General features: G+C 38.1%; 3 protein-coding genes and 2 long non-coding RNA genes across 6 annotated transcripts; 3 read left to right on the top strand and 2 right to left on the bottom strand.

The window, feature by feature from the left end:
* The first annotated feature begins 101 nt into the window (after positions 1 to 101).
* Positions 102 to 66,009, top strand: SGCE (sarcoglycan epsilon). Of its 2 annotated transcripts, XM_008686255.2 has the most exons (11): positions 102 to 264; positions 26,202 to 26,324; positions 27,924 to 28,081; positions 34,122 to 34,194; positions 38,843 to 39,041; positions 48,349 to 48,511; positions 50,886 to 51,097; positions 52,034 to 52,060; positions 52,794 to 52,982; positions 62,889 to 62,932; positions 65,722 to 66,009. In XM_008686255.2, the coding sequence occupies exons 1-11, from the start codon at positions 156 to 158 to the stop codon at positions 65,736 to 65,738; spliced, it is 1,314 nt and encodes a 437-aa protein (XP_008684477.1). In that variant the 5' UTR covers positions 102 to 155; the 3' UTR covers positions 65,739 to 66,009. The 2 variants fall into 2 exon arrangements, with proteins under 2 accessions (XP_008684477.1, XP_008684478.1); XM_008686256.2 differs by lacking the exon at positions 52,034 to 52,060.
* Positions 66,010 to 94,595: 28,586 nt separating this feature from the next.
* On the bottom strand, positions 94,596 to 143,159 carry CASD1 (CAS1 domain containing 1). Its single transcript, XM_040644264.1, has 18 exons — positions 142,940 to 143,159; positions 135,576 to 135,672; positions 134,887 to 135,007; positions 126,544 to 126,588; positions 125,474 to 125,536; positions 120,674 to 120,718; positions 120,120 to 120,243; positions 118,783 to 118,997; positions 116,593 to 117,015; positions 115,245 to 115,334; positions 109,535 to 109,654; positions 108,393 to 108,549; positions 106,952 to 107,031; positions 104,521 to 104,622; positions 102,018 to 102,158; positions 101,399 to 101,476; positions 97,545 to 97,637; positions 94,596 to 96,061 (listed from the first exon to the last, which is right to left on the bottom strand). Exons 1-18 carry the CDS (start codon positions 143,070 to 143,072, stop codon positions 95,795 to 95,797), a joined length of 2,394 nt encoding a protein of 797 aa, XP_040500198.1. The 5' UTR covers positions 143,073 to 143,159; the 3' UTR covers positions 94,596 to 95,794.
* A 280-nt stretch (positions 143,160 to 143,439) lies between these two features.
* On the top strand, positions 143,440 to 197,172 carry LOC103658737. The gene is made up of 9 exons (XR_567266.2): positions 143,440 to 143,513; positions 145,592 to 145,669; positions 152,352 to 152,410; positions 193,946 to 194,147; positions 194,940 to 195,115; positions 195,362 to 195,395; positions 196,128 to 196,200; positions 196,290 to 196,395; positions 196,730 to 197,172. It is a non-coding gene; the product is annotated as an uncharacterized LOC103658737 (long non-coding RNA).
* Positions 197,173 to 197,859: 687 nt separating this feature from the next.
* On the bottom strand, positions 197,860 to 232,827 carry COL1A2 (collagen type I alpha 2 chain). The gene is made up of 52 exons (XM_008686254.2): positions 232,645 to 232,827; positions 230,151 to 230,161; positions 229,539 to 229,553; positions 228,859 to 228,894; positions 227,630 to 227,722; positions 226,307 to 226,363; positions 223,179 to 223,223; positions 223,039 to 223,092; positions 222,893 to 222,946; positions 222,526 to 222,579; positions 222,067 to 222,120; positions 221,530 to 221,583; positions 219,926 to 219,970; positions 219,580 to 219,633; positions 219,437 to 219,481; positions 219,027 to 219,080; positions 218,443 to 218,541; positions 218,276 to 218,320; positions 218,083 to 218,181; positions 217,554 to 217,607; positions 217,290 to 217,397; positions 216,871 to 216,924; positions 216,672 to 216,770; positions 215,697 to 215,750; positions 215,132 to 215,230; positions 214,682 to 214,735; positions 214,158 to 214,211; positions 213,954 to 214,007; positions 213,624 to 213,677; positions 212,604 to 212,648; positions 211,364 to 211,462; positions 210,079 to 210,186; positions 209,355 to 209,408; positions 208,352 to 208,405; positions 207,594 to 207,647; positions 207,444 to 207,497; positions 207,241 to 207,348; positions 206,807 to 206,860; positions 205,869 to 205,922; positions 204,757 to 204,918; positions 203,936 to 204,043; positions 203,157 to 203,264; positions 202,731 to 202,784; positions 202,536 to 202,643; positions 202,350 to 202,403; positions 201,851 to 201,958; positions 201,337 to 201,390; positions 201,109 to 201,216; positions 200,541 to 200,799; positions 199,979 to 200,163; positions 199,026 to 199,268; positions 197,860 to 198,329 (listed from the first exon to the last, which is right to left on the bottom strand). The coding sequence occupies exons 1-52, from the start codon at positions 232,712 to 232,714 to the stop codon at positions 198,183 to 198,185; spliced, it is 4,104 nt and encodes a 1,367-aa protein (XP_008684476.1). The 5' UTR covers positions 232,715 to 232,827; the 3' UTR covers positions 197,860 to 198,182.
* LOC121105844 lies at positions 203,271 to 203,843 on the top strand. Its single transcript, XR_005838597.1, has 2 exons — positions 203,271 to 203,493; positions 203,635 to 203,843. It is a non-coding gene; the product is annotated as an uncharacterized LOC121105844 (long non-coding RNA).
* Positions 232,828 to 271,470: the final 38,643 nt, after the last annotated feature.

The raw sequence follows: 271,470 nt of genomic DNA on the forward strand, positions 1-271,470 counted from the left end.
GGGGGTAATGGCCACGCTACACTGGCCCGCCGCTAGAGGGAGTACGGGATTAAGGAGGGGGTGCAGGATGCTGATGCTGAACTGGCCAAGCTGGGAGGAAAGAAGAAAGGGAGGGGAGGGGAGAATCGAGGACGGCCGGCCTAGCCAGGCCAAGAATGCAATTGCCCCGGTGGTGGGAGCTGGGAGACCCTTGTGCTTGGACAGGACAGGGTCGGGGGACACGCAGGATGAACCCCGCGACCACTGGCACCTTCTTGCTGACAGGTTAGTGGCCCGCGCGCGACGGGAGGTACTGGGGCCAACAGGCCGCCGCCTCCCCATCCCCTGCCCGGGTTTTGGGTGTCTGGGTGCATTTTCTGGGTGTCAGCCCCTCTTGCTGCCCCCGTCCCCACTATACCCCTCTTACAGAACACCACACACCCCAATTCCCGGGCCCTGTGAGTCCCTTCCCAGGCTTGACCCCTGGCCTTTTCTTTTTCTCCGCGCCCCCGCGGGCCCCTCCCTGCCTAGAGCGCGCAGAAATTCCATCTCTAATTTCCATTCCTACCGCCCCCCCCCCCAATTCCCAGCCCTGGTGGACCTCTCCCCGTCCCTGCAGCAAGGCTTGGGGGTTGTTGCCCATTTTTCTGGGGTCGTTACCACAGGAATGGGGCGCTGCGGCCCGGAGACAAGCCATTGGAAATGGGTGTCAGGCGGCGTCCCTTTCCACATAAACACAGCCTTTCTTTCCTTTCCTTGAATCCGATCGGGAGAGAACACAAAAATGTGCATTTGAAACACTTAATTCCCCGTCTTGCTAAGAGCATTTCTCGGCGGCGGAGATCTCGTTTTTCTTAGGTTTTATGGAGCGGGGAAGCGGAATCCTGAAATGCTGGGAGCTAAACAGGGCGTTCAGGTCAGGGTTAACCCCGGCTGGGGGCCAGAGACGCTGCAAGCAACGCCGTTTGCCCCACCAAGTGCACTATTTTGAAAAGCAAAAACAATTAAAAACAGCTGTGAATGCCTCCAGTGTGCTTGGAGGCTTCGGCGGCTCCCAGCTATGGCCTTTTGGTGGTGATTACAAGGTTTACACAGAGACCTAGTTCTCCCTGCAACGTTACATTTTTCTAAATCTTGTGGAGAGAATGAATACATTTAGTCACGGTAACCGCACGTTTAATCCTTTCAAGCGTGGTGCCGAGATTTGGCCACAAATGTTTGTGTGTATTTATGCATATAAACATACGTATTTTACCTTAGATAAAATTGCAATGAGTTACAAGACTTTAAAATACTGATGAAGAAGGATGCTTAAAAAAAAAATAAAAAGCCATCACGAGGATTTCCATTTAAGCGCCTCAAAGGGTTAGTTAGGCTCTGAGAAAAAGGACAATTTGTTGATAATCTAGAAAAAGAAGTTTAAGTTAAAATGGAAAACCAATTGTCTACAGCTGAGTGAGGTTCTTGAAATACGGATGAGACACATTTGTATTTGAAGGCTAACACTGAGCATATTTTAGTAACATTGCTACAGATTATTTATACGTATAGGATAAATAAGAATTTGGCCCATTGTAGATGACAGGGTGTCAGGATTGCACGTAAAGCTAGCTTTTCTAGGAATAAACAAAACTGGAGCACATTTACTGAGATTTTACTTTTTATCAGAAATGAAATGTTGACCATCCGATATATGAATGAATGAATGAAGATTCCCAACAATGAAAGGTATTTTTTCTAGGAAGTTGGGTGAGCACAATTATACTTTTTTTAGAAGTGCCTTTTAATATTAAGATGTTCATCCTTTCCTGCAAGATAAACTTTTAGGATTCTTAGGTTTACCAGAATACCATTCTCTTGACCGCCAAACTGTCAACCCCTTAGACTTTTTTTTCAATCTAGAAAAGTTACCTCACCTAATTGTTAACCGATAGATATTCTTTTTCTAAAAGGCAAGATTAAAAACCAGTATAGATGGTAGAATGAAAGTTTAAAAGTCTATTCCAATACACTTAAAGTTTGAACCACTTTGAACCAATTTAATTTTTTATTTCAAAGTGTTAACCAGAATTTTTTTTATATAAAAACAGCATTAGTATTATTTTTATTATACTGAATTCCTACTCGCTGTACAAAATTCAGGAGAAAAAATCTCCAGAAAACTGGGAAAAAACCAAGAGAATCAAGATCACCTGTAACCTCTTTATCCTGAGCTAACCCCCGTAAACATTATGGAGTTTACTTTTTCAGACTTTCTTTATGCGTGTTTATGTACCAAAATAATATATATTTTTCATACAGCTGCATATGTATGATTTTTTAAAAATTAAAAATGAGAACAAATTAATTTTCCAAATTAATTTTCTTTCCAAAGACACCTGTCAAATAACATTAAATTTGCAGAGGGTTTTTTTTTTTAAAGGAAATAATATTAATTACTTTTTCTAATTAAAATTTTAAATGAACAACATTATCACATAGATATTTAAAACCAGAGAGCTGAGAATTTCCCCTGACTTCACTCTTCTAACATACACATAGTTATCATTTTAGTATATTTCCTTGTGTTTTTATTTCTCAACATATAAAATAATTTTTACTTTGCTTACGAAAGAGGATTTTCTAAGAAAAAACAATATTGATAGGTAAGTAATTATAATAAAACTTTAAAAATCTGAAACAACAAAACAATATTAAAAATAAACACAAAAATACAACATTGATAGACAAATACTTTAGATAACATTTGTGTTATCTATCAAAACAACATTAACTACCCCCCATTAATAGACAAGAATTTTAAACACTTTTTTGACATTTAGTATCCTAAGTGAATTTTGGATTTTCTCAGATATTTCCCAGTGTTGACTGTTCCTTACCCATTTTGCACAAGATTACATGTAAAGCAAAAAAAGGTGTTAATGAGCATATTTATTCTATCAAATAATAACTGGGCATTGTACTTGGACAGTTTAATCCATTTTTATGAGCATTTGCTGTGGATCTATGAAGCTGTTGATTTACTGCCTGTATTTAACTTCTTATGTAGTGGGAAAATAGTATTTCAAAACAGAGTAGAATTTTCCCTTGTCAAGTAGTAACTAGACTTTCTACTTGGACATTTACCTGTTTTATGACAATTTGCCATATATGTGTGAAACTCTTGATTTACCTCAGGTATTTAGCTTAATTCTAGGGTGGTGGGAAAATTGTATTTCAAAACAAAGTGGAATTTTCACTTGTCCAATAATAACTAGACTTTCTAGTTGGACATTTTATCTCTTTTAAATGAAAATTCGCTGTGGACTATGAACCTGCTGATTTACCACATGCTTTTGGCTTAACTTTTACTATGGTAGGGAAAATTTAGTTCTAAGCAAAGTAAAATGTTCAGTTTTCAGTATTAGCAGGACTTAGTATTTGGTCATATTGGACTTAGTATTTGGTCATCTTATCTCTTTTTATAAGATTTGCCATCAGTCTAAAAGCTGTTGTTTTACCTGATACATTTAGCTTAGCTTCCAGGACAATGGACAAATTGTATTTCTAAGCAAATTGGAATTTTCACTTGTCTTTCTCTCAAACATTAAAAAGAGCAAGGGACAGCACCAGAGAAAACTGGTGAGAGACCACCTCAAAGAGGTAAAGACAACATGTTTTTCAGATTCTAACACTGGTTTCCCACTGATGAAAACCATGCTCTAAACAGAATGCTGAAGCAGTGAAGAAACTCTGACATGTTAAAAATTCTCCATCAAATTTTCAGATTGTTTGAGGATTCCAATAAGGGCAGGATTTATAGGTCTAGTTTCTCCCAAATAACCAGCCATTTTTTTTTTCTTTTTTACTAACTGTAGCACACACTTACTCTCTCTGACTCCTTTTCTTAAACCTTACCCTTGACTCAGCTTTAAACACCAAAGTGCAAAGCCTATTGCTGATCTTATTTCCTGCTCTTAGTGTAAAAAAAGGATTCCAGGTGAATAGATGATATGAGTTTATGTGTCCGCTAGAAATTCTCGGGATGGAGCTGTGTTTTAGTCCAAAGCTTCACAGAACTATTAACGTGGTGGCTTTTTTCCCCCCCTTTTCATCCTTTTGAACTTCTCCAGCGGAGACAGAGAGACAGACATAACAGGCAGACAGACAGTCATGAACAGACTCTCTCCCTCTTTCACACACACACACACACACACACACACACACACACACAGAACATTCAAGCTTTTTCTAAACTTCAGAATAGTGTTGTCTGGTCCGCTGTCTTCCTGATTTCCAGAAATGTTAGTCAAAAACAGGAATGCAAAATTAAAAAAAAAAAAAAAAAAGAAGCTGATGTTCGGAAGGATCAACAAGTCTTTTTAAATGCACATTTTTCGGTTGGGGTTTTCGAGTTGGTAGGATCAGAGAGAGGCTCAGTGCTCTTCAGGCTGTTTTACATGAACTGCCTCCAAAGGACATTCTCCCTAAGCAGAATTCCTAGTGGCTTCAATTTTTAAACAATGTAACTATAGTAAAGACAGTATTGAATAAAAGACAATCTCCACAGTCTGACGCGAGAACAGACGTTTCCATTGATGCTTCTTTCCTTCTAGTCTTTGTTCTGTGTGCATATGTATTTTTCAAAGACTATAATTTTAATATGTGTAGTTTTGTACACTTTGTTTTGAAACATAAGGGAATCTTGCTTTCAGCAAAGCATTTGTTAAGGTTTTAGATGCTCTTATGTGAGATGGTGTGTAGACTAGCCGGATTGCTTTGTGAGCGTGAAGCAGGCTGAATTAGCACCTGCCAGGTGTGTGGGTTACTGGGTTGGGGTCCAAGAGTCGTCCCTGGGGAAAGATGCAAGCCTTTGCCCTGGGTCTTCTCTTTTTCAATGAATTTTATGAATGACTTTGATGAAGATCTGAAATGCTTGCTTTAAAATCCAGGGATGATTTGCAAAGGGGTAACTGTTATAAGTAGGTAACAGAATTTAGAGTTAATATGGCTTAAATAGGCTGCAGTGCTATGCAAAAAGATCTTTTATAACAGTAAATGCATCATAACTCATTGGTGTGTAAGGAAGGAGGTGACTTAACGTGGTGGCAATTTTTGAGGAAAAAGAAGGTTAATATGAACCAGCGGCTTGATGTGTCTGCAAAAAAGAAAAAAATCAAATTCAGATTCTGATAATAGTATAGTGTCCATGTGTCACAAAAATTAATAGTGCCCCCCTCTAATTAACCACATCTGTAGTATTGTGTCCATTTCTGGCTGTCACATTTAAAGAGAGACGTTGACAAATTAGACAACTTCCAGAACAGTCCATGGGGATGGTGAGGGGTCTGGCAATCCTGTCATAGGACGTATCCTCAAAGGGTCTGGAAATGTTTAGCTTGAAGACTAAAAGTAGACATAAACTCTCTTCTGTTTGCTTCAGAAAGCAGAGCTAGCACCAGTGGGTGAAAGGTAGAGACGGATTTCAACTCCAGACCTTTTTAACAGCACAGCTCAGCAAGGGAATCAACACCTTTACTTGGTCTGTTCTTTTAAGTATCAGAAATATTCACCTTTATTGCAATTAATGTTTAATCTGAAGGCTGTGATCACATTTTCACCTAGGACAGCAAAGAAGCTTGTGATGGAAACATTTTATTTTTTTCTGATAAACTGTCTAAAAAGAAGAGTCCTGTGTGTTGCAAGTTGATCTCCTACAACTTGTAGCTGCAACAGGGCTATTTAACACATTCCTTCCTACCCTCCCATTCTGTTTCAAACATGAGTATCGGAGAAGAGAATTAAAGGGCTTTTGGCTTTGTTTTGGCTTTTTTCCCCTTGCAAACTGTCCTGGCCTTAATTTGTTTCCTATAGTTCTTCCTTTCCTGGTGTTTCTTGCTGGCTGGGAGCAGGCTTCCCCGGGCAGAGTGGCCGCGGATGCTGGGGCACCCAGGGTTAAGGGGGAGCAGCCGCTGCTGGCTGCTGGTGCAGGACAGCTAAGCCCTTGGCTGCTGGATCCTCTTACCCTGGGGGAAGTGGGGGACAGTTCTCTTTTCTGCACTTTTCACCACTCTTATATGTCCTTGCAATATTTAGTTTTAGCTTGTCAATTGAAGATAAAACCTTTCAATCAAAAGTAGCTTCCGACCCTGTGCTCTTTTAACTTCTCTCCATTTCAGGTTAGCCTGGATTCTGACTGTCTCAGGGGCACATTCTTAGTGTCTCAAACATGTCTTGTGGCAGATTTTCTTTCTCCTCCATCCACCTATTGACTGTTTATTTTGATTACCATATCTAACTTTGGAAATTTGATTGCTCAAAATTAATGTGTAGAGTATGCGACAGAGGACCCCACTTCTGAGGAGTAACACATCTGACTCCATGGAAACTAATTTTATGCCCTGGAGCCTTGAAAACTAAGGGTGACTCGGATGAGAGATGTAAAGAAAGAAGACAATATTCTTCAGACATCTTTTTTAACCAACTTTTTCCTACTTCTTTTACTCCTGCATCGTCTTCCCCTCCCCAACCCCCCCTCCCCCATATACCCACAATGTTCTCACTGAAATTATTAGGTCAGAAATATGGTCACTCTAACTCTGACTGTGTGAAGTATGTTTTTCATGCTGAACAAGTTTCTCCTTATTTTCTCTCTTTTGTAAAAGTGCCATGCACTTTTGTGGGATTGTAATAATGCACAGGGCAACTTGTAATGGCTCGCTTCCCAGTTGTTGAAGATGCCACAGGCGTTCCTGCGCTGAGCTCATATTTCCGAGAGAGAAATGCTCAAAGATGAGCTTCTGGCTTGTCAACGCTCGTTCACCTGATCCACAGGCAGCTAGTTGTGATTCCTTGAATGCAGTGCTTGCTCCTGCTCCTGGGAAGTAAATAATCACCAGTGTTAAATTTTAAAACTTAGGAAAGTTTTAAATACGTGGTCTCAAAACATAAGTTGCTGGCATGATGACTAATGTTATATTCTTGAAAAAAAAATCAACGTGGGTAAAGCTAAAGCGCTGTTGTCTTCTAGAGTCACTTTGGTAGAATTTTTATTCTTTGGCTCTTCCTTCATCTAAGAATTTTTATGCAATATTTATGCAGTGGTGGTTTAAATGTGTTTTATTACTTACAAAGCACTCGTCTTTAGCACATCTCACTTTCTATTTAATTGCCTGGGACTAATCAGATTTTTAGAATAGATCTTCGGCATTCTGTACCACGGGAATTGCCACAGCATCTGTTGTGACATGGAAGGCAGACTTTTTCTTTTCTGACAAATGAAGCTGCTCATTTCAAAAATGCTTAGGAGTTAGGCAGCTCTGGTGTAAATTCTTTCCCAGTCTTTAATGTTTCACTCATTCGTCTGGTCACCACTTTGATTATTATGGAGATTTGGGGTTTATTGCGAATTTGAAAGAAGAGATCACAGTTAATTTTCCTGTAGTAAACAGTGAAATATTGTAGTTTCCGGTTTCTTCAGCGATAGGCATAGATGTAAAGTTATTCTTTTACCTTGGAATGCAGAAGAAAAGAAGAAATTAGCCCCAAAGGTCTTTTGTTTTGTTTTGTTGTTTTCCTCCTTAGCAAATTGATGTTTCTTGTTACGCGGTAAAATGACGCTGGTTATTCTCCTCTATGTAACAGTTAATCCGTGTAGCACCTTTAACATTTTTCCATCTTCTGTAGCTATAGAGTTGATTCTCATCAAAGACCAGTACTGCAGGAGTGGAAACAGAACAGGTTGCTACATGTGCTTATCAAAATTTGAAATGTATGCTCTTTTTTTGTCTAGCCGTTTTACTTCTAGGAGTTTAGCTTACAGACAGACTTGTGAAAGTGCTCAGAAGTAAAAGTATAAGGATGTTTCGCGGAGTATTGATAGCAATAATGAAAACGTAGGAAACGTAGTGGTCTTCTTTACTAGGCATTCTTTTATTTATTTATTTCCTGGGCGTCAACCTGTTTTGAGAGTTCCGTGTTAGATGCTGGGGATCATACGGTCCCAGCCATTACAGAACTTTTACACTACTGGAGTTGACAAAGATTAATCAAGTAATCACACACATAAATGTGCCCTTAGAGCTATGGTAAGTGCTCCCAACACTACTAGGATTTCTAGGGAGAGGATTTGGCCAGGCAGGGGGATTAAGGAAGGCTTCTCTGAGGACATACTCAGATCTGAAGGATGAGTAAATGTTAGGTGAGGTGAAGAGGAAAGGTGTATTTGAGGTAAAAGGAAGAGCTTTGTAGAGGCCCTGGGGGAGGTTGACTTGGCAAATAGAAGGTGCTGGAAGAAGTCCAGTGAAGTTGGAGCTGAGAGAGAAGAGGGAACCCAATGTGAGAGGAGGCGAGGTAGGAGGTCAGGGAGCGAATTTTGCTGGACCTGTTGGACCACCTTAAAGAGTGTAATCTGTATCCTAAAACCTATGGGAAGTCTTCAGAGGGGTTTTAAGCGGGACAGGATCAGATTTGCATTTCAAAAAGAGCATTTTGGCCGTTTTGTGAAGAAGAGGTTGGAGGGGTCAGAACTGCTTGCAGCACACTGGTTCCAAGGCTACTTTAGTAATCCCCGGATGGAGATGAAGCCCTCCTGCGCCCGGATGGTGCCGGTGCCAGGGAGATGAAGCTAGGACGGACTTTTTGAGGAGTAAATAGCAACAGGAGTGGGTCGTGGACCGAATTCACTGGAGATCGGCAGGAGGAGATGTCAAGGATGATTTCTAGATTTCTGTCATATTCAGGAGGGTGAATGGGGGTGCCATTCAGGGCAGGAGCAATGCCGGAAGAGACCCAGACTCTAAGGGAAAGATCAGGAGTCTTCCTTGGGACAGGCTGAGTTCGAGGTGTCGAAAAGGAAATTATGTTTGAGCAATGCAACCTTCAAATGTGATATCATGTAAACACGTCCAACATACATGCTAAGGGAAAAAGTGTGATCACTTTATGTGAAAAAGAGCACGGTGTGTGTCTGTGGATGTGCACAAACATATGTCTGCATATGCATACACGTGGAAACATGCAAAGTGACTCCCCTAGGCATTGGAGGGGGGCCAGGGATAGATGAGAGGGGATCTTTATGTTTTATACCCTCCTGGTTATACCATTTGAATACGTTGCAATGAGGGTATAGGGCTTCTATAATAAAGAAAAGGAATGACAGTTCCAAGTAAACAACCAATATGAGAGTATTTCTCTTTCAGAGGTTTCTTAATTGGAAAAACCTTGCAAGGATTATTGTATTTTTTTAAAATTTTGAACAGAATTTTCCGACAGTTTGACTTCCTTAACCCAGTAGTAGCTCTTACACTCTGCCTTTTAATCCTTTTCCACTAGATTGCACTATTACACTAGATTTCACATAGTCTGTGTACTATTTTGTATTCTGCCTTTTGCTAATTTTGTTAATTTCAAAATAGTCCAACATTTTGCAGATCAGGACATTAAACTATAATCGTGCATATACCTACAGCATATATCAGGCATCTCTTTTGTTAAGGGTCCCACTGGTGCTCCTTAATCGTCTAACATTTCTGAGATGGAACGTAGATAGTACCATTTCCGGGCTATGGAAACACAGTATATGTTTTAGTCAGGCTATTTGAGCAAAGGAGCAAAACTACCAAGAGAAGAGGATAACTGTCTTCTCCGTTAGCTATTCTATCAAATCAACACTTTTTCTTTTATTGGACTTTGAATCTCTCCCCTCCCCCCCATTTTGAAATGTATGATGCAAAGCTGAATCTTGTGTCCATGCAGTTTTTGCTTCTGTTGCATTATTTCCTCGGGAAAAATTCCTAAGAGTTTATGAGAGTCAGAGATAGCACATATCAATATGACTTGTTTCTTATTGCATCTGGCTTTCCTCAAAAGGATTAAGCTGCGGCTCTCACCCAGCATGCCTGGCCAGTGCCATCTTCTTAGTCCTCCGGGAAGCCGCATGGACTGGGGGCGGTATTTGGAGCCCCTGGGCTGTTAGCTCTGCTCGTTAGCAGCCTCCAGCGTTTACTCCACTCAGCTATAGAAATATTATCATTTCTCATGTGTCTTAATGACCGTGAAAACAAAAAAGAGAGTGCTAAAGTCTCTGTTGCCAACTGTACTCACAATTTTTTTTCATCTACTTTTTAAGAAATCACATTTAAAGGAATCTAAAGTTTCCTTCGTATTAGTTGTAGATTAAATGTAATAAGAGCTCACATTTTTTGAGAACATCATTATGTGCAAAGCACTCTTCTGAAGGTTTTAAATGTATTGTCTCATTTAGTAACTCGTAAAATGTCTCTATGAAGCGGGCACAAGACTGTCCCTGACAGAGAAGGAAACTGAGGTTCAGAGCTATTGCATAACTTGCCCAGTGGACAAAAACTGGGATTTCAACCCAGACACTCTGTCTTCAGACACTCTGATAGAGAACACGATCTTTCTGTATTCCAACTTCATTTCACTCTGAAGTCTAATATCTTACCTAGCTTGTGCTAAAATTATAAAACTCAAATAATTTTCAAATGTATTTAATAATTCCTGATGTTTCGCCTTGCTGGAACTCCAATGTTTTAACAAAGTTTTAAGGCTTCTTATTTTGGCATTCTTGGGTTTAAAATCCTGCTGTTACATTTCTCTTAGCTATATCTTTTCCTGAGGTTGGAGTGGACAGTACTTTTTAGCCCTTTCTCCCCTCATAGTTTCCAACCTTTTAGATTTCCTATTTTAATGAAGGTTGTGTGTGTGCACTCATGCCCATAATGCATGGAATTTTTATGGGCATTTCCTCATTCTATTTCTAATCTACAATCAGGGGAAACTTTTTCGAGAAAGAAAAATAAGTAAAATATGACCTACTAGTAATAACAGTATTTCAAATTACATTTACAAATACGTAGTTTACAAATTGTTTTCCCATTTAACCATTTGGGGTTAGTATTGACAAGTAGATGACACGGACTTTGCAGTAAGCCAAGAAATGGGTTCAAAATCCAATTTGGCCACTTAGTAAACACATGACCTAGGGTAAGTTCCATAATTTCCCAAGACTTCTTGCCCTCATGGAAAAATGGAACTAATAATACCTACTTCACATAAGTGATGATATAAGGATTAAGTTCATTAACACGTATAAAACCTTAGTGTAGTGCCTCACACTTAGCATTCAAAACATGGTAGCTAACGATAATGTCAGATTTAGAGAGAAAAATATGAAGATATATTAATATAAGAGACAATTGAAGAAGTATTAAGCAGGGTTGCAGAAAGGAAGGGAAGAGAAGATGTAAGAGGCAAGGAGGTGACATAGCGACATGGGGAATGGTGAGAGAAGCAGAGAGATGTCAGGGACGTGAGCTGTATATCCGCTTTATGAAAACAAAGTCTGTGTCCCCTTCAAGTGAAATATGAAAAGAGACAGATGAGACAGTGGACAGAGAAAGACGTGACAGTTCGGTTCTAAGGTGAGTGCGTTAATCAGATTAAATTTCATTTGGCATTTCCTGCTGTTTACTTGGACAGCGATGTCGAAGTAAGTTATTATTTATTATTTCTTTCCCTTGACATTCTGATTAGCTCATCAGCAATCAGTCACCATTCACAGCTCTTCAATTGCTTTTATTAAATAACAAACCCCTCCCCCCCAAGTCTGCAAATTATTCAGGTTTGGGAAAGAGTAATGTCTCTTCAGAGAGTGCTCGCCCCAGGCCAGATGAAATGTTGTCAGTCATGCTGCTACAAGACTCAGAATAAATCATGGAATCTTAAGACAAACTTTAAGTATTGTATGGTTTCTAGGAAATTTTAAGGGCATGCCAGCCACCTTTGGATTAATTCAGGCTTTGATGATTTTTGAAAGGGAGCGTTGAGGAATTGGTTAAATTATATATGCCAGTTAATTGTGTGAATGTCTTCTTAGCTTGGGCTGTGTAAACCCAGTATGTATGTTATTCTTTGCTTTTATGTTTATGAATTAGAGCAAAACTCACATCCAGGTACAATCGTAGCAGAGATTATCATGAACTCAGCACAGTGGAGTTTCTTTCAAGATTTCTGGGGATGGTCTATTATCTTTGGAAAGAGTCCAAGAACCAGTCCATACACGTTGAAATTTTTTTGCACATTAGATTTAATCTTGAAAAGTTATGTATAGAGCAAATATGTTTTAAATTGAGTTATATTTTCCCATGATAACTAAGGAAATTTGTTCTCACAGAAAAGAAATGCTCTGGTCCTTTTCTAACAAAAATCAAACTTTGAAATCATGACATTTTTCAGTGAGAATATCTGCGTTTGTCATTGCGTGGATTATAGTAATTTTCTATACAAGAAGCTAGTCAAGTGGATCCATGATCTTGGACACACAATTAAAAACAAACAGTTGTTTACATGTTATTGCAACTTCTCCCCCCAATACAAAGTGTGGGAATTGAATGTTTGAGCAGACATACCATCTGTGATGTTGTGTCTTGCTGTTAGTGACATTGTCTGGTGAGTAGCATCATAAAAAAGTTGTCTTTTTTTTTTAGATTTATTGGACTGCAGTCTTCTGTGGTCAGAGGGGAACTTTAGATGTATCACTATGAACTTTAAAAAAAAATGAACATGCTCAAAGCAATGCTGGCCTTAAAATAGAGCAATATTGGTGGGATGTCTTACACTGCTTCCATTTGTTAATGATTGAGAAACCAATCAAATTTGTCCTTTGAATCCTGTAAAAGCCAACTGGACTACCCTTATATAGGACCTGGAAATTATGAGCAACGATATGCTGTCTCACCTGGCAAGGACATGACAGAGTGGAAGACAAAAATATCTCACAGACTTGTTATCCTCGTAAATTCCTTAAATCATCCATAAAGTACAATATGTACAGTTTTGTGTGTAACTTTGAACACCGATTCTTAAGCATATGTAGTCTGAGAACCACTGGGCTAGAATAAAGGAAGGAACAAAAGGGGTGCTGTCCGGATACTCAGACCGTTCTGTCTTTATGATAACTCCCCAATCCATGGGAGAGTGGGGGTACAAGTGGGGAAGGTTTTCAGCTCTAAGGTCAGCCTACATTTGGCATGTATGATGTGACTCAGTTGACTGTCTTACCTACCCTTGGGTTCTGTAGTTCTCCTCTCAGTCTTCTAAAGTTCATATTTGTGTATGAGAATTGCCTGATGAAATTGTGTAACCCACCTACCTAAATTCTCCATGGTGGAGTCATGAATATGTGTTTTTAAAATTTTTTTTGTGATGAATTTTTAGGGGTGTAAATATGTATTTTTAGAGAGCTGCCCAAGTGATTCTTAGGTGACCAGCACGCCGCCTTTGGAACCCAGTGATCAGGAGAACGCAGGGAGCAGGTATTTTGCCACAAGAGACCACTATGAACATTTCTTATCGTATTTTAACGTAAATTATTTAGGAAGTGATGACTGTAGTTTTCATCTAGATTTAAAAGGACATAATTTCAGCTGTTAAGCAAATCAACCATTTATTAGGAAAATCATCCAGAAGATTGATCTTTTAGTAGATATAAAATTAGTACACTTAAGTTTACAGATTTTAAAAATTACACACCAACCAAGTCATTTATTTGCTTGGGGTGCTAGAGCCTTTGGTTTCCACTCGCAGGTATCACTGAAATGATCAACTGAGGTTTTGTTTGCTTGTTTGTTGGTCTTTAATTACTTGGGTTTTGAATTGTATTCTTTTTTTTTTTTTTTTTTTTGGAAGGGAACTTGGTATTTCTCCTAATTTCGTTTAAGCTCAGAATTTTCTTCAAAATTCAGTTTAAAAAAGAATATACATTTCATCTCTGATTTACTAAGGTGAGAGGCCCTTTCAACAAGAAGTTTCCTGTGCCTGCCCCGACCAGTGTTGGTCTTCACTTGTCCTTACTTTCTGAATCATGAGGTATTTTCTTTGCTTGTATATGCTGGTCTCACCCATTCTGGCTTCTCTTACATTGCATCTCATCGGTTTTACTCCTTTTCTTTATCCTCCGTCTCTTTCTCTCTCCTTTTGTCTTTTCCTCAGTTTCTGAACAAAATCTGTTACCCCATGCTCGCATCACCAGCGCTCTCTGCACCTTGCTGCGTCTCAGTCTCTCTAGTGTGTCATGTCATCTCTTTGCTCCCCTATCCTGGCCAGTGTTCTTGAAAGATTAACTGTATTTGCTGCATCTACATGTTGACCTTTTGCAGTTTGGCTTCTATTCTTATCCCTTTGTTGGAACTCCACTTTCAAGGAGTCACCAGTAACTTCTCACTTTACACATCCAGCAGTCTTTTCTAAACTCTCATTCTCTTTGACCTTTATGCAGTATGCGAGGGTGTGGATTCCATCCTCCTTGATACCTCTTCCGTTGACATATGTGACACTTCAGGCTTGGTTGTCCAACCTCTCTGACTGCCTTGTCTCTGATTTCTTTGCTGAATCATCCTCTGTGCTTGCTATATAAATGTATTTATTAACCTGTTCTTCTGCCTTTGCTGTCCCTCCCACTTTTTTGTGCGTTCCTTCTTGCTATATTTCAGCTCCAGAAGCTAGGACCAAGCTGTGGGGTATATCCTCAGGGACTCTGGGACTGAGTTGAACCCAGAAGGAACATACCTGAGATAGCTAGAGGAAGGGAGAATGAGATAGAGACCCAATGTTATAGCTAGGAAAATGGTACCCAAATCCCATGTCTGAAAGGTAAGGATGAAAAATGGGGGAGTAAGCAGTAAGAGTGGTAGTTCGGTTGATGAGAAAGAGCGTAGAGGAATGGCTCAAGAATGTGAAGGTGTCTCTTCTCCAGATCACTTTGGATATGAGGATGCCTAGTGCATTACCTGGGAGCGTAGTCTGTTTGAAAATTGTACTGTGGTTTGACTTCCACCACCATTCCTCTGGGGATGAATGTTCAAATCTGGATCTGAAGCCCCAGCAAGTTCTCTTATGCATCAGAGTTCCATTTCCATCTTCCTCTTAGATGGTTTCACCTGGATATCCAAGTGGTACCCTGAATTTAATATGGCTCAAATTTATTGTCTTTTTCCTGAAACTGACTCCTTTTTTGGGGGGGGATTCCTAATGTATCACTGTTCTGTGTCACTCTGGATCAGATATTCAAAGTCATCTTTGATTCCCCTTTTTTAACTAACCCACATGCAGCAATTTGAAAACTTTGTCAGGATTATCTCCATGATATTATATAACTGGCCCCACCTTTATTTTCCTTTTGCTTCAGCCATGATTTATGGGCTAACTGCCACCCTACACTCCACAGATAGCCCCCTACTTATTACCCCCTGACCCCAATTATGTTCATTTTTGCCAGTGTAATGTTTCTAAAACTCAACTGTGAAATTTAAAAGATATTTTAAACTTATCACAATATCCCTAGCCAGGGATAATGGCTTCCCCCCTCAGGGTTTTGTAGTACTTATGTTTTCTACCACTGTGTGTATGCGTAGTTATTGTGTATGTATGTGTATATATATATATATTTCATACATATTTGTGTACATGAATTATCCTTATAGATTATAAACTCATTGGGGTGCAGGACCTGTGTCTTGTTTACCCTGTATCCCCACATACGCAACAAATATTTATTAAATGGAATTAAACAGCTAGTTGGGCCAGAAGGAATCTAATCTCAGTTAATAGTAGGTGACCTGGGATAGTCATTTTAATTTGACATTAATTTCATTGTTTGTGCGTTTGTTTTATTCTGAAAAGCTTTTTTGTTAAGCTGTGCTGATGGTATAAATGGAACAGTTAACTGGAAGACCAAACAGGCCAACAGTTTTATTGTCAGCAGAAAAATGACTGGTGGGAAGAAAGATGGTGAGTCTAGGTGGTAAATCTAAATCCCCTTTGGGGAGTCAATTAAATGTCCGCTTTCGGTATTCCTTTTGCTTTTTTAGTCATGTGTGGATTTTTTTTTTTTTTTGATAAGTCAGTCTGAAAAACTCCAGTTTTGTTTTCCTAATCTTCTAAAACTTCTGATCTTTATGTTCTTAATCCATTATTTTCTAAGTTTTTTTTCCTTTGCCATAGTTTTGCTTTTTTTTTTTAACTAAAAATAATTCTTGTTTTTAACCTATTGTGACCCTTATCCAGTCGCTAGCTTACCACTTATAAAAATTGTTCCACTGTGGTCATTATAACAATTTATTTATAACATTGAAAAACATTAAGAAGCACATTTAACATAAATCATTTTAAAAACAGTGTTTATACAACCTTAGAAAAATGGTCATAAAATATTTTGGCTAATTGTGGATGATTTTTTGACTGATTGTTTTGTTGCAAAACCAAATTGATATGTTTTGCTATTAAATAATTAGATGGCACTTATTTACTATTGGAAAGATGACCTGACCCTTGGATGATTGATTATTTTTTCTAAATTTTTTCTTCCCTATCATAAATGTGTCCATTAACAATATGCCAGGACCTTTGAAATAATGCGTTTCATCAGGGAGAAAAAGACTTGCTTAATAACAAAAAGATTAGTTGTTTTCAAAATGTCAATTATCCTCATAAGCTTTCACTTAATATTTCTCGGTTATTTGCCTTTAAGATCTTTCTGCCCATCACCCCCTGCCCAAACCACACACACACACACACACACACACACACACACACAATTTTGGCTATATGTGGTCACGCATGTGGACATGTAGCTTGGTTTCCATAACTTTGGGGCAACCAAAGTGTCTATAAAAATAACAACAATTTAAAAATGTTTTTAAAAGAACCATCATTTTTTGTGATAAAATGGCTTTACTCTCATATAACAAATCCTGGGTACCTTGTAGGAGTGATTCCTGGCTCTCCTTGTTGTCTTCATTCAGCCCTGAAGTTGGGGATCACTAGCTTTTTTCCAGCTCGCACCAAATTATTCCTTAGGGGGAATCATTGACTCCCAGGTCTGTTTCACAATAGGACAGAGGCTGCCAGTTCTCCTCTACTCTGCTGTTTTTGAAACAAACCCGCAAACGCCTTTGCATTTCTAAGGAATTTTTTTTGCTAATATCTATAAGAAAACATAGAGTTTTATAACAATAACTTCTCATGAGAAGATCACAAAAATTTATTTTAAATGCACTAACTGCACTTATTCTAGATTCTAAGCCCATCATCTCATAGTCCTTTCCCTAAACCCTCCTTAGATATTCTCAAGGGATTCTCCCTGGTTTCTTCAAGGGAATTATCCCTGATGACCGCCTGTGTCTGGCAGGTTCCTTAATCAAGCCGAGGGCCCTCAGCTTCTTAGACACATCCACACTGCCTGTGTTCTCATCTTCCTAGTTATGGCCCCAGATGGCCCTCAAGGTTGCCATCTGCAATGTATTAAAGCTCTGTCATATCCTGAGGACTTGGGACCTGCCCTGATTTCCTGGTGCCCCACACAAGATCACCAAAAGCTCTCTCTCTGGACTTCAAACCATTCTGCACTAAATTTACAGTCATACTTTCTTTTTGTCTTCAGTTCCTTCTCTTTCCCTTTGTTCTCTAGAACTCCTGTCATCTTTGAACATGTCCCTCCATTTCCTATTTGATTTGCTAAAAAGGTATTCCATAAGAGGCTGTTAAGCCCTGTTGAGTCATCTACTCTGGTGCTTTCTTAGTGAAATGTACTGTTCCAAGACCTTTGCCTATAGCATTTTTCAGAATCTTCAAGGAATACTTCTCTCTTCCTCTTTTAAACTTCATGCTCCCATTGGACCGCAAATTGATTTTTCTCCTTGGAACCTGAGTGATAACCGTAATTCTCAAAATAGAGGTGATTAATAGATCTTGAATCTACTGAGGTACCACAGCCTCAGTTTCTTTGCAGTGTTCTTTAGCTTCTTCTCCCTTTCTGGTCTCCTCATCCAATTTAAATCCTATCATTGTAGTTCTATGTACAGAGAATAATACGTTTCATTAGCTGTATGAAAAGAGTTGTTTCTAGTTGCTTTTGTAGCAAGGCCATTTTAAGTGCTCCCGCAGATATTAAATGTTTTTTGAGATGTTCTTGACCATGTGTCCCAGTCATCTCTTTCTGACCATTTCAAGAGAGCACAAAAGGTTATAAGAGCATTTATATAGGAAAATAAGTTTAGTGACTGTATTTTTTGTATAACTTTCTTTTAAGATAATGTTCAGTTCTAAACTTTAGCAGTGGGAGGGGCGTCTGGGTGGCTCAGTCCTTAAGCGTCTGCCTTCGGCTCAGGGCATGATACTGACATTCTGGGACTGAGCCCCGCATCAGGCTCTTCCGCTAGGAGCCTGCTTCTTCCTCTCCCACTCCCCCTGCTTGTGTTCCCTCTCTCGCTGGCTGTCTCTCTCTCTCTCTGTCAAATAAATAAATAAATAAATAAATCTTAAAAAAATTAAAAAAATAAACTTTAGCAGTGGGATGGTGTCTCTTCTGTAAATAGGATTTTGAGGAATTTGGAGTCTCAGAGCAACACATTTGGCATCATTCTATCTTGATACACATGAATAGTTAAATTAATATTAATAGTTTTAAAAAATCATAAAATCATAAAGAGCACTCTAAATATGGATTCTTTTTCCTAGGGTAGAGACAGACAAACTTAAAATTTACCCCAAAATAATTTTAAAAAGGTGTAAGTCTTCATATTACTAGCTTATATACTTCATTTAGATAAATGTTTTTAAATTCTCCTTTTTTACTTAGGACAACTCATTTTCCAAAATGGGTTAGATTTAGGCTTACTGGAAGACTTTCATTGCTTTTTTTTAATTGAGAAACAAGAAACAAACTTTCTCCTAAGAGAAAGTCAAAATAATCATGTACTGATTTCCTATTTATTTTCCACTTAAATGTTAAACTTGAATTTGACCTTCTTGGGAATGAAGTACTATGTACTCTGAATAATTTGTTAGAATTCTCTTCTGCCATCTTAAAGGAGCTCCTCCTTAGCTCACTGACAGTCAAGGAACGGGCATGACTTGAAGATAGAAACATCTCTCTAGATGCTTTCTTTTCCTGTGTGGTTGGAGAGGAGCAGGAGGTGCTCTTAGGACTGAAAATACATGTTCTTCTTCGCCTCTGAATGGTGGCAAAGTTAGGATGAATAATCACCAAGTTCCAGGACTTCAAAGGACCATCTATTAGGGAGATGAGTTTTTCCTTCTAGGCTCTGGTTATGATGGTGGAAATGTCTCCTTTTAAACTTCAGGTTTGTTTCTTTCTTTAAACAAAAGAATCTTTAGGTTTGTTTCTTTCTTGAAATTGTGATTGTCAACATACTTCTTCTAACTGTGCAGTGTTATTACTATAACTTCACAAAATAAAGAATGAACTTGGATTATCTAGTCAAATTCTGGTTTGTCATCGAACAAGAGAGATAAGAAAGTGAAGGTGTTATGCAGCATAATTAGCTTGCCGTAGTGGGTCATAATAATATAACGTACAGCCACCAAATGTATTACTTTGTGTTTTCAAATCAACAAAATACGTGACTTCCTGGGTTCAAGTCCCCGGCTTTTCCTCTTACTATTCCTGTAGGCTTGAACCTGTCGTTTTGTGTCTCTGGATTCAGTTTTGCTCTCTATGAAGTGAAGGACTGAACTCTCCAGGAGAGCAAGTGCACGCCAACTCCAATCGGTAGTATCTGTCAGGAATCCTGGGTTAAGTAGAATGCTGAGGCCATATCCAAGTAAGAAGTAACGCTATGATCTGTCTTTGGTAGAGAAATATATTTGGCATGCTTAGACAGGATGACATCTAAAGCCCTTTTCAACTGCAGTGTTCATGAGACTAAGTTTATTGATCACCAATTAACAATGGTTTGCAGCCACTTTCCAACTGACATTTAAGAAAAAAACAACAGGACAAAACAAAAACATGCGATCATTATATGGAAAATCAAGACGTTTAACAAAATGCTTTCGGTAAGTGGCTTTGGTTGGAAGAGAGAGGAAAAAAACCTTTTTGCTTTTTGTAGAAAAGAGGCAAATCGTGGTTTGTCTTCTACTCATGTAAAGAACAGTGCCCTTATCTCTTAGAGGAATGAAGTTTAAAAAGGCAATGTAGTGCCTTCCTTGTGATGAATTCTGCAGCCCAGGCATGGTCTGCAAAATAGAAATGGTCTCTGGCCACTGCCAAATGAATGGCCTACAGCACTTTGATGTTGAGTAAACTCAAAGGTGAAGGGCAGACGGCTGAGAAAAGCTTCTGATTCAAAACCAAGATTTATAAAGCGGGATTGATAAAACACCGGGTCAATCTTAGCGAGGAAAAACAACCAAACAGGTTGTGTGCCTGGCTGGATACTGGTGTCCCTCAGAATATTTTTCTACAGCAATTATCTGGTTTGGTAATTAAATTTTAATTTGTAGAAATAACACGTTAAAAAATAGGTTGGGGAGGAAACCATAAATATATCAGACTCTGAAAACCCTGAAATGAGTTCTTTCAATGCAGAGATAGCAAATGAGATTCATCTCTTATAATCAATTCTGATTAATTGGTAGCAGCTTCTGGGAGTGCTGTGGATACCGGGCCTCCGAGCCACAGAAAGAGCTTTTAACAGTTAAAGCTGTAAAATATAAGACAAGTCTTATTTTTTCCCTGACAGAACTTACAATTTTTAATGAGCAGGGGTGGTCATATAGTAAAATAAGTTTAGCAATTATATTTTTAATGTAACTTTCTTTTAATATTCCAATTCTTAACATTAAGATTCACATAAGGATTCTTCATGTGAAGAGGATTTTGAGGAATGGAAATGTCTTGGTGCTTAGGCAAAAGTTTATTTTCGAAAGCTATACCAGATAAATGACTGTTTAGTATTATCTTTCATCTTAAACGTCTTTAAAAATCTTCTTCTTCATTTTTACCCCCAGTTTTTTTTTCTGGATAATACTTACCATCAAGGCAATACTACGAAGAGTTGAGAAATATGCATCATCTTATTTAAGTAATTTGCACGCAGTTAAAGCACCCCTGTCATGCTTCCCGTTGAATAGCTTCTCTCTTAAAACTCTCCAAACATGAGAGGCAAATTAAGAACACTGAAATGCTTTTAGAAATAGACTTTAATTTCTTATTAATAAATTACTTATTAATTATAATGCATTATAATATTCTTAGGCTTGTTTAGCTATTGCTAAGGGTAATAGATCACTTAATCAATAGATCTCTTTGTTTAAATTATGCAGTATATTTCCCACACAGCAAATATGTAAGAAATTATTTTATACAACACATTAAATCCATTCATTTTGATTTGACAGTCCATGTTTACATAATGTATGGGTTGAATTAAGACACTCTATGCTACACTTATTTATTTCTGAATGCATTTAATACATGGAGTTTACGCCGCCGTCTCAAGTAATGGCTATGTCCCAATTATAGTAAGATCATCTATTCAGAAGTACACCGCATCAACTAAGGACCAGGAAATACGCCACAAAAGGGTCTTCGGGTGGCCAAAATCGATGCAGCAAACGCAGGCCCCTGTTTTTCACATCTAGCAGAGCCCCGTGTGCGTGAAAACAGAACGAATTTGTTCTTCCTTTAACACGCCACGCCACCTCATTTGGTAGTCTGGTTTCTAAACCTGCAGCAGATTAATAGCAGCAAATTAGAAGGGATAGAGAAGCTGCTATAGGAAACATACTGATAGCAATGAGAAATGACAGCTGACACGTTGTCTACAGACGAGAAAACAGAAAATCTATAAAACACACAGCCTTAAAAAGCATTTGCAGACTGGGACCCACAAGCAGAGGTGTGAGATCAGTAAATGACAAGGCAACCAAACGGTCCGCAAGGGCGTCGTTATATAATAGAGCAGAGTGTAATAATTGATGTGCCAAATGTTGATCCTCCACCATCATGAAAAAGGATCGATTCGGTACTTGAGAAAACTCAGCTCTCCGAAATGTTTCCTCCTTTTGGGCTTCGTGGTGAAGTGAGGATTTACTATCTTAAACCTGAAAAATTAGCAAGTGATCCTGTAAGGGGACCTTTTAGAATGTTTACTTTGTTGATAAAGCATCTATGAGAGAGACGTACACATAATAGGTACCTAACAAAGGCCACCCAGACGTGAATACTGACAATACTTGATGACTTTCTTCTCGAAGAGTTCCGCGGAGAGACAGCTTTGAGATTGAAATCTAGCTGGGACTGGCAGGGTCTCACACTGAGCAGCTACTTTATTTTATAACCATGTACTCGTGCTTGGTATTGCAGGAGAAGGGCTGGTGAGTGTTCTCTGGACTTTTTTGTAGAGAAGGGACTTGGTATGTGCCTGTGCACGTGCATATGCCATTAAAAATAATCATGGTGCTAATTGTGAAGTTATATGCTATAAATTCATTAGCAATGCACCACCATAAGCCTTTCAAAATTTAATGTTTACTAAATACATCCAAATTTGCTTTTGTTTTTAAGTAATTGTAAATAAGCACTCAAATGCACACGCTCATCACGATGTCGCTCCCTTAGGGGGAAAATTTCAAATGGCCTATTAATAAAGGAAGACAGGACGCGATTTAGCTAGCATGAGGTCCCACTTTATTGCTACTGCCATCGCCGTCTGTTACTTGATTCTTGGCTGTCTGCTGTCACATCATTGTTGAAATGGCCTGTAGTTTTCTGTACCTTATGACTAAAACGTACAGAGACCAGTTTTTGTGAAGTTTTTGGTGGCATGGTAATGAAGGACATTGAGCTACGTTTAGGGAGGGTGACATAATTACCCTGGCCCCTTGCCCATATACCCCTTTGCTCTTCTCAGATATGAAATGTTCCCTTTAAAAAATGTGTTATTTATGACTACCTGTCTTCAGTTTTTAATCTTTGCAAATCTAGCTACCCTCGCTGTTTGAAGATGATGCGTTTGACCCCCTGTGGGTTGGACTTTTGGTTTAATTGTTTTTCCCATTAATGGTGATGGATTTGCACGGGACTTAGCCACACACTGGTTTCCGGTTTCATTTGTATCCAGTGGCATGTGTTTGCAGAGGTAATGGGTTTGCAGCCGGAGACGATTGCAAAGCCATGCGATACACAGAGAGACCAGACCCTGTGGCCTCAGCTTGATTAGCATGACACTGTGCACATGTATATTTCAGAGATTATTACATTTTAGTACTGTGTGTTTTTAGAGTTTAAATTTGATTTTTCAGGATTTGCTTTTAAAGAAGATAATATGCTTCAAGCTGTCCGTTTGTGAGTACTACTTAGATACATGTGAGCGCAACATGTGTTAGCCGAGTAACAGCCGTTGTTGCTGTGGGTGCAGAGCAAATCAGCATCATTTATATAGCTCATGTTTAGAACAAGAGCCTATAACTTCAAATTCTGTGTCATTTGTTGTTTCCAAAAGGAAGCTGGGTATAAATACTGCCCAAAGAGCCTCTGTTGAGGAGCGATTTGTTTTGAGAGTGACAAATGGGGAAGGTAAAGGTAAAGGGCGCTTCTCTAAAATGTGTGGGTGCCCATAATTTAAACTGATGCTGCAGAAAGGAAGTATTATTTTCACAGACAAAACATAGTGGCTTAGTCATTTTCCATTTCTCGATGATGAATGTGCCATACGTCCATATCATGTTTTTCTACAAGTGAATGGCTTACTATACTTACAGAGAAGCAGGCTTTACTGTGGAGTTGCCAAGGTAACTGACCAGCAAGTAGGCAGCCCAGCCGATTGCAGAAAGGCAATTGAGTACATGTGAATAAAGAAATGTGCGTGTCATCTTAAAACCCACGAGGGCCGTGGTAAATCGTGGCTTGTATCTGTAGATCGCAGAAAAGTCTTTTTATGAAAGCAGAAACTGACATGCTTGAAGTGAGGTGAGAGGCAGCGGTAGGTACCCTTTTAGGGTTCCACTTCAGACCTTGCCGAGGGCTATCTAGAAAACAGAATCAGTGTAATATTGCTTCATATGACCAACCTTTCTTTTGGCTTTCTAAGCTAGCTTTTACTACTTTATGGCAGCAAAAACTAAGGGAGACTGTTAGGAGTTTATAATGTAAATGGAGGATGATAACTATACATGTGTGAGAATTAATTCAAGTTATAAAACTGAAATTTAAGTGAAGTATTACATATATTTAGTCCACAAACATAACACCTGTGTTTACCTCCACAGTGCTTTTTAACTGGAAGCTGTTCATCCATTCAATAGGCATTTATAAAATTAGTCTATGTCAGACACCTTCTAGGTGCCAAGAAAATAACAAAGGTGAATAAAATTCAGTGGTGGACTTCAAGGTCTCTTAATCTCTAGTAAGTCAGATTAAAAATTCTGGAGAGATTCCTTTAGATGGTACAAAATTCTCCTGTGCTTTGAATGTAGGATTGTGATCTGGAATTTAAATACCTTTGGGTATAGAATGAAGTAACTTCTCAGTAGGGGTTCACGAATCTCTGTAATTTTACTCTTCTTATCAGTTTTTCTCCTTTTACCTTAATTATACCCCAGGATCACAGTCTTAATTTTTTTCCTTGAAAGGATCCCCCCAGTATTCCACAGCTGTATCTTGTACAAGTTTTCACCACAGAAATGCCCGAATCCCCATCTATAAGTTTCAGAATCTTGCTAGTATTTTAAGAGCCATGTCGAATTCTATTTCTTACATCAATCTTTTCCAGATCTTTTCCAGCTTCCATTGCTCCTCGCCATCTTTCCAGGTATTGCCGGAGGAGTGTATACCTCAGGGTGACGTCATACCTAGTTAGGTGAACATTGGTCTCCCAAGCCAGATGGTGAACTTGTGGAAGGCAGGGACTGGGTCTCCTTCGTCTTCATATTCTCCACAGCACCTAGCACTCAGGGGACGTTGTGGAGTCCGGGGGGGGAAAATTGCAAATTCTCATCCTCACTATTTTTCTGTGATTTGTTCATTCTTGTTTTTTGAAAAAGGACCATTCCACAGGTGAGTAAGTTGTTCTTGGAGAGAAGAAGCTGTGTACCCTGATTGCCTTGTAAAGGCTACTTAGGAATACTAGCAAAGCAAGTCAGGAAAGGAGGAATCTACTACATACCTCCTTTAAACGTAACTTGCAGCTTCCTTCCGTCTGTTGCATAGCCTTTGAAGCCGTGTTTTTAGTAGCAAAGCTATGGATATATGAAGCTACAAGCCAAATATTTTAGTTCAGTTCCCCATTTTTGGCAGCCATCCACAGAACTGCAGGGACAAGTTTTCACAGATAAACATTTTGTGGGAGTTCCTATTTTTATGCTGAAAAATTTACTGTCAATGATCGCGCTATCTAAGGCTTTTAGTTAGTTGTGAGCCTAGGGTGAGTAACCTTGAGGTTCTCAAGGTTAATTACTACATTTACAAATCTGTCAGTGACTAAGAAAAAAGAACTGACGGGATAGGATTTATCTGTTTAAAAGTTGCAGCCACTAGCCAATCAGGAAGATAGAAAAACTAAAAGAGATTGTAGAGGTGACAGGTGTAATGGCAGTAATGTGTTGGTGGAGGTGATGATAGCACAGGAAAAACAATAGGTGGGAACTAATCAAACCTATTTAGCCATTTTAGTGTACTCACATATCTTAAGCAATCAGCAAATCATGAAGTCTGTGCCCCATTTCATTTAAAGAAATTATTTGCACTGAACTTTATTATCTGTTATTGTTTATTTAGGGTATGGCATAGTGGAATAGATTATATTACGTGAAATAGTAAATGTCAAGATCAGGTAAAATGGGATAAAGGAGAGATACGAGGAGAGATACAAGGAATAATATGAAAAAAGTATCCAATACATTTTTATAAGTGTATATGAGAGTCACCTTACATATACTGATGGTATTTTATAGTCTGATATGCTATGTATAGCAAATAGTTAATACAGTTTAGATTCTTAGCATTTAAAAATTACTCTTTATACTTTGTTTTGATAAAAGGAAAAAAATAAACTGTAGTAATTATGTAGTCTGTCAGTTCTCATGATATATTTTGTTGGTAATAATGCCCATAAAAAGAAATTACTGAAAAAATATTATGGATGTCTTCATTATTTAATAACAATTTAAATTATTAAATGTGCCTAATTTTGTTTGCATAATATTTGAAAGTCTCTAAACACACCACGTTGAAAGAGTTGTTCTATGTTTTGTCCTGAAATCACTTCCCTTTAAAACAAACTTCTTAACAATATCTTGCATGTTGCTTCAGTTTTCCCAGAAATTTCTGAAGAAGTGAAACCCTTCTTTACAATGTAAGTGAATTATTGAAAGAATATCTCATTATTTGTCTATCTCTTATCTTTCCTCTTTGTTTTCAGTGTACACTATTTTCTCGAAGGTGCACTCTGATCGGAATGTATACCCGTCCGCAGGTGTCCTCTTTGTTCATGTTTTGGAAAGAGAGTATTTTAAGGGGGAATTTCCACCTTACCCCAAGCCTGGTATGTTCTCAGTGGGAAAAAAGTGGTTAATTTACTATTTTTTTCTTTTTGTTCAGTGTGCATAATTTAGATGATATATGATCAAATATTATTAACATTATTTGAAATGGTGTGTATATGTGATAAATTGGTTGTTGTAGGATATTTCCCATTTTAAGATTAGAAATTTAATTACAGAAGGAAATAATTCATTTTTGAATTTTTAAAAAAAGCTTATTTCTAGTTTTCCAACATTGAGTTTTGTGCATCTGACAAATGACCTACCTCCCTATGTTCGCTTAGAAATAATTATAGCTGTGCAATCATGATTTTCGGTATTAAGACTTAGATTCTTACATAGTACATTGATTTTTGGAAGAGCAAACATATGTTTTGGAAGAGAATATGGTATTAAGAAAGAATCCTCAAGAAAGCTTTTACAATATGAGATAATTTTATATAACTTCATAATAATATAATGGAGATTAGTTTTTCCTTCAAAATAATACCAATTATGATGCTTTATTTAGTTCGCCATTGGTTTAAATTATGTCATTTTGGATTGTCACAAATGCCACCAAATTAATGAAGATATAGAAAGAATAGCAAGAAAAAATATGTTATTACAACTCTTAAGTAACAAATTAAAAAAGGAGTTTTCTGAAAATTATAGCATTAGAATTAATATAAATATTATTTTTGTAGATTATAAGATGAATAACATACCTGAAAACTGCCATAGAAAATAGTTGACCATGTTTTCACCAGCAGTAAGAAAAAGTAATCTTTTCATCAGTTATTTAAAAAATGCTTTTTTATGTGGCATTCTATGTTTGCAAAACTATATAGCTGAAACTTTTGAACAGTAGCTCCAGCTTTTGAGAAGAAAATATGTAGTTAAGAGCATAGTTTCTGGAATCAGCCGAGATTAAATTCTAATTTCACCATTTGAGAAGTTACTTAACATGAAAAATTACGTATCCTGTCAGTAAAATTTGGACTAATAATAGTACCACTTCATAGGTGTGTTTGAAAATCAGGTGAAATTGTGCGTGTAGAGGCCGAGCACATTCTAACAAATGATGCTATTGTTACTGTTTCTTAGTTACAGTTCTTTTGGATTTAGCAACTCATTCTCCAAAGTTTTAAAAATACATTATTTTTGTTTTGATGACACTTTTATAATTTTGAGATATCCCTTGAGATTAGTTTGAAAGTGTCCAGCGTTTTATGAAAGAAAGGCTTCTCAAGAGAATGAATACATTAGCATGATTAGGGGATTTTCCTGAAAGATAGTTGTCTCGTTGGCAGAACTTTCACACACTCCTGTGTGACCAAAAAAAAAAGGAAAGAAAACAAAATTTCCAAAAACATTGTATGACTGCTTTCTCTGTTACATGAGATTTCTAGGCAAACTAAATAACCAAAAAGATTTTTTCTTTACTTGAGGCTCTAGTCTAAATTCCCAGATGGATTTTTTTTTTTTTTTTTTTTTTTTGGTGTGTATTGAGTTTGCTATAAATGTAAGAAAAAGATTTTAGGAATATTTTGATTGAAATTACAAAAGCAGCATGTGTGAAAATAACTGTTTTATATCTTAACTCTGTGCTTCTTGTCTAGGGGAGATTAGTAATGATCCTATAACATTTAACACAAATTTAATGGGTTACCCAGACCGACCTGGATGGCTTCGATATATCCAAAGGACACCGTACAGTGATGGAGTCCTATATGGGTCTCCAACAGCTGAAAATGTGGGGAAACCAACAATAATTGAGGTAATTTAATTAGAAAGAACAAAATTATATTTTTGGGTTTTTTGTAATTTGAGTTTCAAATGTTGAAATTAAAATTATATGACAGTGGTTTTCAGTATTTTATGCATAGAAACACATTAGATAACATTTGGAAATGTACCATTCCTTTCTGTTCATCTACAAAGGTTTTTGTTTTAGTTTTTATATACAAAAAAGAGCAAGCTAAATTAGTGGAAAAAAATTTAAAGACATTTAAAAAGAGATAGATTGGGGCGCCTGGGTGGCAGAGCGGTTGGGCGTCTGCCTTCGGCTCAGGGCGTGATCCCAGCGTTATGGGATCGAGCCCCACATCAGGCTCCTCCGCTGTGAGCCTGCTTCTTCCTCTCCCACTCCCCCTGCCTGTGTTCCCTCTCTTGCTGGCTGTCTCTATCTCTGTCGAATAAATAAATAAAATCTTCAAAAAAAAAAAATTAAAAAATAAATAAATAAAAAATAAAAATAAAAAGAGATAGATTACTGTAATATGAATTCTATTTAAGAAAATAAATACAAACTTAAAACACTTATTTGCTTTATATATTAATTTCAAATTTTCATGTTCATTGAAATACAGTCTTTAAACAGATATCTGATGAGCCCCTACCATGTGCTAAGTATTATAATAACTGCTGGTGGTAGAAAGATGAGTAAGAGGTGAGTCCTGCCATGATTCTGGTCCAGTCATTGAAGGACTGGAATGGAAATCCATTGTTAGCCAACATCATTCATAACCATTCTCATCAGAAGGTACTGTTTGATGCAGAGTTGTAAAAAGGTAATTAGGAATTCACTTCACAAGTAAAAGGAAGGCTATCTTAGTCAACAAAACAACACATCAAAGTCTTGGAGGTATGAACAAAACCACATGATCAGAGAACTAATTGTGGCTAGAAGGCAGGATACACCCCAGAGGGCAAATAATGGGAACAGAGGTGTAGATGTTGGTAGGGGTAGATCTTTGAGGGCTCTCTAAGCCTGCTGATAGGTTTGACCTTTATTCTGGAGGGATGGGTGGTATTAGAATTCATCAGATTCTAACCTAGTACCTGGCATCATACCTGGAATGTATTAGAAATTAAAACAATAATAAAAACAATACTGACATTGAGCCTTTAATAGGATTTAATACGTTTTAAAAAATAAATGGATATAAAATCTAGAAGTGTTTTCTGGTCTATTATACCCATCAAAATCAGAATTTTAATGGCAGTTAATGCCAGAAGAGTCTTTTTTTTTTTTTTTAAAAGATTTTATTTATTTATGTGACAGAGAGACAGCCAGCGAGAGAGGGAACACAGCAAGCGAGTGAGAGAGGAAGAGGCAGGCTCCCAGCAGAGGAGCCCGATGTGGGACTCGATCCCGGAACGCCGGGATCACGCCCTGAGCCGAAGGCAGACGCTTTAACGACTGCGCTACCCAGGCGCCCCCAGAAGAGTCTTTTATGCCCTGATGCCTGTAGGGGCTTAGATTCTAATTTAACTGATCAATTCCATAAAGGTTTAGTGGTAGTGACCAGGGCAGCAGCAGAGGAACTACTAATAGAATTTCCAGGAGCTTGTACAGGTCCTGAGTGGCATGTTTTCTATGTGGTATAAACTCTCAGGGGATTACATGCTTTGAGTTTTTCTCCAGCGTTTTAATCAGCCATAGAATGTGGATATGAGCTTCCATATTGGCCAAGAGGGGGTGTTTCTTCTTTTGAATTGAAATTTGTATTAACACAACTTTTCAATGATTTCTGTCAATAAATCTGCTTCCTTAAGAAAACATGTAGATACAGAAATAGAATATGTAGACACCTATCTCTATATAGATATAGAAATATATAGAGATATAAGGAAGAAAGTTATTTTGTGTTATTGTCAAGATAATTTTTAAAAATTTTCAGTAAAGTTATATAGGTTATTTACCCAAAATAATAGCAAATGTCATTTTTTAAATGGGAAAACACGAGAGGAATTCCATTTAAATTGAAGAGCAAAACAAGAACGAACCCCTCTACCACATCTATTACAGAATGTATTAGAAGTCCTAGCCAGTGTAGTAAAGAAAGAAAAAAATATTAAATCTTTAAGTATTTAAGGAAAGAAATAGAATTGTCAATGACATGAAGAGTCTATAAACTACTAAAATTTTAAGAAAGTCTAGTAGTAAGCTATAGGCTCCAATATAAAAAATTTGGTTATATCTCTATACACGAAAAACAAGTATTAAGAAAACAAATGTTTTAAAAAGATACCATCTTTAATAACAACAAAAATTATAGGATATTTAGAATAAATCTAATAGAAGATATGCAGAGTTTGTATGGAGAAAGTTATAAAACTTAATTGATACTAAGATTATGTAAATGAAAAGTTAGTCTATTCAGGGATAGGAATACTCGAAATCATGAAGGCATCACTTTCCCCCTAATTGATCTACAGATTCAATTCAATTCCAATAAAAATTGCAATAGGTTTTTTCATGAAACTAATGTCAACTAATTCTAAAATTTTTAAAGATGATAAATGACCAAGAACAATCAAGATACTCCTAAAGAAGAAAAAAAGGGGGAAAGCTTCCTTTCCTTTCCAGATATCAAGATGTATTATAAATCTATAGTAATTATCATATGGTTGTGTTGATACAGAGATAGAAAAATTAATCAAGTAATAGAATAGAGAGCCCAGAAACAGATATATCCACGTAAGGAACAATGATGTATGTCAGAAGAGATGGTGCTGCAGATAATCAGGGAAAACGATGTCTATTGAATGAATGGTGCTCAGAGAATTGGTTTGCCATATGGCAAACACAAAATTAGATTCTTACTTCACAGGAAATATAAAACTCAAGTCTAGATAGTTTAAGGATTTAAACGTGAAAAGCAAAATTTTAAACTAGTATATGAAAATGTTGAAGAATATTTTTCCGAGTTTGGGGTAGGGAAGCATTTCTCAAATCATACCTACATATTTTTACTTGAGAAAAAAGATTGAGAAATTTTACTTTGTTAAACTTGTCAACTGGTATTCATCAAAATAAACCATTAAAAAAAATAGACAACCCACAATCTGGGAGAAGTTATTTTAAAAATATATAGCTGACTAATGATGTGTATCTAAAATATAAAAAAGGACTCCTATAATAAGACATGAAAATCAGAAACAAGACCTGAATAGACATCTCACTAAAGAGGAGACCATAAATGGCAATTAGGTAAAGACACTTACTCTCATCAGTAATGAAAAATGTTCAAATTAAGACCACAATGAGAATTTTACCCTTGGTAAAAGTCATTGAGGGTGGATATGGGGAGTGGATAAGTACTTTGGAAAATAGTATTGAATATTTTACATAGCTTAGTATCACTGTACCCTATGATCCAGCAGTCCCACTTCTAGGCATATACCCAAAAGAAACATTTGCAAACGTCCACTGAAGACATGGACAGTCATGCTTATTGAACAATGTTTGTATAGCAAAACACTGGAAATGCACAGAGCAGTGGAGACCCAAAAGTCTGTCAGCATGAGAACAGATACAAAAGTTCATCAGCAGAATAGATAAATAAATTGTGGAGTTTTCACACAGTGAATTAAAAAAATTTTTTTTTATAGAGTTGACACACAATGTTACATAGTTTCAGGTGTACAACATAGCGATTTGACAACTCTCTGGTTATGCTCACCACAATTGAAGTACCATCTGTCACCGTACAACTCTATTACAATATCGTTGAGTGTTTACAGCAACAATGAAGGTCAGCTTGCCCAGCAGCACGGATAAATGTTGTAAACATAATGTTGAATAAAAAAACAAGTCCCAAAAGACCACATAGAGCTAAACATTTTTCAGGAACTCGAAAAACAAGCAAACTAAATAATGGATTTTAAGCATGCGTGCATTTATAATAAGACTATATGTAAAATGAATGGGGTGATAAGCATAAAACTCAAAATGGCTACTTCTGGTTGGAGAGAGGGATAGGAGAGAAACACGTGTTTCTCTCAGGGTTCTCGGGTTCATGATGCTCTCATACCGTACTACTAACATAATGTTATGAATATGTCAAATAATATGCTAAAAAGATAATGATGAAAATTTAGCATCTCTTTCATTTAACACAAGTAGTGATTTATCTGCAAATAACATTTCTTTATTCATATATAGTAACATATTTACAGTATTTAAAAATATTCTATTAATATAGTCAAAAAGAGTTTTGCATATCTTAAACTCATTTAGTTAGTTGATTAATTTATTCAGTAGATATTTACTAAGCATCTAAAATAGATCAGCCACTGTTCTAGAAATAGGGGATCAAGAAAGTGTACATACATGATACCTTTCTGCCATGAAGGGCTTCACATCATCATGATAAGTAAAACTTGATTGAGAATGTTACGGTATTTAAATATCTCATTAGAAGTGATAGAAGGGCTGCATTCTGTTATAGCTGTTAAAATTAAACATTAAATATAAATTCAGATAATAAAATTCCCTTCCTGATTTATGAAACATACTTCACCCTTTTCAGTAGCCTGTGACTTGAAAAAAATATTAGAATTTATGAAATTTATAATAATGAGATTTGTGATAATTATGTAAAGGCTAGCCATAAAAATCTTGCCACTAACTAGAAAATGTCTAATGTTTCTGAGTTTTAGCTGTGAGATAGTCTAACAAATAGTAGAAAATTGATACTTTTTTCCATTGAGAGTATGATTAAATTTTTTGCAGGGTAAACCTTTAAAATCATGAAGATTCTCAAGTCTTTTTTGCATCGTTTCAGTTTCTTCTTTGTGAACAATAGTTCCTAATTTATTTTAATGACTAGTCTTTATTTTAGTGTCCCGAGTGAACCTCGTTGATTATGTGTCCCAACAGATAGCAACAAGGAAGTTGTTAAATCCAACAGAAATTTGACAAATTGGGGACAGAGAAATCCTTTTAACTTTGTGCAATAATAGGCTTTTCAGAATATGTATTTTGAAATATTTAAAGGTTTGGACTTGTTTATTCCAAAATTCCGGTGTTCTGTTTTTCTCTCAAATAATATTTCTGATAAGTGTGATTTCTTTCATTTAAAGCTCATATACGATGCTATAAAAATCTTTGCTATTTATTTTTAAACTGGCAAGATTGTTCTTTTTAGTTCGAATCGGTTTTGTCCTGCTCTTTCGTCTCAGTGCTCACTCCAGCTACAGTCAATGCCAGGAGGCTAGTGCTGGGACGCTAAGACTATTACACAATCATTTGTTGTTTTTGAGGTACTGCAGACCTGTCTGAGTGATTTAATATCTGTTATAAAGTTAATTATTCCTTAATTTTTGAAGCCATATCCTGTTGTTGGCCTTTGCTTTGTTTGTTGTTTGCAGTGGCTGTTTCTGAGTTGACTTTGATGTAAGTTCATTGGCTCTGCAAATGTTTACTAATATTTGACTCTACAAAGGGATTGATTCGTGTTTTTTGGGGCATGTGCCATGAGCCTTATAGACTATGATCCTTACTGCTCTACTCCCATCATAAGGCAGATATGATTTCTAAGGGGTTATTCATGCATATTTTGACTGGTTGGTGTGCAGTTTAGTACTGAATACAAGCAACACAGAAGATGTGCTTTTTTTTTAAAGCGTACTTTCTAGTATAATCCTCAAGCTCCATTTAAAAGTACAAAAATACATTGTATTTTTTTTTTTTTTGAAATCTTAGAACAGCAGTGGTAAGTCATTTCTAATGGTTAATCCATTTACTAATGCTGCATCTGCCTTGCCGCTAGCACTTAACGGTCTTCTGTAAAAGGGTCTTTCTGATTTTAACTTTTTGTTTTAGCATGTTAAATAGACTTGGCTAATTATTTATTTTCCCATAACATTGCTAAAAGCTCTGGGTTGTGCTTGCCTGGAGAAGGCACATTTTGTAAGTACATAAATAATGAAAATGGAAAGAACGACAATTTGTTTTCATTTTGTCCTTAATGAATTTTGTTTCCCAAATAACATTTCACTTCTTTAATATGATTTTCTTTTTCTGATAGATAACTGCCTACAATAGGCGTACCTTTGAGACTGCAAGGCATAATTTGATAATTAATATAATGTCAGCAGAAGGTAGGTATGGAAGATATGTTGCTGATTGTTTTCCTATTTGCAAGAAGTATATCATTATGGTTTACATCTATGCAAAATATAGTTAAGGATTTTCAGGTACCACATACCTAATGTAACTAACGAAATGGTGAAGTGTAGAAAAGAGAGCCAAGCAATCTTTAATGAGTTATAAAATATCATGATGGGTGATGGTGCTGAAAAGCTCCAAATAGGGAGCCAGGCACAAAGGCCACTTATCTGTACAGGCTTTGGTTTCATCATCTGCAAAATGAGACTAAGATTAGCATTTCTCCCCCAAGTCTGGGGTAAGGAAGGAGTCGATGAGTTAAGGATTGAAATGTGCTTGTCAATGCACGATCAGTAATTAGTAGCTAGTTTTATTATTTTATTTTAAAACCGATCATAGGTAGTGGTTTAGCTGTGTGTGAAGACAGAGAGTTGTTAGATAAACTGGAATTTGGGTCACAGTCTCCTCCCTGAATAGCTAACCCTGCATTGTTGGGAGTCCGTCAGCAGTTTGGAAGTACATATACTCAAATTGTACGTGATTCCCAAGGATTTGAAAGGTTAGGGACATGGAGAATATTCCAAGAATTGCTCTCTCAAATATTCTGATACGATTTTGGCATTTGATTGGGAAAAAATACAGACTGCTAAAAACTTTGTAGTTAAAGTTTATATATCATGGGATACGCCTCTCTATCCTAGATATCATTTATGAGGGTAACAGAAGAAAAATGGACACAGCATTTTTACCCCTAAAATTAGTAAAAGAACTGCGCATCCTGAATAGGGAAGTCAGAGTTCTCTTTGCTAGGACAATTAAATGAGTAAACACAAAACATTTTATTAGGACCTATTAATTTGGAACTTGCGGTAGTTCAGAAAAAGTTGAGTTAGAAATCGCCTTTATACTATATGAAGGAAAGTAATTTCTATAGAATTGATACTGTAAAACATAACTGGGTAGATCGCTTAAAGATTTTGCACCCCTTTACATGAGTTTTTTTCCCAGGTATTTTAGTAGTATCAATTGCAGACAAAAAATGTGCTAGTTTAAATTTAAAGCGACTTTCATATATGAAAAGCAAGCCCAAATGCCAGTTCTCTGGGCCTGGACAGAAGATTCCCTGTCCTGTTTTCTACTTCCCAAGGCCTTTTGGTAGGTATTTCTGCTTGGAACAGGAAGACTTTCGCTCCCAACTTCAATTGTAATTAGATGCTTGCATCCGGTCTAAAGCTATCCCGGTAGAACTGGAATACCACTAATGATCGGAATCATCACAGAATTCCCTTTCTCCTTAGGAGTTCATCAGTGTAGTGATATGGATACTTACAGTGGGCTTGGACCACCAACCTCACCATTAAGTTCTCAGGGGGCTCCCCATTCTCAGGTACAGGAGTCCCTACAGACTGAAAGATAGCCTGGTCTACAGTTTGAACTTCCTCCTCAAGTCTGGTCTCAGTCCTGGTAGATACAGAATATACCAGTATCCTAATAAGTGTTTGATGTGCCGGGACCCGTGTTCAAGCAGATACTAAGGGAAGACTGCTGGACATCTGTAGGACTGGAAGTTGGCTTTACAGGCTGTTCATCTAAATCGGGGATTCTGAAGGTGTGTTGCTGAGGGAGGAAGACTAGATGGGTTTCGGAAGCCTCCACTTCTATTTCAGGCAGAGCTGCCCCACTGCCTTTTACATATGAAAACCGGCGAAACAAACAGCGTGCGTTTATCCTTGCTGGTCCGGACGGGACGTCTGTGGGCACTAGGATGGACACATCTTTGAGCAGGGCAGACACACGCGCCATTTCTCCCAGAATAGGTTAGGAAAAGAAATAGCAAGAGTGGCATATCAGGATAATCCTGCTCCGTCTGACTCCCTGCCCAGCTGTCTCCTGCTCTGAGAGACCTAATGGGAAATTGGTCCTGTAAATCACGGAGCACGAAGCTCAGGGAGAGTACAGAGAGTGATTCTCTAAATTGGGTTTAGTGCCTCAGAGACCTGCCACCGATCTGTTGGCCTACTGTTCCCTTGGCCTCTGGGATGTCCAAATATAGCAGGCATGGGATTTCCCCAAAGTTAGAAAGCTCCTATGACTCATCTTTGGGAGGTCTGGCAGCAACGCTTGGCTCAGGAGTAGACAGCCTGCAGCTGCTCGGCCCAGAGCCTCTGAGGGTGTGGCGGCCGCGGGTCTCAGAGAGGAGCCACGGCGCAGTGTCACATGGATTAGGAAAAACCAAGCAACAGTTCTCCAAAAAGGAACATTAAAAACAAGATGTTTTGCGTGCTTTTTTAGAAAAGTGGATGTAGAAACACTGAGTGAAATGAATGGATGATAGGCTTCTAGCACACTCAAAACTATATTTGGTATTATTTATAAATATTATTTATTGCCAAGAAACTGTTCTTCATGACATATTTATGTATGGCTGTTTTTCAGTATGGAGAAAAATGTGGCATGATTAAGCTACTGTTTATCTATATAAAACAGGAAATGTATCTGTATAAAACAGGAAACTTATCTACATAAAATAGAATAAATATATCATATTTTAGAAGACTGCAGATGGGCCATACATCAAACAAACCTAACAAAATCACGAGCAGAATAAATGGCAGTGTGGAAGATGAATGAAGAACCTTCCGTGATTACAGCCACGAAAAACTCAATCTTTAGGAAGAGACACAACACTCTAGAAAACTCTCTTGAAAATTCTAAAGCCTGAACATCTTTCCCGACTTCACCTCTGGCATCAGGTGTCCTTTAGTATTAAAGAGGCTTCATAAGAAATGAGGTCATCAAGATTTCAGTTATTTATTGTGTAATTTTTAGTTTTTACGTAATTATTGAAAAGAGTATACTACTTTACAGATATATGAGTTTTAATGAAACACATCAGAGGATAAATGTAGTATAATTACTACTGAGGGCTTTAAATGTGTGTATAGTCCAGAAACAATTTCTTTTCCTTTTGAGGGAGGAATTCAGGTAAACAACACGTTCATATTATTTATAATAACTGCTAAAGTTTACTATTTTATAAGTTCTTATTCTAGGCTGGGAGCTCCACAGAGCACTTTATATACAATCTCTTTTAGCTTAGATAAAAATCATCTGAGGCAAGTTCAAATGACGGTAAAATCCTGGGCCCCTCTACAGATCACTTTCCCTCTCTGAAAATACAGGGCAAGTACTGACTTACCCTCCGGTCGTGAGTATTAAATGGGATAATTCACCTCAAATCCCTTTAGCTTGGCCCACCTCATGGTAAGTATTCCAAAAAAGGTAGCCTTTATTATTATGCAAATACTATTAAAAAAATAAAAGCTATTCTTTATCTTAAGAGAACAATCAGAATATAGAAAATGATATTTTTTAATTGAAGAGTAACATTTGAGAAACTGAAATATAATTGACCTTTGAATAATGCAGGGGTTGGGGTGCTGACCCTTGAGCAGTTGAAAAATCTGTGTACAACTTTTGGCTCCCAAAAAACTTAACTACTAATAGCTTACTGTTGACCAGAAGTCTTACCGATGATAACATAAATAAGTCGATTAACACATATTTTGTATGTTACATGTGTTATATACTATATTCTTACAATAAAGTGAGCTAGAGAAAAGAAAATATTGAGAAAATCCTCAGAGAAGATACATTTACAGTACTGCACTATATAAAAAAAATCCACATCTTAGCAAACCCACATAGTTCAAACTCTATTGCTCAAGGGTGAGCTGTAAATTCTGTTTATTTTTATCCTACTTAGTTATACTGAGAGTCCGAGCTGGGTATTGGTTACTTTAAGATAAATATTCATTTAAAAATCTTTAGAGGGAACGTTTGATGAGATGCTGAAGAGGAAAAAAGTTAAACCTCTAACAACGTGAGACATGGAATTTTGTGGAAAATTTAAAATATAATTTTCTAGAATATTTAATTATGAAGTGATCCAATGAGTGAAATTACTATGATTTCAGATTTCTTTTGGAAAATATAACCGATATTTATTTTAGTAAATAATGTTTTCACATGCTCTAAAAAGATCAGTAACACTGCAAATTAAAAATATTTCAAATTATCCATAAACAACTCACAAGCAATGACAGATATTTTGTAATGTCTTCTCAATTTGGAAAGGATGTTGTTCTGTGCCTCAACTTCCTTCTCTGTTCAAAAGGGCATACCACTACCTAGGGTTGTAATGATTAAATAAGACAATGTACCTGAAAAAAGACCCGTCAGTTTTAAAACACTACAAATGCAAAATATTATTCCTACCCATGGAGGGTTCTGGAAATGCTCCTTCTACCTGGGAACCTTGGTGGAGGAGGAGACTGGCAGGTCACCCGAAAAATGGAGGCGGACTTGGTAGTTTTTTCTTTTTTGGCCAAATCCTATCATTATAAATTGCCCTGCTATCCCTTGGATTTGATTACACTGTAGGTAAAATTCTGTGTCAAATGTATGTTATGTCTTTAGATATGTCCTCCGTTATACAGAAAGCCTTTAAAGTCAATATTAGTAGTGTTCCCCAAAGCCAGGATTATGACAGAAATCAACAAATCTCGAACGGATCTTTTGTTTCTCTTTCAAAAGACGACTTCATTAAAGATATGCATTACCTTTTTTCACCAAAATTAGACTTCCCGTTACCATACCAAGCAGAATTCTTCATTAAAAATATGAATGTAGAAGAAATGTTGGCCAGCGAGGTTCTTGGAGACTTTCTTGGGGCGGTGAAAAATGTGTGGCAGCCAGAGCGTCTGAACGCCATAAACATCACGTCGGCCCTAGACAGGGGCGGCAGGGTTCCGCTTCCCATTAATGACATGAAGGAGGGGTAAGCAGACATTTATCTCATTGCCTTAAATATGCATTTTTAACTATGGTGATCTTATCAAATTTATTATAGATGGAAGATGGCCTGTTGCATTCTTTTTTAATAAGAAGTAGGTGTTGTAAAGATACGGCAACACTAGCGATTTTCTATATTGACAAAGAGGTTACATTAATGGTTCTTAGTATCTGATGTTCCAGGTCCTGTGAATTCTAATTGTAGATCAGGATCAGCATCATAAATAATAGCACTGAGTCTTTTGTACCTTCCCTAGAGAAGCTGATTATTTAGGGCCCTGCATTTCAAAGGAAATTGATGCCCCACTTATCAGCTGCAGGATACTCAGACTGCTGTAACTTTATTCTAGGAAACTATTTCTTCGCCTTTAACATTCTTTCCACCATGTGTCGGTGACGGATGGCTGGAGCGGATTTGAAACCTATTTCTAAAGCCTGGCCTTGTCACTCATAAGCTGGGCGACATTAGGCAAATGCTGCACTGCTCTGTGCCTCAATTTCCCCATTTGCTTCAAGGGGTACTTTTTCTTCCCTCGGAGTTGGTATAGTGTCTAAATGAGACAGTACATTTGAGAGGGATTTGTCTGTTCTCATGCCTTGCAAAGCATGACTTAGACCTTTGTAGAGTTTAAGAGTTGAAGAGTTTAAGTTTTTATGCCTGGGTACCTTGAGAGGATTGAATGTCAATGTCGAATCGAACTTTGATCTTTAATTTTTAACCTGTATATTGAAGCAGATCTGCTTTTTTTTTTTTAACCCATCCTATAAATGTATGAGATATGGAATAAATCACGGTTTATATAGCATATCCCTTTCTAGTTCCTCCTTTATCCATGTACATGGTAGTATTTTTATAAAGATGATATCTAGAATTAACTAGAGTACCTGGATTAATAAGAATTAAATTTAAAGGCAGCGTTACAGGAGAACTCTGTTGGAAATGAGGGAAAGGATCACAAATAGATGAAGTATGAGAGAGTAGGCAGAAGAGGGATAAGGGATAAGCAGTGAGCTGTGAAGTCCAACTTACAAATTTCAGAATTAAATTGTAGCTTGTATGTTACAGTAATGGATTTTGAAGCCAGTCAAGCAAACATAGAAGTGCTTTGGGAAAAAGAGTTGCTTTATCTCTTGTCTATCTGTTGGTTGGTTTTCTATATGAAACCATAATTTTAGAGCTTACATTTTTTTTACTTCAGTGTTCCAACATGATTCTCTTTCCCACTGAGTAATTAAAGTAGAACCATGGAAAATGAACAGGGAATCTCCCCTGAAAACATTCTCCAAATATGAGGTCTTTTCAACAGTTTCTTAAAGTAATAGCTTCCACAGTGATTGTTAAAACAGTGACCAAAAGATGGTGGAGGAAGCAGCCTGAAAACCAGGCATTGCTAGAGTTTCGCCTCATTGTGCTTTCTTCTGGGCTCACTGTTCCCTATGCAGTCGTGCAGGCCGCACCCACAGAGGCCCTTTTAGAAACAACTAAGCTGAACTACACAACTCTCGAAACCAGACTCTGACCTAAACCAGTGCTTCCCAACCATGTCTTGCCTAAGAATTGCCAGTAGCGCTTTAATAAAAGTAGAGATGGGGCGCCTGGGTGGCTCAGTCAGTTAAGTGTCTGACTCTTCATCTCAGCTCAGGTCTTGATCTCAGGGTCATGAGTTCAAGCCCGAGTTGGGCTCCACACCCAGCAGTTAAAAAATATAGATAAATAGATAGATGATCGATAGATAGATAGATTGGTTCCTGGTTTCTGTTTCCCCCTAGAGATTCTGAATCTTTGAGTCTAGGGCTGGGCCTGAGCATGTGACTCTAAATTAAGAACAGAATTTTTGTCCTACAAGTACTGTTAGAGAATTCAGTCATTAGCTGATCCCCCAGCACCTGCTAGAGGGCGGCATGTGCTGTGAGATATTTGAGAGAGTCAGTCCCATGGCATTTATTTGGACCCTGTCGTCTCAGATCCCTTCCCAACTTGAAATGCTTTCCATGAGTTTTAATTTAATGTTAAGCCGTAACCTTTACAAAGTATTCATATGATAAGTCTTTTAAAATAGCATTTCTATAAATTGTAACGGTGCCAACCCTACTCTCCAGTGTCCCTATATGAGCACCAATGAAACAAGATCGTATTTGAGTATAATTCCACAAGAAAAAAAGTTGTCCCTGGGAATGATTTTGCATATTTCCTTCAGTTGTTATCTAATGCCATGGTAACACAAATAATTTCTTACCCTATTACCTTAAACTTAGAAACAAAATCCTGTGCTTGGCTAACTCATCTCTTGTGCCATCCTTTTTTTGTTGTTGTTGATATATATCGTAATACTTACTTTACTTAATAAACTTTTTGCCTCCAAACTTTCTTTGGAAAATAACGTGGGCTATAAATCCCTTTTTAAAACGAAATATTGAAGAAAATCAAAAGCTAGGGTTAGACATGCAAGGAATCCCACCCCTTTCTTTCCTAAGATGTTATTGAAAAATGTTGTCATATACTTCCACAGTATTAAATGAGCACCTGACAAAAGTGTTCTGCTTAATACTCAGTAGCAAAAGTCTCAGTCCCTGATAAAAAACAAACCAATAAAACCTCCATGAAATTATTTCCTATTACTCATGGTGGCCACAATCTACTAAATGAAAATTTTTCCATACTTGATCTGTGTAGCCCAATACACACCGGATGAATAAGAGAAGCTGTCTGTAGTAGACCATCAGAGTAGGTCCCCTGCCCTTCGACAGCCCACAGCACCACTGAGTGTCCATCATCGAGAGCCTGCTCTGTAGGCTCCCAGCCCCTCATCCCTCCTCATGTGCCTGTGTTCACCTCTTTAGACTCACTGACAGCTTTCAGACTTGTCCTCAATCTAACAGAAAACAATTATAAAGATTGATTTCAAAGTCCATAAGCTCCTGCAAAGGAAGGCTGAGCCTCCTGGAAAGATTCTCTTTCCCTTGCCAGACCCATAAGCCCGGGCAACTGCGCTCCCTCCAGGCGTGGTCTCTGTGCCGCTTTTGCTCCTGATGCTGTGCCAGAGGCTAAGGACTCAGGGATGCATTTAGCCTGGGATGAAGCTGGTGGAAAGAGGAGCGGGTTCATATTTCATGCTAGGCACAGCATAGCTGCCAGCCGGGGTGAGTGATGTGGTGTAAATGGCGGCTATGAAGGGAATGATGGGGTGTGAGGATTAAAGAATATACTCACTTTTCATAAGAGATTGTCAAACCTACCGCTATTTCCTCTGGTTACCAAAGCATGTGGATCTAGCCTCAATCAGCAAAGAGAATCCTAGTTTATTTGTTAGACAATCTCACAGAGTGCTCCCTCTAATTAATTGTTTGCTTTCTGCCCTATAAAGGCCTCAGTGAGAAATTACACTTGAGGAAGAGAATGTAAGTCAGTAGCTGCCAAAAACTGCTCTGATGCAAGGTCATGATCCTGCGCCGGTCCGTAGTGCTCTGCTGAATTTGTCCCCATGTTTGGTGATTTATAAGGTGGTCCTTTATTCTTAAGTAATGTGCCTCCTGTACTTTTGGTGCAAATATTCTTTTATGGAATGGTGGTGATATACGATAAGAACTTCTAAAAAGAGCCTTTAATAATGTAAAAATTGGAAGCCCATATAAATCCATTTTTTAAAGTATAAAAATAAACCAATACATGAAATCAGTGTGACTAGATGTCTAAAATCTATTCTGTGTTCTACACATAGATTCGCTTATTAAGTGTTTTTATTGGGGAGTAGTATCTTAATCTTTGTGGTATAGTAATTAAAAAAAAAAATCTATGCTTACAATCTCCTAGGGACCAGCAAGTAATCCGATCATATAAAACGTATTGAATGTACAACTGTTGAGGTATTCACAGAGTGTTCCTCCGTCACTTCAGGTCCGTGCCTGGAAAGGGCTCATAGAGGAGGGGGAGATCTGACTTTCAACTATGTTTACAAATTAACCTGCTCAAAAAATAACAAAGAGGGATTCGAGATAGAGGGGTCAGCTTGGGCAAAAGCCCTGAGGTAGGAGAAAGCCTGATGGATTTGGAAACCTATTTCATGTGGATTCAGGGGCCGGGGACCCAGAAGTGATAGTTGTCAAGGAGGCAAAAACCAGACCAGCTAAGGTCCTCCTATACCAGGAAAAATTGTTTGGATTTTATCCTGAAGCATTAGGGACATTTGCAGAAAATAGCACATGGTCGCAAGAGTAGACTGAACTCAAATGCCTCCTTTCTGCAAGCAGGACGCTCTTTTCCCATCACATACACACAAAACTAGAAGGGTCTGACCCTTGTATGCCAGTTCCCTCTTCGGATAATGTATTCCTTCTCCAATGAAGAGGAGCAAACAAGTAGTAGAACTAGAGTCTGGAAGGGTCCTTTCTTTTCTTTTTTATTCTGCACTGGGTCTTTTATTTTGTTTAACTGATCTTTATTTTTCATCTTACTTTTTGGCCAATTGATTGCAGATACACACCGAAAAAAGAAGTGGTGTGGGGGACATTTTCTTTGAAGAGCTCAAGAGTTCCCAGGCAACATGTAACATGTGGACACATTCTTCTCTAAAGTGTCTTTTATCTCCTATCTACGCAAAATAAAGAATCAAACACATTCATTACTTGGACAATTAGGTCAAATATGCAATCACTGGAACCATTTATGTGGCAGAAATCTGGCTAAAAAAGGCAGAGTTTTGACTTAATTTTTTTTACCTGTTACTTGGTTTTCAACATTGTGTGTGTAAAGGCCACAGTGAATATGTTCTATCTGAAGGGAAGTTGAGTTGTTCGAATCGGAAGAAAGAGTCCTTCAGAAGGAACAAACTCTTCCTGTGTAGATCGATCCTTAAGGGTTGGAGGCACCATGTTTTGTTCACATTGCTCGAGAGCCTGGTACTTAGCAGCAAGTTCCCATCTCATCTGTTTACACCTTTGAAAGTTTGAAAACATGTGGCTAAGGTCAGAAAGATAACGATCATTTTTGTTTCACTTTTTAAAAATTTTAAGTTTCTTCATGTCAAAAAGCTGGCTAAAAGGAAAACAGATTATGAAAAATGTAATTTAGCCTGTATTGCATAGAGTTATTATTCATGGCCTCATGCAAAATTATTTTTTTAAAAAGCCAACATGTTGAAACTTACTGGCTCTACAAAAGAAACAATAAATACACATTTTTTTGACCTGCAAAGCAAATCTAATATCTCCTTCTCTCAAGCATGACATTTGTAGTTTGTTTGTGTTTTATATATTAACTTATTGATTTTTGTAGTATTCTTGAGATATAATTGACATATGGCATTGTGCAAGTTTAAGGTGTAGAACATGATGATTTGACGTATGTATATATTATAAAACGATTACCGTAATAAGTTTGGTTAACATCTATCACCTCACGTAGTTACAATTTTTTTCTTATGGTGAGAACTCGTAAGATCTACTCTCTTAACAACTTTCAAATATACGATGGCTTGTGTTTTAAAACTGGTATAATGCTTTCTATTCATTTATTTATTCTGCAAATAGGCTGCCTGAGGACAGTGAGAAAGACTGGGCTCAAGGAGAACCGTCAAGGGGCTGTTGCTTCATGCCCCGTGGAAAGCGATGGTGATCAGAACTAGGGTGTAAGGGAGATGGAACAAAGCGGACAGGTGCATGTGAGAGCTCTTTTGGGGTAAATGTCAGAGACTGATGATGGATTGAATATGCGGAAAGAAGGACAGGAGTCAAAGATGATGGTGCTTGAGCATCTGGCCATGCCAATCATCTGGAGAGAAGATGGAAAAGGAGGAACAGGTGAAGGTGGGGTGGGGTGATGATGAGCTCAGTTCGGAACATATTAAGTTTGTGAAGCCTATGGACCATCCAAGTAGAGATGAAAGTAATTTGGCAGTATGTGTCAACTGTCATAAAAATGTTTCTACTTCTAGGCATCTCTTTTAAGATTGTAACATTAAAGAATACGCACAGAGATAGTCTTTGCAATATTATTTATAACATCAAAAAAATTGGAAGCAACTTACATGTCCAACTCTGAAGTAATTGTTGAATAAATCATGTGCACTTAAAAAATTATATTGCCATAAATCTATAATTACAAAGACTGTACAATATGGAAAATGCTTATGACGCATTAAGGGAAAAAGCAGGGTACAAAATTGTATTTTAGAGATGATTGCAATTAGGTTAAAATATATGCATTTGAAAAACATTTTGCAAGGTGCATTGGAAAATGAAAATAGTTATCTTGGTAATATAAATTAATTCTGTTTTTATACCCCAGGTTTTATGGAATGTTTTTATATTGCTTTTATCATTTGAGGAAAAAAAGAAAACATTTCATAGCACCAAAAACTCTTATGCCCATTTATGTTATCTTGAAGTGAATTTATTTAAAATCTTACTAATTATAAATGCAAATCAATGTCATGTTAAAGCAAGTTAACAGGTGTAAAAAATACTCATTTCTGTATTTATATATGCCACAATTATTAAGGAGATATATGGTCTTGGTTAGGCAGTTAATAAGGGAATAGAAATTGACTTTATGTGAAGCTTACAAGTGAGAACTTGTTTTAAATGGAATATATTTATATTCACTGATCATCTAAATACTTTACCAATGGTTTCTCATATACACTTTTGTTCTGAATTTTTGATTTTTATTTTCATCTTTAGCTTTAGCCCATTATATACTGTTTATCTCCCAAGGACACCATAGTTTTTGAAAAAAAAATGTTCCTTCAAATGAATCTTTAAGTCCAAATATAAATTTGACATAAAGAACAACCAAATGAGTTTGTGTAATCAAACTCTGGGACACAGTTGTCAACTCAGGGTGTGAGTTCATACTTGCATTGACATAGCTTTGAATTTTGTGATGCACTTTCACTTAATTTCATTTTAAAAAATAACAGCTTTATTGAGATATAATACATATACTACACAATTCACCTATTTAAAGCATACAACTCAATGGATTTTAGCTTAATCCCAAAGTTGTGCGGTCATTATCACCATCAATTTTAGAACATTTTCATCATCCCTGCACCTTCGTCCCATACCCATTGGCACTCACTTACCACCAGCAGCACCCTCCCAGCCCTAGGCAACCACTGTTTACTTGCTCTCCTTATCAATTTGCCTACTGTGGACATTTCATATGGATGGAATCATGCAATATGTGGTCTTTTGTGACTGGCTTCTTTCACTTACCCACACTATTGTTTTCAGGGTTCATCCATATTGTAGCACATATCAGTACTTCGTTTCTTTTTATGGTTGAGTTATATTTGATTGTATAGATATTCCACCTTTTATTCATTCATCAGTGAGCATTTGGATTGTGTCCATTTCTGACTACTATGGATAATGTTGCTGTGAACATTCATGTACAAGTGTCTGTATAGACATCTATTTTCATTTCTCTTACGATATATACTTAGGAGTGAAATTGCTGGTTCATATGGTAGCTCTGTATACAACTTTTTGAGGAACTTCCAGATTGCTTCCCCAAGCAGTTGCACCATTTTACCTTGCCATCAGCAGAGTAGGAGAGTTCCAGTTTCTCCACATCCTCCCCAGCACTTCTTATTGTCTGTGTTTTCACTACAGCCATCCTAATGGATGTGAAACAGTGGTTTTGACTGTGGTTTTGATTCCTCTTTTGCTGAGGGCTAAGGGTGTTGCACATCTTGTCATGCACTTAGTGGACATTTGTATACTTCTTTGGAGAAATGTCTGTTCAGAGCCCTTGCCATTTTTAAATTGGATTATTTGTCTTTTTGTTATTGAGTTGTAAGAGTCCCTTATATATTATAGATACAATTCCCTTATTAGACATAACGATTTGCAAATATTTTCTTTCATTTCATGGGTTCCCTTTTCACTTTCTTGATTGTGACCTTTGGAACTTTTGGTGTCATAGCTGAGAAACCACTGCCTAATACAAGGTCATGAAAATGTATACCTTTTTTTCCTCAGAATTTAATAGTTTTCCTCTTACATTTAAGTCACTGATCTATTTTGAATTAATTTTCTTATATGGTATGGGGTGGGGGCCCACCTTTATTCTTTTGCATGTGGATACCCTGTTGTGCCAGTACCATTTGTTGTAAAGACTGTCCTTTCCTCCATTGAATTATCTTGGCACTTGTGACAAAAATCAATTTCCTAAACGTACGAGTTTATTCCTGGACTTTGAATTTTATTCCATTGATCTCCATGTCGATCCTTACGCTGGATTACTATTGCTGATGGTTTTGATGACTGTTACTTTGTAGTACGTTTCAAAATCGGTAATTGTGAGTCTTCCAACTTTGTTTTTCTTTTTCAAGAATTTTTTGTGCTTATTTTAGGTTCTTTGAGTTTCCTTTTAAATTTTAGGATCAGTTTGTCCGTTTCTGCAAAGAAGACAGCTGGAATTTTGATGGGTTTATTTCATTCTATAAGTAGCTGTAGCATTGTCATTAGGAAAAGAAATATTCGTTTAGAGTAATTTCCTGGTTTTCTCTCTTCTTTCGAAAGACCTATGAGATTCCCTTTTCTCGAGCTGCTTCAAGATTGTTTCAATGCTCTCATCACTAACTTCTCTTTTTTTGTGTGAAACTCTTACTAATTAAGTAGAGCTCTTTCCCCCTCATTACTAAGATACACACCAAGAAAATAAATTTTGCTTGCCTAATTTGTGCATACCAAATAATAGTTTTTCTCTTAGATTAATTTCTTGGATAAAAGAGTGAGAGATCTTATAGTAGGAGACCTAACAGTAGGGGTCTGTGCAGTAGAAAAGCTGACAGACAGAACTCTTGTGTCAAATAGCTAAGTGCCTAAAGCTCCAGAGATGTAATTTCATCATCTTATTAAAATGAAATCAAGTGAGATTTATTACCTACAATTATTTATTGGTTTAGTGATCGTGTTCTTTCTAAATAATTTACTTTAAGAGTAGTTTTTCAAGGTAAGTAATTTACCAAACATAGTAATCATAATATAACAGACACATGCTTACTTTGAATTAAAATAAATAGGATGAAAAATTTTTTTTAGAAATTAACCTAGAATCAAAAGAGTGTGTGGAACACTGAAGCACTCAGTAAATATTGGTTGAATAAAGGAAAGAATGGAAGGCAGCTCCTACATGAATCACTGCCTTTAAAGCCCAGGCCGCTACCTTAGGGATGATTCTAGATAATCCCTCAATTCAAAAGGATAAATCCTGCTTTCAGGGTAGATTGTTTTTCAGTGTTTCCAATTTTCTCAAAGGATAACCTGAGAGTTTCACATTTTTGCAGCGTTTATGTCATGGTTGGTGCCGATGTACCGTTTTCTTCTTGTTTACGAGAAGTTGAAAATCCACAGAATCAATTGAGATGCAGTCAAGAAATGGAGCCTGTGATAACATGTGATAAAAAATTCCGTACTCAGTTTTACATTGACTGGTGCAAAATCTCCTTGGTGAGTTTTTATTTTATTTTGTTTTTGCAAATAAAATAGGAAGTGATGTGGCTGGAGATAACATTTGACTAAAACCTGAATTGCTTTTAGAAACAAATCCTGGGTTTAGTTTGTTAACGCAATTGACTTCCCTTGACTTAAAGAATTTGGCAAGCTCGTTGACACTGCATCCGTTTAGGAGAGAGTATCTCCGCTTTTGTCCTCAGTCTACCCTTGATTAGTTGTTGGGGCTGCATTAGCTTGGCAGGTGGTCCAAATGACCACTCCCCCCACCCCCCACCCCCATATCCAGGTGGCTGCTAAGCTGGGGTAGATTACAGAGCCAGTGTGACATGTGAAGTAAGTCTCAAATATGCTGCCATTACCCACTATGGAAGGAGAGACTGGGGTACAATAGTACATCTGAAAATAAAGCAATATTGTGCTATAAGTCGGTGTCCTAAAAATTCAAATTGTAGGGCAAGTTCAAGGAATAAGAAAAAATTCCAAGTGAGCAAAATTAGAATGTTACCCACAGCCCCATAAATATTAAATATCTCTTTCTAAATTACTTTTTAATTAGGATGCTAAAAAAACTTAAGACAGTGTAGATAAGGTTTCATATACACTTGATATATTGATATATATATGTAATATTTCATAGAAAATTTATATTATTTTTTGATCTTGCTTTCTGGAAGATTGGTAAGTTGTTTTACTTCTTTAGTGACCTTTAGATTTAACTTCTGTCAACTCTTGATGATTGGTGGTGAGTGAATTAGATCTAAGTTTAAAGTTGACATTTGAACAAAGTTATTGACACATAAACACAACTGTCACTTCGTGTCTTAGAGAAGCAACTGCAGGCAACTTTCCCAGATCCAGGACAGGAGAACATAGTATTCACGTCGTAGCACTTAGCACCTGTGACCCTTGGCCCCAGACTCCTCTTTTTATGTGACTGTGTCTTAGGAAAATAATTTTCTTTCTTTGTCTTCTTAAATCAAGTAAAATTATTGAGCTGTTACATGCATTATAGAGAAATGTTGAATTTGCAAAGCTTGCTATTTCCGTCATGGTGCTAATCATACAAGGATGCCAAAGACTGAGTGACCACAGTCATAAGTCGAGTAGGTACCTGTAACCGGAGTCAGCAGACAGTGGGCCCTGACAACGCCATTTTACTTGTGTTTGTGCTGTCAATTGTTTATGTTTAGGAATACTACCTAATTTCTGACGTTTTAAAAGATGACTTATGCTTTGAAACTCTTAGTTTCTATGGTAAGACTTTATAAATGGAAAGATTGGGATTTTCATTTTTTTATTTTATGTGTATTTATTTATGTGTCACATCTTACCACAGAAGATATCAGGAGGCTTAAATGAAATAGTCAAGCAATAAACATAATAAATAAAATAGAAAAGAAATGGAAGACCAGGACGTGAACTTTATTTAAAAAAATAAGCCCAAGGTCAAGTTTAACAACAAGCTTCTTACGTCCAGGATTAAAAGAAGAAATTCATCAGTTACTTAGCTCTCCTTCTTAAAGGAGGCAGAGCATCAGTTCCTTGGAAGAAAGTAAAGGTTTCACTAGCACTGTATTATTCTTGACAAAATTCTTCAAGTGGTTTTTTTTTTTTTTTTTAGAGGATACGAGAAATGCCACGAATCATTTTCCCCACATATTCTGAGGGGAGGGTGTTCGGAGGACAAATTTCACATGGCTATTTTTACAGTGTCCTTCAATAAAAACCACAACAAAATTAAATGCAATTCAGTGAAAACAGTTCAATGAATGTGGAGTAAATTAATACAGCGCCAATGTGCATTTCTTGACCCTGGGATCGAATTTGGTAGAACTATAGTGTTGGATGAGTTACATGTTCTTTAGGCTGCCTTTCCTCCAAATCACTTCTGTCAGCTGGACAGCAGAAAGAAAGATCAAGGTTGTAACCATTTAGAAATTAACCTTAGAAACCAAACCCGCATACCTGGTTGTCTACCAGTTCGTGGTTGGTTAGCATCTGCACTAGAAGTTCGTCCCTAGGAAACAAGAAATGTACATGTAGAATGAAGGACTTCTGCTTCAAAGGAAGAAAACTGGAAAGAACAACCACATACATACATACATTTATTGTGTATGGTTCATGTACATATGTCTGTATGTTGTGGAAAGGGCATAGGAAGTCGGCCAACATAAGCCCCTGAATCTGTTACTTTTGTTCAGTACTTCTTCCTAGCTCCCGTAAACAATGGCAAGTTCAAGACGATAACGTAATTGGAAAAGACGGCTTTTTAGAAATGTGTCAAAGAAAGTTTTGATATGTCTGGTCTTCGACTCTCCTAATGTTTGCAGCTATTAATTTGATGTGTAATTGTCTTCTTTTATATCAGGTCGATAAAACAAAGCAAGTGTCCACCTATCAGGAAGTGATTCGAGGAGAGGGGATCTTACCTGATGGTGGAGAGTACAAACCCCCTTCTGATTCTTTGAAAAGCAGAGACTATTACACGGATTTCCTAATTACACTGGCTGTGCCCTCGGCGGTAGCACTGGTCCTTTTTCTAATACTTGCTTATATCATGTGCTGCCGACGGGAAGGAGTGTGAGTACTTTAAAACACTAATAAAAAATTATTGAGCCTACTAGGTTAACAACATATAAGATTCCATTAAAAGCCAAGTTTCATTTGGTTCATAAAACACTTTATAAATTAATTGAAATTGTGTTCAAGTCAAACTACAGTACTTTATTCCTTTAAAATGAATTAAAATAGTTTTGAGTCTAGTAAATCAAATTAGGGGCTATAATTACTTTATTCAACAACTATTAAGGCTAGATGTAAACTCATGCTGGCAAAACAGTCCCAAGAATAACTGAGGCTAGCTCTTTTGGTTATATAAGCCATTTTGTGCAGAGACTGTGGAATCTATTGACATGGTAATTACACTTTAAGTAAATAAATTGTCTTAGTTTGATCAGAAGTGATGGTCAGAATTCTCCTTGAAATTGTTCTGTCAAACGGGTGACATAATTTAAATGTTTAAAAGATACGTATGTATACATATAAACCTAGGAGTAAATTAATGAAAATAAGAGTATAATTTGAGTAATGGGTGTTCACTTCATGAATAGCTAGCACTTTCAGGACATCTGTGTCAATTAAAATAATCTCCCAAGATTATCTGGAAGTCAGGGCAACAAAGCAAAGGATAAAAAATTAGTAAAGCAGCAAGTAACAAATTCTTCCATTTTTTACATGTAGCCTGATTTCATTATGTCATAGAATTTATTTCCAAGAGCCTGATTCTTAATCTCCATTTTTTTTTTTCATTTTTCTGTGCGTTTCTCATCAGTATTCCATCTCTGTATGTGTGCTCATCCACATACTGTCATAAACCTGGTGGCAAATGCTGCCTGGTTGCATTTAATAGTAACAATGTCAGCATTTCCACATCATGCAAGATCCCATGAGCATATAGTCTTAATGTTCCAAATATCAATGCTATTATTTAATTCATAAATTTTGTTTTGTTTCTAGGGAAAAGAGAAACATGCAAACACCAGAGTAAGTGTCTTCTTTCCTGTTATTTTCTTTATCATGTTTTTTCACTTCTCAGTTGCTCATCACGCTCCATACATTTGTGTCACGCTTTGATTTCATCATTCGTCATCTTTCATAGTTTACTTCATGAATGTGAAAGCTGCTTTCTAAATAGAGATATTGAGGAGGGGTAGAGACTAAAAATAAAAAGGGTTTGAAAACTAAGATTACGTAGATAAAAATTAAACCTAAAATTTCAGATTCAGAATATTAACTTGCCATTTATATGATGTGATTTCCCAATCTGCATTTCTATAAACCAGAGAACAGATGAAAAGACCTTTCATACACGTTTTCCTGAATCTACAGTAATAACCTACCATAAAATGAAACTTCTGTGAGTATTTATAAATGCCCCATCAGAAGCAACAATATAAAAGCTATGGTAGTTTCATCTTAATTGTAGAAATTAAATAGCATACCAGTTTGTTACTTAGGGCTATAACATTAACACAATGCTTTATAGCTTAGTCTCATGCAAGACACGTTTATTTAAAAATTAGTTTACAGTGTTCAGTTTTGCCATGTTGAAAGCATGTGAACTGCATCTCTTTCAGAGATAACTTGTAGAACGCCCAAAATGCAATGATGTCTTCTTTTAAGAATTAAAAAAATTCGTAACTGTTTCAAATCTGATGACCCATCGGGCTAATATTTGATTTTAAATATGTGTGTGTTTTCTTTCTTTTCGATCTAGCATCCAGCTGGTCCATCATAGTGCTATTCAGAAATCTACCAAAGAACTTCGTGACATGTCCAAGAATAGAGAGATAGCATGGCCCCTGTCAACACTTCCTGTGTTTCACCCCGTAACTGGGGAGATCATACCTCCTCTGCACACGGACAGTTATGAGAGCACGAATATGCCCCTGATGCAAACGCAGCAGTAAGTATCCATGTGCTCCTGTCATGATTAATATGCATGAATGTATCCACTTAATTTCCATAAAGACCAGACCTTTTCATTGTTGCTTTTGTTTGTTTGTTTGTTTGTTTATAACTCTAAGAGAAAATACCAAAAGGACATGGCTAGTGTAGATCCCAACCCCATGGTACTGACCCAAATATAAAGGATTACTTTCAGGAAATGCATTTTTTTTCCTACACTAATTGAAACAAGATGACATTCACCTTAATATTTAAGAAATTGACACTGCTAACAAACTAATGTGTGCTCAGAGATGAGTTAATTGTGAAAAGAGATGCATATCCTAAAGCATAACAAATTGATTATTTTTTAGAACCATTATTAGAATTATTGGGTTCTGTTAACCTATCTTTTTGATGTTACTGCCACACCTCTATTTAATCTAATTTTCTTGTGCCTCAGAATAAAAGGTTTTTATATTATTTCTTGTGATCTGCTTGTATATCAAAGTGAGTAGTTCCAATTTTGCCTATAAGTACAATTTATTAGTGCCAACCTTTGTAGTGCTGGAAGGACTATGATCAGAAAACCTGGAGGAAGCCTTTGTAAGGGGTACCTATGGGGGGCAAGGGGTTAAGGAAATTGCCCGGTTGCTCTTTGAGAACCCACATTATATGCCTAGAAGATCAATTTTAATATAAGGGAATTGTAGGTAAAATTGCCATTTATTTTTAAGAACATGGCTCTTCCCCCCCCCCATTTTAACCATATATTAAAATGGGTTAAATTCAGTTTCCTAAGGAAGTCACAGGTTGGCCTTTGAGATCCTCCTCTTTTTCACTTTACTTTTGTGAATATGATGATTATCGAAAAAATCTACCTCCCCCCACCACATAAACCTTAGGGTATGATATACAGGTAACCTCTTACTGATTAAAGATTTATCTGGGAACCATACTGGATGCAAACATTTTCTCATTGCAAATGCTGATTTTGTAACCATGCAAAAGGTATGTGGTGATTTGGAGATTAAACAGTAATTACTATGAGTAGTATAGATAGTCAGACTTGATAAATTTGTCCAAGTACTTCAGAAATCTGAGAGTATTGTATTTTCCTAAACTTCTCTAACATTATTTACTTACTGTTGAATAGGCTAAGGTTTGTGTTTATGTGTGCACATATGTGTAAGTAATTGATTGAAGGCTGATTGACAGTGGAGAAAATGACATACATTTAACATTTTGAGTTTTAGAAACATTAATATTCGATCAGGGATGTGAATATTAAAGTCTCACAAAATTTAGTTGTACTGAATGGAAGGGATAGATTTCTGTGTTCTCTGATGGTTAGTGGGTCATCCTAAAGCCCACTTTATCAGGATTAGATACTGATGAAAAAAATTAGTATAATTTCAAGAATATTACAATAGCCCACAATTTAGCAATCTCTCCTGCTTTTTTAATATGAAAATATGAACAGCCTTATCATTAAATTCCAAATGGAAAGAATTTTAAAATTCTTTTAGACTACCATTTCATATTTTCTTTACCCAAGAGTACTAGTGAAGTGTAGGTATATATTCTTCAAATGTTGATATATATTCTCAAAAATGAAATGGTCAAATATACTTGAGAAACAGTTTTTTGGTTTGTTTGTTTGTTTGTTTGTTTTAAAACTACAAGGGTTCTCAGAGGCCTTGAGTGTTGATATGCTTCATGAATCCAAGGAAAAAGGCCAGAAGAGGTAACTCTTCAAAGAACATAGTCTGGGAAATGCTGCTATTGACAAAATAACAAGGCTATCAAGTTTTGGAATATAGAAATATTCATTATAATGAGTAAGGGACTTAAATATGTTTGTAAATCAGTAAAACTCTGCTGCTAGTGAAATTTAAGGGAAAGAAAAAGGCGGCGTCATTTAGATATGCTTTCTAACCGTAGATGTTGAGAATGAGAGTAGCTCCTTAAAAATTATTTTGATTTTCTGTGGTTAGGATTTTGCAATGTTTCTGCTCATATACAAACACAAGAAATTTTCTATCTAGTTTACAACCAAATACATCTTCCTGGTCCTTCCACAGCCCCATCAACTGTCATTATGTTGATGAGATCTCTCTATTTGCAAATGCAATAGGTTATTCTATTGAACTCGTGACAATTTGACCATATATGTGTTTCTAAGTCCAGAAAACCTTCACATTATTCAGATTTCTGCTAATGGAAAAACTCCATTAACTAGCACTTCTATATAAATAGGGTAGATAGATAATTGACGATGTGCACAATGATTATTCTGAGGCACTGCGAGATCATCAAGTACGTCTGACTCATCAGAGGGAAATTAAATTACATTCGGTGTAGTTTCAGTGTTGAGTGTATATTATCTTTCTTTTATTCTTGGAAATGGATAATATGTGCACTGTCTCTATGGTAACTCCCTATAAGCCAGAATATGTGATTAACCTCATTTTCCAACCATGCCAGATAATAGGGAAATTCATTGTATCAGGTTCGTCACAGCTGTCCTTTACGCAAATTCGGCTTTCACTCCTTACCTTAAAAGCATGGCCCTGTTTTTAAAGTTTTATTTCAGCACCAAGTACATACATACATACATACATACATACATACATACATACATATTTTGGTCATTCGGATTGAATTGAATTCTCCACATTAAAATGAGATATTATATTTGATGAGGCGTTACAGTACTTGATAACCTAGTGCATGCTTGGAGAATGCTGCCTGGTATTTGTTAATTAACCCTTCTTAAAAGGGCATGCATTTCATCTTCCTATATTCATAATAACCTTACTGATTCATAAATGGTGTGGCATGTTTATTCTTCAGACTCAACCCCGGAAATATTCAGGCATAAGGACATGGCTGAAAGTTTATGTTGGCTTCTAAGCAAGACTCAAGGACATTCAAAGCTTTCCTTCAGAGCTGCATGGAAATTTGCTTGGGTCCTTTAAACAAGTCAGTCTAGGAGGTCTAGAGAACCCTAGAACAGTGCGAGGTAAAGAGAACTCATAACAGTTGTTTGATGAGGGGCTGCTACCATTATTTGTCAGTTACACAGGAATATTTTCTTTTTGGCACAGTGCTTCACAGGACTCTAGACTGGTACCATACCTTAGACAGTAAAAAAATGTTTAATCATTTGTAGGTGATAAAATCGAGGTATGGATAAGAGGCAAAGCTAAATTAGGTAAAAACTGAGATTCGATTATTTGCTTATCTTGCTATTATGTCAAAGATAATGTAGTCATTGAACTCAAGGATCTCTGGGCCAGGTTATAGGCAAGGGATTGGACAGGTAGCGGGAAGGGAACCTGGAGAGGGACCAGGAGATGGAGCACATGCTTGGAAGGGACAATTCATTTTGGACGGTGTTTCTTCTACATTACAGATTACAGAGGCAATAGAAACAGGCTGTTAAAATGATCACATAGTATAGAAATGTAAGGTCAATTTAGTTTGATCTTTGCTAATGCATTTATTAATAACTGTTTAATTTTGGAATGATTTTTGAGGCTCGGAGAAGTTACAAAGATAACAGAGTTTTCAGAGATCCCTCACCCACTTTCTCCCATTGTACATTTGTCACAACTAAGAAACCAACATTGGTGCTTTACTGTTAAGCAGACTTCAGATTATTTTTTTAAATAATTTGAAATTTCACTGTTTTTTTTTTAAGATTTTATTTATTTGAGAGAGAGTGAGAGAAAGAAACAGCATGAGTGGGAGGGACAGAGGGAGAGGGAGAGAGAGCATCTGAAGCAGACTCCAGCTGAGTGAGTGTGGAGCCCGTCGCAGGGTTCAATCCCAGGACCCTGAGATCATGACCTGAGCTGAAACCAAGAGTTGGAGGCTTAACTGACTGTACCACCCAGGTGCCCCATGAGATTTCACTAGTTTTTCCCCTATTGTCCTTCTTCTGTTTTGGGATTTTTGTCGAGGACACAATAATTGGCATGTCTCTTTACTCTCCTCTGGCCTGGGCAGTTTTTTAGACCTTCCTCGTTTCCCCACCACCTTGACAGTCTTGAAGAGCACTAGCCACATATTCTGTCGAATGTTCCCCATCCCCTAATAAGTCAGGCTTTTTGCATCTGTACTTAATCAGTTATCTTTGCAGTTCAGTGAATACATGTTACCATTAACAGTAAGAAGAACTTCTCTCCTTACAGGCTGTCCCCCATTACCATTCATTGCTGGAGATTAATTATAGAATAATTCTTTTTAAAAATTTATTTTTAATTTATTTTTTACTTTTTGAGAGAGAGAGAGAGAGAGCACGAGCAGGGTGGGGAGAAGCAAAGGGAAAGAGAGAATCTAAAGCAGGCTCCACACCCAGCAGGGCTCCATCTCATGACCCTGAGATCGTGACCTGAGTGGAAATCAAGCGTTGGACGCTTAACCAACTGAACCACCCAGGCGCTCCATAAAGTAATTCTTAAAAGTAAATCTGCTTTGCCCAGAGAATCATTGTTGTGATTAGGGGTTATGTTTTTGAGCAAAGATTTAACTTAAAATATTTACAGATTGACTGATGTACCTTGAAAATAAACCTTTGTCATGATTTAAATGAAGAAAACCAAATTCCAAGTCATAAAATTTTAGGTCCTAAAAGGTATGTTGCGAGAGAGTCTAGCCTGGTCGTTTCTAGACCATGTTGCAGATCGCATTCACCTGTGGAGCTCTTACAGTGCAGATCCCAGGGCCCTAGTTCCATGGACTTGGAATCCGGTGGACGTGTGAGTCAGGTGGAGCGGGAAAAAGGGTTGAGCATCCCTGAATAAAATACTTGAAGGAGCTAGGTTTGAGGGTTTGGGAAAGCCAGCTTGGTGTTTCTTTGGGGGGTGGAGGTGGGGAAGGGGTTGTTACTCACACTCCTCCACCTGGAGATTTAAAAGAGGAAGGGTGTCTCCTGATTCCTCCCTAAGAGGTCTATACAAAGGAAGAGTGTGAAAGAGGTGGTCCGGGTGCTTGATCTAGAGTGTGGGGATGTTTGTGGGTTTACACGTATCAGCTTCAAGACTTTTCGCACCTCCTTCAGCTGCCTGAAGAAAATGGTGTAGAGAAGTGAGAGATGAGTACTGATTAGTACTGAATGGGATAGAGAAATTCGGAGTCTCAAAAAACGCAAAACCACTGGGAAACTGTAATTTTGCACTTTTATGGGAGGCATTGGCCGGAGGATTTCAGATATTCCATTTTCTAAAAAAGAATTTATTCTAAAATTTGTAATGTATTGTGTGTTTTTTTAGGGGGTAGATCTACTTCCTTGTTACTCTTTTCTCATACCAACATCAACATCAATTGATTTTTCCTGAATGCGAGGCATCGTCATAGAAGATTTTACATAATGAATAATAGGGAAAAGTGCCCAAAGATTTTCTAGAGAGATTTTAATTGTCTACATGAAAATTTTCCTTATTCATTATACTAAACATGATACCTAATCCAGAGTAATTGGGTCTCCCTCAAAACAGGAGGTAGGTTGTGCTTAATCTTTTATACATTAACGAATATAAAACTAGAATTAAGTCTTCTAATTAAAGATGTAGTAACAAATCATTTTAGCTCTTGTTTAAGGTATTTTTCCATTTGTCTTCCCCTTGGTAATAATGAGAACTAACTTTGGTAAAATTTCATAAATAAAAAATTAGGTTTCGATGAAAGTTAGTATCAGTTGAAGAGAATGTTTTAGGAGACCAAGATAATGGTTTCCTGTTGACAAGAACGGTCAAGCAGCCAAGGATATTTCAGAGCCATTGACTTTTCTTTTTTTTTTTTAATCAGCAATGGATGCAATATCTCTTTGATGGCTTTCGGTTCTATAGGTTTGTACTGCTTCAGTTTAAAGTCTTGGTAGGCTTGCTTTTGGCTTTATATAAGCAGGAGAAAATAACTAAAAGAAATAAATGAATATCTCCTTTCTCATTTATGTTCCATGTATGTTCTACACTGATTTTAGTTAAAATTAGGTTTTGAAATTAAAAATTATAGTGATGTTTCCAGTTTCTCTGTGTCCTTCCTTCCTTAATCCAAATAATGGCCTGGTTCTTTAGTAAAAGTAGGCAAGGGGTCCAAATTGGCATTTTTGTTGGAAAAAAATTATAGAAAATTCAATGGTTAGGCAACAGCAATTTTGCTGAAATAATTGGGAAATTCCAAAAATATACTGCTATTGTTAAATATATTACTTGTTGTTAAATGGCTCCATACTAATTCAAAAGAGAAGTGTTTTGTATTCTACGTAGCCAAACTAACGTCATTTATTTCCAAACCTGGCACAGATTCTGTGGCTTAATGCAAATCACTTAACCTTTCTTTGCTTTTGAGTCTTCCAGCAAGCTGGAATATAATGTATTGATAGTGATCAACCTAACTCACAGAATTACTCTACAGGATACCCAAGAATGTCAAATTACCTTAAAATGGTTGTACAAATAAATAATTGTGTCCTCCCCCCAAATCACTTATTTATTAATTTGTACGTTACTACCTTTGCTTCCTTGAAGAATAAAGTTTGTGCAATGGCTAATTTACATAATCTTCTATTTAAATGCATGTAATTAATGGCAGTAAAATTACAAAATAATTAATGCTAATAATTTAGAGAACTCCAGTTTTCTTAAATCTTTTTTCTATGTAATGTAGTTTACACATAATAATCTTTCCATTAGTCCATTAATAACGTAATTATTCTAAGTAGTTTTATGACTTTATAGAGGTCCTTTCTTTGAAGGATTATTGGACTTCTATTTGAAGTCAGCCCCACTCTCCTGTGTAATTGTCTTCAGCGTGTGCTTTCACCGAAGATGGAAATGCTTCCATTTGCTCACCTCTGGTCTGCTTGACTGGAACAGAGTTACTCCTAGGAGTTTCTCCAGTATGCCTGAAGCAGTGCTGTCATGAGGTACCTCCCTTCAGCTCTTCAGTGGAATTCACACTTCAAGTATGCCCTTCATGGACATTTGACCTCTGACACTCACAGGCTCATCTGCAGTCACAGTTTTGGGCCGCCAGCCATGAGCACAGAGCCAGGTCGGCCCACCCTGGAGATGCTGGGGATGTTGCTTCTCCACATATTTCTTGTCGAGCTCCTTTTTTGCACACAGAAGCACTTCTATAGAACTCATCCATATTTCAGTTGAAGTTGCAAGTAGTGTATATACATGGTTCAAACCTAACCAATTGGGACATGCATTTCAGGTAATTTTAAATCCCTAAACCAAAGTCACACCATTGCTTTCTCATAGATTTCCAGATTTCTTGCTACCTTGGGTGTGGCACTTTCTCAACCAACCCTTCTCCTCAAACCTAGCCAAGCCCATTGCTACTTAGACAGTTTAGTAGTGTAGTGGAAGAGGAAAAAAAAGAAAATAGGGGCTAGAGAAGAAATGACAGGGTAGAGATCTACTTTGATCAGTGGTTTTTAGACTGCCGTCCGCAGAAGGGTAAGTTGGGCTGGGCAACAGGAGTGAGGGGGCTTCCAACTACTAGCCAAATATTGATTCTGAATTTGGGATATCCTTGATTTAGAGCTTTTGAAAGGCTCTCCTTGTCATCTTCACTATTTTTGTTTTCTCAAAATATATTGACTTAATCCATTAATAGGTTGGATAGAGCTAGAGGTGATGGGAAATGAAGTGTGTGTGTGTGTGTGTGTGCGTGTGTGTGTGTGTGAGGTGTGCTGTAATAGCTTCTGATGCAGAACAGATAGGCCCACATTAGTTGTACCTGAGAAGTTAAAACAAAACTCATCTCCCCCTCCCAAGTGCCCATGAAGTTGTTTTTTGACTTCTGTGTTAAAGATGTTTGTTCTCCCATCTATAAATCTAGAACTTATTTTCTCTGTGGTTTATAAGTTAATCTTTTTACTTCCATGATTAAAACCAGTATAAATACATTGTGTGAAATACTGAAAGAATAAACAAGCAAATAAAGTACTCCGTAAGACCACACAAGGACAAGTAGAGTTGATAGGTAATAGCAAACAAGAATATAATTATTGGAATGAACTATTAAGTAACTTCCTCGAATTGAATTAGAATTGACTTTGTTATTTCCCTAACAATATATATAAAATGGAGCTGAAAATCTAAAAAAAATTACTCGAAGTCATTAACATTCCTATAGATTAATTTAAGAGTTTAAATAGTATTTAGCATATACAGCTTTCCACTTTAGATCGTTGTATTTGGAACATAATATTTGCCTGGCTGAAATGATTCAGATCAATGGTTTTCAAACTCTGTTTCTTGGAGGTTTCTTAGAAATGCCTTAGGGGCCAGCATGTGGGGCAAAAGAAACAAAGCAGGCGGGATTCCTGGCTCCCTTGTTTCAACCCAGGCAACCTCACATTTATCTCTTTTGTACATCAAGAGTTCTGCTTAGGATTCAATTAAAAGGAATTCCATTGCTGAAGAGAAACAAAAAAACTGAAAACTCCTGGCTTGGATCTAGCCCTACTAGTAGCAAGGGGCTGACTCCTAGAATTTCTTCCACACAGAATCTGATCTGTACATTTTTGCAAATGAATTTTTATATCAAAATTTGAAACTATGAGTGTGAATGTTAATAAATACGTGTATTTTATGTGAATCTTTCTAAGTGTCTGCACTTTTGCACATGTTCATCCAAAAATTGTTTATTGCATGCTTCCAGTTGGGGAGACTAAACAAAATAGGGGGTTCTTACTGATAAGGCACTTTGGGGCCAATAAACATTATGCGATGAGAAATACAACAACAATCAGCATGTGTATGAAACCATACTAAATGATAACCTAACGGGGAGGCAGTGCTTAGAGAGTGAGGATGCATAGAACAAGTGGTACTTGAGGTATTTTTTAATTAAATAATCAGTTAAAGAATTTTAATTAACATTCCTTGTGGGATAGTTTTAAATTATAAAAGTAATTCATGTCCACTGTAACAAATTTTAAGTTGAGTTTGCAAAGACAAATGGGAGCTGGTTGGGTACAAGAGGTGGTCATGGTCATGGTGGCGGTGGTTCTATTTCAGGCAGTCAGGGTGGGGGCACCAAGTAGGGACCAGATATATTGGTGGTTTTCTGGGCCGAACTCAATTTGCAGGTAGGCATAAGGAAGTCATGAAATGTGTGTTGCTTGAATGACATAATCGGAGGTGCGTCTTAGAAGGTCATCTGACAGGAATGTGCACAGTGGATTATAAGGGAACAAGAATGGGACTAAGGAAATAATTCAGCTCAGTTGCAAAGTTCCAAGTGAGAAAGCGTGATGGCTTCAACCAACAGAGGTGGGAAAGAAGAGGACAGATACAAGGAGAGATTGAGGAGAATCATTAGGAGTTCCCAAGATTGGGATGTGGGAATGGAAGAAGGGAAGGGTCTATGATGACTTCTGCATCTTGACTAGTACAGTCGGGTGGATCGCCAGTATCATTCCCTGGGCAGGGATAGAAGAGCATAGCTTTGGCATAAAGAATGAAAATGGGTATGTATGTTGTTCTGGGAGAGTGTGTGAGCATGTATGTATGTTCTAGACCTGAATCTGAAAGTGTACGGGTTCTAAGCGCAAGCCCTGGAGTCCCTGGGTTCACATCTTTATCCACCACTTCTTAGCTATGTAGCCTCGGACCTCTAAGCCTGTTTCCTCATCTGTAAGTTGGTAAAAATAATACCTACCTCGTAGGGTTGTTGTGGAGTAGAACGTAGCGTTTAGTAGGAGCTTTCTGAATGTTATCAAATATTATTATTTATCTTTCTCAGACCTTAGGTTTATCATGCATAAACTCATGCGGGTAGGCTATGTTAGATGATCTCTGGGGATCTTTTTAGCTATAAAATTTTTCATTCTAGTATGTCTGCTGTCTGTTTGCATGTATATAAACAGTTTTAACTCAAAAATGTCAATCATTTCTAGGAACTTGCCACATCAGACTCAAATACCCCAACAGCAGACTGCAGGTAAGTACTAAAAGTAGTAAGTTGATATTAATGTATGAAGCTAACAGATTAAAAGATTATTATAGTACCATGTAATTTATGAAGCGGTAGCATCATCAAGTAAGGCAAAACAGTTGTGTCATTCCTTAATCAGAGTTAGAACCTCAGAATAATAGCTTAGATTATTGCATAGATTGGCATCAGAGTGATAAACACAGGGTAAATGATCTTAGAGCAAAAGCATCCATGGAGGTCCTGTCTAATTAAGGAAGACTGAATAAAATCCCCTTCCTTCAGTGAAGCTCCCTATTCTTCCCCTTGGTATGAAAGATTCTTAGCTTGGATGCATCCAGGATTTGTCTCAGTAAGTGAGCAGCTTGAAACTGACTCTTACAAAAGGAAACCATTGTGACTAATCACTGAGGCTTCAGGGGGATAAATGAGAAATGGTTGGCCTGGTTTTAATGCCACTTTAAAAAGCTGTTATAACATGACCAGTGACAACAAGATGGCGGACGATTCTCCCTTGACTATTCTATTTCCCTAAGACTTGCTTTCTTTAAGTTTATTTCTTTCAAGTGTCCCTAAAAAATTTCCACAGCCAATTATTTCATTCATCTCGGTACCAAGTAGATAACTTATTCATGATTGTCTTCTAATTAGTGGTTGATTCCTAGTTCTAATTGCCAGGCAACCAGTAATGCCTTTTGTGGCTCTCTTGGAAAAGCAAGAGAAGTTTTAAAAATGTAAGTTGGATGTGGAATTCTGAGTATGAATAGTGGTATTGTAGCAGGGAAGCTATTAAGTAAGTCTCTTAAAAACTTTGGGCACATATAGAAATTTATTGGATGTTTTTGTTCAAAAATTATTTTCTCTATTACTGCTTTCGGGAATTTAAGGAGATTTTCGTTTGACAACTTTTCAAAGATTTGAGGCAAGTATAATAAAGTTGTTCATCAGATTTTAATTATGAGATAATGTTTATCAGAATTTTCCCCCACAGTTTTGATCACTTGTTTTAATTAAATGCTAACATGTTTCAACAAGGGTATTCAATATATTGGTGTGGTGGTGCTACTGTGTAAGCGTTCAGGAGATTGATGAAGGAACAGCTTTGTTATAAATATTGTTACCTAAAGAGCAAAGACAAAAACAAATCCCTATTAACACTAATTGCCTGGCTTTTTTTTTAAACAAGAAAACATTTAAAGGAATATTTCTACGTTTCCCTCATTAAATTCATAAACTTCTTTTCTAAGATGCCTTTCCTCTGATTCTTAATTATTTCATGCAAACAGTGAGTAGAAGGGAGACAGTTTCTAGTAAAACAGTAAATAATTTGTGTGTTTTAAAAATCCAGATTTTACTTATTCCCCCATTAGAAGAAATAAGGGAGCCTGAGTAGATGATATTAGAGAGACATATTTGATAGCGGTATAGATTTTCAGCAAGTAGACTTGTTAATGTGCTAGTTTTTAGTAATAGGCAGCATTTCCAACTACAAGGACAATTTATGCCTAAGCAAATGGGATAAGAGCCAAAGAATTTCCCTAGGGGAATTTTAGGTTGTTCAACCCAATTTTCTAGATTATTTTTCTAAAACAGATTTTGGGGAGCAGGCATTTTGCTTGAGTCAAGTAAGCTTTGATCTCCTTTTTAGTTAATACAATAGCCTATTACCTCCTTGTTTTCTTATATTTTTCTGTAATTTGTAGCACATTATTGACTAAAGTGCACCATCTCCTCTTGGTTGTTTTCTTCTTGTCGTTGTTTTCAGTGAGTCTCTCAAGTATGTAAGTAGCTAAAGGGAGAGCGACCTCCCTAGCATTTTTTATAATTATGATAGATTGTTGTGTTTCTGCCTCTGATAAACACACAACCAAATAGAGTTATGCCTCCCAGAGGGAAGAGCTGAATGGGCAGGTTACATTCCTTATTCCCATTCTGTTGTTTGAATGAAAAAATAGTTTGTTTCCCAGTTTCCAAGTTATTCTGCTCTGTATGCATATGCATGGATTTAGTGCTCTTTCTGTGTTTTCGTGGGCACAGCAGCTTTTCTGTCTCTCCTTTCTGGTCGTCCCAGTACCACAAAGAGGCAACCACATTTGAAATAATAATTTGCTTTTTCCAAGTACCTCAAAGCACTATGCGAGGTCACAGTTTTCTTTATGATGATAATTTAAGCACAGGTTTTGTCTCTTGGATACCAAGTAATTTTATTTGTAGCTACTTATATGGAATTTGTCGGGAAGAATATATTTTGAAGTTTGTTTTATTTATTTAGTTTTTTTTTTTTTTTTTTTTAACGATCGCCAAAAGTTTAAGAAATGAACTAGCTGCTGGTGTTGTAATCCTGGACTTAAGCGCTTGCTGGGATAATAGAGCAGTTACGGGCTGACAATAGCACTGCCTTTTGGACGAGGCCCAAGCCATTAGGTTTGATGCCCCTTCAGGTTTTCTCATTTTCTTTGCCCTTCCAGCCCACACGATATTTTCTAAAAAGCCACGATTAAAAGGTACAGTCATGCATCCCGCAGTCAACCTCATTCTTTTTGTTTATTGTGGGAGGAATTTTCAGACCATACCTTCTGAGAAGTACAAACCATTACGGCTTCGGCCCAAGAAGGAGAGGACTGATTTAGAATTTTTCCTTTTTTTTTTTTTTTTAAATGCAGACAAGTAATGTCAACGTAATTATTTTAAATTGCTTTAAGGAGATAGAAAATGACTCTTTGTCATACTTTATTTTGCTCAAAATCTAAGTGTCTGCGCCCTAACTCATGCCTCATGTTCGTTCTTCCACACTCCAGGTAAATGGTATCCCTGAAGAACGGAAACTGACTGAAGCCATGAATTTGTAATCAGACAGCATAGCAGTTATATGTCATTTCTTCTCTTTCCCACTCATGCATGAGCTTTTCTGGCACATGGTATGCATGTCGACCGTATTAAGTCCATAGCAAATAACACAATATAACTTTCATTTTACTAATGTATTTTTTTGGTACTTAAAGCATTTTTGACAATTTGTAAAACACTGATGACTTTATATTTGTTACAAATAAAAAGGGACCTTTAAAATAAATATTATTAATGAAGCTTAATGTTGGGTGAAATTTATTTCAGAAAATATTTGATTGCCTTCCACATAGTAGGAATCTTCTGTTGCGAGGGACAGGTTCATGTGGTCATTCTTTATTCAGTAAGATTTTATTACGCATGTTCTATAAGTATAGAAAATGTCAATGCTCTGTGTTCCAGGTGAGCAACCCATTTAAATAATGCTATTATCCTTACAGCATGTTTTAATCTGTTCTTTTATATATTACTTCTTGGAATGTTTTAAGGTAGACCTGGTTTTATGAGTTATGGATCTGATAATGAAGGATGGGCCGGGCTGCATAATTACCTGTTTCCATTATCAGATACTTGTTTTTAGAAGCAAGCTGGGAGCTGTTATTCAAAAAGAGAATAGGTACCCGCTGTTGGTGACATGAATTAGCTCCAAACCCCTGAGCTCCCCTGTCATAGCACTACTCTCAAGGCTTTACTCATACCAACCATGGTGGTCTGCTTCATGCATCTTGAATACTATTGGTTAAAATGTGGTTATTAGAGCAGCTCACAGGGCTACTTTTGTTGTAGACTAGACCAGCTAGAAAACGTTCTCCTACTCTGCTCTGGGCCAATTTCTGTGTTACATGTTAATTAGTCAAAGGACACACAAATGCTATGTAAATCTGACTCCAAAATCTAAAAAGATTCCCTGTTAGCACTGTGTGCAACAAGGTGTCTTTCACTCAGGGGGACCATTCTATCATGTCCTTGGCATTGGAACCCCACCCCCGGCCTCCCAATGCCAAGGACATGATAACTTAACAGAGGGTGTGGTTCTTTGATTTCTTAAAGATTTATCTTACATTTTTATTCCTTCCCAAGACAAAAAGAGGGTTGCCACTTGCTGTTCTTCAGGACTTATCAGCTTGAGGTTGTAAATATATTGGGTCAGATTCGAGTCCTAGGAGGAAAGGTTGCCATGACTCCAGGTGACTAGATTGTGACACAGTGGCAGAGAATTAACAAACTGTTGGTCCTTCCAGTGAAATCAAGCAGGAACTTGGAAGTCCAAGTAAAAAAGAGCAATACATGATCCACAAATAAGGAACTACTGATCAAGGGTTAGGAACTTTATTCATCTCTTCTAGAGAAGAGGCCACTGTGAGGGTTGGAAAATGCAGTTGGAGTTAGCATTGGTTTTTGCACTGACCATGTTAAGGAATTGAATGGGATAAAAATTATTGGTCAACATTTCACAAATTGGCGATAATTGCCTTAATCTCTGCAATTGACCTAATATTTTGATGGGGACTAGTGATGAACATTTTTTCATGTGTCTGTTGGCCATTTGTATTTCATCTTTGGAGAAGTGTCTGTTCATGTCTTCTGCTCATTTCTTGATTGGATTATTTGTTTTTTGGGTGTTGAGTTTGAGAAGTTCTTTATAGATCTCGGATACTAGTCCTGTACCTGATATGTCATTTGCAAATATCTTCTTCCATTCCATGGGTTGCCTCATAGTTTTGTTGACTGTTTCCTTTGCTGCACAGAAGCTTTTTATCTTGATGAAGTCCCAGTAGTTCATTTTCGCCTTTGTTTCCCTTGCCTTTGGAGATGTGTCTAGCAAGAAGTTGCTGCAGCTGAGGTCAAAGAGGTTGCTGCCTCTGTTTTCATTTAGGATTTTGATGGATTCCTGTCTCACATTTAGGTCTTTCATCCATTTTGAGTCTATGTTTGTATGTGGTGTAGGGAAATGGTCCAGTTTCATTCTTTGACATGTGGCTGTCCAATTTTCCCAACACTATTTGTTGAAGAGACTTTTTTCCGTTGGATATTCTTTCCTGCCTCATTGAAGATTAGTTGAGGGTCCATTTCTGGGTTCTTTATTCTGTTCCATTGATCTGTGTGTCTGTTTTTGTGCCAGTACTATACTGTCATGATGATTAGAGCTTTGTAATAGAGCTTGAAGTATGGAATTGTGATGCCACCAGCTTTGGTTTTCTTTTTCAACATTCCTCTGGCTATTCGGGGTCTTTTCTGGTTCCATACAAACCTTAGGATTATTTGTTTCAGCTCTGCGAAAAAAGTTGATGATATTTTGATAGGGATTGCATTGAATGTGTAGATTGCTTTAGGTAGCATAGACATTTTCACAATATTTGTTCTTCCAATCCATGAGCATGGAGTGTTTTTCCATTTCTTTGTGACTTCTTCAATTTCTTTCATGACTGTTCTATAGTTTTCTGAGTACAGATCCTTTGCCTCTTTGGTTAGGTTTATTCCTAGGTATCTTATGGTTTTGGGTGCACTTGTAAATGGGATCAACTCCTTAATTTATCTTTCTTCTGTCTCATTGTTAGTGTATAGAAATGCAACTGATTTCTGTGCATTGATTTTATATCCTGCCACTTTGCTGAATTCCTGTGTGAGTTCTAGCACTTTTGAGGTGGAGTCTTTTGGGTTTTCCACAGAGTATCATGTAATCAGTGAAGAATGAGAGTTTGACTTCTTCTTTGACTATTTGGATGCCTTTTATTTCTTTTTGTTGTCTGATTGCTGAGGCCAGGACTTCTAGTACTATGTTGAGTAGCAGTGGTGATAGTGGACATCCTTGCCATGTTCCTGACTTTACGGGTAAAACTCTCAGTTTTTCCCCATTGAGAATGATATTTGCTGTGGGCTTTTCATATATGGCTTTTATGATATTGAGGTATGTTTCCTCCATCCCTACACTGTGAATAATTTTAATCAAGAAAGGATACTGTGCTTTGTCAAATGCTTTTTCTGCTTCTATTGAGAGGAACATCTGGTTCTTGTCCTTTCTTTTATTAATGTGGTGTATCACATTGATTGATATGTGGATGTTGAACCACACTTGTATCCCAGGAATAAACCCCACTTGGTCTTGGTGGATAATCCTTTTAATGTATTGTTGGATCCTATTGGCTAGTATCTTGGTGAGAATTTTGACATCCACGTTCATCAGGGATATTGGTCTGTAATTCTCCTTTCTGGTGGGGTCTTTGTCTGGTTTGGGATCAAAGTAATGCTGGCCTTGTAGAAAGAGTTTGGAAGTTTTCCTTTCATTTCTATTTTTTGAAAGAGCTTCAGAAGAATAGGTATTAATTCTAATTCTTTTTTAAATGTTGGGTATAATTTCCCCTGGGAAGCCATCCGACCCTGGGCTCTTGTTTGTTGGGAGATTTTTGATGACTGCTTCAATTTCCTTGCTGGTTATGGGTCTGTTCAGGTTTTCTATTTCTTCCTGATTCAGTTGTGGTAGTTTATATGTTTCTGGGAATGTATCCATTTCTTCCAGATTGCCTAATTTGTTGGCATATAGTTGCTCATAGTATGTTCTTATAATTGTTTGTATTTCTTTGGTGTTGGTTGTGATCTCTCCTCTTTCATTCATGATTTTATTTATTTGGGTTCTTTGTCTTTTCTTTTTGATAAGTCTGGCCAGGGGTTTCTCGATCTTATTAATTCTTTCAAAGAATCAGCTCCTAGTTTCATTGCTCGGTTCTACTGTTCTTTTGTTTTCTATTTCATTGATTTCTACTCAAATCTTTATTAATTCTCTTCTCTTGCTGGGTTTAGGCTTTATTTACTGTTCTTTCTCCAGCTTCTTTAGGTGTAATGTTAGGTTGTGTATTTGAGACCTTTCTTGTTTCTTGAGAAGGGCGTATTGCTATATACTTCCCTCTTAGGACCTCCTTTGCTGCATCCCAAAGGTTTTGAATGGTTGTGTTTTCATTTTCATTTGTTTCCATGAATTTTTAAAATTCTTCTTTAATTTCCTTGTTGACCCATTCATTCCTCAGTAGGATGCTCTTTAGCCTCCATTTATTTGAGTTTTTTCTATATTTCTTCTTGTGATTGAGTTCCAGTTTCAAAGCACTGTAGTCTGAAAATATGCGGGGAACGATCCCAGTCTTTTGGTACTGGTTGAGACCTGATTTGTGACCCAGTATGTGATCTATTCTGGAGAATGTTCCATGTGCCCTAGAGAAGAATGTGTATTCCGCTGCTTTGGGATGGAATGTTCTGATTATATCTCTAAAGCCCTTCTGGTCCAGTGTGTCATTCAAAGACCTTTCTTCCTTGTTGATCTTCTGCTTAGATGATCTGCCTATTGCAGTAAATGGGGTGTTAAAGTCCCCTACTATTATTGTATTATTATCAATGTGTTTCTTTAATTTTGTTATTAATTGATTTATATAATTGGCTGCTCCCATGTTAGAGGCATAAATATTTACAATTGTTAAATCTTCTTGTTGGATAGACCCTTTTATTATATAGTGTCCTTCCTCATTTCTTATTAGTCTTTGGTTTAAAATCTAATTTGTCCGATATAAGGATTGCCACCCCAGCTTTCTTTTGACATTCATTAGTATGATAAATGGTTTTCGACCCCCTCACTTTCAATCTCGAGGTGTCTTTGGGTCTAAAATGAATCTCTTGCAGACAGCATATTGATGGGTCTTGGTTTTTTTTATCCAGTCTGATACCCTGTGTCTTTTGATTGTGACATTTAACCCATTTACATTCAGAGTAACTATTGAAAGATATGAATTTAGTACCTTTGTATTACCTGTACAGTCACTGTTACTGTAGGTTGGCTCTGTTCCTTTCTGGTCTATGTTACTTTTGGGATCTCTCTTTGTGTAAAGGATCTCTTTAAATATCTAATATTTCTTGCAGGGCTGGTTTCATGATCACAAATTCTTCTAGTTTCTGTTTTTCCTGGAAGCTTTTTGGCTCTCCTTCTATTTTGAATGACATCCTAGCTGGATAAAATATTCTTGGCTGCATATTTTTCTCATTTAGCACCCTGAATATAGCATGCCAGTCCTATCTGGCCTGCCATGTCTCTGTGGATAGGTCTGATGCCAGTCTAATGTTTTTACCCTTGTAGGCTATGGACCTCATGTTCTGAGCTGCTTTCAGGATTTTCTCTTTGTCTCTGAGATTTGCGAGTTTCACTATTATATGTCAGGGTGTTGACCTATTTTTATTGATGTTGAAGGGGGTTCTCTGTACCTCTTGGACTTGAATGCCTGTTTCCTTCCTCAGATTAGGGAAGTTCTCCACTATAATTTGCTCCAATATACCTTCTGCCCGCCCTCCTCCCTCTTTCCTCTTCTTCTGGGATCCCAGTTTTTCTAATATTGTTTCATTTTATGGGATCCCTTATCTCTCGAATTCTCCCCTCTTAATCCAGTAGTTGTTTATCTCTCTTTTTCTCAGCTTCTTTATTCTCTATTGTTTCATCTTCTATATCACTAATTCTCTCTTCTGCCTCATTTATCCTAGCAGTTAGAGCCTATTTTTTAATTGCATCTTATTAATAGCCTTTTTGATTTTGACTTGATCAGGGTTTTGTTCTTTTATTTCTCCAGAAAGTGATTCTATGTGTCTTCTATGCTTTTTTCAAGCCCGCTAGTATCGTTTTAATTGTTATTCTGAACTCTAATTCTAATATCTTACTTATATCCATAATGATTAGGCCACTGGCAGTCATTACTGCTTCTTGTTCTCTTTTTTGAGGTAGGTTTTTCCATCTTGTCGCTCTGTCCAGCGAAGAATAGAATGAACGAGAGAACAAAACACTAAAATGGCAACAACAACCCCAGAGAAGTAGACACTAAACAAATCAGAAGGGACCCAAAACCAAAAAATAAAAAAAATTAAAAAAATAAAAAATTTTAAAGAGAGAATATAATCAGACAGGTGAACAGAATAGAGTAATACACTGGATCCTGTGTGTAATTTCGTCTGTTTGTTAGAAAACTAGATCCCAAAATTATAAAGAAAGAAAAACTGATATGTATACAAAAATAAAATTAAATACAATGAAAGTATAGAGTTAACTGTAAAAATGAAAATTAAAAATAGATTTTTAAAAAGAGGTGATAAAGTAAGAAATTGGTTGAAAAAGGAAAGAGAAAAAAATTAAATTTGAAAGACAAAGAATCGTGGGGGAGAAAATCATGAACTCTATGTACTATTTTCCCTTAGTGCTGGAGTTTTGAAGGTCCCTGTGATCTGTAAACTTGGTCTTAGCCGGATGTTCTTGTTGCTCTTCTGGGAGAGGGGACTGTTGCAGTGATTCTCAAGTATCTTTGCCCCGGGCAGAACTGCACCACCCTTGCCAGGGGGCCAGGCTAAGTCATCTGCTCTGAATTGCTCTGTGTGGTTTTTGTTCCCTGAAGGCTTTCTGCACAGCTTTAGAGGATGAGAATGAAGATGGCAGCCTCCCAATCTCTGACCCCAGAGCCAAAAATTCGGGGCCCCACTCCTCAGGGCACTCTCAGGGAAAAGTAGTCAATCACTCCTGTCTCCCTGGTCTCCATTGGTACTCCATGTTCACCCAGCCTGTGACTGAGCATTACTATCTCAGGCACACGGCCCTGCTTTGAGTCTCCAAACCCTGCAGGCTCCTGTGGTGTGCTCCCATGTCGCTCCTCCTGGGGAAAGTGGGGGGGGGGGGGGGGTGTCTCGCCGGTTCTGCTGTTCGTTGGGCCCCTGCTTGGAGAGCAGTTGCCCAGCTGTGCCATGGTTAGTGGTACATGGGGACCCCGAGCTGAGAGCCCTCTCCTGGGCTCACTATTTGCACCCAGCTTCCCCACTCTGATGCTTGGGAATTCTGCTGCACTCAGGCACCCCTGGTCTTATTGTGACCCTGAGGATCCTGAGACCACACTGTCCCACCTGGGATTCTGCCCTGCTTTGCCTTTCAGCAAGGAAGTCCCTCACAGGAGCTGCTGCTCTGTCACTTGCTGGCAGCCGGCTTATGGAGGCTCCCCGCCCCATGATCTATCTTCCCATATATTGCCTCGGATTCACTTCTCCACACCTCCTACCTTGCAGAAAGTGGTCACTTTTCTATTTGTAGAGTTGCAGCTATTCTTTTCTCAGATCTCTGGTTGAGTTCACAGGTGTTCAGAATGCTTTGATAGCGGTCTAGCTGAATTCCAGGGACCAGACGAAACTAAGGTCTCCTACTCCTCTGCCGTCTTGGACTCCAACTAGATCATCTCAGTTTACATTCAGTTAATAGACTGTAGTTCATCTTAGGTGACTTACCATGTAGTTTTCATACTGGTGTTTATATTTGTAAAACTGTGGCAGCCATGGGGATGTGGGGTTTGGATCTTCCTTCAGGAAAGAATTTTCCATTCAGCTGCAAAAAGGGTGGTTAACTGCCAGCTGCCAGCTGTTAGCACCTTCAGGATCTGCCTTGTCCTTTGAACAGGAACAGTTTCCCTGGGCAGCCACCCTCCAGCCATGGCTGAGCACGGTGCCGGTACTAGGGCCTAGAAGTCCTCTAATGGGAAATCTTTACTCTGGAGCTCCCTGGTAGGTTGGGTGAGAGCCTCAGGTTTGCATTGCAGTTGGATGACCTCTTTGCCTAATCTTGCTTCCTCTCCCCTTTTAGAGAGGCCAGATCTCCATCACGGATTAAAGATTTCCCTTAAATTCAAAATAATAAGGACTGATTGGAATTCCATTACAAATATAGAATATAAGTCTCTGTGTCCTAGAATAAATGATTTTTTGGTGAAGATTTTATATACAAGAAGCCAAAAAAGTATCAGTCTTAAAAATGGATTGTATTGACTCAGAAATCTACCACCTCAGTAACTAGTGTGTTGTTTTTGCACCATTTTCAAACAATACGTAATTCCTTTCTAATCAACTGGGAATCAAATTGATTGCTTTTATAGAACAAATTCACAAAAGACAGCAATCCAATGGAAATTTTGAATTAGTTTGGTTTCCCCAAAACAGGTGGTAAATTTGGGGATGATCCCAGGAAGCCAGAATATGAAAGCAGATAGATTGAGGAGGTGAGGAGTTCCTGAAGGAAAGCCAACATAGAGTATGTTATTGATCTGACTATTGTTCTGGAAAGCAGAACTCTGTTCTACTGGGGATCTGCTAAGGAGCAGTGTAGAATACACCTCAGAATTTCCCTTCAAAGTAGCAAGAGGTTTAGACTTCCATCCACAGACTCACCATCCTGCAGCTAAGTTGCTCCAGGGGGCATTAACTCTCCTGTACTTCTGGGCTTTTGCTGTGAGTGAGATGAGCAAGATCCTGGTGCTCTGGAGTAAACCCTGGGACAGGAAAGCTGAGAGATGTTACGGAAACTCAAGGTGAGAAAAGAAAGCTAAACAAGCTGTTAGTAGGATGTCTTCACTAAGCAAGGGACACTCCTGGATTTTGCACAATATCATTGATATGCAATGTTAAAAGCATTTACTATCTTCTGAACTTATTGGTTAAAGTTTCAATTTGCAGTGGGACCAAATCATTGACATACAACCTCTGAGTCAACTTGTGACATACATGACGTTCATATTTAAAAGAGAATTGTTTGAGGAGTTTTTTGCTCTACTCTAAAAACTCATGCCAGGTGAGGATGAATTTTTATTTGGGAAAGAATTATTTTGTGAGCTGTGCTGATGTGACAAATATATCCGTGAAATCACAGTGGCTTAACACAATAAAACACTATTCACTCATATCACAGGTCAGTCTTCCTCCATCCTGTAGCTATATGATCTGGAACACACGGTATCCAGGATTTCTATGGAAAAGGAAATAAGAGTTGAAGGGTCACATGGAATGTTTTTCAGAGCTGAGCTTCAGAATGGCTTCCTTCACTTTCATCTATACTCTGTTATCTGGTAATGTCATGTTCTCCAAGGGTAATTGCTGTGGATGCTGGGCAATGTAGTCTTCCTGTGTACCTAGAAAGAAGAAATGGTATGGTAAACATGAGTATTGTTTTGCCACACGTGTGGACTGGGCAAAACATGTGATTAGTGATTATGAACTAATTGTTGTGTATAACAATAAAGGACATAATTATACGAATAAATAGTACTATCATCCCCAATAACCTAAATTGTGAGTTAGAACTCCCAATTGGAAATAAAAAGAACTACTACAAAGAAATGGACTAGATATAGTAATTAAACTAGATAAATTAATTTTGGAGAAATATTATATTAAATTCTTGTAGAAAAATATATGATTATGGGTTCACAATCCTTTATCTGCAATTCCGAAATCCAAAGATTTCAATTTCTTCAAGAGTTCATAGCAAATCTATCTAATGGTAGAATCTGACCCAAAGAAAAATGAGGAGATTTTATCTTTCTTAATCCCACTTGGTGTGATGCTTTGCTATAGAAACATTAAATTTTTGTTACATGGTATTACCCTTATCCTACTGAGTATGTTACATGTAAGGATTACATTTATGAAATCTGAAAACAATTGGATACCAAAATACATGTGGTCCCAAGAATTTCCAGTAATGTACTGCGGACTTACACTACTGATTTTATAAATGTTATGTTTAATTTTTATATGATGTTTATACAACAGGCTTCTTTATATTACCTAAATTTGGGGTTCCATGTGTGTTCCTAAAGTAAATTAAGTGGTAAAACAGTGAGAAAAGATTGAAATAAACTGATCTAACAGAATAATACATCTCCTACTTCTATCCACTGAGAGGACCCAGAAGCAATAATACCCAACAAAACTTAGCACTCAAATTTTGGTTTTTAGGAGCCAGGGCTTCTTGACAAAATGTCTGATTTCAGGGCTTCAGAAGAGAAGGTATAGATGAGCCCAGAATCCAGCAAATAGGAAAAAGGATAATGGAGACTTATCAAAAGAATTCAGAAGCCAGCTAGTTGGGGCTCAGCTCACACTGGCCAAATATGGGACAATTACTAAATACAGTAATGTATTATAACCTATAGATAAAATAAGATCCCTGAAACTATACTGATATAAATGAATGAATGAGTGAATGGGAATGGAAAGTACTTCCTTACAGTAGAATGCCAACTGATGCAGAAAATATGATGGGATCACTTTGCAACCACCACAGAAGCAACTGTTTCACACAAGAATCATAAATAGATAATTGTATGAAAACCAAGATCTGGGCACCAGATATTCTAGGGTGCCATTGCTGCTTCTTCTTTTTTTAAGATATATTTATTTATTTATTTTTTAAAGTGAGGAAGAGAGAGAGAAAGAGAGCACACGCAGGGGAAGGGGCAGATGGAGAGGGAGAAGAAGAGAAGCAGACTTCCCACTGAGCGGGGAGCTCAAGTCGGGCCTGATCTCAGGACCCTGAGATCATCACCTGAGCCACAATCAAGAGTCAGACCCTTAACCAACTGAGCTAGCTAGGTGCCACTGGGTGTCATTGGTCTTAAGTCCAATGGACAGAGAAAATACAGAGATGTATATGTGTAAGTACACATCTTCTATCTCTATAATAAAACAGGATATTTACATAGCCTCAAAACATTTCCCTACAATGTAATAATGAATTACTATATTCGGTTCGTAGGGTGGCTGCTGTACAGTACCACAGTCTGGGTGGCTCAGAATAGCAGAATTCATTGTCTCACAGTCCCAGAGGCTAGCAACCTGAAATCAGTGTGTCAGCAGGGCAACCTCAGGGGAACATCTTTTCTTGTTTTCTTCATAGTTTCTGGTGGTTTGCTGGCAATCCTTGGCATTCCTTGGCTTGCAAGTGGCAGCCCTTCGATCTCTCCCTCTGTGACCACATGGCATTTCCCCTTGTGTGTCTGTGTCTCTCTTCTTCTTAGAAAGACACCAGTCAAATTGGAGTAAGGGCTGACCCTAGCCCAGGGTGATGACTTTTTAACTGATGACATCTACAGTAACCCTATTTCCAAATAAGTTCACATTCTGAGGTACTAGAAGTTAGGACTTCAATATATCCTTCCCCACCTCCCCATGTACAATATGTTAATTGCCAAACTGCTTTCAAGAAGGTAAAACCAATTTATATCCTAACCTATGCAAAGACAGTTTGGCAAAAATGACAAAAATAGTAATACTCATTTCTGGTACTAGTTCTAATCAGTATTTCTTTGATTACCATTGAGGATAAACAATTTTTTTCTGTAATGTTCTGTTCATCTTTTTTTATTGTGGTAAAAAAATAACATTAAATTTATCATTTTAACTTTTTAAGTATACATATGAAATGCTAAGTACAGTCACATTGTTATGCAACAGATCCCTAGAAATTTTCATCTTTCAAAATTGAACCCATGATACACGAATATACGCTGATTTATCCCCTCCTTTTCCCCAGCTCTTGGCAACCATCTTTCTACTTTCTGTTTCTATGATTTTGACTACTTTAGTTACTTCCTATGATGGGAGTCATACAATATCTGTCCTTCTATGACGGGCTTATTTCACTTAGCATGATGTCTCTGAGGTTCAACCATATTATAGCTTGTGATAGGATTTCCTTCCTTTTTAAGGTGGTATAATATTTAATTGTATGTCTGTATTACATTTTCTTTATCCATTCATCTATTAATGGACATTTGGGTTGCTTCTACCTCTTGGCATTATAAGTAATGGGGCAATGAACATGTGCAAATATCTCTTTGAGATCCTGCTTTGATCACTATACCTTAGCATTGGCATGGGGAGAACAGTCATCATACTGTGAAGATACCTGGAAAACACGATTTTAACCAAATGATCAAAGTTACCATCACCAGTAATGGAACAAATTGATCTCATGTGCCTCCTGATATGAAGCACCTACAAGAACCACCATTTCTGTGGTATTCCTGCCAACAATGCATGCCCTGAATCGAAATCCGACAGTATAAAACTTAAAAGACATTCTATAAACTAACTGGCCTTACTCTTTAAAACTATCGAGCTCATGGAGATACAGTCTGAGAAACTCCAGATTTAAAGAGACTAAAGTGACATTACAACCAAATGCAATGTGTGACGTTGGACTGGAATTCTCAGTTCTTTTAGAAAATAAATTGTAGAGCTAGAAAGAGGAATGGATATATAGATAGACACGATAAAGCAAGTGTGGTAAAATATTAACATTTGGTAAATTCGAGTATATGGGAATAGTGGCATTATATTTTAAAGTTTTTGCAAATCTGAAATTAATCTCAAAATAAAAATTCTTAAAAACAGCATGCTAAGTAAAATATGAAGAATGGATAAAAGGACAAGAAATTAATGCAGAGGAAAGAAGAGCAACTGTTGAAGAATACAGTGAGGAAGACGAAACGGCTAGAAGTGTTTGTTTTGAGAAATATTTTGGGCACAGAATTGTTAGGATTTGCTGATAGATTGGAAATGTGGGGGAAAGGAGGAATCAAGATGACGTCCAGGGCCTTAATTCCTGGGTATATTTTTGATCCATTTACTGAGTTTGAGAAGGTTGGGCAAAGAATATCTCAAAGATAAAGTCAAGAGTTTAGTTTTGAACTTTTTTTTCTAGTTACGAAGGCCATCTCTTACTAGGGCAAAGAGCAGGGCAGATGTGCCATCTCAGGAATTTCCACTTCCATGTGCCAAATTTGTGTGTATATAAGTTTGTGGCAAGCCTCTAAAACGAATTTTATTGGCTACAACAGATAGTATTAGTAAAATGTTAACTAGTATGTATACTAATGCTTGGTAATGTCTATATCAGTGCAAAGTGTTCAAAGGTCCGCCATGGATAAAGATAATGAAGTTCAGGGGTTTTGTTTCGGGTGAATGTGTAACACAGGGCTATCTTAGACAAACCTAAAGAGGAGCAAACACATTTCAAAAGTAAATAGAATTATGCCCTGATTTATCAGTGGTGATAGCTCATCTCTGAAAACGATTGGAAAACTGAAATGAATAATTAAAATTGCTTCCTCTTTGCATTCAGATGTTTGAATGTTGACATCATGAGCTCCCAGGCCAAGCCAAGAAATCCGAGTCATTGAAATAGAAGAGTTCTTTATTGATTGTCCATGGAATTCTCAGTGAGACATAGCAATGTACATTGATGCCACATCTTGAGAGATGATAATCATGGATCAGATACCTAAGGTCTTTGTTAAAAGAGCTCAGACCTATCATGTCCACACACTGCATCAGAGTGACTCATAAGCCTATAAAGTCTATTTTGTAGGAAATGCCAAGTGGCTAAAAACGCAAAATGGGATGGAAGATATATCTTTCAACTAGATTATGCTAGGTAACTTATTTCTTGATATGTCATTTATCTGCTACAACTGGGCTATGTAACACCTCCCCTGCCCCAAATAATAAGTATTTTTTTAGTTTGCTATAGGTCAACTATTTCGACTGGGTTTGAGCAGAAGTATCTTCTAATCTCAGCTGGATTTCCTCGTATGTCCAGCTAACTACTGGCTCATCTTGGATGACTTCTTTTGGGATGATGGGAAAACTTGGTTTCCTCCAAGTTTATCTCATTTAATTAGGCTGGCACGGACACGTTCTCATAGATGTCAGAAACACAGAAGAGAGTATAACTCAATCATGCTAGAGATTAGCAGACTATATGCATCTTCTTTAAGCCCTTCTTTGTGACACATTTGCTGATATCCCATTAGTCAAAGCAAGTAAACTGGCTGAGTCCTAAACCGAAGTGGGAGAAGAATATAAGCTAATGGGGCAGACTGTGACTCTGGGGTACTTATTAAGGGGGGTCATTAATGCAATCGATCTATAGTCTGCACACTAGTCCTGATTATTTATATTCTTTCCACACACAAAATACACTAAACCCCTTTCAAGGCTCCAAATTCTTTTTTTTTAAAGACATCTTTTTTTTAAAGATTATTTATTTATTTATTTATTTGACAGAGAGAGACAGCCAGTGAGAGAGGGAACACAAGCAGGGGGAGTGGGAGAGGAAGAAGCAGGCTCCCAGCGGAGGAGCCCGATGTGGGACTGGATCCCGGAACGCTGGGATCACGCCCTGAGCCGAAGGCAGATGCCTAATGACTGCGCTACCCAGGCGCCCCCCAAGACTCCAAATTCTCATTCAAACACGGCAACAGACTTTAAGTACTTTTTTATGATTTACATCAGGTTCAGATGCTTCTCTTTGGATGTGGCTTCTTTTGATATGGAGACACATATTGAAACTGTAACTGGTCCCACTCCCACAGCTCAACATGGAATGGTGACACACAGATTTGATAAATATAATAGATACTTATTTTTAAAAGAGGGAAGCACTGGAGACATAGTAGTCATTTGTTTTCAATCGCTGTAAATTAGAAATATTGCAAAAATAAAAATGATCACAAAACGGATCAAAGACCTGAACTGATATCTACAATTATAAAACTCCTAGAAATATAGATAAAATGGACTTCATCAAAATGAAACACTTCCGTGCATCAAAGGACACCATCTAAAGGATGAAAAGACGGCCCACAGAATGGGAGAAAACATTTGCAAATTATTAATCCCATAAGGGATTAATATCCAAAATTGTAAAGAACTCCTACAACTTAACAACAACAACAAAAACCAAACAGCACAATTCAAAGTGGTTAAAGGACTTGAATGGCCAGTAAGCATATGAAAAGATGAAAATGCATCTTCAATATTTAAAAATATTTAATATTATATTTTTATATTATAAAATAAGATCTTAATTATATTAATTGACATGAGAAGAAAAATGAGATGACCATCTCCACAGAAGTTGAAAAGTGATTTGACAAAATTTCCAACTCTAATTTTGACCCCCAAATACTCTAAATGCATATTTGATTGCTACTTTCTTAATATGACATCTCGAGTCAGCCTTGTGGAACACTACAGGCACTCTGACTAAATCAGGAATATCTTACTTGAAGGTTCATGACAAGACAACATAAAGACAACAAGAAACAAACATCAAAATAAGATAATATAAAAGCATTAGAGGCAGAAAATAATAAAAGGGGGAGGACAAACTATCAATATTTAAAGGTGATATGATTGTATATCTGAAACCTTAAAGAATCAACTGAACAAACTATTACAGATGAGTAATAAAAAATTCCCTGGAGCACCTGGGTGGCTCAGTCAGCTAAGCATCTGACTTTGGTCATGGTCTCAGGGTCCTGGGATTGAGCCCCGCATTGGGCTCCTTGCTCAGCGGGAAGCCTGCTTCTCCGTCTCCCTCTGCCTACCGCTCCCCTCGCTTGTGCTCTCTCTCTCTCTCTAATAAATAAAGTCTTTTTAAAAAATTCCTAAGATAGAGGGGATGTAGATTTAATATAGAGACATCTTCATATACAATTTCTAGTGAAAAGCTACAATGATAGAAAAGACCCCACTTAAAGCATCCATCAAAAAGAGAAAACATCCAAGAATGAAATTAATTGGAAGAGAGCAAGTCTTATCTGAATGGAAACTTTAATGTGCCCCTGACTGATGTAAAAGACAACTTACGCAAATGGAAAAGCACATAATAGTTTTGGACCAAAACTATAACCAAAGGATATCGTTTATCCTAAATTACTTTATGAAGTGAATGTGATTCCAATATAGATACTAATAGGTTTTTTGGAAACAGACAAGCTGATTCTAAATTTCATTTGAAAAAACAAGAATAGCTTTAATAATCTCTGATTAAAAAAAGAGCAATAGGGTACTTTCACTAGACATAAAGCCATATTATGACATAATATAACATATGATAAAACCTCTATAATTAAAACTGTGTGAGGCTGCTGCCTGAATAGCTAATGATTCAGAGTAAAAAGTACATAAATTGTCCCATACAAATGAATAAATTTAGTATGTGTTATAGGTAGCATGTAAAGTCAATGATGGAAAAGATGGACTCTTTAATAAATAGTATTAGCAATAGGTAGTCATCTGAAACAAAATTAAGTTGGATCCCTGCCTCACATCATAAGGTATAGAAAAAACACAAGTGATTTCCTTTTTCACTTTGGGGTAAGGAAATCTCTAACTATTCAAATACTATTCAAAACCCAGAAGTCATAAAAGAAAAGATTGAAAAATCACTCTCTCTATAAAAAAAAACTTCTACAAAGCAAAAACACCATAAACAAAGCAAAGGCAGACTGAGAAAAAGTATTTGTATCTTATATCATAGACACAGGGCTAATCTCCCAAACATACAAAGAATTCTTCAGAGTTGAGAAGAAAAAGACCAACCATAGATAAATGGGCAGACAGTATAACCAGAGTGGTCACATAAATGGACACATTAATTGCTTTTAAATATGACAAGATGGAAGTTGATGCACTGTTGAGGGTGTGGGGCTGCAGGAGACAAGCACGAATGCATTGCTGGTCAGGGCTATAAATTGCTGGGGTCCCTAAGGATGGCAATCGTGTTGTAAATACCAAATTAAAAATGTATATACCCTCTGACCCAGTAACCCCACATCTGGGAGCTTATATACATACTCCTATTGGTGGAAAATGACACATAAATAAATACTATAGCATTATTTGTAATAGTAATTGGTTGTAGCTGATTAAAAAGGGAATGACAGGTCAACCAGGAATCAGTGAGGGGGGGGTGGCTGGATGGTGGGACCCTGATATCATATAACACTATGGTAACAAAGAATGGGGGAAACTATACATTGATAGGGAAATATCTCCAAGGGTTATTACGAAGTGGAAAAAAAACAAAAACAAAAGAAAGTAAGAAACCTGAATCATACGGTGTACTTTATGTTAAAGAGAGCAAAAATAGGAACATATATTCCTATTTCTTCGTACTATATAAAGGAACTTTGTGAGAATACGGAAAAAGCTAGTAAGTACAAGCCACAAGTGGTTGTCCTGAGAATTATTAGGTAGATGAGCAACTGCGGAGGAAAAGTAAAAGTTTTCACTCTCTGCCTTTAATATTTTTTGATTTTTGATCATCTAAATGTATTTCCTATTCAAAAATAAACACATAAAAAGAAATATAGTGAAGGCAGTTGACCTTGATAGAGGAAACTAGAGGACACGGGCTGGCGCCAGTATACATCCTATTTCTGTTATCTCCACATATCTCCCCTGGTATTTTAAAGATGACCAGAATGCTGAGGGAGACGTTTGCCGACTCTCTGGTGTCTTCTTTCTGATCTCCCCTTATAACTCCATTGGTATTTTCAAGGCTAGCACCTTGCCAAAAAAGAAGTGTGCACATGCTTCATGTGGGAAGTGATTGATGGACCAGGGCAATTTTTGTTCCTATAATATTCCTGTTCTTTTTACATGTCCCCGATCAGATAATATTAAAAGTCTGCGGAGAGAATTAAAGATAACCACTGGAATGGTAGAAGCCGGACAGAAAAGGTTTAGATCAGTAGAAAAATAAAAACTGGACGATTGCAGCATGTTAGAAAAGAGAAAAATAAATCATAACAATGAAGAGTAATAAAATAAGATAAAATGGAATGGGAGGAGTAAGACTAAAAATCACAGTTAGCAGAAAAAATATGAAAATGTCAACCCCCCTCTGGCAATATCTGGACTGCAGCTATTTTGTTTGATTGCAAGTACACACTTCAGCATGAGCTGACAGGGGAACTAGGGGGAGGGAAACATTTTCTCTGCATATTGAAAAGCGGAAGAACCATCAGAGTGCCACGCTGTGGGCACTAATGACCTGGTAAGATGCTCCTCGGGAAAAAACTTGGAAATGGCTCTTAATCACAGACAGATGGACTACTGAGGACCCAAATTTCTGCTCCATATAGCACAGACTCAATAATTTTGTTCCGTAAAATGTTTAAGGAAGGCATAACCAAAAGCCCACTGCTCACATTAAAAAAAGAAAAAAAAAAAGGAAAAAGGAAAAACTCAACAAAGCTCCCGTAGAATGACCAGCTTTGAGCAGTATTGCTTCCTGATGTAGCCTCCAAGTTAAACTATTTATGTAATGTAGTCCAAAGTAATGGAATGAAATGATGTACTATATGGAATCGTAAACTAGAAACTAGCCATAAGTTGGAGAAAATCTTGCTTTAAAAAAATTGTAAGACTTCTTTATATAAGGATATTAAAAGTAGGTCTATTAGTTTTTTAAATACCTTTTTCAATTCCCCATTTATTTATGGCATTTCTTTTGACCAAGAGAAATAGTTCTTTTTTATAATGAGTATTATAATCATGCATTTTGCTTTCCTCTTTTATTTATATGTTTAAACTATCTTCTCTGTATCAGAGATTAGCTAAAAATCAAATTGTATTTTCCTCTCCTTTCCTTATTTAAAATTCTATGTTCACCAAATTGTGAATTCATACACACACACACACAAATGACTCTATTCCCATTTTTTTCTTCTGGTCTCTTGAGGTAGCACATGAATTTAATCGTAAATGTCTGGGTTTATTATTGTTGTTGTTGTTATTATTATTATTAAATGCAAATCCTTCCCTCATCTTTCTTTGCGGCGGCCGTGGAGGTGAGCTGCTCTCACTTCAGGAGAACCGACTGCGAGGTCCAGCGTGCGAGAAGAGCCGCCACCGCGCTGGAAGGGGCAAACGCGCTCGATCAGCAACCGGAGGTAGGGCTGCTTTTACACAATGACAGATGGAAAGAGTGTGTGTGGAACTGAGGCAATCCGCGCAGCTTCTGCTCCCTATTCCCTGCTCCTCCTGGGACTGTGAATGAACAAGTGCATCAGCCTCAGCCTAATGAGCGTGATTACCAAGAGCTCAGAGACCCTTCCAGAAGGAGAGTCTGGATCACAACTCTGGGTAAGCCACCAAGAGCTGCGTACTCCGGGCAAGAGGGATTCGGAATTGACGGTGGCGGACGGAGATCGGACCCTCCGTTGTGTCCAGAAGGCTCACGGCACAGACAGGGACTGTAGCTTGTCTTTTGACCTCTCTCTTTAAAACTTACCCTCAGAAAAAGCGGCCCGTGAAATACGTGGAGGACAAGTTCCCTGAGGACGTGTGGGTGTGGGTTTGTGCACAACACCGGCGTGAAGAGGGTAACAGCCGCTGTGCGGCTACGGCGCTGTTGTATCCGTCCCCGTGGAGGTCGAGGTCTCAGGCTCCCGGGGCTGCCCCCAGCCAGCCACGAGCGGGGCCGGGGTCCATAGACCACGGCAGTCCTCTCAGACGCAGGAGCGGGACTCCTCGGAATGCGTGGTGTTGCTCGGGGCATCGCACAGCCTGGCTGAGATTTTGTCCGAGCTTCATGCTAGCAGACGCTCCTCTGACTCCAGTTTCCGTCCTTCCCTCTAATGGCAACTGGGGGAAGTGTTGGCAGCATCAGACAAGGGGTTATCATCTTTATTTTACAAAGAATGCCCCAAGATTACCAAGAAAAAGGTAAGCCTTTAAGTTACCTATGGATAAAGAAATAAGTAGACGATTTTTCTTTTATTAAGAACAAAACTGAAAGCTGAAAATAACAAATTATGGCCCGATTCTCCTGTCGGCCCAACCAAAACATCACCCTCCCTCAAAGAATTCCTTAGCTGTGTATGAGGGAGTTTCTCAGAGCTGAAATATTCTCTCCTCTGAGAGGCCTGTTCTGACTTCTGCATGGAAGGGCCTCTGTAATGTTGCCTCCTTTTAGGACACAGGGGAAAGGGGGTAAGGGAGGAGGTGGTATAATTTCCTTTTTTCCCTACAACATAGAGATGTTGGTTTTATGTTGTTTTCTTGCTTACAAATGTAGCATACAATATATGCTGCTTTGCACCTATTCGTTTATTTGAGTATAGTCGATGCACAAGATTACATTAGTTTCAGGACCACCTCCTGTCTTGAGTGGTTTACCTAACACCTTCTCCGAGTTCCATGCGCCTCCTTGCCACTCTCTTTTCTGCTAAGGGTGACTGCTCCCTTTGTCGTAGATCACAGACTGAGGAGTCCCGGTTAGAGCCCCCCTACAGGTAACACTGTTATTTCCCCAAGCGCTCTGTGTGTAGGGTGGGGTTACCTTTATTCCCCTTCTCAGCACCACCCTATGTGACGGTGTCTCAGGTTTTACTGAACGGCCAGGAAGATGAACGCCACGAGAGAGAGGAGTTTTCTTCAATCCTCCAACATCCTCTGGGATACAGGGAAAAAGGGGGCAGCTGAGACCACAATCTAGTGGGGGAAAGAGCCCCTGATTCAAGGTCTAATTTATAAAGCCCCTCGCTGGGGCCAGATGTTCTCATGATGACAGGTGGTAAGAAGCAAGTGTCCACGGAAGTGGTCACTGCCCTGTGCCTAGAATGAATGTGTACCAAGGTCTTGAGTCGGCCTGGTATCTGGTCCTCAGAGAAGTTAACCTCCGAAAAGGAAACAAAATTGGTAGTTAGAGAAGGAACCAGAACAGATACCACTAGATTTTTGGTGAACTTAAAAAAAAAAAGAAAAGAAAGAAAGAGGAAAGAGCACTGTTTGGAGAAGGAGAAAGAACGCGGAGGGCATAGGAGGGGGAGCCCTGTTTTTGGGAAGAGGTGTAGAGAACCGGGAGCATTTGCTGTTGGGAAACGTTATGAGCTGTTCTTGCTCATCCAGCTGGTGTGGACTGAAGAAACACTTGGGACCATCACATTGTCTTGTTCCAAAAAGGATGTAAGAAGGCTTACTGGCCTGGGCAAAATAAAGTCAGATGATGTTGTTTGAAGTAGGTGAGAAGGAAAAAGGGGCCAAGAAGCAGGCTAATAAAAATATTGAAGGCCAGAGTGCCCTGGTTTTGGGGATGAAGCACAAATTTAGCTCTAGCTTTTTATCAGCAAATGTGAAACGCCAACTCCCAGTGTCCATAAGATAGTAGCAGATGAACTGTTGAGGAGAAGCACAAATATTCCAGTACTAGGGCCAGAATGAAATAACTCGAGAGTCCACATAAAGAGGCCATTGTGTAACATAATCAACAACATTCTTACAGTTGACACAATGAATTTCATATAACTGTTTTGTAGCGTGTCCTGCAAGGCTGACCAGCGGCTTCAAACTGAAGAGAGATGCTAGGGGTCCATAGGGAAAATGCTGTACAGGTGGTCTTTGCTAGGTGCTTGCCTGACTTAACTCTGGGGTACATTTTAAAGGATCTGAGGAGGTGATAAAGAGCAAATTCTTAATGTTCCTTTATGAACACTGTGATTCAAACCCATAGCTGACAGGTATTAGGTAGCTGGGAGTCCAATGCTGCATATCCGATACGTGAAATTCAGCTGTTCCAGGGATCTGGGAAAAAAGTGGCTTCAGTAGGACATTGAACTAGTGTAGGAGCGACATCTTTTGGGGAAATTTAAACCCAATGATCAGTAGTTTCTAGGGAATACTATAGAGTTTGGCCAAGATTCTCTTTAGGAAAGAAACAACATTGAATATGCACTGTCACGCAGACAGATGGGCCATTAGGTTCCAAATTTCTGCTCAATATAACCTCGTCTTAATTAATATTAGTCTGGAAAATCTGTAAGGAAGGCTTAACTAAACACAGAGGCCATTAACCCTCACCCCCCAACTCCCAAAAAGCATCCATAGAAAGCCTAGCATTGAGTCCTGTGATTTCCTGAAGTTCTTCCAAGCTAAGTCATTTGAGTAATGTACGTCAAGGTAGCTGAATGAAGTGACCTTCTGTATAGAAGTAATCAGAAACCAACTGAAATTTGGGAAATATTTTGGTTTTTCTAAACTTCAAGAGCTCTAGATATACTCAGGATATTACTTTTTTGTCAAATACTCATGTTCTAAGATCTTCCAGCTTGTATTTTTTCTATTTATGACTTTTGGTATATTGGTTTTAAATTTTTTTGTAATGGGATGTAGCAATTCTGGTTTTTACCCTTTGCTTTATCCTTACTGGGTCTTTTCTCGTCTTGAGATATTCACTTACATTTTCTACTTCTTATTTTAAGTCTTTAAACCCATTACTCATCTTAAATGTCTTTTGGTATATAGAGGAAGAACGGGAGTCTACTGTCCCCATACCCATGGTTAAGCAATTGTCTTGGACTATTTAAAGAATATTTCTACCTTCCCTCGTAATGTGAAATCAAACTATCACCTTACTCTAATATCTCTTGGATTAAACCTGTGTCTGTGTTTGCTGTTCTGTCCATTAATCTACATAGTGTTGAACCTACTATTCCACCCCGATATAGCTATAACTTAATAAGATGTCTGAATATCCAATAGTCCGAGTCCTACCCTTCTCGTTAGCCTATTTAAATTTTTTCTTGGACATTCTTGCCCATGTATTACTTCTTTACAGCTTCCACGTCAAATTTTGTAGTCTCTGAGAAAGGGCTCCAGCTCCATGTCCCTTGTGTGTGTATGTTTGGAAAGTGCTGGGCCCCTCGGACTTCAACTACATGTTTTCTATCACTTTTTCTCTCCCACTGAGTGTCCTGAGGTGGAGATGAGATGGAAGGAGGCAAAGAAAAGAATAGATGGCTTCTTAGTTCTAGTTTGCTCTTTCTATACCAGAGATGGCTGTCACTGTTTTTCTCTCGAGTTACCTCAGAGAAACACATCTTGCCCCTCCAAACATTAATTATCTCCTGAAACCCACCTCGTGTATTCTCACAGAGGAGAATCTATTCCTTTTATTAGCAGGACTTTGACCCGATGACTTGTCAAACGAAACAAAACAACATAACTGGCTTCGTTATGAAAGAGCTATAGTCAAAAATCAGATACTTACTGTGACAACACAGACAGTGCTGTGAAGAGGGCGAAGAATTAAAACAAAACAACCCACAAAACTGCCAGATACCGAATCGAGCTTTATTTTTACTGTATGATAAGCCTTTGATATGACAAACATTTATAATATTGGAGAGATTTTAAATTTGAAAATAAATTAAGGGAAAATAAATTTAATTAGGACATGTTTTCTTTCTTGGGATAAGCATCTTGATACCATCTTTTTACTAAGCTGCAAATGTCAGATTTTTCATTGTGATATTTAGTACAATTTTACCTTTGAATCCTTTAGAGACAAGGAGTATGTGATTTCATTCAGTTTTATTATCTCCCAAATTCTTCGTAATTGTTACTTTTGAACATGGTTAAAATATCTGCATAATAGGATTTATATTTTAAGGCCACTATTCCTAATGTCCATGTAGAATTCAGGTATTCCAATTTTGTCATATTTTGGTTCTGGGACCATATTAATATGGCAGTCATATAACTTCCACTTGTGTCTCCTCATTTTTACTACCACTATTCATATGGAAAGGTCAAACAAACAGTGTTATTAAATTTTTGTAAGGTTGAAAACCAGAAAAGAATTTCTAGAATTCAGTCTTCAACCTCACAACTTTGAGAATGTAGTTGTCACCACTTCTTTCTCTGGAAACCATTTTTAGCATAAGAAAATGAATCAAAAATATTTTAAAAAAATGAATAAATGAATCAATCAAAATACACATTGCCAAGGAAGTTTCCCCAAATCACGATTATCCCAAGAGTGAACAAATGGAGTTGTATATTTACACGATCAGTTTCCAAAGTCTTTGCAGAGAAATGTTCAAACTGGTAAGATGGGTTGAACTGCCAGTCAAGATGGACCATCTTCATTCCACTGTTTGCAGTTAAGCCAATGGGGTCATTTTCTCTCGAATGATGTGAAGAATTAAATTTCTTGCAATAGTTCCAAACCTTTCTAAGTAGAGTGCCACCCAGCCTCCTGTGATATGGCAGACTCCCATGTGGTGCATCCAGTTTATTAAGCGAAACACTAACCTGTCTATAACACAAGCCAAGGAACACATCCTCCTTGCGGTATAAATGACTGTGTCCAGAATGCATCCTAAGATCTTAGCAGAAAATCACTCCAAGGGAATGAAATGGGTGGACCTAAGTTCTATCCTTTCGAAACTCATTTTAGTTTCATTTGGTAAGTCCATGGATCATCACAATAGAACTTTGTTATCATACTCATTAATTATAATTCGATTAATGTCACTATTAGCCTAGATCAAAAGTTAAGATTTTTTTCCAAGCAAATTGATCAGTAATGAAACTGATACAGGTGTGTTTCTGAGTCCCTTGGTAACCTTAGAATTTTCTCTGAAAGTACACATAAATATAACTAAGTAGGTGGTATTGTTGATACCTGGGCTCTCAACTGCAATAGAAAATGTCACAAATGAACCTTTCATACATTTTTCTGTAAGTTCTCAGCTATATCTCGATATACTGATGAAGATAAGCATTTTCCCGGTTAGCCTTCTATTTTCAAAAGCTTATTTCTTTTTGGCCTATAATTTCTGCTTATTTCTTTTGGCATGTAATTTTTGCTACATTCAGTGGATATGCTTTTAAAAGTTACCATCTGTTAAATGTTTTGATGCAATTTTTTCACTTAATATATATCTGAATTTCACAGCATTATTATTTTTAAATTTTTCATTTAAAATCAAGTCCTGTTGAAATGTCAGGCTCATTTAATTCATTAATCTTATTTTATTTATACTGGCACTCACATATACATTTCTAAGTACTGGCAATGGCTTTTAGTTATTTCATAATGATTTTTTAAGTTGTATTCTTTGACAGTTATATTTTTGCCTATTAAACACAGAGGAATATTTTTGACTTCCACAAAAAGCACAATCTCTCTTTCTTTTTAAAATACACGGCTCTCTTGGTTCAGCTTTTCATTTTCTTACTTCCAATAGACATATGAGTCCAAAGAAATAATTCTCTTCTACAAGAAAAATAATTGTATAGGTACAATGGCAAAATGGCAATTGACATCTGGCCCAGCATAAAGCAAGAAAATGAGGAATGATAGGATGGAGCCACAGTGAGTAAAAGACTTATGGTCTATGTGGTATGGCTGGTGCTCAGTTCTGAGGGTAGTTGCAGTCGAGGGCAGAAAGACCCTTACCCTGCTCCAGAGTCACTATTTACCTGGCTGCATGAGTGAGTTACGTTTTTTTAATAACAATGCAAATCAACATTCTAACAGCCAAAGAAAGTATATTTTTGGTCTCTTGTCCCCATGGCTACAGAAAAGTATTTTTCCCAGCTGCTTCACCCTTGTATGACTGCCTCCCTGCCTCAAGTGGGGTTAGTGCTTGACACCATTTTTTTGGCGGCATTCACGAATTCATCCAGCAAATAACTGAGAGAGGCATTGTTCTAAGAGTTGGGGGTAGCGTGGTGAATAAAACAGAAAATTCCCTGTCCTCAGAAAAATCATGTTCTAATGGGGAGGGATGGAAAATAAAAAGATAGGTAAGTAAAAAGTATAAGCGGGTCATAACTATGGGGCAAAAAACAAAGCCATTACAGTATTCCAGGAAAGAGCTGATGGGGTTTTGGAACAGGGTGATCACATTGGAGGTGATGAAAAGTGGTTGAATTACTGGATTATGGATATACTTTGAAAATGAAGATGACAAGATTTACTAAAATTTATGATGTTAGGGTGTAAGGAAAAAGGAGTCAAAATTGTTCATCTGAGCAAGTTGAAGGATGTAGTTGTCATTTACCGAGAAGAGGAAAATCGTGGTGTTTTTGTGGCCAGTAGTGAGGAAGCTTAGTTTTGGTTTTGACTTGTTAAGTTTGATATGTGTTTTAGATATTCAAATGGAGATGTTGAGTAGGCAGTTGGATATCTGAGTCTGAATTGTAGAGAAGAGGTTTAGACGGAAATATAAATTTGGTAGTCCTCAGAATATAGATAATAAAGTCGTGTGACTAGGGGCTATCTCTTAAGAAGTGAGTGTGGAGGTCTGAGGTCTGAGTTTTGGGGAAGTGCATTTTAGAGGTTGAGAGTGGGAAGAGGACCCAGGGAACAAGACCGGAGGAATGGCTCCTGAGGAGAGAAGAAAACAGGAAATGATGATGCCCCGGAAGCATAGTGAAGGTGGCTGAACAGGGAGGCAGTAAATCAACTGTGTCAAATACTGTTCATAGGTCAAGTAGGGTGAAGCTCGAGAATTGGTCATTGGATTTAGCAATATGGAGGTTCTCGTTGATCTTGACAAGAGCAGCTCAGGTCTGTAGGAGAAAATAAATGAGGCAGTAGCTTTGGGAACACAAGAGATAAAGAGAAGTTTTGTTTTTAAGATGGGACAAATCAAGCCAGAATCCCTTAGCTGATGGTTAAGCCCCTTTATGTCCACTTTGTGTCCAGCACCTTACTATACCCAGAAGAAATACCCTCTTGACCCTGGAGTTGTAACTTTACTAAAGAAATGGAAGAAATGACAAAATAGTGGGACCAGGTAATTAGTGCTAGAATAGTTTTAAAAAAATAAGATAATGGAAGTATTGTATTCACAGAGATGGTGGAGTTCAAATTCTTTAATTCTTAATTCTTGAAATAAGTTGGATTTAGGTAGATGAAAAGAGTGGGAACAAAAGAAGAGTATGATATTTGGGGAACAGTAAGACTGGCCTGGCTGGAATTCATATTAAGAAGAGATGGGGTGATAAACACAGAGAGCTTTTCCCATCAGTGAATTCCAGCTTTGTTATTTTGGCAATGGAGAGTAAAAGAATTAAATAATCCATCTGCAGTAGCTGTAGAATTAAAAAATAAAGTCTCGTTAATCGTTCTTTTTAGTGACTTTATTAGAAAATTCTCTCAAATGTTTTCTCAATAAGGAATAAAAACTAATAAAACTAGCTGAATTTTAAAATATCGTAATAATTACTTTTAAGCATGAGGATTTTGCCCTATGGGAGACAAAAATACCTCCAAGGAACCACAGATTTCCTTTTAAAATGTTCATCTATCCCATTTTTATGCTCTGGAATGGTATTTTAACAGTATTTTATAAATAAGAAATAAGTCATTTCTATTTAAACCATTAGATATTTTACTGTTCATAACATCAACTCTACTTCTGGAAAATAGTCTCTTGTTTATATTATAGATCTAACTTTGAAAAAATATAAAATATTTCTAATCTGTACAAGACACTAGAAGGGATTTCATTAAAAGAAAGACAAATAAAGATGTAATGGAGTTTTTCAAATAGGTGTATTTTAAGTTTTCACCAATCCTCAAAATCACCTAAATAAAACCAGACTTAGTATTTGGAATTTTTGAAGTAGTTGTCAGGATAAGTTCTGAAGATAACTACCTGAGTTACTCTATTTTTACGAAAGGGAAGCTGTGAGGTTGAGCCACATGAAACGGGCATTTTTATGGGCTAAAAATGATAGCATGGTAGTGTTTTAATTATTGGCCTAACATAAAATTCCAACTTGGCTCTCCCAAGGTTTGTTAAAAGTCCCAACTTCAAAGGGGAGGGACAATCTAAAGGAAGCAAGGCATTGTTCTAGAAATTGCATGTTCTTTAAAGAACCAGCTTTTATTGAGTATTACATGAAGGTTCTACTCTTGGTCCTATAGTTTATTTAGTATTAATGTTTACAATCTAGTAAAAAAAAATTAAACGTAAACACAGATATGCTTATTATCAAAGTTAATTTTACTATACTTAAGCTTCCTATGCGAACATTTGAAATAATAAGACATTTGTGGAGAAAAAAATTTACTCCCCTTTAAAATTGTAACTGGTTAACTTATCTTACAATGGAATGGTAGGGTGCCAATGTTATTTTATACCAGTGCCTGAAACAGATCATAGGATCTGGCTTAGAGGTACAGTAGTTTTAGGTCAATGCTCTGAATCTTTAATGCTATGTTGGTTATGCATAAAAATGGGAAGGTTTGGCAAAGGAAACGGGGAAGGATCGCAGTAGATTTGAGTCAAGCAAGTCCCTTCTGGGCCCAGATGGCTGATATCTCAGTGCAATTTATGGTAGAGCAAATCCGACTTCAGAGAACCTCTGTGGCTTTATCTCAATTTTTGTGTCAAAATATTCTGTTAAACACCTTTTTCTGAAGAATGGTATGAATGAGCAATGCTAGTCAGAATCCGAATCAGTGCAGAAAGGGTATTAAAACATACACCCTATGTAGAGATGCTGTCCTTACGCCACTTCTACCACAATCACCTCTTATCCATAAGACTCAGCAAGAAAATTAAATGTAAATAGGATATACTTTAATTACAAATGCACTGTATTGTAATTATTATATATAACTATAAAATAGTGGGACATATTAAATGAGAGCACGTGATGAAGAAAGGGCTTGCTAGTTAAGTTTTAGGCTTCAATTCAAATAGGAGAGAAAACATATTCATTGGGTATCACTTTTGGAAGACATAAGTGCTTCCAACAAAACAGAGAAGTGCTGGTCATCTTTCTTTTTCAATTGTTTCACCGGGAAGAATCTTTTTTAGGTGATAAAACTTACAAGCTAAATTAAAATGCACTCTACTCATTGGCAAGCCACACCAGCAAGAATAATGTGATCATGGTACTTGGAAGTTTTTGATTTATAACTATACTATTCTCTACTTCTAAGGCTGCAGTCTCGGAGGCAGAGCAATGAATCATTACAATTGTCTATCTGGGAAATGTCAAAAGATTAAGTAAGGGCAGAAGAAGAGAAAAAAAGAAAGAACACACATTTCTGTCTCAGAATCATTCCACAATTAATGGGAAGATACCACTAGCAAATAAATTCAGTGCTAAAGAAATAATAATGAAATTTTTAAGATCTTTAAGTAAAACTACTAATAAACCATAGCGCTTGAACTTCCTGGGCAGAAGGCAGATTATCCTCTGACGCTCTGATAACTAAATCATTCCTTATTCCACTATCATAGTGACCCCTCTCTCTATGCACGAAGAGTTTGGAAAAGTACATTTAAGCTGAAAAAATGAATTAGAAATTTGAACCAATCATTAATGGATCCAGATTTTTTAAAAAAAGGACACATACAGTTTAATTGATACTTTGCCAATACAAAAATAAGCATCCGCAGAACGTTTATTTACTGTTTAAATTACTCCATATATTCATACACCATGAACAGAAAATATATTTTATCCCACACAATAAGAGCAAACAAGTGCAATCTTTCAAACATTAAACGTTATAATCAAATCTGTACAACAGATAAATAAATTTATACCTCTAACAGTTAGCTTGTAACAAAACAAAATGAAAAACATATACTGCCCAAAGTCACCGGTTTACTTAAAATTCTACTTACGGTTATACATCTCAGTCATAACAGCTTGAATCTTTACTACACTGCACCAGTTAGATTGATAAATATATATTTTTTTAAAATAGCGGGGGGGTAATAGGAAATACCAAAATGGTTAGAAGGAGCTTTCCAAACACAGGAAATAATAGACAGAAATTAATTAGCTGGAGGAAAACATATTAAATGGATCCACAGGGTAACTGGTATCACACTGGTATAGCTTAAGGAAAGGAAACAGATGAATGTTTGGATTGGAAAGAAAATTTGGCCTTTTTATAAAAAGAAGCAACAACAACATCAACATTGACAAAACCCTGTCATGGACCTAGAACAACTCTGTGAGACAAAGTGTAGAAAGATTTAGGTATACCTGAAAACCACAGTTAGGAAGAAAAATCATGTCAGGAAACACGTAACATCAGAACGTGAACATATATAAATTAAAGGCATACTGTCTATCGTTCCACATCATTGCACATATGGTAAGAAGACAATACTGCAGTAATTCTTGAGGAAGGACGTTTTCAGTGAAGTAGGAAGTTCCATGATGAATACAGGTGTAGGCAATCTAATTACCACAAATTTAGTAAAGATCAAAACACTCAGTGGTGCCACTAAGCTAATTAAATTATGTTTTTACTGGAAAGGTAATTATTTCCCTGCCTTCATGTTAACTTAAAATCATTTACAAATGGACATATAGATCCAGTAGAAAAGACGTTTCACATGCAATCCTACACAATGCAGTCTGCTTCAACTGTTTTTCAGTGTTTCACATTGGAGACGTACATTTCCAATCTATACAACCACATGTGTTCAACAGACGCCACGGAGCTGTCCTCTTGCCGCACGAGTTTTTAATTTACATACACATTTATATCTCCAGATAGATGTTTTTCTCCTCTAGGCAGACACAAAATTAGCCTGAAGAGTTTAAGTTTCTTAGGATTTTAGGAACCTAATGTCTTGACTTATCTTGAATCGACGATAAGATGAGAAGTCCACAGAAAAAAGCAGCTATACATGCCAACCTTTTCAACAGAGAGGAGTTATCTTTAGGAATAATAATCTGTGCAAGATCATTAGTGATCTGAGAAATTTCGTGCGCCACGCAAACAAATATGAAAGTGCTGACGATGATGTTGAGCATAGGGTTTCCAGGGATGAGTACCAAGATGCCTCTTGTGTCGGCGGCCAGCCATATGTGGTACTGGCAAATGAAGAGCTGGAAGGAGAGCGCTTAAAGTTAGATACGAACAGAGGGTCAACGATTACATCACACTTTTTGCCTAATTTAAACATTTCCTAGCATAATTACGTTAGAAGGCTTTTCCCAAGCCATTTACTTCTGTTTCACTCTTGGTCCTGAAAAGTCAACTGCGGTCTACTCTTCAGAACTCCTACTTGCTGAATGAAGCGCGGCTTCAAAGTCCCCAAGAAATCAAACAGCAACCTTACAACTTGAAAAAACTTTTTTTTTTTTGGCATGACATAGAAGACAGATGACAGAAGGACTTCTGGACTCTGGTCTTTAGACCCCAAATAAAGAATTGCTACGGGTGTGTGCACGTATGTGTGGACATACGTGCATACTGCATATTTATACATATTTGTGAATATATTTCTGTATGTGGCTATAGGCTTTAAGGTGTCCTCAAGTTTGCTCTGCATGGCCAGACAAATGTTTTCAACTGCATTTTCCCTAAATGCAGTTCCTAAAGTATACTTCAACTTCAATGTGAGTATGCATATTCGATGACACCATTACAACTTTTGATGATGGTTACAAGTGTGGTTCTTTCATCACATTGGTTTGAAATATCAGAAAGTAGAAAAATGCTTAAGCTACCTCTCAAATATGAGACTAGAAAATTTCAATATTTTTACTAGAAATAACAAATTATAAATTCATTCATTAAAGTTAAACACTCATGCTCCAAATATTAAGGGGATAGCAAAATAAACATTCTTTTATGTACTGAATGACTTGGTAAGTCATTCTTGATTAATAATTCTAAATTCTATTCAGTCTAACTTATGAGGCAAAAAAAAAAATAGAACATTTATTAAAGAACTCAAAAATTTATTTTCCCTATTTTAAGGACAACTTAATAAATCTTATACTCTAAAATGTATCTTTTATGATTACAATATGAATTCTACTGTTTTAAAATGTTCTACTTTGTATAATTGACTCAGAATATTCAGAATGTTTTTTAAAACCTACTTTAAGGTTTTAAATAAGTCATATTCAGTATTGCATACAAAATGTAATAAGGTTAAAAAATTCCCCAAGATTTCCAATCATAAGGGTGAATTTTATTAGGATAAGTATTGATAAACTAAATTCCAGTAATATTTAATTATGGCGATGAAGAACAAATCAAAATCCCTTCCCCTTGACTTCATTTATATCTATTTATAAATTTCATTTATATCTACTTAACTTCTTTCTTTTCTGATCTCAGCAATTTAGTGCTTACAAGCTTAAGACAATATAAAGAATATTTGAAAGTCATCTATGTCCAGTCATTTAAATAAGCTTTTAAAAATATACTTTATTGCTGTTGAAAGTTCTGAGTTTCTTCTCTGTATTTCCATAAATAACATAGCTTTGATTTTAAAAAATGTATTTCGGATTCATACACATACACACGTGCATATAACACTTGGCTGTGTAAGATGAAACAAAATATTAATGTACAAACCTCTAATGAAATTTTTCCAAACCAAGCAAAAAATGAGCTATAAACTGATCGGGCATATCCAGGGATATTCCTTATTAGGATGAAGGCTAGAATCTAAGGAAAAACCACAAAGGCAAAATAAATCATCTGTTTACTAAAAGCATTTGCTCTCCTTCAAGTGGTAACTTTATTATCTATGTTCTTGATTTTGATACATACACAACGGTTTTTTGCAATACAGTATATTTTAGCAAGTTATTTTTGTTCTAGACTCTGTCCAAACTAGATTTCTCAACATGTGGTCTGTATACTGTGTATCAGTGCAGATTTTAGGTAGCACATGGCTGAACAATTTTATGTGTACTTGAAAAATTATAAATCCACCTGAGGCCCTCTGTGTAGAAAGAAATGATATCATATTTTGTGTAGCCAAATTAAAAAAATCCCATGATACAATTTGGCTTCTTCCATAAAGTATCTACCTGATTGGCAGCCACATACACCACTCTTGCACTCTGCAAAAGCCCCCTTCTACTAACAGCCATATAAATATGAGAAATGGCATGAGTTTTCAGATGTCCTCATGTTTGCTCTATATGGCCAGGCAAATGACATCTTGAACTACATTCACATGTCATATATTTGCCCTTTTGATCTCTTCTCCCTAAAGACAACCTCCAGCTTTTGGATGCCTGGCTTTCACCCTTCTCCCCCATCCTTTTACACCAGGTGGAACAATCTTGAACTTTCTAAACATCTAATTCAGTGTCACATTCAGTAACCAGCGTATCAAGCAAAGAACTCTCTTTGGAATCTACTCTCCTTATAAAGAAGCAAGAAATTGTAAAGAAAAAAACTGTTTTCACTCTCACAAATACCTTTCAAAAACCTTCTCTCATAAAAAGATTGAAAAATCTATTTATACTTCAGAGAAAAATCTCATATTCAGTGTTGATCACTCTGGGCATCTGGTCAAAGGCTTTAGGAAGAGGCCTTTGGGATGCATACAGGAGGAGCAAATAGGAGATTTGTGGGTCACTCTATCTTTGGAAAAAAGGAACCAAAGCGAACTACTCAGGTACAAGATAGTTGAGTGATCTTCATGGGCAGTAGCGCCAAAGAGACTCAAGTTTGAATCTGGCCTTTGTCTTGTATTAGTTCCAGGATTGAAGGTAAGGTACTTTTACTCCCTTGGGTCTGTTTCCTCATCCATACGGACAGGGATAAGATTTACTTCGAAGGTTGATGTGAACATTAGATGGGCAAACATATATAAGGTACTTATCAAAACATGCACTGTGAGCCATTTAAAGAAACATATTAGGTAATTAATAGCACAGGTGGTAAACACAAATGGTAAAAGTCATCAAGGTGAGACCTAAATAAAGCCCTTAAACATGAAACCCTTTAATGAGTTATTGTAATTAAAGTATTGCACAAACTGTAAAATGCCAGAAAGAATGACACAGATAAATACAAATCACTAGTCTGAGCGTCAGAAAATCTAGGAATAGCCCTAAGCAAATCACTTTCCCTCTTTCTAACTTTAATCTACCCTTTCTCAATGTGTGCTCATTTCTTAGCATATGCCAGTCTGCGTTTTGTCATACACTTAGTAAACTATGTGATGAGGGGAATAGAAAAATCAAAGCAATGACAGCCATGGAGAAGACAACTGGGGTCTAGGGAGTCATCCTTATTAGCTTGATAAAGAACTAATAACACTTAAAATTTGTTCAGCATTTGTAACTTGCTGGGTACTATGCTAGCACTTAATATACATTATTTACGGTTAATCACCTGTATGCTGTTCTACAGCAAGCCTTTCTGGAAATTTCTATCCAGACTGATGGGTAAAACTAAAAGGGCAGGATTCAAGGATTGAGCTATAAGAGTGAAATAGATAAAAGGGATTAAGAGTACACTTATCTTGATGAGCACTGGGAAATGTATAGAATTGTTGAACTATTATATTGTACACCTGAAACTAATATAACACTGTTAACTGTACTTGAATTAAAAAAAAAAAAGGGATTGATCCATAAGCCTTCTGCAGGGTCAGGCTGAGAAAATACTTTCTAGCAGCACAAGGAATCTTGTACACGTTAAAATCTTAAGAAGTCCCCTCAGGTAAGTATGCTAAGGATATATAATCATCTATAAATTTTTAATAATCACATCCACACCCACACCCCCATACCTACATCACTTGTTGGTATCTGAGAATAAGAGTGAAACGTGATAAGGATGTAAAATTTGGGGGTCCCTGGATGCTCTGATTTTTACAACAGGGGACTAGTGCCCTTGAAAAGAAGTAGCTGCCAATAAAATTAGTACTTGCTTCCACTCTTTTATTCTGCGCTGGAGGAGCTGAGGCCCTTGCTGAAAAAGTACTAAGGCAACAGGAGTGTGTGCAGGGCAGTGACTGGAAAGGAAGGTGATGAGGCTCGGGAGTGCTTGCGTGTTCTTCTGTGGGTAGCCTCTTTCCCTCAGCTCTCCTTACATCGTTCTATACTGGTGCACTGTGAATGGTAACACCTCCCTTCCGTCAGGAGTAACAGAAAGGATATCACCTACGATATGCAAAAAGGTACTGGTAAGCACTATTACTGTCTACAGAAGTCATGAAAATGCTATATTTGAAAATGCAGTATAATGCTTAAAATTTCATTATCAGTTTTATTTGAAGACTCTGTCACATGCTCGGTTCTATTGACTATATAGAGACGTAAGGGGAATAATAGTTCCTGCACTGAAGGGAACTTAAGACCTAAGAGCAGATCCTTTAGAAATCATCCTTGCTCCTCTTTGCTGCACTGCTCATGTTTTAGGTCTCGGCTGAAGACACTGCTTTCTCCAGGAACCCTGTTCTGATCCCAGGGTGGGTTGGGAAGAAGTCCCACACGTTACCAAAGTGCCCGGTACTTAACTACCACCGCGCTATCACAATGTCCCATAATGACTGGCAACCAGAGGTAACTTAGCAAAACGTCAGTCTGAGTTGCTCCTTGCCTCTGCCCACCTCCCAGGCACTACCACGTACCTCTCTAGACCCCGGCTCTCCGAGCTGTAGCCTCAATGGCTTTCTTCAAATTCCCTGAATGTAAATATGCTCCGTTCCCCCAGAGGGCCTGAGGTTTTGCTGTCTGCCTTCATCCCTCTGTTTTCAACTTAATTTTGCCAGGGAAATAATTTCTGACCCCCGACCACGCCTTGCTTCAACTCCAACCAGGTCAGATGCCCTTAGAGACTCTCTTGTAGCATCATGTGCTACTACGTATAATTACACGGCGATTCTACGATTACTACCTGTAATAGAAGAATGGAGGCTCTGGGATGGCAGGAACTATGTCTGATTTGGTTACCACCGTATCCCCCCAGCCTCATATCTAGTGCATGGGAGGTATCAAATATTTGTTAAATGAATAAAAAATGTTCAATGAATGAATGTTCACTGGTCCCTATCTCTATTAGACGGTAAATTCCATGAGGGCAGGAGCCGTATGCATCTTAACACTGAACTCCTTACACATGTATGTACATGTATGTACAGCATGGGACTAACACTTTAATAGTTACGATTAAATAAATACATAAATGAAGACATATGAGTAAATGGAGACAAAGCAAATACGAGGAGAACTAACATTTTCTAAGTGCCTACTAAGTGGCCAATGCCAATCATTTCCATACATTTAAGATAACAATCCTTTAAAAGAGAATTTAATGTCCCTGTACAATAAAGGAAGGTAGGGCTTAGTAAGATTAAAAAATACACCTACATTTTATAGTTTGATCTCAAATCTCACTGCCTCTAAAGACTGTATTCTTATAAAGAATTAAGAAAAAAAAATTTTCTCAATCAAGACAATTACCTGTACCACAGATACAGATGGGTGTAGTTCATTGCACTCGGCTTTGTTTTTACAACTGCTAGCCCAGATGGAATAGGTCTAAACCAGAAAAATATATGGATCAGTTCATGAAAAACAGTTATGCCTTAATAAGGCAGCTTTCTCAGCATCTACACAGTTTTCTTTGTTTATTACGTTATCCTCCATGATGCTATTTAAAAAGCTTCAGTAAAACCTGCCCACACGTTTGGTCATCACTTGCTTTTGTTTTGCTCAACTGCTCAAATGAAAGAAAGCAGAGAAAGAGGAGCACAGGTCTGTGATTTTCTGGAAACAGTGATCGAGAGGCAGTGATGGCTCTTCCTGTCAAACATCTTAAGTTACATTTTCCCCCAAACTGATTACAACTTAAAAATTTTTTATTTCACCAGATCCTCAGTTATTCTTCATATTTAACTTATACATATATATTCATATATATTCTCTTAGCATTTATGTTCAATTAGAAAAAGAGAAACAGAATTTTAAAAATAAAGATTTTATATATTAAAAATAATTGATTTAATTCCTATTTCTTAAAGTTAATTCTATGTACCATTTAGGACTTTGGAAAGTTGTAAGATTACATTTTGAAACTTACCAAGAAAGAAACTACTGAAATAAACAATAGAAAATTTGAAATTTTGTTTGAAAAAAGAGGTTCACCCTTTCCTTCAGAAAGTACTTGACGCTTCTGTAAAGCCAGATAGATGAAAGCAAACAACATTCCATGAAAGACTACCTGAAAAATAAGAAGAGAAAATTTGTTTTAAACAGCAACTTTTCAATAAATAGCACAAATATTTGGTAAATGAGGACAATACGTACAAAAGTCGGTTAAAAGCTTAAAGGCTGAAAATTTTTATGAGGGACTTAAACTTCAAGAAATGACATAAAGTCAATGATTGTTAGAAATTACCTGCAATAGGACACAGCAAATAGCAACAATAGGAGATAAGGTGGTTCATTCTGAGGAGTCTCAGCAGCAAGCAGAGAAATAAAGATAATTTCAAAATAATGATAAAAACACAAGAAACAACAAGTGTTGAGGAGAAAAGGAGAAAAAAAGAACCCTTGTGCACTGTTGGTGGGAAAGCAGGCGGTACAGCTGCAGTGGAAAATAGTAAGGAGGTTCCCCAAAAAACTAAAAGTAGAACTTTTTTATCCAGTAATTCCACTATGATATTTATCCAGAGAATACAAAAACACTAATTCAAGAAGATACATGCACCCCAATGTTTATAGCATCATTATCTACAATAGCCAAATTATGGAAACAGTCCAAGTGTCCACTGACTGATAAATGGATAAAGAAGTGGTGTATATACACAATGGAATATCGCTCAGCCAAAAAAAGAACGCATTTGCAACATGGATGGATCTAGAGGGTACAACCCTAAGTGAAATGAAGTCAATCAGAAAAGACAGATACCATATGACTTCACTCGTGTAATTTTTTTGAGCATATACACAATATTTACCATGTGTAATTTAAGAAACAAAACAAACGATCAAAGAAAAAAGGAGATAACCCAAAAAACAGACTCTTAACTACAGAGAACTGGTGGTTACCAGAGGGGAGGTGGGTGAGGTGAAATAGGTGATGGGAGTTAAGAGTACACTCATCATGATGCGCACTGAGTAATGTATAAAATTGCTGAATGACTATATTGTACACCTGAAACTAACATAACACTACAGGTCAACTATACTGGAATTAAAATGAAAAAAAGAACAAAAATAATAAATAAAACTATTATGGAGATGTATGATAAAATTTAAATGCTAAACCAAAATAAACATATTTTACATTGATACTTTCAAGCAAATAAGTCAACACTAACACCGCCAAGATCATGCTTTTAATAAGGGGCATATGCACACAAGAATGGGAAAAAAAAATATGGTGGGCTAGAAAGCACATAAAGCTGCGCTTTTTTTTTTTTTAAGATTTATTTTTTAGAGAGCGAGCATGAAAGAGTGCATATGCACATGCGTGTGGGGGGAGGGGCAGAGGGCGACACTCCCAAGCAGTTTCCCAGCTGAGTGCGGAGACCTCCCATCACCCTGAGATCACAACCTGACTCAAAAACCAAGAGTCAAATGCTTAACTGACTGAGCCACCCCAGCACCCCAAAGTTTCTTTTTTTAAAAAACGACTTAAAGTGAACTGTCACATTGTACACTGCTCTAATGACAAAGTTGAGAATTTAAAATTATTTAATATCAAACCTTTAGCAAAGCTTTTTATTCTTATGTGGTTTTGAAATGCCCTGTAGTACACTGGCAAGTGCATAGGTATTAGAAACCAGAAACGGCACAGAACAGGCATTAAGAAAACACTTGTTGAATGAAAAAAAGGATGAGTGAAATATGGAAGAAAAAGGGGAAAGAGAGAAGAGAGGTAATTAATATTTATTCATTGTCCATTATTTTCCAAATGCTGTGCTAGATGTTTTACATTTTCTTGGTCAGTTGAATCTTAACTTTCCTTCAAGACTAAATTCACAGAATCCCCCATGACACTGGTCTCTCTTCTTTGCACATTTCTACCACAAAATCCACACTGCATAATTTAGTACCTAATTATAAGTAGCAATCTTGGGTTTTAAACTAGATTGTAAGGCTTAGAAGCCTGGTGGTATGTCTTCTTTCTCTACTCAATGCCTCACAAAACCAACATCTAGAGCATGTATCGGAGCTCAATAAATATTGTCGAATGGCTGAAGCATATACATGAGGGATCATCTATTTTTTTTTAAGTTTATTTATTTGAGTAATCTCTACACCTGATGTGGGGCTCCAACTCACGACTTGGAGATCACTCCACCAACTGAGCCAGCCAGGAACCCCTAAGAGGGATCATTTAGAAGTCAAAATTAGGACTCAAACAAAGGCCCCTTTATAGACATTTTTACAGTATTTTCCTGCTGATAAACATACCCATGAATTCCCTTACCCTGCTATAAAAAAAGGGGGAGCAGGGCTGCTTTAATTTACCAAGTCAACATGTTTCCTTATTCAAAAAAAAATAATTATAATTTTCCAAATAATTTTTTTAAGTATAATTTGAAATGGCAAAAGATCACAAGGTAAATACATACGTAACGGTCTAACCTCCATCTGAACCACCATTCATATACATTCCCTTTCAGTTCAAAACACTTGGACAATGGCCAAAGAGAAAAGATCTTCTCAAATGCACCCTATGAAAAGGAATCCAGAACACAAATTAAGATGGTACAAGTCAATACCTGTTTTCTAATTCTATTTTAAATTATAGTTTTCTAAAGTTAGGATTTTATAAGAGTCATTTAAAAGTTCTCTTTCATTTGAAATTCATTTGAAAAGAAATTTATTTTAGTAAAGGCTAACAAAGATGACTTAAAACTTTTTGTTAACTTACTTTCCCTGCACATGAAAGGCTACTGAGACTGCAAAATTAAAAAAAAAAAAAAAAAAAAAGCAAGCTAGTAACTGGAAAATTCTTCCATTTAAGGTTTTTAATCTAATATACAAAACGGCTAATATTTACTGATCAAAACACCAAAATACAAAAGACCTTAGCCAATATGATATCGATATCCTAAAGAATGATGGTTAAGGTTAAAATAGTTTTTCTTTCTCTAAATGTTCTTAATAATCTATAATTAACCATTTGAGTTAAAAGAATGCTCTGAATTTGTCACTCAATCAACCATACCCAAATGCCATTACTAGCCTTTGAAACAAAGTTTACAATTTTACTGTGGTCAAGTTAGTGAATGGTACACTCTTACTAATCTGACAAGCCTGGAAAATCTGGGAATGAAGGGGCAGAAGTCTTGGGTGCATTCCTGCACATTAATGAAGTCTTTCAAAGAAGAGAACAAAAACCTCAATTTCCAGACTAAAGAATGGCAACAAACTCTATTAAGGAAAGCTCCATTATTAGACCTAATGCCACCGCATAAAAAATGTAACATAACAATTTTTAAAAAGGCTATTAAAAACCAAAAAAAAAAGAAAAAAGAAAAACAGCATTGTATTTTAGGTAAGGCTGAATGCTTAGGTTAGAAGAAGTTTATTATTTTAATGAAATGTAATAGTCTCCATTTAACCATTTAAGAATTTAAAATACTTACAGCTTATTAAATAGAGGTTCTATCAAAATCAATGCCTTAGAAAACAGAGGACGATTCTTACCAAGAGTTGCAATATAAAGTACTTATAGATCATATATATTGATATGAAATACAGAAATATAAATATAATATCGATATGAAACAGAGAAATACATAGCATCTATTAGAGATACACGGTCTTATAGATCAGATATATGTGACGCATTTATCATTTAAAATATTATTTCTGATTAAAAATTTGTTTCTTATGTGCTCAAAGGGCAAGTATTTAGTGAACACCCATTTTGTGCAGGACACTGGGCTATACCAAGCCACGAGTTTTTTTTTTTTTTTCCAGTGCACTGATCCAAAGCTGGGGAAACCTTCTTTAGTGTCTTTATTGAACCCTGGTTCACCTTCCCTTCTCTCCCTCAGATGCACCACAGAGTGTTTGGAATTTTAACAAGGGTCAAGCAGCTGTTGCAGTTACCTGGCTACATCTTTATACACTGGTTATCGTTCCCCTATTACTTTATAAATCTCCTGCAAAAAACCCTGGAGGTCAGGCAGAAATAAAATACCTTATTTCTAAGTATGAAAATAAGTATGAAAGCCTACAAAACAAACAAATGAAAACCAGCTTATAAGATCACACACACACTCACACACACACACTCACACACACTCACACACACACGATGCTTATGTGGCACCTGCACGTGACACAGCTAAGTCCAACACAGGGAATGTTGGAAATGGGAGCAAACTGCAGAATATGTCACAACTAGAGGCATTTGAATTAACATATTTTGTTATAAATATCATGCTGCCCAAATAATCTGTCCGCCTGATGGACTGACCAGCAGGTAGCAGTTTGCCACCTTGCTGAAGTAGCTGAGCAAACCTCAACCACCGTAATAGGGGGAGAAAACGGCAGAGGTAAGAAAATGACCAAAAATTGTATTAAATTAAACATACTACACATATACAAACCCATTTGCTCCTAAGTTGGTTTTGCTAACTGCCAAAATTTTGCTCTATGCAGTTATGGAAAAATCAAGGAACACTCTGATGCAATGAATAATGCACAAACCAAGTTGCAAAGTCTGTCAAGAGAATTTTGATCTCCACTTAGAGTAGCGTCTTATAAGAGGCATTCAATAAACGTCTGATTGATCAAAGTCAAGTAAAATGGATTTTGAACAATTGCCAGAGGAAGAGCTTTAAATTGCTCTTACAACAAAAACAGTGGTAACAAAAGTAGATGGGTCTCAAAAGAACTACACGGAGTAGTCAACTACAGAGTGACACTTTTATTACAGTCATTAAAAAATGAAGCTAAAAAAAAGCTCTGACTCTTCTCACATACTTTAATAGACTTGAACTTTAAAATAAAATAGAACAAAATATAAACTGAAAAAACTGTACAAACCTGAGAATATGCCAAAAAACATATACAGAACAGCAAGAAGGCTAGTTTCAACAGTAAGCCAAAATGCCAGAAACAATTTCCTAAGAGAGAAAATATTTAATTTACTAAGAGGTATAAATTTCCATGAGAAAACATATTAATCATATCTGTTTAACATATTAACACCCGGCATAGTTCTTAAAATAATTAAAGGCTGCCCACAGGATACATTATATGTAAGTGGTATAAATTGTAAGAAGGGCAAAAAGGAAAAGAAGCACATCCTCGCAAGGGAAAAGGCCACAGCCTACGCCTGACACCCTCTGTATCTCCTGTTCATCTACTATAAATATATCTGAAAAAACCTCCTGCATTCAACTATACCTATTTATTATTCAAAGGCACAACAATATTTGGAACAATATATTCAATATAATTCTAACATTCATGTTGAATATAGCTTAGGTAATACTGCTGAAACGTTAGAGTTCCAAGGAGAGAACTTACGAACTCCCTCATGGAGCAGGGTTTAACTTTAAGATGTATTTTAACATATGCGTATTTTAAGTTATGTGCTCACAGTTTATATATATTGATTTCATCTGATTAATATGCTAGGTTTGTGTCACGGGATTAAGCTACAGAGGCTGTTTAAAGACATTCATGGGCTTGATGAAAGGCTGGAATTCAACTCTTACCTGAAAAAGTTATTCGACATTATAATGGGAGTCAGTGGAAAATATTTCTGATACACAGTATTTGGTTGAAAGATTTAAAAATTATTAAAAACAACAACTTTTAATGTTTCTGAAAGAGGGAAGCTTTTATTTCAGTGATCTGATCTTGAGGGTAAGAAGCATTAAGATAAATGAGCACGGTCTCACTCTGAACATTATCAGTAACTGGCTGTGTGGAGTTTGAAGGTGACGACCTTCTGGGCACTTAGGTCTCCTTGTATGTACAACAGGTTGAGAATAACTGTGTTAAGGGTTGTCTAGACGATAAATTATATTAGTGCTCTTTAAACCTGGCTAACACAAAAAGCCTTTTTGCAAATGAATGCTTATCCAAAATTCTCAATATAGGCTAAAAAGCAAATAAAGCAGAGCTGCCAAAGACTGGAGAAGGATGTATGGGCCCGGAGCCCTATTTGGCTCACTCTTCTCTCTTCTAGCGCTCTTCACTCTGGCTCTGTACAAGACAGTCTGAAGACTGTTGCATTAGCTGATATGTAAAATGACTTTGAAAAATTTAGATTAAAAAAAAAAGAACAGACACATACAATATACATGCCACTTATTAATCGGCCCTGTTATATATCACTTGAATTAGTTTAGCTGTGACATTTTAGGAACATAGTTTAAGAACAAAGTTTCAAGTGTCAAAAATAGCCTTTAACAACTAAAAAGAAATTTAGTACATTAAAAGAATATATTTATTAGCAGTAAGAGATTATATTTACCATTTGCTTTTTTTTGGATTATCTGTGGCCATAGGGCTAAAGTAACATATATGACCATGAACCATACGGTAACCAAGGGAACAAAATAATAGAATTGATAAGGCCGATCCATCACTATACATAACACCACTACCAGGAAATTGAGACGAAATAGGACCTATTAAAAAGGAGAAGAAAATGGTTTTCATTCCAGGTATGCAAGAAGAGCAAAGACAGATTCTCGCTGACAGAGTATAAACATTTATTTAAGTCTAAAGTAATAACTGTACAAATACATTTTACTAATCCTTCAAATTACATTCGTTCTACAATCACTGTAAAGAGTTGAATATAAAATATTTATGCATCATTATATTAACTAAATCCAAGCAAAGCACCAGGCTGAGCTGTCCTCTGGCTACAACTGCCATCTTGTTAAATGCAGGGGAAGAATCATAAGCCTCCTTCCTAGGGCTACAGTTTATAAGCAGAGATTAGATTACCTCAACGAAAGGGTGTCCATTTCATCTCTGTTTGATGTTGATTTACCCCATTTACGATTAAATTGAGAGTTGTCATAGATACAAAATAATATTACTCAAATTAAAAAGTGTCTTTGGGACCCCTGTAACAGTCATTTCAGACAGTGTGATGTCATTCAAAGAACGGAGAATTTGAGCAGATTGCTATTTGAGCTGTACCCCTTACTATGTGATCGTAGGCAAATTATTTAACCTCTCTGAGCCTCAGTGTCCTTTCTGTAAACATGAAAATCACAACTCTGGGTTGTAATGAGGGATAAATAAAATAATATTCAGAAAGTGCCCAGCACAAGGCAGCAACTTAATAAATATTAATCCTCTTCTTAAAGAAAACATATTATAATAATCCCAGGTAACTGTACATTTCCTGTACAAAACCGAGCTGAATTAGCAATGCTGTCCCTTGTGTACTAGTGCTTTTATTAGACACTCATCTAAATTACATTTTCCCTTCCCTCAGTAATAAATTATTTATCTTGAATTATTAACCACAGAACACAGAAATAACACAACTTTAAAGTGTAATTTCATAAATTCAAATTATCCGCGTCCTTATAATGACCATATTTATATTTTCACGCCATAATGAAAGAAAAAGAAAAGAACCGAATACGTTCCTACCTGACAGACTCTATGAATTCCAAAGTCCCCTTTGATCCAAAAGTATGAGAAATGCCCGTACCCTGTCTGAAATAGGTATGCAGCAACCAGAACCCGGATGTGCATGTACACAGGCAAAAACTGTTGACAAAAATAGATAGGTGAAATATGTTGGCACTAACTATACTTTGAATTATCATAACCAATACGTTTAGTCAAGACAAAGGATCATTGTTACCAGTTGGCATGAGCTCAATAAAAAGATTTATTTTTAAAACTTAGGCAACATAGCAAGAGTTTAAAAAAAATGTAGATTTTTGGAATCAGACCTCATTCAAATTCTGGTTCTGCCACTTACTAGCTACGTGACTTTAAGTGAGTTTTCCAAACTGCAAAACAAGAAGGTTCTTATGAGGAATGCAGGAGTTAATAAATGTGAAACACTGTACATTTCCTCCACTTGGAATTAAAGATATGATGTCCATAATTATTAATCACCAGATATGCTGAGTACAAGGTAACTGTAGATTTCACATTTGACCAATGAGAAGATAAAAAACAAAACAAAATCCCACATTTTTGGCCCCCTCAAATACATAGACTTTAGATTTGTAAACTGTCATATAACTACTTACAATATTTATTTAGCAACAAATATATATTAAAAAACATATGCAAACATAATTTAGAAATATTATTTCCTCCCACTCCTAATTTATAAAATAATTTTTACACTTCCACATCAATGTTTCATCATGACCAAGACCCTTAGAATCATTTACGATGGTTTTTCAGAGCAGCCTAGTTTCACTTCTAAGTTAAATGAAATGTAACACATTTCTGATCTATATTTTATGGGAATCACTGGAAATATCATCTCATTTATAAGTCCTAATTCTCATAACCCTACAACACTGTCATTCACCCTGTCCATCAGCCACTGGTCCAAGTATATTCATGATCTCCACAACACAACTAGTACTCTGTTTTTTAAAAATGATTTTTAAAAGCCTATTCAGTGACATCCAACCCTTGCAATTATAAGACCATTCTTTCAGGGATAATTACTAAATCTATGTAAAAATTTTTTGGCTTCTATTTTATAGACTCATCTGATCACCTCTGTAATTATCCAGCACTGACGCTGCTTATGGCCACTTCAGGTTCATGTGTCTTCCCCAAGTGATACTTTGTAGGAAAAAATAATTAAGTAGACACCCTAAAGAGATTTTATAAGTCCTTGAACGTATGCATCTTTTGTATATATCCTTGAACACACCCTTGAACATATCTTTTTTTTTTTCTGAGAAGGCAAACCCCCCTGAATATATAATAGGTCATAAATTCCTTAATACCGCCTCCATTCTAGCCAAACTGTTAAGATTCTCTGTGTCCCATACTGGTCCTTCTTGTTCCTCTCCGTCACCTTCCTTTTGTTTATCTGTTTATTCTACCCAGGAATGTTCTTCTTGTGACCTAATTTTGCTTATTCAAATCCTATTCTTCAGAGCCCTGTTCAAAATTTCCTGTCTTTACTCTCAGATGAAAGTCATTTTTCCTTCCTCAGCGTTCTTAAAGCACTCACAATCCATACATCATAGTTTTTATTTATTGCCCTTCATCATTAGTTCTTTTAAAATTTCTTATCTCATCATTAAATCAAATTTTCAAATGAAGGTGTAACACACTAGAATCATAGTGATAATGAAGGTAGCAAATGTCATCTTAAAATAACCTCAGGATTTATCTAATCTAAGCCTGTTACCTTATTCTTGAGAGTACTCTAAAATATTCCTTTCAAGTATCTGAACACCTTTTTTTTTTTTTTTTAGAGGGTGGGGAAGGGTGGAGCAGAGGGAGAAGGAGAGAAAGAATCTTCAGGAGGTTCCACGACCCAACGCAGAGCCCTACAGGAGGCTTGATCTCACAACCCTGAGATCATGACCTGAGCCGAAATCAAGAGTGGGATGCTTAACCAACTGAGCCACCCAGGTGCCCCCTTGAACACTTTTTTAATAGCAGAAAACATACAAATTCCCAAGGCAATCCATTCCATTTTCAGATGATCATTTACTACCATAAATTTCCTTTTCAAGAAAAGATATACCTCTGCATAAAAGCTACCAACTTCAGCCCTCTAGAACAGTGCTATGCAATTGAAATAAAATGCGAGCCACATAATACAGTTTTAATATGGCTATCAGAATATTTGAAAAGTTAAAAGAATCAAGTGAAACTAATTTTAACAAATACAACGTATTTAACTTAATACATTCAAAATATTATCATTTCAACATGTAATAATCATGTAGTAAGATATTTTATATTTTATACTAAGTTTTTGAACTTACTATGCATTTATCACAATGAATCATACTTAAGTGGTATGTCTTTCATGTTCACAGAACATCTCAATTCCAGGCAGCTATATTTCAAGTACTCAACAGCCACATGTGGCTAGTGGCTTCCATAATGGACAGTCTAGCTCTAGAGCCATTTGTACACACTTAATCACTCTTCTATCTGATTGTTCTATAAGTATCTGAAAACGGCTGTCCAATCTAGGTTAACTATTCCCAGTTACTTCAACCACTGTCCATAAAACGTGCTTTGAAATCCCCTCAAGACTGGGGCTGGGCCTACAGAGTCAAGACTTAGTTATTACATTTAAATAGTAAATACTATTCATTTAAATTAAATTAAGCACCATCACAATAATCTGCCAAATACCTGGCAAAGTTGCATTATTACAAATTTCATGTAATACTTCTCCCAAGTTTTTATTTTAACATACTTTAAGCCAACAGAAAAATTGCAATAGTACAATGCACACCCATAAACCATGCTGACCCATTTTAAAGAATGTTTAAAGAAAGACTACATGACATCATCCCTAAATATTTTAGCAAGTATCTTCTAAGAAGAAAGAATAGTTTCTTACATGACCATATTATCATTATCATACCCAAGATTTAATATGAATACAACAGTATCTATTGTAAATCTGTATTCAAATATCCCTGATTGTCCCGGTAACACCCTTCACGGTTTTAAAAGATTTTCTTTTCGCAATCTGGAGTCAAGGATCATGCATTGCACTTGGTTGTCATTTCTCTTTATTCTCCTTTAATCCAAATTATTTTCTTTTTATCTTTCATGAGTCAAGTATTACAACAAAATTTTAGTATTAAATATATTTGGAATTCCAACTGCATTATAATTAATAGCTAGCTAGCTTCTGATTCTGTTCTTTTTCTAGTCCCACAAATTTTCCCTCAAGATCTTTTATTCAGATTCTTTCATGAAAGTTGCTTATAAACTCCCAAAAGAAAAAAACCTGCAGTGCAAGACAAAATCATCTACTGTATAGGGGCGCCTGGGTGGCACAGCGGTTGAGCGTCTGCCTTCGGCTCAGGCCGTGATCCCGGCGTTCTGGGATCGAGCCCCACGTCAGGCTCTCCTGCTATGAGCCTGCTTCTTCCTCTCCCACTCCCCCTGCTTGTGTTCCCTCTCTCACTGGCTGTCTCTATCTCTGTCGAATAAATAAATAAAATCTTTAAAAAAAAAAAAATCATCTACTGTATAAACCTAACGTGCTGTACTCTCCGTATTTAAATTCACAGTATTTTATCCATATTTCCTATAAATTATGCTTTAAAGGAGTGTTTATACCAACAACTGCAATCTGCCAGACCATCTGGATTATTTTAATAATTCTCTGTATTTTTTTATGGTTTCTATTTTAGTATAGAAACATGGCACAACTAAAGTTTGACATATTTTACGCAAAATAAAAAACATTAAGATTAGGTAATTAAAATAACCGTGACAGTTAAAAAGAGTTTTTAATGAGGGTAATCCCTCAAATATCCAAGAATCAAGTCCCAAAATACGTTCTAACCCATGCTAATAATGCTTTGCCAATGTAGATACAGGTAATTTTTAACCACAAAATCCTATTATATAAAAGAACAGGAATATGTTAATTAATCATAACAAATGGTCTGTTAATGAAAAGTATGTCCTTCCAGAACACGGATTTTTAAAAATTGTAATTTAGGATATATTGGGATGTAGTCTAAGATATATTAGAATTAGAATGCTAGCTTGGCAAATGATTATAATAGAATGCCAAATTGCCTTCATTCTTTTATGATCCAAATTCTTTCTGGAATCACTGAATTGAGGAACTTAATCTGCCATTAATTCTTTCTATCTGATTTTTTTTAATAGGAGTATCACCCTTTAATATGTCCGCAATTAATTATGTCTCTAAGTGGCATTTTCTTAAAACAAAGCCTTTCTTCCCTCTCAAATTAATCTAATCTTTATTCTTATGTCAGAGATATTTCTAGGATTCAATATTCATCTTTACTTACTTTTTAGAGAATCTGACAAATACATCCTCCAAATTCTGAACTGGGCTTATAAGCTAAATCTTACTAGCCTCCTCTAGCCTTGCCTCGGATCTCTTCCACTGTCTGGGGTCTTCTGCAAACACCTGAACACGCCAGGTCCCCCTCAGCTGCAGTGTCACGGGAATTTCACTGCCGCCACAAATACACATATTGGAGCCATACAATTTCAGTATAAATTATACTGCATTCTTTTACCTTTTGCCCTTCAAACAAACCTTCCATAAGATCACTGACAATTTTTGAAAATAATGAAAAGACTCAATGAAGAATATTATTTTCAAATTTTTAGAGATACCTGTTAGAGAAAAATTGTTAGAGAAAAAAACTTCAGTATTATTTACCTTCTTAACTGCTGCTATGGAAATTTCAAAATATTTCTATCTGGACAACACTCCCCCTCTTATCTCAATTTATCACTGATTCAAATACTATTTACAGAGGTGTAGTTTATGTCAGCAACAAAAAACAGTTTGGCAGTTCCATAATTATGAGTTTCTTAAATTTTCAAAACATATTTTATAGTAATTAGTTTGTATCTTCACTATGAAACTTGTGTGAAAAGTGGTTATTAGATACCTGGGTTCACCCTCAAAAGCTTATTTTAACTGCAATGTAGGCTGGAATGTTACAACTTGGAATACATTTTTCTACCCCTGATAAATCCAGGGTATTCCGAGACCATGAGAATCCTGTCTTTTAAGACACCTAGGGAGAAGGAAAAAATGATTTTGTCCAGGTACAGAAGCACTAGGTGAGCAAAGAAAGGGTCCTCCAGCTCATGGAGGAGGTAATACTTAGGAAGTAAGGCTCATCAATGCTACAATGGTGGTCCATTAGGACCTGAGTTCTTGGAATACTGGGGCAAAAGAGTTCTAAGGTTTTTAAACTTTAAAGGAGTAAAAACAGTTAGCCAAACTTCCTAAAATACAAGTAAAGGTAGAATATAAATATAATCATCTAACCTGATTTCTTTTGATAGTAACTTGCCTATTTGAAGTCCTTTGCATCCACACAGTTTCTTCCCAAGTTTAATTAGCTATTCAGCAGGGTGGCAGGAAATAATAGCCTTAGGTTATCAGCTGTTTCTACTAGATTAAAATTAAGGCCAAGTATTACAAACAAATTATTGCCTTAAAACTATACCTTCTCAAAGAGTCAGGTGTTAGGAGAAGAATGGGAAGGCATAGTTTGGGTGGGAAATAAAATGGGTCTCTAAATGGTGAATATAAAACCCAAAAGAGGTGATGCCCTGAAAGAAACAGTATAGTCCCACCGTTTCCTATGTCTTCTCAATGTAAACTCAAAATACTTACTGTACTTGCTCCAGAGATATGATAAATCAGAATCACAAGTTGCATCCAGCCTTTCCATTCATCTGTTTGTTCTCTATTTAACACCTTAGTCTGTGGAAAAGAACCAAAGTCTGTTTTAAAATTCATTATGAAGATATTATTAAGTAAATTTTTCTTATAGGATATAAAGCTAATGCTTCTGTCAAAAGAACCTTGGGGGGAAAAACAAAGATTGGCATTTGATTTGATAAAAGATACAATAAAACTATTTAAAATACAATATGAATTTGAAAATTAATATAAACAAAGAGATTTTAAATATTTGAGTTGCTACTCATGGTTTTATATTAAGATTACATTTATACTGTGACAGATATGTTTGTAAAGCTAAAAAATGGCACTTTATAATTTTCTTTAAAAAAAAAATCTTAAGAGTTTCAGCTAGAAAAGACCTTAAGTTCTCTTACACTTTATTGTGAAAAAAGGATCTATTATTATGGTTTATTTTCCCAAGGATATTCTCACTGGAGATGAAAAAACTGATTAGTCATCCTCGTATGAGAGTTATTTCTTACAACAGAGTTTATTAATTCAACTAAATCATTCCTTATAAAGAAGTTGCACTAATACTCTAAGCAATTACAATGATTCTAAAATAGGAAATTCAGAATATTGTAAGCAGTGCCCACGTTATTCTGTATATTCGAATTTGTGTGTATACATGTCTGCCTGTATAAATACAAAAATATAAAATGTTTGTGCATATAGGCATTTGTTAATATATTTTTCAGGGGCGCCTGGGTGGCGCAGGCGTTAAGCGTCTGCCTTCGGCTCAGGGCGTGATCCCGGTGCTCTGGGATGGAGCCCCACATCAGGCTCCTCCTCTGGGAGCCTGCTTCTTCCTCTCCCACTCCCCCTGCTTGTGTTCCCTCTCTCGCTGGCTGTCTCTCTCTGCCAAATAAATAAATAAAATCTTTAAAAATATATATATATATTTTTTTTCAGTTACTTTTTTTTTACTTGATATAAGATAATAGTATCTCATGTTTGCAGACCATTATACAATTGGGAGCACCTCCATTTTCTCCATCCCCAAACAGGCAAAATAACACTAAGTTACGACACCTTTTTCACAGATCGTTATTTACCGACTTTTCAACAACCTTCATGTGACTCTCTGAACTTTTTCCAAACTGTTTCGAAAAAGCAACTGTTAACAGTCCATGAGGCAAAGAACAACTACAATATCCCTTTGTCTTCTATATACATGTTTGAATATTCTGGCATGATAAATGATATTATTTATTTAATCCAGAGTTTATAATGAGACAAAAAGGATAACATTAGCTAAAAAGAAAATGACTCTTACCTCCTTAGTATTTTCATTGTAAAATACTCCCAAAACCAAGATGTAGATAATTGGAATAAAGAAAGTTGAATGTGTATAAAATTTGTTTTCCTTCATAAATAGATTTGCACGGTCACACATATAGAAGTAAGCCATTATTAGGCCAAGTTTGCAGAAAGACTGTAAAAGTATTTCTAACGGAGACACAGGGGTATTGATAATATTTTTCTTTTCCTCTCCACTTTCCAAATCAGTACATGGCTTATTCTTCCGGTGAGCATTACGATGGATTATATAAAAAATTAAATATCCGATAATAGATAAAGTGAAAAAACAAGCAGCTAGCTTCTGTATGAGAGTAAGAGGAGGCCGAGGTTGACAACAGGAACCATCTACAGGCTTCAAAATCTTATTGCAATACACGTTCATAAGAATCATTGCACTCTGTGAACAAATCAAGTTATTTGGTTATTATCTTGTCAGTGATATATCTCGCATTAGATTTTCTCTTGTGAATACTACTGACTTTTCAGCACTGAAACCAAAATGCCTTTGTACCTTTTGCTACCACTTCCCAAACACTCATGCAAATAATGGTATTCCTTCAAGCTGTAACACCCAGTTCAGGGTTTTTCAAACTTCTTGGACTATGATCCAAAATGAAAGATTCATCTAATAATGTGACCCAGAACACATATATAGGAAACAATACCTCTCCTTACTATTTGGAACGCACTTTGACATTTTTCTATTCTATTCTTTTATTATTTTTTTTAATGTTTTCTTATTGTATTATGTTAGTCACCATACAGTACCTCCCTGGTTTCTGATGTAAAGTTCAATGATTCATTAGTTGCGTTTAACACCCAGTGCACCATGCAATACGTGCCCTCCTTACTATTCTATTCTTTTAAAAAGAGAAATACCCATTTCATGGCTGCTAATGGGCCATGACCTTGGTGAAAAAAATACTGACAGATGTCAAAGCCCAAAGAATTTTAATTAGCAGACTTTCAATACAGAAGATACCAGGATACTTAAGATAGAGTCCCAGTCTTTAGATATACAAAAAAGATGTAAAATTACTGGCACTAAAAAAATCACTAATTCGTAGCTAACAATATTTGTAATTTGCTTTTCATTTGGTTTACAGTTTACGGACCACTTAGGATTCTAATGTTTTAAGATTTCTAATGTTAAATAAAAATGTGGAATCTTCAACATGGTTTCATTATAATAAAAATCTTCTAGACAAGCTGCCAATATTCTGTCTAGTTGAAAGTTCAGTCAAATCTAGTTTTATAAAAATTTTATAGTTTAGGCAATTTTGGAACTCTAAAATGATTATATTTTTTATGCATAAGCGTTCAAAAAGACTCAACTATTTAAAAAATCTCTTCCTTTTAGCCCTGTGACTTCACGAAGTTCTTTACCTGGCACTCTTGATGATACTAGCCTACAAACTCCAACCTAAGGTTCTTAACCAGTTCTAGGGGGTCCACAAAGCCCCTTAAAGTATATGGAGAATCATGTGTGTATATATGCAAACACATATTTTTCTGCAAGACAGGAACAGAATCATTGCCTTTTATTGAATACTCAAAGCGGTTATGTGATCCTCACGAAGATTCTGCTTTGTGATAAAACAATAACAGTATCTGTTGTACTGTGTGTGAAAATTTACAATTATGCAGTTCTCTTTCTTATTTAACCTGAAATCCCTTTCCATCCGTCAATCTGGATTTGTTCAGTAACTACTACATACCTTGAATAATACTTAGGGTTTAAGAACTGTAAGGAAATAAAAATGGTTCTACATATTTTAAAAATGTGCTCTTCACAGAAGCTTAATCTTATAAATTTAAGGTTTAAGGCAAAGCGAACATAAAGTAATAGTTTTAAACATGAGCGTGCTGAGACCTTATAAGCTTCTTAGGAGATAAGGTATATTAAGAGTGACTAGCACTCAATAAATGAAGCTTCGTTTCCTCCCTAGCATAACTTCTTCCCCTTTTTACTAAAACTCTCACTAATGTATTCAGCAAGGTGATGGAAAGCAAAATTATGTGTGGATATATGTTTAGATGGAATAACTACAAGTAATTAAGATTGAAATAAAATAAATTATTTGTTACCATATTATAGTGATGTACAGCTATAACCAATAAGATATTATAGTTTCTATCTTCTGACAGATACAAGAATTCTTACAGTTTCTCTGCTTGATTCAGGGAGATGTAAGCCATCCAATGATTCCATGATGGTTTCTTGAGCAATTAATTTGGAAACACTGAACATTTTAACATTTGATTTAGAATTTCTGGTGCTACTATTCAAAATACTGACTGCAGCTTCATTGTAGGCATCTATTTTCTCATTAGTGATCATTTTCCTATTTTCACTTAATAGATCTTCATACACAGGATCTGCACATGAAACACATATTTTTGAAAACACATTTAAAAAATCCCTATTGGTAGAAATTGTGATCATGCAAGTTAGTTGACTGCATTTCATATTTTGTTGTTAAAGTTCAGATGTTTTCAATCAATCAGTAGCTCCTTCAAATTTAAAGAACTTTTATCCCTTTTTTCTCTTACGTACACAGCCTTCAGGAAACAATTTTATGTTCTAGCATGTCTTAAGAGTTTAATATTTGGGGATGCTGAGTTCTACTGGGCAATGGGAATTTAAAACTGGATTGGGGAAGACTGCCTAATTAAGAGTAGCAGTCAATCTTTTTTTTTTTTTCTCCTGTCATTGCTTTATTGACACAATTAGGAAGTAATATTATTGAGGACCAAGGTCCCTTATCACTTACCATAAATAAATTTTTCTCATTTTAGTAAGAGAAAGGTTAACAATGAGTCCATAAATAATATTGATTGCAGAACAGATTATCACCACCCTTGTTGTTCCACTCAACTTGACATTCAATTTGGAAATAATCATAAGAATTTCTGACAAGCAAGTTGAATTGCTAAAATATCCAAGGCAATTTCATATTATGCTAGGCATTAAATAATGGACATTCAATAAACTCCTGAAACGACTTGATCTAATGTCAACTTTTCTTAAAGAATTTCATTACCAAGTATAAACTAGATGGTATGATTTAAATATATTCTGTCAATTCCAAAGTACATTTACTTCCAATGAGTCTAATATTATGAAACAGACTTAATAATTTCTTCTGTATTTTCCAATTATAATAAATATACTTTGCAAGAAACAAAATCAGAGTTAAACATCTCATTTGCCTTTGAGAACTTATTCTCTTTGTTATATTCTACAGTCACTTTATATGCGGAGGCTCCTTGAAGGATATTTTTGTTTATTTATGATTTATTTTTACTTATTATATCTATTAGTCTGTTCCTTAGGTTCAAAAAAGGAAAGCAAATAACTCAAATTATTCTAATTTTACAAATCTTATTTCAAGATTTATTCTTATAAAGGAGTAATTTTGCTTCTTGAAACAGAAGACAATAAAAACCCATGCCTCAAAAAATATACAAAATGCCATTTGTTCATTACTCATTCCTTACCTTGTAAGACCCAATAAACATCACTAGTCTTTGCCAGTTTTTCTAAAAGTGGTGCTATGGAGCTAATGTTCATTTTATATTGCGAAAGCGCTTCATTGCTGCCATTGTGAATCTTGATAGACCACTAAGAAGTAAAAATTAAGCATTAATTCAGTATTTATCACAGAAAAATTATAATTTGCTCTATTGTAACAGAAGTTATTATTTTAAGGTAACTCCATTTTTATTCAACATTACAATAAAATTTGGTCAAAGTATTTCTTGAAATCTATGAAGGCAATTAGAAAAAGCTGATATAAAATTAGACACTCAAGGTATAACATTCAAGAAGAATGTAATTTTAGATATAAAATAATATTGACATTTAACACCAAGTTTACGAAGTTCACTCAGATTTTTTCATGAAAATTCATCAGCCTCATTAATTATAACAGAAATGGGAATTGAAATATAAGTACAATCAAGAATTCTATTTAACAGAAGTTAACTTTTTCTTAGCATGTCCTTAAGTATGAAACAAAAATCATTATGTAAGAACATAGATAATAACTTACTGTGGCAGCTCCTGCTACAATCACATGGGGCTTTGTAACAGAATCCTAAAGAAAGAAAATCTTTATAATAGTGTTCTATCCAGTTAAGGGAATTAATATAAGTAACATCACTTACTTTTTGCCTTAAATTTAAGCTTTTCCTTCTAAATGGATTTTACTTTTCTAGAGTTCCTTACTGGACTCTTGTTATACAACAAGATGGAACATCCAATGCCTAAAACCGTACATGGTTATGTGGTTAACAGGATGGCAAGAAGCTGGTATGTTTAATTCTTTGATGTTCTTAAAACAAAACAAAACACATCACTAAAATCTAATATGGCCTAATATTATTCTGAATTCTGAGTAAACTGTTTAGAGTAAAGCTCTAATATATTACGGCAGCAAATTAAAAAAATATTCGTGGAAGCCTATAGGGTACATGGTGTAAATGTTAGATAAAATACGAGAAATGTCATCTTTGGGAAAGCTAAATCCAATGTGTATTTAACAAAATAAACTACTAATTATTATAGACCACAATGTGCAAAACAACAACAACAACAACAACAACAACAACAACAAAAACAAAAACAAAAACCCAAGGAGAAATTTGGTAGAAATCCTCACCAAATGCAAATTGTCCTAATCCTAATATTACCAACTATATAGCACTTGGTAATTTATTAAGTTCTCCTAAATTAGTTCATTTTAATATAGATTCTTGCCAATTGTGACATAGGCAAGAAGACATTATATGTATCTTATAAAATTAAGCACACAGACTCAGTCAAGTTTGTAGGGTATTCCTGAGGCCTGGTAGGGACAAAGCCAGAGCTTAAGTCTTGTGACTCCTGAAGTGTACTTTCCACAACATCAAAGACGTGACATTACAATCATGTGTACAAGGAACAATTAAAAATAAGCAAGAAATTTAAATAGAAAAAAATCTGACTCATCTATAAAAATAAAAATGACAGGTATTGTCTCACATAAAGGTAATACATGCTAGTGTAGAAGACTATGAAAGCAGAGAAGAAGAGTAACAATAATTTCCTTCCTAGATATTCTTATTTCCAGTCTAGTGTGCTTCTTTACACTGCTATTTTAGTAGAACTTTTCCTCAGCTCTAGATGGCTCCCTTTCCCATTCTTCACACTGGTTATCCCAAATCTTACCTCCCTTCTACAGGTCCCTCTTGCCTTCCTTCTCACTTTCAATATAAAATTTAATTCTCAAACTTCAAAGAGAAAACAGAATTCATCTGGCTTGTGTACTCTAGCCTTCCTTCCTCCATTCTTACAACCTCACCCAGTCTGTCTTCCTTGAACAACAGAGTCAAGAAATATCTCCCAATTCCTCTTAATGGCTAATCCTTACTCTATTTTCTATTGCCTCCCTCTTTACATCCAGGGCTATACCCGTGAATGATCCATCTCCAACTCTCATCAATCTTGTCTTCATTCTCTAGGCTCTTTCCTTCCCCCATCTACAAAATGCTAAATCATCTTTAGCCTCATAAAATGTTCCTTCGACCCCACCTGACTCTCAAATCCTTCTCCCTCACATCGTTAACCCATAGATGACATGGAAGAGCATTTTGCCCTCGCTATGACAATTTCTTTCATCTCTCATGTATGTCTCAATTGATCACGTTTTGACTTGGGGCTTGACCTCCCCATTAAAGAACTCTGGATTGCCACATTCTGTTAGCTTCATTCTACCCTGTCTAGTTCCTTAAGTGACACTTCTGACTGTCTACTTTTTAAAACTTTTTCCTCCCCTGTGTGTTATGTTACAATTATCCTTCTGCTTTTCCTCTTACTCCCTTTACTGCCCCTTCTCACAAGTTTTTTGATCATTCCATTATAAGCCCTCTTTAATCTCTAAACCCGCTGCCTAGTCGATGTCTTCTAGTCAAGTAACTTCAAATTTCACCTCACACTGTACCCATATTCTCCAAATCCACCTGAGTAGCTCAGACTTCTTAATGACTACTACTCACCTATAGTATTAAATCTAAATTGTTGGTTTCTTCACAGGTTAGCCTAATTTCCCCACAACCACCCCACTATATGTCATCATTCTCTTGTTTAAACCTTTAGAGGCTCTCCTCTACCCTCAAGATAAGTTCAATCCAATACCCTTATTTTTAGTAAATATACCATGAAGTATTTAAAGTGAATCTATACCACACCAAAGAGAGCTTAGGATATTATTCATAAACTAGTATCTGCTTACTTCCTCTCTTACCCGCTCTCTCCCCAGATGAGGCACATGAAATTGACTGCCAAAACTGAACATAACTAAGGAGCGCTTTGAATTCAAGCTCCAGCCAGACTAAAACTGCTGGTAAGATTCCCTGAAAAGGTGGGGAACCTGGGTGGCTCAGTCGGTTGGGCGTCTGCCTTCGGCCTCAGGTCATGATCCCAGAGTCCTGGGATAGAGCTACAAGTCTGGCTCCCTGCTTAGCTCCCTCTTCTCCCTGCTTGTGTGTGCTCGTGCTCTCTCTTTCTCGCTCTCTCAAATAATTAAAAAAACTTAAAAAAAAATTCCCTGAATAGACTACACTCTATCTTCAGTATCTTTGCACATACTATTTCCTGTGTGTGAAACGACCCTCCTTTCTCACACCAGGCTTTCACCCCCCCCACCCCGCTTTTTAAAAAGATTTTATTTATTTGACAGAGAGAGAGAGAGCTCAAGCAGGTGGAGCGGCAGGCAGAGGGAGAAGGAGAACCAGGTTCCCTTCTGAGCAGGGAGCCTGACGTGGGGCTCCATCCTAGGACCCTGAGATCATGACCTGAGCCAAAGGCAGATGCTTAACCGAGTCACCCAGGCACCCCTCGGCCCTCACTCTTAAGATCACTTTATCTGAAAACTAGTTTTTTGAAAACTTACAGTTAGTGCCTGGCTCTGCAATCATCCTGCACCCTATTTTCCCCCTATTTTGGTACCTGTCACATTACTTTCTTAATTAACTATATCTACCACTCATCTGGAAGCTCTTTGAGGAGAAGAACTCTATTATGTTAACCAAGATATCCAGTTTTTAGCCTAGTACTAGAAAATGGTAGGTGATTAATAAATATCTGTTGAATCATAGCAGAGTTGTCTAAATTCAACTTTGCTTTTATGCCTGTAGGCTTCAATAACACTATTTCAGTTAATAAGTGTGTCTTTCTGACCCCACAGTTCTTCTGGAAATATTATCTCCTCTGTAAAGCTTTCTTAAACCCTCACTTGTATCTAACCAACCCCCATGGTAAGTGCCTCTATCCATGGTGCTTTCATAGTCCTTTGTGCTCAATTCTGTAGTTACTCTTCCTTTTATCATATTGCTATTCATCAGAAAGTCACCATCTACTAGATATTGCAAACTCTTTGAAGGCTGAGACTGAGGCTAATTTCTAGCACACTCCTAATACCCAGCATAAAGCTAGCAATACTATATAAATCATAAAAATATGGATCATTATATTCTTAGGATCTAGCAGCTTACTATGAAAACAGCCAAAAAATAAATACATAAATACATGCATACATACATACTCTTAAAAATAAAGGAAATCAATCAACTAATCAATCTTAGGTAATGACACGGCCATCTCCCTAACTAAGCTCAATCTTTCCTTTCCCCCAATAGTCATATGGAGTTTTACAACAGAAGCTAATGCTCCAAAAACTAGTTTTAGCAAACTATAAGAACTGAAAAGGTGGATATGCAATGTATATCCAGGTTATAAATAACGAAGGTCTTTGGTGATTTTGCAGGACTTATAAATTATACTATATTGATATTTATTTAACTGTGAATATCTACTGCTTTAAGGGATATACTTTTCGGTCCAGCACAAATAGAAAACATGTGTTTAAATAATTTGAAATATACATGTAACATTATTCTATACTTTTGCAATAAACATATCAACGAAAACAAAATACAATTATGTGAGACTGCAATTTACCAGAAAGTTGAATTCTAGAAGTTGTCTGCAAGTTTTGTTTTTTGAAAACTTAAACACATTTTGTCAAAGAAACAAAGTTAGAAATGTTGACTACAAAAGCTTATCGGGTATATGAAGTGGTTGTAGTACTAAACATGTAAAGTGAAAAGAAGCAAAGAAAAATACCATTGCAGCACAAGTAATTAAGCAAAACAAGGTGAACAAAATTGAACGTTGCTTTATCCATCCCGAATACAAACACCCCTGGGAAAGAATACAGGTTTAATTAAAGGACAGACCAAGAGCTATATGGAGACTTCTGTGGAGATTCCAGAGTGGACTTGTGAAGACTCTGGGGTTTTTGAGGTTAATAGCATGCTTGTCCTTATATCTAATTTATCTCCAAACGTTATGAGCCAAAATACACCAGGCTCGACTTTTGGGTCACAAGTGTAATAACAAAAAGGGAAGAAAATAGGCTATTTAACAAAAAATAGGTTCCTGAAGAACCTGGGCATGAGTCTGAAGGACAAAGTGGGAAAACACTCAAAAGAATGTATGTTGTGCTAGGAAGACGACCTGGGCTTAAATGAACTGGGCCACAGCAGTAACAGAAAACTCTGCCTGCAAAGTGTGGCATAAGCATAATGGCTGTAGGGTCAGAGTGGTGGCAGCAGAGGTACTGGGTCAAAACTCCCTCCTCTCAGTAAAGTGACAGCATCAATCCAGCACAATTTAGTCGCTATTAAGAAAGTTGGCATAAAGTACAGAGGAAAGGGACAGGTGAGTAAGGGGGAGCAAAACAATGTGTATTCATGAGATTTTAAAATTTGGTTGCTTAAAACTAGAAAGGCCTATATTTTCAAATGCAGACCTCGGTCCACACTTTGATACACTGTTTCATAGAACCATTAACTTCTGGGTGCCACAGAAAATCCTAAAAAAGAAACATAAGAAAAGAAAAAGTCAAAGAAACTTATATCCGCCATTCAAAATCAACATGCACCTGTCATACAGAGTACCGAACGTGCACCCCCGCTCGTCTGCAACGCCTTCACTCCCATCTCAGTTTCCCAACGGTCTCATGATACTTCTCCTTGTATCCACTTCCGCTTTCTTTCAAATTACTCTCTGTAGTAACCTTTTCAAAATTTAAGTCTGCTCTTGCCACATTTTTCCTTACATATTTCGAGGACTTTTAATAGCCCTCAGAATAAATTCCGAAGTCCTTAAAACTACTAACGAAGTGCAGGATCTGGCCTCTACGAAGACATTCTGGCTTTTCTCCTGCCACTCTCCCCCTCATGCTAAGTACCCTTTTGGTTCTCGTTCAGCTCCTAGGAAGCTCTACGTGCTCCTTTTTCTCCAGGACTTTGCACATACTGTTCTGTGTACAATGCTCATAAAACTCTTCCACTGAGCCTGACTCGCTTCTACTGATCCTTGAAGCGTCAGTTAAAACATCTCTTTCTCAAGGAGGAAACGATTTTTAATTCCTTGTTTTGTACATTCCTAATGTCCCACTTGTTCCTTTCTACCATCCTTATTCCACACTTAACGTGTGTAGAGAACTACCATGACTTGCAAAATCCATTAGGTCTAGGACATCCTTGTCTTGATCCCCACCGTATTCTCAGTATCTAGGAGAAGTCACTGCAGCTAGGGATTCAGAAAATTCACACATATTCTTTTATGGATATGAATCCTGAACACCTACATACAAGATTCTTTTCTTCTGGATTAAAAAAATATCTGAGAGACCAAGTTTTCCATTTTATTACATAAAACAGGGCATACAAACATTTATTCAATCATTTTAAACATTCTTATCTACTCTAAATACATTGAAATATATTTAGTATACACAAAGCATTAGTCCATCTACAAATAAATTAACCAATGAATATAGTTTCAACACAACATTTAGCTGTTACATGAACTTACCACTTTAACTGATGCAATCTTGTCTTCAAAAGGAATGTTTCCATGCTGTCATTAAAAAAAAGAGAGAAAAGGGAAACATTCATGTATAAATTAATTTTATGTCAATAATCCTCCCTTTAGCTGCTTTTGTTAATTTATTTATGCACCACATCTCAATTATCTATATTCAACCTGAAGGGAAAAAGATCTGCATTGAATACTAAAATATAAGTGAAACTACATTGTTCATATGTGATTTCTAACATCTAAGATATAATTCAAAGATAAAACCTCAACTCCAAATATGCAAGCAAATATGTAAACATGCCTACATAAATTATCTGTTGCCAAGGTTGCCACATTTCAGTTTAGTCCTAGTATTATCTAGGGCAGGAATGGATTACTCCTCTGCATTTCCTCAGTTCTATCCCAGCCCCTCCCAACCCCCATTAGACAGAACCACATGACTAGTCCTGGGCAATGTTATGTGGCTAGATGTGATGTGGGTCACTTTCCACTTCCCAGGGCAATTCTCTAGTCTGGCTTAACCTAATGCTGAGACTGCAGAGGCAGAATGTTCCAACTAGAAGATGGTACAAATTACAACAAGCAGGAACCCCTGATGGAGCACACAGAGCAAAGCCTCTTGCCAGCCCATCCACAAGATGCAGCACCGACAAAAGAATTTGTTAAGATTGTAGAGTGGTTTGCTGCTGCAGCAACATCTAGTCTGTTCTCACCAGTATACTCGTGCCAGTCCTGTCTGAACAGGGGTGCACACATATGATTCTAGGTTATTTTGGGTTTCGCTTTGAAGACCGTACATAAGTGGTACAGTTGAAGAAAAAAATAAAGTTTGGAGACAACTTCTTGTAACCAAGCATTCCACATAAAGAATAGAAATCCTTTCAGAGTTCAGAATCCAGGGTGGGGTGGGGGTAGAAGTGGTCAAATTAAGAAGCTAATTCTCTTCCTAAAACCAAGGTTGAAATGTCTTCATTAACTTAACCAGACAAATAGTATTTATATTTGTATCTCTGTGAAATAAAGCTTGCTTTTATCAGCAGGCTAACGTGTAAAATTCAAGCATCATTTCCCAAAAGGACTCTTGGGACCAATGGTACTTTAAGGTGTGTTCTATAAAAAGAGTTCCTTTGGTCCAAAAAATCTTGGAAATACCGGGTCAGACAAAATCACATGTGTGTTTTCCTCCTACTATCCCATCCTAACCTTGTTAACGTTCTTATTCAGAGAAATAATGTGTCATGAACTTTCTTTTTTCTCCTTTTGCATAGCTCAGTTAATTGAACTCAATCTCTCTCTTCTCTCCCTTTGCCATTTTAATGTAACATTTGATATATACAAAAGAATGTCACATATATAATCACACAGCCCAGTAAACATAAACATAAACAAGCGCTCACGAGTCCAGGGCACACACTGAGTGCTCCACGTGGACCTCTCCTTCTTAATTCCTTGCTTCACCCAAAGGAGCCACCACTCTGAATTTTGTTGTTATTTTGCTTTCTATTATATAATTTTGTCACATGCATATGCATCCTTAAATGATATATTGTTTCTTGTAATTGACTTTCTCTCCAACTTTTAATTCTGAAAAGTGTCAAACTTAAAAGAAAAATGTCAAACTTAGAGCAAACTGACAAAATTATAATGAGTACCCCAAAATTATAATGAGCACCCTTTATCAATTGTTTACATTTTCTACACTAGCGTTTTTGTTCTCTGCACATATACATTGTTTTTCTCTTACTGAACCATATGAAAGTAAACTGCAGACATAGCATTTTACCCTTAAACACATAAAGCATGTATTTCCTAAGAACATAAATATCCTCTTATATAACTTCAATACTATAATCCCACCAAAGAAACTTGACATTGATAAAATATTAATCTAATATACAGTCCACGTTCAAATTTCCCTAATTTCCCAATAATGTCCTCTCTATAGCTCTTCTATTTTAATCTAGAATTCAATTAAAATCAGGTATTTAGTTATCGTGTCTCTTTAATCGTTTACAATCTAGAACATCTCCTGGCCTTTTAAAACCTTCCTAAATCAATTTATTATATTTATATATATATCAAATATTACATTTATTATTTTTGTAGAGTGTAGGTCAGTTGACACAATGGACCAAATCTAGATTATAAGCAGCACTGATAGTTACCTTCTTGTATATGTTTCTTAATAAATGAATAATAAAAGTTTCCCTAATAATAGTTCTGTAGGTTCACAGGCTATACAAATGTTCATCCTCACATGATAATGGAAGTTATTTTCTGAAGTGTTTGTAACAATTTATACTCTCATCAACACTTAGAGATACGGAGGCTTTAATAAATCTTGTCAGACTTCGTATCTTTTGCCATTGTAAAATTTAATTTCTGTCACTAAAGGAGGTATATAATGGTATCTCACTGTGGTCTTCATTTGAAATTCCCAAATTACCAATGCTTAAACAACTTTTAGATTTACACTGGGATTTATGTTTCCTCTTCTTTGAAATGCCTGGTCATGCCTTTCCTCTTTTGTTTTCTATTGGGTTGTCTTTTTTTTTTTTTTTTAATTAATTTGTGAGTTCTTATATCTCTTGGATGTATAATTATCTTCTAGTTCATAGCTTGCCTTTTCTTCTGTAAGGTATCTTTTGATGAACAGATTCTCTTAATCTTAAGGTATGTGGATTTATCCATCCTTTAGTTTATGGTTAGCACTTTTCATTTCTTACACAAAAAACTTTTCCTTACTTGAAGTAATGAAGACATTCCCCTGCACTTCTTTAATTTTTGCTAAAGGTTTAAAAATTTTAGCTTCCACATTTAAGTCTAAATTCATCTAGAAATGATTTTACTTGGTGATGTGAGGTAGGCATTCCAATTTCACCTTTTTCCATATACATAACCAATTGCCTCAACATCATTAATTGGATAGACCTCCTTTTCTCCAGGGATCTTCAATGGCATCTCTGTTATTAAGTCTTTGTATATGCACGTGTTTATTTTATTTTCTATTTTTTAAAAGATTTATTTATTTTAGAGAGAGAGAGAAAGCGAGAGTGGAGGGGGAGAGGGAGAGAGAAAATCTCAAGCAGACTCCCCGCTGAGCACAGAGCTCAACGCAGGGCTCCATCTCAGGACCCTGAGGTCATGAGCTGAGCCAAAATCAAGAGCCAGACACTTAACGGACTGGGCCACCCAGGTGCTCCACATGTGCTTATTTTAAAGCTCTATATCATGTTCCATTGGTTTCTTTGTTTAGCTCTACCAATACCACACTGTCTTAATTACAACAGAGTTAAAAATAAATCTTGATATTGGAAATAAGTCTTTTCCACCTTGTTCTTCAGACCTGTTGAGGTTATTCTTGGTCCACTGCCCTTCCACATAAAATTTCGAATCAACTGGTAAAGTTCAATAACAAATCCTGTTAGGATTTTATTCGAATTACATTGAATCTATAGATCAATTTAGGAATAACTGACATCTTTACAATATTGACTCTTCCCATTCCAGAACAAAGTACATATCTCCCATTTAATTTTATCATTTTAAATTGTGCTTGTGTAAAGTTTTATGATTTTTCTACATGAAGACCTTCCACATTTGCTAGGCTTATTCCTATGTACTATATGGTTTTTGTTAACTATTAGACACAGTATTTTTAAAAAAGAATTTGAAATCTATGTTCCTGGTGTGTAGATAAGCAATTCATTTTTAACGGCTTTATTGAGTTACTACAATTAATTTTTGTACATTCATCTTAATATCAGCTATCTTGTTAAAATTTTTATTACATCTAGTAATTTTCTATAGATTCTTTGGAGTTTTCTTTGTAGATAATTGTATCATACGAAATTCTGAGTCTACCTCTTTCCAATCTCTACGTCTTTATCTTCCCTTGGGTAAGGACCTCTAATACAATGTTTAATAGAAGCAGCAATAATGGACATCCTTCCTTGTCTTCTCTTTGAATTTAACATAAATATGTCTAACATTTCACCGTGCGGAACATTTACTGTAGGCTTCTAGAATTTTTATCAGGTTAAGTTAGAATATAAAGGAACTTATCTAATACAGAAAGAACGATACCAATTCTCTGATATTGTTGAGGTTTGCCTAATGGCCCAATGTGTTGTCAAAAAGATTCCACGTGTGCTTGGAAAAAATATATTCTCTGATTTTTTAGTGTATTCTTTAAGTATTGAGCTGTAAGTTCATAAAATCAGCATGTTAATCGTCAACTATATGCTTAGTAATTCTGCTTGTCCTATCATTAAATGCATGAGCAGTGAGCAATTCTCTCACTTTGATGGAGGATTTGTCAACTCTTCACTGTAATCATATTAATTTTGCTTTATACATTTTAAGGTTAATTTATTTCATGCCCACGAGTTTAAAATCTTAGTGATTTGAAACTTTTGTCATTAAAAAGTATCTGTATCTCTGATAACACTTTTTGCCTTACAATCTATTCTGTCTTATATTAATATGACTTATCTTTCTTTACTAAGTATTTGTCTAGTAAATCTTTTCTCATTTCTAATTAAAACCTTGATATCCTTTTGTTTTAGATATGTCTTTTTAGGCAGCAGAAAGTTCTTTTTAAAACCAATCAGAAAATCTGTGTTTAGTTGACAAGTTTAGACTACTTGCACTTATTCTGATTATGTTTCTATCACTTTACTTTTTGATTTCTAGCTCCCTCACACATACATAGGTTTTTAAAATACATATGGAATATATATAAAAAGTGATTTTTACATGTACATGTTTTCATATATGTAGATATGAATGTATGTGTATGAGCATATATGTGTGTGTGCATGTTACATACGTGTGAGACATATATTTGGCATTAGAGGAGTTTGGTTCAGTTTAATTTTTTTCTTCTTCTGGTTTGGAATTCACACATCTGAATTTTATCCTTTTAGTCCTTGCTCTTGATATTTTACTATCTTTAAGTTCTAAAGTAAGATAATACCTTGAAGAATAAAGAGGACATTAGAAAACTTTGGGATCATATTCCTCTGACTTACATGCTATTATTAGCCAGTTCTTTAAAACTGTCTTTTTATAAAGTGTAAAAAGACATTATCATTTTATATAGACACTTGGTCTAGATTTACATACATCTTTAGGGTTTTCTTTGACCATTTCTTCTTATATTTCAGATCATTTTTTTTTCTGAATTACTTCCCTTCTTTCTGATATTTACCCTTTAGAAAATCCTTTACTATAAATCTATCCAGCAGTAGACCCTTACTGCTTTTATCTGAATGTTCTAAATTTCAAGAATAGACATTTGTATGCTAGGTACACAATTCTAGATTGAAATTTCCTTTCTGTCAGAAGTTTAAGGCTATTATTCTAGTGTCCTCTGGCTTCCAATATTACCATTGAGAAATCTGCTAGCCCAAAGCTTTGTCTTCTAAATACAGAGTATTGTGGCTATTGGCATCTGTCTGCAGGCCAGCCTGGACCTCTACTGAGTGCCTGCTATTATTGTTCCCATCTCTGGTTTTGACTCATGGTTTGTTGCTTTTCTGGGGAGTGTCTCCCATTTCCTCAAAGTCCAGAAATACATCAACAAGTATATATTTTTTAATTTAGGATCTAGCTGGTTTGAGGTTGAAGGGGCCCTCAGAGTATCTAGTTTGCCCTCTGGCTGAAAGCAACACAAATGGGTTTTTTTGTTGTTGCTTGGTTGGTTTTTGTTTTTGTTTGTTTGTTTTTTTCTGCAAGACTTCTCAAGTTTTTAGTATCCCAGCCTAAATTAAAGCCATCTAAAAGGGGGATACGATATCCAGCTCTGCCCAAACTTATTTGACCAGTGCTTCTTGCAGAACTAGTCTTCCCCAAAATGGAATTTGAGAAGAGTCCTGCTCTACAGCTTCTTTAAGATTTTTTTTTTCCTTCAACATGGAGAAGAAAAAAATTCAAATAAAGAATTATCTTCAATACTCTTATTCTCCGCAAACAAACTCATACTAAGTCTAAGATAATAATAATCAGCTTCTACAATATGACAAGCTGTGTGAGGCACAAGAAATGTATTTAAAAAATAATAATGATAGGGGCGCCTGGGTGGCACAGCGGTTAAGCGTCTGCCTTCGGCTCAGGGCGTGATCCCGGCGTTCTGGGATCGAGCCCCACATCAGGCTCTTCTGCTATGAGCCTGCTTCTTCCTCTCCCACTCCCCCTGCTTGTGTTCCCTCTCTCACTGGCTGTCTCTATCTCTGCCGAATAAATAAATAAAATCTTTAAAAAAAAAAAAATAAAATAAAATAAAATAAAATAAATAAAAAATAATAATGATAATACACAATCTGTGTCTTCCAGGTGTTCAGACAAGGGAACTAAGTAAAATACATTTTGGCAAATGTTCCACTAGCAGTTTGAACTAGTTTCTCAGCAACTGTCTCTCTTAGACTATGACAAACTGTCTTTGTTTTTTTTTAAAATGCACATAAATTTAAATGTATCTTGTTTGGTAATTGTGGGTTAACTGGGCACATCTAGAAAATAAAGACTGGAAACCTAGTGTTATAACCAGGGCTCAGAAACAATGTACCATATTGTACCTACTTTTGGCTGTACACTAAATCACTACAGTTTTTTTCAACTAACTGCTGCCAAATCCATTATTCTAATTTTCAGAAATTCACACTATTCTAAGCCTAGATATATTAAAACTGTTTCTTTGAAGTCAGAAATCTCTCTACTTTTTATAAGTTCACTCAAAGTATTTTAACTGTGACAATCTCTTGTCATTTAACAGTTCCAACTCTTCTGTATAATTTTGTGTATATAAATACAAGTGAAAAATACATTTACAGATACCAAAATAAATGAAAAGTGGACTTTATCATTTTCCATTATTCAAATTTTAAATCTATACTAGCCTTTCCTAGTGGACAAAATCTCTAATAGCCGATGGACTCCTCACAAGGAATAGTTCCCACGGATGTAGTGACTATGTAACTAGATACTTAGCTTGAAGTCCCTCATTTTTCAACTCCTTACCATAGGGCAAGCTGAGAAGAACAAGCAGATTTTCATCATAAAATCATGAGCTATTCCCGCTACAATTCTAAACTTTCTTGTATTTTACTTTTCTCTCCTTGCTATCGCCCACTCCTAATCATCTGCAGTTGAAGACAGGGATTAGAATTTTAGATCATTTAAAAATGTATAAAAAGAAAGATATGATGAGATAATCCACAAAATATTAATCAACAAATTAATTAAATATACGTAGAGAGAGAAATCCATTCTTGTTAGTTTTCAAAGACAAATGTATTTTTAAAATCAGAAATTTTCTATAAAAAGAGCAGGAATTTGTTGCATTGTTGTTTTAAGTATACAGCATAATTGCCCAGTGCCAGCAAAGCTGCAGAAAATTAGGTCGTGATGGACATTGCTAATAGCAGTATACATTAAAATAGTTTAGCAATATAATGAGTAGTTTTTAAAGTGTTTGTATTCTTTAACCTAATATTTGCATTATAGAGATTCAATTCTACAGAAATAATCTAAAAAGCAGAGTTTTCACACAAAGATGTAATCAAGAATGTCCTTTTTTAAATTGTAAAATTAAGAAAAAATAGAAAACTGCAAAAAGAAAGAATTATATAAAATTACATATATCCACTCAGTAACATGTTGCCATTATGAAGATACTTACATTGATTATATAAAAATACGGTGAATTATGGTAAGTGGTGGGAAAAGAAGCAAGACATAAAATTGTACATGCTAAAAGATTACAAGGTTATTATCACTTTCTTAAGAGACTGAAAAGAAATATGGCAAAATATGAAAAGAAGAATAAGGGATATTTGCTCTTAGTTTTCTTTTTATTTTTATTTTTTAAAGATTTTACTTATTCATTTGATAGAGATAGAGACAGCCAGCGAGAGAGAGAGAGAACACAAGCAGGAGGAGTGGGAGAGGAAGAAGCAGGCTTCCAGCGGAAGCCTGGGACCATGCCCTGAGCCGAAGGCAGACGCTTAACGACTGACCCACCCAGGCGCCCCTCTTAGTTTTCTTTCTACGGAATTCTAAAAAGTTTTTCTACCAAAAGAACTTTCTATTTCCGAAAACTAGAAGTTTATAGTAATATAAGGTTTACTAATACCTTACCCACCAATTCTTTTTCTTGTGTTCTCCATTATGTTCCCCATTATGGCTATCATCCCTTTTTCCCATCACCTTTCCCAAAACCAAAGTAAAACTTTTATAGTTCTCTTTGTTAATGTGGAGAGGCATATTCCTCCTGTAACTATCCAGGTGGTTAACTTCTAAAACAATACCCTAATGATGAGAATAGATAAATTTTACCTTATTTCCTTCTTCTTTGAATTGGGGATTGATTATTTTTACAAAAGAATAAAACAACTGCCGAATTCTGGAATCTCCAATAAATGCAATATGTTTATCTACAAGGCAGTTCTTTGCTTCACTGAAATCAACAAAGAAACATTAATTACAATAAATAAAACCAGCATGTTAGCATTTCAAAGCACATTGTTTGTGACGAAAGTAGTACAGGATTATCATACACACAGTTATGTTGCTTTAGAAATAGGTGGCCAGGTTTGTTTAACCAACCAGCACACGGATGATCAACTAACTCTACAATGATCAATAATTACAACCCTCATTAAGTGTTTAAGAGATACTCTAAGTATATTAAGTGCTTTATATCCATTTTCTCAGAATAACTCCATGAGGTAGCTATTCAAGTCCTAAAGCTGGAGTCCTTCACTCACGGGCTACTTATTGTCTTGGGCCTGGTTCTCTCTCCCCTTAGATAAAGAAGCTTGGACAATTGCTTTCCCCCCCAATGCTTCTGGCAGGAATCTTCATTTGGGCTCACCCCCCACTCCCACCCCCAACTCTTCAGCAATTCTCTACCATCATATAGAGAAATACCATATAGTATTTTCTTTGCTTCACCAACCTCTCTTCCCTAGATATTAAGATCCATCCTAGAAAACAACAACAACAACAAAATGAAGAAACCTTACCTGATTTTGTATTTATGCATCATGCAACTGTGAGGTTGCCAAACTTTCTCTCCAAGAAATCTGCCACTTGAGAGAAGGTATTCACATGAATCATTGCCTGTAACAACAGTGTTGTAAACAATAGTTACATTTTTATACATTGATTATCTGACCGCATGTAAGCTCCTTGAGATGAGAAAGTACAGTTTTCTATGTTTCACTATACCTTCTAGGTGGATATTACTCATCCATGAGAAGCACAGTAAATATCAATACATTAATATTCAAGAGGATAAGAGCCACTAATGACAGATGCTTCACTGTAGAAGAGATTCTTAATTCTTAAATGCTATATTCACTGTTTTGGCAGTTCCTTCTGCTTCAATCTTTTTTCTAGGGACATCATCTCAAACTCAAACTAGCTCTTATATCTGTTTAACACTCTTAGTTGAGAAAGAAAAGTTTAAGAAACAAAAGAGAAGACTTTGGAAATGACTTCTTATTCAACTATTATAATGTATAGTGCATTCACACAACTGGAAATACAGTAATGAAGGTACTTTATAAACCTACTCCCTGATTTTTCACAACTTCCCTGTGAGGTAGTATGCTATCCCTATCCTGTAAATGTGCAAACAGAGAAAAACATTTATTCAAGAACTTCCTATTAAGTTTACTAAAATTTCATCCTGTTATAATTTACAAAGATAATACTTAAAACTATGTTTGCTACATCGGTATCAATAACAAATGTAGATTTCACAGTTATTAATATTCAGCCCCTCTACTTCTCTTGATGTTCTTGCCTTCCTTTCCAATCATCAGCCAACTCCTCCCAGTTTGGTTGAGGCTGTCACGGTTTCATATAGAAAGTTCCACACCTGGGAAACCCCTCAGTCCTGTATAAATAGGACAGATAGTCACCCTATTTCCTTTGGCCATTTTATTAGACATTAACTTACATGACTCAAGGAGTTTAAAAGGGAGTTGGAGGCATTTAAAAAGTCCACATATGTCAAATGGATAAGGGAAAAATGATATATTTAGAAAAACCATGGGGGTACACTAAAATATACATATTATTTAAATTAATCTCTAGTTCTTTATCAACAGTCACAAATAGGTAAGGTCAGGAGAGAGGAAAACTATGGTACAAAAATGGTACTGAACATTTAGGGTGGGGATAGAGAACACCCAGTGATATTTAAAGTAGAAGAACACATCTCTCTTTCCAACTGGTTATCCATTTATCTGGCCAACATACAGATAAAAGGTGATACAAATACAAGATAGGTATGCATAAATAATGAAGGTGTTGTTATTTCAGTGTCATAAATTCTAAAATAGAACAGGAAGGAAAAGTGAAAATACTGCATTGTTGTGCTGGTAGAAAACTGGATAGGGAAAGCAAAACATCAATTATTAAAATATTAAAATTATATATGTAGCCTGTGCAGGGTTTTTTTTTTTTCGTATTTCAAAGTTTTTCTAATAACATCTCTCTAAGGAAACTATAAATAATCAGTTCTTAATTCTTTCCAATTATTAAAAACTAATTCTAGTTCTAAAAAACAAAATTAAGCTACATAAATAATCAAGGAGTAAAGAAAGGACTATAAGAACACACAATTAAGTTATTTTTCCAAAAACATCCTTCTGCTTCATTCTTTTATAATGGTTCTATACTAAGATCCTATTAAAAATCTAGTAAATGTTTATAATTAGAACAAAAATTCCATATTCATAGCATTTCTACCTCTTTAAATACATCTATAAACCAAGCAAAAAGTTAGTAACATCTATTTTCTAAAAAACTTATAAGAAGTTGCAAATAACTAGGTATTAATTCTGTGGACTCTTTCTTCCTTTTCTTTCTTCTTTCTCCCTTCCTTTTGTTGTTGTTACTTGACTTTTGTTTTCTAATAGAACTTGCACTACTCCTTCAGTACGTGGGATTATGTTGTTTGTTAAGTATCTATAGGGTTTTCAATACGGTCTTATGAAGATGGAAGTACAACACCAACATCTTAAAATAACCAGTATTTTCTCCACCAGAAAATGTGTTTAAAAATGCGAAGTTCTTTTTTTCCTCAATACTACAACTCACACATTTTTAGTAGTTAGGTAGTGGGAAACAACAGCTCTAAACTGATGAATCCATGTTAGAGCTCCCCTCCCACCCCCGCAAAACAGATTAGGAGTTACCACTAACCAAAGGCACTATAAACACCATACTTTAGAAAACACTGGTCTCGGGGCGCTTGGGTGGCCCAGTGGGTTAAGTGTCTGCCTTCAGCTCAGGTCATGATCCTAGGGTTCTGGGATTGAGTCCCGCATCAGTCTCCTTGCTCAGTGAGGAGTCTGCTTCTCCCTCTGCCTGCTGCTTCCCTGCTTGTGCTCTCTCTCTCTGACAAGTAAATAAATAAAATCTTAAAAAAAAAAAAAAAAAGGAAACTACTGGTCTTTCCAGGAAAGAAACTTTTAATTTGCTAATGAATGCAAGTTGACGATGACTCTTCTTAATATATTTTATGAAGCAAAGTTTGTTTAGTAATCCATGTATCTGAAATCGATAGCCTCTGTATCATATTGGTTGGGGTTCTGTCAGAACCTAGAAATTGTATCAGCTATTTTAACAGAGAGAATCTAATATAAAGAATTGTTAGAAAAGTAAAAGAACTGCTAGCTAGACAACTGAAAAGGCAAGGGACTTTTCTTATACTTGTCTGAAAAATAATATAAATAGTGGTGATAATAACTACTATTATAATCTGATTGAAAATAAATTAACCTAATCTAAAAAAGAAAACTCCCACAAAATTCCATACTCTAAAACAAGTTCTCTTTTCCTGAGAAGTACTTTTGGACCAGATCACTAAATGTAACCTAGATGTTAAAATAAGTTTAAGTCCCGCATCTTTATCATGTATACTAAGTATACATAAATATCTGCTGGCACATACTTCCCTTTCAAACTCCACCCAGAAAAACCCCAAACAAAAGAAAACAAAAAATCCCATTCATTATTTTCATTTGTCTCAAATAATTTTGATAGCTAGTTTAAAACAACCAGTGTGAGATGCAAGTTGCCAAGTGCTCAGATAAGCTAGAAACACAATAAAAACAAAAAAACACAAACACACACATATACAAAACTAAAGGGATAGAACTATCTATTTCAGCTATCTCCAATACTAAGATTATCTAGATGAATGGCTGTCTTCCTCTTCAGTCTATTATTTTTATCATAAGCATTTTGGTTTGTCAATCTAAAGTCTCAGGGTTTTATGTATAATTTTTCTATAACAGAAAAACACTAAAAGCAAACAAAATAAGTAAAAAGACACACACATGTCCAAAAAAAAAGCTGAAAAACAAAATACAACAACTAAAGAAAATATCTAATGTGCTAAGTAAACCAAAGCTTATATTTCCCTTTGAATAGAATACCTCTGGCATACTGTACCCTTAGACTGGCTGAATCATCCTACCAAAGCTGTTTCTTACTATCAGTCATGAAAATATCAGACCATAAAGTTTTTAACATGATTTGTAGAATATTTTGTTTGCCTAAAATTCAGCAAGGTTACATTTTGGTCTGTGTTGAAAAATCACCTTCTACATTTTTCTTTTGACAAACTAGGAGTGCCTTTATTACAGGCGGTGTCATATAGATCAGGATCTTTCTGGCAAAGAGAGAAAAGGCTAAGAGACCTAGAGTTGCTTCTTTCTTAATTTCTGAAGCTTTGAACCTACTTTTCTCCTAAACATTCAGTAATATTTAATATTTGCATTTAATATGCCTGGTGACAGAAAGGAATTAGATTTCAACAAAATTAAGGCATTTGAGACAAGTTTACTTTATCAATTAAAAAATTAAAATTTATCCAGATTGGAACTACCCTTAAGGCTTTAGATACAGGCCTCTTGTCACTGAAATGATGTTTTTAATCTGTAATCACAATATTAATGGACATTTTGATTTAGTAATGTTAGAGACTGAGAAAATTCAGAAAAAATATAGTTAATAGGATTATTTTTAAAAATGTCATTCTACTATTTTATGTGAAAGTAATATTAATTAAAAAAAACCCTCTATTTTCTAAAGTTGAGATCAGAACCTACTATTAGAACATGATATTCAATGAAAACCAAAAGAATCAAATGAAAGGAGAAAAACAGAAGGATATAAGGACTCCGAAAATCTATTTATCCAATTACTGTTTATGGAGTTCCTACTATGTGTTAAGCTTGGATGATTTAAAGATGAATAAAATACCCTTGGAAGCTCACAGTTTGCGTGGGGAAGATGGATACAAATTATTATGATACAACAGAAGTACATACTAATTGCTATAGAAACACTAAATTCCTAATTCTTGTTTCTGTGGTGGTGACATTTGAATCAGACCCTGAAAGAAAAATCTGTACTTTCTTTTAAGGAGAGAGGTCACTGCAGGCAGAGAAAACCAAGGATTTGTGAGATACATAAAAGGGCAAAGCATTTTGAGACTGTGAGCCTGGAGTTTAGAAAGAAGGGAACAGATAAACATAGGTAATAAAAAGTAAGCTGGTCAGATTTTGAAGTTTTACACATTCAACTTTTAGAAAATCATTTTACTTGAAAAAGAAAAGGAAAACTCTTGACTGGTACTTTGAGGCTAAATTAGTGTTCCTAAATGATTTAATCCATGTCCCTCTGGAAAATGCTTTATCACTCCAAATTCTATACATCACCACTGTATAAGGAGCTCTGAGAAAGGCAGTCGATAACCTAATGGCATGAGGCAGACTAACTGGGTTGTAAATCCTAGCTCAATCACTGACTAATTGTGTGTCCTTAGGCAACTTAACCTCTCCTGCCTCATCTTTAAAATGTAAATAATACCGTAATTCACTGGATCTAAGACCACTGATTATAAGACACATCATTATTTCATGTAACACTAGGAAAAAATGTTATCAATTAAACTTTTGACATGCAATAAAATTTTAAAAATTCATCCTGATTACAGAGATGTCAAAAATGGGGGTGGGGGTGGGATGGAGGATGAAATATGGTAATTTTATCTACCTCACAGAATGGTTGTAAAGACAAAAGGAGTTCAAACATGTAAAACCCTTAGTAGAACAGCACCTGGTATGTAATAAGTACTTAAAGTTAGCATGTAGTGTTTGCCAAGCTTTACTTTCTATGTAATTCTTTCTTTCTTTCTATAGTTTGTAAAGCAAGAGATACTGAACATGTGTATTCAAACTGCATTCACTCTACCTTGCTTGAGGCATCCGCACACCCACACATTGGAGACTTTAATATAAAGCATAAACCTCTGTATCTAATATAAAGTCCTTTCTTATTCTAAAGATTTATGATACTGTGATTCAAGTGTAGGGTTATCTTTGTGTGAAGAGCATTACATTTCACTCAGTTTGACTCTGCCAAAGCCTGAGGATGTCCAAAAACTTCTTGGTAGGATCATTACTTTTCCCAAACAGTCTCTGCCTCAAGTTCTTGACATTCAGTCTGGGCAAGTACACACACCAGGTGTACTGCCTCACACTGAAGACTGAAGCACCTACGGAAGCTGATGACTAGCTTCTGGAGGAGGCTTTATAAACAACCCCAGATTGCTACACTGACTCATACAGTTCCATTTGACATTCTATTTTCCCGGCAGATGACAGACCTTGAAAGAATGAAATATAGACTCTAACTACAATAATTAGTATCCAAGCTTATCAAAAGACAAAACCACAATATAAAAAGAAAGGGGGGGGACCAGATGTATTTACCTTTAGCACTGTAGCACCACAGTTATAACATTTATCTTCACTACCCTCATATAGACAAAATCGAGTTAGGTTACTGTCATCTTATACCAAACTAAGATAAAATGATTAATAGCAGTTAGGAAATTTTCTTCAAAACGACCACAAAGTAATGCATCAACATTGCTAGTTTTATTTTACATATGAAAGTGTCTGACTTGTGTTAGAGCCACTGCAGATGAACCAAAGCCCAACCAGATCATATGGCTGTGACCTATAGGAGGGTGAAAGAGAAAGGCCAAAAGGGTATGCATTTTAAAATTGATTCAGTACATTTTTATACAGAGCTATTCATCCAGGATGGTACTAAAGATTTTTAATCCTCAAGAACTGGAGAAAACAAAGCAGCAAAACTGCTCAAAATGTCCCACACTTTGAAAGATCTCCTGAGATAAGAACAAAGCTCGGATTCCAATACCCCACTTACTGGATATTTTGCCAAAGTGGGTGCAAAGTTAAATGGGAACAGCATTAAATGTGCACCTGTCCATTACACATTACATCTTGACCAATTAATCTCATAGTCACCCAGAGCTGTCCAGATAATGGCTTTGATAATACTAAAAGCCAAAAATAAAAGATCCTATCATTATTAATTTCTCTCAGCTTGTCAGCCTCTCTGCTAGTGGCATTTTAACAGAGAAAATTAAAAAAAAAATCAACAAGGACAAGTAAATATCCCTTGATTACTGAAAGATAATTCGTTCTGAAATAAGGAGTTCATATTTCCTTTTCCCCTTTACACCAATTTCAAAACCCACATCGAAGCCTCCTTTCAAACTGCTTCCAATGTTAACTTCCTTGCCCACTTCGACTCCTGTCAACCCATAACTTCTTTTCAAATTATCTGCCCCAATGCCTTTACTTTGTAAAAAGTGTGCAACCAGAACCCTTGAAACGCTTCTGCATCACAGAGGCTCGGTGACACCTCCTCCATTTGGCCAAGGGCATCTTTTGCCAGCTGTCGCCCAGGCGGCAGAGGAAAATGGGGCGGCCCTTGCCGCTGTCCAACAACAGCTCGGCTCTGCAGTACAGGGCAGAGGCCGGATTAAACAAAGGCTAAAGAACCTGACCCCTAGGGCGCAGAATCGACGACCCCAACTCCTAGCAAAGGTGCCCCTGCCAGGGCGGCCTCCGCCTTCGGCGCCACGGGCTGGCCCCCGAGGGCCGCGGGTCCGACCTGGTGCTCGCGAGGCCCGGGGCTGGCGCGGCTCCCCCGACCAGCTCGCACAGGAGCCCGGACACCGGCAGCAACTAGCGCCAGGCCCGCGTCTGCTGCCCCGACCGCAGCGCGAGCGGCTCAGGGGCCCCAGGACCACGGGCCCTTCTCTAGGGGCAGCCCGCACTGGGGTCCGCTCAGTCGGCCGGGGGCGCCGGCCCGCAGCCGGGGCCACCTGGGGGCACGTGGGGGCACCGCCTCCCCCGCCGGCCCGGCGCGCGGGCTGGCGGGCGGGCGAACGCGTGAGCGTGGGCGTGTGTTGGGCGAGGGGGGCGGCCTCCAGCCGCCGCGTCGCCTCCTCCCCCGGCCGGCCCAGGCAGGGGGAGGGCCCGCTCACCTCGGTAGCGGCGGGAGGCGAGGTGGCACGCTGCGAGGAGCAGCACGGCCACCAGCGCCAGCACCTTGGCGCTCCTCACGCTGAAGTAGTGGTTGATCTCCCGCTTGCCCAGGTTGTAGGCCAGAGCCGCCATCTTGGTTCCTCCATGACAACAGTGCGCGGCGGAGCGGGGAAGGGGCGCCGCACAGGGGCAGCACTGGGGCTGCCGCCGCCGCAGCCAGGCGAGGAGCCGCCGCCAGCCCCCGCGGCCGCCACCCGCGCCTCCCGCCGGGGAGCCTGACCCCGCCGCCGCGGCGCCCCGGGCCTCCACCTGCCCCTCCTCGGCCGCGGCCGCCTCGGCGGCTTTACCCCAGCCTCGCCACCCCTGCTCGGCAGTGCCGGTTCCCCAGGCGCCCTGGACGCCTGTCTCCTCCCCTTCCTCCTCCTCCCCTTTAGCCTCCTGCCTTAATAGCGGCTGCGCCTGCGAGGGGGGTCTGGATGCCCAGTGCTCCGGGGTCACGGGCCCCAGACGGCTCTCCGGGGTCACCGGGTCATGGGCGCCAGCGGGCGGCGGCAGCGGCAGGGACATGAGGATGTGAGTAGAGGGGACAAGGGGTTCAACCTAGCCCGAAAGCGAGCCCCGGGGCTTTTTCCTGTCTTCCTGGCCACTACCTGAGCCCAGGTTGGGGCAACAGAACTACAGTTTCCGAAGAAAAGTACATGTTATTCTACCCCCCACCCCACTTCCCCAACACACCCTTTCCGAGCTTTCTCCCCTCCCTGAACCTGCCCAGCTGGATGTAATATCCCCGGGGCTTATGGTCAACCTATCTGGTCAATCTGGCCAATCCTAGATGCTTGTCAGGTGTTGAAACTGCTGATAGCCCTAGCGTCCAAACTACGAAGAAAACCAGTCTTAACTCTTAAACTCACTTTCTTGGCCCGTTTCTTTTGAAACTTAAAAAAAAAAAAAATCCTCTGTTTGCCCAATTCCAGTGGGCGAAGGTACACCGAAGTACAGAGTAGAAGGTACAGAATGAGCCTAGCTTAGGTGTTGGGGGGAAAAGATCCTCACTCTTCATTTGTAGTTACGTAAGGGTCGGCTAGGTGGATGCGCCAAACATTAAAAAGTGTGCTCATGACAATCATTCCTGCTCTAAAGTTGGTTACTGTTTTGTGGTTATCGATAAGGCAAGCATGCCTTTGCTTTTATTAAGCGCTTGTTATCCCTCACTCAACTTTTTTTTTTTTTTTTTCTGGTCTCTCCTGTGCGCCCTTCAGATGGGAATGGTTATTTACATTGCTTTCCTATCTACTTGCCTTGGTTAAAGTGAGTCACTGGTTAGTTGGGGTGTTTTCAAGTATTCTTTACAACTTCCCCATTTAGCCGTTCCTGAACTTGTGTTTATGAGCCCCTCTTAAAATTATAGAATGTTAGATTTGAAGGGACTATCGAGATCTTGTCATCCCAATTCTTTTCATCCAAGGACTCTTTTTAATATTTTTTCATCCGTGGACCCCATATCTTGAAAGATTTTGTCACTTAAATGAAATCACATACATCACTGTCATGGACGTAATGCTAATAAGCAATAAAGTTAAATAAGTGTACAAACACTGGGCACTGCTCCCTGGAAATGGTCGCTTAATTTTGGCTGTCACTCTTCTAATCCAAGGCTGATCACATGCTGGAGGAATTAAATCAGATATTGTAAAAACCAGATAAATAACTCTGCTAACAGCATATGGTCCGCCAATAACATCCTAGAAATTTCTATGATGTCATCAACAGCAAATTAGAATTTCTGATCAGCGTGTGATAACCAGTGTTAGCCTGCAGGGTTGATTTAATGCCTGCCAAAAGTAAAGAAACTTGACATTTTATTTAATTGCAATTTCCAGAAGGCTTTCTGAAATATTGTAAATAGCTTGTGGACTTCGTTCTTCCTTCCCCCTAGTTTAAAGATAATCCCTCTCCTCTGCTCTAAATCTCTTCCCATTCCCCTTTCCTGGGGTGTTGATGACTCCATCAGTCATCCCCATGTCAGTCATCCTCTCTCTGTGTCTTCTTTAAACTCTCCCTCTCTCCTGCCTGTTTCCCTTCCACCAGTGTTTCTCTTTTTAGTGAAATACATCCATGGACTCTCTGTTTCTGTGTGTTTACTTCTCCATCTCTCTTTTCTTCTCTGACAAGTATCTAGAAAGAGTAGTTGACTTTGGGGTCTCCACTGGCTCCACTCCCATTCTCCCTTCTAAATAACTCTCAAATATGCTGCCTCCGCTCTATCCTCTTGCGGTTGCCTTGGTTAAGGCATGATTTCTTGCCTGAATTTCCTATTTTTTTAACTCATCTTCCTCAATTCCGGCTCAAAAATCCAATCTTACTGCTTCTCTGCCATACTTCTAACCAGACTGAACTTTTCAAAGCTCAAATCTGGTGATGTTAAAAACTAGATAATGGCTCCATGTTCATTTGCCTACCCCTGAACCATCCAGAATGTTTACTAATGCTCTGCAAGTTACCTCACCCCTTAATAATCTGATAAAAAGAGAAACCATCTGATAGGAACACTTTGAACCGTGCATTACTTAAAAATTAAAGCAAAAACAGAAACAACTACCACATTTATCCCTCTTCTTCTAACCAACTATCTATTTCTCATTTTACCACAGAAGATCATGGGGATAAAGAGGACAGGAAAACGAGATGAAATGGAGCAGCCAGAACAGTAGGAGGAGCACGATTTCGAGGTGAGAATCTTCTGGTATAAACTGTTTCTGTTTCATTATATCCATTCATTAGTTTATATTGATCTAATTTTTTGTTATTTATATGCATAATTGACATATAATCTCAGATGTGCAATGTAATGATTTGACATTTATATATAAAGTATTACAAGATGGTCACCACAATGACTCTAGTTAGCATTAGTCACCACACATAATTAACAAAGATTTTTTTCTTGTGATGAAAATTTTTAAGATCTACTCTCTCGCAGCTTTGAAATACCCAATACAGTATTATTAACTATACTTCTTTTCTGATTTGAAAAATTGTTTGTTCCTCTTCCCAAAGCTGTCTCTTTTATCTGTGTCTTGGTATACCCGTATCTAAGAACGTGGTCTCATAAGTTTCCCTTCTTTATTTCTACCTTCAATTTATCCCTCTTCACTCTTTGTGCTACATACAGCCTCAAAAGTTTCCTATTTAAAGCACCTTTCCTAATTCGCTACACAATCTCTCTGCTCCCTATCGAACTTCTTGAAAGAACCATCTGTGATTCCCTTCCCTTCCCTTCCTTTCCCTTCCCCTCCTTTCTTTTTTTCTCTTTCTTTCTTTCTCTTTCTGTTATTTTTTTACTACTTATTGATTTTCAAGAACTTGAAAACTTCCTTGAAAAATTCCTATTACTTAAACCGCTTGTTCAAATGTCAACCACATCGTAAATGACCAAATCCAATGTCTTTATCACAGCTTTATCGTTCTTCCCTGAGCAGCATTGTTGGAATATTTGCTTTCTTAAAATCTTCTCTTTTTGACTTCTATGATACTACAGCCTTCTGTCTCTCTCCTTTCTCATGCATCTCCAAGAAGAATCCTCTTGCTTTTTTAAATCCTTGTATGTAAGTACTTTTCAGAGTTTTCTTGTTTGCTTACTTTTCTTCTTGGGGAACCTACATTACAAGTTGGCTTCAACTATCACACTGGATCTGTGCATGCAACTTAGATTTCTCTCATGTGCTCCAGACCTCATTCATATATCTCAGGGATAGCTTTATTGAGTATCTCATGGTACTTCAGACTCAATGTGTTGGAAACCAGTTTTATTTTCCTTCAAACCCATTCATCCTATTACGTTTACCATTTAGTTTATTGACACCACTGTTCCTCAAGTCATGCCTGCTAATCTTTGACTCATCTTTCTCCTCTGCCTTATTTCAAGTATGGGTTTTCAGTTGGGTGTGTGATCACAGATGAGCCATTGGATAGTCAGAACAATGTACTAAAACTTCTATTTATAGTGAATTCCTGTTAAAAATGATTTAAAAAGACAATTTAAGTGATAAAAATAAACTTCACTTAACACCTCATGAAATGGATAGCTCCTTTCACAGAACTGCAAAATGTGGTGGAAGGCAAGGAATTTTTATAGGATAAAAAATAACTAAGGAAGAGGAAAATGAGACAATATCTAATTGGCTGGAGTCACACAGTCAACTTTGTTTGGGATGAGAAGAAACAAGGAAATAAGTATACAGCCCAGAGCTAGCTTGGCACTTGCAGATTGGCTCACTGCATTTCTGGTTAAGTGGGGGCATTTACACAAGTTTTGGTTTGCTGATATGGCACCCCTGTGCAGGAATGGCTTATCTTGGGCCTAGAAAGTTATTTCAATATTCCTAACTACAATAAAATAAGATTTTATTACTATTTCATATAAGTACTTCCCTGGTACTCTAACTTGGTCTATGTGTAGAGTCATGTCAAGTGCACATGGAAAAAATCCTGAGGAAAGTGTGAGAATTCACATTTGTGAAGAGATCAACAATGGCTCACTTATTTGTGGACTTTAAGCATATTGTGCCTATGAGCCTAGCAAATGGATTCACAGATTATATTATCTACTTTTACTTAAACGCACAAAATAGAAGGTGACTTTAAAAATCCCTATGGTGGATGGGAATTGAAAATTATTCTAATTATAAAAGCACTAGCAAACAAGAATGTATAGAATGGAATCTTCTGCTAATACAAGCTCTTCATCAACTACATTACATGTTTTTTAAAAAAGGATGCCTATTTGTCATATATGCACATATAGATATATCAGGTATATATGTAGGTTATATATCATCCATGACATACACAGACATGGACAACTTAAATCTGTAAGAAATCAGAAAAAAATTTGAAATTATCAAGATTGTTTGAGATGAGAATTTACATTTGCTCATTATAAACCATAGATCTTGCTGTAAATCTGTGGTGCTTGGAGGTGAGATGCTACTAATACGAAGCCATGGAAATTAATAAGACATTTAGAAATTAAGCATCCAAACAGGAATTAAACCACTCTCTTTAAGAGCAAAAAAAGTTTGTGAGCACGTATGAATGTTTCAAATTACATGTGTTATATTTATTAGTAGAGCAGTACATTTTTATAACTAAATAAAAATGCATTAGTTGGAGGGGTGCGTGCTCAAATTTTAACTAATACTGAATGCACAGTCAAAAACCCCAAATCACTTACCTAGTGAATTACCATATCCTGTTAATCTGGCTTCCTCAAAGCTCTTTCCTTTTCCTAGAATGCTCTGGTTCAGGCTCCAACCTGACCATTGCAATAGGTTCCTACTACTCCTTTTTCTAATATCTCAGTTTTTCAGTCTCTTTTTTTTTTTGCCAATTGCTGCTAGAATTACTTGTCTGAGGCTTATATTTGGTCTTGTCGTTTCCCTGCTTAAAAACTTTAGGGGTTCCCTGTCAGGACACAAAGAATTCCCAGCCTCTTGTCATGTTGACGGTTGTCTGTGGTTTGGCCTAAACCACCATGTCTTCTGTTTAGCTCTCGTTTCCTTCAACCATGCTAACCTACAAGCCAGGAACATTATATATCTATCACTTTTCTCCTCCTCTAACCTTTGAAACATTTTTTCCCCTGCACCTCACATCCTACTTGTTTAAAACCTGTCGTCTTTTTTCCCTACTTCAGCTTTATTTAGGTATGATTGACAGAGACAATTGTTTATATTTCTAGTGTTCAATGTGATGATTTGATCTATGCGGTCTGTGAAATGATTACCACAATCAGAAGAATTTTCTCCTTTAAAGCCTGCTCCATTTTGCGTCTTCCATGAAGTAAGCCCATGGCTCCTTATGGGAATAGAACTCTTTCCTTTCTCTGATTTCTCCTAGTACTTTGTTTCTGTCTGTGCTTAAGGATGCAACCGGCACAGGCACCATCCAATCAGAACAGATATCTTCTTTATTTGTGCATATCGTGTGTATTGGGAAATTATCAGCTCAGTCTTGTGGGATATATCCCACTGTGCTTTATAATCTATTCAGTTATTATGTTTATCTTTGTCTTCTTCATTCCCCTCCTTCTAGATTTTATGCATTGGAGCAAGGGAGTTAGTACTTTTTGTATTTTGTAGAGAAAACTTGTGAAAGACTTGGAAACGGTCCAAGATATTGTGGCTGTCTTCAACGGAAAAGTAGGCATTGTCCAGATTATCTGATTCTATCGAGTCTCTGAATCTTTTATTGTCTTTGAGTTATTTTACATTGCTCTAAGTTATATAATACTTACAGTAATGCAAATGATTTTTGTCCGTAGAAATGCAAATTGTATCTCATTGGGATTCAGTTGATTATTGCTCTGTGGATATTGAGCAGTTTTGAAGTTTTACATTTGTTAAGCAAATTTATTTCGCCACTCCTAATGCCATATATGTGTGGTTCTTTTAATTCTCCTTTGAACCAATTGTAATATCTTCTGGTTCCTTCATTAATTAATGAATTAAATAAAAGCTTTGACACATGTTCATTTTATATCTGTATGAAAGTCATGCTATATCCTTTTCTAAAAATTATCTTTTAATATATGAATATGCCTTGAACTTAATAAATATTAATGTTTCTTAAATCCAAATTAAAGGTCATTTAATGAAGAACACTGGAGAAAATTGAGACACTTTTCTTCTAAGAATTTTTGAGACTACGTGATAGATAAATATTTTCCAAACTGAATTTTGGCTTGTCTGAACAAGTGAATAATTTCCTATGGTAGATTTAAAACTTGCTTTTATCACAGTGAATTTGAATATTGGCCTTTGGAGTCTTTGATCAAGTTGAGTGTACCCAAAACAAAACCCAAATATCCAATTTGTGTTTACTCAAGTATTTAAAAACTAATACAAAAAAGAATAAGAAATTCTAAAGTATTATTCAGTTATTGTATGTTTTTAGTTGCATTTTTTTTAATTTGGAAGATTTTACCTTGAAAAAATTATACAGAAATCTTCTCAGGAATCATTTGAAAGTTGTATAAGGTAAAAGTTTCATACATGATATCATTAGTCTTAAATATAAGAAACACATCGTGAATGCACCTTATGTTCACATCTGTCCTTGTCTTCAGATTGAGAAATGCGTGAGAGTGAACTCAGGTCTCGGGAGTTTTTTTGTCTAAATTCTCTGCAGATCCCAGTTGTATTCTCTTTCTCCCTCTTTTCCAGCTTCTATCTTCTTTCCTTCTGCTCCAACTGAAGTGTTTCCAAATATCGGTATTTCTGAGAAAGCTCTTCACTACCTACCCTTGGATTCTCATTCACTTTACTGGTTTGGGCAAAGGTGAAATCAGAGGAAATGAGAAAAAAGTGGACAGATTGGAGACAGACTTTAGACGTGAAATAGCACTTGCTGATATGTGGGTGATGAAGAGGGAGAACCAAGTTGACTTTGTTTCTGGCTTGAGCAACTGGTGGCTTCCGGGATGGGATCATTTACTGACATGGAGAGACTGGAGCAACAAGCTTGGGAAAGATTATCATAACGTTGTTTTCAGTATCTTCTTGTTTACACTCACGTATGTTTAAGAGTTAAAACCCAGAACATACAGTACATACTAAATTTTCATGTGTGAAATTCTGCTGCACCCACCACTCTCAACACCCTTTCTCTAGGACAGGAAAAATGCATGTCGCACTCCATTCCAAGTTGCACACTTTTTTTTTCTTTCTAGATGAAATCAACATTTTTTTTGTAAACAGTTTTTAAAGATAAAAGGGGGGAGGGATGGTAGTGTAACAATTATTTTGCCCTAGGTCTTCCTCAAAGGCTAAGACAAATTCTCCTTTCTGTAGAAGAGTTGTTTAAATTAGCTGGAAATTCACAGTTCACTGCTTTTTAAAAGGCACCCCATCCCTTAGGGAAGGAGAATATGAATATCTCCCACTGTTTCTAAGGTGAAGGATGTTAACCATTGATCAGATCAGAATGGAGCAGCTTGAAGGGGAGAAAAAAATTCTAAACGACCTGCCTGGTTTCACAGCCCTTCTGGCCCAAATGGTACTGACATTTTCATTAAGCAGGTTAAGGAAAACAATAGAGGTTAATTAACTTAGTGGTGTTTCAGCTGAAATGGCCGAAACTGCCCTAGGCCTCAGGTAAGTCTAATGTTGTTAGTAGCATCTTGGCCCTCCACTTTACACTATATCACTTTTGAAGGTCTGTAAACAAATTAGAATCGCTTTTTGTGTGGGGCTGTGTAGCTCACAGGGATGTGTGAAAATGTATTAGGTAACGTCTGTAAAGCACTTTAAATGATTTATTCTTGAGCCAGTTTTTCCTAAGGGATACTTTGTCTCACACGCTTCTAATTGCCATCTAGCTAGATGATAAAGAGCAATCTTCAACTAAACACTTAGTGGGTTGCCGGAGATGACTCATAGATCTTTTACTCTATGCACACAGAACATATACTTACATTTCCCATCATGAAATTCTGCCTTTTTAACTAGCATATTTTTCTTTTTGGTGACATTTAGATATCATTTTTGGTTTGCAGAAGTGGCAGGTATAACTTTGTGGTCGTTAGAAAAAAAGTTTTTACTACGGGGGTAGAATAATGTAAAAAGAGCGTAGGTTTTGAAAGAATGTTCGGGGTTTGACGCCTGGCTTCACCATTTACTAGCTAAATAATGTGGCAAATCATTTTGCCTGTTGAACTTCAATTTTCTTACTTGTAAAATGAAGATAATAATACCTATCACTCAAGGTTGTTTTTATGACTAAATGAGTAATGTGTGGTTTTTGACACTTAGGAGATGCTCAATACAAGATCCTTCTTTCAGAGTTCATTGTCACTGGTCAATTCACAAGCAATTGTTCTTCAATTTGCTCTCTACCAGTCAATATCTACTACTTAAGGTATATGTCACAGAGACCAGGTGTTTAACAGAAAATAGTCGAGCACTGATACATTCCTTTGATAATTAAATAATGCTTGATTTAATCTGTTAAGCAGTACCGCAGTATGTTATCGAAAGGTCTGCCACCCACCTTTTTGCTTTATTGCCAAGTTTTAAATAATTTCGCTTAACAATCCACTCTTTTGATCCTAAATAATCTCTAGAGATTATTTTTTATCTCTGTCCCTCTCTCTCTCTCTCTCTTTCTCACACACACACACACACACACACACACACGTCTGGTTTCATTATGTTTGTTTACATAGTTTAGCAAAAGGTATTAACTAACCATATGTGCCTCCTTGAGCATTCAGTATTGAGCAACTCTGCAGGGCAAAGAACTAAATTCTGCTGAATAATTTCATTAAGGGATATAGGATTCAATCATTTTTTTTTTTCCTATCCCAAGATTAGGAAAATCTATTCACCAGGATTTCATCTTCATTGCTTGTAGATTCCAGAGAACTCCTTTCTACTTGAAGTCCCAAATACGCTGCAGTTCCTGGCCAGCCAGTGAGTGATGCTGCTTATGACCTGTGAGGCTGTAACCATAGAACAGGTACCAGACCAGTGTTCTTGGGTGGTACCTGGTTTACGGTTTCTTGCTTTTACACATAAAGTACACTTGCTTCTTAATGATGGAATTTTTGTAACTGATTAAATGTCACTTATGTTCAAGTATGACTCTCAGGTTAGGACCTTGTGTGACAGTGTCATAGTTGAAGACAGTAAAACTCTCTGTTGGGGTAACACATACTTTTTTATAAGAATTTGATACCTGGTGAAAGGAAAATAGCTTCTTATTAACCCTATGCAGGTAACTTTCTTTTCACGTAAGGTATAGAAACTCAGTACATGTAATTGGTTTTAAATTCTGAAGGAGGCACTAAGCCTTAGAAGTCATTTTTAAAGGATTTCACTTGATGTTGAGAGTTAGAGAGTTTGAGGTAAGTTATCAAGTAAAAGAAAGGACTTCTTCATACAAGTATCAGAAAATAAACTACAAATAACTGTCATCAGGATTCCAAACCAAATGGTTTATGATTTAATTTTGATTAATAATTTGATTAATTTTAATTTATGATTAAATTTAGTTCATTTCATTCATTTATGTATTTATTTCTTGTTCTGCTACACCTTGGATCATCAGGCTGCTTTCGTGAAATCATCTGCTTCTAAAGTAGAACAGGTCTTGGAAATCCCAACCGTTCCCGCGTGTATCTGACAATTGTTCAGGCAGTGTTATCTTTACGCTTTAGAGTTGCAACTCATGAGCCAATTTATTGAAATATCAACAATTAAAAGAACACAGTACAGTCCTTTCTGTGAAATTCTGAGATTGTCCTTCTTTGTTGAAGATACAAATTTTAACCTCTTTGCCTTTTGACAAGCACCAGAAGATAACAGGAATCACAAGACTAAGTGATTATGGTTATTTTACCATGGTAATGAACAATGCCAACATTGAAGTGGATATAATTTCTACTGAGTACAGGACATAATTTTTTGTAATAATATGATTAGTATTTTTCCCAGGAGTAAGAATGTATTATGAACAGTGAGAGCGCTGGCAGATCTCCAGGGCCTTTGGATTCATTCCGTTCTACATACAATCTCAGAAACATGTATATGAGTATTATTTTATCTATGAAACTTACTCTTTAATTTGACCACTCTTTTGATTAGTTCTTACAATAGTGTTGAGCTAATTGAGGAATATAGAACATGTCAAGAAAACAACTATTTGGGGGCATCACTTCTTTTATAAGGCAAAAGAACATATCTTCATGAACTTCCAGGGCCCTTATGGGAAATTTTTAAAGAAGTTTTACATGTAAAGAAAAATCTTGAAATTTTAATTTTTCTGAATCTGGGATATGATCACAGGAAACCGAAATCAAAAGAGTTATCAGAGTACTTTAGCTCTCCTATTATGACAGGATCAGGTGTGCCTGAGAAACAATAAATTGGCTACCTATTAGTAAAAGTGATAGTACAATATTCTAAATGACAAGAAAGTAACACAACTGAAAGGAATCTTAGATCTTTCAGAAATAAGGAACTTTTTCTTTTCTTTTTTTTTTGCTTAATAATCAAGGGCTTGACAAAGCATAAAATACAGAAGACTGTTTTGATGGGATATGGAATTTCTGCCATACAGACAGAACACAGAGAATGTGGAAGAGTAACTATTTACTATTCCTTGTTAAGAGAAGGTCAAATAGTTCAAGATAAACTGTCATTTTAATATATAGAAAAGCAGATTCTGGTTTTGCATTAACATTATATGGCAATAAGGGATTCATGAGCTCCCTGCTCTACTTTTTAAATTATCTTACAAATAAATCCACCAAAACTGAGTGCACTTTGTCAAAACTTGAATACATTTTATTTTTTTTCAGACTCATTGCTTGCAGTTTGAGAGAAATACAGTTTGTTTTTTTCTGTCCAACTATAACTTTCTATATCTATTAAGTGTTTGTCTCACACAATCATCTTTCACATTCTGGAAGAACCAGACTTTTTAAGACAAAGCTACTCTCTGTTCCTCGAAAACAAAAACACCTTCCATTGCCTTATATTCATAGTTGTAGTTTTCTGCGACAATTGCTTTGGTCTGGTCTTTGATTACCTGTATGGATGATAACTTGCAGTAAAATTAGCTAATTTATATTTCATGGAGAAAACTGGAAGGGGAACGTAGAAGTATCTATCATACACTGTTTAGCACATTGGCAAAACTCCTAAATAGGCACATAAAACTCTCTAGAGTCATATACACTTTTTACTTTTTTAAAAAATTTTTACATTTTATTTTATTTTTTAAAGATTTTATTTATTTATTTGACAGAGAGAGACAGCCAGCAAGAAAGGGAACACAATCAGGGGGAGTGGGAGAGGAAGAAGGCTCCCAGCAGAGCAGGGAGACTGATGCAGGGCTCGATCCCAGGACCCTGGGATCATGCCCTGAGCTGAAGGCAGATGCTTAACGACTGAGCTACCCAGGCGCCCCTAATTTTTACATTTTAAATTAGCAAAATGAGCACAATCATTAACATGACCAATAAATATGCCCACTGTAAGAAACAAAAACATATGTATTAAAAATATATTGAGTGACCACATTTCAATATTATAGTTCACTTAGAAATTGTCTAAGTGTCTAAGGTTAGGCATTAAATAACTGCATTTAAGAGTAGCCCAGGATTTTAAATTTAAATAAGCATCTTGGAAGATAGTTATCATATGGTTTCACTCATTTATGGAACATGAGAAATAGCAGGAAATCGGTAGGAGAAGGAAGGGAAGAATGAAGGGGGTTTAAACAGAAGGGGGAATGAACCATGAGAGACTATGGACTCTGGGAAACAAACTGAGGGCTTCAGAGGGGAGGGGGTGGGGGATTGGGATAGGCCGGTGATGGATATTAAGGAGGGCACGTATTGCATGGTGCACTGGGTGTTATACGAAAATAATGAATCATGGAATACTACATCAAAAACTAATGATGTACTGTATGGTGACTAACATAACATAATAAAAAATTATTATAAATAAATAAATATCTTGATTAAGTAGACATACTACAACTTAGAAAATCATTTATCAGAATTAAAATTTAAGAATTTAGGGGGCGCCTGGGTAGCGCAGTCGTTAAAGCGTCTGCCTTCGGCTCAGGGCGTGATCCCGGCGTACCGGGATCGAGTCCCACATCGGGCTCCTCCGCTATGAGCCTGCTTCTTCCTCTCCCACTCCCCCTGCTTGTGTTCCCTCTCTCGTTGGCTGTCTCTATCTCTGTCGAATAAATAAATAAAATCTTTAAAAAAAAAAAAAATTTAAGAATTTAGATCCTTTATGTTCACAGAGCTTGGGAGTGAGAGCTGAGATTCCCTGTATCAATTTGACTTAATACTTGTTTCAGGAAATTCTTGCTCAGGAGGATAAAGATATAAACCAATAAACAATTTTACTATTTGCTTTAGGAAATTCCTGAAAAGCAGTTTATCCATATGATTTGTTCATCTGGCCAAACAGCTCTGTCTCCTATCAGGATAATAAATTGCTCACTTGGCCAAATAGGTAGCTTATAAAAAAACATTTACTTATTAAGACTCATGTCAAGAAGCTGGCCTTGCTATATTTCTCAATCCTAAACTATTATGTCAAGGACTGTCCCCCGTGTCAATTAGTTTTCTGTCTTGACAAACTTGCCTTCAACTACTTAAGCCCAGATCCCCGAGCCCTATAATTATCCTCCCCTAATTTTCCCATTTTGAGACATTACTAGGATCTCTCAAGGTGGTGTTATCCCTTACTGCAGTAGGCCTAATGAACTTAGCTTTGATTGATCAACAGAAACTGTGAGTTAATAAATGTGTATTGCTTTAAGCCTGGAAGTTTGTGGTGATATTGTCATGCAGCAATAGCAAACGAATACAACTGCACTGATAAAACTAGCAGAGAGTCAGATAGCTGTTTTCAAACCACAAGTTATCAAAGTCCCCTAGATTGTGAAAGACACAACTTTATTACATGAACTTGTGTTTTTATACAAACCTGCTTCTGGCCTTGAGGTTCCTGTAAGAAATTTTTAAGGCTAGTTTTACATGTCCATTTTTTTTATTTCCTGAGAAACTTGGGAATATTAGAGTTATAGAAGTGTTTATTTTTCTTTATGAACCAATTAGAACGGAGCAATTTGGATTTGAGAGACCTTATGACTTATTTATATGCTTACGAGGTAGGTAAACATCAAACACGCAGTGAGAGGTAAAAGTTTTTCTCAGTTACAGATGCATGGACTTGCTGGGAGCTTGCAGCTTTAGCTCCTCCGCCTCAGTCATAGGTTAACAATAAACACAGAACCATGACAACCCACAAGAGCAGATCTCGAAGGGATGTTCTACTTTCAGTGAGAATAAAAGTTTTTTTGACCGAGCTGAGTTCACACATAACGAACAAACAAACAAAAGGTTAACAAAACAGATTCTTTATCATCTCTCACCTAACAGATCCCCATAATGTCCTTACAGAATCACCTAGTAGTTAGATCATAAAACTGGATTCCCAGTGAGGAATAACTTGTTGGCTGTGCAGCAACCAGACTTATATATACATGGGGGGCTTTCTTGACCATGAAATTAAGACTGGCCCAGTGGTCCAGTGTACCCACTGGTCCATGGGTCCAGCTGTGGAGGTAGACAAGACATGAACAGATGAATAGTCTTGGCCAAGGACCAGCAAATGGAAACAAAAGCTCCCACAGTGTACTCATAATGGTTTAGCTATTTTAGTATTGATGAGTTTACATGGAGAGTAGGATGGCCGAAGGACCATATTACTGATGACCTTGAATGTTAAAAAGTTGACAGTGTATCGTCATTGGGTGTTAAAATATACTTCTTTTTAAAAAGGTAAAATCATAACGTTTTTACAGATATAAAACTGAATAGATGTTAAAGATTTTATTTAACTCATTAATGAGTAAACTGGTGAGGTGTCATAAGTTCAAGGGGGAATTATTAAAAAAAAGGACACATTCGTACATCAGGATTGTTGAAATAAGTGTGCAATTGGAGGTAAAACTGGCCTCATGGGGGTGGGTGGGAAGGGAGGAAAATTAAGTGACTCTCCACCAGACAGAATTTACAAAACTATAGACAATAATTATTATGCATTGTTATTGGTTATCTATATCTTACAAAATTGTAAAGTAACTCTCAAGGACTAGAATCAGGTACTCGGAACAGTGTGACTAAATAGTAGGGGTTTTTGTTTTTGTTTTTTTTTTACATTGAAGCATAATATTCCCCTACAATGAGATTGACTGACTTGATAGTAGAAAGTAGTGGGCCAGACCTGAGAAGTGCTTTAGGAATAGAAACTATACAATTTGGTAGTTGCTTAGATGTAGTAAGTGGGAAGGAAGATTCAAAGATCATTTATAACAAGAGTGGCAATTGCCAAAGTGGTTAGTGATTGCTTCATGTGGGTTAGGATAATTACCAGCATGGCACTGGGGACAACGAAGGGAAAATCGAGGAAGTATTTTAATAATGGATCATTTTAGAAACTCAAGTTCTGTGACAGTCAAAAGAGGTCTTTTGGTTGGGAGAGGGAGTGTTGCCATCCACTCTGTTATCATTAGACCCTCCTTTTTAATGGTTTCCTCAAGTAGTCATGTAATCCAAGTAAAAGGAGTGTGCTTGCTGGGCCCGATAGCCCCTGGGTAAGTCCTTTGGCTTTCCATTTTGGAATTGACTTAGAATGTATCACCTTTTCTGATGCACTTGATGAGGAATCATTTCTGGACCTACAGATAAAAATCAGGAGGGAATTTAGGAAAGTCCTGAAATGAACGAGGAAGATACTACTCAGTTTTCTTCTTCCCCTTGTGAATTTGATTAGAGAATATTCTGAGTAAAAAATGGAGAAAGAGAGAGGGAGAGAAAGAAAAAAAAAAAGGAAAAAAAGTAGGAGGAGAAATATTATCCTCTCTTCTAAAAGTTTGGGTGAAAAGGCATTAATATGACCAGGGATCTTTTTCAAGTTAAAGATATGAAGAACACCAGGTTTCTTGTCTATAGACATATTACTGTTTGCTTAACTTAAGGTCCTTTGAAATTCAGTCCTATGTCAAATATCTGCTCTTAATTAGTCAACTTGCTGTTCTGGTTTCCCAGCATTTCAACAGTTTCACCTTAATATAATCTCCTCTGTTTATTCATATATAGAAATGAGGTAGATTATTGCTTTGTTCCTTGTTTAAGAAAGAAAAGACCAAGGGAAGAAGGAAAGGAAAAAAGATAGGAGAAAGGGACAAGGGACAATAGGAATGAGGGAATAAGGGAAGAGAAAGGGAGAGAAAGAAAGGAAAGTGAGGGCACCCCTGATTCTAGTTACAGTTTGGTCACTAGCTTGTTATAGCAGTTAGTCTGGTTACTACTGTAAACTTGGGATACGTTTTCTTGTTCTGCACATGGGGTAGTAATAAGACCCCTAAACTACAATTTTCCTTAGCCTCCATTATTCTCTCATTATACTATCAATCAATAAATATTGAGCACCTCAGATATGCCAAGCCCTATACTAGAGGCTGGGGATATGGTAGTCATTCGTGCCCTCTTTGAACTTGTCCTCTGGTGGGAGGTGCTAAAAAATGAACACACGTAAGTAAAATACAATTTAATACAGGATACTTAGGACATTTTTTTGTTGGTTAGAAACTCCTAGATTGATGGCTAGAAGCCAAATCTGAGGTTAAAAAATGTGCTGAGTACTCCAGATTCTGAAGACAACAGCAATGAAGTGGGAACAGAAATCCCCTCAAGGCTGTGGTTGGTTAAGTAATTCTCCCAAGTGTCTGGCCATCTCCTTTTTCCATTTTCATTCCACTTCTCTTAAAGAGGATTAGAGAGGAGAAAGAGAGAGAAAGAATCAGTTGCCTGAAGTGAGAGTGCTTAGCCTTTCCTCTACTACATTTGTTTCTCCTGTAGTTAGCAGAGTTGGGGAGGTTTTGTTTAACCCCAAAACCAAGGGAGGGGAGCTTCAAGATAGCCATCCAGAGATATTGTGGGTATCTGCAAGAAAGCTAGACTGCATCTTGTTTTCTGTTGTGTCAAATGCTTAGGTATGTCCTCTCTGATCTGCCTCTCTGCCATTTCTACAAAAAAGTCGGCAACAAATGGCAGAGTAGAGAGAGGAAGTGGCCTGTCCTTTAACCTTGGCATGGTGAATATATATATTCCCCAGTTCCTATCAACACTGTAACTGTAGATGGACTCAAGTTGACCTCCTGGTAACCTACCTGGTGAGTAGATGTGGTAGCTGCTTTGGGAGAATTGGAAGAAGTGAGCCAGAATGGGAGTGCGTATGCCAGGGGTCCCTCAGAGTTTTCTGAGGAACCAGCCTTTGGAGGTTTGCTGGAGGGAGAGCGTCAAAGGCGAGATGGTGTCACCTAGAGAAGCCTCTGTGACCGAGAGAGAACCACCGACAAGCAGACGGTTACATTAGATCTTGGCTTTATTTTCTTCCTTTTCATCCCCAATTCCAGAAGCCTTAATATTGGAAGGATTGGAGAGGAGTAGTGGAGGAAGATGCCGGGAAGAGACATCCTGAGAAAGAGAATAAGGCTGAAGTTTATAAATGAGCTGGTCTGGATTTTTAATAACTGAAAGTGACCCAACAGCTTTGAGAGCTGCCTGAGTTATTGTTAAAAGGCAGGAAAGGAAAATTGAACAGTGCAAGTTTGAAGGCAATGGTTGGAAAAAAATAATGTGTTTTAGTTCATGTTTTTCCCCCATAGAGTACTAACTCTAAGTAAACTGGTTACAAATGGGTGGGATAATTGTATTTGGTGTTAATGCTATGAAGCAGATTGAGGACTGAGTAGAAAGTAGCTCTGAAGATGGTGGGCAATAGGAGGCTTCCTCAGCTTTGGTGGTCTGGGAAGCTCTTTGGGTTGAAAACTTTCATGAGAAAGAGACACTCATTCCAAACTCTGGGATAAAAGCGTAAAATGCTCTAAGGTAAGGTCAAGAAATAAGGTCAGTATAGGTGGAGTTTATTTAGTGAGGCTGGAGGTGATAAAAAATACTTCTGGGAAAGGGCAGAGGCCAACTAACAAAGGGCCTTGTAGGCCTTGGTAAAATATTTTGATGGTGACTTTGCTTTTTGCAAAAATTTTTCAAGCATTTTCTTGGCCCTAACCTCACTGTAGATTTGTTAACCTAATTTTATGTAATGGATCACATATACCATATAATTCTAAGTAATTCTTGTCTCAGAGATAAGAAACTACTAAGACATCTTCCATCTGTTCTCTTATAACCTCAGTGCTACTATTTTATCAAGATAGTTATTAAAAAATTCCTTTATGTTATTCCAGGTTTCCTCTCACTCAACTCTTCACACCCAAGGATTAAATCCTTGCCCATCAGGGGGATGCCCATACTTACGTAGTTATAATTGACATCTAGATTCTGGATGATATATCTGCTTGTTGTAAGATTGAAGTTATGGGTTTAAGTGTTGTTATAGTTCACATTGATCATGCCAAAAGAAAGAACAAACTATTAATTTGTTAACCTAGAAAATGTATGGAAAGCAATGAAAACATGGCAGCTAAAGGTTCTGCTTTTTGATATTTATGATTTAAACCCCAGAACAGGAAATCTTTCCTCTTGGACTTAGCTTTAAGCTCCAGAGATGGAAATCTCTGGCAGGAGCAGTACGCATTGTCTCTCATTAGAGTGCAGTTTTTCCGTAACCACATTAAAGAATGCACAGACAGCAAGGGACGTGTGCTCGGCCCTCTTGCAGCAATGTTCCTGGCTTGTTTTCTAATGTGAATTACAGACCTCTCAGCACAATTCTTAAACTTCTCCCTGCTACACTTATGCAAATAGTCACTCTGAATCCAACATGATACCTTTTGGTTAATCCTGGAACATTAAGTATTGCAGCTGTCTCATGGAAGGAACTGAGAGAAAAATTTCTGTTCAGTATGGAAATAACTCTATAAAGCTCATGATAAATGAAGGCTTATGAATAGTATATCAGTTATTGCAGTCATCATTATAGGAGTATATTTCCTTGAGTTCTTATGGGAAATTACTTTCTTTGGCACATTCTTGGGAATTATTTCCTGTGTTCCATTAGCTCCGCGGGATGACATCCTAAAATGACGGATGCAGTTCTATTGTTTTGTTAGAGTGCTCTGTAACTGCTCTTAGGGCTCCGTGTTTGAATGCGTGTTATATTCTCTTTGAATATTATCTGAGAATATGATTCATAGTTTAGTCTTAATGTTTCCCAAAAAATGACTTAATGAACAAGAAGGAGGCTTGTTCTCGTGGAAGGAGTAATAAACAGCAGAGCAGGTAATCCTTGTTCTAGTCCTGATCCCACTGCTAAGTATGGGAACTATGGCAAGTTGCTTTAGCTGCAGGGCCTATTTCTTCATCTATTACTTCTTTTTTAAAATCCCCTCAGCTTATGTTTTCTGCTATCCTAACATTTTCAGCATTTAGTAAATATTAACTCTGTGACTTAAAATCCTGCTGGGGAGACAAAACTGAAGTACAAAAATTATGGAAAAATGTACAATCGAGTACTGACTTAAAGAGTATGTTCGTAAGGGATATCAGTTGCATGCAACAGAAGTTCACTGACTAAGCAAAATTGAACTTACTTCAGAAAGTATCAGGGGGCTCTCAAAATTAGTTGGAGATTAGGTAGAGGGCCAGGCTTGGGAATGGGGAATATTCCAGAGAGTTCTGAAGAGCAGAGAAGCAGGAAGTACAGCCACGGTGGCATGGCTGGAACAGTCTGGTCGGGACTCTGCTGTTACACTGACACTGCCGCATGTGACTGTCAACCATTCGTTTTGTCCTTGCCTCACTTGCTCAGCTTCAGAGTGTAGGATGAAAACATTCAGTAGGCTGACATTAGGCCATGTGCCCACCCTCTAGCTGTACTTAGAGATGGGAGCCGGATAGGGCAGGCACCTACAATTACTCTGCAACTACGGTTGTACAGCAAAACGGGAAATCGTTCCCTAAAAGGACGTTAGAGTGCCTTGAAATAGAATGGTTAATGACAGTTGTCCCCATATGTATTCAATCACAGAGACTGGAGAAGCTAGCTTAGTTTATACTGGAATTGTTGAGAAACTTTATGAATAAATAGAAGTTGAGATGAGGTCAGTGGAGGGAGATGAAAAATGCTACACCAAAGGAGGAAAGAAGCAACAACAACCACACACACATACACCACACACAAAAGTACAAAAGCAAACTATATCTAAGCCACCAAAATTCAGTCTGTGGAACTTTCAGTATTACTTCTAATCAGCAATATTGCACCTTTTAGTTCTCAGAGAGGCTTTATGTTCACTCATGGGAAAGAGAACAGTGTAACTCTTAGCACAGTCTATTCACCAAAACCTCGCAAAATTCCATCTTCTCACCAGAGAGCATGCTCCTTCCTTTTCCAAAGGCATCCTGAAAATGCATTCCCAGGGCATTGTCCCAGGCCCCTGAGACACTGAGTTTCCTCAGTCTCCCCACCCATTCGGAAAATACCTCATCTATGTTACAAAAACAATAAGCACAAAAATATATTTGAAAAGAGCTAATACAAAAGATAAGAAATCATACACTTTCGTTACGAGTATCATTTATTATTTGTGGGACATTTTTCCTTCTCCCTTTTCAGCGACATTTTATTGATGAGTTGGAATAGGGTGGTTCATATGGTGATGGCGCTTAGAGTTTCTAGCAACAGAAGAAGCATACTCTCCACAGGACTGTGTGGCAGCAGCCATCCCTGTGTTAACCGTTTCAGAGGCTATTAATGATCAGCGGACTATACCTAGGCTTCTGTGGTTGAGATGTTCAAGTTAAATTTTAATTCCCCTTCACCCATAATAGAGTGAGAACTGAGGCTTATCGATCTTATTTCACTTTTCACAGAAAAAGGAAAACACACTTTTTATGAGAGAACAAATGAAGACCCCCACCTGTCTCTGTCTCAGTCTTGACACAATTTCAAATAAACACATAAAACCGCCTTCAAATATAACATTTTCATGAATATAAACTTGGGGATTTCTCTGTGCTGAGCACGCATATTAGGGACTCAATAAATATTGGTTGATTTAATTCAAAATACATCTAGAAACTGATAGAGAAGTGCTTCTTCATGTTGGCTGTCATGAAATTACATTACTGTTGTTTGTGGTAGTCCTGTGAAGTAGAGCTCTCACTTTTCCCCAGAAACAGTAGGAAAGCAAACAACTCTCTAGATAACATGGGTAAACATGAATAAAATATATTTACAGTATCCTACCTTGATGATGGATTTGCAAATCTGTCTGCTTTCAGATGTTCAAGACAGAGAAAAATTGCACAGGAAAAAAATCGTGTATTTCCTTATCAAAACCAGGGAAAGTAAACATGTATAGTAAATTGGAAAAAGCCTGTAAGTCTGGAATATTTTTTAAGTGTTATCTTTTGTGTGTTAGCTTGGTGTTCTTGGTGGTGAGAGGAGGGCAATGATTATCGACTTTCCCTTCTTTAATTTCGTTTTTCTTCTAAAAGTGACAACCAACAGTTGACACAAGCAGAATGAGACAACAACTGAAGTGTATTTTCCCCCCAATTAGTTGTGAAGAATGTGTTCTGTTTGTGGCAAATTCCTGCACATAAGGCTGACTGGGATGCCAACAATTAATAGACTGCTGTGGTTAACGTTAGTGCGCAGAAGTAATAGAAATGTGAAGACAGGCCCAGTCTGTGAGAGGTGTGTTGTCAGGGCCAAGCCAGCAGCTGGCTTTCTAGACACCTTACAGAACCCTGTGAGAAGGCTTTATTTTGGTGAATTTATCACAGTAAGTGATCCGGCCCTGAGCTTGTCTAGGCTTGAAGCCCTGAAGTTTTAGTCAACTCAATGAGAACAGATGCATTTCTCAGTGACACTTTGATGTAAACCTAGCTCACAGGTTGATATCTAAAATTGAGTGCCAATTTATTAATTTTTAATGGGAAGTATAGTCGTCACACTAACCAGAGAACTCTAGTCTATGACCAGTCCATTCTATTTCTGTAGATAATTGAACACAAGGTGTCAAATTATGGCCTGAAACGTATTTGATGAGTATGAAATCAGAACAAAGGGAATTGGTTAAATAAACATTCTTTAACTGTTAATACACTCAGGACTCAGTCAGCTACTCTTTTCTCTTTCTTATCTTCGGTTATTAGTCATTGTAGGCTAAGCTTAGCCATTTTAGAGCCGTCTTTCCTCATTTCCCAGCCTTAGGGGAAACTTTAACCCTTCATGTACTGAGTTCAGGAGAATTCTGTTTTTTACTTTTACTCTAGTGGGTGTCATTTGTAAGGCATAAATTAAGATTACAGGTGCAGTTTTAAAAATGTGTATATGGGCAGCACGTAGAAGTCACAGTGTTCTCAGAAGGCTGAGAAAAGTTGAGGAATACCGAATCTCTGAAACCATGTGTCGGCTGTTACCCGCTGCTAAAGCAAGCCGGGGAGGTGTGTCCACTTGTGGACCAGGAGAGGGACCCTGAATCTGAAGGGCAGACAAATTCTTGTCTCAAAAGAAGTGTTCTGTGGTGAGAAGACTTCATCGTGCCTCTTTATAAACTGGACGAAATATCCATAAACACTGTGCCTGTAATTCTCCTTGGGGTCCAGGCCCCCGCATACCTTGGTAGCAGCAAAGGAGGTATCCTGAATTGTGCAAACTGTGGTCGACGAAATTAAACTGTGCTGGCGGTTGTGTCTAATGGGCCATGTTTCATACGTGTACCCCACCCTCACTTTAATTATCCCTTACCTGTTTAGCAACGGCTGGTGTGGAGGCAGACAAAGAACGTGAAGAACTTGAGGGTGTTCAGTGTCTGTCCCCACATTTCCCATCCCCAGAGGCAGAGATCCTCATGGCACCACATGCATGGAGGAGGCCTGCGGTCTAGGCGGTCTAGGTTACGGTGCATACCTGGCCACACCCGACCACTTTGAGGGTGCTCTAGATCTCAGACCTAACCCCAAGACTGCCAGGATTCACTGCTATTACTAACAAAAACAGTGTCTATCCCCTCCATTTCTAAAACACATTTCCAAAGGATTTTGTCTTTTTGTCCTGACTTTGCTGTTTCCCAGTCCCAAGTGTTTTTGTAGATGGCATTCCCTGAAGATATTCGAGGGAAAACGGTTGATTAAAGAGGAGTCTCTGTGTGAGAGGAAACAGTCTCTGTTCCAGTTTGAAGAATTTTTGCCTCAGGTAAGGGAGAAGGGAACGAGATGATATATTTCTGAGAAGAGCAAGAGCAAGAAGGAGGGAACCTGGTTTTTGGGGAGACAAAGTTTTCCAAACATAGTGGAAAGAGCTCATGCTTTTAAGTCCCTCAGCCCTGTGTTTGAAGCCCAGGTGATCACTTACTGCTCTAGTGATGGTGGACAAATTACCCAGCATTTCGGCCGTGGCCTCCTGGGTCTCATGAGGGAGAAAGCCTCTTACGTCACAAGGGAGATCACAGGAACAAAGTACGCGTCAAGGTGCCTCAGCCACTGTGTGTTCAAATGCCACTTTCTTTCTTCTCAACCCGTGATGTTTAATGGTGACCAGGTGAAAAAAGAGGACTTCCGGGATAATAACCTTTTCTTCCTAGTTGATTGAAAGTTTCTCTTCCCATAATGTGATTGCCCTGGTAAGACCTGGAGAAACGCTCTTTCACGCCTTGTCTGCAGACATCCCCGCCAGCAATCTCTTTTCCTGATTCACTTAGTGTACTTACCCTTGCTGTGATCACCCATAAGAGAGGAGATTGGTTCAATTCCGCAATGAAGAGAATATGTCACTGTCCCACAGTGGCAGTAATGGCCCTTCTGCCCTTGGGGAGAGAGATAATAGGCGCTACTAAGTTATTTGAAACTTTATATAGTTTTGTCCTTTTTTGCTTTTGCCCATTTGATCTTATGCTTCTTCTTCTTCTTCTTCTTTTTTAAATACTTGATGCCATTCAAGACTGCAGTTTGGAAGTGGTTCATTTATTGTTACATTCTCATTTGTTTTTTGGATTTTTCAAGATGGGTTCAGCTAACTTAGCTTTTTCATTTTTTCAGAATTAAGTAACTTCTTGGACCCTTTGATTCTTAGTGTTCTTTACCTTCTGTATGTACCCCGAACGCCATAAACTACAATATTACAGTGAGTCAACATTTTCACCAAGGAGAATAGAATCTAATCTCACTAAACTTGTTTTTCAAATGTAAGAGCCAACATTGTTATTACCTGGGGGGCCCAAGGCATGAAATGGGAATAGGAAAACAAGAGTATAAAATAGGGCAGATTGTTTTCCAACAGGAATATAGACATATAATTAAAATGATTTTCAACCTACAGACACAGCCTAGATTTGACTGTATCCGGGATGGCCAGGGACACAATGAATACTTTGTTTCTTTGACTAACATTGAAAACATCTCATTAAAAAAATATTTTTTCGACAGTTATACCCTAGACTACAGAGCCAATCACCTAAACAGAAGATATTTGGACAGAGTATGGTTACTATATATCTATAAAGAAATCCAATTTGGAAAATGCTGGTCATTTGATTTTGAAAGAAAAGCTAATAACTTGCTGTAGTTACTGCAGAGACCTCAAAGAAGCCATTGTATTTTCGCAGTTGAATTTAAGTTATAGAAAATTCTGGTAAAGCTTTTCAAGTTGTATTTACTACATTGAGTGAATCAGAGGCGAGAAATGTTCTAAATCAATAACCAGCATTCTAATGTGACTTTTATATAATTCTTCAAGAGGAGATCTAGGAGACCCAATGCAATGTGACTTCCAGTCAAGCCCAGACAACTTGCTACCCTGTTCTCTCAAGAGAAGGATGAACACATGGGGATGACAAAAGGCTACCCACTTGGGATCCTATTGATTTTCACATGTTATTTTCCCTTCTGCTTGCCTCCCCCACCAATTTCTCACTCCCTGCTATTTCTTTCACTGCCTGCATGGCAGGGGAAAAAAAATGTGGTTATTCGTACATGTTGGTGGATATTGTACATATTGGTACTTTGAATAAGGTTTTCTATCCCTGTTCACAGTGCAAGAATGCACACAGAGCAGGGGAGTTTTTCTACAGTCCTAATGGTCCCTTTGGCCACAAACTGACTGATATCCAGCTGAATTTAGAAATTGTTATTTCGAATGGCCTTTCAATGTGTTGCTTTACAGGTAATTAGGACTTAAATTAGATTTCAGAGAGCCACCATGGCTAGTTGATGAAGGAATAAGCTCTGGAACAGAGTCCTGTTTCTACATCTTAGTAGATAACATAACTTGGGCAAATTACTTAACTTCTTTGTGCCTCAGTCTCCTCATTTGTAAAATGACACTAATCATAGTGTTTATGGAGATAAAATATTTTGATATATAAAGCACTTAGAATATTCCTGGCTTATGATAAATGCAGTTTGAGTGTTTGCTATCCCAGATCCACAATCCCTTATTTGCGATTCTAAAATTGAAAAGCTGGGGAAAAAATGGCACATCTTATAGAAAACTCTTTAAATGGTTAAGATCTGACATGAGCTGATCTGTGGCGATTTATAGATTTTATTTATCCCACTTTGTGTGAATATTCATATGTATGATTAAAGAATTATTAATATGTTTGATTATAAGCTAGGCCTCCCCCTCGGGTTGTTACATAAGATACTTACTGTCCACAGCTTTTTAAAATCCAAGGTGTTCTGAATTCCAAAAGACATCACCCCAAGGGTTTTTTGAGGCTCACTAAAGCAAAGTACAATAAAACAAGGTATGCCTGTGTGATAATGTGCTTTTGAATTGACTGTTTAAAAATTATATATCTCTGTCTCTATTTCTAGTTATTAGTTTTTGCCTTAAAGATTACTTCAGTTACAACGCTTCTCTTACAGTTAGTGTTTGTATTTTACCTTTTTCCATATATTTCTTCCAACTTTTGTTTTCTTATATTTAAGGTGGTTGTCTTGTAAGCAGCTTACAGATTTTTAAGATCTCTTGAACAACTTTGTCCTTTAATTGTAGTAATTAGTCACATATTTGTGTTTAAATTTACTATATTAGGCTTGATTTTATTCCTCTTGCCTTTGGGTTCTCCTTTTGCTTTTTCCCTAACTTTATTTGAACTAATAAGTATATTTTTTTAATTCTCTTTCTACTTCTTTAAGGTTGGTAGTAATGCATTTAAAAATATTCTTTTGGGGGCGCCTTGGTGGCTCAGTCAGTTAAGTATCCAACTCCTGATTTTGGCTCAGGTCATGATTTTGAGCATCAGGTGTTTACCTGTCATTTGTATGACCTTTGGAACATATTGTATTTTTTACTGAAAGTGCTGAAAACCTTGGCCCATTTTAAAACTGGGTTATTTTTTTTTAATTGTTGGGTTGTAAGAATTCTTTACATATTTAAGATACATCTCTTATTAGATATATGATTTGTTAATATTTTCTTCCATTCTGGGAGGTTTTTTTATTTTCTTGATGATACCTTTTAAAGTACAAGCATTTTAATCTGATAATCTAACAAAGTCCAATTTATCTTTTTTCTTTTGTCGCTTGTGCTGTGGTGGCTTATCTAAAAAACCATTGCCAAATCTAAGGTCTTCCAGATTTATACCTATGTTTTCTTCTAAAAGTTTTATGGCTTTAGCTTCACATTTAGGGCTACAATCCTTTTTGAGTTAGTTTTGAGTTAGAGGTTAAACTTTATTCTTTTGCAGGTAGATACGAAGTTGTCTCAGTGCCACCTTTAAAAAGACTATTTTTTCCGCATTGAATTGCCCCCATTGAATTTCCTTTCTGACTTTCACGTGGAGGTTTTCTAGTTACTGTCTTCCAGCTTATTAATCTTTACTTTTGCCTTATCTTACCTGCTTTTAAACATATGTATTGAATTCTTAATTTCAGTTATCTTTTTCAGTTATACAATTTTATTCTTTTCGGTCGATTTCTGTCTTTTTGTAAATTCTTTGTTTTCTCTATTTTCATGAATATATCAAACATCGTTATTTTATTTTTAAAATTGTATTGAAGTATAATTAATATACAGTTACTTTAGTTTCAGATGTACAATATAATGATTCAACAATTCTGTACATTACTCAGTGCCTATCATGATCACTGTACTCTTAATACCCTTTATCTATTTCACTCACTCACACTCACCTCCCTTCTGGCAACCTCCAGTTTGTTTTCTGTATTTACGAGTCTGGTTTTTTTGTTTGTCTCTTTTTTCTTTGTTTTGTTTTCTAAATTCCACATGTGAGTGAAATAATATGGTATTTGTCTTTCTCTGACTGTCTTATTTCACTTAGCATAATCCCCCCAATTCAATCTGTATTGTTGCACATGGCAAGATCTCATTCTTTTTTGTGGCCAAGTAATATTCCATTGTAGCCATATTGCATCTTCCTTATGGCTGAGTAATATTCCACTGTAGGTGGAACTAATCATTTCTGCCTACTCACTGTCATTGATACTTTGACAATTATCAAAAAGCCTTGACATTTATTATCCACATGAATGATGAACATTTCCTCTAAAACAGAATTCTCAGCTTGACTTATAGAATTGCAGAAATAGCTGTGACAGTTTAAAAATTGTATTCAAGTAATGCTTATAAGGGGAAATTTAAGACTTTGGAATAGGCAAAAAAGCCTTCTGTCTATATATTCAACACAATGCCAGAGCCTTTGGGGAGTATCTGAATCTATAGGAATATGCAACCTTGTCTCTAAGCTATTTTACAACTCTGTACAGAGTAAAGTTAAGTTGTAGAAAATGGCTAACAAGGCAAATAATTCTTGTCTGGAGACATGCACAGACATTTTGTATAATAGAGGGAAAACATTTTTCCTCCTATGGAAAAGCCAGTTTTGCAAATTCGTTTCAATATTATAGATTCATGAACGTGTCTTCTTTGAGGTCTCCTTTTGAACCCATTGTAATGGGTCTCTCATTTAATTAATGGGTTAAATAACACCTTTGGCATATGTTAATTTTGTATTTGTATGAGAGTCATGATTTTATCTTCTTTTGAAAATTATCATCTAACATAATGCTTCCTTGGGCTTGTTCATTTATGGAAACTCTTTTATTTTTTTTTATTTTAATTTTATTGTAATTCCAGTATAGTAGTATGGTGTACAGTGTTATATTAGTTTCAGGTGTACAATATAATGATCCAACAATTCCATACATCACCCAGTACGCATTATGACAAGTGTAGTCCTTAATCCCCCTATTTTATCCAATCCCCCTCCCACCTCCCCTTTGGTAGTTTGTTCTCTATAGTTAAAAGTCTGTTTCTTGGTTTGTCTCTCTCATTTTCTTTCTCTCTTTTTTCTTTGTTTTGTTTCTTAAATTTCCGATGTGTGAAGTCATATAGTATTTGTCTTTCTCTGACTTACTTATTTCACTTAGCATAATACTCTTTAGCTCCATCCATGTCATTGCAAATGGCAAGATCTTATTCTTTTTTATGGCTAAATAAAATTCCACCTCTTCTTTATCCATTCATCTATTAATGGACAGTTGGGCTGCTTCTATAATTTGGCTGTTGTAAATAATGCTGCTATAAATATAGGGGTGCATGCATCCCTTTGAATGAGTGTTTTTGTGTTTTATGGGTAAATACCCAGTAGTGAAATTACTAGATCATAGGGTAGTTCTACTTTTAACTTTTTGAGGAACCTCCATACTCTTTTGGCACAGTGGCTATACCAGTTTGCATTCTCACCAACAGTGCCAGAGGGTTCCTTTTTCCCCACATCCTCGCCAACACTTGTTTCTTGTAGTTTTGATTGTAGCCATTCTGACAGGTGCGAGGTGATGTCTCATTATAGTTTTGATTTGTATTTTCATTTATAGAAACTCTTAAGGAGGAGTTGCATTCAGATGTTGGTGGAAGTTAGGCGTATTTGAATGGGTAGAATCATGGTCCATGGAAGCATGAAAGATAAGAGCTTGCCTCCGTAAAATTGAAGATATAGACCCAGGCAACATAGGAAATAGGTCTGTAAGATTATAGAGGTTGCCTGGGGTTTTGTTGTTGTTGTTGGAGTTTGTTTCTTTGTTTTAGTAGTGCCTATACAAAATCTGTTTTTGCATTTAATCTGTTACATACACTGTGATTATTTTTAATCACAGTGTATGTACTTTTTATTTCAAAGTCTGTAGATTGGTTCAGTAACTAAAACTGCCCACACTTCTGATAATGACTATCAATAAAGAGAAGCTAGGAGCATAAGCTATTATGTTTGCAAATCCTTCAGATGTAGGATAGTCTCTTAGGCTACTTACAAAATGAAGTCTTATTCATTTCTGTACTCCTTCGCCTGCAGCAGAAATGCAAGGAGTGATTTCCCCATCATTACTACTAAACTAGTTGTCCAGGATTTTTCTCTCTCCTATCTTGGGTTTAGAGAAGTCCTGAAGTATCATAATCAGGAGAGAGATTTCCTCAGTGGGTTATTCAGTAAGAGATTAGTAGAAGCCTATAACCCAGAAGGCATCATCCCTGCTTAAAATCAATAGGTGAAGCACTGGATTCTAATTAATCCTTTATCTTTGCTAAAGAGAGGATCAGCTGGAGTAGTGACACTTTCACTGCAGTGAGAGTTCCTGCTTGCTCACCTTCCATTCTTTTCTGAGTGTTGGAATAGGGCTCTTGGCAATAGTCCTTAATTAGATGTTGTTTCTTCCACTTGTTTCTTCCCCATGCAGCTGTTTCTTGGGCTGTGGTGCTCCTGGGGCTCCTTCTGGTACTCGCTTTCATTTATTCACCTCTTTCCATCTTCCTTTTAACTAGAGATAGGGGGAAGGTGGTGGAAAACCCACTCCTCTCTATTCGGATTTCCTCACAGGCATTTTCCCTTTCCTCAAATTTAGTTCTCCTGTTTTTTCCCCCCCACAATAAATTTTGATGGCTCATTACCCTTGGAGGTTGAATCATTAACAACCAAAATATTAATTCTTTTTCTTGATATTGAAAACCTGCCTCTAAGTGAGGGAAAATGTTTGCATGCCATCTCACCACATGAAAGAAAGGAAAGAAAAAATTAAACGGTTTGTTTGCATATTATAATGGCCATAAAATTGTACTCTTGCCACAGAAAAATGCTTGATTGGGAAGCTTTAGGAGGTGGAAAAATAGATATTGGAGCTGAACAGTTCCCCTCATTACCCCTTTTTCTTAGGTTAAGAATGCAGAAGAAATACTCTACTAGTCTACATTTCCTTTAAAAACCACTTGAGGTCTGATGTGTGTTTCAGAGTTCAAAAATTTTTAGATTTTAGAATGGTACCGTAAATTCATATGCCACATATGAGTTTATTATGTAACTTCTCCCAGAGGGGCCTGGGTCAGCATTGCTTACTCAAAAATATGATTTTTTTTTGCAACTAACATAGGAATATCCATACTCTTAGTAGAATAAAGTCTTTAAATGTGCTCTTGTCAGTTCAGATCAGCTTTTGCTACTAAATGATTTCAGATCAGATTATATTTTGCTACTAAATGAATATAAAATCACTTTAGATTTTCAGAAGTTTCTAGATTTTGCAATTTTGAATAAGAGATTTGGGCTTATATTTCCTTAATTTTAAGATGCCATCAATTATGAAAATGCCCTATCCATTTACTGATAGTTTTGAGAACCAGAAAATAAATGTTTCATTTACTATTATTTTATGTGTTTTTATTTTGTGTTTTGCTATTTTAGTTTCTGTATCTAATTTCATTACATGTGGGCAGTGAACATGGTGTACATAATATCGGTTTTTTTTCTTTTTGTATTTTGTTGAACCTTCCTTTGTGGGTAGCACATGGTTATTTGTTGTGAACTTATTTATATTAGAAAAGGAAGTTTATTTTCTGTGTGTGATGTGTGTGTGTGTGTGTGTGTGTGTGTGTGTGATATACACACACCTATATACTTATACTCTGATATGTATGTATATATACATATATAATATGTAGATTATATATACATATAAGTGTATACATAGATATACAGGTATATATTTATATATATTCACAAATGTTAAGTTGTGTTATTCAGACATTGTTGATACTTATTTGAATCTGCTTGATCTGGGCACTCATTTATGTTCATTTTTAGTTACTAGAGTGTTACTGCTCCTAGACCCTCTCAGTAGAAGGTAGAAAATATATATGCATATATAAACATGCACACACAATATTATGATACATACATGTCCATGGCTATGTATCTACCCACATAAATATGTCAAACAAACATGAGTTCACATTGGTACCTCCAATTCCAATTTAACAGCTCAGGCCTCTTTCTAGCCTTCCTTCTTTTCGTATTTGTAATTCACTTCTCCAGCACTGTTAGAACTGGCTCCCGTTATCCTTAATACAGTTACTCTTTCCCTTCAACCCTCCTATATGCATCTAATCTCCTGACCACAGGAGCCGTATCTTTGTCCTTTAGCTTCACCATCATCTCCTCATTGCTCCCCTTTGCCTGTCCTCATACGTAATTGGCCTCTGTCTCCACTGCATCTCCTCAAATGCATTGCTGGCCCCATGACCCAAACACCTTGTCAGCTCCAGGCCTACTACTGCCTCCTGTGCCTTTGGCCATGCTATCACCTCCAAAGAAAGAGAAGTGGAAGAAAGGAAACCAAGTAGATAGCGGGAAAAAAGGAGAAATAGAAGGGTTTACTTCTTATCTTTCATGGTCTGAAATTTTAGTCTGAAGTTTCTAAGACTTGGATTTTTTTCTTATTGAATTATTTTTCTGGTAGCACTTGGTGAGTTCTTTTAACAAGGAAATTTCATCACTTCCTTCTTAGACATTCTTTGCCTCTGTTTCTCCAAACATTGCTCTTCCCGTTTGTCTTTCCTCTCCTCTTCTGAAAATTCTTTAAGTCAGTTATTAGAACTTCTGAATCTATTTGCTGTGTCTCCTAAAATTTCCTCCAGAGTTTACACCCCACTGCCTCTGTTTTATGTTCTAGAAGAAATCCTCAGCACTATATGCTAGCTCACCAATGTACTCTGCAGTAAATCCAGTGTTATGCAGTCTGTTTATTAAGTTGTATATTTTAATGAGGGAATTTTTCATTTTAAAAATCTTTGATTATTTTTATTGCTGTTTATTCTTGTTTCATAACTACTTGTTCTTGCTTTAAGGTATTTGATTAAATTCCCTGCTTTATTTCTTCTATAGTATGAAATATTCTTTGGAAATCTTTCTATTAATTCACTTCCTCGGGTGTAAGTTCTTTCTTGTGAGATGTGGGGCTGAGCTTGTTAGCAATCTTTCATGGTGTTGCTATGGGATTAATAAATCTTATTTAGACATTCATCTTCCATGACAGAATTCTCCTGCATATATGCTAGGCTGTGGCAGTCTCCTCATGGTATCCAAATTGACTCCCGGTGGGGATGATGTAGTTCTCCTGATACAACATGATGTGGCCATAGCAAGGGCAGTATCTTCTTTCAGGATGGCTGTCTTAATGACTTAGCACAGCAACTGTGACATGCTCCAGATGTAAAGGGCCCTAAAATTTTTTTTTGCCTATAATGACTTCCAATTATGATGACTTCCCACACAATGGATGCCTGGATGCCTCCTAAACTTATGACTGTAATTTTGGCTCATTGCTATGGCTGCCAGTCTTTCTTTCAATAACACCTTACAGATTTACACCCACCAAGAGTTTCCTTTCTTAAGATTTCCCTCCCTCCATTCCTTCCTTCTTTCTGTTATTCTCTGGTTTTATGTGTGAAGAAGAGATATCAGCATGTATTAGTCTGTATCTTAGAACCAGAAACTGTTAATAAAATTTAGTACCTGTATGTTAACTAGTTTATGTAAACAATATTTTCTGTCTTTGGCTTCATAGAGATTGAATCTATATATTTTTGAGTGTAAAGGCTCTTCTGAATCATTCTCGTCTATGGACAGTCATATGGAAAACACTTCCTAGAGACTAACTTCTTTAACACGTTTAGGATTGGTACATTGGTGCTATAACATGGGAGAGCACTAGGATTTTGTAAGCATTGCCTATTTGATTAAACTCATACTTTCTTTTTATCTGTAGTTGAATTAAGCATTTCTAGAAGTTAAATAACCTTTCTTGAAAGTCAGCAAAAGATTTCTGACAGATAACTATTGGAGACCCGGCTATGGTTCTTTATAAGCATGCATCGTGTGCCCCAATCTCTCCTAGCTTTGAAAATTCGATGATTTATTAAAAAGATTTGGCAATTTCTGTTGCCTTTAATTGCATTGCCTGACTTCTGCCAGGTAATCTTTATCTTCTGCTATCACAATGTTTCATTTCAGTGCTATTTCATAATGCAGTCGTTTTGAAAGCATTTTAAATGAAAATTTGGAATCTGAATGTGTCAGTGTGCAACTGTATAATGTGTGACACTGGGGCAAAAACAGATCCCAACTCAGTACAAGTCTCTTCTTTTACTTAGATCAGTTTTGCAATGTGCAGGCAATGCCAGCTACATTGTCACTTCTCAAGGTTTCTTTGGACATAAAGTGTGAAAAAAATATGCTTCAGTCCAGGAAATTTGGTATTTTTGTTAAATATCACTATGAATTAGAAAAGGGAAACAAAAAGGACACAGTAGTCACAAGGTAAGAAGAAGCAACCAGATTTGTCTATCAGATAGGTGTCCTCTGATTGTGTGGGAAAGGAAGGTTCACTCCAAATCGCTTAAGAAAAGGAACATATTGGCTCATGGAACAGAGAATCTCAGGGTTTGATGCAGGACTCAAATGGTATCATCAAGGTGCAGTTTTGCCATTTCTCTGAATTCTGCTGTCTCCTGGGTTTGTTTTATTCCCTGGGTATCTCTAGACCTAACTTCTCCAGCGTTCCAAGTCCAGAGGAAAAGGGACAGAGTGTCTTCTCTGGCGATTTCCTCACAAATCCCTGAGCCATTGTAATGGGACCAACTTGGGTCATGTGATCACCACTCAATCTCCTGGGGCATCTGTTGCTCTGATTGGCCAGGGACCACGATGGTATGCCACCCCAAATACACAGATAAATTGTTAAGAGATGGATAAATAGTTTGCCAAGGAAAACTGTGCAATTTACTCAAAGAAGTAGGAGATGAATATTGGGTAGTCAAGACCAACAACAAAATATCTTAGAGATATGGGTGGATATGGAAGACAGAGAGAATAGGCTAAAAGCTCCCAGTTGCAGAGTCTGAAGGTGGCCGTTAGTTTCTATTTGATAACAGAATTTATCAAATTATGAAGATTTTTAAAGGTCTCTAATTAATTTTCTGTCATCAATCTTACATAACATCCCTCTCCTTATATATAGACTAAAGACTATTTAGGATCAAACTAATAAAAAAGAAAAAAAAGGAAAAAAAGAAAAGAATTATATAGGGATAAAACAGAAAAAAGTAAATGTTTCCTTAATTGATCCAAATGCACTTACGACTCTTATTATTTAACATGAGGACCTGGGAGACTAATTACATTGCTCCCGTTGTCTCTGGTGAGTAGGTAAATAGTAGCAAAAATTCTGTTGGCTAGCAAACTAAGGGTAAACCACACAATATTTCTTGTTGTTCTCATAAATCCCAAACACAGTATGCTACTTCTGGTCAGAACTCGATTTTTGTTGTTTACTGACCTACTCAGTAGCATAAATATATGTAAAATATGATCGTAATGTGGTATTCCAGCCTCAGAGCTGATCTACTGCACCTTCCTCTGAGATCTTAATGCAGACGAGCAGAACAGCAAGAAAATTAGCAGCTACTCCCTTTCATAACCAACACTCTTGGCCTTTCCCTGTCACTCTGCCCCTCACACCCACAGCAATGGGACCAGATCAACACATGGAACCAAAATGTTCTCTTCTTGTGTAGTAAGATCCTAGGTATGCTTGAGTGGTATCTGTCTTTCAATGTCCCAAGGCTTTGCGCTAATAGATATAAGGTGTGGTCTCTCGTAAGGGTATTTGCATTATAAAAGAAAATTCTCAAGGACTCTAAAGAAGCCCTAGGAGCAGTAACTGGAATTGTGGAAAGAGATTCTTTGGGGGAGATGCCCCATCCCCACACTTTCAGTGGAGCAGCAAACCTAGACCAGGTGTTTTTCATGGTGTTTCTGCTTATAGATTTAACCTAGCTGCCTCAAAGTGCATCCCCTTCTGGGCCTGTGTGTGTGAATTGACCTAAAGATACTAGAATCCTTCCCTCTTCCAGTTCATGAGAGAGTGAATAAATAAAGACTTGGCAGCCATCTCACAGAGGCTGCTGACACCTGCTCCGGACAAATCCCAGGGCAATGTGCTTTCCATCTTCATTGCATGTTCTGCACGAAGAACTAAACTTTGTTTATCCTCCATCCAGCTAGAGATTATATTTCATAGCCAGCTGGTTCCCTTTGAGGCAGATTTTGGCTCCTTAAATATAGTACTTGTCTAGGTAAATGTTTAAGTTGTTTAACAAAGAACATAAAATCACTTTTCACTTTTCATTAGTCTAATAGGGATTATTCATATGTTTATGGACAAATTTGTTTTGTTTTGCTCCCTCCCCTCAGAACAGTATAAAAAGACCAACTACTTTATTACTGTGGAAGGAATTCTTTCTACTTTATCATTATTCACAACACTGTCCTCCTGAGGCTGAGAAAATATGATCCTAAGAGGTCTGGACTTATGGGCTTTTGATTAATATAAATATTTTCAGTTAATGTTGGTGGGAGGCTTTTTACTTTTTGGTGTATTTCCCTTTGGTGTTACGTAGTATCTTCCATACTCATCTGTCGTGATAGCCTTGTGTGCTTAGAATAAAGAACTGAAGTCCCAAGGAAAAAACCTTAAGAAGTGTATCTGCTTCTAAAGCTCCATAAACATCTCCCAAAGCCCTGCAGTGAATACCCGTAGTGTCTGTTGCAGCACCTTGCACACATGATGCATTCCATCATGCTTGTTATTTGAGTGAAAAAGATGTAAATATATTGTTTTGAATTATCTATGTTACTGTCCCCAGATCAAGAATAGGTCATAGTATTAGCTCTTTTCATAAGTCTTCCGTTGTGGGTTATTTTGATGTTTATGCTGCTCGTTTTCACCGAGCCCTGACCTGCCAACGTGGGCTGCATCCTCATGAATGCAGTGGACTCAGATGTGACAAAGCTTCAGACTGTTTCATTATGTCCAGTTTGCCTGGTTTCACATAAAAAGGGAGGCTAGAAGTGTCAGTCCCTGAAGATCAGAAAGCAGCCACCATGAACTAAGCTAAATGAGACACCTCTGATTTTTCGGGCATGACTGAGAAACTGATGGCGCCACAGCTGTGTAGGGAGAGTGCAGAGCAGAATGGAGTCAAGCTGTCTAGGTTCAAGAAGCAGATCTTCCCAATTGTGTACTCTTGGATCAATTATTTAACATCTCTAAGGCTCAGTTTCCTTGCTTGTGAAATGCAGATAATAATAGTATCTAACTCACAGAGTTGATGTGAGGATTAAATGAGATCATGCTACTGAGGGAACACGGGACAGAGCCTGGCACCGAATAAACACTCAGTGAATGTTAGCTGTTAAGTCCTGTCTGCCGTAACTACTCCTTGACTCTGAACTACTAAAGCTCTTGGAATCTGCCATGCTCTTTTTGGCACTTGATCATGCATTAATTCGTCTATCACCATTTATTGAGGTGACTTTAATCCCCGTTGGAGTGCTGAATATGGTTCACATAGTGTTTAAGATAGCAGATTGCCTATTTTAGCGCTGTTCACATTAAACTGACCTCTGATAAATATTTATTCAAAGGCTAGGTCAATACGAAAAAAAGCTGAAGGAATATTGTGTTCTATTAATGCAGAAAAAGGGTCCAGTTTACAGAAGCCCTGTTTTATTCTTCATTGATAGGATATTGGGTTTAATTATGGTAATCTATACCCTGAGAATGACACTGGAACAAGACGTTGAAAAGACTGGGTAAGGCAGGGGATAAGAATGTCTCTTTCCTTGGTGTTAGCCGCTAGTGGAGAGGTCTGCAGTTTTAGATTTCTATTTATAGTCAATTTTTAATACGAATCCCTGAGGCTGGGTTGGGGGTCGTTACCAACAAGAGTCACCGCACTTTAGAAGCCCGCACTCTTGCAGCCACTATGGCTTTGCTTCTAGGTCTAGGTCAGCTTTATTGTCCTTTCCCCCAAATAGTGCTGCCTAGAGGCTCTTCACTCTTTACTGAGGGAGCGCCTAACCAGTTTGCCGGAGGGGCCCCAGCATTGCCGAATCCTGAGTCAGACTGTCGCTGTGCCCTGCTCCCCGAGGCTCAGTAGGTTCTAAAGCGCTGGAGTAGAAGCAGGTGGGAAATTGGAACTGACAGACTGTAGCTGGCCAACGGGCCTGGATTCATAGTCAGGAAGAGAGAACTGGGTTGGACAAAGTGGATTCAAAGCTTTGTCTTTTTGAGAGCATGCACTCAGTTTGGAGACACTCTGCGGCTTTGCAGCAGAGCCCTACCCTGAATTTAGACTGCCTGGCATGTTGAAGATTTTCTCTCTCTCTCTCTCTCTCAAGTGATTGTGCTAGTTAGTTTTTTTAAAAATTATTAATGCAAAAAAAATATGGTTTTCTACAAAATAGAAAAATTGCCATATTTATACTATATTTGGCTTGGAGACTAAGTATCTAAATGTGTTGGTCAAAACTATCAGTGGAAGTACCAAGAACTGCTTTCTTCCGTGATCTGATGTTTGGGGTCATTGAATTTTGCACTTAAAAAACCAAGGGCTTTGATTTTCTGCTCAATTGTGTTTCTGAAATTGGAGATAAGTGCAATTTCTGGCAATTACTTACAAGTCCATCTCCATGTGGATTCTCCTGCCCGTAGAAGCCTTCTACCATCCTGACTGCCTTTAACTCTAACGGTGGCTCAACTGCGTGTTTCGATGTTTCACCAATAACTCAAACTTGCCGTTTTCCCATCATAATAGTATTCTCCATTACTTTTTGTTTTGTTCTGTGTTTCAGCAATAGTTGTAATTCGTGTAATTGTAGGATGTTTGTTTGATGTAAACTCTTAGTCCTATCTGCAAATATTTAAAACACTGTGTTCTTTAAAAGCACCTAAGGAATAATATTTTAACACATAGCTTTTATTTTCACCAAGCCCACATTAAGCCAAGGTAATTTTGTTCATGTTGTGTAATGTTCTCACTTGTGATTATTTCCGCAGGTTTCTCGTTTTCTTTTTTAAATCACAACAACTGAAGGGCAACAACAGCTGCTGGAGTTATGTTTGTCAGACATTTTAGGTTAGTTTTCCCCTTTGCATGAAGGGGTTCCATTGACAACACCAGACCGGGTATATGTTGAGATTGCCACCCGCTGGTGAAATAGAGAATTTTCATTTTCACCAGTAAGAAAACATAACTTGTTTTCTGTTTTCGGAGTGTGAGTTCATACATTTTGTTTCTTTAAAGAATATATTTCAAATTCCATTAAAAGAATAAAGAATTTCATTATTATGAAACAATTTAAAGCTTTATGGGAAGAATAAAAAAGCCATTGTTATAAAACCGTTTAGAAATGTTTATTTACATCTCTCGTAGCCTTTACAAAGTGGTGGAAAAAAAAAAAGCTTAGAATTAATTATGCCAAAGTGTTATCAGTGGTTGCTGTTTTATACTAAGATTAAGAGGGATCAACCTAATTTTTGTTGCTTCTTTATACTTTTATTTATAGTGTTTTTTCTGCAGAAAGCTTGTATTGCTCTAACAGAAAATATAAATCTGAAGAGGAAAAATAACTATATGTGTGTATATAAATCGAAATGTAAGTCTTCAATAACAGCACTTTATAGAGTGTTAAAAAAAAAAAAGCGCCACCCTAAATCAATGCCACATTTAACTAAACAGATACAAAAGGAACAAAAGCTCTGAGACTGAACTGCAGCTTTCATCACTCCACTAGCACAAATTTTAAATTCAAATGCATACATAAGAATTTATTATGTGATAAAGATGCCATTTCAACTTCATGTGCAGGGATGCTTGGTTACCTCACATCATTTACCAAATAAATTCCACATGTGAAAATTAAAAACATAAAATAAATTTTAAAATACAAAAATGAATATTTAAGCTAAACAAAAATGCAAAGGAAAAATTATAAAGGAAAATATTGAAAACGTCTGTGTAAGAATATTACCATAAAAACAAAGGAGAAGCTGGGAAAAAATATTTATAGCATATAGAACTAACAAAATATGTATTTTTTTAAAAGGCCTATGAGCATTTGAAAGAAAAGTTAAACTTTGTTACTAATCAAAGGATTGCACGTTTCTTTGAAATGAAAAATTTAGTATAAATTGGCCAAAATTTAAAGGATACCAATATTGTCAACTATAGAGCTACTTTGCTATTTCAAATTATTCCTTAAAAAGGTATTTAATGACATGGAAAAAATGCCCATATCAAATTTAGATTACAAATAGGGTTTAAATAATAATGCAGTTTATCTATATCTCTCCAGAAAAATATTATTCCGAAGTCTTAATAGTGAATTTTTGTATTACTAGAGTTATTGGTGATAATATCCTTCTGTATGCATTTCTGTGTTTTTTAACTTTTAGCAGCAAAAAATTGCAAATATACAATATGCTCATTAAAATTCACTTGAGTACAAAATAATACAGGTAGTTCGATTACTAATTAATAAAATAAAAGCATATGTATATATATATACATATCTATATTTATAATTCATCTATGTAGATTAAAGTTGTTTTAGAGTTTAATAGTGATTATTTGTATGGTTATTACTTTGTTTATATTTCTATGGTTATAGGTGATTATTTCCTTCATCATTCATTTTGTAATTATTTTACTACTGATAAACAAAAAGGTATGTTGTATTTACTGAAAATCATCTTTAGGGAGATAGGTAAAGACATGGAAAATATTCATGAAAACTTAATAGTTAAACGAGGGGAAGTATCTGCAGTATATGCAGTTTGTTCACAGTTTGGTAGAAGTAGAAGCATATATCTATTTTATTCATACATGTATATGAGTAGATTTTTTAAAACTTGGAAGGGCAGTGTTTTACAGGTTTAATGATGATTATATTACTATGAATATAGTCGATAGTTTTCTTCTTTATTTTTCTGACTTTTTAACTAGAAACAATAAAGTCAATTCATGTATATCAAATATATACATTGAATTTTACACTTTAAATCATGTGCAGTTTATTGTGTTGATACTTCAATAAAGTTGTTAAAATATATAGTTTAAAACTACTGCTCAATAACAAAATAGAAACAATTCTCATCTTTTCTTAAAGAAAAGAAAGACTTAATGTTTAAAAAAATGTAGTGTCACTTTTAACTAGCCCAATGTTTATTTCATCCCATTTGTAGATGTGTGGAGTACTCAAGACGTTTAAAAATATTTCTTCACTGGCACTTGGCACAGTAATGAATCAGCAGTTTAAAACAGTTTACACAAATTTGGATCTGCACATTCTTTTCTAGGGTAGGGAAAATGGGGTGGGAATATTTCTACTTATCAAGATCATGTTAATCCCTATCATGTGCAAGGAGCCAAGTACCTCGTGGAAACATTGAGCTATTTTTCTATTGAAAGAAGGTGATTTCTTATGATTAACAAACTTAAACAAGCAAGCAAACATGATTTGACTTTTCAGAAGGAAACCACTTACTCAGATATTAGAGTCTCTCATTTACACATCCTGTGCTTCAGCAGTAATTTTATTGATTATGTGAACTGTTAAATAGTCCATCTGCAATGCAAATGTAACTTTAAAATTAAAAACCTGACATCAATTTATTTTCCTCCAGCAACTTCAGAGCTAAATTAAATAAAACCCTTGATTTGAGGCAGCCTGCCTTTTCTGATAAAGCTTTCAAATATCCGGCATGTTAAAAGTGTGTTGCTAGGTACGTGAAAGATGATACTAGACAAAGAACGACACTGTTTCAATCATTTTTTAATAAAGGAAAATATCCAGCTCTCCTGTGTAGCTGCACACTGCTCGACTGGTGGGCAATACTAATATGTGTCCAGAGATACGATGATGTATCAGCTAGTCTTGCTGAGCTGCACTGAGACCTCTTGTACAGATGCTCCTGAGTGACAGCTGGCTGTGTCGTCCGCTCTGCCTTACTTGCAAGGCTCGCACTCTAAAACCCAAGCAGCTAATTTTAAAATAGTAATGCATGGCACAGGCGTAAAGAATGAATGAAAATACTCATCCCCGAGGCATGTCATGAGTTGATTATAATAAAAATTGCTTAATTATTTATTAGTAGTTGCTTTATAAATCACTCTGGTTTTGCTGAAGGGTATAAACTGTGAGATGGGAGAGCAGAGCTAGATAGAGGTGAAATTGTCAGGGGACACCGTAGTGAAGGGTTTCATATACCACACAGATGCCTTTTGACTTTATCCTATAAGTGATGTGGAAACAGAAATCTTTTAACAGGAGATTGAAAGGTCAGATTTGTGTTTTTTCTGCGTGATGGCAGATGGATTTGAGGGGGACAGGAAGAGAGGCAGGTAGCAGTTAGGGTGAAAGACCGTGAAAGCCTAAAGTTGCAGTTGCGGGTGGGGGGGAGATGGGAGGAAGCACCAAAATATTTGAAAGGGAAAGCATGTAAGAAAAACATTCAGAAGGATCTGGTAGTTGAATGAATATGGGGGCCATAGGTAAAGTCGAGGAAAGAATTGAGTTTTCTTCTTTGTATAACTGGGTGGATAGTTAACACCCTCAACTGATACTGAAATCGCAGGTGCTGATGGCGATTAGAAGGGGGAAACATAAGTGGCTGGTTGACCTACTTTGCTAATGGATACATGCAGTCACTCAGAAATTTTACAAGAGCAAATTGTATAGACAGACATACAATAAACAATGACAGTAAAATTACAGACAAAACCCTCCAACCAAATCACAAAAGGCCAGGAAAGCATAAGAACCTTTTTATGAAGCTGATGTCAGAGACATGAACAAAGATGGAACAATTAGATTGCATTAATTGTATTTGTTATGTTGCAATGGCAATTATTTTACTCCCAGCAATAATGAGCTCTGTTATAATGGGCATTCACCTTGTATCCCACCTATTCATTCATTAGAATGAGTTTTTCCCCCCTTTTACAAAGTAAATACACAATAAGATCAAATAAATTTTGATGATTGCCAACAGATGGTGAGGGGCTCAACCTCAGACCATCTGATCTTTCGCTTTTCAGTTCTTTCCGGCTGTTCTTTCTACTTAATTACCTTCCCCTCACTTCCTAATCCCTTCCATGTAATTCTACACCAAGATTGGGTCTAGCACTCTCTATTAATTTTCCACAGCCTACACTCCTTTCTGATAAGATATTCTTTCTTTGTAGCTGTGTTGCTAATGGATCTAAACAGTCTGGTTTCAGCAGAACCTTTCAATCCTACTTGAACCATGTCTTTGCTCAATTTATTAATTCAGTTTAATGCTGAGAATTTAAAACTGACTCTTACAGTTTAATCTCATTTCACATCTGACACAATGGATCAACCACCAGTAATTTTACACAATCAAAGAACTATTTTAACTGACCTGTCTTTTAAATCCCTCTCATACGAGACATTTATTTTTTCCAGTCACTAAAACAGACTTACCAGAGTGAAATATGTGTTTCGGTGCGAAATTTCCTTTATTACGTGAATGCGTCTATGCATTTTTTATGAATGGAGCAGAGAGTGTATTGCTGTAATCGGTATTTTAATGAAATTTTAGGCAAGTGCATAAAGGGTTGGAATTCAGGGAAGCTCAGAAGGCACCTCCTAACGTAATTTGCTATAGACTCTGTATATTTACATAATCCATATCTAGATAGAACCTTTTTTCTTTTGTCAAGTATGTTTTAATGTCCAGTTCAATATAAGGAGGCTGTTTCTGTGTCCTGTTCAATAGTCCCTAATAACACTGCTTTACTGAGGTAGACTAATAGACTTCTGTTGATTGAGACTTCTGCACTATACGTATGTTCTCGTGTTTCTGTCGTGTTTAGTAGCAGTTTGTGTCACCAAGTGCTTGTTCTTCTGATACAGAGATTGCACATCAAATACTATATAGTGCTAAGCATTTGTAATAAAATACGGCTTGGTTTTAAAGATATCATCTGTGTTTTGTGAGTGCCAGTTGAAAACAGTCACTATTCTTTTCTGAAAATGAAAGCAATAAATGTTCATTTAAAAAAAATTTTTTTTAAATACAGAAAAAAAAGAGGAGAAAACCCCAACAATACTCATCATCTCATTAGAGATGATGGCTATTAAATTTTTGCATATACTCTTTCTGGATCTTGTATGCATATCTGTATAAAATGAAAATTTTAAAATAGACTTGGACTTGTAGACAATGGTTTATACAGATAATCACTACACACCTTAAACTTATGTGAATTTTACTCTGTGTGCATGTGAGAGGACAATTTAAATAGATTTAAAAAATATTCCCCTTCATTTTGTTCACGAGTATATGTCCCAGAATGAGCATGAGGCGGGTGATAGGAATTTACTGTTTCCTCAGTCTCTGTGTCTCAGTTCCTGCGTGTCTTTTATGGTATGTGCATCTTGCTACAGTGGTCATGACACCAGTGGTAAAAATACATATTTTTCCTACAACGTGGTCTAAACTCGGGCCGGCTGCTTGGATGCTCAGTCACAGACACAGTTGCCTATTCTGATGCTAAAAAGAAAAACTATGATGGAGTTATGGTACTTGCTATCCAACCTGGAGATTTTCAAAGGTAATGTTAACTATATGAGATTTTTTCATCATGGTTTAAAAACCTGTCTCCTGCATGAGAGGCAACTGCACTGTAATCTACTTGTTTATTTCAGTATGTAGTTATTAATCCCCCTATATCACTAAGTATTCTTTGAGAACATTCTTAATAACCGTATTGCAGTCCATCATATGGATGTGCCGCATCTACTCTAACCAATCCGCTATTAGACATTTGGTGAATTTCCAGTCTTTTGCTGTAAATGAGGCTACGACAACTGTTGCGCCTGAGATGTGGCCGGAGCGCCGGTCGGTCGTGATTTTTGCCAGGTCCTTCCTGCTCTTGTGGCGTCTTTCCTTCAGGCATTTCTACCCGTTCATGCTGATAAGGTATGGGAGGAGGTGGGAGAGTGTGAGTTCACAGTAGCCAACTGGGGATTGACTTCAGTGGAAGAGGAGGCAGTAAGACAGACATTTTTGAGTACAACCTTTTGGTGTTTTGTGGAGACGCCTTGCCATGACCCCTCCTGCTCAGAGGGCCGGGTTGGCGCGTAGGCATGCCAGCCAGTTCGAAGGGTGGAGTTGCTGTGGCTTTTTTGAGAGCTCCGGGGTACTGGTTCCTTCTGTCGGCTTCATGCTGCAAATAGCCATGGCGTGTCTCAAAGTTAGAAGACTTCTGTGATTCCTGGGCTTGTCTTTCATACCAGCAGAGCTCTCCGTCTCCAAGCGGAGGCTGCTGTGGGCAGCTGCGCGAGGACAGCCCTGTGCTCTGACTTGGGCAGGGGAAAGAAAATGAGAGTCTCGCAGCTTTGCGAGAAACTCTTTGTACAAACTCTGCTTGCTCAAAGTCTTTAGAAGAATTAAGGATTCATTTCCTAGGATACATTCCAGGGTGTGGAGTAATAACTGCTCAAATATAAAAATATTTTTAAGGCTTTTGATATGTGCTGATAAATCGCTCCCCAGAAATTTTGTACTGATTTATACTCATGCCAGCTGTACATGAGACTGATATTTTGGCTAAAACACTGTTATTTTTAAAAGAAGGATAGCCATAGACCAGTTAAGATTGTGCTTTTTGTTTCTTTATTAGACAAGTTGAACTTATTTTTTTTTGGTATATTTGATGACATTTTGTCTTTTTTTTTTTTTTTTTTCAGAATTCATGTTCTTTGTCCCCACCACCCAGGTTTTTTTGGTGCAAGTATGTGTTTTCTTAATTAATGTCTAAGAACTTATGTGTTTTATGTTCTTATCTAAAGACAAAGTACTCAAACCACGTGAAATAAGATACATATTTTCCAGGAAGAAGAAGTGACGGGAAGAGAGTGAGAGGATAGATAGGCTGCATACCTCCAAATAGAGACGTTGCTTATGGCCTTTCATGCCCTCACGCCCTTGAAAAATTGCCGCACCCATGGCTTCTGATGCCTGGGGGTCCAGGTGCTACAGCACATGACTAATGTTCACAGTCGATGGGATGTCCACTCAGAGATCATCAATTAGCAGGCTGCCACGGGATTTATGAACTGCATCGAAATCTCTTCCTAAGGAATTAGAATAGCAAAGGGGGGAAAAAGGCTGCCAATTAATAGTAGATCCAAAAAGACAAGCGTGCGGAATATGAATGAACCAGATTAGTGGTAGAGCTGCAGAGTCACCAGTTCCTGCTCCTGAGATCTCTAAAGCCACCTTAAATAGAGAGGCACATTCCAGCTCCGGTTTCAGCAAAGCTGTTTACCTTTCCCACTCTAAGTATGTCCCTGCTGCGTGAGCTTCCTTGAGTCATCTCTGTTATTCACAACTAAGTGAACTGGAAGAAACAGAATGATTCCGAGGGAAAGTACTTATGCTATAGATTTAAAACTATCTCCGTTAAAATTGCATACCTATCCCAGCAGAGTCATTTTTATAGTTAATTCTTTGATTTAACAATTTGTTCAACATAAAAACAGCAAGCATACAGTCTATATTCGGTATTGGGCTAGGTGATAAAAGAGATATGGAGACAAATCAGACAATCTCTGTGATCTAGAAGCATATAGCTCAATCACACTTTTCTACATAGCCTGGTCTTTCGTTACTGCAGAGTCAGATCAATGGTGACCGGCTAGTTGCTAGGCAACTTGAAAGACAGGAGTACAGATGCGGTGCCTCTCCATTCTGATACATATTTTTCTTCGAAATATTTGTCGAGAAGTGTGGAGGGTCTGAAATTTTCTCTGCTTTAAAGCTGAGATGTTAGCCAGCCCCAGTTTAACGGATGTTGGCAGAAGACATGTGACTTCGAGGTCAGAGACAAAGGACTTATTACTCACAGCAGGGCAAGCAGCAAAGGCTGATGTCACCCCCAAGGCCTGTGGGCGGTGCAGCGTAGCCCAGCAGGACGTGGCCCAGCGGAGGAACGCAGAGCGTGGGGAACCCAAAAGTTTTACAGTGGGCCGCCAGCAAACCTGCCAGACATTTGCCCTGTAGGGACACATTCTCTTTATTATATTGGACAGTAACTTGTTCTCCACTGTGGGAGGAGACACCATCTCCCTCTTTCTAGGCTGTTCACTATCATTATATAAACATCCCTGAAAAGAGAGTCCAGAACATATGTTATCAGTACCTTTGCCTGCAAGACATTTTGCAGAATTGTCTCCCTACAATGTTTTTCTCTGGCTGTTTTTTTTTTAGGCCATTCCAATTTTTGGTTCTTGTTCCTGTTTACTCTAAGATCGCCCCACACTCCTATGTTTTTGCTATTCACTCTATATCCTGTTTACCAGGTGTATGAGTTAAAACTTTGTTTTATGTAATAGAAATCAGCTTTTCTCTAACTTAAGCAAAATAGATAGTGGAAGGATACTGGATTATTTCATAATTCAAAGCACAACCCCAAAGCTATTGTTCTAGGACCTCATCAGCAGAAGTTTATGGCCACCCCTAGAGTGCTGTCATTAGCATGCCTCAACTTCAGTGGCTCCCAGTCTCTGTCACTCTCCACTCCAAGTTTTAAACTCCCAGGAAAAAGGAGTCACATGGCCCAGTTGGCCGAGGCTCTGCCTCTATTTTTTTCAGTTATAGCAGGGGAAAGGGCCATATAAGCAATAGGCCTAGTAAATCTTGGCTGTTCCCAAATTAGAGATCATTTCTTGGGAGCTTTGGAAGCCTTCCCAATTGCTTTCTATTCTGTCGGGTTTGTTTTGATCGATGTTCCATTGCTCATAAGAGAAATATGGTTATTGTATGCAATTTCTTTTTTAAAAATCAATTAAATACAGTTTTGTTTTGCCTATTATTTTCTTGGCTATCTCCTGCCATTTCTCAAAAAAAATTTTTTTTGAGTCATTTTGTGACCTGATCTCTAAACCAATTTAGTGACTCAAGAGTTTTGGATAAATATGGGTATCTTCTAGTGGTTGGAGATCTTGCTATTAACTGGCAGGCTACCAGCAGAGCAAGGCTTAGCTCAAATTTTGTTAATATTAAATATTTATTAGCTAGTCATTTATCTTCAAGACCATTATTTCAACAATAAAAATTTATTTTTCACATCTTTTATGCTAATTAATATATCCCCTGACGTAGATTTCAATAATGCCCATTTGAAATACCACAGTAGCCATCTCTAAAGCTTGGATTTTCCTAATTAGGGTATCTCCGAGGTTCCCTAATCAACCCTCGAGTGTGGACTAATGTTACCTTATTGCCCACGTGCACACATATACATGAGACCTCCTGTGGAAGTATTTTTAAAGTAAATTACCAGACAGACAATATAATAGGTCAGAATTTAGGCATTTAGTCATGCACTCATGCTAATTTCCATACTCCTTAGTAATTAACATTCCTCCTGACTGGATTAATTGGGTTTGCAATAAGTAATCACATTTATAATACTGCAACTGTTCCCAAATTAATTGCTCACGAGTTCAATGAGCCATTACATGTTCTCATTTAAAGCAGCTTAGAGAGCCCATGATTTTAGAGCTGTGGTCCTAAGCATTTTGGGGAGAGGGGCACAGAATCATCCAAGAATATGTCAGTAATATGGTGACAGCAATTAACCAGTGGTTCCCAGACTTTGGGAGTACATGGGACTCACCTCAATGGTAGTCATTGAAAATCAAGATACCTTGACTCCACCCCAGCAGGTCTGGTGAGGTAGATACTGTATGGGATCTGGAAAAACTTTAAATACTGCGCACCGTCTTCCTAGGAAAAGGCATATTTGCACCTACTTCTAACCTTACCAGTGATCTTAAGGGAGTGTTTCCAAACCCTGTGGCACTAGTCAGGTACAGTTTTCCTTAGCACTGGCTGCATATTACAATCACCAAGGGAGTTTTAAAACAGTATTTCAGACCAATTAAATCATAATATGAGTGGTATAGGGTGACTAAACTGTCTGCATGGTTTTTTTTCCCAACCCAGAATGGAGACTAGAGATTTTTCCCAATGTATCAATCTATTTTACTGAATTAGATTCACTTGACAGATACCTAGCAAAAGTGATAATAAAAAGAAGCCCACTTACCCTATAAATCTTACAAAATACACAGTTTAATTTGTGTATTGGTAAGACGGCACGTCATTTTTGGCATTGATTTGTCTTTCCTTCTTCAAAGGTTCAAAGGATTTAGTGGACTTTGTGCTCTTTTGATAGATAGCCCTCCCAAGCTTGGGAGAAGAAAAGCAAGGCTCTTTTTATAATTTACGGTGACAAAGTGAGTGTTTATTGTGATATTTTAGTGGAAGAAAATCCAAGAAAACATGTGGAGCTTCACATTGGCTCTAAGTTTACTATATTTTAGTATTTAACAAGAAGTAAATATTCATTATAAATAAACCCAGAGAAATGGTTAAATGGGCAGTTTTCTGGATGTTATCTGAGGAAAGTCTTTTTTTATTCTTTTGATTAGGAAGGTATCTTATCATGAACAAAGTAGTCAATGGAAACTTTAGTGACATCGATAAGGTTTAAAAAATTTTTTTTAGACTTTTATATTATAAGGAAGAGGAGACCTCTAATCAGTGATAGAAAAACCATGTTGGAAATGACTATAATCCAGCTTCTTTGAAGTGGACCCACTTATAATAATACTCGTAGAGACATTCAAAGCACTGGCAATAATAGGTGATTTAATGATGTTTAAAGCCCTTGAGTAAATTCATATAGGCCAAGACATTTCCGCGAGGACATGAATTTAATAATAATGATCATTTCTTGTGCTGGTAACTCTCGAGTTAGAATTTCTGCTGCCAGAGACAAAGTTTTAGAAAATTTTTTATTTCACTGATTGTGAAAATTAAGTGTCAGGAGTTTGGCTAATTCAACACGTATGTGTGAGTTCTAGTCCATTTGTGTACACGAACTGGCTTCCAAGTAATGAGGGGCTGTTGTCTCAGCTTAGAAAGCTTTGTCTCCCGAATCCGATGAACCACATGGCCTTCGGCAGAGCCCAGTTGGATACCAAAAAAAATTTTTTTTCAGGAATTTTACCTTTTTGTTTTTACTGTTGAGGTGGGATTGATTTTTTTCTTTGTAAAAAATTGAGAAGATTTTCAAGCTTCTCATAAAATCTCGGTACTTTTTTATTGGATTGTGGAGAAGGACTCACCAGAATTGTGAGGGTTTGGAAGTTGCTGGAATCCATTTACAGTAGGAGACATTGAAGTGTCACTGAGTTGTAGATGTGCTAGCGGTTTAGGCCACTGTCCTCAGAGAAGCCAGCGCTCCCGGAAAGGTGAGGCCGGGGCTCTGGGCTTTGGGGAAGACCCAGCCTGGCGGGGCCCACGCTGGCGGTGGTGCTGCATGCGCCCTCCCATCAGGCCTCCGAGCTGCTGTGCCTTCCGGTTTCTGATCCCAGCCTTCCGGTGGGCCGTTCCTCATCATCCCCAGCTTCCAGATGAGGACGTGGTGGAGACAGGCTTCATGTGCACACAGCTCTGCCTCCTAAGCCCCTGTTCTTTCTGTCACATCCTCTTGTGTCTGTTCTGTATAATCCCTCGGACCCCTTGCTTTGCTCCTGAAGTTACTCACTGCGTTGCGGGGCAGCATTTGTAGCGTGGGACGGCTCTGCTCACCCAAAGGGCCATTCTCCCGTTCTCCTTTTGCGCTGGCGCTTGCCTCCTTGTGACTTCCATTTTACCGGCTCCATGGGAGAGAGATTAAGGATAAATTTAAAAGGGTAAGAAAAAAAAGGGAGCATTGAGGACGTGAAGGTAGGCTGCTACGTAAGCTGGGGAAAAGGCTGTGTGTCTGGGGCAGACAGGAAATAAGCACAGCTATTTTCTCCTCTGAAATCTGAGTTTTCATTCTCTGATGGGGTGCATGCGGCTGTGTTCAAGGACGGGGGTGTTCTATTATCCAGTCAGCAGGGGGAGCAGTGAACTCGAAGTGACATCCCGTAGGGAGAGAAAGGCCATCTACTCAGCACGGTGGTTTATGAGTAGGTGTTCTTATTCTGCCTGGCCTTAATAGATTCCATTAAAAAAATTGTTTCTGCTTTTTTCCCCCCATGCTGTTGACGGTTAATTAAGTCATTGGGCACCAAGAGCAGTGCTACACTAGAAAAAATTCACTTTAGTGGCATTTTGTGTTTGTGAATTTCTTTAAATATGTAATGAATTGCAATTTTAAGGATACCTTTCTAGAATCCATGAGGATTGTTAATTCTGGCCAAAATTATTCTTATAGCTTGGGCTCAGAATAATAGCTCTGTTTGGAAAGAGCCAGATGAGGAAAAGACATGTGGTCCTGGGATGATTTGAAGGTCCCTGAAGAGTATGTTCCAATTATTGTCCTTACAGTCTCTTATAGTACCAGGAATTGCAATCGCTTTTAGGTTAAACTTGCTTAAAAAAAAAAAAAAAGTAACATTTGCATATTTTACCTAAAAAGAGTAACTCATTAATCAGTCTCCATTACTGAATTTGTTCAATATTATTTGTTTGTGGACAAGTGCACTTTGATATTGGAAGGTCCAACTCTGGGTCATAAAGCCTTGTTAAACATAGGAGAGAGGGCCCACGGCAGGGAAATGGAAGAGTGAAAGACAAACCTCGATTTTAATGTGGGTCCGTGCTGGTTGGTTCTCTCAGGCCTTAGGACAGGAGAAGCAGCATGTTCTGGGTGTGAGACCCAAGATGAGACATGAAAGTCATAGTTCAGGAAAGCCCAGGGTTTATTAAACAAGTAATACTGCCTTGTGCAGTGGTTCATAACATGATTTTTGGTCATGAACCCTTTTGAAGTATCTGAAGAAAGTTGTGGACCCTCCGCCGAAAAAAAGCATGTACACACAAACTTTAGCACCTATTTCAGGACGTCAGTAGAGTTCTGCCCTCCCCCGCAGCCCACTGCGAATCTGGTTTGGAGCACTGGTCTCTCCAGTAGAGGCTGGGAATGTGTGTGCACGCCAGGGGGGGGGGGGGGGGTGTAAAACGATCCACTGGAGTATGGAATTTTCTATTTGTATTTATTTTCTCTCTTTTAAAGGCTTTTTTTTCCATGTATGTTTTACATTGCACATCATACATTAGTACCATAGTACATAGTAGGCACTTGACAGTTATATATATGAAGAGATTAAGAAAATTAATTGTAAGGGCTCACATTTTTACTGATGGGGAGGCATGACTCAAACTTGATCGATTACCAGTTTAGAGAGTGGTGCCAATTGAATTTAAATTCTAGGCTCTGCTCGCCCTACATTGGAGGGCCAGGGATAGGAGATTAACCCAAGAGGTGACGACCAGTGACTGGAAATTTTGGACCTAAAGATGGCACGCAACGTTTGCCCACACTTCACGAAGCGCATTCGCGTCTGCCCCACTCGGTCCTCCCGGCGTTCTGTGGGCTGGGTCGAGCAGGTATGCCAATGGAAATGTCCGAGCAGGTATGTTAACCAAATTCTTAGAGAACTTAAGAGACTTTCCCAAGTGCCCTTGGCCTGTCGGTGGTGGAGCTGGTGCACAGAACCTCGGCTGCTGACCACAAATTATGTGCTTATTTCGCCCAACAGCAAGGATACGTCAATCATTATGGGCTGTCGATGGCCCCATTGCTGCAGTTACTGGTGCTCCCTGCGGACACTGAGATGTTGAATCCCTGGCTGATCCAGGCACAGGGATAGAAAGCATATTTTAGCTACTTGATCAGAGGGCCAGGAAGCCGGGCTAACAATTCAGCATTAGCTCTCTCCTGTTGGTACTGTAATACCAACATATTTCAAAACAGATAGAGGGCTCTGGAAGGGTTTAGATACATCTATGTACAAAAAAGATTTACAATGGGTTATTAAATGGGAGTTTTGAGGCTGGTTCTCAGGAAGTGCCAACCACTCTTTCTCCCAAATTTCCCTTGGTGCCGCTGTCAAAGGCAAAGTACTCATCTAGATGGATTGTTGTTCTGACCCAAAACGACATTTCCAACTTTTCTTATATATAATCCAATTTCTGAACTTCTTTTTCAGTGATATTAAGTGGAATAGCAGAAAACAGTATTTTGGCATTAAAGATAATAAATGTGTTCTGCATTGGTCAGGTGTCCTTGCTCCTTGCCAGTGCATTAGCTGTATTGATTTTAGAATTTTAAATGACCCTTTTTACCAGACTTGATTAATGCCTCATCCCCCTGTCTTGGCTACCTGCTCCTTCCTTCTCTCATATGCAATCTTCTTCCCTCTCAGAGTGGCACAAGTTGGAGGTGGCTGACCTTCATAGGACCAAGGGTCAGGAAATGTTGTGAGGAGGGTCCCTCGGGCCTGGTGATTAGCTTCTAAAGAGAGGGCCAGTCGTGCAAGGGTCAAGTCTTCAGTACTCGGCCCAGGCCCTGGGAACACTCACAGGTGGACCTCCTGGCTTGGTAAGTACCAGACTGTTCTAATATGTGGCTTCCAGAGAAGAAGCCTCTGGCCAGATAGAGGCTTTGAAAGTGAAATGAGATCTCTGGCACAAGCTGGCCAGCGAAACCCAAATGTCACTGTTGCTGCATGAAGCTAAGGTTAATTTTCAGCGATTCCCTCTCATTAATTAATCGTGTCCTCCACTATCCTCAGAGGACACTTTGTTTAATGTTGTGTTCACACATTATTTTATTCTCTCTCTGCAGCCGAACTGTGGAACCCCCGAGGATGCTGCTCCTGGTACGTATGGCTTTGTGCACCCCTCCCTGGGGCCCCCCAGTGTGGCTGGGTCACAGTGAGTGATGACTCTGAGGCTAGGCTCTTCCTTCTCTTTCAGAAGAGAAGCGGGTAGGAGGTTGACCACTCTTGCCCTGGAGATGGCCACTCCTCAGCCAGGATTGTTTTCACTTGTTCATTGCTTATTTCTTTTCATAATATTTAAGGGTAAATTTGTTGTAAATGATAAGGGTGATATAACTTACATTACAGCAAATTTGGAAAATTTAGGCATAAAAGTCATTCCTATGATTACTCTGAGCATTTGATATGCATGTTTGATATATTTCTAATGACAGTGTACTTGAATGTGATATTTTAAAGATTATAACATTCCATTCTAAGCATTTGTTGTTGTTTAATCATCCTCATAAATGTTACTGGGATATCAAAATGTATTTCATTCTTTTCCTATTGCTGTCTATTAGATATACCATTATTCATTCCTCATTAGTATTGATTGGATATACCATCATTTATTTCCTCATTGTTATTTATCAGCTATACCATTGTTTATGGAACTGTTTTCCTGTAATCCCCTGTAACTCATGATTAGATGAATGCCTGTTGGCTTCAGAAATCTGCCTGTTTGGACTCAGTGTGACAGAGAGCACTATGAACATCTAGCACGGTGTTCGGCTCTCGGCTGGTGCTCAGGAAAGGATTTCTTCCTTCTCCACTTTTGCCTTCTTTAAGTCAACTTTCCTCGACTGTGAACCTGAGGGCATAACATATTGAAGGAACCCAGACGCTTCTAACTGGTTATCATGTAAGTTTGCCCTGGCATTTCAGTTAATTTGTCGGGAGCACTGGTATTCTGATTACAGGGGTTTTGTTCTCTTTGTGTCATTTGGTCAGGTGTATGGCTTCACTCTTGCCAGATACAGAATGTTAGGACCCCAAAGGGCTGTGGCAGTCTCCGTACCTGTGGTTTCCCAGCGGATGCACAACAGAACGTTGCAAGGTGCGTAAGAATACTGACTCCTTACTAAATCTTAATTTGGTGGTTGAGGACTGGGAATCTGCATTTTAAAAAGCATCCCTGTGTCCTGATTCAGTTGGTGGATGGACCGTAATTTGAAGTTGCCGTTTGGTTAAGTAGACTTTGGTAACTGTTTAGAGCTGATGTTAGATTTTCATCATGTTCAGTCTTTTGCTTTTAAAACTAATTGAATCTTGAGATGACTTATTTCAGGAGGCAAATATTACAATCAAAATTATGTTCTGCAACAGGAAATAAGCTCCAAATGAATCTTAACATTTTACTTGACACATTACTATGTTTAAGTGTATTACAGATGTCATTGAAAGGTGCAGGGGAGGAAAATGAACTTGATTTGGCAGGTAGGTGTTCATGGTACTATTATCCACAACTGTGCTGATTGACAGCACACACATTACCTCCTAACACGCGTTGTACTCGGTTGCATCAGATTTAAGTGTATGGCATTTTTACTGAGTATTTGAAACTGTTTTAGTTAATAGTATCAATTGTACATAGACCAACTTCAGCCACTGTTTTGAAGTGCTTAATAGATAATAAACCAGAAGGTTCTGTGGCTCTCCGCTTAGCATAAACTTAGGTCTACAATACCATTTGCTAAGTGTTATGTATTTTGAGTAGGGCAAATGTTTTATAGTTCAGAGAAGGACTCTCCCCCCATAACATAGATAGGGAAATTAAACGCAGGAAGGTGAAGTGCTCAAGGTCACTCAGCCACAAGGAGCAGTCAGAATTGGAGGTCAGATCTCCTGGGTCCTTGTTCTCTGCTCTTTCTACTATACCAAATTGCCTTTTTTGCATAGCTTCTATCTAATGAGAAACAGTCTAATGGCTGGTAGAGATGCTATAATCCATATTTATATTGCAAAGAGCATCGAAGCAAGGAATTCTACTCAATATTTTCTTTTGGAAAACCAAACATGCTTTATTTCATTTTTTTCACAATTTATTTAAACATCTCACATATACAAAATAGGTACAATTTAATTTTTCTGCTTGTCCAAGAAACAAGGCTTCTTTTTGGTACCCCGGGAGAGGATGAAAATGAGACTGGCAAAGAACAAATGCTGAATTTAAAGAAGAGGACAAGGTTGGGCAAGTGATCTGCATACTTTTATTTGGGAATCGGATGTAAAATACTGATGCTAAATCAAAAGAAAAAGAATACACAATACAACTCATCACAAAGGCTTATTTCTTCTCAAATTCTTCTAGCACCATCGACGGTCTTCAAGTATCTGAAATACTATTAGCACCTTGGTATTCTGAACAAAACAGAACAAGAACCTCAGCTCATCTCCGTCTGGGTCAGCACCTAATGACGTGGATCACACTCGCAGGAAGGTGTTTTGAGGTAGTTTTAAACCTTTGGAAGTTTGGGTTTTAAACTTCCCTCTGTGGAAGATACTCAAAAGCCACAAGTGGTGCAAATGTTCATGGTTTTTATTTTTCAATTTTTATTTTGGTTTTCTTACAAAGGTTGACATTTTCCACAACAGGTGTAAGAGTGTTGAAAAAAAAATTCCAAATCTTTTTTTTGGGGGGGGGCGGGGAGGGAATGAATGAAATCGTATTGCACTATGCTCTGATCAACCCTTCTCCTTCTCTTTTGCCCACGATTTAAGCAAGTAGATGTGCAGAGGGAATGGAAGGACTCAGCTCTCAGTTAAAAAAGGAGAAAAAGAAATGGCAAATAGAGAAAGTTTTTTCAGATTTCTTTTCTTTTTTTTAATTTAGGTTGAGTTCATTTATTTGAAACAGACTGGGCCAACGTCCACCCTGAACTCTTGGTCAGCACCGCCGATGTCCAAAGGCGCAATATCAAGGATAGGCAGGCGGGATGGCTTATTTGTTTTGTATTCAATGATTGTCTTTCCCCATTCATTTGTCTTTTTCTGTTTAAAAAAGGGAAAAAAAATATATATATATATATATATAAAGCAGCACCATTTCTAAGTCTAGCATCATCATCATCAGAACCTTAGCTATTTAAGAACCGCTTTGGGGCCTGTTCATTCTGAAGTGCGGCCCAGAGCGACATGTTCATTTTTGAAACAGAAGCATCAGTGGTGTTTTTAGGGAGAGAGGTTTCCTACCAGTCTAATTTTTTAAAAGAAAATTTCAATACATATTCCAAGTGGTTTATTGCTACAGTATCATTTTCGGGATGCGTGTGTACCGGTAAGGGAGCTGGGTGGGTATGCTGTGAGTGAATTTTAATTTCTCTTCAATATGTAGCATATTATAGAGAAAAATTACATGCAGACCATACTAATAAGTCGAATAACGTACATATAGCTATAAATTATACCTCGGGACCTTTTAACCTCAAGTAATTTTAAGTTATGGGCAGACATCATCATTTAACAAACACATGTTTAAAGAAAAAAAGCTAATGTATATATTTCAGCATTTCAGAGAATTTCTCCGAAGGCAAGAGCTGATAAGAATCCTCCGGATTTGCCATCTGAATTTAAATAAATACATTTATGAAAATAGACTGAATAAGGTAGGTCTCTCCTTCACCTGTTCATTCAGTGGTCTAAGCTAGAACTCCAACCCTCCCTTCCCCGTATGTCACGATTACTTACAGAGCAGCCGTCCACAAGAACGCTGTAGGTGAACCTGCTGTTGCCCTCGGCAACCAGTTCAACATCATTGGAGCCTTGCAGAATGACAGCCTTGTTCAGGTTGCCAGTCTCCTCGTCCATGTAGGCAATGCTGTTCTTGCAGTGGTAGGTGATGTTCTGAGAGGCATGGTTGGCCAGCAGGCGCATGAAGGCGAGTTGAGTGGCCATTTCCTTGGTGGTTACTCCTTCAACATTATATTCAAACTACAGAGAATAAGATAGAAATGCTAGTTAAGTGGAGAGGAACTCAAATAGTAAGAGTCAAAAAAGGGAAAAAAATAAGGCTGGTCTAGGGAGGAATGATGGACTCAGATCTGAACCTTAGGAAGAAGGTACTTTTATAGGAAACTCAATTCACTTGCCTGCGCAATACGAGAGACCTAGAAGCCATATAGGAACTACCAGGCTGAGGCAAGATCATCTCAAAAAGGTACTTGTTTTAGATAAGCCTTTATATGTATGTTTCTTCTTTAGAATAAGAGTGCAGAGACAGAGAGTCAGACCTCTTTCATTTTTCTGTGATTCCCACCAGTAGGCATTCAATAAACTTGGTGAAGAGATTTGATTAAAAATTCAGAAAAGCACATGTCCTGAGAATACATATGCACGGGCACAGGGCTGTGTGCTGGCCAGCACTTCCTCACGCTAAATGGCACTAGTCAGTTTCTCCAGTGGTTATCAGTTAAGTCAAATTTGAATAATAACTTTAGATTGTATGGATATGTCCAATCACTCCATCTTTAATGTGCAGTCCAGGATAGAACTGCAACTCGTTCTTTTTAATAATGCCATTTTGGTAGAAAAAGAGCACGTTCTTTTTAATAATACCATTTTGGTAGAGGATTAAAATGCAGACCATTGAAATGATCTTAATATTATTTAGTAGGAGAAGGAATGTTTGTAGGATTCCTCACCTGGGTACCACCATTGATAGTTTCTCCTAACCAGATGTGCTTCTTGACCTTGGAATTTCTGTACCAGTTCTTGGCTGGGATGTTCTCAGGTTGAGCCCGGATGCACGTTTCACCAGTGGAGAAATCACAGTGTACTTTGATGGCATCCATAGTGCATCCTTGGTTAGGGTCAATCCAGTAGTAACCTTTAAAAACAAACAAAAACAAGACCCAGCTCACAAAACCTCTCCTTGAGTGGAGCATAGGTTCTAATAATTACTAGACAAAGATTTTGATTCCCATAAGTAACATTGTCTACTGCACATTTAATAGAAAGAGGATGGCTATTTTCAAGATTAGTTCCTCCTCTCCTCCATGAAAAGCCAAATCAGAGTATATCAGCACAAAAAAAGGCAAAAATATATATTGAGAAGCTTGAGACTGGGTGCTGGCTGGGAGAAGAAAATGCTTATTCATTAGGTATGATTCCACATAATGCAATTTTTACCCCAAACTTTTTCATCCTAAATGTCAGCCAGCTCGTGAGAAGGGCTGGTCCGGCTTGGACATCCTGATGACTTACCACTGCTCCACTCGGGGTGGCTGAGTCTCAAGTCACGGCATGTGCGAGCTGGGTTCTTCCTAGAGCCTTCAGGAGTAAGAAGGGTCTCGATCTGGTTGTTGAGGGATTTCAGAGTAGCATCAACTTCATAATCCTTGGGTCTGAGAGAAGGTGGTGAGCGAGGCTGGTCAGCCCTGTAGAAGTCCCCTTCATAACCAAAGTCATAGCCACCACCACTTGGGCCAGGAGGGCCAGGAGGACCAGGGGGACCAGGAGGACCCTGCAAAGGTGAGAGCGAGAAGGAGGAGATTTTATATTTGGTCACAGTGAGAGACATCAATGACAGCAGATTTTCAGTTGAGTGTCACACACAAGCTTTTTCTAGGAAGTAGAAAAGAATAATTCAATCCCAGGCATACTTGCAGGGATGGGCTGAAATAGCTCCTTCCATACAATCTTTACATGTTTTAGAACTAACACGGAAGTAGGGGACTACTTAAATGCGTTGTCACAGCCGTCTTGGGTTAGTCTGAAGAGAATATTCCTCAGGTCTGTGATTTTCTTTATTATTGCCCAGAATGATACTTACAGCAGGACCTTGGCTCCCCTGAGAGCCACGGACGCCAGCAGGTCCGACTGTACCAGGATGTCCAATGCGACCGTCTTTGCCAGCGGGGCCAGAAGGACCAGCAGGACCCTAGGGAAGGACACCAAGTCTGAGTGAGTCAGTGAAAACCCCATAAGGAAGCAGAGCTCTGGGACTCCCTCCCTGCCATAAGCTCGATTTCAGAGACCAAGGTCTCTTAGGTTGACCTACCCTAGGACCGGCAGGACCCACAGAGCCAGGTGCACCTTGATCGCCATGTTGACCCTTGAAAGAGAGGACAGGAAAAATCACACTTTCAGAACACATGTTGACAGATTTTTTTTTTTAATTGAATGGAAAACTTCTTTAGTTTCAATGGACTCTGGATTGAGAAAATTGAAAATGTAAAATGGGGCTCTTTTCTCCCATTATGTCTATTATATTCAATTATATTTTTTTCTACAAGCTATTTCAGCAGTGCAATATTAGTCATTCCTCTAATTATATTTGTTTTAAGTGGGGTTGAAGGACATTGTTGCCAGGAGATTTTAATATATGTATATTTTGATCTCCCTTAACCCTCACCTTTTTGTGTTGGGATGAAATAGCATTATCTCTGTGAGATGGAATCAGCCAGAGAATGGGAAGTGAATATGATGTCATTCATTTTAGAGTAAGAGCAGTGAAAATTTGAGGAAGATCATTTAAGATCCGTATACATGCGGGATGTCTACACTTTACTTACAGCAAGACCAGGAAGACCTTGCAGCCCATTGTGTCCCTTTAAGCCAGGAAGACCTCTGGGCCCCTTGTCACCAGGCTCTCCCTTATCACCTCGAACACCTTGTGGGCCCTGTAAAGAAAAAGGAGGACAGACAGGGCATTTACCTTCTTTTGAAAATGACACTCACTTCCCCACAAATATTGCTTTATCTGTTTACAGAGCTAACTCAAGACATGCAAAGGTTAAAAAGCCACGTGGGTGTTACACCCTTCTATTCCCCTAATCTTCTTTAGTTGAGCCTCCGTTAAGCGGCTAGATTTTTGTGATTATTTAATACCAACAGGCAGAAGAGATTTGAAATAGAAGAGACTTAGAAGCTATTTGTAGCAATTCGCAACATGGACTGAATTTTTTAAAAAATAGGAAGTCTAGCTTGTATATTATTTATTTTCTTCATGGACAGTCTGGACTGAGTTTCCTTAAATGTTAATTTGTGAAGAAATCGTCACCATGTACGTACACTAGGACCTCTTGGACCAACAGCTCCGACGGGACCCACAGCACCAGCAGGACCCTGCAAATTGGAGAAGCAAAACCAAACTTGTCAGCCGAGCCCAAGCTCCTCCCCCTCCAAGCCCGCACAGTTGCCGACTGTGGGGAGGGCAGAGTGAGGACAGCACTAAGGGACTGGTATTTACAAACTTACAGGTTCACCACGGTTTCCATGTTTGCCAGTGGGACCCACAGGGCCATGAGGACCAGGTGCACCCACAGCGCCAACGGGTCCAATGTTGCCAGGGTAACCGCGCTCTCCCTACCAAAGGCAAAGTGAAGTTGAGCATCCAGCTGGCTTGGATTTTAGTCACTTTTAAATTGGAGAAAGACAAAGAGGGGTGCTGACCTTGTGTCCAGGTTGACCATCGCGGCCTGGGGGACCATCGTTCCCAGGGTTGCCCTGTGAAGATACCACAGCAAGTAAGGCGCCCAGTGAGGCTCTTCACCTCGCCAGCCCCTATAGTTCAGCTTCTCTGTCTTTATCCCTCCCAGGACTCAACAGTGAACCCCCAGGCAGATCGTCAAACATGCCAGTTAGAATTTGCCAGCTTAGTTTTCTTAGAGGCGTTTTTACTATTTTGGCCAACTCTGAAGTATACTATGTAAAGAGCCATCCCCCCAGCCCAAGTAATTTTTCATATTTTCAATAGCAGGAGTGGTCAGGACACAAGATATCATGGGGAAACAGACCATCTCGTTCAGAGACTTGGAACAAGTTGCACACAATGGAACACAGCTGGGTTTGCTTATACAGACCACGTGTTAGACTCACATCACGACCAGCTTCACCAGGAGCGCCGTTGACTCCAGGGGCACCCACAGCTCCGGGGGGACCACGAGCCCCAGGTGGACCAGAGATGCCGAGAGGTCCGGGTTCCCCCTAGACGCGGGGAAGGCGAAACATTCCTCTCATTGGACTGAGTGCAGATCTCACCCTCCCAACACAAGCCCCGCTAGGAGAGTCCAGTTTGCAAAGAGAAAGTGCAGTGAGAGGGAATGGGCCACAGAATGGCAAGAAGCACCCCTCGGCGTTACGCTCGCCCTCGTCCCAGGTCCTACACACTCAGATGGTCAGCTTTATGTAATTTTGGAACATCGCTCTGTACTAGGTGAGCCTAGCTGCATCTGATCTCCCAAATGAAATGAATTCATAAAGTTGAGAGAGTTTGTGGAGAGGATTCCTAGTTGCCGGCATGTGTAAGAGTTAATGGAATGATTCAGAACTTCCAGAGTTGCATATTCTTCTACAGGATAAATGATGCCAGCGTTTCATACTGCAGAGGAGTAACTGCAGTGAGAGCTCATACAGTTCTGAAGCAGGTAAAAAGAACAAAAATCATTCTGCATAATGTTAAGCTGTATCTTTATAGCATGTGTCTAAGGTGGTATTAAAGCTTCGTAGATAAGTGACATGTGATCTGTATAAAGAAAATGCCATGAATAAAAAATCTTAAGTGGAGTTATTCAGTGATCAATCTGTCACATCTGAAGTGGCAGCTTTTAAAATCTTTTATTATGTTAATGAGAAGAAGAATGGTGTCAAACACTTACCACAGATCCAGAAACACCTGGTAGACCACGTTCACCTCGAGAGCCTGGGAGACCCAGAATGCCAGGAGCACCAAGGAGACCTTGAGGACCTGCGGTGCCAGGAGGGCCCTGAACAAGAGGAAAAATACCATCACTGGTGAGCCCTAAGGTGATGATACAGGTTGGCTTGAGGATTGTGAGAATAAGCTATCCTCAGTTCAGAAAAAGGCTAGTGACCTCCTAGTAGGAACACATATCCTTGGGTATCTTTTCTCCAGTGATGACAGGGAGTTTACAGTTTGGTAAGTGTATCTCTTTGTACCTGGTTCCTCCTTGAGATCAATGGAACAACAGTGAAAAGTATGGGATTGAGATTGAGGAAGCCATGTGGGGTGGGTGCAATAGAGTTTTTATAGAATCTATGCCAAGAAGCCAGTTTTGACCTTGGCCTCTAACTGAACCCGGTCCAGTAAAGGCACATTTCAGAGTAACGGTGACACTGGACAATGCATGTTTAAGAGACTGGTAAAAAACTGAGCCGGATTGGTTTACAATAGGATGACCACGGCGGTGGGATTCTGTTCTAATCCCAGGACCAGTAAGGTGCCACTCTGATAAACAGTGAGTTCCTTCATTTACTGTCATCCCCGTCTAGTGCCTTCTAAGCAACTGCCGAAGCTCTGACACCCCAGTATGTGCTGGACAGATTTCCTGGCTCCCCCGAGCTCTACGTGAGAGCCTGCAATACTTATCAACAAATATGTGCCACTTGAAGATCCGTGTAAAGGCTTTATTGTAATTCAATACACGGTTTTACGAGAGAGGAGCTTGAAGTCACTTACAGCGGTACCAGGCTCTCCAGAGGGACCCTTCTCGCCGGCAAAGCCAGGGGGACCATGTGCACCTGTTTCTCCCGTTCGGCCAACTGGACCTTGGTCACCCCGAGGCCCACGGAGTCCTTCTTTACCAGCAGCACCAGGGGGACCAGGAGGGCCGGTGATACCCTGTGAGCAAATGACAGAGTCATTTATTCTCTGTTAATCATCACAGACCTGGGAGAGAGCAGCTGAGGTTCTAGAGATGAAGATGCAAACAGTGTGAAGCAACAAAATGGCATCCTGGCCATCTGGGGGCCTGTGGAAGCGCTGTCACCTTCCTCCCTCCTCCTGAGGCTGTAATAAAGTAACTCACTGAGGTCGAGGCTATGGCAAATGTCTGTGAGGAGAAGCAATGTTGTGCTACCAGGCCCCTGGCGTTTTGGAATCAGAGCTGTGGACGGTGACAAGAGTTAGTCATAAATGAATGGGACTTCGGGTTTGGGAGGAGTCTGCTGCTTTCTTTTTGAAGAAAGCCAATACTGGCATTTTGTTCATAATTGAGGAATCACATATGCTCTCAACTAGGTTTAATTAAATGCCTATAGGGAATGAAGACTTTTCTGTTATGAACCTGTAAAAGGATTCCAAGAAATCAACATCTTTGCTATTTTTTTTCCTTGAAACCTTAACCGGAAGACTTAATCCTTAGTAATTAATTAAATTCTCTTGAGTCCTGACAGGAGAGTCTGAATCAGAATTAAATTAGAGGCCAAACCACCTTTAAATTCAGGAACAATTATACCTTAACAATGGAGGCAGAATGTTGGCCATAAAGGGTAATTAGATATTGAAATATCTGATATGTGACTAAAACTGTTCTGTTTTTTATTTTTAACGAAGAGACCATGCCCCTAAAAGGGGACTTGTGTTCACATGAATAAAAGCCTTTTAAGCTGATCTTATAAAATATAATTTGTGATGATTTTGCCTTAATGGTTCAGGAAAACTGATTTCAGACCAGGAAAGTAATAGCAAAATATTAGTAGCATGTTTCCAGAGAGTTTCTTACCAGTTTCCTACTAGAGGCAAGGCCTTTTGGCTAGACTAAATGACATATTTTGAAGTGATTTACTTACAGAGGGCCCAGGAGGACCAGTTCGTCCAGCAGCACCAGGGAAACCAGTAGCACCCTAAGAACGAAGCACATTAAAATTCCACAATCAATACCAACTCTAGGGATTTGGGTAAGATGGAAATTTCTCCGCTAGCCAATCCTCAATACATGTGACCGAGGATGGACCAAGGAGTAGGTAGGTAGTGGCAGCCTCATATGGGGTATGATTGAACAAGGACCCCGAAGACCCTCCAGCTCTGCACCTCTCTGACCAGCATGCCCCCGTTGCAACACCCCTATTTTGCATTAAGGCTCTGATGGTCCTTTTTGAAATGTTAACATATAACCTGACGGTTGTAAGAACAAGCAGATAAGACACATGCCGTTATTACACTTTGGTGTGTATACCACAATCTTAACAATCTTAACCACCTGGCTGCGTGCGAAGGAAATGGACACTGGAGCGGTACTTTTGTTTCCAGAGGAAGGAACAACGAAAGACCAAGAGTATTAATTGCTGTCCAATGAGAGCAGGAAGGAGTCAGTGCAGTTCATTCCTAGGGAGGCCCGGGTCCTGAAGGAGTCAGTGTAACAGCGCTGGGCGCCAAGAGAAAGGGCATGGTCAGGCAGGAGAAGGGGGGCATCAGCAAAAGGCTAGGGGGTACCAGAAAAATTATTTGTATCCGTTTCACAGTTCAACAACCTGGGGTTCACTTTGGTTATTACCTCAGGTGTGGTGGTAGCAACATCCACTGCACTGAGTTCCAGTTGGGATTAAGTTAATATCCCATGATCTAACAGTAACTTCAATATCAGAATTTCTCTGAAAAAAGTTAACTGGGATCTCAAGAGTCTCATTATAGTTCAGAGTAACCAAAAATCTCCAAACTTTCAGGTTTTTTTTTTTTTTCATAGAGTCTAAAGAAAGACATGTTATCAGAGTCCATTGTAAATACTCACAGGGGGGCCACCATCACCACGACTTCCAGCAGGACCAGGGGGACCATTTGGACCCTAAATGGAAACAAAAAAATACATGGGGTCAAATCACAAGACAGTTCTTAGAAATGTTGCTTTTTTCTTCAAAGGTATCATTCCCATGTCCATTAGAGGCCAATCCAGAAATTAAAAATGATTATCTGTGTCATAAAATAAATGTTCTTACTTCAGTGTGACCACCCTCACTGGGTTACCGAAGAAGTAAGATGAGACAACGTTTATGAAACATTTACAAATTATAAAGTGGAATGCAAATGTTAATTCTTATTTCTTAAATCACCTTCTATCTAATCTGTTCCTGGTATATAGCAGGCACTTGATTGATCTATGTTGAACTGTAAGATTTCATGGGTAACGGACACAGGCCGTGTTGACCACCAGTGAATTCAACTTACAGATGGGCCAGCAGATCCGACGGGGCCTGTGGGACCAACAGGACCATTTTCACCCTTGGGCCCTTTGGTTCCTCTCTCTCCTTTAGCACCAGGTTGACCAGCAGCACCCTGTTAGAGAGGAAGAGTTGTGGTCAGGTGTTCCAGCTCACTCTCCTTGCTAGCCTGGCATGTTTTCAGATTAGCCTGCATCATAGGATACTCACAGCGGGACCCGCAAATCCATTGGGGCCAGCGGGACCGACCTCACCACGTTCACCCTAGGTGGGAGAGGGATTTAAGAATGTCACAGCGATCTTCGATTCGTTAAGGTCTAAAAGTTGTGAGTGTCCCAGATGACCCAGGTTTCCACTTACAGGGCTACCTCGAGGACCAGCAGGACCAGCAGGACCGGCAGGACCGGCTTCACCCTATAATGGGACCAAAGAGGAGTCTGTCAACAGGCTTCACATCGATGCTCACAGAGGAGGTGGGGAGAGGGACCTCTGGTAGACACTGCACTCCTGTCAGAACTTGCAGTTGTGTCAGAAGAGGAAACTAATGCGCACCTCCGGGAGTAAAATAAAATGGATTCTTACTGTGCTTAATGTATTCATTTTTGGGGTTGAAGTGGTATTGGTCATACACTTGCAAAAACACTATAAATCCGTGCCCACAATATGAGGAGGAGGACATTTTAATTTTTAGATGGACCCAGAGCTGATCTATGTGCTGCAATCCGTGCAGTACAATAAATAAGGTCTATTTTAAGTGGACTGTTCGATGTGAAATGGGCACACTATGTATTTTATTGATTTTTTACAATTGAAGGCTTTGAGGAGGCTCAGTGCATTAGGATATTGTTAATGGGCAACAGGGAAAGTCTTTAAAACAAATGATAGGGATGAAAGTATAGATCAGATAGCTGGCACGTCTATAGGAAGGGAAAGAGAACTTTAAACACACAGCATTTGTTTCCTACAGCCCCATCACAACAGATAGGTTTTTAAATAAGTAGGCTTTATACCAAGCCATAAAAATGAATTGTGGGGGCTCTCTGGGGTGAGGGCAGGCAGGACACTGTGGATGCTGCTATTGGCTCCGAGAGCTGTGACTCGTGAAAATGCATGCTTACCCGGTCACCAGTGGCTCCAGCAGGACCAGGGGCACCTACGGCACCAGGAGCGCCCTAGCACCAAAAGGAAGCGAGTCTTATTAATTACACCCCCAGGCCATCAAAAGTGACCCCTCCTATCCCCCCTCCCTGAGCTTAGACCATGACCGAATGCTGTCACTGCACACTCGGGGTGGACGCTGAGAAAGCTTTTGATTGCACTTCAGTTCTAATGATCAAAACTATTAGAAGCGGCTCTCGGGAGGAATGTACCCCAGTGATCAAGGTGACGGACGTGTGGAAGTCAAGGGCAGGTTAGGAATTGGGGAGATCTGAACTCTGCTCTTGTCAAATTCCCTGGAGAGCAGCAAATGAGTAGCCTTGTTTGAAACCTCCAGGACTGTGGGATTCAGAGAAAGGACTATTTTCAATGTGCCGGAGTGAGTTATCAGCTCTGAGGGAAGTTTGAAGAAGAACCCAGGTAGCCGATGGCCTGAAGAGTCATGCTGCCAACGCTCTAGGCTGGATGATTATACGTTCGTGCCAGGATCGTCGGCATCTCAGCTAACGGCTGGCATGAACAGCTAATCACTGGGGCTGCTCTTTGAGTGATCAATTCTTAGGACACACATTTGAATAAATGGGGCCTTGTTAGAGGTTCTGGCTTCTTAAAATGTAAGTTACTGTTTTTTTTTTTTTTCCCAAAGTCCTATAATAAACAATCACTTAAAGTTCTATTAAACCTACCTAGAGTTTTTGGTTTATAGATTGTACTCAGTATAGTTAACACTGAGGAAGGTAGAAAATTACTCAGGTTATGATTTTCAAAGAGATAAGTTCTGTTGAATCTTTCTTTTGGAACATGTTAAGTGATCCTACTAGTCATAGATCCAGGAAGGGAAGGAAGCTGTTTACTAAATCTGGATCCTTCTTTTGTCAGCTCCGTTTTGGAAAGCTGCTCAACTCAAATCTAGTGAAGTGTAAAAACAACAGTCTAAGTACAAACAAACAGAATTCTACTCACACGGGCACCATCTCTGCCTGGGTTACCAACGTCACCTCTGAGACCAGTTTCACCCTGAAAGTATAAAGCAAGAGCCACTTTTGGTTTTCCGGCCAACTTTTTGAATCAAAATGAATCTGCAGTGGTTTTACAGAAAATCCTATACACCTTCAGTCATTTAACATTCAGTAATGTCATGAGTCCCTACTCTTCTCTAGGATGCTGAATGAGGAAAAAAAAAATTAGGGAAAAAATAATTCAGGGCCCTCTCCAGATTATCGTTAAATATTCTTTTCTAATTTCCATACCCTCTCCTGCGGCATAATCAAGCAAGGTACAAATTCATGTGGACGGAATTACAAGGCAACATCACAATGGGCTTCGGTGCCTGATCCTTCTTACGGCATAACTAATGCAGCAGCACGGCTGACAGCTGTTCAATATAGCTTCTTCCCATTAATTAGGGCAGGATGAGGCATTATTGTTAGTGGCATGAAAATGAGCCTCATGTATTACTCAACACCATCTGTTTGCGTGAAATTCCATGGTAGCAAGGAATTTTGCCAGATTAGTGAGTTTAGAAATGCGTAGGTGCTAGGTGGCAGAGGGAAATGTGCAGGGATAGATATCCAAATGCTACCAGACCACCTACCAAGAACTGTAAAAGAAACTGGGCAGCCCTGTGCGGCCTGCTTTGCTAGAGTTCCTCAACAACACGTGTTAAGGTCCCACAGTGAGAGGGTACCTTTTCTCCCTTGCCTCCAGGTATGCCGGCAGCACCCCTCTCTCCTGGGAGTCCGCCGGGACCAGATGGACCCGCGGTGCCCGGAGCACCAAGCACACCAGGCTCACCCTGGAATCAAACACACGTGAAATCAATTATGTCAGCGGCAAAAGAAGAAAATGAAGACTCGAACTCTTGAAGGATTCCAATTTAAACATTTAATAGCTGGCATTCTTGCCTGCTTAGAGACACAAAGGAGGGCTATTGAGAAGCAGGGAGACTGTAATGGAGGGAGATGCTATTAATGACACCGTGGCTGAAGAGAAGAGAAGTGGGAGTGGGCGGCCGGGAGTTTTCTATAACCTGCTCGCGGTGCTCTTCAGGCGGAAAAGAAGAGGCCCGGACAATGGGAGGCGCACAGTGAAAAATGTTTGCCCCCAAACCTTTTTCAAGGATAAGTCTCTCAGCCCACACAGGAAATACGGAGAGAAACCTTGTCAAATGGGGAGATGTTTACATTTTAATCTCAAGAGTGGGGACTATAGCTTCCACTTTATATAAAAACCCTACAATTCCACATACTTCAGACCTATTGACTAACTTCTAAGAGAAAACTCTTTGAGAGTACCATCCTCTGGACCGTGTTTTCTTTCTTGTTTCCTCTCTCCCTCTTAGCTTTTTATTTTTTTTCCTAATATCCTTCCACCTACCAAAATAGCTTTTTACAGCTAATCTTTGCATTTTTCTTTCCCCTGAAAGCTAAGATGCAGGAGTAGTAGGAATTGCCTTCTCTTTATTGTGGTTAAAGTAATCTGTTTTTCAGGAATGTGTCATTTCACCTATTTTAAAATGTAAACCAGATTCTATTTTGAAACTCAAGTTGTCAGGCTTATGTTTTGGGGATGAATATATTGTCCAGTTAGTTTCTACCTCTCTTATTATTAGAATTTAGACTACCTTTGGAAATTTTACTCTCTGAAGTAGGACGGTGAGAAGGTGAAACCTTGTTCTTAAAAATAGTGTCCAAATGTATGTGACGTGTCTCGATTAAAATCAAAGTATAAACAGTGTGATGACACAAGAGTAAAAAGCCATACTAATTCATTTATGTCCGTAGAACACTGGGACTTTCCTTCTTTTGGAATAATTCAGGTCCACTGGAATCAGACTGTCATTTACTGTGATGGAGTCATCACAGAGTAGGAAATAAAAAAATCTGAAAAATAATTCATTTCCTATTGTAAACGATCTAGTTACTCTAGAGGAATAGTGGGCCAAAGCAGCAATAACGGACAGAAAATTTTACCTTGTTTCCATCGGGCCCAGGGGGTCCAGAAGGACCTCGGCTTCCAATAGGACCAGAAGGACCAGCAGCACCACTTTCCCCAGGGGGCCCACGCTCCCCCTGTAAAAGAAGAGAGAGAAATTAGAGTGTTGCACTCCTCATCGCTTTCAGAGATACCATTTTACACATCAGAGTTCATGCTTGTCAAGCTTTTGAATCCTGCTCCTGCCATCAACAAATCACTGTTTTTCCTTAATTTCTCTACTAGCAAAATGAACGGATGGGATGAGATCATCTCTCAAGTCTCATTCAGCTTTAATGTTCTGTGGCTACAACTCCAGAATGTTTTTCTTCTAGAGTATAATATTTAACCTTGGAATTCATTTTTTTGTGGCTTTATTGTAATAGATCCATAGGTAAAGATAAATGCCAGTTATGCATGGTATTCATAGGGTAAGACTGTCGTTTTAGGAGAATAGAAACGCTAGGTGTAGATAGGATTAGATATTCTCATAGGTACCCTCCCTTTTTATAATCTTATGCAATAGTGATGTAACAGTCATAATATTTAACAGGATATACACGTGTGTGTGTCTGCATGTGTGTATCAATCTACCCGCCTGTCTGAGATAATCTGTCCCGATTACATGTCAGCGTCACCATGACGGGTATTCCACGGGCAAAGTATTTAACATGTATGTAGTCCACGTTGCAACTGTTTCAAAGGCCCTTGTTATAATTATGGTTCTATGATACTAAATTTGTTTGGGCCTCCTAGATATACAGTAACTAACCATGTAACAGGATACTTGAGGGGCAAACTCATCATTCCAGTTATTCTAATGACCACAGACAAACTAAATCTTTTTTATAAGAGCAGATTCATGATTTCAGCTTTAGACTTTAAACATCAATGCACATTGCAAACACTGATTTTAAATCTTAGTAGGATATTACTTTTCCTTGGCTCAGGTTGAGCCACTTTCATAAATATATCATACTTGTCTATATAAGTTACTGAATATGATATATGTATTAGCTCATTTATGTTTCTTATAACTGTAGTTTTTGGCTAAGAAATATGAGTAAATTTTAAAAAATCTTTCAATTAAGAAATCATATGTTCTCTACAGATTATGTTTGACTACAGGAGAGTGTCAGGAACTTGTTGCAAGGTCATCAATAGCTTTTAAGAGAAAGCACCACTTGTTTTAAAAACACATTGCCCGAAGTTTATGAAAGTAAATTAAATAACACTTACTCTTGGACCAGCGGGACCAGGGAGACCAAATTCACCAGGGAGACCCTAGGCAGAACATGATATAGAAATCATGAAATGTATATATGTTCTTGAAACCCACTTATGATTATGATATTTAGGTAAGTTTCAAAATAACCAAACAAAGCCAGCTAGGCTCTAGCTCCCTGGGTGTATAAAAGTACAGGGCTATTAGGAACAAGAGAATTTTCAGTTGTATATGGACAGATACAAAAAGTGAGAATTCCATTGATATCAAAGATATTTTTATGCTAGAACCTGGTATCTGAAAATTTAAGTTTCCATTACTTAGTGTATTACTTTAAAAAATGACAAAACAAACTCATTTGATAATATGATAAATAATGATGAACAATATCAGACATTGCCTATTTTTAGGTATATAACAGACTGCTTTCTTAATAGAAATGATCATATTCTGCACATTACCTAGTTAATTGTATACCCAAGTGTATCTCCTTTATTACTGACCAGCTGTCTCCTTAATGTGCCCCACTGTTGACAAAGGAGACCAGGCCACAGAATGTAACTGAATTGAGGCACATTCATCACAATTACCAGAGAAAATGACTCAGAACTCCTGCCCTGATTGTGGCTAGCAGTGTCATGTCTGAATGCCAAGAAAAACATTAAACGCAATTTTTCAGGGTCTAGTTTGATGGAAAAGCAGTGCATTTACTTTCTCACTATGGGAAAGGAAATAATTTGCATGTTAACATTACCAAGAACAATACAAAGAGGCTATTAAACGTAATGTTCACTGATATATTTTCCTTTCATAATGCAGTGTTTCATTCAGTCTTTAAAACAAAGGAGTTGTTATTCCAACGAGAAACTGGGTTTATTCTCTCCAAAGTACCAACGTTAAGTAGAACACTATCATTAACATATGAAATAGGAAGTTTCTTTTTGCCTATTATAATTGCATTGCCCTTGGCATTCACTATGGGGGAGAGGGGAGTTCCAAGTTTTGGTAAGCCTACTATCCCTTGTTTTACTCACCCTTTCTCCTGGTTTGCCAGCTTCACCAGCTGTACCTGCAGGGCCAGGCAGACCCTAGAAGAAAACCACAAATCTCAATCTTATGGGTCTATTCAGAGGATTTGCTAATAATTGTTTTTTTCTGGATGCTATCTGATATTGATGTGATAACAAACTATTCTATGTTATAAAGATCTACACAAAAGTTTGTCTTGAAAAAGTGTACCCTTCTTTACTTCTGTTCTGAAATCATGGTCTGTGTGGTGGTGGGGGGGGGTGGGCAGTGCTATGGTGATTTATAGCCGGCTAGGCTGACCAAAGTCAGTATTCTGTAGGTTTCAGTTGATTTACCTGGAAGCCTGGAGGACCAGCAGGACCCTGTTCGCCTTTTCCACCTTGGACGCCCTGAAAGTAACAGTAAAGACAGCGTAAGTAGAGATGTATGCCACCATTGCGGTCTACCTGACAACTGTTGGACTGGAAAAAAGAGATCGTCATTTGGCAGGACTAGATTCATTCAGGGCAGCAAAGGACAAGAAGGGGAGAAATACTCACTTGTGGTCCAGGAGGCCCCTGAGCACCATTATTTCCATCAGGACCTGGAGCACCCTACAATATTTCACAGAAAGGCTCAGCGTTACCTGTGAGTCAAACAGTTTAAGAAGGCTCGAAGCTTCATGCGTTACTTTCTCAACGCGTATCACCTTAGCATGACTCACTGTGGGTCCCCTGTCCAAATACCAACTTTTGGTATGGCTTGTGGGGAGTCCATCGACAGAGGGCAATTTATGAAGTCCGGAGAGTGCTACTCACATATGCATAGCTTTTTAATCATAGAATAAATTAAATAAAAATCAAATGCACCCATAAATAATTTTGACCTAATACACATGGATTTGTTAGAGCTCCACTACCTTGTAAGTGTGGTTGAAAAAGAAAAAACACATTTTGTGACAGTAAAAGGATCTTTGGGGATGCCATTTTGAAAAGAAAATGACAGAACTTTATCAGATGGCCTCAAAGGATGTGTGTTTCCTAAGTGAATACTCCGTGGGCAGATACTCGAAGTCAGCACCTACCCGAGCACCAGCAAGACCAGCATGACCTTTCTCACCAGCTTTGCCAGGTTCACCCTAGGATAAACATTAAAAAAAAGTACACACTTAATGTCAACTTAACCATGACAATTTTGAAATGTTCATTTCTTGCTTGCTTTTCTTTTTTTACAGTTCCTAGTCTTTGAATTCCTTCAGCTAAGGCACGCTCCATCATCTTGCAACTCCAAGTACAATGAGATACAGGGGTGTCTGCAGGGGCGCAGACTCCAGAGACGGATTTCCACCAGCTGTGCGATGATATCCTGGAGACCAGGCGTTACTGTGCTAAGGGGCTTGCAGTGTTCTTGTGTTGAAAGGGACCCCGCCCCCCCCCCGCCCCGAGGCAGAGTGGACTGAGGGCTGCAGAGCAACGGAGTTTTGGTGAAAGGTGGCACAGAAGGGCCAAGGGAGAAGAGGGTGTGGTGTTCTTACACTGGGGCCTTTGGGTCCAGGGAATCCGATGTTGCCAGGCTCTCCTCTTGCTCCAGCTGGGCCAATCGGTCCAGGCCTGCCGTCAATACCAGGGAGGCCCTAAAACCAGAGTTTACTTAGAGTTCACTCAGCATCGACCCGGGTCTCCCGACCTCAAGCCTGTGATGCTGCCATAGGATGAAACAGAATCATTTTCTGAACGCATAGAGCTTGCCGGTATAAAGTGTCAATAAATTATGAATCCATTTTCCTTTTCTAAATAGGATGTCTGTACACACACAGCCAAGTCAATCTCATAGGTACCCAATTCCCTCCTTCCCCTCCCTTTCCGTACCCTCGTCACCCTCTTCAATTTTCCCTGCCATGCTTTTCTTTTTCCTTCCCTCCTTCCAGTCCTGCGTTCACTCCGACTCCATAATTACAATCTATTACTTTGCGTTCCCAGATGATGTATGTGGCTGATATTTATCTTCAGTGTGTTCATGTATAAATAAGCCACAGAATAGACTTGATAAGGGTGCAATAAGTGTCCTTGAAAATATAATGGAAAATGAGCAGTTCTTACCATGGGACCTTCTTTACCAGCTGGGCCAACATTTCCAGGGGCACCAGGAAAACCCTATAAAATAAAGGAGGATGCTTTCATGTTGGCACTTTAACGCACATACTCGAGGCTCCAATTTATTAAAATCTCACAAAAGCACTCCCCCCCTCCGACTATCTGTTTGTTGCCTAGGGTAAATCATTAGGGGTATTAGCCACTAGCTGGAAGGTATGAAAAGAGCTCTGAAATCTTTCTTCTATTTTTTATGCTTTTCCTTTCATTGGAGTTTAGTGCAACTGATTCATTTATGGATACCTCAAAAAACTGTGAAGCAACATACTATAGGGGCAAAATGTATCCTGTTATTTACCTCATAATAGAAAAACAAATACTTTTAGTAAGCAATTTTCAAAGTGGATTTTTTATTGCTATATTTGGTGTCTTTATTACTTGTTTATGGTACAATTACAGATGATATTCACCCATAAGAGATAATGGAGGCAAAAAAAATCACTCTATTGCTATGGATTAGAGTGTCTACGAATCTAAAGGTCATTTCTCCACAGCTAGTGTGATGCTGAATACATTAAAGCACTTTGTGATTGCTGGAAAAATGATTTCACTTATGAATCTAATACACTGAGAATGTATAGTCCTAATACATTTCATGGACACCTTATATAAAACTCACAAATTGAGATAAAAGATTCATGCTGATAGGAGAATCAACCTAATTTGGATATATTAAAATAAATCTATTCTTCCAAAAACCTCACAGCCATTGGATCAAGTAGTAAATAAGAAATTTATGAAGTAACCAAATTTATAAAAATATCTCTGGGCTTTGATAAAGTTAAATTAAAAAGGCAACCATCAGCAAATCTACTAACAGATTTACTTCAGATGATTTTTTTTAATTTCTTCAAATATTAATCATCCCTTTCGAAAAGGAAACGGTGCCAGGTGTGACTTGCTCCGAATCAATCTGAAACTTACTCGGGGTCCCATGAGGCCAGGCTCTCCAGGGCGACCAGAATCTCCGTTGGGACCTCGGACACCAGCAGGGCCGGTTGCACCACGAGGGCCGGGAGGGCCCTATTTAACAGGAGGGAGAGGGCAAGATGCTAAAGCGAATGACAGACCCACCAGAGAAGCATCACATTCCCTCCCCGGGAGTGAGTAATGGACAGCTTACCATGACGCCAGCTCTGCCATCAGCTCCAGGAAGACCACGAGAACCAGGACTTCCCTGTAAGAAAGTACAGGAAACAGGAAGGATTGGGAAAAACCCTTGAATCCAATAGGGCAGTGTTTACTGAAACATGGCTTGTGTGCAAGAAATCTTGATGCCCTGAAGGGAGAGATACAAACAAAAAAACCAAGCCAAAAAACTTCACCCAAACCCCAAAGGAATGTGTGGAGGAAGCATTCTACAAAAGTAGGTCAACATTGTTTCCAGACCAAATTGAGAGTCACTGATTTAATAAAGCAGATGGAAAGCAGATGCTCCCTTCGTCTAGAAAATGCACTCAGTGGATTCCGACCAACTCCCAATGAAAGGGTGTCATCAGATCACTCTGGTGTGTCAGGGTGTCAAGAGCATTTGGAACCTACTCTCAGCCCAGGAGGTCCAGAGGGGCCAGCAGATCCGGCTTCACCATTGGGGCCTCTCTTTCCTTCTTCACCACTGGGACCAGGAGGACCTTGGGGCCCAACAGAGCCCTGTTTTTGGGAAAAAAAGCAAAAGAGAAGTGAACAGGAAAAATCATTTTTATGTCAAATCAGACAAAGTAATCACTTTTTAAAAAAAGTAAAAGTATGACTTTTTGGATTGAATAAGTAATAAATGCATAAAACTGTGATCACATAACTACTTACGGGCTCACCCTTGTTGCCACTCTCTCCTTTGGAACCAGCTGGACCAGGCTCACCCTAGGGTTCAATACAAAATGGTGGTCAAAGGACAGACATGTGTCACAACTCTCTCACAGACAAACATCTTAGAATATTTATGGATCAGCATCTTAGAATAATTATGGATCAAGATAAAGAGAAGTTCAAGTTCTGTAAGAAAGGTGTGCCCATGTTCATATTCAAACAGCTGACAGGGAACTAGCTTCGTTGAAAGGACAAGAGTGATATAGAAATGTACCTCACTGACCTTTGGGGAGTGCTCTAGGATAGCAGGAGGGGTGTGTGCGTGTGCGTGTGAGAGAGAGAGATAGAGAGACACACACTCATAAAGAGAACAGACATGTACACGTGCTCATAGAAGACATACAAAATAAAAATGCTCAGGAAAGAAAAAATGAAAATGCTAAAATCACAAGAGGAAGTCTAGATGGTGACAAAATGACAGCCAAGCTGGCATTTCAGGATGATGAGAGCTGTGGCTGTGACCACTTACGACGAGTCCTCTGGCACCGGTAGCACCAGCAGCACCAACAGGACCGGGAATTCCACGGGGCCCAGGGAGGCCGGGAGCCCCGGCAACACCGGGCAGGCCCTGTGAAGAAAATGCGGCGTGGTGGGTCACAGGGCGACTGGCAGACGAGGTGGCGCTCACTCAAGTGCCTCTGAAAGCAGAGCCAGATACTCACAGCAGCACCCTTAGCACCAGTCAGGCCATTGGCTCCAGGGTTACCCTGTGAGGAAAAAGAAGGGAGAAGGCGATCAGTTAACAGGAGCGTGTCTGTCCTTCTTCGAGCCCACCTTCACTCTCTGTGCCTGCTTCCACTCCATGAGGTTAATGGCAGTGGCTACTTACAGGAGGCCCAACGGGGCCGGAGACACCTGGAAGACCCACTTCACCACGGGGACCCGCAGGACCAGCAGGACCAGGGTTACCAACAGGTCCGAGTTCACCCTAAAGAGGGAAAGACACTGAGGCATTGGTCTGCAAATAATGAAACCACTAGGACATCGAGTTCCATGAACTTTCTTCAGAACTGCAATCACGTCCCTCACCTGGTTTGGTACCACAGATTTGGATTTGGGTTCCTATTTTTCTGGCCTCGTTCTGCCACCTTGGCTATTACCATCTTTACCTACCTCTGTCTCTCTGAGATAGAGACTCCGGTTCTCAGCTAGTAGGTCCTCACTAGTTTGGGAGTATATCCCAGAGGGGTCCCGTAAAATAAATTTCTTTGTTGGCTTCTGTATCTATGTGCTTGGGCTCAAGTACAGAGACATGATCCATCTCAAGCTTGGAGTGAGAAAACAGGTCATTCTACATCCATTTTGAAAGGGGGACTCGTTAAGTTTCCTGTTCTATAATTGTCTATCTGCAAACACAAGGCCTATCTTTCCCTTCACAATAAGAAGTTGATCAGTGGTTGGCAGTATTTTTACCTTGGGGCCAGGAGCACCTGGGAAGCCTGGAGGGCCGGCAGACCCAATGGGACCCTGAAATCAAAGTAGAATGTGGTAAGAAACTTCCTCCCAGCAAATTAACAACACGACAAGACCAGAAGATTGAAGTGCCTTAGAGTGGCTTGATCTTACTTAATATTGGCAAAGAGAAAACTGACAGCTTGTCTGTTGCCATTAATGCCAAAGGGGATCCAAGGTGAGGTAGATTTTACCTTAGGTAGCAATGAAAAACCCTAGGGATAGTAGTACTTACAAATAGAACCTTCAAGAGACCACATAGAACACTTGGTAAGGTGTCTAAAATGGTGTTCTCTTTATAAATTAATAAAGAAGATAGTTCCCACCCTACCCTCTCAAGCCCTTCCGAATTCTTCAGCATTAAAACTTACAGCAGGACCCACGGGACCCACACTTCCATCACTTCCACGGGCACCCTATGAAGAAAATAAGGAGACAAAGTCAAGAGGAAAGTTAAGTGGCAGTCATTAGAAGAATTTTTAAAAGGATAAGGGACAAAAACAGAAGCACTCACAGCTGGACCAGGGGCACCAACGCGTCCTCTCTCACCAGGAAGCCCACGGGCTCCCTAGAAGCAGAAATATTTTCAATGAAATCCAGAATGCTAATCTTAAAAATGTCACAGGCATCATTTGCTTTGTCCAATTTCCAACATGTGCAAGAATCCACTAGAAATAAATAGGTCTTGTTCTAATTCCAACTAAAAGGTAATGGATTTCAATTAAGTATGCAGAAGGTTATTAGAAAAATATCAAAGAGTACGATGCCAAGGGAAATGGTAATTAGCAAAAACATGAAAGAAGTTCCAGCTCGCAAAGAGGGTACACATTTAGATTTACAATCAAGTCATCGATACTTACTGTTTGACCTGGAGTTCCATTTTCACCAGGGGCACCAGGTTCACCCTATGTGGAAAAGAAGGATTAAGTTTGTGTTCATAATAGGTATCAATTATTTTTTTTTCTGATTGGGTCATTTTTACCCTATTATTTTAATTTGAACCATTTATGTATTTTGTAACATTTCTTACACAGATAGACTTTCTCAATTATGCCAATAACATACATTTTTTAAATTATAAGATATGAGTTTTTAATATAGATAATAGCAAATATCACAGTACTAGGGAGATGTGGTCATTTGAGTGTTATGTACCCCAGCTCTAATATTTCCCTTTAGATTTTGGATATCATTTTGACTCGGCTTATGTATCAGGAATGATATCATAAAAAGAGATGGCAGAGGATAAACTGCTTTCAATAGAACTATATTTTCCCTCTTTAAAGGTATTTTAACACAGTATTTTCATTTTTGTAAAATATGCATGGAAATTTAAAGCTTTGTAATATTTTTTAGAGCTGTCATATTTATTTCCAACCTAAATTCTTATCTTGAATAAAAACCATGGTGGTGGCGGGGGAGGGGGAGCAGTAATTTAATAAAGTGGCACACATAAAGGAACTTTGCTTCTAAGTAATCAGATTAAGATCTGGAAGAAACAAATTTGAGAGACCCTTTATGAACCCTTCATTTCTAGGCTTCTATGTAAAGTGTATTCCTTGGGAATAAGCCCAAAGCCTGTTCTTTGAGAGCCAGAAATGCTAGCCTCTGCCCTCCTAACTACTAGATGTGTGACTCTGGACAAGTCACTCATTCTTTCTGAGCCTCAGTTTCCCTCATCTGCAAAGTGAGGGGTCTCCAAAGCTCCTTTCGGCTCTAACATTTTCTGCTGCTGGGACTAGTAGTCTGAGCTACTACATTAGGCTCTAGGGAGAATGAGTTTGACCTTAGCCGTTGGTGTGGTAGCTGGAAAGTCAGAACAGATTCTCCATATTCATGTTCATTTCTGGTCCCGCTAGTATTCGTTACTCATTAATTTGTAATTACGTTGGTATTCACTTTAATATCACATTATCTCCTTAATAGGAGAGAGAACATTTTATAGTTGAAAACGCTGTCAGAGAAGAGCCTAGCCAAGAGATAACACACTTCTGAGACTTTAATTACCTAATTAAAAATTTTTTGAGTGTGCACAGATAAATCACAGGAAAGAGGTTGAAAAGTGTATTGTGACATGAATGTACCTATCTAATTAGTGCATAGCAAAGGAGAATTTACAGTTTAAAATAACATAGCATTCTAATATCTGATTATATGCTTATTTACTTTTATTTTGGCTGCAGAGATCGGCTGAAATTGTAGGAGGATAGGAACTGAAGGAAGAAACTATTAACATTATCTTTATCTCAACTGTTTAACAGCTATTGAATTAAATAAATAGTATTAATAATTGGCCTTTTGTCACAGAATCCCATATCCTCACCATTGAGGGCTCCAAAGTATTGAAGAGGAAATAAGATAGTCTTTGGAACAGGAGTAGTGTTCACTAAAAATATCCTTTCTGATGGTCATGGGAAATTACAGTCAATTGTTTTAAAAACAATGCTTCTGATTTAGTATTTACCTTCACACCTGGAGCACCGGGCTGTCCCTTCAATCCATCCAAACCATTGTGTCCCTGAAATGCAAACCCTTATTATTAAAATGCCGTTCCAGTATAGTGCTTGGTCCAATTCTGACCTCCTGGGTGATGACCGCTTCAGAGCAATGGAGGGTCGGTGCCTGGCAAACTGGCTCCATTGCCCCAGGTAAGTCACTAAACCTCCCTGCACTTGCAAGGGAGGGAAATAGAACTAGATGCTCTCTCACAGCTTTTCCCTCTTTAATAAGTTTACGATTTTCAGATGGTTTTAAGTACCTCTTAAAGTCATACGCCTTTTATACAATTTTCCCCGTAGGGATCCTCGTTTCTTGGAAGAAGCCAGGAACGCACTGAGAGAAGTACACCCCACTGAACTTTTCAGCCATCTAAACTCTTCTCTAACCGTCTTTACTCTGGCGAATTCCAGGAATTTGGAAGTATGTGTCAGCCAGAAGTTTAAATATAGTTGAGGCTTTTCCTAAAAGCATTTACTCTCCTCTGGGTAGAGAATGTGCTCACCCGAATGCCTTTGAAGCCAGGAAGTCCAGGAGTCCCAGGGAAACCACGAGCACCCTTAAAAAGAAACACAGAAGAAAAATAATGTTTTTGTTTTAAATTAGAAAACAATGATTTCTTCCCTCCAAAGTGTTTCTTCTCATTGAAGTTCAAGTTTGGAATCAAAGACTGGGATATTTTTAAGCACAGAGCAGCAAATTCACTTGCTCTCATTTGAGTAAGACTAGGGTATTTGTACAAAACATGATGTAGTTTACAGCACGCTTTCTGCCGTTAAAACAACATTCCTGGCATTAACAAAAACTGTATGCATTCTTAACAAGGCTCCTTGATTCGTCAGAAACCTCCAGTGAGTGGCACGTGTTCAAACATCTAGGTGGCCATTTAGACTGATCCCAGTTTTACCAACCGTCTCGCACGGGAGACACCACTGGTGACTGGAGACACCAGGATAAAGCTTACCTGTGGTCCAACAACTCCTCTCTCACCAGGTCGTCCAGGTTTTCCAGGGTGACCCTAAAACATGAAAGCATCGTAGGGTCAGCCTTTTCTTGCTAAGCCATCAGATGAAAGTCGGAACATTTTGGTTTTTAAAATGGGGGAAAAAGGCATTCTAGAAAAATGTGGATCCAAATATATATTTAATTAACAACTAATTTCCTTAAATACAAACAAATTAAGGTTTCATTAAAATAACATCTTCCATATGGGGAGAGTTATGTCGGGCATATTCAGCTTTTGGCAGAATACTTCATTTGAATCCAGAAATTCTTGTCGAGGCAGGAGTGTTTAAATGGCATTTTGGAAACGCTTATGAGTAAATACTCACATCCTCCCCAGCCTTGCCAGGAGGCCCAGGTGGACCACGAGCACCCGCAGGACCCTGAGAAAACAGGAGACCAATCATTTTGTTAAGATTACATTAATAAACATCTTGAAGACAAAATCTACCAGAACGGGCGAAAATGTACTCACAGTTTGACCAGGTTCACCAGGCTCACCAGCAGGTCCTTGGAAACCTTGAGGGCCCTAAAAGAAAACAGTACGTCATACTCCACACCCTCCTTTAATTCTGGCTTTTTCCGTAAGAGAGATTATAAGCTGCCGGTACTTACAGGAGCTCCAGACGCACCAGGTGGCCCTCGAGGTCCCATCAAACCCTGGGAAGAGGACAAGTCTTAGCACTGAGAAGTTATTACGGTGTTGGTTTGAGTTAGAGAGGACTGGCATAGTAGTGCCACAGACATTTTTGTGATGGACAGACAAACAGAATTATCCTGGTTTTATTTCATAGATTTTGTTTCTGCCAAGGAGGCTTTCAGACCAACGTTTCCTCCACTATTTCTCTGTTTTTACTTCCGCCTTTTCTCCTAACCCAAATCAGCAGAACCCAATTGGCTCAGAGGCCACAGGTTTCTTAAAGTTGCAGACAACTAGGCAGATCGAGATTGTTCTAATGCAATGAAGTGGATCCGTCTTTTCACAGTATGGAATAGACAACCGCCTTCCATGCAGCAGACGAAGCATTTCCATTTGGATTCCCTCGATCACAGATAGGTCATCTCCCCATGTCATATTTAGCTAAGAAAGTGATATTTTTATTGCCACAAGGGGCATAAATTGAAAAGGATCGCAAGTCCTTCTTAATGATTAGAGGGAGGTTTGTTATATAAGCTTAGATCTCCTTTTAGGGCTGTTGGGGACTGATAAAATGTCAGACAAAAGCAGATGTAGTGAGGGGTGAAGGAAAAATAAAGCATTATTGAAACATCCTCCTGGAAGGTTCTAATATTATTATTGGAAATGTGGCCCACAACCACGGCAGACTGTTCCTCCTTTTGTTCTTCCTCCTGTCCCACACCAGTAGAGTGCGAGTTCAATCCACATTCTCCACCCCCCTTTGCAGTAATCAATGCCTGTGCAATCGCTCCTGTAGGGGCCAGCTCCTTCATGCTGAAAATATTGCATAGGCAAGTCCAGGGTAATTGGTTCATGACACACCAACCGTGGGGACTCTGCAGGCAAGTCTGCCCCACGGTATTAATGCCTAGAGTGAAATAATACGGATTTTATTAAAAACCACCTCATCTTAATTATAAGAATTATTTGGTTTTAGAAATTGCTTCCACATTAAAAGAAACTGTCACTTTTCAATCAAAATAATTTTTTAGGTATACATTTAAAATAATTTTCTTTGACACCATGAATTTTTAATTATATTTATTCATTTTTCCGCATATTTGCAACAATTTCATTTACATAACAGGCAGTTTATTTTGTGGAGGCTGTGAGACGGACGATGATTACTCATTAATTCAGAGAAGAACCCTGTGGGGTTTTATAGTTATTGATTTTCCAACATGGAAAATTATTTTAATACTTTATTGCTGCCTATCTTTCTTATTTGTGAGCCACATATCTGTTGATTACACATGTCTGTGACTGTGTGTGGATGGTGCAAGCTTAAATTATATTTCACTGATATTTAAAAGTAAAACACTCTGTTTTATGCCCCCCAGAGAATGTTCCAAAGTCAAGGGAATCTGAAATCCATATTAATTTTCTAGGCTTATGTAGGCTATTTTATCAGTGTTTTACTGTTTCCCCCCCCCCTTTAGCTTCTTCTTGAGACATATGTACTGCCTTAAAGCTGACTAATGTTCAGCATTAGCTGAAATGGCTAATTTCTAATATCCAATATAAACAAAGCCAAAGAAAATCTCTACTTCTTCATTTCAGATATGGATGTTTTAAATTACCAGGAAAAATCAGGAAATTGGAAATCATCAATTAAAAGCACATTACTTCTCAAGTGAGAGTTTTAATTTACAGAAAATATTATCTTGCCCTTATGGTGTATTAGCTTATGGCGGACCATTAGGTCCAGCCGAACATCTTCTTTTGAAGATAGAGCACTGAATACATTGTCCAGGTAAAATCTGTACTCTAGAGACCATGTTAACGTTAAACTGTAGTGTTTAATCAACTTAATATTTTTAGTTCCAGCAATGTGTCCCTTTATTTTATACATACTAGTATATATTGTGCACGCTCATATTTTTTTTTTCTAACACATCTCATTAATGCTTGTCGGAAGGCTTGCTTGTTAAAGATAGACCATCATCATCATAATCATATAGGGAACTTTTCTGGATGTTACTCAAATTATAGGATATGTTGCTAACTATTTGCACTGAGTGATATGAATGCTAAATTATACTCATTTTCTTTTCTATATGGATTTATAATTAATAGACTAAAAAGGTATTAATCAAAAGGTATTAAAAGAAACATTTCCAGTCCTGTTAACTCCTTGAGGGAGGGTGAGATTCTGTCATATTCACTGCTACATCCCTAGTGCACAGTACAGTTTGGGGCTCACTGGAGGCACCTGATAAATATTGGTTGAATAAACTGATGTTTAATTCAAGTGCTAGATATGTGAGACATGATGTTGTTGATTATCAGACATCCTGCCTGGAGGCTAGTCCTAGTTTTGCCATTAACCACCTCCATGGCCCTGGAAGAGCTTCAACTCTCTAGGACAAATGGGCTGGGGCACCTGGGTGGCTCAGTCGGTTAAGCCTCCAACTCTTGGTTTTGGCTCAGGTCATGATCTCAAGGTCCTGGGATTGAGCCCCACATTGGGCTCTTACTCAGTTAAGAATCTGCTTGTCCCTCTCCTTCTGCTTTTCCCTGCCCTGACTCAAAGAAAGACAGAGAGAGAGAGAGAGAGAAGGAAGGAAAGAAGGAAGGAAGGAAGAAAGGAAGGAAAGAGAAAGAAAGAAAGAAAGAAAGAAAGAAAGAAAGAAAGAAAGAAAGAGAGAGAACCTTTTTAAGAAATGGGCTGGACTAGAACTTGCTGTTCCTTTCTAGCACGTTTATCGAACTTTAGAGCTCTGTGTCTCTAAAGGTTGCTTAAAATTCTGAGCAATGTTAAAGGATATAAAAAACTTAATCAGAGTGATCATTCTTTTGAATTAAATTTGCATATCTAAGTTATAGTTACTATGTCCAGAGATTATTTACACATTGGAAACATGTTTGTAGAGAAAATTCAACCCCCAGATCTAGGCTTAGATTATTATAGATTTGAATACAAAAGGAGTTGCTGCTTTTATCTGATCTAAGTATTGAGTGTTAACCTAGGTAGTTAAGAAAATGGCAATGTGAAATTTTTAACATAAAAACAAATTCTCTATTCAGTAATTTTTTGACTAAGATTAGAAAGAGAGAAGCATACCATTGGTCCAGGGCCAAGGCCAACTCCTTTTCCAGGATCGTACTGAGCTGCAAAGTTCTAGAGGGGAAAAAAACACATTATATATATTAAAATTACCAGCTCTGTAGTTCACTTTCTCATACTACTTGTAAATATTTTTATGTTGTTGTTTAAAAGGGAACAATATTTTTATCTACTTATCAGTTTATAATTCCATATTGAGCTAAATTCCTAAAAAGTCAGGAGAAAACACAAGTGTAAAATCGAGTCCCCACCTTGTTTGAAGTGGGAAGCTTCCCTACCTTATTTTTTCAAACCCTTTCCTAACCTGCTAATCACCTCTCCCCTCTTCAACACTGAGAAAGGGGAGCTTTCTAAACTTTAAGTCACTGGAGACTCCTGACAAATTAAGCAGAGACCAAGAGGTCACCTTCGCATTTGAACCTGTTGCCCGCTCCTCCAGAACTACACACAAGGGACTAAGAGACCTTTTTCTTGCTGGAGTTTCAAAAAGGATATAAAGAGTTTTCAAGTTTAGAGGAAAATTAAATTAAAATGCCCCTTGGAAGATTAAACTTTTAAAAAATAGTTCACAGTAATAACTTTACTGTTAAAGATCTCTCTTATAGTAGTAGATCTATTAAAGAAGGTGCTTTTTAATGCACTCAGTAGATAAGCAATCATAATAAGATCTTTTGGGGGAGAAAGGTCTTATTTTACTGGCATACAGTTGGGTATTAGAATCAAGCTTCTGATTCATAGTGCTAACCAATTAAGCAAATATGTTTTCCTTCCTGCAGTGAGGCCATTTGGCACTCATACCATTGTTAAAGACATAAAGCTAAAAGAAGATATTAATGAAAAAGGGAAATGTACTTTTCTCAAATTAGTTTCAAGCAAATTAAACCTAAAACTACTTTGAATGTTGGTTCAGCAGACTCCAAGCCAAGGAGAATAAAAAGAGTAGGATGTTTGTGAAATTGCTGAAGATCAGGGATTTCACTTATAATTCAATCTAATCAAACTCTTTAATAATGCAACACCTCTTATTTGTGCCCTACTGATGAAAGATATTAAATCCCCAAATTAAATAATAGTCATGAGGGCTGCAGCTACCTTCAGTGAACACAAAGACCAGTCCTGTAATTGACAAGGGCTCACAAAGAGACCGGGCAAAGCAAACTCTTGAATGAAGAAGCCAAAGAAATGAAATAAAATGTATGAATATCCAAATAGCAGACTCTCCCTTAACTGCTAAAAATAAGTTCCATAATGAGCCTTCTTTCAAAAGAGGTATAAGACACTGAAGTTCGCTGAAAGTTAGCAGTACTTAAGACACCTTACCCCGCCAAGACCAGGGGGGCCAGGAGGACCAGGTGGACCAGGAGGGCCTGGGATGCCATCGTCACCATCTCTGCCTGGTGGGCCTGGTGGACCCTGTTTTGTAAAAAGTGAAATAGGTCACAGGTAGACAGACCCCCATAGAAACCTATACATATAAAAAGGAGACCTAAGAATACACGTGGTAAGGTCAGTTGTTCCAGACCTGTCAATGTGCAAGTGGTAAGAAAATTTAATATGCCATATTTGTCACTAATTGAACTTCACTTATGACATGGGTCTTTTTTAGAAGGAGGTTTAGTGACTGATACACAAAGAAGACACAAGACAGACTAGTTCCTCTGGAAGAGGGATAGCTCAGCCTTTGAATATTAATTCATAATGGAGTTCCAGGATTCAAATAAAGATGGAAATTATAGCTACCATTTATAATTCTATAAACTTCATATGGAAAATAGTGCACAGTGATATACTCTGTATATTTATTGTCAGTTTCAGACTGATAAACTTATTCAACTGTTTTGGTATATTATGTATGAATGGTAGATTAATTGATATGATAATTAATAAAGTCACTTAGTCACAAGGTAGAAAATCCTGCAGATTTCCTACCATTAATACTATGTTGTTACAGTAATTTATTGACATAATGCTACCTCTAATAGACTGAGTGGAATACATTTTAGAATGCACTTCCCAACAGATACGAGATATAGGTATTGATATATTGGCAAAAGTGTCATATAATGTAGTTATACATGCCAAATAAGCCTAGCAGGGAGATCAAAGAATACCATGGATAAATTGCACATTTACAAATTTAGACAGAAACATGTTGTTGACTGCTGTTTCACTACTATTCCCAGGCTACGTAAGAGATCTTACTTGAAAAGCAAACAAAACCTGTGCAAAGAGAGGACTGTGGTGGTAGGTAGATACATTTCCAATATGCATAAGTTGGACAGGTCAGCTGAAAACAAAGACAGACCATGCAAAGAATATGGCTGCTTATAATAGCTTTGCTTTCTAAAAAGATAATCTTGATCTAAAAAAAATAGTGATTATATATGATAATGCTCATTCACCTCTTCTGTAGGACATTACCTGCCTAAAAGGTGGTGCAAATATCTGAATACATAATACTCTTACAGACTGTCAAGTTTCCTGTAGTTTCTAACCTGTAGTTATTCAAATATGGCCCAAAGCTTTTTAACAGTTCAAAAATTACACACCCTTTCTCCACGTGGTCCTCTATCTCCAGCTGGGCCCTACGAGGAAGATACAAACAGCACAGTAATAAATGTCTAAGCAATTTCCACTGAACAAGCAAGCATTCTTGACAATAATTAGTCGGTAAGACTGATCTAAACACAATATTATTAGAAAATAGCTGTAAAAATGGCATGATACAATAGAAAGCAAGTATATTGTTTTTATTATAATTACATGTAATGTTTTTCAACTGGGAGACTAGAGGCTGCAGTCTCCAGTCATTAGGCCAATATTATAACTACTATTTTTAGAAATATGATTTCTGTGGATAAAATTACCATTTTGTTACATCATTAACAGTATATTTATACAGTCAAAGCCCTATAAAATAAACTTTCATTTACTGCCTATAATTAATATAATACTCATTCCATCTCCAGAATCAAAACAAGTTTTTTTCCTTTAGTGTGTAAATCACCAGTTTGTATGATATAAGTGTAATTAGAGATAATTCTGGAAGATAATAAAGCTTGGTTATCTTAAACATCAAAGCTACTTTATTTTATGGTTTAACTAATGCATATCCATGTGAGCAAAATCTTGACAAAGTATTTTCCTTCTGTAGTTTACTATAAATTTAGTTAAATTAGAAGTTATTTCTTATCATTTCAGATATTATGGAAAAGTACTGGACTCTTACCTTCCTTGCAGTTGCCTAGAAAAGAATAAGAAATAATTATGAGAAAAATTGTATATTTTTTTAAATGGCTCTCATTTCTGTGTAGTATACAACTATATCTACAGAGTATATACATTGTGCATACCATTATTCCAATATTTCAACGTATGATTTCAAATTTTATCAATAAATTAAATAAAACATGTTCAGAACCAAAATGCATACTTATCTGTAAATTACGCCTCAAAGTCAATTCATGAACTAAGAATTTGTTCCTAATACTGTTGCAAATGATTCCAAGGGAGTAACAAGATTCTCTAGTTCTGCGAAGTCTCCTGCTTTGTAGTAGCGGATGCTTAAAACCCAAACTTCCACTGGATTATTTATTCTGTTTCTTATGAGCGTTCTTGTCAGGGTGGTCTCATTCAATAGCACCGCCCATTTTGGAAATTGGGGTGGGTACCTTCCAGGCAGCCAGCAAAGTTTGACTACCATAACTCTTCATGATTTACTTGGAAATCCAGGTTGTTCAACACCAGTGTAGCCTCCTCTTCCTTCCCCAGAGAAGGCATTAGTGTGGCCAAAGCCATCCCGGTATTAAAAAAAACAAATTCTAAAAATAATTTTACTCACCTCTTGTAAAGCTGTAGAGGAAAGAGAAAAGAGGGAAATAATCATTAGTATCATTTCATTGATCAACAGTAGTGATTAACAAACAGATATATTAGTTATAAAATTAACTCACCTAATTAAAGGATCAAGTGTATTTTTTATTAAGAATATTCTAATGACTTGGAAATTATGCAGGTCAAAAGTATGGCAGGGATCAGCAGGGTGATTTGTTTGCAATATTAATATGTAAATATATTTTGAATTAAATTGTTAATTATTTACTATTTCATAAATGCTGTGAAATATTAATGTGTCTGAAGGATATTTCTAATGTGTAGTAATTAAGTTGGTAAACTGCATAGGTGGATCGCTGAACGTAAGACCAGAACGCTGATGAGGAAATAATTTATTGTTTAGACAGTTTGTGATACTTAAAAATCTGTAAAAGGGAAAATTTAGGGAACTATGTTACCTACATATTTTGTTTTTTTATAAAAGTTACCTAGTGCTTCACTGAGTTTATACCGTTCTTAATGTCCTTTTTCAAAAGGTCTAATTTGCAAATTAGTCACTATGAAAATGGAGCCATTTGGACATCTGATATTTTGCTTTAAATTGGTTCACTTAAATTAGGTAAGGTCATTTTACCAATATGTATCACTTTTGTCCCTGAGAAGGAATTGCTCAGCATAAATGGAAAAACTGTGGATTAAAGATCTTGAGAAGTAATGGGAAAAACACACTCAAGTAATAGCCCCCCCCCTTTGCCATAATTCCTCTCCTACGGTATAAAAATTATAGGTTAACACAGGATATAAGGGTGGCCAAGCTGGCAACAAGATGAATCACCCCTAAAAATTGCTTTAATTAGGTGGCCAAGAAGTGTGTCATTTGGAGTGAGAACATCTGTTGCAATAGTCACAATTCGGGAGGGTGGACCACATCCAGCACTGATATTTAAGGGTAATTTATGAGAATTACTTTTAAATTAGGAAAATGATATGTTTACTTCATTGTGTCCATCAGTAGGAAGAATAATTATGCCCAGGCTTGATTAACGGAACTCCTTATGATTTTGGAAATTTGCCTTTTAATTACTCAGACTGAGCCATTTTGAAGAAATGTGTGTTTGGTAACTTTTATTCCAGACTGCAGTTGGCTGTTGGTCAGAAGGTTAGTTGCCTCTTCTACCTTCAGACTTCCCTAGGTCTGTTTTCATCTTTCCTTTAGGAGCCAACTTTCCCCCATCCTCAGATCTCATAAAAACAAAATTGGTAATGTGAATTTGTTCTATACAATTACTCCTTAGTATCCACAGTGTGTAAACTAAAAGTGGACAAAGGGAGAAAACACACACACACAAAAATACATCGTCAATGATGCAATGGTAGACACCGTGGCATGTGGGTGGAGCAAACTTTTTGGAGTGTTGGGTGTGGCCAGACACTCCTCAGACCCTATTAAGTCAGTATCTTTGTCTGGTAATTAGGCAGCCATTTTCAAAAACGGACTGATTTTCTTCAGTCTATCTTGACGCAAAAGTCTGGTCATGAAACATATGGCTGAAAGTGGCCCCGGAGTCCATCTAATCTGCATTCCGCATTTTAGAAAAGGCTCAGTTGGACTTGCCCGAGGTCACATGGTAAATTAGTGGACAAGTCATTGGAAAATCCCGGGTCTCTTAAGTTTCGTATCCGTGTTGATATTTTCCAACTTACTGTGTTTAGAATGTCTGATTGTCATTGAGAACATGATAAAGAGGTAACTTTCAGGCTCAACGAAAGACGGAACAGATTTTAATTAAATAATGTTACCATTTCCATGACCAGATAATAAATGGAGAAGCTAATTCTACACTTCAGACTGTATCCGTTCCGAGTAACATCATTTTCCTTCCCAGGATACACTGACTAGCTACGGGGAATGGCTTCAATCAGAACTGCAGGTCACCTCTCTGTGTAAACCTGTACGGTCTCTCATGGGGATTCCATTCGCGTGAGGCCTGGTCCCCTGTGCTTTCACCGTCCTCCCTCCAGAGGGCGCCTCATAGTTATCAACATCATCCAGGCAAGCCTTAAACCGCCCAGAAGAGCAAAGCCCTTAGGGAGTGAGTTCTATATTAGTAAATTCAAGGGCTTTCTAACGCAGGCCTCAAGTTTTACAAGGTAGGCACCAGTGCAACCATGGGGACTGTTAGTTGTCAATATCTCACCCTTAGGAAAAAGACTTTCTGCTCTCTTTGAGCCTTACTGATCAGAGGATCCAGATCAAATTAAGACTCACTTCGAGTTGAGAGAAAAGTTCCCTAACTTTTGGCGAGGATTGAGCCTCTTCTGTTTTCATTTCTAAAATAATTTCCACGTTTCTCATCCATGCCTGCGTTTCTCCACATGACAGGGAGCCTTCCCTCCAAGCTGGACCTAGAATTGACTTTAGGTTTCCTTTTTTCAGACCAGGGTGACCACCCGTCTAATCTTTCTCCCCCGTCTGCCCCAAACAAGCCGAAGGCACTTACATTGGCATGTTGCTAGGCACGAAGTTACTGCAAGCAGCAACAAAGTCCGCGTATCCACAAAGCTGAGCATGTCTACCACTTAGACATGCAGACTCCTTGTGTCGCAGAGCCCCTGGGTCACCGGCGGAGGTATCACCTGGCGGGCGCAGGCATGCAGTCGTGGCCAGTACCTCCAACTTAGCTGAAACCTCCTGCCGCCTTGGTGCTAAAATAATAAAGCCCGGATCTGCCCTATTTATACGGCCAAAGTTTCCCTGGCCCGAGGGTGCCTCCAAAAGCGCCTCCACCAATCGGAAGGCTGGGGCTGGGGGCCCGGGCAGCCACAGCTGGGAGGAGACTGCGGGGGCGCAGAGGAGGGAGCGAAGGGGGGAGGGACGTGGCCACGGGGCTGGCTTCTTAAATTGGTTCCATTCTTTTTGAGGACGTGGACACTTTTGAGGCTTTCAAGGGGAAACTCTGACTCGCTGTCTGCATACCTCCGCCCTCCCCATCCCCCCGCCATTCCCCGCCCTTTCCAAGTTTGGAAACACTTTTGGACACGTCGGAGCGCTCTGCAGACACCGACGTGGGCACACTTTGCAGATCTCTGGGCAGCCGGGCAGCTGTAGAAGGGACCGTAGCCCGGAGATCAAAGCAGGAGCTGTCCAGCCCTGCCTCACCTTGTGCCCTGCGGGCCACCCGCAGGGTGGAGGGCGCCCGGCGGGCGCAGCGGAAGCAAGGGAGGAGGGAGCGGGGATTCGACAGCGTGGCGCAGCCAGAGGCCGCCCTCCCCCCGCCCCCTCTCCCCGTCCCCTCACCCCGCCTGCGCCCAGCTTTCTCCAGCTTTGGGGCGTGTGTGCTCCCACTTTTTCAGCAGTAACGCTCTTTCTCTCTCTTCTGGCTCCGGGAGAGGGTGAAAGGGAGGGTTCTGTCTGTGCAGGGTTGGGTTGGAGTCCGAGGACGCCTACCGTTGGGGAGGAGGGGGAAACAAGCGAGGGGTAGCGTGGCACTGAGCACTGGGGAGGATATGCTTTCGCACACTAGACTGGACCCAGCCATCCGGGAAGTCCTTCGACCTCTACTGAGGCCGACTCTCTGCTTGGGCTTTGGAGATTATCTGGCCCTGCAAAATGAGTGCAATTGACGACCCGGACGCCTCTCTTACGGAGCCTCTCCTTTCTCCGTCCTTTCCCCTTCAGGTTTCCACTCTCCACCTCCTCTTCACAGATGCCTTGTCCTCGTCCGGATTTACCAGCTCCACGTTGAGCCTGGACTCAGATCTAACTCTCCAAAGAGTCCCCCAATGCCTGGACCTCCGTGTGCATTCACTGACCCCACTCTTACAGGTAACGCCCAAGCACGTTCTTGGCTTCCTCAGGGCTCCCCTCTACAAGTTGGGGAAAATGCCCAGCCCATCTAGAGGCACATCCAATTCGACTCTGAGATGGGGCCGTCTTCTCTGGTCACACCCCAAGCAGCGCCCTCATCAATGTGGATATTAACTCTCCCCGGAACACTCAACTTCCTTCTCCCCTTTCAGCCCTATCCCATTCTCTGCTCCTCACCAGGGAGAGGAGGAGCTGGGACCTTGACCCTGTGCTCAGAATTGAGGGTGAAAGGCCTCATTGAGAGCTCCTGAGAATTGTGAAATACTGGGGGCAGTCAACTTCAGTGGATGGCCCTTTCCCCAACTCTCTTGAGATGTCATTCCAGGCCCATAAGGCTGGGGCTGCGCTTCTGCCTGCTCTGCACCCCCAACGAGGCAGTCATGTGCTACTCAGAATGCCATGGGCTCCCAGAAGTCAACGCAAAAGGGGCATCTTTAGGTCAATTCCCTCTGTGCCAAACAGAAGTGAGCGGGCTGCAGTTCCTTGCTCCCCACCCCCACTCCCTTTCTTTCTTTTTCTTTCTTTTTTCTTTCTTCCTTCCTTCCTTCCTTTCTTTTTTCTTTCTTTCTCTTTCTTCTCTTTCTTTCTTTCTTTCTTTCTTTCTTTCTTTCTTTCTTTCTTTCTTTCTTTCTTTCTTTCTTTCTCCTATCTCCCTATCTCTTCCTTCCTTGGTTGGGTGGTTGGGTTTTGTTTTTTTGGCTGTGCTTTAAGGAAGAAATTTCTGCCTAAGTTAACTCCATCAGCATCTGCTATAAACCATAGGGATTGAATATTCTTAAACTGGTTGCTTCCTCTAAACTTAAAAACAAACAGGTTAATGGAAACAAAAGGGAACAAACAGAACTATAATAAACCCTTCTTTGATTCTATTTAAAGGCACTGACTTGGGAGATAACTTGGAGAGACTTTTTGCAGTAACATGGAGGGGAAGGAATTTGAAAGGGTATCTGGTCAGTTCTAGGAGGGTTTTCACAAGAAGGAATCCACAGTCAAATCTGATAGTTTAAATTGGAGAACATTTTGTGGAAGTGCAACTATAATTTCTTTTTTAGCATAAAAAATGCTCAGCTAGTTTTTGAAAACTAGAGAAATATCAGTTCAAGCACACATTTATAAACTTAAAGGAAAAACATCTCTGCAGAGTAAACTGATAACTTGAAACACATTCTTGGAAACTGATGCAAATACAAACGCTGCCAGGCTCCTTCCCTGCTGATGTGGCAGGGTTTGAAGCAGGCAGTCGTCAGCGTTTGGTGGGAGGCCCTGGAACTAGACAGAACAACGAAGATGGTGAAAACCAAAGAGGAATTTTTCTTTTTTAAGCGGAAGACTGATTGCAGTCCCAGCCACTTTTATACATTATTTTGACTCTTTCTTACTCATCACTCATTTGGGGAAGATCGTGTTTACAGTTAGATCTCTGTTAAATATTTTGTGCCTCAGAGAGAAGCTTTTTGTGTCTAAGGGGGTGGGGCTGGGAAGAGAGCTGAACCAAAGCCTAAAGGACTGTCCTGGTGATGGCTGCCTGGTGAGGTGGCTGGGGATTGAGCAGGAGGAGAAAGGAGTGAGGGAGTAGATGGGGGAGATGCTGAGGGCTGAGGAGTGGAGGGGTGGAAGAAGGGAGGCAGAGATCAGTCTTCTGCTGCTTAACAGTTAACACCTGGGTTCCTATTCCTCAAGTATTCTCTGTTGCAAAACAGATGGTCTCTTCAACTCCCTACACCCCAGAGATTTCAAACGGGGCCACACCTTAAAGTATGACATGAGAGTCTGCCTGCAAAAGGGATGTGAACAGCTTGATAAAGCCTTGTTGCCTTACACTTTTATTCCTTTCTTTTCTTGGATCAAAGTAAGCATCGGACTGATGTCTCTTTTCAAACATTTGTTGAGGATCTACTCTATGGGAAGCCCCAATACTACCCTCTCTCATTCTAGTTCGAGTTCGAGTTGAGTTAGTTGTCAGACCATTGCCAAGAAGGGATTAGCTGATAATTAAGGCAGTAGCTGACAAGGTTTGAGGGCTGCCTTCTCTCTGTGGTATTTGGAAGACATGGAGATCCCTGACTTACATCCTATCAGCTGGTTTATTCAGTTCCCACTGATCATTTAAATGTATAGTCATTCAAGTAATATTTAGTGTTGTGCCAGGCACTGTACTAGTTGGGGGGTTTATAACTGGGAAACAGAATGACATGGTCATTGCCCTAAGGAGGCTGGCTGATAGTCTGTTGGAGGATAGAAAAGAGTATGGAGAGGACTGTCATGGGGGAAGACAGGGAAGACACAAAATGCTTTTGTGTTTATGGGAGGATTTAAGATGGATACCTCATCTAGACTTAGGTGGGTAGAGTCAAGGAAGGCTTCCTGGAGAAGGCAGCAAGCTCAAGCTTTAAATATGAATAAGATTTAGAAGAGACGGAGGGGGGGGGGAGATCCAGGTACAGAGGCATTAGAAAATGTGGCAGTTCTGAGGAATGGAAGCATTTCAGCATGGTGGGATGATGGGGTGGGGGGGGGGCAGAGAATAGGGAAAGGAGCTAGAGATGAGATTGGTGGATTTGGCAGGAACCAGATCAAAAAACAAAAGCATGTTTAAACTGTATTCTGGTGTTTGTGTTTTCTAAACTGTGCTATGGGGACTGTTTGGATAATTTTAAGCAGAGAAATTATGTAATGAGAGAGTGTGTCTAAAAAGATGGTTTCAGCTGCAAAGGAGCCAGTGAGGAGGCTGCAGCAGTAATTCTGCCCAAAAACAATGATGGTCGGGACCAAGGTAGTGCCGTTGGAGCTGGAAGTAGTCTGATGTTTGGTTGTGGGGATCGAGGGAGAGGGAGGACTGGAGGAGTGTCACCAGGTTTCTGGCCTTAGCAACTGGCCGCCTGGAGGCACAGTCCATTGAGCTGGGAAACATTTGAGGGAAAGACTTGAGGTGAGGGGAAGATGAAGAGGCCAAATCTGGTTAAGTTCAATGTTGGGTGACTGTGGACCACCCAAGTGGATAGGTTCCGTAGACAATGAGCTACATAGGCCTGAAGTCCAAAACTTATACTTAGTCTAGGTTTATGGACAAAGGAGTCAAAGACATTAGATTACTGATATCGTGGAAGTGGATGAAATCCCCCAAGTTGTATGTGTGTGTGGAAGTGGACAATAGGAAAAACCCAGGAAAAAACCCTGAAGAGGTCCAGCATATAAGCAATGGACAGAAGAAGGGGAAAATGCATCCAGGTGACTGAGAAGGAATAGCCACACGGGATGGGGGAAAACCATAGTGTTTCCATCACAGAAGGCAATGAAACAGGTTGTGTGGGGGATGAGAGTGTAGTTCTTTGGTTGTTGAAGTTTCATGTGTTTCTGAGAGGTCAAGTAAAGGCTGGAAAGACTACATAAATTAGCAATCTGGAGGTCACTTGTGATCTTGGTGAGGTGGTTAGAATGGAATGGAATCCAGCTATGAGAAGGTGGAAGAGTGAGGTAACCAACACATCTAGGGTAGAACTGAAGTTATACCGAGAGTATAAAAGGAGTTGGGGGAGAGCTGGGGGTATAGTTTAAGGATGATGTTAGGATTCATTTGGTGGAGAATTATGTGTTAGAAAGAGACCATCCGAAGCAGATGTTTAATCATAACACAAAACCCCATTCTAAAGACTTCCATTGAAATGCTATTCTCCTTCTTTAGGCTTCCCACATTATATCCCTCCTCATTTGCTTTTTAGCATTGAAGCAAGGAGCAATTAAGTGCTTGCAGATTTTTTTTTTTTTTACTTGATAGTGAATGATCATTTTTTTTTTCAGGAGTTCTCTTTAAAATGTGTAGACACAGTCAATTTATCTCATAGTTTATGAATCCCAGCTTAATCTGGGGAATTAATCTGGGATTCAATGTCCCATTTTTCAAGTTTAGAAATATGAAATAAGGGGCGCCTGGGTGGCACAGCAGTTAAGCGTCTGCCTTCGGCTCAGGGCGTGATCCCGGCGTTATGGGATCGAGCCCCACATCAGGCTCCTATGCTATGGGCCTGCTTCTTCCTCTCCCACTCCCCCTGCTTGTGTTCCCTCTCTCGCTGGCTTTCTCTATCTCTGTCAAATAAATAAATAAATAAAATCTTTAAAAAAAAAGAAATATGAAATAAATAATCACTTCTTTACTTCTGCAGGACTCTGACTATTCTCGTGTACAGTTTATATGGATATATTTGTTTTGTGATATATTGTTATTGACTCTTCTAAGCCCTATAATTCCAGAGGAATATATTAGGGCACACAAATTTCAGCTCTCAATTAAGTCCACCTCTTTCTTTGAGAAGATGCTGATTACATTTCTTCAGCTAGTTCCAAATGTATCCTTAAATTGAAGAGCACCAGAATGCTGATGCATTCCAAAAGTCCACTCTGGCTTATTAGAACTTTGGTTGGCTTGGTTTCCAGACTCATATTTTTCAATTCATTTCAAGTAGCTGGAAGAAATAAGGAGACTTTTACTTTAGTTGCAAGAAAGATTCTGGGTGTTGGTAATTGATTGATTCACCCATTAAGTTGAATTGAGATACAGTCTCTTTGGTTCCTACACTGCATGCAGGAAAAGAGTTACAAAGACTTAATTATATTTGATACCATATTTAGAATTTATAGAATTTATATTTCATCTTTTAAAAATAACCAGCAAATTAAGTTAACAGTATTATTGATGAACTCTTTAGAGGTTAAAATTCGATCTTGACCTTTGGAATTCTCTATTTGCATGGATAATCTTTCAGTTAGTTAATGAGCCATCATTAACTCCCTATTATATTGTATGCTAAGTACTATGCTAGGAATTTGACACAAATGGTCTCAAACCTCCAATAATCATTATCTAAATCTTGGGGGGGGGTATGTTTTATTATTCCCGATTTTAAAAGTAAAAAACCTCAGGCTTAGGGAAGTGAAGTGACTTGTCTAAGGCTTCCCAGATACCTTAGAATGAGTCAAGTCTCCATCGTACATTTTTTTTTTTTTAATTCCAGTGTAGTTAACAGTGTTATTTAGTTTCAGGTGTACATACAGTGATTCAACAATTTTATACATTACTCAGTGCTCATTAATGAAATGTCTCTTAATTCCCTTCACCTATTTCACCTGTCCCCCCCAATCACCTCTCCTCTGGTATCCACCAATTTGTTCTCTATAGTTAAGAGTCTTATTTGGTTTGTCTTTTTCCCCCCTTTGTTCATTTGTTTTAATTCTTAAATTCTACATATGTATTTGTTTTTCTCTGCCTTATTTCACTCAGCATTATACTCTCTAGATCCATCCATGTTGATGCAAATGCCAAAATTTCATTCTTTTTTATGGCTGAGTAATATTCCTGTGTGTGTGTGTGTGTACACACACATATGACATCTTCTTTATCCATTGATCTATTGATGGACCTTTGGGCTGCTTCCTTAATTTAGCTATTATAAACAGTGCTTCAATAACTGTAGGGGTACATATATCTTTTCAAATCAGTGCTTTCATATTCTTTGGGTAAATACCCAGTAGTGGAATTACTGGATCATATGGTCATTCTATTTTTAATTTTTTGAGGAACCTCCATACTGTTTTCCAGAGTGGCTGCACCAGTTTGCATTCCCACCAACAGTGCACAAGTGTTCCTTTTTCTCCACATCCTTGCCAAAACCTGTTGTTTCTTGTGTTGTTGATTTTAGCCATTCTGACATGTGTGAAGTGATATCTCACTGTGGTTTGATTTGCATTTCCCTGATGATGAGTGATGTTGGGCATCTTCTTGTTGTACATTTTCTTTTTCTTTCTTTTTTTTTTTTTTTAAAGATTTTATTTATTTATGTGACAGAGAGACAGCCAGCGAGAGAGGGAACACAGCAGGGGAGAGGGAGAGGAAGAAGCAGGCTCGCAGCCGAGGAGCCCGATGTGGGACTCGACCCCGCAACGCCGGGATCACGCCCTGAGCCGAAGGCAGACACTTAACGACTGCGCTACCCAGGCGCCCCTTCTTTTTTTTTTTTTTAAAGATTTTATTTATTTATGTGACAGAGAGATAGCCAGCGAGAGAGGGAACACAAGCAGGGGGAGTGGGAGAGGAAGAAGCAGGCTCATAGCGGAGGAGCCTGATGTGGGGCTCGATCCCAGAACGCCGGAATCACACCCTGAGCCAAAGGCAGACGCCCAACAACTGCGCCACCCAGGTGCCCCTTGTTGTACATTTTCTAATGCCTAGTACTTCTAAGATGTAGCAGTTCTCACCATGACAACTGATTAATTAATGAAAGGAGTTAATTTTCCATTGACTGACCTCACTTAAATATGAGGTCATTAATAGCAGAGACAATGCCCATTTTATTCATACTTCCAACCCTTTAGGGTAGCACAGTGTCTGGTAAATAATAGATGCTCAACAAATATTTGCTCAGTTAACGAAGACTGATTTGGCATGACATCACTGGAGAATATGGAACTTAAATGTCAGTTGTGGTTATTTTCTTCATTGTTAGTTTACCATCTAATCCACACACTTAAATTTTTCTTTTTATTGATATGTAAGAATGGCCATCAACACATGAAATTTACTTGAATAATACGTGAATGTGTTTTAGCCTATTCACCCAACAGTAGCACCTAATTTTTTCTTGGTATTTCATAACCATTTCAAGTCCAATTATTGAAGAACAAAGTGATTAAAGAACAGGAAAAAACTAATTTTTCTAATTCTAAAGTCATAAAATTTTAGAGTTGAAAGACAACTGAGGGATCATCCAAAACGTAAATATAATTCTGAATGTGTGGAATCAGGATTTGTTTCGACCATACTTTTAACGTCTGGCCAATGTCAGGCACACATCAGGTATTCAGTAAATTTTAGTTGCATGAATTAATACATTTTATAAATGAGGAAACATGCCTAGAGAGGTTATATGACCAGCTGCCTTATTATAGACTGTGACCAGGGGGTTTCCTGATTCCCAGTCTCTTGATTTTGCCTTTAAGTTAAAATAACAACTAGAACTTCCCTGGAATATTTTGAAGCATTTAGCCTTTACAACAATCTGAAAATTAGTTATTATTTTAGAGAGGATAAAATTGAGGTTCAACAAAGTTAAAGGTTTTCTCCAGGTCAGTGTTTCTCAAAATATGGTCCCTGGACCAGTAATATTAGCATCATTGTAGAACTTGTTAGAGACACAAATCACATGCTCATCCCAGACCTACTAAATCAGAAACTCTGGACATGGGTTAGCAGTAGTCTGTGTTTGAACGGCCTTCCAGGTGATTTAGTATTGAGAATTGTGACTTATCGTTAAACTTGAATTAGATCTAAATCTAGTATCATGAAGAATAGAGGTGAACATGACAAGATAGAAAAGTAGGAGAGTCCAGTTAAGAAAATGTTAACTCCTCTTCTCTATTCTCTTTCACTCCAGAAAGCCCATTCACATCTACTTTTGCTCTCTTTCTATTGACTTACTGCTTCTTTTCTTAATTCTTCTTGGTTCAAGGGAATGGGTAGGTGAACATTCTGAAAGGCTATAATTTTTTATTTACAGTATTTGTAACATCAAAGGAAGACCACTTCAATCCTGTTTTGCTGACCCAAACTCTATTTAAGTTTATTTGGATAAATAGCATTTACGGTAGGAAAATGTGTGAGGAAGGGTATATGTGAACTCTTGAGGAAAGCTGAGTGTGGCTGGCCTCATGGTTGGAACTTGGTGCTACTGAAGTCTAAGCTGTAGCTGCAGTCCCTCTGTGGACCAATTAACTTCTCCCTGTTACACTACCTTGGAAATCACCACTCTGTGGTCCTGGGTGCAATTCCCTGGGTAATTAGTTCAGGTGAGACAGGAAAGATTCATGGTTTACTGCAAATCAGTGACTCATTCTGGACAATGCCCCCCAAAGGCCCAGATGATGTTTTGAAACATTTTATTTATATATTGACATCATAGATATATGCTTCTATTCCCAATGGTCCCCAAGTCACGTTTTGATACTTGAATTAGAATGGCACTCCGGAGCCTTAAAAATGGACTTTCCTTCTGAAGCACCCAAGAGAGTAAGTAAGCGAATAAATCTTCCTATTCAGAGCTCCAGAATGTGTAAGACGCTAGACTAAAGCAGTCACAGAAGTCATTGTTCCTACTTGGGAATCCCCGCTGGGTTTCCTGACAGGGTCCTGATTTTACAACTGTGGCCACTTATGTACATCTTCAGACCCCATTCTGCCCAGATGGTGGAAATCCACCCTTTCCTTGGATAAGATGAATTTAAGACTCTCCAGTACTAGCATTTTCTCTCAATCTTTGGATCTGACTCTGTGGTATTGTTCCTTTTGTCTGGGCTTCATATAGCTAAAGCCCAGTCTAAATGTTATGCCCATTCTTACAACATAGATTCTGTCTCTTCTTATACCCAAGTTCCTTTTTTGATAATATGCTTATTTCCTCGATGACTGGCTTTATTCACTCCATTCATTCAGTTGTTCCATGAATCTGTTACTGTCTATGCAAGACCGAGTATTGGGAACTGGCTGTGAGACATGCTCCTGGCAACCCTCCCTTGACTGCCCTTTTCTGACACCCTGAAGACTAGAGTCCTGCCCCTAACTTCAGCACCGTGTCTATATGTTCCTGTTAGTGTTGCAGACCTGCCTGCCTGAATCTGCAATAGTGTTGCCCCAGGGCTCTATATTCCAACATCTGTGGCAACACCTGCACTTCTTCTTGCAGGACCTCATTGATGGCAGTCCTGGCTTGGCCCAGCACATTCTCGTTATCTCTGTGCTTTCCCTGCTTCTGACTTCCAGCTATTGCCTGCAGCTGAGTCCATTCCTGACGTGCCTGCTCCCCGTCTCCACTTTTCTCTCAGAGTCTCCATCTGAGAAAAGAGAATGTGTTTTGCCAGGTCCTCTAGTCACATCTTGTTTTGGATTGTATGCTCAACAGTGTTGGAGTTGCAATTATGTGCCAGGTGCAGATGTGGGGAGAGATAGAAGAATAAGGTATATTTCCAATCTTGGGAGATGTCACAAATACAGCAGATTCTCCCCAATTGTGAGGATAAGGAGATTATTTCAGTTTAAGGTGCTTAAGATGTAAGGGGGAAAATAAGGTTTTGGAGGGACTAAATGCAAACCCTTACAAATCTTTGTATCATCTCTAAAGTAGAACCATCAAGACAGCATGCTAAATAAAGAGAATATCAGTAACATTTTTCACATCTTAAATTACTAATAATGGTTATGGTACAATTGCTTTCCATTTACCATCTATTGCTCAATAGAAATTTCTCAGGGTCTTTCTCCCCTGCCATTTCAATGAAATGCCCATAAATTTGCTTTGCTTTGCTGAAGATAATAAGCATATGAAAGGATCCCCCCCCATATCTGTTTCTCCATCCAAATGCGCAATGCCTTTCTGATTTCATGATTTGGAATTGTTGACTCCTGCATCCTCAGTCCCAGAGATAACTCCCCAAAGCACATGCCATCAGGCCCCTCTTACACAAATATCACTTCCCTGCTTCCTTGCAGCTGCGGGAGTGCCATTTTAAGGTCCTGGTTTATGTCTCCTCAGATTCTCTTATTTCCTAAAGCCTCAAGGCAAAAACCTCTGTTACTGCCATGCCATCTGCTTTACTTTACTTTTTCATTCTCAACACCCAAATTCTTTTTTTTTTTTCCTTCTAATTATCCTCAACAGGAGTGACTTACAATTCTTATATACGGGAACTAAAATTTTGTGGTTGGGAAAAGTATACAAAATTAAATCTGCATATACTGAAATCCCTTGTTTACTAAAATTTGAAGTAGGAGCAATTTACTCATGGGGAGAAATTGCCTTACATAACTGGAGGAAATAACACATTAGCTCATTAAAACAAAGATATTTTGCGTTTATTCACTGAGCAATATATTAACAAGATCTAAGGGGATTAAAGAAGAACTAGCTGATTCTGCTGGGGATGGTTGACTAGAGGAAGGAAACACTGAAACTGACTCTTGGAGGAATTCATCAGGCCAAAAGGAAAGGAGAACCCCTCTTAGGGAGGTGGTGCAACACATGTAGAGACAGATGACATTTACCACAATCCGTACTTAAAAAATAATTAATGCTATAACTATTTCCCTCTAGAATAGTGGGTCTCAACCACGGGAATTTTGGCCCCAGGAGATATTTTTTACCATCATGGGTGAAGGGAGGTGTGCTACTGGCGTCTAGTGGATAGAGGCCAGGGAAGCTGCTAAATATCTCCCAATACACAGGACAGGCTCCATAACACATAATTATCCACCTCAGATGTCAATATTGCGTAGCCTGTCTTATTCACCCCCGTGTCAACAGGCAGAGGTAATACTGATTTAACATTTGTTGATTGAATGGAGGCATGAAAGACAAGGGGACATATTGGGGGAGGGGAAATACATATGCAGAGTTAGAAGTTAGGGTATAATTAAAGGCCAGTGAAAAAATAAGGCCATTGTAAGTTAAAGAAAAACTATGGTTCAGTTGATTAAGCATCTGACTCTTGATTTCAGCCCAGGTCATGATCCCAGGGTCATGGGATCGAGCCCCACATCAGGCTCTGCACTCAGCTTGGAGTCTGCTTGTCCCTCTCTTTCTACTCCTCCTTCCTCTCTCACTCTCTCTCTCTAAAATAAATAAAATATTTTAAAAAAAGAAAAACTATAAAGGGCATCTTGTGCCATATTAAGGAGGCTTCCTTTAATAAATAGTGTGTGAACCACTGGAAGTTTTTCAGCAGGAAAATGATACCATCCAATTTGTGCTCTACCAAGGAGCAGTAGAAAGAGCCAGGAGTCTGGGCAGTCATTTAGAAAGGCATTGTAATAGTGCAGGGATGACGAAGGCCTAACCTAAGGCTGAAGCAGTAAAGATAGAGAGAAGAGGGCAGATCTGAGAGATATTCAAGACTTAAGATTAATAGGACTTGATAATCAATCAAATATGGAAAATGGAGAAGTTTCTGCCTTGGGCTACTAAGTGAACATTGGTATCATTACTAGAGATGAGGAAGACAGAGGAGAAGCAGGATTTGTGTGTTTGTGTGTGTGTGTGTGTTTATAAGCTTGTCTTTGTATATTCTTTAAAAACACTAACTTATATCATTATACTCAACATACTTTTGATTAACCAATTATCTAGACACTGAGGATATCAAAATAAATAATTCCAGTCCTTAAGAAGCTGACATGCTCATAGCAGCTCTATTCACAATAACCAAAAGGTGGAAACAATCCAAATGTCCATTAATGGGTGAATAGATACACGAAATGTGGTATATCCATACAACGGAATTTTATTCTTCTGCAGAAAGGAATAAAGTACTGATATATGCTTCTCCAAAGTATTATGCCAAGTGAAGGAAGCCAGACACAAATGGGTTACATAATGTATGATTCCACTTATTTGAAATATCCAGAATAGAGAAATCCACATAGGCAATCTGGTGGTGGCCAAAGGACTAGGGGGAAAGGGCAACAGAGAATGACTACTTAATAGGTATGGGTCTCCTTTTATGATGCGAGAATGTTCTGGAACTATATATATTTGTATGGTCTCACAACACTGCAGATCTACTAAATGCCACTGGATTTTACACTTCAAGGGGGTTAATTTTATTTTATGCGAATTTTACCTCAAGCAATTTTTTTAAAGGAAGCTCACAATCTCATGAGAAAGAAAGACAAGTAAAAAATATGGCAGATCAATGTGAACCATCTATTATTGTCTCAAATAATACAAACTGTTCTTCAAGCCAAGGAAACTTTCCAGATAAAGCTTTAGCATGGGTATAAAAGCCCATGTCAGGAGCAGGGAGCAAAAAGGGATTTAAGAGACCATTTGCTCTATTTTTACAGTCCTGATTACCACACTTCATGTGAAGCATAAAGGAGTTATTCCAGAGACATAAAGTGGTTCCATCAATGTCTTGTGACCAGACAATGGCAAAGGTCTGAAATAGTACAGTTCACCGATTCTTGGAACTCAAATCTCCTATAGACTTCATCTCCAAAATATTTGTAGAAAGTGAAGTCAGAGAATGACAGTGGTAATTCAAAGAATTACAAATAGAAAAATAATTATTTAAGAAAGAATAGTGGAAACTTATGACACAACTTAAAATGGTATGACCTCTAATGTTTTAGGTGGATTCCTCCCTCCCCAAAAAAACATTAAGGAATCTCCACTACTTCAGTTGTTTTTAAAAATAAAGGAAGGGTTAAAAGATGTACTGTAGTGAACAATAAGGGATTGGTGAAATAGTCTCACAATTAACTGAAGGTATATTTCTAAAGTAAAATGACTATATTAATACTCTTGTTTTCTAGATCTTAAAAAAATAGACTATTGCTCCTTTTATGTTTATAATGCCTTTCAAATATGGTAATGAAGAACTGGAATCACTGAATAGTTAGGATAGCTCCATCCCTCCATATTGGAAGAAATATTACTTAACCTACCTCTTTCTCAAGTAAATCATTTATCCATTTATTCAGCGAATATGTCTTGAATCATAGGCCTGAGGAGAAATGGATGCTTGAGATAATTGCCTTCAAGTTGCTCATAATTTAGTGGGTATGTGTGAGAGAGAAACAATACAATATGATATAGGTCTTTCTGTAGGAAAACAAATGAGGTATCTAACTTTGTCTGAGAATATTAAGGTGGATCTCCAGGAGGAGAAGATGATTACTGATGAGTGAGGGTTTGTTAGGTCGTCACTGCAGCAAATAAACAAGAATATGTAAAAGCATAGCAGCATGGTGCAATCAAGTTATTTATTCATTTATTTATTAAATACTTATTTTATGCCTACTATATCTCAGTATTTTATGCCTACTATGTCTCAGGCACCGTGACAGACACTGATAATCTACGGCAAGAAGGTTCCTGCTCTCATGATCTATAGTCTAACAGAAAAGACAGGCATTAAACAAGTCTGCACAGTAAACTGTGATGAATCTGACAGGAAATATGTGGGGTGCTATGGGAGTACATGGCAGGGGCCCTAATCTAGCCATGAGACATAGGGAAGGACTCTGGGGAAATGTCAGACTCCGAATGAGAATGGCGTCTTAGCTTGGGCTGCCATAACAAAATACAACAGACTGAGTGCCTAAAACAATAGACATTTATTTCTCACTGCTCTGGAAGCTGGGAAATCCAAGATCAAGTGCCTACAGATTTGGTTCCTGGTAAGAACACACTTTTTGTCTTGTAAATGGCTGCCTTTCTTGTTTTATCTTCATATGAAAGACAGAGCATGAGAGCTCTAGTCTCTCTGCCTCCACATAAAAGGATACGAATCCCTTCATGGGGGACTCACCTTCATAACCTCATCTGAACCTAACAATCTCTCAAAAGCCCCATCTTTAAATACGTCACATTGCGGATGGGGTTATTCATCACAGTTGAATTTGGTGGGGTCACAAACATTCAGTCCATAACAAATGGGTGCCATTTAGCTAAGGGAGGGGAGATGGGTGAGGTAGGGGTTGAGTCCATAGAGGTATGCTCTAGGTTAGCCAGAAGACAATCAGAGAGGACCTTGAAAGGCATCTCAAGGAGATGAGCAATGAGCAGCAATGAGAATCCACTGAATTATTATTATTATTATTAAACCCTAAGCCAAATGTTAACCCTAACCTTATCTCTAATTCTAACCCCAACCAGATTTTGTTTAGAAAGACTACCCTCTGTGGTCTTGAGAATGGATTGGAGAGGGGTAAGTGGCACAAGACTCTTTAAGAGAACTTTAAGAGATTCTTCCAGATGCGAGATGATTGGTAGTGGAGTCTGGGGTGATAATATTGGGGATGAAGAGAATTAAGTAGATTTAGGATATGAGAATCAGGAAAAGGGAAAATCAAATGTGACTATCAGTTTTCTGCCTTGTTGTGATAACATTTCTTTTTTTTTTTTTTTTTAAGATTTTATTTGTCAGAGAGAAAGAAAGTGCCCTCGTGCAAAAGCAGGGGTAGGGGCAGGCAGAGGGAGAGGCAGGCTCTCTGCTGAGCAAGGAGCCTGATGAAGGACTCAAACCGAGGACCCTGGGATCATGACCTGAGCCAAAGGCAGATGCTTAACCAACTGAGCCACCCAGGCATCCCATGATAACATTTCTGAGACAGAGAATCCTAGCCAAAGACTGCATTTAAGCTTGAGAAAGTGATAAATTCCCTTTCAAGCATATTGTATTTGAAATACTTGTGTATAATTTCCCATGGATGGAACATGGGCGCTGTCTATGGTAAAGAATCAAAAGAAAGGAGACAAGTGGGCAGCATCCATGTCATGGAGGGCAAAAGTATATCTTGTAGGGAATGGAGAGTTGTTAAGGGATTCTCAGTAGGCCAATTCTGTGGTTTGATTTGTGTTTTAGAACAATTATTCTGGCAGTAGGAAGGATGGATCTTGGGGAGTTAAGATTAGAGGCAAGCAGTTAAAAAGCAATTATACCACATAACATAGTGGTGGTGGGTTGGACAGGAGGAGGAGGAGAACTGTGTTTCAGGGTGGGTTCACAGAATTTGCTGAGAGAGTATCGAGATTAAGGGAAGAATTGTGAATGATTCCTAAATGTCCTTTGGAACACTGAGTGGATGATGGTGTCTAAAGAAGGGGGAAAGGCAGACTTGTGAATTTAACTTAGATTTGCATCTGGTATATTTGAGATGACTACAGGACGTTATTTGTTGCTGACTCCAGGCAACTGCTACTGGTTTCTGTGACATCACCACTGGTAGTCTTATAAATACTGACCCATTTCAGTTTACCTCTATAACCTCTTTCTTTCTCTTGGTCCCTGAAGATGGGTCTTCTCCCCTTTCTGTACACTATTCCTCTGAGAAGATCTTTTAACGGGGAGGTAACTGAATATCATCATTCTAGTGTAAGCACCACCAGTAAATGTTGACTTTTGTTCTGTGAACTCAATGTTAGCCTTATATATACAACTAATTCTCGATATTTCTATTTGCATGTTTTGCCATTTTCTCAATTCAACATATTCACATATAAGCTTTCCAAAATTCTTCCATTATGTCCAAAATCTTTGTATTTTCCTGAGTCTCTTTGTACCATAATGGTTTCTCAGTTGTACATTTGAAACCTCAGGATCACCTGTGATTTTTCCATAGTCTTTGTTCCTAAAATTCAGTCAATCATAATGTCTTATTTTCTTCCTTTAAGATGCCACTTGTTTCAACCTTCTAATATTACTATCCCAAATGTTCTAGTTAATAAAAACACAAAAGGAAAACATGGATTAAGCCCCATACTGTGCATCAGACAATCAAAGCTGCTCAGAGTGTATTACCACTGGAAATACAAATACATAAACCAACAAGTGCCATTTAATATGATGTGGAATTATTGTAGAGTACAATGTATAGTGGAGGCCACAATGAGAGAGCTATTAATTCAAACTGTGAAAATCAAGGAAAAGTCGATAAGAGAAGCAAACCTCTCGATGAGTTTTGAAAGAGGAATAGGATGTCATGGTAGGTAAGAAGAGAGAGACAAAACATAGAAGTAGGGGGTATAGTATGAATCAGAGTGTTGAGGCCACCCTCCATGGTTAATGGGGCTAGAGTATAAATTATGTAGCAGGAAGTGTTGGGAAATAAGGCTAGTGAGGGACTGAATCCCTTATCCTAAATAAGCAATGCTTCACACAACTTGCAGATTGCTGTTCTAACTTTGTAGTTGCTTTGATGCCTCTAGTCCCTCCTTCATCTGACTAACAAGAGTTTATTTTATATGGTATTTAGAATGAGCTTTCCAGTACTGTCATGTATATGACCGATTTAGCGAGCACAACAATCCCTTGAGGTAGTAGCAAGCTCAAGAACGTTTTTGATATCAACAAACCCAACCTTAGACCCTAGATCTTTTATATCAGGTTGTCAAATGCTTGCCATTCCTGTATGTATGCATATTGTATGTTTCTGCCAAACTATCTTTCGCACAATGCTATGATTATCATTCTACTGCTCAAAACTTTCATTTACTCCCTATTATCCTATATCAGCAAAAAGAACCACTCTGCTTAATGTTTTCAAGGCTCTCCATAATTTGGAAACATCATACATATTTATCTTATTTTCTACTACTCAACAAAATTTGCCTTTGTGCTTTGGTTATCTATTTCTGCCTCACAAGCTAGCCTGAACCTTAAACAACAAATTCTTGATTTATGGCTCAGGAATTCAAGTGGGGCTTAGTTGGGTGATTATTTTGTTTTACTTTGTATCGGCTGAGGTCACTCAGGGTTCAGCCGGCAGCTGCTCTGGTCCAAAGGGTCCAAGATGGCTTTGTTCGTATATGCAGTATATGTGTTGCCTTAATAGAGAAGACTGAAAGTCTGGGCTCAACTAGGACTATTGACAGAAATGTCTACATGTGGCGTCTCCAGCACAGCGGTTGGTTTTCTTATTTGGCTCCCACAGAGAGTGTTCTAAGACTCTAAAGCAGAAGCTGCGAGACTTCTTCGGTCTTAGCCATCACCTCGGAATGGAGGTGATGCAGTGCTACCTATGCGACATTCTAAAATCACAAAGAGCCTCAGTGCCAACTGAGATTCCAGAGGATGGGACGGCATAAAGGGATGATTACCTAGAAGCATGGTTTTTTAGGGAGTCACTTTTGGAGACTAATAAGCACACTTGGCTTTAGTCCAACAAATCCTCAGTATATATGCACATGCCATGCTTATGCCCATCTCTGCACTTTTACCCATGTTGATCTTTCCACCAGATTCCATTCCATATCTCCTTTCACTTATTGAAATCCTACTTGTCTTTCAAGGAGTGTTCATGTCTCATCTTGAGCATTCTGAGTCTTTTTCTGAATACTCTTATTCTCAAAAAATCTGCCTCTTATTTAAAATGCAACATTATTTCTAGACTGGCAGTAGGACTAGAAAGGAGACCAAACTGGAGACATCTGGGTGGACGAATCAACAGGGTTAGATCCCTGTTTGAAAGTTGTGGTCTAGTGTAGGAATCGGAGATGATGTTGTAGCTTAGAGCCCCAGTGGATGAGGGGATTGAGCAAAATACCATGTGACCAGTAGGTTTGAGAGAAAAGATTAATTGCCTTTTGAATACTTTGCTTTGGGGGTATAGTGGAAGAGCCGGATGACAGAGTCCTGCAAACAAAAAATGGAGAGGAATGGAGATGGGAGAGAGGTCAGAATTAGAGAGAAGGATCCGGAGAGCTCCTGGTGGGGAGGTGTTCTTAAAGCTGTGGGGTTGAATAAGCTTGCCAGATGAGAATTTGTGGAGATGGAAAATAAAATGGCCAATGGCAGATTTGGGAGGAATATTTTGCAGCAGAAGGAATATGAGGATGCAGAGAGAGGGCAAAGAGATAAGAAGACATCTGAAGGAGTGCAGAGCTCCTAATGCAAAAGAGTAATGGGCTTCAAGAAGGTGAAGATGGTTAAATATCAAGGCTGAAAATACGTTTAAGAAGCAAGGGACTAAAGAAGACCATGGAACTTTATGATTAAGAGGTCACTGACCACTGATCTAGGAATCTTGAGGAGGAAAGCTAGATTGTACCCAGTGTAAGTGGACAGTGGGGTTAAGAAGTAGTGAGGCAGACTGGCCACTTTTTCAAGAAGTTTAGCATAAAGGAAAAAGAGGATATCCTCTGCAGCAGAATTCCAATTAGAACTCTTAAAGATGACTGTTCTTCTCTGATGGTAGTCATTAAATGGGAGTAGTGTGTGTATGTGTGTGTGTGTGTGTGTGTGTGTGTAGGGATACACTATTATATAGCAGTGTTTTCCAAGCCACGTTCTGCATTAAAATCACTGGAAGACCAATTACACTTTCTAAGGCCCCAGGTCAAAATGAGAATTTTTAGGAGCATCTGAGAGTTAAAAAAAAGCTTACAGATTTAATTAATTTAAGGGTTTGGGTACATCCAGGGACCTTGGGCTTCACAAAATAGTTGATGCCTTCATGGGAATAGGGTAAAAATGGAATTAAATTAAAATGGAAAACTGCAAAATGAAAACCACAGTAAGAATTCAAGGTGTGAAAAAGACAAATATCTCTAAATTGAAGACAAATATTTTGGCAACTACAGAAATCCTATGCTTTAGATTTATTATTATTGTTGTTGTTATTATTATCACTATTTGCCTCAGCAAGCAACGTGGACAATTTTATTACAGTCTATCATCAGAATTCCAAGACATTTTCCTTTTCTTCTTTTTCTTTTTCTTAAAACTGGGCTGGGGGAGGAGGGCAAAAAGAATGTGGTTTGTGAGGCAAGCTAAACCTCAGGAATTATTTTAAACCAAACACTTTTTCTATTTGAAGCCTGGAAGTCTGGATATTGGGGGCCTGGAGTGAGCAAAACTTGGGCTATGGAAACATTTGTCATTTCCTGGGAGGTGCCTTGGAATTAACCCTTGAGCACACTTTTGAGATGTGACGGAGGTCAGGTCCAACCCTAGCCTTTTCCTTTATACTTTTCAGACTGGTGTTTTCTTGATCTACGTCTCAGTGGGAAGAGTGGCTTTCCTTCAGAAACAGCAAACAGCAGTGCCATTTGGGGATGTCAACGATACCAACACTGTTCAGGGCCTCTGTGTTCTCACACTTTTCTGCACTAATCCAAAACACAGCACAAACAATGCCACGTTTTACTAATCGTATTTAAATATGAATTAGTTCATGGTGTTATATTGTGTGTATGTTTTCAAGGGAAAATCTTTATCACACGAAGCGTCTGGCTTTTGTGTTGCACTAGTGTGCCAGGAAAGGGTTACAGAAGCCTTTCTTCTTGATGTATAACAGCTGGTAAGAAAGCTCTGGCTAACTCACCCGCCACCACCCCCCACTGCCTCTCTCTACTTAGTAAAATTCCTTGCAAAGTTGAAATCCAGTGGTAAGCAAAGGAAGCAGTGTTAGTTAGTTCATTAGTTTTGAGAGGACTAAGGATGAGATTGTTGTAGTTAAAAAGGAAATTTTAAATGCACCAATTGTATGCAATCTCCAGGATTCATGGTTGGAGTGTTGTTCCTGAAAAGGACTCATTCAGGATAAAGAGTAGTCTTGGACTTACTGAGAGCCTGAGCTAGAATTGGAAGCCCCAAACCAAAATCACAATCAAGTCTGAGAGCTCGGCATCTTCAATTATGTGAACACCGCTTAGCAGCTTCTTGCTGTATGCAACTTACAGTAGATAACAACTTCCACTGCCTCTCTAATCAGTGTCTTACAGCACTGGGCTTGCTCGCTACAAATAAACAGGGACACACAGATGAAGTGTCCACAAAATGGCACACCCTTGGGTCAGCATAATAGCCACTTACGCTGTGGAGAAATCCACATGATTCATGAGGTCCTTAACTAAACACATTAAGGAACTATATATTACATTTTCTCCAAGTCAGAATAAGTGCTTTAAATAGCGATCAGGAAGAAGAGGTTGAAACGTCCATTTCAGAATGGCACCCCTCTCTGTCTCTGTGTCTCTGTGTGTGTGTCTCTCTCTTGCTTTCTCTCATGAAGACGAAGTGTCAGTATATAACCCTCATCTTTTGAGTAAAATTAAGTCCCCAAGGAAATGAAAATAACAACTCATGTCTCATTTAAATCCAAGGATCATCTGGATTGGCTCAATACACTACAATGTTCATTGTGAGAGCTACGAAACTAATTTAAAGGACAGGAGTTGGGAAATGAAAGAGAGAGAGATAGTACGTTTTCTAAATGCATATACTGCTACAGAAATGGATGATGGTTTCCTACATGGAAGGCTGAGGGCAAACGCCCTCTGTCAGAGCACCTCTGCTGAGCCACGCTGGCTTCTCTCTGGAAGGGCGGGCTGTGGGGCCGCAGCTGGGCTGGGCTCCAGCTGGTCAGCTATGTGGCACTGCTGCTATTGTTGAACAAAATTCTTTCCTCATTACACATCTCTCTTCTTGATTTAATAGAAAGTACAGTTCTTGGGATTTTTCTCTTTGTGAACTTGAAGAAAATCAGAAACAAGAAGCCTATTTTCCCCTCAATTAACAAGGGACGATTTGCTGGATCTGTAGCTTGAAGTCACTTCATACGAGATTAATTCTAAGAACACAGAAAAAGAAACAGAAATGTGATCAATGTGATAGGATGAATATTCAAGCAGAATCCATAATTTACAAATGGAGAAGTCCGTTAGGGCCGATTGGTTGTTTTTAATGGACCTTAATTCTGCGGCGATTTGCTTTAAATTGCTTGTGTGAATTTAATGATCAGTCCAATATTGTTTCTATTATATATGTTAAGAGAAACTTCTGGAGCTGGAACATTAATCTTTTTTTGAAAATTATTAAAATCCTGGCAAGAACAAAAATGAAAGAGGGGCAAGATCCTTTCTGAGCCTCATTTTTTAATCTGTAAATTGGGAATAATACTTTCTCGGCCTACATACATAGAATGATGAACAGAGCCATTATCTGTGAATTTACCAATGCTTTTGAAAATCAAATGAAAAGGCTTTGCAAATTATAAATCAGTGATTCTCAACTGGGGTAGGAAAGTTGGAGGAATAGGATTGGTAGTCACCTATGTTTTTAACTTAGAAGAAGATTATAGCCAGATTTGAGGACACCAATTAATGATCTTTCCCCCTTTGATTTTAGGTTCTGAGGCCTCTAATTCCTGGTTAATATGGCCCCACATCAGACAGAATTGTGCACAATCAATTATCATTGAGTTGGTACTCTTGTGTATTCAACAGCTTGGATAATTCAGGCCAAAAACAAAATCAAAAGCATAAATAAACCCTGTTTTTGCCAAAAGCCAAACTCAAAAAAATTTTTTTAACTAGAACTCGGAGCCCAAATTCTCTAGAGTGTCATGGCTGTGACAGTCCAGCCCAATGATACTCAATGTGCGGTCTCTAAAGCAGTCTCTAAATCAGCCTCACTTGGGAAACCTGTTAGAAATAGAAATTCTGGTCCTCTTCCCTAGACCTAATGACACAGAATCCCTAAGGGTGGGGCCCAACAATCTATGTTTTAAGAAATCTTCAGGCAATTCTGGCCCACACTCAAGTTTAAGAATCACTCATTGATCTAATCTAATTCTGTTGACTATTTGGTCACATCACCCATTTAAGCAATTACAATGATTGTTGTTTCTCAACCTCTACTTCTCTCTCCTTCTAATCTTTCCTTTGCCTTGTCAGTACTGATCTTCCTCAAGCACCATTTTAATCGTATCATTCCTTCTCTCAAATTGTCTTGGTGGGTCCCATTACCTGCCACATACATTTACGCAGATACTGTAGCTGAAACGGGTCCTCACTATCAAATCCAACCACCTAGTTTTACAAAGGAGACCATTCTGAGGCAGGGAATGAGGATGCGCAAATCCAATGAGAAATCCTTGACATCACATCAGCCTATTTCTGTGTTCTTAAAATGTGGCTGTTGGCAGCTTTGGGGAATGAGACAAAGTTGGTGCCATAAGGGGGCAACATGCAAATTGGGGTGTGTGTTTAGAAGGGGCAAGAAGGCTAGGATCCAAGCCTTTTATTATTTGGGATAGTCAGACCCCTTTTTTGTGTTCTTGGAACTAGTTCATGGGGTGTATTAGTTTGCTAGGGCTGCCTTAACAAAGTATCATAAACAGCATGGCTTAAACAATAGAACTTTATCATCTCCCAGTTCTGGAGTCTGTAAGTCTGAGTTCTAGGTGTCGGCAGGACTGATTGCTTCTGAGGGCTGCGAGAGAGAAGGATCTGCTTCACGCCTCTCCCTTTGGCTGCAGATGGCTGTCTTCTTCCTGTGTCTTCACATCACCTTTCCTCTGTGTGTACCTCTATATCCAAGTCTCTCCCTTTTATAAAGACATCAGTCATATTGGATTACAGCCATCCTAATGACCTCATTTTAACTCTTTAAACTCTCTCTTTTAACTCTTTTAGAACCCTTTCTTCAAATAAGGTCGGAATCTGAGGTACTGGGGTTTAGGATTCAACATACTAATTGGGAGTGGGAAACACAATTCAACCCATGACATAGGTTTATTACCACCTTCTCCTCTGCCCTTGGATGGTCTAGTGCAACGATCCCAAAAGGAGTAATGTCAGGAAGAGTGCTGAGTGAGCAGATGCTGTTCACAGCCATTTTTTTTCCCAACCTGGGAAACAACTCTGGTGTTAACTCTAATTCTAGAAATGAAGAATGCTAACACTGGAGATTCTTTTAGAGAACTTCTGGCCTGACCTCATCATTTTGAAAGAAGAGCCCACTGATGGAAAGAGTTTTGCCCACAGTCACGAGTCAGGCTTCCGATTTCAACTACTGTGCTTTTGAGTATGCTGCATCCCTAAGTGATGAGGCCACTACCCAAAGTCACAGCAGAGATGGGACCGCCAGACTCAGTTTTCCTTATAGGACTCTGTGCCCTTTACCGTTAGTGCTGAGGGGCAGATGTACTTCTGAACACTAAACACAATGTAACACTTCTGTGCATACCTGTAACTTACCAAAGTCACTTTCCACCTGAGACAGCTGTATTATTGTGACCTATTGGAGGCTTCAGCTTCTTTCCATCAAAGCAGATTTCCACCACATTTTTACTGAACAATATTTGCCTGACTTCATAATACTTCTCTTAGCTTATTTGTTAGAACTTTTGTAATAATTGGTACAGCAGAAATAAGGAACAGACTAACCTGATGGGTCTCTTCAGATCAAAAGTCACCTATTTCCTGCAAATTGTCAGAGAAAAAGAAAACAGATTGAGACAGTCTTTTACCTTTTAAGACACATGGCTGCCGAAAAAGAAAGAGTTGCTGATCAGTTTCTGCCCTTGGGGGGAAAAAAAGCCTAGGATAAAGCCTCATTAATTTAGACTTATTGTGAGTTTGTGATTATATGAATATATGGAATCATGTAAATAAGATCATAAGGGGAAAGATTAATTAGAAGAAAAGTTCTTCCAGTTATACAAGATGCAATCAGGTGAAGAAGCAATTCTCTCTTGTTAACCATTCTATCTCAAGCATCTAGCATCAGCCTGGCAAATAATACTTGCTCAATAAGTTTGTGTGGAAAGAATGAATGAATAAATGAATAAAATAGTATACTTACAAGATAAGCAGACGTCGGCAATACTTGGGCTGGTGCCTGGATATGATAATCTAATTGCAAATCTTGCTTCGTTATTTATTAAATTTGAATCTCAACGAAGCAGTTCTCAGTCTAGTTTTAATTACCATAGATTCTTTAAAGCAATAAACCTGAATTTCATTAAAAGAATTATATTACCCAAACTTCATTAATTCATACTCTTCTTTTCCTTTATTTAGGATGGCATGGTGAAGTCTAATTTCATTGAAATGACCCAGAGGGAAGTAAGCGATACCAAATAGGAGACAGGAAAACTGATTAAAGACAAACTCCAATGTTTACCACCATCACTGTCTCTCCTTATGAAAGTCAACCTCACCTGAGAGAGAGAAGAAACAAAATATATTTTTACAGAATACAGAGAGAATGGGTGTGACTGTCTTGGGGTGCCTGAGAAATTGTTAGGAACTATAGAAAATAACTGCTGCTTTAAAGTTACGAATCATAGATTTCTCCCCTGCTGAAGCGAACACCATCACCCACACCGAAGAAACAAACTTGAAATCCAGCCAGTTATGTAAATCCTATCAGAATCATACAATATATCTTACTTGACTCCAGGAGTGAAATAATCACCCTGAATCTGTCATCTTGGAAGATCTTGTTCAAATTCTTTATTTTAAACTTCATTTTCCTTTATGTTTAGGACCACCCTAGGTGAGTGTAGAGAAGGCTCTGTGCTTGATTTTACTGCTCACAGGTGTTACATTTTACAGTAACCTTGACATTCTGAGGCGACTCCACTTGGCCACCTCAAATGGTTAACTGAGATCGGCATTGGGGCATTGGTCTCACCTAGCTGGAGCCTTTCTTTTCCCTTCACTTGGGAGCCAAAGCCGATTATAATCAAGAGAATAGAGGAGTAAGATAGACAATGGTTTCCTTCAGCTAATCTTGTCTGTTTTAGAAGGTCAACTCCCTGGATTTTCAGTAAATAATCACAGTTTTACCTTATTCCTGGTACCAGGACTTATTTTCCTGTTTATCAGTGCTGTATTTTTCTTTGACATGTTCAGCATGCTATTGCTTTTCTAGTAATCTGTTTCTCTTTCCCAAACCATGAATGTATTGTCCTTGGGCCTATTCTCTCACATTAAGCAAATAAAACTTCTACGGCTCAGTAAGCCTTCACAGCCTTTATTATTAGCAATGACATTCTATTGGGCCTAATGGAAAACCACTACATAATAATGAGATCTCAGAGAGATGAAAACCAGCACGTTTTCCTTTTAATTGCTGAGTATGATCAGAATGTTGCATTTTACCGCCGCCAAATATTAAGAGCTACTTTTCATTAATAATACTTCCCTTTCACCAGGCACTTACCATGCATTTAAAGTTAACCTTCACAACAACCTAAACATGTCAACTTCCTTTTATCACATAAATACAGATGCAAAAATCCAGGATTCGGGTCACCAACAAGTGGCAGAACTAGACTTGGAATTAACTCTGCCCAACCCCGAAGCCTCTGGTCCTTCAGTAAAGAACTGCCTTTCTATGTAGTCTGTAGTCAGTAGTAAAAATAGTTTCCAAGCATTCAGATCACTCTAAAATGCCTCTTTAACATGTCATTTTTTCCAAATATTAATAAAAGCCTCTACTCAATTGTAATTCTTCCTTTAAAATTAAGTGAAAAATAGGGGAGAAAAATCAAAACAGAAGTAGGAGCTTGGTAAAAAGGAAAATATTCCCTTCAACCATATGCCTCCGTGGCACCTATAAACTTGTAGTTCTTTTTGAGTGCTGGCCAGAAAGGAATAGGGGAAGAGAAATGAAAGCAGAACCAGATGTGGGCAAGTCTAGGTGACCTGCCAAGTGGTAGATAATGTTCTATACAGATGCGGACACAAACACAGTGAATAAAAATCTTAAAGACATATTCCTCTCCATTAACAAACAATGAGAAAAACACACATCTTCCAAGAGTGATGCTTTAAAACTTAGCTCTAAGGTTTGGCACATAGAGTTCTATTTCCATCTTGAATTGTCTTCAACTTCCTTGCTGAGCATTATGGGACCAAAGTCTTAACTGATTGCAAATGTTTCTGTGGTAAACTTTTCCATGGGAGTCACCAGCTGGATTCAGCAGGGCTGCTTCTTTTGCAGTCAAACTTGGGAAGGAGTAGGTAACAACGAAATCTTCCTGTAGGACATCATTGTAAAAAGTTGTCAATAAGTGTGTTTTCTGTGTTTGTTAAAGTGCAGGGTGCTCAGGAGAAGCAGGTAAAATACAGCCATAAAAAAAGTACTTGGACTCTAATTCCTTCTCAGCCAGACGACTTCTAGTGGTTTCGGAGTGCAACCCAGATGTACGAGTGGTTTCCAGAAAAAATAATGTAAGCGTCCAAACCAAGCAATCTACCTAAAGTGGGCAAAGCAGAGCTGGATGCCATTATGAATTTGAAGCAAGAGACATTCTTTTCCTTCCTTCTGTCTCTAAGTGGACCTAAGAATTGAGTGGTTTTTTTTTCCCTAAGATTTTATTTATTTACTTGAGAGAGAGTGCACGAGAGGGGGGAGGGTCAGAGGGAGAAGCAGACACCCCATGACCTGAGCTGAAGGCAGACGCTTAACCCACTGAGCCATCCAGGAGCCCCAAGAATTGAGTTTTAATAGGGAATCAAAACCTGAAAAGACTGCCCGGGGAGGAGCTAAGCTCTTAGTTACTCAGTTCTGTCATCTGTCATATATTTGCTGAAAAACTGAAATTCTTCAAAATAAGCTTTCCCGTCAGGATTAAAAAACAGAAAATCTATTATCACTACTTCTGGATGCTCCTTCTTATATTTCCCAGGGCTCAAAAGTCTTCATTAGAATGTAGAACCATCCTCAAATTGGACTTCCCTGAAAAGGGCTTTCTTACTTAACGCATCTTCAATAGAAAGACAGCTGGCTTTTCCTTTACAGAGGACAACTGTGAACATAGCAGGTGGTCAGTTAGCACATTAACCTAAAATACTTATGTTTGTTTGTACTTTTAATCAAATGAGGTTCTTCCTAAGAGAAATCACTTTTCTTTGCTCTCCGGATGTTGACAGAGGTCACTCCCTATAGCTCAACTTCTAGGACTTCGTATGCACAGAGGCTATTTTTTTTACCTTATCATTAGGGAGGAAACCAGAATGTCTGAGGGCAGCAAGTCCTTTGGACTGGCAGGGAGAGAGCTCTCCCACATTCTTCACAGGGTGAGGCATCCTGTCACTTGCATCCTGTCACTTACCATCCGTGGTATGTGGAATACCTCTCTTATCTTGGGATTTCTCTCCTCTCCGGAGGCGCAAGACCTCCTCCCGGAATTCTGCCTCTGGCAAGGACTTGTGAGATGCATTTCTCTTATCTTATCCCTTAGGTGTGACTGGCAAAGCTTTATGTGTGAGGTCTGGGGCTGACCCAGAATCTCTTAACTCTGTTCATAGAGTACCCACATGGAGCCAGTTTTGAGAATTAGAGGGGAGCTTGGAGTGTTGAGGAGAGAGCATATTCCCATTTTCCCATTGCGTATCAAAAGACACCAAGGGAGGTATACCAAGTAAAAGGGTACTGGGTAAGCACTGTCTACTTGCTCAGCTATTTATTTACTTGTTTATTTGTCAGACAATGCACACAAGTAGAGGGAGCGGCAGGTGGAGGGAGAAGCAGGCTCCCCGCTGAGCAAGGAGACCAATGCGGAACTTGAACCCAGGACCCTGAGATTGTGACCTGAGCCGAAGGCAGACGCTTGACCAACTGAGCCACCCAGGTGTCCCTGCTCAGCTCTATATTTAGACCATGGTGTAACTTGTCAATTCCTTTAAGAATAAACCTCCTGGGGTTGGGGTGGGGGATTCCTTGCAGACACTGGGCTTGGCAACACCAACCCAACCCATAGCTGGGGACATTCTAGATGTGTGGTCCATAACCTTTACGTCTTTGTGGCGCACAAAAGAACTGCATTCTAAATCAGGCAGCAGTGCCCTTAAAAGTTGAAAAGGTAAATATCGGTTTTAATAAAGGGAAAAGTTTTGGAAAACTGAGAAAAATCACTGAAGTGATTATCCTCTTCAACTAGTCACACTTTGGGCCTTCAGCTCTAGTACCCACTTGAATGAAGTTTCTGAATGCGCTGACAATACTTTCCCTCCGTGAGGCAAGATCCTCACACGTTCCAGTGAATGCTCAGTTCCCTTTCTGGCTAGATTGAGTTTAACCTCTCACCTCTTACCCGCAGTGAGGAATACTCTATTCCATATTGCACTGCACGGTCAGGTCAGCCCAGCATCTTATCTGATGGACATCACCATAACGGCTTAGGCCCTCAGCTGCAGCACAGGTACATTTTACATACTGAGCCCAAACTCTACACTGAGGAAGGGTTTGCAGTCTACTAGTGTGCTACAATTCACTGAGAACCTGTACCCCAGAAAGCCCTTACCTTCTACTCTCTCCAGCCTTAGCTTGAAGGAAAGCATCAGGAGCAGATATGTGAGGGGTAAAAGCCCCCATCTCTGTGCATCTTTTCCTAACTGATTCTTGTTAAGAACTGTCAAGGCTTTGAGATTTTTACCCTACTTACAAGGTACAAGTGAGACCACCACCCTTTCATGGATGCTGGTAGAAGACGGAAAAAAAAAATCCCTGAGTAAGAAACAAAAGACTGTTTATTGCTCACAGTGATAGCAATGGTCAGAATATAAGCATTCTTTTCTCTTTTCCCAGTTCTCTGAGTCCCATAGGGTGATGGAAACAAACAAACAAAAATGGGGGCCAAGAGACAGCCTCACATGCAGGGGAACTCTGAATTTAGGGAACCCAAATATTTTACAATGGGCGGTAAGCATTTCCATGTTTGCTCTCAGGGAGGCATCATCTTTATTGCACTGGAAGATAAGCATGCAAAGTATCTCTCTTTGTTTTGGAGGGAAATGCTATCTTTTTCTTCCAAGGCTGTTGGCTGTACAAACATCCTTGAAAATATAGTCCAGAATAAAAGAGCCATCAGCGTTTCTCTTGCAAAATGTGCAGAAGAGCGTGACCCACAGAGAATTGTCTCCCAATAATTTTGTACTTGTACAGACAGAGCTAATAAAGCATTATTTTTAGGATCAAGGAGAGTTAAATTATTTCCAGCCAGGACTCTAACTCCATCCTAGGCCATGTTATCTTTCTGCGGGGTTGCTATACTGGTTTGGGAGATTAAAGAGAAGAAAAAGATAAGACAAGTTGTTCTTGAGGGGTGAATGTATTTAAGGACTCGTAACTTGTCAGTTCTTAGTAAATGCTAAGTAGAAGTAAATGATTCTTCACTGAATGGTGGCCTTTCTTTTCAAGATTATTGCTCCTGGGTTCATGCCTCAAGAAACTAGTGGGTAGTGTACTTGAGCGCCACCTTCCCAATGTTCAAACATTACCCAACCACTCTAAGACCATTAAAATTTTTATACCATCCTTCCCCACAAACGAGGACATTAACCTCACCACTAAAAGGTAGATGCTAACTTCAAAAATCGGTCCTCTAATTGTCACCAGAAACCACCACCACCACCACCATTTATAGACTGGAAAGCAATTATTGCTTTGTCAGTTCAGAAGTTTATAATATTTATCTTTTGACTAATTAAAAATGATATATAAGGCCTAAACTTCAGTTGACTAAAAATACAAAGGAGGGGAACTTTGCACAAACTGAACCATTAAAGGGGGCTCATTTGAGGAGTGAAGCGAGGAGGATAATTAAAACAGCGTCTCCAACTCAAAGGGGCTCCAGGTCAGTCGCCTCTCTGAATAAAACAACATTTACTCAGTGGGAGTGTGGTCTGGTGAGCAATTAATTTTAAATGATAGTTTTATATGTTCCGGGAAGTGTAAATATCGATACAAGAATGATCTCCCCTCCTCTTTCATTATATTTTCCTCTTTCCAAGATGGATCATATAGCAGGGTTAGAATTCATACAGAGTGTCTCTGCTAACCAAGAAAGAGCTGCCTGATGAATGCTCTCGGAGAACATAGCTTCGGCAGATAAAAAGAATGGTGAGGGAAAAAATGACTGCATTGCATCAGACTCAGATTATTTTTCCCTGAGGAAAAGGACAGCTTCAGCCTTCTCTTCTGTGAGCTTTCAGCCTGCCATTACTCTTCTTCTGGGTCTCCACCGTGAAGTAAATAATTTCCAGGTTGCTTTCATTTTGGAAAACAGAAAACACCCTGAGAGGATTTAGAGAAAATAGCCATGCTCATCAGAGATACCCAGCCTCACGACTCTTTGGTCTATGGAATTCTGAGGGAGAGTTTGTCTTTGCTGCCTTTATAGCGATGGAGTTTGTTATGCTGTTTCTGTGGAAAATATATTCATGTTAGGAATTAAGTTCCATGTAAAATGCAAAGAAAGAAATATCTGGTGCACGCTGGGTTAGAAACTTTCTTGAAAGGCACCTTTTCCTTGTCTCTTTATATATTGCTGAGGTACACAATATATATTTTTCTTTTAAAATTAGATTCCAGTTGGTTATGAAACTGTTTCTCTAAGGACCATCTTTTTCATATAAGTTTCTGTCCAAAGGGTATAATTTCTTGGGCTTCTAGAAGGCCCTTTTGTTCAATTCATATACTACTTCTCTTCTCTGCTCATTGTTGTCTACCTTTTGTCTATCCTTTCTATTCAAATATATTTCCTTCTGTTAGTGGTAATTATAGAGCCTCGCTACTATGCTAGTCCACAGGGGAGATTACAAAGGTGAACATCGTTTATGACTTCAGGAGTTTATGGTATAGAGCTGTGCTGTCCAATACAGTAGCTACAATTTGTCCAGTATGTGGCCACATATGGCTATCGAACGCTTGAGGTGCAGTGAGGGTGAATGAGAAGTTGAGTTTTTAATTTTATTTACTTTAAATTAATTAAAACTTAAAATATCTCATTTTTTATACATTGGTCACATGTTGAAGTGATAAGAAGCAGAATCTTAAGATTTATTTCACATGTTTTGATGGACAGACTTATCAAATAAAAGAACGAAATGCCCAGTTAAATTTGAACTTCAGATAAACAAGAAATGACTTTTTAGTGTAAGTATATTACTTCTTAAAACAAAATCTGGCAAGTCTACCTGTTTCCATTTCTCATTTTAATATGACTACTAGAAAATTTAAAATTATGTATATGGTATTTCTAGAGGACAGTATTGCTCTAGAAAAAAGGTTGTTAGTCTGACTTCATTACAATATAAACTTCACGAAGGCAAGGAAATGTTTATGGTTGTGTTTGCTACCATAAATGCGGTTGATTTTTCAAATGTAAGATTTGCTACATGACGTTTTTCCTGGGAACAAAAGCGACCAGTTTCAGAAGATGTTAAACTTAGAGGACAAAAATGTTCAAGGGTGGGGTTCTCTCCATGACTCCTTACAGTCTCTCAATCCACCATTCTCTTCCTTTCATAACTTTCCTCCTCAACCATGAGTCCATACGGTATTATTTCAATAACACTATCACCATTACCACTAAATGCATTCCCCTTTGGCTTTTCGTTGCACCCAACAGGCTAGAAAGTCCTTCCCAGTTTACCCATAGATCTGTCCTTTCTGAGCTTGCATCGCATAACCCAACCTGGCTGTAGCAGGCTGAACAGCAGGGCTATTGGATTTGCCATAAATGTATACTCAACAACTGTAAATGGGCCTTTTAACTTGTTGCAAGTTTTTGCTCAATTCCTGCCCCCATTTCCTGAAAAGACTTTCAAACTCTCTGTTCCTCAGAATCCTTCAACTTCCCTATCCTTTCCATTGCTCTCAGCTGATATTTTCACTGAGAAAATGGAAACTGCTAGATAAGTTTGTGATCTCTCATTCTCCCATTTCCAAACATATCTCTGCCTACATCTGTATCTAATCTATTCTTCTTTCCTCCTGTTTAATAGAAGAGCTGTTTGCATCCTCTCAAAACCCAATCTGCTCACTTGCCCTTTAGATTTGTTCTCCAAGACCACTCTGTCTCCCTCCCTACCCAACCCCCACCACCATATTGGGAGATTGGCCTGTCCCCATCACTGAACTGTGATAGTTCTTATTAAGACCAACAATGGCCTCCATGTCTCTAAATCCAATGGACATTTTCAGGCTGCTTCTTAGTTGACCTTCCTGTGGTGTTTGTCACTATTGATCATTTCTTTCTTCCCCTGACTGGACACAATCCTTTTCTGCTTGCTTCCGCTTTGTGGGCTTGTTGTTATCTTTGCAGGCTCATCCTTCTCTTTCCTGACTTTAAACATCAGACTTCACCGATGCTCAAGGTCCTTTTCCCTTTTCATCTGGTACTCTGTCCCTAAGCTCTCTCGTTATGCCTCAGGCTTCTCTTAACACCGATATGCAAATGACTCACAAACGTGCAACTGAAGCACACTCCAGACCCATATTTCCCTTTGACATTTCAGGATTGATGTGTAAAAACACCTCGAGCTCAATACGGGAGAACTGAATCCGTTATTTCTCCCTTTTCCCAAAGTTGGTTCCTCTTATGTGTTATCTGTTTCCGTGACCTCTGCCCTCTCACCTTCACAAAGTTCAGACTTAACACTGCAGTCTGACATCTTTCTCAGCCTCCTCCGATGTTTTCCCCAAGAAATCTGTTGCACCTTTAATTCCATCTTACTGTCTCTTTTCTGGACTAATACACAAGGTAAACAAAAACCTTCCCTGGCAAATGAAGCAATAATAAAATATAGTGAATACTATAATAGATTTCACGGAGCTCGGTCCCTTTATTTTCACAGGCAAGGCTGCTGAAGCTTAGAAATCCTTAATTGGGATGGAACTGAACAAGACCTGTCATCTTCAAAGCTCATAAGCATAACCTCTGTTGCACTGCCTCACCTGGTTCACAGCTGGTAAATGTAAAGTTTCCTCAGAGGCAGACAGTGGTTCTATTCTCAATATGTTTTTAGACATTTCCAAAGGGTAATGTTAATGTGAGATCTAAAGCTATATAACATACGCACAGAAAACGGCATACATCATGCGTCTTGCTCAGTACATCTTCACAAGGTAAACTCATCTACACAACCTCCCACAACAAAATAACAGAGCGTTCCTCGTGCTGCACAAGACCCTTGGGGCTTCTCTCCAATCATGAACACTCCTTCTTCTTCAAAGGAAAGCACAATCTGGAGTTCTAATAACAAAGACTAATTTTTAATTTACCTTTATGCAGTAGCTCAAATCTATTTTTTTAATATAAATTCACAGTGCTTCAAACAAGTAGGTATAGATGTGTACTTACAGAAAGTAAGTTCACTTTTTCAGTGCTAGAGTCAAGGCCCTTTCCCACTCCTGACCCCGTGATATTTTGTAAGAAAGACATGGCATCTTTGCCAGAAACTGGGCATGTTCATTCTGCTGTTACCTTGGAAAAATTATTTAACTCTAAGATTCATCTTCCTCTCTGTAAAATGAGGATAATAATATTACATACAAAGATTACCATCATTTGGAATAAATTAGTTAATGCATATAAAAGTCATATATATTATGGTGCACAGAACATAGTATAAAACTTCAGTGAATGTTAGTTTTGTGGGAGTTATGATTAGTATTACTAATACAAAAGTTCATACCAGAATTTAGTAGAGGCAACGTGCTGAATTAGTGCCTCCCTTGGGGCGCCTGGGTGGCTCAGTCGTTAAGTGTCTGCCTTCAGCCCAGGGCATGATCCCAGTGTTCTGGGATCGAGCCCCACATCAGGCTCCTCCACTGGGAGCCTGCTTCTTCCTCTCCCACTCCCCCTGCTTGTGTCCCCTCTCTCGCTAGCTGTCTTTCTCTCTGTCAAATAAATAAAATCTTAAAAAAAAAAAATGAATTAGTGCCTCCCTATCCAACCTTGGACACATGATTTAGTTTTTGAGTGTTTGTGTTTCTCCTCTTTTCTAAAGAGACAAAAGGCGAAGAAACAATGAGTTATTTTTGTAAGCACTGAGCTCTACAGATGAGAAGATGAAAGGTGCCTTTTAAATATACAAATTATCTTTTTGTTTTAAAGCACAGCAATGCGAAGGCAAGTCACTATCCTCTTGAGAGATGATTTTTTTTTGAAAGAGTAAAAGTCATATTGACTTTTGAAATCCCTCAAGAACATTTATTTGGATTACATTCTAATGCAAAAGCCTCTATCTCCATTCCAGATAAAAAGATGTCAAGAATTAATAGATTGAAAAAAGAATCTAAAATTAATTTCTCCTCAAGTAATGAGATTAAAAACCACAAAGGCACAAATGTACATATATTGTTGATTATAAATGGTAGGGCTTGGGAGGTAGATGCAAGAGAGGAGTCAGGAATCCTGGGATCTAGTATCTTCTTTCCGCTATCTAGTTGTATGGCCTTAAGCAAGTCATCTTACTTTTTTAGGACTCAATTTCCTTGACTGTAAAATGAAATTGTTAGTTCAATAACTTTATATTAATTGTTGATGGAACCAAGATTTTTAGATAATAGTCAAAGACTAAAGACTGAATTCAACTGTGAGTGTGTGTGTGTGTGTGTGTGTGTGTGTGTGTGTGTGTGTGTTGGAGTGGTTCAGATGCTGGAGAAAAACGAGTTCATAAAAAGGGAAAGAGGATATCATGGGTGACAAGAGAATTAGTGTTTATAATGTTAAACCATAGATTTCTTGTCTCTGAATATAGCTTGAACCTGAGAGTTTAGAATTAAGATAGGCAGTGTGTGCCACAGTAGAAATAGTACTGAAACAACAGTCAGGACTCCGGATTCTAGTAGCTGCTCTGTGGGATTAGCAGTATGATATGTGACATGTCATTTCATCTCCTGGGTATTTCTCAGATGTAAAAAGAGGTGGTTGGACATGACTCCTCAGATCTCTTCCAATTCCTAAAGTCTGATTTTTAAAGAGGAGAATGAACCAATTTTACTGTGTGGTGTGGGTACTGGGTGGAGTGGCCTCATGACATTTTGGGATCAATCTGAGGCTTATAATTAGAGAAGAGTCCAGGCAAAACTTTGTGCTTTCTTTTTTAAGGTCATTTGGGAGATTTAGAATTCAAATTTTGTCTCAGTAAGCTATATTCGCACATACCAACCACTGCAAAGCTCAGTGGCTTCTAGGAAAAAAATCTCTTATTTCCCAAGCATGCTTCTGCAGGTCAGCTGAAGTTTGGCTGATGTTGGCTGGGGTGGGCTCCAGGTTGCTGGTTAGTTCTGGGTGTCTATGTGGGAGCAGTGAACTATCCTGAGTACATGGACTAGCTCAGGGCTGTGTAGATGTACAAGACAGCAAGTCCAGTTGCTCAAGCAAATTTCCATTTTTATGCATATGTTGTCTCTGCTAATGCCCCATTGGCCAAATGAAATCATAGGACCAAGTCCAAAGTTAAGGGGCTTAGAAGTGCACTCTACTTACCATAAGACCATAGCAAAAATACAGATGTATAGCACTATCATAAAAGAGTAAAAGACTTTGGACTAATAGTTCAATGTATAACAACTTGACATAGACGTGTGAGCATGTGGATGTATAATGAAACAAGGGAAGCAAAAGAGACTTCTGAGTGGGTTAGGAAAGAGAACAGCATAGGATTGAGAAGAAGGATCTAGGTTCTATAACTGTATGCCAGTCATTCTATACCCACTAGCAAAGTAGTTTCTTATACTCTACATTACTGATTGAATGATGCTACTAACGAATTTCTACAGAGAAACTGTTCTTACCATGCTCAACAATGACCTCCCTAGTGCTAAAATCCCATAATTGCTAATTCTCATAATCATTCCTCAAGTCTCACAACATTTGATCTATCAGTGGCATTCAACACAGTCGAACAATCTGTCCGCCAAGTACACTTTTTTCAGTTCGTTTTACTTCTGCTCAAAGGCTGTTGACCAGAAAAAGTCACAAGGCTCCTTCCAACTGCAAGGAAAGCCGGAAAAGTGAGAGTCCTGTGGATATTCAGGGACGTTCTGATGGATTCTCTGAGCCCACTTTATTTCCCTTACTTCCACGACTTTGGGGGTGTGCCTCATTGCACCTCCCCCATACACTGAGGACATTCTCTAAAGGTAAGCATTCTGTAAAAGGATCCATGATGAAAATGGCCCTGAAGAAAACATAGGAGGAAGGAAAAAAGAAGTAGCAAACACATAAATGATGGCCTGTAGAAGTAAGAGGCACTAGGGTGTGGGCACCACTTCCTAGCTGGTGACAGGAGCAGTGTATTTAACCTCTGTGCGCTTCCGTTACCTTATTTGTAAAGACAGGAGTGACAGCGATAGCACCTACCAGCACAGGATCTTTTTGAGGACAAAATTAATATACATGAGGCACTCAGAACAGTGCCTGGCACATGGGAAGCACAGTAAGTCCTAGCTATCATTATTTCATGCATTGAACAATTAAATTCTGAATAATAGAGAACTGAAAATAAAAGTGATAGTAAATTTATAAAATTTTAAATCACCTCCCATAGAAACCCTACCCTAATGAGGAAGATTCTCATTTTAATATGTTTTATTACTAGGATTATGGAGACACATAAAAAAATAAAAACAGAATGTGTTCTTTCTCTGCACATGTGGCACTTTGGCTGGAGGTACTTTTTTTTTTTTGAGAGGCTGAACTAGAGCATTTTGGAAATGGAACAGTGCCAATGAGTAGGGGGCACTTAAGATGTGTTTGTAATTGCACACCATATTGTTTTATCGAAACTCTTCCCATTCTGTGTCAAGGGAGCATGATGAGTGTCTAGAGGTCTGAGGGACTTGTTAGAAGCCTGCAGAGAACTCAGGCCCGCCCCTGCTGATGTGGCTCTGTGGTGATGGCTTTTCTTCTAAACTGACAGCAGGAAGGTATTCTTGCTGCCTTCTTTCCTTCTGCATTTCCAACAAGGAAGAACAGCTGAAGCAAATAAGACAGAATCTTTTTCCAATTACATAGTATGCATATTTCATTTCAGTTGCCACCGATGAGGAACATGATACGGAGTGATTTAGTGGTGCTGAGGCAAACTCAGCCTACAAAAGATTTGGGGGTACATTGTTAAATTTCCAGAAGATTATTTGGGTGAAATGGCATGGTAGGTTAATTATGAGACTGAAAAGAATAAGGCTTTTAGTTGCTTTAGAGGAGAAATTGCAGCCCTAAATACAGTCCCAAATTACTCTTAAAGTACAAAATGGTAAAAAAAAAAAAATTGTGACAAATCAAACTGGCTTTTTAGACTATAATTGTCTGAAGGGGAGAGGGCAGAGCTTTTAGAGGAGAGGTGATTTACTTGGTGGCACTTAGCTGCTAACTTTTACTTTGAAGAAGGGTATATGTGAATTGACTTTCTTTACTTCACATCATCATATAACTCTTAACTCTTCATAAATGTTCCTGAGGGAAAAGGCCAAGTTGGAATTTTCCCTGTGCTGAAGTAAGTAAAACATCAGCCAAAATTCCAGCCAACATTTTTTGCAAAGGCATAACTTCTGAACAAGAATCTAAACAAAGTGAGTTGTATTTCTTGTTCCTATCTCTTTCTTCCTCATTTCTTATCACCTTGGATCCTCCTCCTTTTTTTCTCCCTTGGATTAATCCTTCCTATTTCTCTTCCTTTTTTTTTCTTTTTCCATTTCTGTCTCAAAAATCCTTTGATATCGTACAATAAAGCAGATACTATGCAGTGTGCTGGTGGAGGGGTGGGTGATCTGTGATGAGGAGGGATGAAATGAAGATCTTTTCTCTGTTCTCAAGAAATACGCAAACTTCCGAGGGGTAAATCCACACATAAGCATGCTCTTCTAATTCAGGATGCCTGGATTGGGGCTTTTGGTCGTGCTGAGGTCTAGAAGATCTCTCCCAGGTCTTCTGAGTTTGGGGAATAGACCAGTGTAAGTTTCAGCTCTGCTACTTACTAGTTGAGTGACATGAGGTAAGAAGCTTCTGAAACCCTTGGAACCTTTATTTTTCTGATCTCTAAGATGGGTATAAGAGTTAGTTAGTTGAAGATCATTAATAAGAGTGGGTTTCAAATACACGGGAAGATGAATGAGCAGTCTACTACAGTAGTAATACCATAGAACTGCAGGTAAAATGAAGGCTTGAAGTAAGGAAGGATGAACAGTACCAAGGGGATGAGGAGGAGGGTGAAGAAATATTAAGTTGGTGGAATCAGGTCTTGGATACCAGGTGAATGGAGGAGTGGAGGAGTGAAAGTCAGGAGGTTTGGCGGTTTCTGGCTTTGGTCTCTGGTGATGCCATTAACTGGGAAAAGAAATTCAGTACAGATATAATTTACTTTGGGTCTTTGGTTTTGAGGGACCT

The sequence above is a fragment of the Ursus maritimus genome, unplaced genomic scaffold, assembly GCF_017311325.1.
Source record: "Ursus maritimus isolate PB19 unplaced genomic scaffold, ASM1731132v1 scaffold_3, whole genome shotgun sequence".
NCBI lineage: Eukaryota > Metazoa > Chordata > Mammalia > Carnivora > Ursidae > Ursus > Ursus maritimus.

Coding starts and splice junctions, on each gene's coding strand:
- COL1A2 (XM_008686254.2), bottom strand. CDS start 232,714: ATGCTCAGCTTTGTGGATACGCGGACTTTGTTGCTGCTTGCAGTAACT. Junction 217,398..217,553: donor GTGGCAACAAGGGTGAGCCC/GTAAGTAGTTAT, acceptor TCCCAAAAACAG/GGCTCTGTTGGGCCCCAAGG. Junction 215,751..216,671: donor CTGGCCTCATGGGACCCCGA/GTAAGTTTCAGA, acceptor TTTATTTTATAG/GGTTTTCCTGGTGCCCCTGG.
- SGCE (XM_008686255.2), top strand. CDS start 156: ATGCAATTGCCCCGGTGGTGGGAGCTGGGAGACCCTTGTGCTTGGACA. Junction 26,325..27,923: donor TCCACCTTACCCCAAGCCTG/GTATGTTCTCAG, acceptor CTTCTTGTCTAG/GGGAGATTAGTAATGATCCT. Junction 28,082..34,121: donor GGAAACCAACAATAATTGAG/GTAATTTAATTA, acceptor TTTTTCTGATAG/ATAACTGCCTACAATAGGCG.
- CASD1 (XM_040644264.1), bottom strand. CDS start 143,072: ATGGCGGCTCTGGCCTACAACCTGGGCAAGCGGGAGATCAACCACTAC. Junction 115,335..116,592: donor ACAATGAAAATACTAAGGAG/GTAAGAGTCATT, acceptor TCTTTTCCACAG/ACTAAGGTGTTAAATAGAGA. Junction 101,477..102,017: donor TTTCAGTAGTTTCTTTCTTG/GTAAGTTTCAAA, acceptor TTTCTGGTTTAG/ACCTATTCCATCTGGGCTAG.